General features: G+C 41.2%; 3 protein-coding genes across 3 annotated transcripts; 2 read left to right on the plus strand and 1 right to left on the minus strand.

Moving 5' to 3' along the window:
* Positions 1–749: 749 nt before the first annotated feature.
* Positions 750–63,757, minus strand: CAPN9 (calpain 9). Its single transcript, XM_072141273.1, has 20 exons — positions 63,418–63,757; positions 40,247–40,316; positions 39,127–39,245; positions 37,077–37,210; positions 35,603–35,771; positions 32,855–32,938; positions 32,209–32,294; positions 31,308–31,385; positions 27,802–27,962; positions 27,364–27,521; positions 14,754–14,962; positions 13,099–13,135; positions 12,765–12,845; positions 10,767–10,824; positions 9,457–9,521; positions 9,136–9,204; positions 8,388–8,466; positions 6,641–6,757; positions 3,834–3,892; positions 750–1,137 (listed from the first exon to the last, which is right to left on the minus strand). Exons 1-20 carry the CDS (start codon positions 63,628–63,630, stop codon positions 1,111–1,113), a joined length of 2,073 nt encoding a protein of 690 aa, XP_071997374.1. The 5' UTR covers positions 63,631–63,757; the 3' UTR covers positions 750–1,110.
* Positions 63,758–94,004: 30,247 nt separating this feature from the next.
* Positions 94,005–217,469, plus strand: RPS6KA2 (ribosomal protein S6 kinase A2). The gene is made up of 21 exons (XM_072141275.1): positions 94,005–94,511; positions 124,893–125,009; positions 133,060–133,141; positions 142,178–142,258; positions 145,975–146,054; positions 148,602–148,708; positions 156,051–156,088; positions 156,186–156,328; positions 157,132–157,202; positions 160,143–160,231; positions 169,550–169,614; positions 175,626–175,728; positions 177,570–177,694; positions 179,298–179,423; positions 183,751–183,840; positions 186,258–186,416; positions 208,773–208,934; positions 209,585–209,661; positions 215,106–215,223; positions 216,287–216,424; positions 217,153–217,469. The coding sequence occupies exons 1-21, from the start codon at positions 94,413–94,415 to the stop codon at positions 217,276–217,278; spliced, it is 2,196 nt and encodes a 731-aa protein (XP_071997376.1). The 5' UTR covers positions 94,005–94,412; the 3' UTR covers positions 217,279–217,469.
* Positions 217,470–238,735: 21,266 nt separating this feature from the next.
* Positions 238,736–249,104, plus strand: MPC1 (mitochondrial pyruvate carrier 1). The gene is made up of 4 exons (XM_072141276.1): positions 238,736–239,233; positions 243,068–243,071; positions 244,335–244,431; positions 248,968–249,104. The coding sequence occupies exons 1-4, from the start codon at positions 239,163–239,165 to the stop codon at positions 249,102–249,104; spliced, it is 309 nt and encodes a 102-aa protein (XP_071997377.1). The 5' UTR covers positions 238,736–239,162.
* The last annotated feature ends 6,382 nt before the right edge of the window (positions 249,105–255,486 follow it).

Consider the following 255,486-nt stretch of genomic DNA (forward strand, 5'->3'; position numbering starts at 1 on the left):
TGCCTTGCTACAGTATCTCCTAATATTTATTCATTGGTGATTTGCCTAATTCCATTACTGTTAACATTTGCATTTACAAAACGCATAGTAAACATGATGTTAACATACGTGTAAATGCAAATGTTAACAGTAATGTAATCAGGGCAAACCACCTCTGCTCCGCTGTTGTAATGTATTTCAAACGTGACATGTGACCTCACCCTTAGAAGTAACCAATACATTAAAAAAAAATGTAAATACATAAATTTATGAATTTTCAATAAACAGGTTACTGTGCAAAATTTTAAACATTTAAAGCATGTCAAATAATTCCAATTTACATGTTAAAACAGGGCCCATGAAAAAAATCCTTCCTTTGCACATGCCCTGGACCAGGTGCAGATTTGGCCTAAAAAGTCTCAAAAATAAGCAAAAAAAGTGATACATAAGTGAAAAGTCACACAGAACATCTGGAAAATAAAGATATATAAGGTGCACTGCACAAGGTGCAGACCAAGGCGCAGTGAAAAGTCGCAAAAATGACAAAAGTCGCAAAAATTAGACAATTTAACTAGCAGAAATAAAGATATATGTGTATAAAGCAATAGCAAATTTTGACAGATACCAACTGTAAAAAAACCTTCTTTTTCATCAACTTAAATACCTCCTAAATGAATTACTTATATTGTAGAATGGAAAATTGATATATTCCTATTAAACACAGCACACACAGTTACTGTGTAGGTAAAAGTCTTTAGAAATTAATACTAGTAGTTTACCTTTTATTGTTGTATTAAGTGATAGTCACCCAAAAATCCTGTATACCTAATACATTTCAAGAGAAATACCAAAATGTCATTACAAACCAAAATTACAAAAATTGTAAACCTTTACCATATGTAGGATCACATATTAATAATGTCACTTTGATATGCTAATAGTAGGAGACCCTCAAAGCGACTATATAAATCCTAAAAATAATAACACTACATAACACAACATTGTAATGAAAATGAAGAATTAGCAAATCACAATTCCCATATTTTATGGGTTATGTAGTGGTAGAATTTTTAGAATTTAGAACATTACATAGACATTTATTTCATAAAGCTGCTGGTCCTGAATTCCCCTTTAGATGTTCATTGCAAGAGTGATGAACTAGAATATAAAAAAGAAAGAAAAAGCAATGTTAGGACTTTTGAACTTCATTTATGGGAAATTCTCAACATACAATACATGATACAGAAAACTGTTTCAATTGCATTTTATAATAAAATACTGTTAAAACAGATTTTTGAGTAACAAATTATGAATAACCTTGAATGCATTGGAGAAGATTTATGATGAAAAATTCAGCACAATATTGGCCCGATGTGAACATTCATTGCCTGAAATTATTTCTGCTGCGGGTTTAAATTTAGGTTAGTTCCCCAATAAAATCTCCAACCAGATCTGTCAAATCCACATTAATGCAGGTTTTATGAAATATTGAGATTAATAATTATTATACTTAGTTGTATCAAAACATAGTTACAAAATACCAAGTAACAAAAAACAAGCAGAAAAGGCAATCCCTGTTTGCCTGTTTTGAACGTGTAATTATTTCAATTAGGCCCAAGGGGCAGGGTGGGTGACGGCCATGGCACCACCCAGTGGAGGAAAATGGGGATGCAGTGTCCTGGCTACCTATATAGTGGATTGGTGCAGTGTGGTGGCTACCTATATACTGGTGGGAGAAGTTGCCCTGGAGACCTATATACTGGTGGGAGCAGTGTACTGGCTACCTATATACTGAGGGCTGTAGTGTGCTGGCTACCAATATACTGGGGGCTGCAGTGTGTTAGCTACCTATATACTGGGCAGACGAGCAGTGTTCTGACTATCTATATACTGGGTGGGGAGTCAGTGTGCTGGCTACCTATATACAGTATGCAGTATATGCAGTGTATGCAGTATGCAGTATGCAGTATATGCAGTGTGCAGTCTAACTATTTACTGGGTGGGGGAGTAGTGTGCTTGCTTCCTATATACTGGGTAGGAGAGCAGTGTGTGCTGGCTACCAATATACTGAGTGGGGGAGAAGTATGCTGGCTACCTGTATACTGGGGGGAGTGCACTGGATACATATATATTGGGGTGAAGTACGCTGCATACATACACTGGGGTGAAGTGTAATATATACATATATACTGGGAAGCAGTGTGCTGGATACATATATACTGGGGGGAAGTGCACTGGATAAATATATACTGGGGCAGTGCACTAGATAAATATATACTGGGGGCAGTGCACTGGATAAATATATACTGGGGGCAGTGTGCTGGATGCACATATACTGGGGAAGGCTGCTGTTCATTTAATAAGTAAGGGGAGGCTGTGACCAATTCATTTCCCAGCATGCCACGGCTTTTATTCAGTTGGCCTATACAGTACTCAAATATATTCAGTGATTTTATTATTTTGTAAGGGGTAACAGTATCTATTAGAGGGGGCACAGGAAATATCTAATAAAGGGAGCATAGTATATAGCTAATATAGATGGGCACAGTATATATATATATATATATATATATATATATATATATATATATATATGCTCCTCTTTATTTTTCTATATATGATGATGCATCTGTATACATATTAATGACTGACCCCTTTGATCACACCAATAAGACATCACCCTGGTAGGACGGAAGCTCTGCGGTGGTAACCACAGGGGGAAAACTGAAGAATCCAAACAATGAATATTCAGAACGACAGTTTAAAAGCATTATAAAGATTCTCTCATTTTGGTTTATACTGTAGATAGTATGAAACATAACTACATAATATTTAAATACTATTTTGTGTCACTAAAAGAAGTAAAAATGTGTCCCCTCTGTTGGCTATATACTATGCTCGCTCTATTAGATATATACTGTGCTCGCTCATTTAGATATATATACTGCACCACCTCTATTAGATATGGGTACGGTAAATTAGAGGGCTCTGTACATATGTAAAATCAATTGAGATACTGTAATGTATATAGGGACCAGGAATTGTTCCTTGTGCTGTGTTTCTGTACGAAGCTCGGTTCTAGTACTGTACTTATGTACTGAACTCCATAGTGGTTCTATGTTTATGTACAAAGCTTTGTTCTGGTGAATATAAGTAAATTGCTATTCTAATAATTCATAACAGAAACAATATTATATGTTAGATGTTAGAACATGTAAGATAACTTAGTGGGAGTGTGCTGCATACAGTATAATCCATATATAAATGCATGTCTCTAATATTTTTAATTTGTTGGGCGACCGTTTATGCTAAAATCACGGCACATGGTATATATGTTAATGAGTACAACAAATTACCTAGACACTGCCCTGATTTTAATTATAGATAGTTGGGTTGGTGCCTATAGGTTTGATTCACACTTATTAGCACTGCAGATACATGTCTCAGTTGAGATCCAGTTCAACCGTTTAATAAAAAGACCACACACAGTGAACATGTTGATGAATTTTCTGCAGGGTGTACCTCAACAACCTACTGTGGCTTAGCCCCTCCACAATAGCCAGGTTTTCCCTATGGTTTCCTGCAGGCATAAATGAAAGTTTGCTGCATCTTTTGAACTGCAATGGGCATGTCTGTGACCTGTAGCAATAGTGGACAGGCGGTGGATGTATAACTTGTAGAGCTGGTCTCTTTGTGCCAATTTTCCAGCATGTGAATTTGTTGAAATCAACTGTTCTGCTTCTGGGTATCATAGTGGGTTAACCTCCAGCAAGTTTACTGCAGCTAACCCACTGCCTGTGTTGCTCAATGGGGGCATGTAATTGTGTGAATGTTTTTTTTACTTTTGTCATTACCTCAATCTGGTTTACGTTCACTGTGTCTGTTTTGCCTTTATCCAATGCTTTAAATACTTCTGCATACAGAAAATATAAAAAATAAATTAATTGAAGCAAATAAATTAATTACACATATAATTTTTTTAGAATAGAAGAAACAATAAGCAATAAATTGTGTAAAATTAGTTTTTAAAAAATAATTCTTCCCTATTCTTATTTGTACTGCCATACAGCTATAAACGTCCTATATGCACATGTCCTGTACAGAAAGGACGTTTATAAATGTCATGACATTGACATGAAACTGACAAACGACTATATCTCTGGAACTCTGGCATCTAGAAACACATTTCTGGTATCACATTAAAGAGGAGAATCTCCCCTTTAATTGGTTGTATGCCTTAAAGTTGTAGTAAACAAATGATTTCCGAGATGTCCAATTGTTACTAAAGGAGTGGATGGGGCACATTTACTAAGGGTTTTGTGCTGCACTTTAGTTGGACCACGCATGTTCTTCACGGTTAAAAGGGCTTGCACAGGTATTAAAGAAGTGTCTGCACTGAGATTGTGCCCCTCTGGTGGTGCAGCTGTGCTGCCTTCCATGGGACACAAATTAGGGGGCTTGCCGTCGGACGGTCCGACTGATTTGGACCGAGCGCAGTATTAAATTTTTTAAATTGTGTTGCACGCCCTATGTTAACCCCTTAAGGACGCAGGGTTTTTCGGCTGATTTCTTGCTCTCCAACTTCAAAAATCCATAACTTTTTCATTTTTACGTGTACAGACCTGTGTGAGGGCTTATTTTGTGTGTAACAAATTTTACTTTCCCATAATGTTATTTATTTTAACATGTCGTGTACTGCGAAGCTGAAAAAAAATTCCAAATGTGGAAAAATTGAAAAAAAAACGCACGTTCTTGTGGGCTCAGTTTTTACGACTTTCACTCTTCGCTCCAAATAACACGCCTACTTTATTCTCTGGTTCGGTGCGATCGCGGTGATACCAAATTTATATAGGTTTTATTGTGTTTTAATACATTTTCAAAAATTAAACGAATGTGTACAAAAAAGAAAAAAAATTTTTTGCCATCTTCTGACGCTAATAACTTTTTCATACTTTGGCGCACGGAGATGTGTGAGGGGTCATTTTTTGCGAAATGAGGCAACGTTTTCATTGCTACCATTTTGAGGTCTGTGCGACATTTTGATCATTTTTTATTTAATTTTTTATGTTATGTAAAAAGGTGTAAAAGTCGCATTTCGGACATTTGGGCGCCATTTCCCGCCACGGAGGTCACCGCCGGCCGTAACCGTTTTTATATTTTGATAGATCGGGCATTTTGGGACGCGGCGATACCTAATATATCTGTGATTTTTACTGTTTGTTATGTTTTATATCCGTTCTAGGGAAAGGGGGGTGATTTGAACTTTTAATATTTTATTAATTTTTTTTATTTTTTAAACTTTTTTTTTTATTTTTTTTTTCACTATTTTTTAGACCATCTAGGGTACATTAACCCTAGATGGTCAGATCGCTCCTACCATATACTGCAATACTACAGTATTGCAATATATGGCATTTTTGCAGGTCATACATTACAATGAGACACTGGCTCATTGTAACGAACCTGCATAAACCATGTAGCCTCGTGTCAAAAGAAGACCCGAGGCTACCATGGTAATCGATCGCCGCCCCCCGATGACGTTCGGGGGCGTGGTGATCGAAAAAAAGATGGCGGCGCCCGCGCGCCGCCGTCTTTTAAACGCCGCCGGCGACTCTGCCGGCGGCGTTTAGAGGGTTAATAGCCGCGATCGGTGCAAGCACCGACCGCGGTTATTAGCGGTGGGGGTTTTGTGCAAAATGCAAAAACCCCCACCTCTGTATGAAGAGGACTCAGCCCGTGAGCCCTCTTCATACATCCCTTATACCTCTGCGCCGTAGAGCTACGGCGCAGAGCGTTAAGGGGTTAAAGGTGCACCACAAAAAAAGATGGTGAACTCTGTTGGACCATTGCAGAGAAGCACCAGATTAATGATTTCTTGCGCATGATCGTAGTGAATTGCCGCACGCACCATTATAGACGGACAACGCACTTTTAGTGAACTGTCCCAATTTGTAAATAAATGTGCCCCGATCTCTCCAGTTCTGCGGAGCATCTATACACAATCCGTACATCGTATTAAAAGGGAGAATATGACACCAGAATTGTGTTTCTAGGTGCCAGGGTTCAGGGCATATAGGCATTTGAAGTGTGCTCCCCCTCCAGCCTGCCTGGCAGGATATAGAAGAAGCTGCAGAAAAGAGTTACAGTTTGCAGTATTACAAATGTAGCTGAACTTGGGGAAAGGGTGAAGGCATGATGCTGTACATATTTATAACATATTTTGAATACAATTTATTCAGTTTTACTATTTAAATAATTTTGATCAGATAAATGAGAAAAATATGTGAGTTAAAGTCTCACATGTCATGAAACAAACAAAATAATTTTTTTTGATATGTAAAGATATCATCATTTAAAGAACCAAATAACAGAACTCCAAAAATTGAACTAGACATTCAGGCATCAATGACCATTGGTCACGAAGGGGTTAATAAAGTATTTTACAAAGTTTTCTATTATGACCTGCACTATTCTATTCAGTTCAGAAATGAAGAAAAAATTGTTTCAAAGATTTAGCTAAGCTTTAAGACTAACTAGCATTACAATCACTATCAACTCTATTGGCTATGCTTTGTAGTAACAATCACAGTATTGCATAGAAAATAAACCAACTTCAAGAATCAAGTTATAAGGAGAATATTGTATGACTTCATGTACTTACTGCAAGCATTTTCCAGGCGGATTAAACAATTCAAGAAATCATCAAACTCTATTTGAAATTGATCATCAGCATATCTCAAGACAATCAATTGCAGAATGATGTTATTGAGTTGGAATCCTAAGAGATAATAGGAATTATCAAAATGACAATGTATTTTTCAAGAAACTGTTATAATAACTATTGATGGCAAGTGGAGCAAGTACCCGAGAGAATGTGTGAGTACTGATCTAGCAGCTAAAACCTTCAAAATAATGCACAATAACACAATGCATCAGGACTAAACTATTTTTTAGCGGTATTCATACACTTGTTTGTTGTAACCATATGGCGTATAAACAAGGTTTTCTGGACAAAAAGTATTCACGCACAGGTCATTAATAAACCACACAGAGTACATTCTAGATGTCTTTATAACATGTTCCACTGTTGCCTCTATCCATGTGATTATACTCACTATTCAACTAAAAAAGACATTTTTACGTCCTCTGTTCCAATCATGAAAGTGGGAAGCTGCAGTATAAAGCCAAGCTCACCGCCATTTATCACTGCTAACCCAGCCCCTTTCATGAATGAGAGAGACATCCCACTGAGGAGAATTCCTGTGGGAAGGGTGAGGTTCTCTTCTTATAGCCCGGTTTCTTTCAGCACCCACCATCCTGAGGGAGTGGTTAATGATATAGCAGAGCTTGGTCACACACATCCACTGGACCGGTGCGATCATGCGGGATACCAAATTTGTATAGGTTTAATAATGTTTTACATTTAAAATAGTTTAAACCTCCTGCACAAAAAAAAAACCTTCAAGTTGCCATCTTCTGGCGCTAATAACCTTTTCATCCTTCTGTGTACAGAGCTGTTGGTGGTATCATTTTTTGTGACTTTTGATGTGCCATTTTCGACTTTGGGCAATATTTTCTGTTACGGGGTTAAACGCCGTGAAAAAAGGTTATTATATTTTGATAGATCGGGTATTTTGGGACATGGTGATACCTAATGTGTTTAGGATTTTTACTGTTTATTTATATTTATATGACTTCTAAAGAAAGGGGAGTGATTTGATTTTATATATGTTTTTATATTTTTATTTTTTACTATATTTCAGACCCCCCCCCCAGGGTACTTTAACCCTAGGTTGTCTGATTCATCCTTCCATAAACTGCCTACATTCATTTTGTTAAACAATATATATACAAGTTTAAAATTTACATCAGAACACTTTGTGTTACAAACATTCAATAGTAAATTACATTTCTTCTGTGGAAGAAAATATAGATCAGTGGATAACCTACTTAACTAACCATAAACTATGAAGGGATTGCTTAGGTTGCTCGTAAGAAGCAATAGTATAAAAAAAATATGAAAAAGGTTTCTCTTGCATGAGGTCTGTAAAGATGGAGTAAAATACTTTAGTAACTGCAATTAAATTATATTTAAAACATTACTCCTCTAAATGTCTTTATAAAAAAAACAAAAAACAAACAAACACAAATTAGATATATTTATAATGGTTTTGCAAGTGTAAACCACATGAATCACCTGAGCAGCATACCGAGAGATCAGGAGCCTTTCCTTCTGAAAACAATTGAGCTGTATAACAAGGAACTGCACCTTAAATATGTGTTATCAGATAGAAAATAATCCCTTGCCCCTTGTGTTATTTGTCTGTAAATGCCATGGCTGTAATGTACAAATCAATTTCCTACCGGAATAAAGTTGCCTCATATCGTATTGTAAAGAATGTTGTTACCTGCAGATTTCAAAGCCAGACGAAGTTCATATGAAGACATAGTTCCTGATTTATCAAGATCGTACTGCATAAATATGCCCTAAAATATCAAACAACAGGCAATTTAAGAAAATTACATTTTCACACTTCCAACTATCATTCAATTTACAATTTATAGTGTAAGCTAACATGTACTCGAATGTGGTTTTTGGATGAGTGTTAACCATTGTTTCAACAACTAGCACACATCCCCATACCTTTCTTAGTTTGTATGGCCCCGTGTGTGAACTGACTGCCCGCTCTTATGTAACAATGCAAGTAGACAAAGACTGTTCGAGCTGTAAACACCAGTGGGAATAGCACCTGCTTCATATAGGGCAGTTTTTTTCTTGTCGCTTGAGCGGATAAAAGCTGCTGATGACACACAGGTTGCATACAAAGGACCATGGGATCGTTTTCTTTGGCCCAGTGGTTTGTGTGCAGGTAGGCTAAGGCTGCTAGTCACGGGCAGGCATGTTGGTAAATCTCCATTGAGAAATTTAGCAGCATGTTTTTCTAAGAGATGGCAAGTAAGCCAATTTCAAAACCACAAGATTGAGTGATTTTATTGTTGCGCCTGTTATCTTTCTCATATTTGAACTACCCATTATTGTTGCTGGAAGGAGTGTTCCCCCTTTTTTGCCCATCAAGTTAGTTATAATATTGCTTATATATAATTTAATCCTATCTGAGTGAGTCTTAATCATTAAATGCAATTTCTTTTACTTACAATCCAGCTTTTCAGTTTGTCCCAGAAAATTTTGAACTCATCAAATCCAAGTGTTCCATTACCACTTCCCTAGTGTATTTCTAGTTAAGGTTCAATGTGAAATTAGAAATGCAGCTGTGTATACAGTGGGGAATATTGATAAAATATTGGTCCAAAGGAATATTTGAAAACTCACCTAAAGCAACCAATATTTGCATACAAGATACTGATTAATATCAGTTTGTTTCTTATTTCAAATTTTAGAAGAACTTAATCTTTAAAAAGAATAATTGGAAATACAAAGAAAATAAACATATGTATGAAAAATATTCTAAAGGATACATCCATAAGGGAAATTATGTTATTGCATGACAGAAGACTCAGCTCTTTAAATTTAATATTCTTTGCTGGAAAAAAAAGGCACAAAGAAAAATTAGGATATACATTTCATATATCTTAAAGTATATACTCTACATAACACAAAAAGAGAAATTGCAAAGACAAATATAGTAGTTTTTAATATTTTTTGCAATACGGATTAGTGGCAGAATCTAATATTCCACAATTTTTTGTAAAAAATTCCAGATTTTATAATCAACATTTACCATCCCATTTATCATCATAGAAAAAAATAAATAACCATAACAAATAACCATTACAACTACTACCGTCAGAAATTCCTATAGGCTTTATTTTCATATTGTTAAAATTCTATATACCGTATATACTCGAGTATAAGCCGACCCGAGTATAAGCCGAGGCCCCTAATTTTACCACAAAAAACTGGGAAAACCTGACTTTGACTCGAGTATAAGCCGAGGGTGGGAAATGCATTGGTCACAGCCTCTCCAGTATGTAGCCAGCCAGCCCCTGCCCCAGTGTATATAGCCATCCAGCCCCTGCCCCAGTGTATATAGCCTGCCAGCCCCTGCCCCAGTGTATATAGCCTGCCAGCCCCTGCCCCAGTGTATATAGCCTGCCAGTCCCTGCCCCAGTGTATATAGCCTGCCAGCCCCTGCCCCAGTGTATATAGCCTGCCAGCCCCTGCCCCAGTGTATATAGCTCCCCCCCTTCCCCGTCGTGCAGCACAACAATACCGGATGGATCGCACAGAAGATCTACGGGTGCCGCCAGAAAGGCAAGTTTTGATTTATTTATTTTTTTGACTCGAGTATAAGCCGAGTTTGGGTTTTTTCAGCACATTTTTTGTGCTGAAAAACTAGGCTTATACTCGAGTATATAAGGTATATCTATTTGTTTTTATCATTTAGCAATTTATAATTTGGTAGATTTAATAAATAATCTGGACATAAATGTATACTACTTGCATACAAGATAGGGTCCATAGGTTTGTTCTTAAGTTGAATTTGTATGTAAGTCGAAACTGTATATTTTATCATTGTAGACCCAGACAAAAAAAGCTTTATTGCAGGCACCTAACAAATGATTATTGCAGTCTGGGGCTACAGTAAAGCATCCAGAGAGCTTCACCAGAAGTCACAGTGGGAAGAGGGGTCCGTCTTTAATTAGGGGTCATCCGTAAGACGGGCGTCCTAAAGTAGGGGCCCGCCTGTATAATGCAATACATAATTGGCTGGAATACATTGAAGATCAATTGAAGGTTTAATGAATAACTGAAATGTTTAACTTACTCCTACTTAGAACTGAATTCAATACAAACTGCAGTTCCTGGGGACTGACTTCCATGTCCTGTGAAAAAGGGAAATTATTATATAATTATCATATGATGTGCAAAATTGTTATTCAAGTTATTAGAATTCAGATATATATGAAAATACCAAGCACCTGTCTATGCTTAAGGCTAGCTTCACATGGCAATATTTCACTACAGTATTTGTAAAGCACAGCCATAAAAGATACAAAAAAATTAGATATAATTTGATTTATATCTTTAATTTGTGTGGACCTTTTGTTGGTTGTGTTTCCTGGATGAAACACTGTGAAGTCTCCTGTCCTGAAAGTCTGAATATAGTACAAGACAGTAGCTTGCAAGGTGGGAGTCTGGATTTCCACATACTTTAAGTATAATTAGTATCACTTTCTGTTGCAATATGAGATGCAGTGGATTCACTGGGCGAATAAACTGTTTGGATATTTCCCTTAAGAGGTCCCCTATATTTTATTGGGGTTTGCTGCATGCTACAAAACAATACAGATGCTGTTTCGCTTCTGTAGTGCTTCTTCAAGCCTGTGACTGTCCACCCAGATGCATGTTTTAATGCACAGATCTTTTAAAAGGGTCGAGGCTTTTAATGATTGAAAAAGATCTTTTCTTTGTAACGTGCACCTGGCTGGACACCAGACAGGGTGACTCATTATTGTGTAAGTAACCCTTTAACTTTTACCTTTGTATGTTATTGTTTGTGAGCTAGTCTCATGGATTGGGGCTACTACACATGTAGGGGTTCTCTTCTTGCATTAATTCAACATTTGTTACTAATTAAGACTTGCATTACAGTGTGATTTTTGGCACTCTGGCTGGTAAGTCTTATTTTCCTTTCTGGGACTCAACACTGGGACTGCTTTTATTTATTTGTATCCTTGTAACTTGTCTTTAAAGGACACCACATCTGCCATGGATGACCTTGCTTTTGTTATCCCCTGCAATATCTGCATTCGTTTAAAAAACACTTTATAAAACTATTCAAATGTGTTGGAGGCACTCCGGGCTACTTCACCTGAGCGCCTCACCGCGCCTCTCATACATTTACTAAAACTCTGCAAGCTGCACTATGTGCAGTTTGCCTGTGTATAGTGCATTGTTAACCAGATTCAGGATTTCTGGCGCAAAATCTGCATAAATCTGCATGCGCAGCTCTGATAGAGAACACCACTTTTTTGGTGCACCTTTAATATATGGCGTACAGCACATTCTTTCTGACTTTGCCCGTTAAATCTGGAGCATGGTCCGAATGAGCACCGGAATAGCTCCCCTTAGTGCAGAAATTTTTGAAGCATGAAGCATAGTGCAGCTGTGTCACAAAACGGTCGTGTGCAACACAAATGTGGTGCAGGCACTTCTTAAGTACCCGTGCAAGAAGTTGGCATCTAAAAGAATGTGCAAAGTCCGACAGAAAACTGGTGCACAGCTCTTAGTAAATGTGCCCTATTAGGTCACAAACTGAGCACTATCATTTATGTTTGGTTCTGAACTTTACCAAGCTACAATTTATAGGTTGCTTTTCTTCTTTAGGAAATACTAAGTGGTAGCTGACCCAGGCAGGTCAAGGTGCAGGCCAAGCAGAGATGTGGTCAGTAGACATGTCAGGCTCAGGGCAGGCAAAGTTCTTTTACAATGCTGCAGCTGGCAGAGGTTAGAGCAGGCAGTCTGGGAACAATAATGAAGCTGAAGTTATGAAATAGGCTAACAGCAAAACCTAAAAAATAGAAACTCAATAGATATGTGACTCTACTCACTGCAGAAATATTAACGTTAGAATTTTTTTTTCAGCTGATTTCTGCCAGTATAGTACATCTTTAGCACCAAAACCAGACAATTATGTCTAACTAGAGTGACATGAACTAAGTCGCCTGATAAGTTGTGAAGGTGATTGTCTACACATATCAGGTGTTTTCTATAATCCAGGTTTTCAAGTCACCTCTAAAACTTAAAGGCATGTTATACATACATCTCCAGAAATTTGCTTAAACAAGCTGCGGAACTGTTTTTCTTCTTCTGTCTCTTGATGTGGTGGATTTGGTTGTGGAGGCTGAAAATATTAACAAAGAATGTATCAAATTCATTCAATCATGAATATTTGTTAATATGCATGGTACAGATCTGTAATACTGTGCCCATAAAATTTTAAATGTTGTCCAACTAAAATGGCTGTCGCCACCAAATTTGCTGTGTAGCCCAGGGACATGAATGAGCTAATGGCTTAATGGTTGCATTGTGAGGACCCTTTTACTATACAACAAATACACTGCCCATATGTAATATAATAATATTAATTTACTTACATCTGGAATATCCACATTTATGTCTCCATCAATCTCTCTGCAAAAGATAACAGAATTTTATTTTCACAGTGAAAAAAATCAGGGCAGAAACACATTTCTTGCTTATGAACGAACATTAGAGATTTTGTTGACTGCTTTAGTGTAGCATTCAGCAGGGGGGTAACAGAGCCCCATAGCAGTCTTCTGAATGGGGCCCCCCGTCCTGCTTTTAAGTATACACGTTACACTCATATATGCACACATACATTTATATACCTATATACATAAACATACAGTCATTCCCACATATTTATACACTCTTACACACACACACACACACACACACAGAGCATATATACACACACACAATATATACACTTTAAACACCTTAGACACATACAGTATATATAGCATATATACATCACATATGTTATGATATATACATATCATACTGTACTAAGAGCAGCATAATATGTATATAATGGTGAACATCCCCCATTTTTTTGTGTCAGGTAAAATGATGCCACCCCCTCCCCACCCGACACTGCCTCCAAGGCTGCTATGACTGCTACTGCTGTAGTTATGCCCCTGGCATTCAGTATTAGTTAGGTTACGGCTCACAGCTGACATGGACTTTCATTACGTGCGGTCATGGTGCTCACTGTGTCTCCCTGCACCATGACCATGCCAGACAGCCACATTGCAAACAACCTCTAAATGGAGGGGGGAGGTGAGGAGCGCTCACCACTCCCATTTCTTTTTTTTTTTTCATATTTCAATTTATTAAGATTTTTATAACAGTAAAAGAATCAGAAGGGAAGGGAAGGCCACTCCCATTTCAAATGGGCTGAAAACTTTCCCCTGTTGGAGGCCTGGTTTAGGCACAAGGTCGTGTACACTACCTTATAGTTTAAAATATGGAAGAAAATAGTGCAGCAGAGTGCAGATTTAGACCTGGTTAAACAACTAGTTTCCACTTTTTTACCAATTTTCATTCTGTATAAATTGTTTTCTATGCAAAATAACTTCATATAGCCTTACCCAGTCACATAGGGGCTTATTTACTAAGGGTCCGCGTGCACACTTTCATTGGACTTTCTGAAGTTTTCGGGGACTGCACGGTTTTAACAGGTATTTAACAGATGTCTGCACTGGCATTGTGTCCCACGTGATTGGATTTTGGCGCAGCTGTGCTGGCTTTCATGCGACAGAAATTTGGGGGGGTGCCGGCAGACGATCCAACTGATTCGAACTGAGCGCGGGATTTAACTTTCAAATTGTGTTGCAAGACAATGCACTTACATGCACCAGGAAGAAGAAGGTGAACTCCATCGGACCTGAGCGGGAAAGCGAGACATGCACGATATCGGGCGCACTCTCTTAGTAAAGTGGCACAGTGCATTCTCGACGGACAATGGACTTTTGTGGGAACTTCTTTGGACACGTAAGTAAATGTGCCCTATAGAGTTCCCATCTAAGCCAGACGCTTTGTTAGATTAAAAATTCATAAATTAAAATATGAAATATGAACACAGACATAAACCCAACGGGATTTTGTGGACTCAACAGGTGTCTCTCATTTTAAGCACTTGGGGTTAAAGTTATTTTTGTTGCTCTGCTCCTAGAGATGTACAAGAAGCTTCAGCACTGAAGAAAAGTAAAGCCTGCATTCTTACTTGATGTCAGCTTTCTTTTCTGAGAATACCCTTAAACAAAAGTCAGCTTCTTGGTGAGGCTCAAACGTGGTAGGTACTATCATATAATCCCCAGGGGGGAGCTTGAATCTCTGTGATACTTCTCTCAAATTGATGTAAGTTTTGCTTCTGGCTTTTGATGGATTGAATTTGAAAAAATCTTTTGTTAGTTGAGACTCAGTTCCAGGACACTAGAAGTCAAAATAAGAAATACTATTATTATTACAAATGAATAGTAATATTTAAAATTCATGGCCAATACTTCTCTTCTCAGGGAAAAAAGAAGCACAATTAATGCCCCTGTGTGTGATTCTGGAATTTATTCAAGTAGTCATACAGGTAGACAAAAAGGGTCTAATGTTTCACCAGATAAAAGCTACTTTTGTATAACATGATGGGTATGGTGGTCAATACCTGTGTACATTGCTTGTATAGGTGCTGCACAATATATCTGAGCAAATAGTATGGAAGTCACTAATAGGCTGTATAATAACTGTCGGAATGCTGATCAATAGAGCAGCTACCTCCTGCAGTTCCTTAGAAGCAAATGGATAGCTGGTCAGCATTTGTTCTACACTAATTGACACTGGCACACTCAGAGGCACTTGTTGACCTGGTCTTATGATTGCTGGGGTCATAATGGATGGTCTGTTAAGAAAGATCTGATCACTGTAAACAAATATACAAATTAATACATTTTAATATAAATTTTAACCTATTTATGTTAAAAAACAAAATTGTACTTAAGAGAAGACATTCCATTTATACAAGTCTGTGTATTCTGTTTAAATTATAGGTATATATCCTTACCATAGATCCATTTATATATTTATGTGTAACAATTGGAAAATGACAAATTAAGACTTTATACTATTTATAGTACAAACACAGTCTACTACACAAATATAAATTCTAACATCCCAAAAGCACAGAAAAGAGGTAAAGGCTACAATGTAAAAAAATATAAGTACATACTTGCTTTTTTCTCTTTGTGAATAGATGAACTATGTTTTTTCATTGATGTTATAATAAAATCTCATTCATAATCTCTACATTGTTGCAGGGCCAGGATGATGGGTAGGCATTTTTACTGTGATTTGCGTAAAAACGCAATGAACCTGACATGCATTTCATTAGCACAGGTTCCTTAACCCAGGTATAAAATTAGCATCTACTTGTGGATGAAATCTATTATTTGGTGCCATGGTCATGTGATCGACATCATTGCTGGTCCTGTAGGCACACCAGTAAACTACATCTACATGCAGTTGCAGAATTAAAATGAGTAATAACAAAGTAGTGTGACATAGAAAGACATGGTGCATACTAGAAAACGAGGGGGGCATTGAGGCCCGGGCTGAAGAAAGAGGAAACATGTGGGTTAAGATAGTTAAAGAAGGGAAGATGGAACAATAGGTTTAAAGAAGGGGACGTAGAGGTCCAGACTGGTTAAAGAAGGAGGACATTGAGTTACAGGCTGGTTAATAAGAGGGCATGAGGAAGAGGTTGGTTAACAAGAGAAACATATGGATTCAGACTTGATATAAAGAGGTGGTCATAGGATACAGGCTGGTTTAAAAAGGGGAGGTGGAGATACAGGCTGAAGAAAAGGGAATACATGGGGTGTGGCTGGATGGGGAGGGGAATTTGAGGGTGTAGTCTTTGAGAAACAGGGGTTCATGGAGTGGAGTCTGTGAAAAAGAGGGACTCATGGGCTGCAGGCTGTGTAAATTAAGGAGACATGATGTACATGCTGTGAAAAAGAGGTTGTCATTAGGTAAGAACATAGACATGAAGTTGCGCATTGTATCACAAGGAAGCAAGGGGACACAGGCCCTCATCAGATATCCTAAGTATAGAGGATAACAAATTGTTATACATCTATGTACAACTCTGTGACATTTTAGAGTTAAACAAATATAATAAGGAGATTATCTTTATTTAATCTTGATTGTGGTAAGAAAGCCATGAATCTGCTGCTAGGTTCCATTAAATTGCTTCTTTGCCTGTGATGTTATTATAGGAACTGATTTTATGGCTTGTGAGTGGAAGGAAGTGCAGAATTTTTCTTGTCTACCTAGTGCAACAAAATGCCTTGTCTGAACCCTGCTTTGTGGTCTATATATGTCTTTTATTTAAGTGTTATGTTAGTGAAAGGTTGTGTTTTTGTGTAACCGGTTCACGACCGCCTGCTGTGTATTCACAGAAGGCGGCGGGTCCCGGTGCATGGAGACCTCTCCATTGCCGGTAAGTCTTTGCTGCACACTGCAGCAAAGACTTACCGGTAACCCCCGCGATCGGTGCTAGCACCAATCGTGAGTGTTATCCCAGCGATCGCTGCCAGAAAAGATGCAAAGGATCCTCGCTCCCTGTGACGTCATCGGGGAGCGGTGATCTGTCTTCCAAAGACCAGAGGCTGTCTTGTTTTAGCCCCTTCATTACAATGTGCTATCAGCAGATTGTAATGAATGAGGAGAAAAATCCCCATATACTGCCATACTGTAGTTTATTATAGGATCAGACAACCTGATGTTAAAGTAAAAAAAAAAAATTATAATAAAAACTAAAAATTCAAATCCCCCCTTTCCCTAGAACTGATATAAATATAAATAAACAGTAAAAATCATAAACACATTAGGTATTGACGCATCCAAAAATGTCCGATCTATCAAAATATAATAACGTTTTTTTACTGCGTTTAACCCTGTTACAGAAAATAGCGCCCAAAGTAAAAAATGGCACTATTTTGCCATTTTGAAAAATATAAAAAAAAAATCTATGAAAAGTGATCAAAAGGTCATACAGTCCTAAAAATGATATCATTGAAAATATTATCAAATGTCGCAAAAAATTACACCACCCACAGCTCCGTACACCAAAGTATAAAAAAGTTATTAGCTGCAGAAGATAAATAAAAAAAAAATTGTACAGGAGGTTTTAATTTTTTTAAATGTATGAAAACATTATAAATAGAGATGAGCGAGCACTAAAATGCTCGGGTACTCGTTATTCGAGACGAACTTTTCCCGATGCTCGAGTGCTCGTTTCGAGTAACGAGCCCCATTGAAGTCAATGGGAGACTCAAGCATTTTTCAAGGGGACCAAGGCTCTGCACAGGGAAGCTTGGCCAAACTCCTGGGAACCTCAGAAAAGGATGGAAACACCACGGAAATGGACAGGAAACAGCAGGGGCAGCATGCATGGATGCCTCTGAGGCTGCTTAATCGCACCATTATGCCAAAATTATGGGCAACAGCATGGCCATGACAGAGTGACCGAATGAGGCTAGATAGCATCTAAAACATCCAATAATTGACCCTGACACTATAGGGGATGGCATGCAGAGGCAGCGGCAGCGGCAGCAGCGGCAGGCTAGAGAGTGTCATGGCAACATACCCTAAATGGACTCAGGCTTCAAACCAATGGGAACCAAAGGAACCAAAGGAGGTGAGCAAGAAGCGCTCAAATAATATCGGTACATGATAAAAGTTTGCCAGTATATTTTGTGGATTACACAGCAGGGTGGCGACAAAGTTAACATGGAAGCCATGAAAACAATCCAAAATTCTGCCTGACACAGCTCGTTTGATAAGGGGACCATGTATGGAGGCAGTGAACTAGTAGTAGATTAAAGGTGCTGCAGTTAAAACTATGTTAGTTGGACCTTGGCATGGAGCTGGCGCTCCACTGCCAGGCAAGCTTTCGCCAATCCAAGCCCCTGTCTCTAGGCTACTCCCCAAACAGCACTTCTAAGAACCTTTTGTATAAGATCAAGTGTAGTAGCGTTCTTATAAGTTTGGGATATGGCGGGTGAGGGGAATGTAAACAGATGCGCAAGAAGCGCTGAAATAATATCCGTAAATGATAAAAGTTTGCCAGTATATTTTGTGGATTACACAGCAGGGTGGCGACAAAGTTAACAAGTTTGATGTGGAATGCCCTGTAATAGCTCTTGGGCGGTGTGCCTTTTATCGCCTAGGCTCAGCAGTTTGAGCACCGCCTACTGTCGCTTAGCGACGGCACTGCTGCTGTGCCTAGAGCTACCGACTGATGGCGCCATGCCCACGGATGGTAATTCGGAGGAGGAGGTGGAGGAGGGGTGGGAGGAGGAAGAGGTATAGTAGGCCTTTTTTAGACCTGGACCGAGGTAGGCCCCGCAATCCTCTGCGTCGGCAGTATATGACCAGCCCCAGGGTCAGACTCGGTCCCAGCCTGCACCAAGTTAAGTGTAGTAGCGTTCTTATAAGTTTGGGATATGGCGGGTGAAGGGAATGTAAACAGATGCGCAAGAAGCGCATGATGCGCATGGAGCTGGCGCTCCGCTGCCAGGCGAGCTTTCGCCAATCCAAGCCCCTGTCTCTAGGCTACTCCCCAAACAGCACTTCTAAGAACCTTTTGTATAAGATCAAGTGTAGTAGCGTTCTTATAAGTTTGGGATATGGCGGTGAGGGGAATGTAAACAGATGCGCAAGAAGCGCATGATGCGCATGGAGCTGGCGCTCCGCTGCCAGGCGAGCTTTCGCCAATCCAAGCCCCTGTCTCTAGGCTACTCCCCAAACAGCACTCCTAAGAACCTTTTGTATAAGATCAAGTGTAGTAGCGTTCTTATAAGTTTGGGATATGGCGGGTGAGGGGAATGTAAACAGATGCGCAAGAAGCGCATGATGCGCATGGAGCTGGCGCTCCGCTGCCAGGCGAGCTTTCGCCAATCCAAGCCCCTGTCTCTAGGCCACTCCCCAAACAGCACTTCTAAGAACCTTTTGTATAAGATCAAGTGTAGTAGCGTTCTTATAAGTTTGGGATATGGCGGGTGAGGGGAATGTAAACAGATGCGCAAGAAGCGCATGATGCGCATGGAGCTGGCGCTCCGCTGCCAGGCGAGCTTTCGCCAATCCAAGCCCCTGTCTCTAGGCTACTCCCCAAACAGCACTTCTAAGAACCTTTTGTATAAGATCAAGTGTAGTAGCGTTCTTATAAGTTTAGGATATGGCGGGTGAGGGGAATGTAAACAGATGCGCAAGAAGCGCTGAAATAATATCCGTAAATGGTAAAAGTTTGCCAGTGTATTTTGTGGATAACACAGCAGGGTGGCGACAAGGTTAACAACTTTGATGTGGAATCCATGAAAACAACCCAAATTTCGGCCTGACACACCTCGTTTGATAAAGGGACGATGTATGGAGGCAGCTATATAAACGACTTTTGGAGGTAGCAATGGAGACAACGTGTGGAGGCTGCTATGGAGACAATTCAATTTGGATAGTGCCTGTATGTGGCAGTCCAAAAAAGTTTTCAAACCAGAGGAGCAGGTAGGTGGCCCTCCAGAAAAATGGAATAGATTGAGTGCCTGTATGTGGCAGTCCAAAAAAGTTTTCAAACCAGAGGAGCAGGTAGGTGGCCCTCCAGAAAAATGGAATAGATTGAGTGCCTGTATGTGGCAGTCCAAAAAAGTTTTCAAACCAGAGGAGCAGGTAGGTGGCCCTCCAGAAAAATGGAATAGATTGAGTGCCTGTATGTGGCAGTCCAAAAAAGTTTTCAAACCAGAGGAGCAGGTAGGTGGTCCTCCAGAAAAATTGAATAGATTGAGTGCCTGTATGTGGCACTCCCAAAAATTGTTGAAAACAGAGGACCGGGTCGGTGGCCCTCCAGAAAAATTACATGCATAAAGTACTATAGCTAGAGCCAGTGGGCCCTGTCAAAAAATAGCCAGTTTCCTCTGCTTTACTGTACAAAGAGGAGGAGAAGGAGGAAAATGAGGAGGAGGAGGAGTGGATAAATTATTCAGGTTGAGCTTCCTTCACCTGGTGGAGATTGGAAATTATGAGAAATCCAGGCTTTATTCATTTTGATAAGCGTCAGCCTGTCAGCGCTGTCAGTCGACAGGCGTGTACGCTTATCGGTGATGATGCCACCAGCTGCACTGAAAACCCGCTCGGACAAGACGCTAGCGGCAGGGCAGGCAAGAACCTCCAAGGCGTACAGCGCCAGTTCGTGCCACATGTCCAGCTTTGAAACCCAGTAGTTGTAGGGAGCTGTGTGATCATTTAGGACGATGGTATGGTCAGCTACGTACTCCCTCACCATCTTTCTGTAAAGATCAGCCCTACTCTGCCGAGACTGGGGACAGGTGACAGTGTCTTGCTGGGGTGACATAAAGCTGGCAAAAGCCTTGTAAAGCGTACCCTTGCCAGTGCTGGACAAGCTGCCTGCTCGCCTACTCTCCCTCGCTACTTGTCCCGCAGAACTACGCACTCTGCCGCTAGCGCTGTCAGAAGGGAAATACTGTTTCAGCTTGTGCACCAGGGCCTGCTGGTATTCATGCATTCTCACACTCCTTTCCTCTCCAGGGATGAGAGTGGAAAGATTTTGCTTGTACCGTGGGTCCAGGAGAGTGAACACCCAGTAATCGGTGCTGGAATAAATTCTTTGAACGCGAGGGTCACGGGATAGGCAGCCTAGCATGAAATCTGCCATATGCGCCAGAGTCCCAACTCTCAAGAATTCACTCCCCTCACTGGCCTGACTGTCCATCTCCTCCTCCTCCAACTCCTCCAACTCCTCTTCTTCTGCCCATACACGCTGAACAGTGAAGGTCTGAGCAATGGTCCCCTCTTGTGTCTCGCCAACATTCTCCTCCTCTTCCTCCTCATCCTCCTCCACCTCCTCCGATATGCGCTGAGAAACAGACCTAAGGGTGCTTTGGCTATCAACAAGGGAATCTTCTTCCCCCGTCTCTTGTGAGGAGCGCAAAGCTTCCGACTTCATGCTGACCAGAGAGTTTTTCAACAGGCCAAGCAGCGGGATGGTGAGGCTGATGATGGCGGCATCGCCACTGACCATCTGTGTTGACTCCTCAAAGTTACTCAGCACCTGACAGATATCAGACATCCACGTCCACTCCTCATTGTAGACTTGAGGAAGCTGACTGACCTGACTACCAGTTCTGGTGGAAGTTGACATCTGGCAGTCTACAATCGCTCGGCGCTGCTGGTAAACTCTGGATAACATGGTCAGTGTTGAATTCCACCTCGTGGGCACGTCGCACAACAGTCGGTGAGCGGGCAGTTGGAGGCGGCGCTGCGCTGCCCTGAGAGTGGCAGCATCTGTGCTGGACTTCCTGAAATGCGCACAGATGCGGCGCACCTTCGTGAGCAAATCAGACAGATTGGGGTATGTCTTGAGGAAACGCTGAACTATCAGATTTAACACATGGGCCAGGCATGGCACATGTGTCAGTCTGCCGAGTTGCAGAGCCGCCACCAGGTTACGGCCGTTGTCACACACAACCATGCCTGGCTTCAGGTTCAGCGGTGCCAGCCACAGATCAGTCTGCGCCGTGATGCCCTGTAATAGTTCTTGGGCGGTGTGCCTTTTATCGCCTAGGCTCAGCAGTTTCAGCACCGCCTGCTGTCGCTTAGCGACGGCACTGCTGCTGTGCCTAGAGCTAGCGACTGATGCCCACGGATGGTCGTTCGGAGGAGGAGGTGGAGGAGGGGTGGGAGGAGGAGGAGGCATAGTAGGCCTGAAACACCTGGACCGAGGTAGGCCCCGCAATCCTCGGCGTCGGCAGTATATGACCAGCCGCAGGGTCAGACTCGGTCCCAGCCTCCACCAAGTTAACCCAATGTGCCGTCAGCGATATATAGTGGCCCTGCCCGGCAGCACTCGTCCACGTGTCCGTGGTCAGGTGGACCTTGTCAGAAACGGCGTTGGTCAGGGCACGGATTATGTTGTCTGACACGTGCTGGTGCAGGGCTGGGACGGCACATCGGGAAAAGTAGTGGCGGCTGGGGACCGAATACCGAGGGGCGGCCACCGCCATGAGGCTGCGAAAGGCCTCGGTCTCTACTAGCCTATAGGGCAGCATCTCCAGGCTTAGCAATCTTGAGATGTGCACATTAAGGGCTTGGGCGTGCGGGTGGGTTGCACTATATTTGCGTTTCCGCTCCAGCGTCTGGGGTATGGAGAGCTGAACGCTGGTGGATGCTGTGGAGGATCGTGGAGGCGACGATGGGGTTTTTGTGGCAGGGTCCTGGGCAGGGGGCTGACTATCAGCTGACACAGGGGAAGGAGCAGTGGTGTGCACGGCCGGAGGTGAACGCGCTTGTTGCCACTGAGTGGGGTGTTTAGCATTCATATGCCTGCGCATACTGGTGGTAGTTAAGCTATTAGTGGTGGAACCCCTGCTGATCCTGGTTTGGCAAATTTGGCACACCACAGTCCGTCGGTCATCCGGTGTTTCCTTAAAGAACCTCCAGACTTCTGAAAATCTAGCCCTCGCCGCAGGAGCCCTCGCCACGGGAGCTTCACTAGTTGACACATTTGGCGCTGATGCACCAGCTCTGGCCCTGCCTCTCCGTCTGGCCCCACCACTGCCTCTTCCAACCTGTTCTGGTCGAGGACTCTCCTCCGTCTCAGAAGCACTGTGTTCACCCGGCCTCTCAACCCAGCTTGGGTCTGTCACCTCATCATCCTCCGATCCCTCAGTCTGCTCCCCCCTCGGACTTCCTGCCCTGACAACAACTTCCCCACTGTCTGACAACCGTGTCTCATCATCGTCGGACACCTCTTTACACACTTCTTCCACTACGTCAAGAAGGTCATCATCACCCACAGACTGCGACTGGTGGAAAACCTGGGCATCGGAAAATTGCTCAGCAGCAGCAGGACAAGTGGTTTGTGACTGTGGGAAGGGTCCAGAAAACAGTTCCTCAGAGTATGCCGGTTCAAATGGCAAATTTTGCTGGGAGGGAGCAGACTGGGGGGGAGGAGGCTGAGGTGCAGGAGCTGGAGGAGTGCCGATTTCGGTGACATGGGTGGACTGCGTGGAAGACTGACTGGTGGACAAATTGCTCGAAGCATTGTCGGCAATCCACGACATCACCTGTTCGCACTGTTCTGGCCTCAACAGTGCTCTACCACGAGTCCCAGTAACTTCAGACATGAACCTAGGGAGTGTAGCTCTGCGGCGTTCCCCTGCTCCTTCATCATCAGCAGGTGGTGTCTCACCCCGCCCAGGACCACGGCCTCTGACCCCTGCAGTAGTTGGACGCCCACGTCCCCGCCCTCGTCCTCTACCCCTAGCCCTCGGGTTAAACATTTTGAAAATGAGAGTTATAACTTTAATTTTTTTTTTAACGTTTTTTTGTTTTTGTTTTTTTTTATTTGTGTGTTTTTTAGTTTTTAAAACCAAACGATGCTATCCTATTGCTATGGCTATTTTCTAGCCAAGTATAAAAGCACACTGCTATGCCAGATGAGATGACGCTGAGTTATGAAAAAAATAAACGTAAAATAAAAAAGGAAATGGCAGACTGTGCCTAATTGAAATCCAACCCCGGGCCCTAATAAATTTTCCCACTTCGGTCTTTGCGATGGATATGTGCGTCACTAAGCGCAAAACACAGTGGTCGCAAGTCTCACTCCAAATTGCTCACAATTTGCTAGTAGATGCACTGCAACAACTACAGCCACCAGCAGATCAACCAGAAATCAAATATATGTAACGCTATTGTAGACGTAAGTAAGCCTTTTGGATTCTCCTATGGCTATTTTCTAGCCAAGTATGAAAGCACACTACTATGCCAGATGAGATGACGCTGAGTTATGAAAAAAATAAACGTAAAATAAAAAAGGAAATGGCAGACTGTGCCTAATTGAAATCCAACCCCGGGCCCTAATAAATTTTCCCACTTCGGTCTTTGCGATGGATATGTGCGTCACTAAGCGCAAAACACAGTGGTCGCAAGTCTCACTCCAAATTGCTCACAATTTGCTAGTAGATGCACTGCAACAACTACAGCCACCAGCAGATCAACCAGAAATCAAATATATGTAACGCTATTGTAGACGTAAGTAAGCCTTTTGGATTCTCCTATGGCTATTTTCTAGCCAAGTATGAAAGCACACTACTATGCCAGATGAGATGACGCTGAGTTATGAAAAAAATAAACGTAAAATAAAAAAGGAAATGGCAGACTGTGCCTAATTGAAATACAACCCCGGGCCCTAATAAATTTTCCCACTTCGGTCTTTGCGATGGATATGTGCGTCACTAAGCGCAAAACACAGTGGTCGCAAGTCTCACTCCAAATTGCTCACAATTTGCTAGTAGATGCACTGCAACAACTACAGCCACCAGCAGATCAACCAGAAATCAAATATATGTAACGCTATTGTAGACGTAAGTAAGCCTTTTGGATTCTCCTATGGCTATTTTCTAGCCAAGTATGAAAGCACACTACTATGCCAGATGAGATGACGCTGAGTTATGAAAAAAATAAACGTAAAATAAAAAAGGAAATGGCAGACTGTGCCTAATTGAAATACAACCCCGGGCCCTAATAAATTTTCCCACTTCGGTCTTTGCGATGGATATGTGCGTCACTAAGCGCAAAACACAGTGGTCGCAAGTCTCACTCCAAATTGCTCACAATTTGCTAGTAGATGCACTGCAACAACTACAGCCACCAGCAGATCAACCAGAAATCAAATATATGTAACGCTATTGTAGACGTAAGTAAGCCTTTTGGATTCTCCTATGGCTATTTTCTAGCCAAGTATGAAAGCACACTACTATGCCAGATGAGATGACGCTGAGTTATGAAAAAAATAAACGTAAAATAAAAAAGGAAATGGCAGACTGTGCCTAATTGAAATACAACCCCGGGCCCTAATAAATTTTCCCACTTCGGTCTTTGCGATGGATATGTGCGTCACTAAGCGCAAAACATAGTGGTCGCAAGTCTCACTCCAAATTGCTCACAATTTGCTAGTAGATGCACTGCAACAACTACAGCCACCAGCAGATCAACCAGAAATCAAATATATGTAACGCTATTGTAGACGTAAGTAAGCCTTTTGGATTCTCCTATGGCTATTTTCTAGCCAAGTATGAAAGCACACTACTATGCCAGATGAGATGACGCTGAGTTATGAAAAAAATAAACGTAAAATAAAAAAGGAAATGGCAGACTGTGCCTAATTGAAATACAACCCCGGGCCCTAATAAATTTTCCCACTTCGGTCTTTGCGATGGATATGTGCGTCACTAAGCGCAAAACACAGTGGCGCAAGTCTCACTCCAAATTGCTCACAATTTGCTAGTAGATGCACTGCAACAACTACAGCCACCAGCAGATCAACCAGAAATCAAATATATGTAACGCTATTGTAGACGTAAGTAAGCCTTTTGGATTCTCCTATGGCTATTTTCTAGCCAAGTATGAAAGCACACTACTATGCCAGATGAGATGACGCTGAGTTATGAAAAAAATAAACGTAAAATAAAAAAGGAAATGGCAGACTGTGCCTAATTGAAATACAACCCCGGGCCCTAATAAATTTTCCCACTTCGGTCTTTGCGATGGATATGTGCGTCACTAAGCGCAAAACACAGTGGTCGCAAGTCTCACTCCAAATTGCTCACAATTTGCTAGTAGATGCACTGCAACAACTACAGCCACCAGCAGATCAACCAGAAATCAAATATAAATAACGCTATTGTAGACGTAAGTAAGCCTTTTGGATTCTCCTATGGCTATTTTCTAGCCAAGTATGAAAGCACACTACTATGCCAGATGAGATGACGCTGAGTTATGAAAAAATAAATGTAAAATAAAAAGAAACTGCCAGACTGTGCCTAATTGAAATCAAACCCCTAATAAATTTTCCCACTTTGGTGTTTGAGGTGGATATGTGTGTCACTAAGAGCTAAACACAACGGTAGCAAGTCCCCCTGCTAATTCCTCACAATATGGTACTAGCTGCACTACTAGTGCCAGCAAGCCCAGCCACAAGCAAATAAAAAAAAAAGGATAACGTTATTGTAGCCCTAAGAAGGGCTGTTGGGTTGTTGTAGAATCACTCCTGCCTAACAGTAAGCTAATAGAACACCCTAACGCTTTCCCTGACCAGCAGCAGCTCTCTCCCTAGCGGCATCCAGACAGAGAATGATCCGAGCAGCGCGGGCAGCGGCTAGTCTATCCCAGGGTCACCTGATCTGGCCAGCCAACCACTGCTATCGACGTGTGAGGGTACCAGGTCATGCTGGGTGGAGTGCAGAGTCTCCTGGCTTGTGATTGGCTCTGTTTCTGGCCGCCAAAAAGCAAAACGGCGGGAGCTGCCATTTTCTCGAGCAGGCGAAATACTCGTCCGAGCAACGAGCAGTTTCGAGTACGCTAATGCTCGAACGAGCATCAAGCTCGGACGAGTATGTTCGCTCATCTCTAATTATAAAACCTATAAAAATTTGGTATCCCCGTGATCGTACCGACCCAAAGAATAAAGTAGACATGTCACTTGGGGCGCACAGTGAAAGCCATAAAATCCAAGCCCACAAGAAAAAGGAGCAAATGCGTTTTTTCACCATTTTCACTGCATTTGGAATTTTTTTCCTGCTTCCCAGTACATGGCATGGAATATTCAATACCATCACTATGAAGTGCAATTTGTTATGCAGAAAACAAGCTGTCACAAAGCTCTTTACATATAAAATTAAAAAAGTTATAGATTTTTGAAGGTGGGGAGTGAAAATGGAAATGAAAAAACAGGAAAGGGCCCGGTTCTTAACCGGTTAAACATGAATTCTAACCTGGTAAATTGCATATCCTATTGTTAAGAGATCAGCTCCAATTTTTTTCAACTTGCGTCTATTTTTTTGCAGCAAGGCAGCAATAAATGTGCAGTCATTTTGGCCATCATCCTTCTCTTTAAGGCTTAGCTTGATCTGTGGATTTGTCCAGAAAGTGTCTTGTTGAGGGGGAAAAATATATACACATATATTAATATATTTTATATAAAAAGAAAGTACATATTAATAGGATTTATAAAGATAACTTAGACAAATGATAGCTTATTATGGGTCCGTGCTTAGGGGTGCTTAGATGCATTGCATATAATATATTTTGGTATATATATGTATTTAGCTAGTTATGTTATTACATTATAATATCCAGTGTTAATAATAAAATAATAATAATAAATCCATAATCAAGAAATGACAGATATGCATTTTATATCTAATGAGTACCTAGAAAATTTCGGCATCCACCAGCAGTAGAGCCCCTGACCCAGCTTCCTTGATGAACCGTCACTTCCCACTTGTGTTCTGTGTCATCATCTAGTGCATCAGGTGTAAGGTTACATATTTCAACTTTATCAAAGTATCTCTTGAAGTCCTCAAAGTTCATCCTGGGTACAAAGGAAATTGTTAGTAGGTGAGTAAACTTAAAATATAAAACATCTATATATAAAATAAACCAACAACGATGTAACAATGACAATGTTTTCAGACAATGAAGACATCCCAAAGTTTTTGACAATTCAACAATTATAAATGAAGTTTAACAATGCTACAGTAACATAAATTCTTCAAAATCTATAGATTTTATTTGTGTTTTTAGGGTTATTAACTTTTCTTTTAAAAAGTTAGAATGCTCCATGTATGGCATTTATTTCTGTACTTCATCCATAAACTTATTCATAGATCTTGTTCAAAACATAATTAAAAACTTCTTCTTCTCCTCCTGCTTTCCTAAAACTTAACATAAACAAATGAGAGATGGCAATCTTTCCTCCATCTACCATATCTCTCCCAGCAGATCTATCACAACTGATGGCTCCAGACTCTCCCTAATTGATAAAGTATACTGCCTTGGAGTCTGTTCCAATCCTAATCCTTAAAGTCCCACCCCAAGCCCTCACTACAACCTTCTGCCTCCCGTTTAAGAACATCTCTCGGATCTGATCCTTACTTAACTGGGAATCTACAAAATGACTTTAGCTTATATTATACAACATTTTTTCTCTGTGGTCTCCCAGCTCACTCTCCCACTACAACCTGCTGCCTCCACTTTAAGAACATCTTTCACATTCAATCTTTTTACAACCCCAGTACACAAAATTGCAATTCCACATAGTTCAGCAACAAAAAACAATCAAGCACCTTATCGCATAGTGTGTACACCAGTCAAGTTTGCAGGCTCTCCACACCGCGATATAGCAATCAGTACAAAAAATACTTTATATAAATCTTTGGATGACAAATTTAGACATAAGGCATATATATACTTCACCAGTTTATGGCTCAATATGCTGAAGTCCACATTTAAAAGTCCACGCTATGCAAACCTGGCTCCACTGAGACCCCGAACGCCCGGTGTTTCCTATGACGTTTCGGAGGTAACCCCTCCTTCTTCAGATATGCGCAGTGCCGGTCAGGTAAGGGTTTAAATACATACGGAGCAGTATCATAATGCTACATTTACAAAACCCTACAACAACAATAATACAGCAATTACATATATTAACCAATACAATAGACCATAGGAAAACATGAAAAACATGAAAAATGCACGAAGATCCTTCTACAAAAATGTGCTGAAGCAGCATTGTTCATTCAACCCACGGGGTTGTAATGTATCTAATTTGGTGATCCAAAATACCTCTCGTTGTAGGAGTTTTTTGCCTTTGGTGGGGTCAGATGGTAATCGTAGGTACACTGCCGGATCTGACAGTTGGTGCCTCGCTTCTGTACAGTAATCTTCTTTATTCATAATTACAGTGGCCCCCCCTTTGTCCGCCTTTTTCACTATAATAGTGGCATCTTTTTTCAGGAACTGTAAAGCATTTCTTTCATCCTTAGATAAATTATTGGGCATAGGGTTCTTGCATAAAGAAAGAGTTGGACGGGAGGTGTCAGAACTACCTAGAGAGGGGGTTAGAGCAGCCAAACCTAAAAAGGTGGGCGACCAAATCACCTATCTCTCCCAATATGATAGACATGCTAATTTAATTAAAAAAACTATTCTAAAAAATTGGAATATCCTCTCCCACGATCCTAAATATGGGTCATTGTTCAAAGATCGCCCCAAATTTATTTATAAAAAAGGACGGTCAGTTGCTAATGAACTAGTGAGATCTGACATTTCTGTTAAGAAAAAGCCATGCCAAACGTTTCTTGCAGCTAAGAAGAATGGCACATTCCCGTGCCTTGCTTGCGTAAATTGTTCTAATATTATTAAAGGGGATTTTGTAAATCACCCTATGAAAGGACATAAAATTCAAGTAAAAGGGTTCTTCACATGTAATACGAAAGCGGTTGTGTACATGTTAAAATGCCCATGTGGGCTCGCTTATGTGGGTCAAACTAGCAGAGCCATTCGTGTAAGACTTAATGAACATAGGTCTCTTATTAGACAGTATCTTAGTAAAACAGATGAAGAATTAATGAAAGGGTGAAACAGGAAACGGGTGTTGCTAGGCACTTCCGAGAAAATAAACATCAAGTGAGTGATTTGCGGTGGTTAATATTAGAAGAGGTCATACTAGATAATGATTGGGGTTTAGGCAAAAAACTCCTACAACGAGAGGTATTTTGGATCACCAAATTAGAAACATTACAACCCCGTGGGTTGAATGAACAATGCTGCTTCAGCGCATTATTGTAGAAGGATCTTCGTGCATTTTTCATGTTTTTCATGTTTTTCTATGGTCTATTGTATTGGTTAATATATGTAATTGCTGTATTATTGTTGTTGTAGGGATTTGTAAATGTAGCATTATGATACTGCTCCGTATGTATTTAAACCCTTACCTGACCGGCACTGCGCATGTCTGAAGAAGGAGGGGTTACCTCCGAAACGTCATAGGACACACCGGGCGTTCGGCGTCTCAGTGGAGCCAGGTTTGCATAGCGTGGACTTTTAAATGTGGACTTGAGCATATTGAGCCATAAACTGGTGAAGTATATATATGCCTTATGTTTAAATTTGTCATCCAAAGATTTATATAAAGTATTTGATTGGCTTAGACGGATGGTTCAAGTATTTTTTGTACTAATTCCACATAGTTATCATCTCCTGCTTAGACGACTGTGACATTTGTCTCTATGGTCTCCAAGCTAACTCTGCTCACCCACAAATTAAAGCCATCCATATTTTGTTCCCTACATCTCTTGCCTTATCAGACACTGTACCACACATCATCCCAGATCCTCAGAAGACTGCTCGCTTTACTCTCCTACTATCTACTCTTCTCATAACCATCTCCAATATTTCTTTAATGCATTCTTCAACACAAATCATGAAAGGTTGTCCTCCGCAATTGTATCAAAATTATCCTGAAAACCTATCTTTTTAGAATTGTCCGCAATAAAAATAATCGCACTGCTATTTCTCTCTCATCTAGTGTTACTACATATTCTTCCACACAGATTGTCAGCCCTCATGGCAGATTCCTCTTAAGCCATTTCAGTCTAGTTTTGTACTTATTTGTTCTCTTTTTTATGGAATGTACGGTATGTGAACACCTTTTCTACAGCACTATAGAATTGCTGATGCTCGAAATAATAATGATACATTTTTCACAGACAACATTCAAAAAGATGAAAGAGATCTATAGCACTTCAATGCTAACACTGTCTAAAGCTTTATATGGGCCTAGCTGTTAATACCTTCTAAGGAAACAATATTACATATAAAATGTATAAAAAAGGAACAAGCAGAAATGTGGTTAGTGAACATAAAATTACGGTACCAGAATTCACCATCATCCAGAGATGTTTGACAAAGGCGTTTTCTTTCTGCTTGGTCAATAGAGTTCCATTCAGAAGAACTGCAAAAAAGTAAAATTTCCAATATATTTATGTAATGAAAAATGTTGAAGATGTCTAGGTTTAGAAAAACATGGCTGCTTCTTATCCATGAACGGTCCTTGCTGACAGTTCTGCTGATTATTTTAAGTGAAATGAGTGGGATTGAACTGTAATACTAAATAAAACCTATCAACCTATGCCATGTTAGACTGGGGCAGAGTTAAAAATTATTCTATGCACATTCCCTCTATTAGCCCCTAGGAAATAGACCATAGTAGCCTTCAAAGTGTGTTGTCTTCTGTTGTACCTATGAGGTTCAATATTGGTTTAGAGCCTGGGGCCGCTGTAGGATCCTCTGGTGATATGGTGGGTCAGTCTGGCACTGCATCTGTGGACATGTGCTATGCTGTTTGTAGAATACAGCAGCCACATGTTTCTACTGCTAGGCAAACACTTCAAGAAAAATCAATTATATGTCAGAAGAACACTAATGAAGGTAAAAGATTATTCTTCCTTTCTTCCTGCATGAGCCCATCAATTTTGAGTTAGACAAGAAGTGAAATGCTTCCTATAAAAATACAGTACACTTATAACTATGAGTTCGCTTTTTTACTTTCTTCACTTAGATTTGGCATAACAATTACATTAAATTAACACAATCCCATTACAAGTTCAGTAGGAAGTTATTTGGTGTAGTGTGCAGCTTATATATAATATCACAAGGGTAGAATGAATATAAAGTACAAGCTACTCAAACAGAGGCCAAGAAGTTTTTAGGGAACTAACACACATATACGCAGCCAAATAAGTATTCAGCAGACCTCCATCATGTATCATACTTACTCGTCACTCCATGGTCCATTCCATTCAACTTGTCCCCAAGGGTTCCTCACTCTGATAAGTTGTACAGTTTGTCCTCTATATTTCACCTATATGGGTCAAACAATGTAATATGCATGCATCATATGTTATAATGCTTTATCATCTACATTTTATATAGATGACATGTTGCTTGATGGGCTGCAGAGCAGCCAATCAGGAAGCTTTACGCCGCTAGCAACTAAGCATGGCTGTCATTGGCCAGGTGGACACCTGGTGGACAGCAGCAGCTCATCAAGCAACATGTCTAGGTTAGACGGAGCTGCTAAATGGAGGACGCTGAACATAAAGTTCGGGTCCACTCATCTATATCAATTACATAACAGAAATCAGTATTTATAATAAGAAAAATGGGATATGAAGATAAACTGCAAGTAGATCCATGTATTATTCACATAATTTGTCAACATTAAGACAACTCCACAGTTTGTGCATATGGCAATATTTCCTCCCAGTTCAACCTACCACATAGGGTATGTGCTGATTTATCACTCTGCCTGACAAATATTGTCATGGCATGTGCTTACAATTATAATAATACAATATTTGAGTAATAATGTAAGCTATGTTATTGCAAAAAATATGTGAATAGGAAACACTGCACACATACCGTATCCAAACCAGTTATGGAGTATGCATGACCTTTTACAAGTCCTTGGGGGGTTTTAGCTTCGGTTTCAGCAGAACTTGTAATCTGGAATAAAAATAAATGTCGCACATTATTAAACAAAAATATGTGCCAGTAAACATTTTAGCTGTTTTAGGACAGGTACATGTATGCCATAGCCGAATACACTTATGGCAGGAGAGGAATTGGTGCAGGCAAGCCACCAGCGATTTAAAGTGACAACATATATCAATGAGATCACATCCTGAATATAGACCATATTAACTAAGAGCTTGTGACACTATTGTAACAATAATGTGGCACAACTTCATATATCTAAACCATTCTGTTGTGTTTCCAGCAACTGACACCTTTGTTGCTTTTGCTGATGTATAGTTTTGATTTTCTACTACAAATTAACATTTTCCATGTGAATTATATGAATTTACATCCAAGTAAAATCAGAGAATATAACAATTTTGTCCCCAATAAGGTCCCCAGATTTACTATTTATACCCGCTCATAACATCTGCGTTGTACTTTGGGTTTTTGGATGCAGGACTTTTTTGCAGCATTGAGTGTGTTCACATGTTAGGCTTAGGTAGCGCTTACATTAGATTAGATTACATAGATTTGCCTAATTAAATTGATGTTAATAAGGCGCATTGTTAACATATAATTGTGTTTTGTTAACGCAAATGTTAACATCAATTTAATTAGGCAAATCTCTCTTGAGCTGTTGCCATAAATTTTGAAATGGATGCAACAGGTGACTACACTGTCAAGGTATAGTCATACGTGGCACCAGCATTGGATCAGGTGGTTTTGTTTTTTTACATTGAGGGAAAATAATAAACTGAACATTGATGGCAAACAGTTATGTTTAAACACCAATTCAATAACTAATATAACACATTCATCTTCTGTTTGTTTCAGGGCACTTTCAAAAGACCAATTTTTGTATTATAGCACTGTCAGTAATAAAAATAATTAAAATTACGATGATAGACAGAGAAGTAACAGAGAGGGGGACTTTATAAACCCCTTAACGACTTGGTCTTTTTTAGTTTTTTCACTTCCATTTTTCACTCCCCACCTTCAAAAATCTATAACTTTTTTATTTTTCCACATAAAGAGCTCTGTTATGGCTTATTTTCTGCGTAACAAATTTCACTTCGTAGTGACAGTATTTAATATTCCATGGCACGTACTGGGAAGCGGGAAAAAAATTCCAAATGCAGTGAAAAGGATGAAAAAACACATTTGTAATGTTTTCTTGTGGGCTTGGATTTTACAGCTTTCACTGTGTGCCACAAATGACAGGTCTACTTTATTCTTGGGGTTGCTACGATTACGTGGATACCAAATTTGTATAGGTTTTATAATGTTTTCATACATTTAAAAAAATTAAAACCTCCTGTACAAAATTTTTTTTTTTTGATTTTGCCATCTTCTGGCGGCAATAACTTTTTCATACTTTGGTGTACGGATCTGTGGGTGGTGTCATTTTTTGCGACTTTTGATGGCGTTTTCATTGCTATAATTTTTAGGACGATGCGACCTTTTGATCACTTTTATTAATTTTTTTATATTTTCCAAAATGGCAAAAAAAATGTCATTTTTGACTTTGGCCGCTATTTTCCGTTACGGGGTTAAACGCAGTGAAAAACCGTTATTATATTCTGATAGATCGGACATTTTCGGACACGGCGATACCTAAAGTGTTTATGATTTTTACTGTTTATTAATATTAATATCAGTTCTAGGGAAAGGGGGGTGATTTGAATTTTTAGGTTTTTTTATTATAATTTTTTAAAAAAAACTTTTTTTAACTTTTACTTTTACTATTTTTCAGACTCCCTAGGGTACTTTAACCCTTGGTTGTCTGATCGATCCTACCATATATTGCCATACTGCAATATGGCAGTATATGGGGATTTTACTCCTCATTCATTACAATGTGCTGATGGCAAAGCTGTCATGGCAACGGATCACCGCTCCCCGTGACATCATCGGGGAGCGAAGATCCGCAGCAAGATGGAGGCGCCCATGCGGCGCCATCTTTTTGAAGCCTCCGGCAGCAATATGCAGCAAAGACTTACCGTCTATGGAGAGGGCTCGGCCCGTGAGCCCTCTCCATGCACCGGGACCCGGCGCTCCACAATTCTGGCGGCAAAAAATGCCTTGTGCCACTTTTATCAAGGCTTTTAGATCGTTTTTGGCACTTTTTCAACTTGTTCGATTAAGGTGGGGTGGCCTTGAGAAAGCGGGCATAGCATCGTGAGAAAGGGAAAAGCTGAAAGCACATGGTAGATATAAGATTTTTAGCCTACCTATTTTCTGAAAGCACCATCCCATTCCTGTTATGCCACATCCCCAACAGGACCACTTGCTGTAAGTGTGGTGCACATTTAAACCATATTGTGCAAATTAATTTAGCAGAATTCAGCCATACATAATCTGCCTCAATGCATTGACAAGGTCTAATACTGGATGCAGGGCTAGGCGCAGCAAAAACATGTTTCTAGAAATAAGGACCTGCCATTTGAGTAAATGTTGAGCTATCATTTTATTTGTATGTTTGTATGCTCCAATCTTTTCCTGCTTTTGAAAAGTACATATATGACAGACATGGCAGGAGACCTAACATGTTCTTCTTCACTGGCACAGTGTACCTAAATGCTGATTATCTATTAATCATATTTATACTTTATTATTTAAAAATGAATGTAGCAAATAGAATCTACTTACATCAATAGAGCAACCTAACATTGATCCTCTTTTTAGGGCTTTATCCATAATTTCAAAATAGTTTTTTGGGGCACTTTTGTTTTCATAAGCTTCAGACACTCCTCCAGTGAAATCTTCCATGGCTTCTATGGTACTGCCACCCTTTAATGCTTCATAACTGCCATTAATCCTAAAACATTATACATGTGATATGATTGATGACACTTTTTGTCAGTGGTTAGTTGTATTTTTAATTTTTTAGACACTGTAATTAGAAGTAGACGGTTTGTACTAGACAGGAGGCTGGTGAGAATAATTAAAATTTACACTTTAATGGAAAGGGATGCAATAAAAGTTAGAACATTAGGTAAGCACTATGTACTACTTACACCCAATATTTACAATTGTCATCATCACTCACTGCTCCTAGTGTGGCTTACAATCTCCAGTGCTGCAAGGCAGGCCCGGCGTTAGGAAGCGGCAAACTGAGAATTTTGTGGGGCCCCCTGCATATGGACTTTTGTGGGCAGAGGATCTATTGCTCGTTTAATACCCCTTGGTTGAATGCCCGGGTTAGGCTGCTTATCATCGATCTGTCTAGTTATGTATCTTCTATAATTTGTCTATTTCCTATCTATACTCCAGTAGTGTACTAATAAAATTAACTGTTATTGTTATTAAAATGTAGCTTAACGGTTTTGGGGGGGCTTCCCTGAAGCAATTGTATTTGCCCTTTTGCTCCCCTCTCCTGCTAGTTAGTTTTTGAGATCTCATACCTATACTGGGATCTTGACTTTAAAATGACAGGAACACCATAAAGCTACTGCTTGGAGTAGTCAATGCATAGTTGGCAACTGACCTGTGTGGGTCAAGAGACAAAGGTGCAAAGCACCAGCAATCAGGCAAAGAAAAATCAGGAACAAACCAAGGTCAGAGCTAAACAAGCTAAACTTTGTGGTGGTCAGCAAAGGCCAAGGTAATCACAGTAACAGCAGATCTGGAAAATTAGACAGTCATAGCAAAGAACTAAGTCAGTGGTAAAAAAGGGGTCAGTTATCAGTAAACAGGTCAGTCAGTAACTAGCAATCAGGATAACTTTGCAAGACAACATTCACTTTAACATACTGTCTGCAGATTAGTTCCTTTAAATAAGAGATTAAAGGTGTTACCATTGGCTTTAAAAAATGCATGCTTTCCTCCAAAAACAGCCTACACCTGACCATTGCAGATGGTATTGGTATAAGCAGCAATAGCAGCAAAGACCATGGTCAGGTATGGAACTTTGGAAGAAAGCAACCATTTTTCTCAAGCCCTGTGACCATTCAAATTATCATTCTCTCATTTGGAGAATCCCTCAACATTGCAATCAAATTATCCTAATTTTCTATCACATAAGACAAAAGCCTTATCAGTAATAATGGTTTTTAAGTTATAGAAATGATTACCATAATTTCCTTTGAAAAGTTATAGGATTTTCAAAATTGTGAAAACTCACTTAGCGTAAGCTTTTTCCAATAGCGCACTCCAAAACTCATTAAGGTCGGCTGAGTGAAGAAATACCAGGCGATTTTTGAAGGTAGGAAGTCTATCATCGATCACAACATCAATCCACTCATTATGTTGCCAAAACTATAAGAAAATATTGTTAGAGTTTATTTCATTATAATAGGAAGCACTGGCAAGGAAAGGATCTGGAATACAATCCTAAGCAAGCAAAAAGAAATTTGTTTAAAGTTATCCTAAAACAAATATGTACATACATGGCGTTTGTCTGCCAATGTATTACGATGCGGTTAATAAACACAACACATGTAAGGGTGGATGACCTTTTTGTGTCATGGCTGCACTAATCTTCACACAACACAAATTTTGTCATTGAAATTGGCGTTCCAGTGCACAGTTGGACTGTGCGCTACATTTAACATGCAAATGTATTGCACGGCACATGTTAAAGGTGCACCAGAAAAAGGAGCGCCAGATTCATGCAGAATGGGTGCCACAATTTATGAATTTGGTGCACCCTGCACACTACACAGGCAAACTGCACATAGTGCAGACTGCACTGTTCTTAGTAAATGTGTCCTTATAGGTTTTCAATCCTATTCCTTTGATGCAGTGTTAAATATGGCAATGCTCCTTACCTAGTGTTTTTCCACTTTTCCTAGTACATTTTTTCCCATGCATAGGGTAAATTTTCCCTTAAAGGACATCTACCACCAGGATTAACGATTGTAAACCAAGCACACTGATATACTGGTGTGTGCCCCCTATGGCATGATCTGCTCTTCTTGTAGCTTTTTATGCCATTGTTTTTGAGAAATAAAAATGTAAACAATTATGCGCCTGAGGGGCTCTAGATTCTATTAACATCTATGGAGCCGGAACCCCCCCAGGTTTATTTGCAAAATTTTTAAAACTTTATTTTCATAAAAACAAGGTCCTAAGAAACTAAAAAGAAGATGAGATCCTGCCAGACAGGGCACACACCAGTATGTCAGTGTGCTTGGTTTACTATCCTTCATTCTGCTGGTAGATGTCCTTTAAAGTGAAGGTTTCATCTTTTGACATATTGGAAGAGGTATGACTTTTGTAGCCACCAAATGTCAGAATTTTCCATTCATTCCATCATACATTATGTTACATTTGAAGTCTCCTATATGCCAATCTTTTGGGAAAATGCTAGATAAAATTTCTGACATGGTGCATGTTGTGTTAAAGGAAATCTATAATCTAATTATATCTCTATTAGCCATTACTGCTGCTTGGTACATCTCACCACTGAGATTGTAGCACTATGTTCATATAAATGTTTGCTCCACTCCTTTCCTTATAAATTTTGTATTTGTGTAAATGAGTCACAAGTGTATAGGGGGCATTAACTAAGCTAATCCGGGCTACAGCTTTACTGACTAATTCATGCCCTCTGCGTCACTTCTACCAGGATTAGTTGCTCCTTTGGCGCTTCCCCCTCCTGTTGATGTCACCGCTCTCTGCAGAGTTTAGTGCAGCAGCACAGAGCTGATACCAGGGAGCCAGCATGCGGGAGGGGGGATTTCAGAAGTAGCCAGTGAGTATGGTAGAAGTGCTGTGTGGATGTTAATTAGCCAGTGAAGCTGGAGCGTGGAGGGGTTCTGGGTACACACCGAAATTTCCTCATTTACATTGATATTTTATAAGGAAAGGACCACTGCAAACATCCATATGTACATATGGCTACAATATCAGCAGTGAGATCTACGGTATACAATAGTAGCAATGGTTAACAGATGTAAAATTAGATGATATATATACTTTAAGAAAAAATTACATTGATTCAAAAAGCTGTTTTTTCTTGTCCAAGTCAATCAATCAAAATAGCTTTGAGATTTCTGATTAATTCTTTTAAGCAGATGAGAGATATACAATAAGAATGCATATGCTTCAACAATACGCAAATGAAATTGTACTAAAATTTCTATTAATTGAAAACTTTTTTATTAACATCATAATAGTATAAATAAGATATTTTCCAATGCAGAGAATAATTATATTGCATGCAATGTTACCTGAAAATGAAAAATGCCTGAATATCCAACCCCAAAAGACTGATCAGGTGGAACCACCCTATGCAGTATCTTCTCACTGAGAGTAAGAGAGGCAATGGCAGCCAAAAGCCAGCAGTCACCTATAAAAATAAACTCGGTGTGAATATTTTTGTAGATTAAAAAGTAAAAGTTATTATGCAAGTCACTAAGAAAATTATTAAGGCACATCGATATACAGCAAGGACAATAGTCTAAAAATATACAAAGATGTAAACAGGACCTAAGAGAAACACATTAGAAAAAAAACTCTTAGACCACTCTCACACATGGACTTCTAGGGGGGAAAACTGGTCTGCTGCCATGTGCACTTCTAGTGGCTGGCACAATACACACTGAAAAACCAGGATGGTTATCTATCCAAAATGTTGCAATAAAATGAGTTATAACAATTCTGCTGAGTTTGATATATTTTATTAACCATTATTATTTTTTATTAATGCATCATATAATATGTACTGTGCCCAGAGACATTATGTTAAGCTACTGTACCACATGTAACAGGGCCCCTAATCTACCAAGTATCTCTATAATAGGTTCTGTAGCAAATGTGCCTTTGGGTTCCATCAGGCACCAGGGTCAGTAGGTAAATGCTATTTATGCACCTTATAAGTGTACCTTGATAAACCAAGAGGGAAATACAAATGTCACAACTGTGCCCACAAGCATATTATTGTTCAGTTTATATAGAATTATTATTCAGTTAGTATAGAATTGTTTCCCCTAAATCCCTTCCCATCCTTGGTTGAACTTGATACGTGTCTTTAACAACCATATAAACTATGTAACTATTGGTCATTCTACAAGAGTCTGGCTTTGTCTTGTACATATAGTCACTACTAAAGGTTTGCGATTTGCATATTAAAAATAAATTTTAGACATTTAACACATCTAATAATTCAGTTTTGCATTAACATACTTGAGAACCTTTTTAGGAATATGCTGCAACACTACATTAGAGCATGTCTTAATAAATTGCATTCATTTGTTGTGTTAAGGTGCCACCTAATGACCAAATTGATCATCACAACACTTCATCTATATCTTGCCAGTCCTATTTCTAGTAATGCTGCCGACAGCTTACCAAGATCCCCTTGACAGACATCTGTTCTTGTTGCTCCACCTGAAATAAATTCTGGGTCTTTTACAATTTCCTGTAAAAAAAAAATAATTGTTAACAAATATGGAGAGTAGTTGGGATTCTACTTAAAGGAAACCTACCATTTGATTTGATTCTCCATGAACCAAACATACCTTGAGAATGCTGTAGCTACACTTATGCAGAAACATATCTTGTTTAATTCCTGTGCTTTTTTTGCTGAAAAAACAATTATAAAATTCTGATATTAAAGCTCTGTCACTTCTGTGCCTGGCTCCAGTGGTTCTCCTCTTACATTAGTTATGCGCTGCTCCAGAAAAAGATGTAATCACTGCACCATCACCCAGCTGCTGTGTATGAGTGATCCAGCTCAGGTTGATTACATGCAGGGTGAAGGAAATCCAGCTTTCCCAAGATCCTGAATGTTATAATTATTTTTTCAGCAAAACCACTCAGCTCAGGGATTAAACAAGATGTGTTTCTACATCAGTGCAGCTACAGTATTCTCAAGGTATGTTTGGTTCACAATGTATAAAAACAAATGGTAGATTTCCATTAAAGTGTAGAATTATGCTATGGGGCTAAAGAAATGGTAGATTTTACTTTTTGTACCATTAACATAATTCCCATTCTTCTCTGTGAGTATTACAAAAACAAATTTGCTGACATTTATGCTGTTTATATAAAATTGTGACAACCTCTGGTACCTGTAACCATCTCTTATATGAAGCCAGTTCAAACTTTAGATGTGAATAATGAACAGTATGCTGATATTATAAACACAACTTCAAATAGAAACTCTCCTCACACCTACAATAAAAGTTAGATGAGCACAACAGGAATTTTCAGTTATATGAAACCTTAGTCTCCAGAGGAAGGATAGACCTGCCTGCATATTAGAGAAGATATGGCACAAAATAATCTTGGATATCTCCCTGAAAATTGATCAATTTGGAATGTGAAAATAATTATTTTATATACTGATATTCTGCTTGGTTGCAGTTGCTACTTAGGAATGGGGATGTAACAATTTTTAATTTGCCAGTGGACATCCAAGCAATCAGATACTTTAAATCTTGATTCCTAATGTTATTGGGGCACATATATTATAGGCTGGAGCTAAGTGCTAGCACAGGATAGATGTTCCCCTTGTCCCTGATACATCTGGCTGTGCTGCACTGGTGGGACAGTTCTATATAGGTAGTGCACATAACAGGGATGCCACATGCCATCCCACTCCACTGCCACCCTTTGGTGTGGAGGAGGGATACAGGGTGAAATAGGTGAAAATCCTGGCTGTGTGCCAGAAATTGTGCCTATTACAGGGTACAAACCCTGATAAATCTGGCCCAATGACTATATATATATATATATATATATATATATATATATATATATATATGTGTGTACACCCTAGTATATTGATGTGTGCTTTAGATTTATTGTGTTAGGGCTTGGGTGTGTAGGATTTTACACTCTCATGTGCCTTAATAAAATGCTTTGGGTGGAGACTTGCCTGAGAGGTAAATATCTAGACAATCTCATGCATCTCAAACATTTTGAAAAGTAATGTTAAGCATTTTATTGATAGCTTCTACATTTAAGGAGCTGTCCCCCTACAATATAATTGACTTTTCATAAGGAAGATATAAAAAATTACAATTGAAGAAGCCTGTAAACATTTTTATTTAGTTTACACTTTTAGTTCAGCCAAAGACTAGATAAATCCTCTATAAAACCTCTATAGCACAGTAGTGTCATAAACTCCAGCATAAAAGTGAAGCTGGAAAGTCAAAGGAGTGTCATATTTCCCTCTGAACACTCAGCATAATTTGTAAAATGCTTACATGCTGGTTGGGAAACTTTGTAGGCTTTGTTTTGGCACAGTGCAACAGCCTATAAAGCCTGATCACAGAGGGGCTAGGGTAGCATCATTTGAAAGTTTATTTTAGAAAAAAGGAGGCCATGGACAACAAATATACGAAGATTAGCACAGTCATGGTGACTGGATCTATGAGTAAGTGTCCCTGGTTTGAGTGGCTGTGCTGCTTGATTTTTTTATATATTATTTCTTTTAACCCCTTGCCCCAGCAGGATGCACATGAACGTAATAGTGCCACAAGAAGTGTTTGAAGAGGGCTCCTGGACTGCAATATGCAGCACCCCCCCGCCCCCCCCGCTAACACCCGGAATCGGTACGGGCACCCATCAGCCGGCGAAGCTGTGATCATCACTCTCTGTGTCATCAGGGAGCAACAATTAGTTGTCATGACAGTCTTAAGACCCCAGGATTTGTCATTTCTAAAGATCTGTTACAATGTGCCAGTGACACATTATAACACATCTTGCGCAAAAATGCTATATACTGCTATACTGTAGCATATCAGTATATGGTAGAATCAGGCAACCTAGGGTTAAACTACCCTAGTTGGTCTAAAAAATAGTAAAAAAAAAGTAAAAATAAATAATTTAAAAAAACTTAAAGTTAAAATAACCCCTATGTCCCTTGAACTGATATAAAAATAAACCGTAAAAAATAGTGCCCAAATGTTTGAAAGGCCACCTTTTTGCCATTTTGCGACACATAAAAAATTTTATTAATGTGATCAAAAGGTCATACAGTCCCCAAAATGGTATAATTGTAAACATAATCATGTCCTGCAAAAAAGACACATTACACACCACCATACACTAATGTTTGAAAACATTATTGGCCTCAGAATATGGCAAAACAATTTTTAATCTAAATCAAAAACCAAAAAGAGGGGGTAGAATAATATAAAAATAATTCACATCCAAAATTTAACCCCTGAAATATGACGAACAACAAACACCAATAAGAATCTACAAAAGTGATTGGTCTTACAAAATAACATTTTCTACCTTCTAAATTGGGAGCATATACAATTTCAACAAATGTCTTCATATACAGTACACCTCTAATAAAGAGAAGGTATAGCATTTTGCGTTCCAACCTGTTTAAAACCTTAATGATGTCACACCTAAATACCTCTCAATATCCTATCCAATAAATATTTCTTGTGTTAATAAATATTTATAACCAAATGAAATATATAAACATATACCGGTACTATGAATTTTAAGACCAACAAAACAATCAATAAATTAATATACTGTGCCAACAATAATTGACCACCCGTGCACATAAAAATGCTATCTAAAAAAAAAATCATACTGCTAAGAAATATATATAAAATGTAATATTATCCACGTGTATGGAATAAATCATTCATGCAATTGTTTATGCACAGAGTCTAAGAAGCCTTTTACCAATAACAATAATAATATACAAGTATCAACCATGTAAATAATGCCTATTTCCTAAGTAAATATATCACATATCACACTTTTATTCTTTGAATTGAATTTAAGAGAATGCGACCATTAACCTTCTATAGTGGCCCAAACATATAAAAAAATAATACATATACCAAGTGTAAACATAAATTTGGGTGTGATCATAATGTCAAAATTCCAATTATATAGTGTGAAAACATAATACAACAAATCAAAACAAAATGTGATATCCCTTGTGGGCAAAGGTGTTGTCACTTCTAAAAACTTAAAGAGGACCTGTCACCCCAAATTAGTACCCCCATCCAAACATACCTACTGAATCTACTCCCCGGCCCCTTTCTAATGCTGCCCATTTCAAAGTCCTGGCATTAATCAAACTTCAGTAATTGGCGCTATAGCATATGGGGGGGCCACTCCCCCAGGCACCAGTTCTTTTCATATGCACTAGATGCCGACGATCGTAGCATCCAATGCGTAAGCGCTGCTGGCGTCATGCTCCCGGCAACCACTACGCGTGCGCAGCGGGACAATTGGAGCCCGGGGGAGTGGCGGCTTGTGGAGAAGAGGAGTGCCTGGATGGCCCCCTAATGAATAAGCTGGACTGCTTGTCCATCGATCGGACATCAAGTATGTTAGGCGTCATATGCTATAGCACCAATTACTGAAGTTTGATTAATGCCAGGACTTTGAAATGGTCAGCATTAGAAAGGGGCCGGGGAGTAGATTCAGTAGGTATGTTTGGATGGGGGTACTAATTTGGGGTGACAGGTCCTCTTTAACGAAATACCCAGTAAGATGTACAGCATAGTTTCCACCAAGGCAGACTTATATACACATAAAAACAATAAATGATAATATGCCAATTATAAAATACAGTATATAATACAAGTATAATGAATATGATTTTAATGAGGTCACTACCTAATATCTTGAACAAGAAAAAAATCCATAAATGTGTGTGTATAGGAAACCATAAAAAATACTGCAATAATATTTAAAGTCATATATCCAGTTGATGATTCAAACATTCCAAGGACTGTCCTGTGAGGAGATTATTACTTTCCAGAAAATAATACATTTTCAATTTTTTTAAAATCTACTAAAACCCAGGAAAACCTATATAAATTTGGTATCTCCGTGACCATACTGACCCAAAGAATAAGGGAGAGGTGTTGTAGAGATTGCTTAAATGGAAACTGTCTTCAGAATTTGCATAGTAAACCACTAGCAGTATGTTGTTAAGCAGCTGAGCAGCTTCTAGATGATATTTCTTTCATGACCCAGTGTGGTGGCAACATCCAGAAAATCAACTTTGAAATGAAATGTAAATTAGTCTCATGAAGTTAAGGAGGTGGAGAGTTTAATACTTAAGTGAAGCCTTAGAATGCTTCCTTCAATGTGACTGATGGTCCTGCGTCCAGGGACATCATTGATCAGATTTTCTGAAGTCAGTCAATCACATGGAAGGAGGTGTTCAGAGGAAGGGAGAGTTTAACTTCACTGATAAACCCTCTGCCTCCCTGACTTTATACATCTAAATTAAATCTCACTTCAAAGTTGATTTTCTGGATGATGAAACCAAGCTGGGCCATGAAAGATACATGATATAGAACCTGCCCAACTTCTTGACAACATACTGGTAGTGGTTTATTAGGCCAATTTCTGATGACAGAAATGGCTCCCTTTAATGAAAGGGATGATGACATAAAGGCTCCCTTTAATGAAAGCCATAATGACAGGTCTCAAAAGAAAATTGCACAAATGTGTTTTTTTTCCATCACTTTCGCCACTTTTTCCACCTTCCCAGTACATGGCTTGGAATATTAAATACCATCACTCAGAAGTACAATTTGTTATGCAGAAAACAAGCCCACACACAGAAAAATAAAGAAACTTATGGATTTTTGAATACGGGGAGTGAAAAATGGAAACGTAAAAATGAAAAAGGGCTTAAGGGGTTAAAGTGAAGGTGTATAAAAGCCACAAAGCAGTGGATCAAGCAAACGTACATAGTGAAACCACTAGAAAAGTATGAGCAAATTGTGTTGTTCTCACTCTTGTTGCCAAAATTCAGTTGACAGAAAGAAAGGTAAACATGTCGAACACGCTCTGCAAAATGTACAAAATGCATCAGTGATGGCTTTTACAGTATGTGCTGTATCTTTTGCCTGCTACAGTTAATAATTAATCCAAAGTAATAAATCTCAGGCAGCATTTCTTTTTGTTGTTTTGGGATGTTTCCTGAGTACGAGTGAAGAATCAGATCTTTAAACATATATTAATCTAAAGTAATCTCCACACGGCAGTCTTTTGGATATTATGTTGCATATGTATTTTCTAAGCCAAAACATCAAAACTTGGAGGAATTCCAAACCATGGACATACAAATTTTCTCTTAACGCTCTAAGGCTATATTCACACGACCATATGGGGGACGTACAAACGGCCAACCTATGGCGTATATACATCCCCCATACACGGCAATGGGCGCACCTTACCGTTCCATAGCTGGGAGAAAGCTAGGACATGTCCTAGCTTTCTTCGGAATACGGTGCTGTGCGCAATGTTTCTCTATGGAGAGGGGCAGGGGTGAGCAGCGCTCACCCTCTCTCCGGCGCCGACATGTGAATGTAGCCTTACACTGTAGGTTCTAATCCTGGTTTAGGCCTACAAATACTGACCTTATGAAAGTGACCTAAGACGAATACATTTTGAGTTAAAGAAAATCTACCATCAAAATCCATTATGATAAACCAAGGGCACTTATTGATCCAGGCACCGCGACTGTGGTAATAATCTTGTTTATCCTATCAATGGCCTCCTTCCTTCTAAAATAAAATTTTAAAATGAGGCTAATGAGCGCCTCCTGAGGCCCTCAGTTCTGCAGTGTCACAGGCTGTTAGAATGAGCAGAGCATGTCTCTCCCTGCATGTCTGACCTGCTCTGCTCATTGTAACAACCAGTGAAAAGACAGCATTGAGGGGCTCTGAGAAACACCCACCAGAGCCCCTAGCATAATTTTATTTTAGAAGGAAGGATGCCATGGATAACAAATATAAGAAGATTATCACAGTGCCTAGATCTATAATTAAGTGTCTGTGGTTTATCATGCTTGAGTTTGACAGTAGATTTCACTAAGGCCATTATCACCATTTGGAAGCAAAATTAAGAAATGCATCTTAAGCAAACGCAATGGCCCACATTTACCAAGGGCCGTGCACCAGTTTTCAGTCCGACTTTGGACTTTCTTTTCAGTGCAAACTGCTTGCACAGGTATATAAAAAGTGTCCGAGACACATTTCTGGTGCATGCGACACAATGGTGGTCCACGCAACACTTGGTGGTACAGCTGCACTGAAGGGGGCATTCCAATGCTCAGTTGGACCCTACACCAAATTTGTATGAATTGAAGGAAGTTTTCCATCACCTCGGTTATGTGTGAATGAGTGGTTGGGTTCTCTGGTAATCATAGTTTGTTTGGCTGTGTAACATGATGGTTTAGGGGAGGGTAGTCTTCAATTCACAGGCCAAATTCATGAACTACAATCTGACAACTTCATGACAAATTGATTCTGTAATTCAATGTATTTCTTTTTTGTATTATCTCTGTGGTTTCTACTACAAAACTATAATTTAAATAGAATGTGAGAAAAGGTGGAGATGAGAAGACTGATATATAGTTTTATTGGAAAACATTCAGAATTACTTTTCATTTATTAATCTCAGTATTTAGTCTTTCTATGCTGAAAAGAAGTAATGTAGTAATTAGGCGGTGTTTCAGTATTTTATAGCTATGACTATACACAATCTGACTATATGGCGCTGTTTAACTATATAACTGCTTCTAAGCACAAAATAAACTAAACCAGGGATAAAAAGTAATTGAATGATTTCTAACAAAAAAAATATATTCCAAACCGATCAGCTCTCACTGCTCTATAACATGCTACTTGGGGACTGGACTGCAATTGCGATAGGTTTACTCAATTTAAAGAAAATCTACCATCAGAATCAACCATGGATAAACCAGGGAGACTTACTCACAGGTCCAAACACTGTGACTGTGGTAATCTTATCATTGCTATCCATGGCATCCTTCCTCCTAAGATAAACTTTAAAACATATGCTAATGAGTCTGAGGGGCTCTGGTGGGTGTTTCCAGATGCCCCTAGTGCTGCGGATTCTCAGTAAGTGTCCCTGGTTTATCATGATGGTAGATTTTCTACAATAACTCAAATTGATAATTCCTCTGAAATAATTTCATCTTTTTACCCTATGTACATATGAGTCATACCAAAGTGATAAAGCTGGTCAAACAGGACTTGGTGACAGCTTCACCACCTGCTAAGCAAATATGCTTTGTCATCTGATAGCAGTAAAGCTTGTTGCAAATCTTCCCAGTCTGGTTTCTAAAATAGTCAGTACTAGCCACAGGGTATACTTTAGTAATACACTTGTAGTATAGCTCGTCATTCAAGAATTGGTGGCTAATGTTCTCTAACAAGTTGCTGAATAGTTATGGTTTTATAAAAAAAAACATAACAACTACAATGGAACTAAATACAACATTTTCAGAATTAAGTGCTTAACACTGTAAAATAACACTGTGAAATAACTTACAACCGACTGACATATTGAAAAGCAAGGAGTGCTGATGTTAAATGGGTGCTACAAAAATGTAAATGTATTGCCAACAAGAACTAGCAGTGTAATGAACAGGTGTAAAATAGACAAAAATATATATATATGGTATGAGTATGAATGTATAGTAAATGTTTTCAGGAAGTGGTGAAAGAAGATCTACCAAAATGTACTAGTATCATGTATGTACTATTATTTTGATTATTTTGATTTTGGTACAAATTTGAACACTTTCCAAATCTATAAATAAGTGGATGGGGTCCCCTGGTTCCTGACACAGTTCAACGGGCAAACTGTCAGAGAGTCTCTTAGGGAAGAGTCTGTGGGCACTTTGGACCACCGAGGGAGATGATAGTACTAGCCGACACCCGGACCGGAGGCTAAGTGGCACCTGGTCTTCACCAGAGCCAGCCGCAAAGCACGATTGTCTTGCTGCGGCGGGTCGTTCCACGGGTGCGACTAGGCCCACAGTGGCAGCCAAGGTAGTACAGCAGGAAATGCAGGAAACAGACCAAGCCTGAGATGACAGCAGGAACACGGAGGAACACTGGACTGAAGGCACCACTGGACAGGAACCCAGGAAGGCACAGCAGGACACAGGAACTGGCAAACGGTACAGGAACGGAGGAACAGGACCACGGGAATACAGCAGACACAGGAAACACAGGAGCAGGAATACTGGAATCACAGGAACACTGAAGGGCTTTCACTAAGTAGGAAATGATGCTGAAGATCCGGCGAGGCAGGAAGGGGAGTGCTGGATTATAAGGGCGAGCCGGAATAGCCAGCGCCAATCAGGATGACGCTGGCCCTTTAAGGCTAGGAGAGCCAGCATGTGCGCCGAAGGAGAAGGGAGATGCGCAGCCTAGTCGGACGAGAAGGAGGCTCGTGGAGAGGTGAGTTCGGGCCGGGGGGCGTCGTGACAGTTCTCTTGTGTCAGTTGAGTAATACATGCCAAGACCCACCACCACTGCATTTATTTCTCTGGAATTGCCAAAGATGAGAGAATACAGCATTCCACTTTCTTTGGCATACCCATTCATGGCTGCAAGCAACCCCTGGTCTCGTGATAAAAATATACAAAGTGCCTGAAAAACATTAAGCTAGCTCTGAAAAGTTTCTCTGAATACTGTTCTGGAAACAGATTGCCAGTGTCTATTCTCAGATAACATTCTGACCTATAGCCTGCCTAAGAGAACATTCACACATTGGAAAAGTGTACGGTCCGATTAGTTATTAAATTTAATTAATTTTGTATATAAATCATCACAACAAAGGTGTGAAAATAAATTAATATATATCTACATGATCACATACAGTACAAGGTGTGTGATATATACAAAAACCACACCTATGTAAAAAGCCCTCATAGCATATTGACATGTTATCACATATGTAATGCTTAACAACTTTGGCAAATACTGTGAAATTAATCCAATCTTGCATCCTTATCATACAGTCAGCTTAGAGAGATCAGAATGTACTTTGAGACTTACTGTACTATAGCACATACGGTACAGACTAAAAGTTTGGCACACCTTCTCATTCAAAGAGTTTTCTGTATTTTCATGACTATAAAAATTGTAGATTCACACTGAAGGCATCAAAACTTTGAATGAACACATGTGGAATTATATACAAGTGTGAAACAACGGAAAATATATCTTATATTCTAGGTTCTTCAAAATATCAACCTTTTGTTTGACTACTGCTTTGCACACTCTTGGCATTCTCTTGATGAGCTTCAAGAGGTAGTCACCAGAAAAGGTTTTCACATCACAGGTGTGCCCTGTCCGGTTTATCCCCATAGCGCAATAAGACGTACCCTTCGTTATGTTTTTAAACTGTTTTAAAGCATTTAATCACTTTATTAATGTTTGTATCGGAAGTAGCTTCCCCGCACCGAGGTCCGCGCACCATGCACGCGACCGTGTGTGCGCCTGAATAGGAAGTGGTAGCGCGCATGGTGTGGGGAAGCTACTTCGGATATAAACATTAATAAAGTGATTAAATGCTTTAAAACAGTTTAAAAACATAACGAAGATAAGCGCCTGCACCGGCTCACCCTGAGCTGGTGCACCGGCTCACCCTGAGCTGCTGCTTATAAGCCCTATCCGAAGTGGTAGGTTTCCTTTAAGGCTCAGCCCCATTTTTTGGATTCTGACTTGCGTCGCTTTATATGGTTACAACTTTTGAACACTGTAACTTATCAAAGCGATTCTGAGATTGTTTTTTCCCCACATGTTGAACTTCATTGTAGTGGTAAATTTTGGCTGATAAGTTTTTCGTTTATTTACAAAAAAAAGAAAAATTTTTGAATTTTTTTGAAAAATTTGCCATTTTCGAAATCATCACGTTTTCAGGCAGATAGATTTATCACCTAAATAAGTTGCTGAATAACATTTCCCATGTGTTTTCCGTATTTTCAGAATTGACCATTTTTGTGATAAATACAGTTTTGAATGAAATTTTACATATTTAACATCAATAACCCCATATATAATCAACCCATTTTCAAATCTGCACCCCCTCAACCTAACAGAAACAGCTTTTAGGAGGATTGTTAACTCCTTGAGACCTTCATCTAATTGAATCAAAATGGAGGTGAACAGCACAGGGGGGGTGGGCGTTGTTGGGCGATTGTGGGGGAAAGACCCACGGAAGGCATGGGATGTGCACCCCGTGTATCCCAATGGCAGTTCGGCTCTGATCCAGAGCTGAGCCGGCATCAGCACCACGACGGATATATCCGCCACTGAGCGATAAATCACTGTGGTCAGCCACGGATATATCCACCGCAGAGTGGGAAGGGGTAAAGAGATGAAGGTCAGTCACTTCGAAAAATTGGTAAAACTTTGAAAGTGTTCCCAATTGCAGTTACAAAAACTATCAAGCTCAACAAAGAAACTGGCTCACATGAGAACCGCCACAGGAAAGGAAGACCAAGAGTCACCTCTGCTGTGGAGGAAAAGTTCATCGGAGTCACCAGCCCCAGAAATCACAGGCTAACAGAAGATCAGATTACAGACTAGGTCAATGCCACACAGAGTTCTAGCAACAGACACATCTCTACAATAACTGGTAAGAGGAAACTGTGTGCAGCAGCCTTCATGGTAAAATAGCTGCTAGGAAACCACTGCTAAGGGCAGGCAACAAGCAGAAGAGACTTATTTGGGCTAATGAACACAAGGGATGGACATTAGACCAGGCTCTGATGAGCCCAAATTTGAGATCTTTGGTTCCAACCACCGTGTCTTTGGTGAACAAATGGACTCTCCATGCCTGGTTCCCACCATGATGCATGGAGGAGAAGGTGTGGGGGTGCTTTGCTGGTGTCACTGTTGGGGATTTATTGAAAATTGAAGGTATACTGAACCATCATTGTTACCACAGCAGCGGCATGCTATTCCATACAGTTGAATTTCTTTTTCAACAGGACAATGACCCCAAATACACCTCCAGGCTGTGTAAGGGCTATTTGGCCAAGAAGGAGAAAGATGGGGTGCTACGCCAGATGACCTAGCCTCTACAGTCAACAGATCTGAACCCAATCGAGATGGATTGGGGTCAGCTGGACCGCAGAATGAAGGCAAAAGGTCCAACAAACTTTTGGTGTGTACTGTATTTTTACTTTTTATTCATAATTTGCATCAGGTATCATACTATGGCTATCTCTTTTTCCATATATGTGCCCGGGGTTAGTAATAATATATTGCTATTATAGATTTACCATAGACTGCAATATTGTATGATTCTGGTTTATTGTATTAAAAAAAATCTAAAGTTTGTTTTTCAAAATAGTAGCAATTTATGAAAAAACTTTTTGATGCTTCCACTACATTTATCATCATGCATGTCAGCTTTCTGGTGTAAATTGCAATTGAAATGCATGTATTAGCATAGATTTAAAGGAAACCTACCATCAAAATCAAGCATGATAATCCAGGGACACTTACACATGTCCCTGTGACTGTGGTAAGATTCTTATCTTTGTTATCTATGAGTCAGACAGGCTGTTACGCTGTACAAAGATAAATTTCCCCTCCCACTGTGTGCTGAAACTTCATCTGCCATTGTGAAATTATATCAGACAGAGGGAGGGGTGAAGTGCTGAGAGAACAGAGGGGGAGGGAGATATAGTCTAACAGCCTGTGTAGCTGCAGCATGGAAAGACTCTCGTAACAACCCCAGAAACCTTGTTGCTAATTAACACAATTTTAAAACTTGATTTTAGAAGAAGGCCATGGATATCATATTCTGGATTCTGTATTTTTATCTTCATTTTATTTAACCCACTGACAATCTGTGACAGAATAGTATGCTACATGGCCACAATTGGTTCACAAATTGTGTTAACCCTTTAAATGCTGCCATTTTAGCTGGGATCATTGCTCCCAGTGACATTATCGAGAAGCAACAATCAATTCCCATGACAGGCTGGAGTCTTTATAAAAAACTCCAGGTCCTGTCATTCAGATTAATCTGAGATCTGTAACAATGTACCAGTGGCACACTGTTACAGATCTGTTACACATTCATGGTATTCTGTAGTAAAAATAAAAATCACCCATCTTACCTAGAACTATTATAAAAGAATCAAATAAAATACCAAAAGTTTTTCCCGGGGGTGAGCACCTTAATGGAAAATTGCGCCTAAATGTACAAAACGCTACTTTGTCATTTTGAACACATAAAAAATTTAATACAAAGTGATCAAAACTGTGGCAATGAAAATGTAAGCTAGTTCGGCTCTTTACATAGCACAGTAGTATGAAAAAGTTATTGGTGTCAGAATATGGCAACATAAAGAATTTTTTGTGTATAAAAGGTTTAACTATTTTAAAATCTATTAAAACATAGCAAAACCTATGTAACTTTTATACTTGAGTATAGACTGACCCGAGTATAAGCCGAGGCCCCCTAATTTTACCACCAAAAACTGGGAAAACCTATTGACTCGAGTATAACCCAAGGGTGGGAAATGCATTGGTCACAGTCTCCCAGTAAATAGCCAGCCAGCCCCCAGTAGTAAAAAGCCAGCCAGCCCCAGTAGGATATAGCCAGTCCCCAGTAGTAAATAGCCAGCCAGCCCCAGTAGGATATAGCCAGCCCCCAGTAGCCAGCCTGCCCCCAGTAGTATGTATCCAGCCCCCAGTAGTATATAGCCAGCCATCCCCCAGTAGTATACAGTCATCCATCATCCAGTAGTATACAGCCAGCCAGCCCCCATGTAGTATACAGCCTGCCAGCCCCCATGTAGTATACAGCCTGCCAGCCCCCAGTAGTAAACAGTCTGCCAGCCCCCAGTAGTATACAGCCAGCACCTGTGTTATATAGCCTGCTAGCCCCCAGTTTGCCAAGCACATAAAAAAATAAACTTACATACTCACCCTCCGGTGCCCAGATACTCATGCGGCTCCTTCGGTCTTCTCTCTGCTGTATTAGCTGTCAAAGACACGTCCAAGCGATCTGCCGGCCGGCCAGCAGATCGCAGAGAAGCGTCTCTGCCGGCTAATACAGCAGAGAGAAGACCGTAGAAAAGCCACCAGGAGCCGTGGTGAGGATCGGGAGCCGGACAGGCATCTGGGCACCGGAGGGTGAGTATGTTTAATTTTTTTATTGACTTGCATATGAGCCGAGGTGAGGTTTTTCAGCACATTTTTTGTGCTCAAAAACTTGACTTATGCACAAGTATATATGGTAATTAGTCTCCTGTGATCATACTGACCCAAAGAATAAAGTAGAGTTGACATATGGAGCACACTGAAAACTGTCAAAACAGAGCCCACAAGAAAATGGGGCAAATGTTTTTTTTGTAATAAGAATTTTTTCTTGTCCGCTTCCCAGGAGACAGCATGACATATTGTATACCATTACTAGGGAGTACAATTTGTTAAGCAGAAAATAAGCCCTTAAAGAGCTCTGTACAGAAAAATAAAAGCTACAGATTTTTGAAGGTGATGGTTGATAGAGCAAAAAAAAAAAAAGGAAGCACAAAACCAAAAAAACAACAATGTCATTTAGGGGTTAATGAATAATATTTTCTATTATTTACCAAAACAATATCTACTGATTATTCTGTTTTTCTCCACTTCTGAGAAAATTCATTTTTGAAAGTTGTCTAGTGAGGAGCAAAAAGTCAGAAAACAAGTTTAGTTAGAATCTATTTTTTGATGGAACTTTTACATATATTCTTGAACAACTAATTTCGATGTTTGTTTATTTTCACCTTGACTTGGCTGAACTCAGAAGATCACATCATAATGATTCATAGCTAGCAAGTCCTCTACTCATAGAAGTATTGGAGGACAGGACAGTATGGTTCAGGGTGGCATCAGGGCCGCATCTGCCATGAGGCGAGATGAGAATTTTCGCCTCAGGCGGCAGATGCTAGAGCCTTGTGAGGAGCGGCATTGTGACATGCAAAACATGGAGCCTACAACTCCCCGAATAGCCCATCAAAAAAATTAATTGCATCTGTGCCTTTAAGACAGATGCAATTAATGGACAGAGCAATGCAACTTGTCTCTGTTTCTCTGCATGCAGTGGAGGACACAGCCGGTTCCTGATGATGTCACGCCGCCTGCGTCGAAGACGCTGATGAATTGTGGCCTAGCATCACTGCAGGTATGTATTATTTTTTTTTTTCATTTTAAAACTGCCCATATGTTTTATGCATGTTGGGGGGATACTGAACGAAGGGTACTTTTTAATAATTTTTGCTGGATTGCATCTGCTTATGGTGATGTGCTTACTTTTATAATGGAGTAGCTGTATATATCTGGGGACTGTGTATGATGTTCTTGGAGAGGGTATCTATATGTGGGGGCTTCTTTTTAATATGAGAGAGAACGGTATATAATATTACTGGGGGCATCTGTATATGGGGGCTGGATTGTAATACGAGAGGGGACTATACATACTATACCTGGGGTGGATACTAATATGGAGGAATGGAATGGGCTATATGTAACATAACTGGGGCTGAATCTGTACAAGGGAGATTGAGACTAATATAAGGGTCTGTATATAATATAATTGGGGAGAATATATATTTATGTATATAATGTAATTTACGGGCTTAAATTAAACTAGGGGTGTCTAGGTATGGTACTATATAGGTATATAGGGTGTCTAGGTATGGTACTATGGTACTTTATAAATAAACTTGTGGGTGGTGTATATAGGGACCGGATTTTAATGAAACTCTGGGTGCTGTATATAATTTATTTCGGGGGTTGTATATGGAGAGATGTATACTGAGGCCTGTAAATAAATAAATTAGAGGAATATATTCATTGGCCGGGAGAAATCTTAATAAAATTGTCTTCCTGATGGAGCAGATCATCACCTGTAAGGTACTAGATGCCACTATTGTCTGTGTCACTGACTGATACTAGTGTGAGACCTCTATTCGAATGTGTAGTGTCGTTGCCTTCTAATTGTAAGCCTATGCCACTTATGCCACTTTTTGAGGATGTTGTAGTTTTGACAGAATTCTTAGATCAGGTTGTAGACATTTTGAAAAAACTTCTCTATAAATTCAGTGAAGCAATGTAGCGGAGGTTTTTGTAGGCTTGAGAAAGCGCCACACAGGAGCGAAACGGCCCGTCGCTTGCCGCGGTCTGCATCCTGTCTATGTCACCACTCTGTCGGCTTCAATAAAACTTCTGCACGAATCTGGTGAGTGCCGCTTCATATTTTCTCTGCAATAGTGCCACTTTCCTCATGATATATCTGTAAGCTGAGCACCACCTTAGTGCAGCCCATGCTCCACACTGGAGAAACACGCATGAAGGAAAGATCCTCAAGGTGTAGTGCAGGACGCTTATTCTACATACCGTCAATGTAGCAGAGGATAATTCGTAAGCTGGGGAGGGGTGGGTGTTGAAGGGCATCATTTAATTTTTTGCCTCAGGCAGCAAAAAGGCTAGAATACGCCCTGGGTAGCATCATATTTAAAGCCTCATACATTACTGTGATGCATTTAGTTTGTTTCAGTTTGGCCGTGTTTGGTTCAATGAAATGCACCATTAGATATTTTCTGGGTCAAACATTGCAGTCAAAATTGCGTTCTTCATAGTCGGTAAGTCTTTGCTGCATATTTCTAGCACCGATCATGGGTGTTATCCCATTGATTACTGCCAGCAAAGCTGCCGGCATCTTCAAAAGGATGGCCATGCATGGGCGCCGCCATCATGGTGACGATCGTTGCTCCCGTGACGTCATTGGGGAGCTGCGATCGGACACCATGACAGCTTCCGAAGCACTGTAATATGTCAGTATATGGCAGGATCAATAAGACAACCTAGGGTTAAAGTACCCTAGGGGGGTCTGAAAAATAGTGAAAGTAAAAATAAAAAAAGTTAAAAAAATATTGTAATAAAACCCTAAAAATTCAAATCACCCCCTTTCACTAGAACTGATATAAATATAAATAAAACAGTAGAAATCATAAACACCTTAAGTAATCGCTGCGTCAGAAAATACCCGATCTATCAAAATATAATAACATTTTTTCACTGTGTCTAACCCCGCAACGGAAAATGCCACTTTTTTGCCATTTAGAAAAATATTTAAAAAATTCAATAAAAAGTTATCAAAAGGTCGTACAGTCCTAAAAATGGTAGCATTAAAAACGTCATTAAAAGTCGTACAAAATAACACCACCTATAGCTCCATACATCAAAGTATGAAAAAGTTATTAGCATCAGAAGATAGCAAAATCCCCCCAAAATTTTTGTAAAGGAGGTTTTAATGATTGTAAATGTATGAAAACGTTATAAAACCTATGCAAATGTGGTATCCCCCGTGATCGTACCGACCCAAAGAATAAAGTAGACATGTCATTTGGGGTGCACAGTGAACGCCATAGAATCCAAGCCCACAAGAAAACGGCACAAATGCGTTTTTTCACCATTTTCTCTGCATTTGGAATTTTTTTTACCACTTCCCAGTACACGCCATGGAATATTTAATACCATCACTATGAAGTGCAATTTGTTACGCTGAAAACAAGCCATTACATAGATCATAGTTATAGATTTTTGAAGGTGGGGAGTGAAAAATGAAAATGAAAAAAACAAAAAAGGACCAGGTCGTTAAGGGGTTAAAAAGAATTTTATGGTAGAATAAAATATATATATATATACACTCACCGGCCACTTTATTAGGTACACCTGTCCAACTGCTCGTTAACACTTAATTTCTAATCAGCCAATCACATGGCGGCAACTCAGTGCATTTAGGCATGTAGACATGGTCAAGACAATCTCCTGCAGTTCAAACCGGGCATCAGTATGGGGAAGAAAGGTGATTTGAGTGCCTTTGAACGTGGCATGGTTGTTGGTGCCAGAAGGGCTGGTCTGAGTATTTCAGAAACTGCTGTTCTACTGGGATTTTAACGCACAACCATCTCTAGGGTTTACAGAGAATGGTCCGAAAAAGAAAAAACATCCAGTGAGTGGCAGTTCTATGGGCGGAAATGCCTTGTTGATGCCAGAGGCCAGAGGAGAATGGGCAGACTGGTTCAAGCTGATAGAACGGCAACAGTGACTCAAATCGCCACCCATTACAACCAAGGTAGGCAGAAGAGCATCTCTGAACGCACAGTACATCGAACGTTGAGGCAGATGGGCTACAGCAGCAGAAGACCACACCGGGTGCCACTCCTTTCAGCTAAGAACAGGAAACTGAGGCTACAATTTGCAAAAGCTCATCGAAATTGGACAGTAGAAGATTGGAAAAATGTCGCCTGGTCTGATTATTTCTGCTGCGACATTCGGATGGTAGGGTCAGAATTTGGCGTCAACAACATGAAAGCATGGATCCATCCTGCCTTGTATAAACGGTTCAGGCTGGTGGTGGTGGTGTCATGGTGTGGGGAATATTTTCTTGGCACTCTTTGGGCCCCTTGGTACCAATTGAGCATCTTTGCAACGCCACAGCCTACCTGAGTATTGTTGCTGACCATGTCCATCCCTTTATGACCACAATGTACCCAACATCTGATGGCTACTTTCAGCAGGATAATGCGCCATGTCATAAAGCTGGAATCATTTCAGACTGGTTTCTTGAACATGACAATGAGTTCACTGTACTCAAATGGCCTCCACAGTCACCAGATCTCAATCCAATAGAGCATCTTTGGGATGTGGTGGAACGGGAGATTCGCATCATGGATGTGCAGCCGACAAATCTGCGGCAACTGTGTGATGCCATCATGTCAATATGGACCAAAATCTCTAAATCTCTGAGGAATGCTTCCAGCACCTTGTTGAATTTATGCCACGAAGAATTGAGGCAGTTCAGAAGGCAAAAGGGGGTCCAACCTGTTACTAGCATGGTGTACCTAATAAATTGGCCGGTGAGTGTATGAAGAAACAATTATAAAAGTCACAAATAACATATGCAAAGTTCAAATGACATGGCAGAACACGTATCACATAAGATTACATGACATATCCACATATCTACGTTTGTACACAAGTAATTACATAACTTGCCTCCCCTCCCTCCCACCCCCTCCCCTCCTAGATCCGCTGGAGAAAAAAAAAAAAAGGGGGAAGGAAAGGGGGGAAAGGGATAAAGAATCACTCCCATTTAACCCATATCTTTTCCCAGAGCTCCATTTTTCCTAGCTATATTCTTCTCAAAATTTTTGATGCGAAGGGTATAACTCTGCCAGGCTTCAACTGAGGGAGGGTTTTCGGAACCCCATTTTTGTGCAATACAGACACAAGCTAGGTTCATTAGTTTTAGAATCAGTCTGCCATATTTCCTTTCTACGTCTAAATTCTCAATTAATCCAAATATATCACTTTGAACAGACCTAGTTAAATTAATTTCCAGCTTGCAAGAAATGTACCCAAAAATACCTTCCCAAAACACCCCTATTATTTGACATCCCCAAACCAAGTGAAAAAAATCAGCGTTCAACATCTTGCACTTCCAACAACTAGAATTTGCTTTTACCCCCATTTTAGATAAACTTAGTGGCGTATAATAAATCTGATGCACAATTTTAAAGTGAATAATCCTATGGTTAGCATTAATTGACCCTTTTTTTGTATTTTTGTGAATTTTTCCCGAGTCTGCCACTTCAATATTACCTATCAATCTTTCCCATTTATTTTTTGCTTTACATTTTTCCCTCTGTGCTACCCCTACTACTACGTGTCTATATATTTTCGATATCAGTTTCCTATTAATCCCTCCCTTCATAATCAGCTCCAACCCTGCGTGTGTTTCGAATCTTACCGCGAACCTGCGTGCATCCTCCTTAAGAGCGTGTGAGAGTTGCAAATAACGGATCCAGTCTGTGTTTTTAAGACCATGTATCTCCTGCAATCTACTAAAAGATTTTACTCTATCATCCTCCCAAATTTGTGCTACCTGTCTAATCCCCAGGTTTCCCCAGAATGTTCTATCCGGAATTTTATCTGCTTCTATTAGTTTCCTATTGAACCAAATAGGGGTCTCTTCCATAAAACCAGTGATGTTTAAAAGTTCTTTATAAGTCTTCCAGGATTTTGTTATTGCTCCACAGAGTGCCCATTTCTTAAAGGGGTCTTCCGACCCTAGATAACTTTCCAGAAACTCAAAGATGGATTTGACCTTACCCTGAGATCTTAATACCATCATGTTTAGCCAGTGTATCTCTTTCCATTTTGCCAAGCGAGCAATCTGTGAGGCGATAAAGTAGCCTTTGAAGAAGGGGATCCCCAGCCCTCCTTCTCCCACTGGGCTATACAAATATTTCATTTTCATTCTCACCTTCTTTCTGCCCCATATTAGTTCATTCAAAATGGATTCCATTAACTTAAAATAAGATTCCTCAATCCAAATGGGGGATGAGGACAATACATACAAAACTTGTGGCAGCACTATCATCTTTATTATCCCTATTCTGTCCGCTTGCGAAAATGGTAGCTTACTCCAACATTTGATTTTGGCCCTCACGGACCCAATCAGAGGCTGCAGGTTCAACTTATGAAATTCAGATAAAACTCCAGATATTTCAACCCCAAGATAACGAAATTTTTCCCTGCATTGTATTTCACAACCCCCTTTCGCCCATTCTTTAGTCTCTAAGTCCAGGGGCATAATCACAGATTTGTTCCAGTTTATCTCCAGTCCCGATAGACCCCCATATTCTTCTACCACCTGAATGGCTTTGGGAACCGAAGTAGGGGAATTGCTCAAGTACAAGACTAGATCGTCCGCGTATAAACATATTTTGTCTTGTAGGTCCCCACATCCCCCCGCCTGCACGCCCTCCTCTCTCCTGATTTTAATAGCCAGAGGTTCTATATAGATGGCGAACAGAAGGGAGGATAAGGGGAATCCCTTCTTAGTTACCAGAAATCCTCAGCTCTGTATCACTGGGCTTATAGCTCAGTTAGTTAAGGCTCCTGTCTGCAGTGCAGAGGGTCCCAGGTTTGAACCTCAGCCTGGGCAAAACTTTAATTAATTTAATTAAATAAAGAGCTTGTGTCTGGGGAAGCCCTGGAGACCATATATGGACAGATGCTGATCTGAGCCTGATGACGTGGTCCCTGCTCTCTCCGCTAACCCGACACTTCTCTGAAAAGGATTCCCTGCCCGATGTCTGCTCCGGGGAACCCTAGGAGATGCAGTGACCATATATGGACAGATGCTGATCTGAACCTGATGACGTGGTCCCTGCTCTCCGCTAAGCCGACACTTCTCTGAAAAGGATTCCCTGCCCGATGTCTGTAGAAGCCATTCTGTACTATCAGTTCAGGCTTTCGAAGTATTTACTATGCGGACACAGCGCCGGGACACAGCGGGACCTGGGGAGAAAATCTGTGACAATCTCATAGCTGCCCGTGACGCGGGGCAGAGGTAAGAAAAACGGGACTTTCCCGGCAAAATCGGGACAGTTGGAGCTATGATTTAACTATGGGGGGACTGTATAATAAAAAAAACATGGTGACTAAAGTACGGGAGGCTACAGTAGATCTTCTTAAACTATGGGAGTGCAGTATATAATAAAACTATGGAAGGATACTTAAAGTGGTTGTTCACTTTAAGTAACTTATACAATTTTCCAATATACTTTCTGTATCATTTCCTCACTGTTATCTAGACCTCTGCTTGCTGTCATTCAAGAGGAAACTTCATTGTTTACTTCCTGCAGATGAACACAGGTTCATGTTCATGTTTTGTCACACATGTTCACAGCTTGATGAATAACAGCAAACTATGGGGGCTGTATATAATAAAACTATGGGATGCTATATCTACTTAACCCCTTAATGACACATGATGTATAGTTACTTCACGCGTAGGATGCGGATGTTTGGACAGGGCTCGCGGGCTAAACCGTCTCTATAGCCGGTGAGAGTTTGCTGCATTTTTTTTTTGTGTGCACTTTGTAAGGCTGCAGAATTGTGGCACAAAAATGTGCCGCACGTCTGTCATAAATGCGGTGCACTCTCCGACTGAGCACTAACATGCACATTGTGCAGTCGCGACACAAAACTGGAATGAGCAAGCAGTGCAAAGTCAGACGAAAAAACTGGCACACTTTAACCACTTAACGATCTGCATCATAAAAGTATGGCGGGGAGCTGTTTACGATGTATGAAAAGGGCTCACTCATCGCTTAAACCCACAATTGGTGGGTGTCAACCCTTTCATTGCTGCCGACTGCATTTAAAAGACGGAGGAGTGTGGGCGCTGTCATCATTGTTTTGATCATCGCTCCCCATAATATACTTCCTGTCAGCCTTAAATGTTTTCTTAAAAGTATTGCTGATTTATACTAGAGATTGAGCCCCCCCTTTGTGGCACAACTACAATAGCTCTTGGGAGGTAGAACAACTTTTGCCTATTATCTTGAATACCTATAATATTCAGCAGTTTTTTTGCTATCCTCCTCAGTTTATCCTAGCTCTGGTCAGTGCTCTCTGTGTAGCTGAGTGTGTTCATTGCTGTGGCTGCAGAAGTTTCCAATACAAAAAATTAAGTAAAATATCTCTTTTCTTCAGTCACTATATAGGCACCCAAGCACCTCTCGGCTTCCCCGGACTTTATTTATGGACGTCCCCCCTGTAAGCCTCCTCCTGCCACCGGCTGGGAAACTAGGGGAGAGCACAGCCACGCCAGCCGGTGGCAGGAGGAGGCATGCAGCAGAGGGTATGCATAAATTAAAGCCCGGGCAAGCCGAGAGGTGCTTTGACGCCGTCATCCTGATCACCTCTGGCACTATGACAAAGTTATTATTTTGCCAATAAAAATGCTGAAATACATGTAAAATATCCCATCCCCTAAATATAACGAGCAGCATATTTAGGACAGTAATCTGGTGGTAGATGCCCTTTACGGCTTAGAAAACGATGAAGTTACTTAAAAAAAAAGGTCATAAGTTTGACACATCATAAACTGTCTTTTTCCAGAAAAAGTAATAAATAAAATACAGTAAAACTACATATTTGGTATTTGTACTTTTGCAAAATACAAAAGACACGCCCCATGTTAAAGGTGCACCCAAAAAAAAAGTGGTGCACTCTGTCGGAGTAATTAACTAAACCAAACAAATAGATTTTTGCTATTGATGCTACAATCAAAAAAAGATGTATTTGAGATATGTGGAATGTGCATAGAGCAATTAAACCAAAAAGATGAATTCCACCACACAGTAATCATATGGAATAAAAGGATCAATCTTTGTTGAAAACAATCTTAAAAATACAGTATTTTGTTTTATTAGATACCAATGCATAGGAGAAGAATGACCTGGCACTAGGCAGTGTGGGCTAATAATATACAAATAAGTTATACAATGATAACATTTTCACACGTGGAAGATAATAATATAGTATCATGTAACCATGGGCAGCAAAAAGGATGAAAACCCTTCAAAGATTGTAAGAAAATACAAGTGAAGGAAGTGAAAAAGGGTATGTTGTACAGGCGCAGTGACTAAATCACATAATACTACGACTATCAAAATATCCTAGAAGCACACATGTCCTTACCCATGGAAAAAGAGCCACACATCGCCCCCTGTCTCTGTTGGAGTAGTGCAGAGGGTGTCAAATTAATGAAGAACGGGCGCCAAAATGCCAGAATCTGGTGCCCCCTGCACACTACACAGACAAACTGCATAGAGTACAGACTGCACTGTTCTTAGTAAATATCCCCCTTAGTGTTTTATTTCAGTTCCTTACCTTAGGCCTTTTCCATACAAAGGGGATGTTCGGTTTCTGACTGAAGAACAGTGAAGAATCGTTTGCTGGAAAATCTTCATCTTCGAACAGAACTCCTTTCCTGATACACTCCTGTCTGAGCTCCTCATAGGTTTTTCCAGATGAGTGAATACTTTTGGCAGTATTGGGGAAACTTGGCTCTTTATGTCTTGGGTCTTCATAGATGTATGGCATTGTTTATGCAGTAGTAGGTTTCAACTTGTGCAAAGAGGTGAGCAGTGATGGGACACAGCCTCACACATGCAGGTATTGCACGCTGACAGATGAAGGCAACAAAGTGGACAACCTATAACTAGCATTCAAGAAATGTTTGCTCCTCCTTTCTTTCCACCTGTTGGACAAGGAGAAAAGCAACTTCTGCCAGAGATAAATCACACAGGGAAACACCCTGTGAACTAACAGTGCAGCGGATAAACTTTCACTTTTTACAGGCTCAGGGTGGAAGTTGAATGAAAGAAAAAACTAGTTTTCTTCAACAGGCTGAAGGCAACTTGCAGCATATGACTGGAGGCACATTGGCAGATTTATCATTAGGTAGTTGCTCCAGGGAAGAGATTTATCATTCCTCCCACCCCTTTGATATACTGTACCAAGTTGCATCTTGGCCCAATGCCAGCCTACCTCTTGGCAAGAGGGGATAATCATTCCTGGCTGAAGCCGGTGACACAGGTGGCGTTTTTGTTGCATTTTTTTAATTGCGTTTTTACATTCTTGAAAAAGGTATCATATTTGCATATTGGCTTTTTCAATGGCCTTTAGGTTAAATTGTTTTAACTCTGCATTTTATTTCCTGCATTTTTTTGCAGTGCGTTTTCATTACGTTTTTCAAAGTTGTTGCATTTTTACAAACTCATCTGTTTGTGGCCTGCATTTTGAAAAGAATGTGATTACATGAACAAATGACAGGGAGAAGATGACTGCGTTTTTTACAAATTCCAAGAGACACAGCTGCCTGCAATTACCGCACATCAAGCTTTGCGTTTTTAAAAAATGCGAACGCAAGCAAACATTAGAAAAATGCGTGCGTTCTAAATCACAGCAGAAACACGACGAAAATGTCACATGTGTCACTGGCCTAAGCACCAAGAATTGTTACTTAATGAAGGCTTGTATGCCAGTAAAAATCACCCCCCACTACGCAAGTTTTTATAGTTTCTTATGAGCTCTTCTGCACTTCAGATTTATTGAAGTGGCTTAGAAAGCCTGATAAAAGTTGCACAACAAGTGTTAAAGGAAACCTACCATTTGATTTGATGCATTATGAAGCAAACATACTTTGAGAATGCTGTAGCTACACTGATGCAGGATTATATCTTGGTTAATCCCTGAGCTGAGTGGTTTTGCTGAAAAAATAATTATAACATTCAGGACCTTGTGAAAGCTGGGTCAGCATGGCAGCCAAGATAAACACATTAGACGGAGCTTGTAATTACAAATGGAGGTTAGTCAAAACATGACTAATTAACCTGAGCATTACATTATCCTCTCCTGCAGATAATAACTCGGTGCTAGGAGAAGCACTGAACCAAGCTCTGAAGGAGGTATAGAAGCGACAGAGCTTCATTATCATAATGTTATTTCTGTTTTGTCAGCAAAAGACTCAGTACAGGGATTAACCAAGATATGATCCTGCATCAGTATAGTTACAGCATTCTCATGGTATGTTTGCTTCATAATGCCTCAAATCAAATGGTAGATTTCCTTTAATTTCTGCTAATTTATGTTAATATAGTACAAATTTGGCAAATTCTTTCATATCTGGATTAACAAGGTGAATTTGGGGGGAGCTGTATGAAGTGAAAAGTGGAATGGGTTGGCAAAAAAACTGTAAATATGGTGCATATGACCAGTTGCTGCAATTATGAGACATTTTATGCCCATTTATGTAGCCATCCTATAGAAACCTATGGGGCATATTTCTTATGGCTTGTACGCTTGAAAACTGGAATGTAAGGCCTGAAATAAGGGCAATTGATCCACCGCCAAGAATTGCACCTGTTTCCAAAATCTCATGGCATATGGGTGTGGAGGGGAGTGAAGGTCGGCATGGCTGGCGGTTGAGTCGTGGGGCTATGTAAATCATAGGATGTGGCACAATTCTACTTCAGGTTGGACTATTGCCCCGCCATTGAAGCACAACAGAGCAGACTTCCAAAGGTCAGAGCTTCCATATAAATCCTTCAGGTGCCAGGGGAGGGGGGATAAATGTGCCCTTATGAGTGCTTTATGTATTTGCAGATCAATTACTATTTAGCAAAATCATGACAACTTAGTGAATGCAAATGAAATATATGCTGTACCGGTAAATTAAATATATTGGGGTAGATTTACTTACCCGGCCCATTCACGATTCAGCGGCGCGTTCTCTGTGGTGGATTCCGGTCCGGCCGGGATTCACTAAGGTAGTTCTGCTGCGCTGAAGTTCCCCGAGGCGCGCTGAAATGCACTCAAGTACACCGGCCTATTCCTAGTGAAGGTAAGTGCAAGCTCCCGGACACTTTTTGATTTTTAAATGCGGCGGTTTTTCCGAATCCGTCGGGTTTTCGTTCGGACACGCGTGCGCCAAAATACCGGGGCAAAACAGGGAAAATCGGCGCAAATCGGAAATATTCGGGTAACACGTGGGGAAAACGCGAATCGGGCCCTTAGTAAATGACCCCCATTGTATGCCACGTCTCCAATTGATACACAGGCTGCGGTTCCAAATGACATACCTCCATTGTATCCTATTATGAATGCAGTGCCTCCACATTATATATATGCACTACCCCATGCATAAAAAACACTTTCCTGCACTCCCATGCTCAATTCAGCGTCTTCTTACAGACAGCTGGTGAAAAGTATAAATTAAATGCACCAAATGATCTTTGTTTTGCTTTAAACTTTGTGTTTTATTTAATCATGTGTAACAGTTGAGATAATATGACAAAGCAGCACATAGGTTGAGTGCTGCATGTCATTTATTCTGTTACTTACCTACTGTGCAATCAACACCACATCATTCGGTCCTGACTATTCAACTGATGAATTATACAGATTATGTGATGCCTGCAGGTATGGTGAGGGCCCCTCAGAAAAAAAAACTGGTGGGGGCCCCCAATGAATTTCTTTTTTAAAAATAAACTAGAAATAATAGTTCTGCAAAATAGTAATACTTTCAGAGAAGAAGACTACCACAGAACCTCTACATACAGACCTCCGCTGCCACAGAAAATCTACATACACACCTCAGCTGCTGCAGAATTTCTACATACACAACTCAGCTGCCACTGAAAATCTACATAAGCACCTCAGCTGCCACTGAAAATCTACATACCTCAGCTGGTATAGAACCTCCACATACACACCACAGCTGCCACAAAACCTCCACATACACACCTCAGCTGCCACAGTGCCTTTACATACACACCTCAGCTGCCACAGAACCTCTACATATACATCTGAGCTGCCACAGAACCTCTACGTACACACCTAGCTGCCGCAGATCTTCTACATATGCACCTCAGCTACAACAAAACCGCCACATACACACTTCAGCAGCCAGAGAACCTCTACATACACCCCTCAGCTGCCACAGAACCTCTACATATACATACCTCACCTGCCACAGAACCTCCACATACATACTTCAGCAGCCAGAGAACCTCTACATACACACTTCAGCTGCCACAGAACCTCTACGTACACACCTCAGCTGCTGCAGAATTTTTAAATACACACCTCAGCTGCCACTGAAAATCTACATACACACCTCAGCTGCTACAGAACTTCTACATACACACCTCTACTGGTATAGAACCTCCACATACACACCACAGCTGCCACAAAACCTCCACATACACACCTCAGCTGCCACAGAGCCTCTACGTACAAGCCTCAGCTGCAACAGAACCTCCACATACACATCACAGCTACAACAAAACCTCCACATACACATCTCAGCTGCCACAGAACCTCTACATGCAGACCTCTGCTGTCACTGAACCTCTACATACACACCTCGGCTGGTGTAGAACATCTACATACACACCTCATCTGCAACAAGACCTCTACATACACACCTCAGCTGCCACAGAAGCTCTACAAACACACTTCAGCTGCTGAAGAACCTCTAGATACACACCTCAGCTGCCACATAACCTCTAGGTACACACCTCAGCTGCAACAGAACCTCTACATACACACCTCAGCTCCCACCGAACCTCTACATACACGCCTCATCTGCCACATAAAATATACATACACACCTTAGCTGCCGCAGAACTTCTGCATACCCACCTCATCTGCAACAGGACCTCTAAATACACACCTAAGTTGAAATAGAATCTCTATATACACACCTCAACTGCCACAGAACCCCCACATACAAGCTTCAGCAACTGCAGAACCTCTCAATACACGCTTCAGCTGCCACAGAACCTCTATATGCACACCTCAGTTGCCACAGAACCTCATAATACACACCTCAGCGGCTACGTAACCTCATAATACACATTTAAGGTGTCACAGCACCTCTACATACACACTTCAGCTGCCTTAGAACCTCTTCATACACACATCAGCTGCCTTAGAACCTCTTCATACACACCTCAGCTGCTACAGAACCTCTGCATACACACCTCAGCTGCCTTAGAACCTCTACATACACACCTCTGCTGTCACGCAACCTCAAAATACACTCCTCAAGTCCTGTGCAACCTCATAATACACACCTCAGTGGCTATGTAACCTCATAATACAACTCTCTGGTTTTGCAGCACCTCATAATACACACCTCAGCTGATGCAGAACCTCTTAAATAACCCCTTTCTTTAACACCCACAAAAACGTATTTCTGTGCCTTACATAGCACACATGTAGCTCTCACCTGAGGGCATTGACTGCTCCTCTTTTCACGGTTATGTCCAGGCCTTGGAATGGGATGCAGGAACCAGACTTGACCTATGAGGCTCCTCCAACTCACCCACAAAGTTCTTCCCCTTTTACATGTGTGACTGAGACCAGGAGTAACGATTGTACAGGGAGTATTTAGCTCCATATACTTCATAGCATTAAGCAGTATCAGAGTTGAATATATCCAGAAGTGTAGACAGGCATTTTTAGTGGGGGCCCCCTCTTCCTGTTCCATGAACCCTGAGTCTCTTTCCTACAATCAGGCCCCACCTGCGCAATACAGAGGGTGTCATACAGATGTCTAGAGCAAGAACTCTGCATCAGAGCTTTTTGCATTAATTTCATTAGTGTCTTATAGATATGGAAATGCTATTGATTTTGGCAGGGATGCCTAATGGGCCCGGGCCGCATAGCAGCTGCCATGGCTTCTACACTGATAGTTCCACCACTGGTTGGCAACTATAGGCCCGAAGCTTCTGGAGACCAAAATGGACCATGAACTTTGATGTCTTTGAAGCACAAGGACCTTAGCAGTGAGGGCACATGGTCTCTGCAAGACAATAAGGAATTTAAACAAATGTCAATTCCGTGAAGGTTTGAATACAACATTGAATTTGTTTGTTTTTACCTTTTTTATTATGTACCTCAAGGCATTTAAAACAAGATAAACAGGTAAAAACACATATTCTTCATAAAACCCAGCCCTTCCGCATGCACATACTCCACCACTGGAATGCAAGTAAGCCAGTTTTGAACCAGCTTTAATCATCTAAAAGCCAGCTTTAAATGACATGTTCCATTGTTGTAGAAACAAACTACTCATCTTACATAGAAACATACGGTAATATCCGATCTATTATCCATATCTTATAATATTCATAAACCCCCTTCCAAACTTTTGCCTACACCTTTGGGACTGGAGTTTATTTTCACTAAAATTGTGCCTTTTTAACCACAATTTGTACTAAAATTATGTTATTATGCCCACATCTGTATTTCAATGATATTAGGCGAGTAGTACAAAGTAGTAGTAAGAAAGCTTTGCGCAAAAATGCAAAGGCGCCACAAAAGTCACTCATATAAGAGATAAAAAAAGATAAATGACCCCCAATCAAACATATTTATCTACCTGCACATAACAAAAAATGTCTTGTACTTTGCCTAAGTAATCTAAATCATCTCACTGCACAAATTATAAAGGGTTTTAGGTAAATATCCATCTATCTATCACCGCCTAATGTGATAACTTTGCCCCTATCTAATAGTATTGCTCCAGAGCTTTAATCCCTGACCCTGCTGACAAAATGTTAAACTTGTTGTGTATAAAGCAAGCTCAGCAATCTATGTGACTTCATTCTGGCCACCAGTAGCGTAACAAGACCCCAGTGGTCCCCCATAAAATTTTTACATCGGGACCCCATATACATAAACTTTCGCTGACACTCCCCATCCTAAAGATTGCACTTGATAATTCACATATATGCTACACAGACATACACACAAAATACTATACTAAAATACCATATGTTTTGCAAGAAGAGTGAGTGGCCATTGCAAAAATTTGGCACTGCATTCACAAACGGTGGCTAAACTGCCATGACTGTCACTTTCGCTTGTTGTACCCACTGGAAAATATGGGAGTGGAAATTGACAGCTATTAAGTGTCCGGCAACAGCAGCCTCCCCTAATTAATAGGGGCAGCCTCCAGCAGCAGCCTCCATTCATTAATAATATGTCTAGCAAAAGCCTTCCATCATTAATAAAGTGTCCGGCAGCAGCATCCCCTTCCAGTGGCAGCCTTCCCTCATTAATAATGTATTCAGCTGCAGCCTCCCCCATTAATAATGTGTCCAGCAGCAGCCTCCCCTCAATAATAAAGTCTTCAGCAGCAGCCTCCCATCAGTAATAAAATGTCCATCTGCAGCCTCCCCTCATTAATAAAGTGCCAAACAGCAGCTTCCCCTAATTAAAAGTGTCCATAAGTAGCCTCCCCTCATTAATAATGTGACCAGCAGCAGCCTCCTATCATTAATAAGGTTTCCTAGTTTTTTTTCTTTTTATCCCCGGTGGAGGGACTATGTAAACTGTTTCCTTTAGGCATTTTGCGTATTGTAGGAGGGGGGTGGTGTTTACCTCCCTCTGTAGGCCTAAAAAAGATACTGAATCATTGAAGGAAGGTGCTTCGTGTATCTGGATTTGGTCAATTGGAACTAACTTTGTATTCTAGGAGTATTGAACAAGAAAGAGCACTAGTATTTGCAGATTGAAGGGCCGGCTACCGCCATTTTTTATTATCTTCCCAAAGTACATTAGAGCACTACCATTATTATTTCAGGGATTAATTCCCTTACTACTAATCTTTCCCACTTCTGTATGTGGACCTCTTTTTACAACAGTTTGTTAGAAAACTACCTTCATTCATTTTGGGCACATCCGACCTGATAAGGACAATACTACAAGTTTCATGGTTAGAACACTACCTATTCATTACCCTGGACATTACAAATCCAGTATCCTCCTTTCTAGAAGGAGATGTCAATACGTCACCTTTACAAAAGAAGTTCTTCCTTAGTTCCATTCAGTTCATACTGGAACATAATTACTTTTCCTTTCTTGACCATATCTACCTTCAACGTAGGGGTACGGCGAAGGTGAGCAAATTCACCCCAAGTTTCGCGAATCTGAACATAAGATTGTTTGAGGAACATTGCACTTATAAACTTCAATTATTTAAAACAATATTTTTATTATTTGAGATGGTAGTATTGAGGAAGCCACTAGATTCATTGAATACCAATACATGGGACCTAGGTTTTACTACCAATATTACCACCAATGATATGGAATTATTGCATGTTCTGGTATTCCATACCAAAGAAGGAGTTATTAAAACTAAAACTCACTTCAAAAAGGTGGACAGTAACAGTTATCTTGACTTTACTAGTAGCCATTTCACAAAATGGTTACTAAATATAACGTATGGACAATACAAATGAGTGAGACATAACTGCACCGATGTCTCAGATTATATGGAACAGAGAAATAGGTTTCAGGTGAAAGGATATCTGAAACCGCTTGTTAATAATGCCTACATTAGAGCAGGTCAATTCGATCAGGCTACCTGCCTAGAACCCTCAAGAAAACCCAATGATACACATAAAGTGAATTAAGTGAGTTCAGAGCAGAATATCAATTTTATCACCACTTTCTCTAGGGATAGTTCTGATATAAAAAAAAATTATTCAAAAGCATTGGGGTATTCTCCACAGCAGTGATTTTCAACCTTTTTTGAGCCGCGGCACACTTTTTATACTTAGAAAATCCTGGGGCACACCAACAACCAAAATAGCACAAAATGACACTAAAACAGTCATAAAAGGCCTCCTTTTACTAATAAAAAACCCCTAGCGGCCTCCCTTTACTAATAAAAAACCCCTAGCAGCCTCCCTTTACTAATAAAAACCTCTAGCGGCCTCCCTTTACTAATTAAGGGCCCCTAGTGGCCTCCCTTTACTAATTAAAAGACCCTAGCGGCCTCCCTTTACTAATTAAAAGACCCTAGCGGCCTCCCTTTACTAATAACTAAACTATATAAATGAGGTATCACTGTAATCGTAGTGACCTATAGAATAAAGATAATATAGTATTTTTAGTGTACGACCCCCAAAATTTACGAAAAGAAAGGAAACCAAAATTGACAGTTTTCTTTTCACCCATACATTCAAGAGTTAATAAAATCTCATCAATAAGATAATGACCCACTAAAATGAAATATTTGTAAAGTGCATCTCATGTCGCAAAAAATAAGCCCTTATATGTCCAAATTGCCAAAAAAATAAAGATTGTATAGCCATTATAAAGTGACAATGCATAATCTTCTCTGAACGGCGCAGCTCCCCCCTCAATGCCCTGGCGTGTGCCCATACAGCAGGTTACCACCACATATGGGGTGTTGTTATACACGGGAGGGATTGGGTATCAAATTTTGGGCGTTTTGGTATTTTATCCACTGAAAATTTGTACAATTTTTGAACAAGTGGCGCATGCGCTGGATGTTCTGTGCTGGCACGCATCTTCCGCCGACCCTCCTCACACTGTGTGTGCGCCACAATCAGACTTCTGAGTCCAATCGCTGGTACGCGCCAATTCCTAGCATATATATATCTCCCCTCTACCAGCAACCAGTAATGTTATTAAGCCTTCTCCACTTGAGACTACCAATGTAAGTAACCTTCTGGTTTTTTTATATCTCTAGTTATATGCCTATGAATGACACTAGTATGGACCTACTGTAAGCTACATGACTTGGTATATGTTTACACATTGCATAGTTAAATATGTACATATTTGCTCTTTGACACATTTTTTAACCAATCAATTTTTTGTATACATAATTTAAACAATTAATTTTAATTTGTTTTAATAGTTATTGTTATTAATTTGTTTTATAGTTAATAGGCACCACTAGTGTCTATTTTATATATATTTCTTTGTCATTTTTATGCATGTACCCAAACATTATTTTGCCTTATATTGTATATCTCCAATGATTCACTTTCCTGCTAATTAATGAACATACTATGCTATATTCTAATATCATATTCATCTGAATTTTATATATATATATATATATATATACCGTATATTCCGGCGTATAAGACTACCTGGTGTATAAGACGACCCCCCTACTTTCCTGTTTAAAATATAGAGTTTAAGATATATTCGCCGTATAAGACTACCCCTTTTCCAATGCATACAAAACACCGGTAAAAATATTAAAAAAAACAGATTTGAATTCAACATGGTCCTTTTTTAAATGTAAATTCTTATGACATGCAGGTATATAGCAGGAAAACTGTCGCTCATAAACATAAGGCATACAACAACAACATTACCATTACAGCACAGCCCCCAGTAGTATACAGCACAGCCCCCAGTAGTATACAGCACAACCCCCAGTAGTATACAGCACTGCCCCCAGTAGTATACAGCACTGCCCCCAGTAGTATACAGCACTGCCCCCAGTAGTATACAGCACTGCCCCCAGTAGTATACAGCACTGCCCCCAGTAGTATACAACACTGCCCCCAGTAGTATACAGCACTGCCCCCATTAGTATACAGCACAGCCCCCAGTAGTATACAGCACAGACCCCAGTAGTATACAGCACAGCCCCCAGTAGTATACAGCACAGCCCCCAGTAGTATACAGCACAGCCCCCAGTAGTATACAGCCCAGCATTAAAAAAATAAATAAACATATACTCACCCCGATGCTCCCCCAATGTCCGCGCCGTCTTCTTTCTTCTGCCGGGCGCCACCATTGATCTTCCCCGGCAGGCGCCTAGTATGACGCGCCGCTGCTGACGTCATACTAGGCGCCGACCCGGGGAAAGACATGGCGGCGCCCAGCAGAAGAAAGAAGACGGCGCGGAAGACTGAAGACATCGGGGCCAACGGAGGGTGAGTATTTTCCCCCCGATGTCTTTTTGAGGCTGCCGGCAGCTTTGTGAGGCTGCCGGCAGCCATCGCTGTGCAAACGCCCGCGATCGGTGCTAGCACCGATCGCGGGTGTTACCGGTAAGCCTTTGCTGCAATATGCAGCAAAGACTTACCGGCTATGGAGAGGGCTCAGCCCGTGAGCCCTCTCCATGCCGCCGTATAAGACGATTACCAGCGTATAAGACGACCCCAGAGAAGACAGAAGATTTTTCTGTCTTCAAAAGTAGTCTTATACGCCGGTATATACGGTATATATTCTGTGTTTTCTTTTAGGGTATTGATTTCTGATTTTATGTCCATTATTTGAAAAAGGGTCCCGCGTGACCAGAAACGCGTTATAGGACACTCTTATTTACCCAGAAGCATATTATTTCATACTCCATCCCCATACTGATTCGGTATAGAGCCCCAACTCTTTTTCTCATCCTTTAAGTTACTTACTAGTCCTTATATAGGTAACTGGTCCCTGGAGCCTGGGAGCCGCGCAATACCGATTGTGTTGCCATTGTTGCTAAACCATAGGATTTTCCCGGACTACCCCATATAGAAGGTTACATGCAATTGATTATTGCAAAGTAGGTGAGCACCCTACTCACTACATTTCTCTTCCTATTACTCAACATTATTACCCGGGGCACAGTCCTCTGTTTTGGTTTTTTCTTGCTATTTCTTTAATCTTATTAATAATGTGTCTTGAAGAAGACTCCCCTCATTAATAGTCTCCAGCAGATGCCTCTCCCATTAATAAAATCACCAGCAGCAGCCTCCCCTCATTAATAAAGTATCCAGCAGCACTTCCCTCATGAATAGTGTCCAGCAACCTCCTATCATTGATAAAGTGTCCAGTAGCAGTTTCCCCTCATTAATAAAATGTCCAGCAACAGCCTCCCCTCATTAATAAAATGTCCAGCAGCAGCCTCCCCTCATTAATAGTGTCCTGAAGAAGCCTTTTCTTATTAATGTGTCCAGAAGAAGCCTCCCTTCATTAATAAAATGGTCAGTAGCAGTCTCCACTCATTAATGTGTCCAGTAGCAGCCTCCCCTCAGTAATAATGTGTCCAGCAGCAGCCTCCGCTGGCAGGGAATGATGGGAACAGCCAGCCTTTATGGAAAACCTGAAGTGCCATCGCCAAGCAGAAGCGCGCTAGCCATTTAAATCTTTCATGAGCCGGAGCAAGTGCCCTAGGGAACAGGAACGCGCGTGGCCTAGCAGGGACCGATGAAATGGATCACGGGGACACCCGTGACACTATGCCAGCTACCGTGATATTTATCATCATGCTTATATCTTATTATCACTTCTTTATACATGCAATTCTTCATGGAATTCAAAGCAGCATACAGCCAAATCCATAGCTTATGTACAGAAAATGTTAATATATTGTAAATAAGTCATTAACATGTATTTTAAAAGAAATAATTATTCACATTTATTATATTCTAATTTTTTTTTTAGTTTACTTTTAAACCCTTTGTTTCATGCTAATTAAACGTTGCTTGGTTACTATTTGTTTCCATGGTTTTAATGCAAAAAATATAACAGTATAAGGTTAATAATAGACACCAGGTAAATGTATTACACCAAAAATCTAAAAATACAGCATTACACATGCATGCTTCTTATGGAAATAAATCAGATAGCTAATGTGTGACTGTGTATTCAGTGCCATTTGGAGACACTGAACTAAACCACTTTTACTTTACATTATTTACTACAGGCAACTCAGTTTAGCTTAAGTCACTCATAATAAAGAAAAAATACCCCTCGGTTATTTTGATTTTATATGGTTGCCATTGAGGGATTTTCTGCCACCTCTGCATGTAGCCATCCACATTTCTCTGTGGATGACTGTTATCATGGGGTATGCCTATCTCAGACAATCATAGCATATATACAAGCAATAATGATGTATTCTTACCCATCTGCATTTATCCTTTTTGACAATATAGGTCACATATAGGTCCTGTTTTTGTCAACTTTTTGTTATTAATAGCTTGACTACACTGTTTGTATTTGGCCTTTTGTGTGGGTGGGAGAATGAATGGTCTTTGACCTACAGGATGGTCCAGATGTTCTTTATCAATGATTTTAATTATTTTTATATTCCCAATGTCCCCCTTTGTTTTTTTCTGCATATTGTTTCTGTATAAATAAAGCATTTTTATTCATATTATCCTATAATTCTCTTGATTTATATATTACTTTGCCCTTTTTCTGATTCTGCATAAATCTTCACACCTACTGAGTTTGGTCTTGCTTCATGGATGGGACTTTTAGTATCATATGATACAGAGTTCCTGCTTCCACATTATGCAGTAGACCTGACATTCTGAGTAATAATTACAAAGTCAGCTCTTCTTATTAATGGGATACATGAACTCCTTGTGTAATATCCCGATGGACGGTTAATCAATAAGTTAACTCCAGATAGTATTCTTGTTGGCTAGAGAGGGTTTGGACAGTTCTCCCATGTCAGCTTTAGGCATCCTTTCTCTTTCCCTTTAGGATTGGAGTTCCCCTGATTTTGCATCTTTCAGTCTGCATCTCTGTGTGCTAATACCATCAAGACTGCTACCTTGCTGCCCAAGTATCAGAGCCAATCCGGCTCCTACTAGCCAGCCCTCCAGCTTCTGGGCTAGGGCTGAGGTACTTTCCCGGTCCCATATCCACAGACAATCAATCTGAAGCCTTGTGTGTGCTTGCAGGAAGGACCATTTTACAACCTGTTACCTGCTGCTGTCTTGGACTGTTTGCCATTAAAGAGACTGTGAGTTACTTTTCAAGATTTCTGTCTCCAAGTGTGATTCCACCAACAGGGGATTCATTACCACAGACACACCAGGAGTGCCCCGGGGGCATTCCTTCTCTATATTGTGGCCTCTCCCACTTCTTGCATTTCTCTGCTGACTGTGATAGGTGTGGACGAGGAATGTTCTCATGGACCAAACCACTGTGACACTACAGCCAGCCACTCTAGACCCACACTGTGGTCAGGCCAGGGTGGACGAATGTTGTACTCTGCATAATATGTCAATATGGTGCTCACAGTCCTGAAGCAGGACCCTGCATTATCTCTGGTTCACAAACCATAGTCTGAAAGTGTGAAGCCACACAGCTGTAGCGAACCATACTATGTAGAGTTCCACTTCTGTCACTAAATAGTTAAATTTAATTGCACCACAGAAAGTCTCTAAAGGGACATTTATCATCACTTGCTTTTTTGTCTTAGTTGAGACAGATGAGCCTCAAAACATAGAAAAAGAAACAAGACAATTTGAAGATAATTCAACCAGGCGTTACCATTGTTCACATTAATAAGATGTGTCCCATTATTAAGAGAAATCTAGCTCTAAAGCAGTCTGGAGTTTGGGGGACGCAATGTCCAGCGCTCTGGGTTGCTAATTATTGACGCCTACCGCCACCTCCCTCTCCCATGCTGGAGAAAGAGGTGACGTCATGTGGGAAGTGTGAATAATTACCGGATTTTGAGCAGTTGTCTATGTGTTAGACTGGCAGGTTACCACCAGACGGATTTATAGTCCAGTGTATGTGCAGTGTTAAATGCCTTCTGATGTGACTATCAGCTATGTGTGCTCTATGCGAATAGACTGCACCAGTTAACATCTGCTCAATTTCTGCCTTTTCACAATGTTTTTGCACAGGAAATTCTCAGATAACTCAAACATAAAATTGAGCAAAAACTTCCCCCTGTAGTAACAATGGACCAACACACACAACCTCCTATGTGTTCCAGTTTTGCGATAAAATTTGCGTTCTTTTGAAAATTCACAATTGATAAATGTGGTGGTTCAGTGTAGCACACTCTGTGATTTATTTTTTCCGCCATTGCGTGACTTTAGAGTTGCTTTTTTTCTTGCTAAAAAAACCCGCAAAAATTATGTTTGCACAAAAAAATTGCGGCAATTATAAGCCAAGGAGCTACATAGGACTAATGATAAATCTCCCCCTTTGTGTCTTTTTTCAGGCAATGCTGTTGTGACAAGATTAAAGAAGACCATCACCAGGATTGAGATGAAGAGGACAATAGGTGAATATGTTTAGCTTAATTTTTACTGTACGTTAGTGGAAGATTTCCTTTAAGAAAGTTGTATTCTTGTACATAGGAGGTAGAATTACAGAAGTTAGGATGAGGATGACAAACAAAAGACTGACAAATTAAAATCTGGCAAAGTCAAAAATTAGTACAGCAGTTACATGTTACAGAGTGTAGTCCATTGGCCCCCCAGGGTCGCCCACTGACAAGTCATCATGCTTTTGGGTGAGTGGTAACATTTATGTGCAATTGTTGAAGCCGGAAGGTACCTCCGGTCTCTACTCCAATGTCTTTTCACACCCGTCAGCACTACTTAAGTAATACTGACTAGAATTGGTGATCTTATAATACTTGTCTGCTTGTTGGGTTCCCCTGAGGGTGGCTTATGTACTCCTTAGTTGCCCTATTTTTCCATCTGGGGCCACTTGTTTTCCCCTCGTTTTTCTTCCAGTATATGGCATGTACTATTTATATGTGTATATTAACATTATAATAAAGTATGTTATGAAATTTTATTGATGACTTTGTAGCTCTCTTTCTCTTTTGTTGTTTATTCAACATTTACATGTCCAGGAAATACCAAAAAAAATCTAAGGTTGCACTGACTTCCAAGATGTTTTGCTATGGTGGTGCTATCTAAGTAGGCTGACTAGTTTCGGACAAAAATTTGGATAAAGAGAATGACTAAATTCTTGAAAACCACTCTGGGCCTTGACTCTTGCACCTCTCTTTGACTGCAGAAATAAAGAATCCAAGGTTAAAGAAGCCATCTATTTTGTCACATCTAAAAATTTTAGAATAAATTCATAAACTTTTTTCAGCCCCAATCCTTGTGGATATGAATAATAGATGTCAAGCAAAATTGCCTGATGTGTCCATCTTTGAAAGTTTCCGTGTTACTTCTGCAGTCTCAAGGTCAAGCACAAATTGCAGCTACCTCATGTTCCCAATGCCTTCTATTGGGCATGTTCACAGTGTGGCATGGGCAATGTCACATCGGCCAATGTCACATTGGCTGCAAACAACCGCACAGGGCCATGTTCTGTTGTTTGGGGACTGTAATGTACACATCGCTGGGGACATAAGGCCTAAACCTAAGGCACCTAGGTACATCAAGAACTGGAGACCAATTGCCCTCTCGAATGAAAATTTTCTAGATTAGTCTGCTTGTTCCCGCCACTGTTGATAGCTGTCAGTTTGACACCGTAAAAAGGAAAAGGTATTTTCCAGACAAAAACAAATTATGGCATTCCAGGATAATAGGATTGTCTGAAAAACAATGTATATAGAGAAAAGATCATTGGTTGGCAAGGTGACACTTTTGAGGTGTAGCCCCTAGTCCAATGCTGTATGTATTTTCCTTAGACTTGTTTCTGCAGTCACTACAGGAATGTTCACAGCACCGTGCATGAGAAATTAAAGTTGGAAATAAATGGGAAGAAGAAAGCAGTACAATTCTTGTAAAAAAATAGTGGAGTGATCATGCTGGAGAGCTTACCCAGTTCTCCCAGGTGAAAACTGGTCACTAGTGAGGGCATAAGGATGACAGAGTGGTCCTGCAGGCAGTGTTGGTCTGGAGCAGGCTGTGTCTGCTGGCAGCGCAGGACCAGTGCAAAATGTTGCTACAGACATAGCAGTACAAGTGTGAGGGAGATGAGTGCTGCAGGTTTATGTCTACTAATATGTCTGCTCCACTACATGCTGCCACCAAGTGACCAGATGCTTTTTAAGGTAACTGTCTACACATCGCTCCTACACCTTGTCTAATAAGGTGTCCCAAACATTGTTGCCTAATACAGTGTCACCACACATTATCCCCTTATAGTGTCCCACTCACTAAAAAAAATGTGTTATTTCTTCCTCTAAAACCTAGTTGCCTCTTGTGGTCTTACATACCTCCCAACATTTGGGAAGAGAAAGAGGGACAAAATAGTGGCACGTGTAGCATACCTCGACGATGCCCACCTAAGCCACACCCCTAACCACGCCCGGGCCTTGCCCCAAATTTTTATTACTAATAATCATCTCAATAATAATCATCTCCATTTATTATTATTACAATGGAGATGATTATTATCATTATTATTAATAAGAAATACATTTTTGCCCAGCCCAGGATTTGAACCCACAACCTCCACATGCAATAGAGATAAAGCCTCTATGCACTAGGCCAGTGGTGGCGAACCTATGGCACAGGTGCCAGAGGGGGCACTCAGAACCCTTTCTGTTGGCACTCAGGCCATTTTCCCAATTTCACCAAACAGGACCAAATGCACCAAATCTTCCTGCAGTCGCAAGCAACTTAAAAGATACTGCTCTCAGTGCTATTTTAAAGCAACACTTCATTTGCTGTTTGGAACTGCGGGAAAAGTGAGAAGGTGTGAACAGAACTGCATTGTCTTTGAAGGTCCTCCTGCTGGACCCACTATTCTTCCTGGAGAGAAACTACAATGATGGTCTGAATTTTCCCACCTTCTTTCAACTCTATTGGTGGCCTTAGGAGAGCCAATATAATTGAATGATGTTGAAGAACAGATAGCAATAAGATGCTGCTTGAAATGCCATGTTGGCACTTCATGGTAAATAAGTGGATTTTGGTTGTAGTTTGGGCACTCGGTCTCTAAAAGGTTTGCCATCACTGCACTAGGCTATAGCCTTAGTGCTTATCTTTGGGTGAATTTTATGTAACTAAGAGTTTTACTGTTAAACTCCATGTTAGGCTTCATGCACTGGAATACAGAGAGGGATCTTCTCAGAGATTATTATTGTAATTATTGAGACTATTATTATGGAGACGTTATTATTATTATTATTTTTATAATAATAATAACCGTCTCCATAATAATAGTAATAAAATTAATAATCATTACAATACAATTACAAAATAATTACAATAATAATCTCTATATACCAGTGCATGGAGCCTGTGTCAGTGTACAGTAAAACTCTAAGTTACATTAAATTCTTCTTTTGACAAGCCCATAACCAAGTCCCATGCTGGGCAAAAATGTATTTAATTCATTTAAATAGAGACCTTGGGGTAAATTTACTTACCCGGTCCCGTTGCGATCCCGCGGTGCGTTGTCCGACGTGGATTCGGGTCCGGCGCGATTCACTAATATCGTGCATCCGAAATCCTTCCTGTGTCGCTGCTGCGCCGAGGTTCGCCGGAGTTCACCTGCTTCTTTCTGGTGCATGTGAGTGCTTGATCTTGTGACACAAATCCTTTTTTAAATTCCGCAGTTTGTCCGAATCCGTCCGATGGCCACACCCCCATTTCTGTCGCTTGCAAGCCAGTGCCGAAGTGCCAAAATCCGATCACATCCGCCAAAATCCCGGGGCAATTCGGCGCAAAACGGAAATATTCGGGAAACCCGATAAAAGTATCTCTCAAAAGGATTCCCTGCCCTATGTCTGCTCTGGGGAAGCCCTAGGGCAGGGGTCAGGAACCTTTTTGGCTGAGAGAGCCATGAACACGTCATATTTTAAAATGTAATTCTGTGAGAGCCATACAGTATGCACATTCCTACCAGTAGATAGGTAGCCATGGCACATGTCCCCCAGTAGATAGGTAGCCCTAGTACATGTCCCCCAATAAATAGGTAGCCACCGCACATGCCCCCCAATAGATAGTTAGCCCCAGTACATATCCCCCAGTAAATGGGTAGCCACAGCACATGCCGCCAGTAGATAGGTACCCCCAGTAGATAGGTAGCCCCAGTACATGCCCCCCCAGTACTTATGTAGCCACAGCACATGCACCCAAATAGACATCTAGCCCCAGCACATGCCCCCAAGTAGATAGGTACCCACAGAACATGTCCCCTAGTATACTGGTAATCACGGCACATGCCCCCCTAGTAGATAGGTAGCACCATCACATGCCTGCTAGTAAATAGGTAGCCACAGCACATGCCCCCCAGTAGATAGGTAGCCCCAGTGCATGCCCCCCAGTAAATAGGTAGCCACAGAACATGGGTAGCCCCAGTAGGTAGCCCCAGTAGGTACCCCCAGTAAATAGGTAGCCACAGAACATGGCCCCCAGTAACTAGGTAGCCACTGCACATACCGCCCCAATAGATAGTTAGCCCCAGCACATGCCCCCAGTAGATAGGTAGCCGCAGCACATGCACACAGGCCCCAGTAGATAGGTAGTCACAGCACATGCCTCTCAGTAGACAGGTAGTGCAAGCACATACTTGCACCCAGTAGATAGGTAGCTCCAGCACATACCCCCAGTAGATAGGTAGTCACAGAAAAAAAGGGAATACTACCTGCTCTCCCTTCAGCAGCTTCTTATCACTCCCTCACTCTTCTCTATGACCCAGGCACCGCTGCCATCGTTGCTTAGGCAATGGATGAGTGGAGAGGAGTGGATGCTGCTCTACTCTGTGACACAGGTGCTGTCACCTAAGCAACGGTGTGGTGATGGCGCCTGGGTCACACAAAGTGATCATCGCTGTGTGTGTCTTAGATGTACACACTGCCGATCCCTATTAATCAATGATTTATCAGAGAGCCAGATGCTGCCATTAAAAGAGCCACATATGGCTCCCGAGCCATAGGTTCCCTACCCCTGCCCTAGGGGATGTAGACACCATATATCGACAGATGGTGATATCTCCTGTGGTCCCTGCTCTGCGCTAACCCGACATATCTCTCAAAAGGATTCGCTGCCCTATGTCTGAAGAAGTCATTCAATACCACATGTTCTGGCTTTGAAACTATACTGGGCGGGACACAGAGCCGGGACAACCCTAGCCAGTGTGGGACCTGGAGGGAATATCCAGGACAGAGTTGAAAAACTGGGACTATCCCGCCAAATCTGGGATGGTTGGGAGCTATGGTCTTATAGTCTGAAAAATATGGTAACTACTGTGATATCATATTGCTTGCCAGAAAGGCATCCAGGCCTCTCTTGAACATGTACATAGAGTCCACCATAACAACCTCTGCATTTCTGGCATAAATTAATGTATTTTCAAAAAAAAATTTTGTTTCTAAATCTCACTTCCATTTTGTTTTAACCTCTGTAAAATGCTTAAAGGGTTAACTGACATCATAAAAAGGGGGTTTGCAATTATTTGGGCCTCTCAAAGTCACTTGAAAGCCTAGCTGTCCCTCAAAATGAGTCTTGGCAATTTTCATAAAAATCTGAAAAAACACACCTAAAGTTTTGAGCTTCCATACATCCTAGAAAAATAAGAGGACACATAAAAAACTCATGCCAACACAATGCAAACATTCAGAAAATGTTAGTTATCAAGCTAGTTGATTGATCTGACTGATCTTTCTAGAAAGCAGAACATTTCAAACTTTGAATATCGAGAATTTTTAAGAATTTCTGACAAATTTTTTCAGAATGAAAAGAAAACTTATTACTAAGATTTTTCAACTAACATGAAGTACAATGTGTCACGAGAAAACACACTCAAAATCACTGGGATATGTTCCAAAGCGTTTTAAAGTTATAACCAATTATCTTGACACATTAGATTCTATAAATAGGGCCTGGTCAAGAAGGTGAAAACTGGCATTGACAGCATGGGGTTAATAGCGTTTGCATAATATTGTCTTACAGTGCTAATGCAAAGCATCACTTCATGTAACCATGACAACAAGTTTATAAATAACTATTATGTAATGAAAACTCTGGGGCAGTCTAATATATTCAGATATACTCTGTTACTTGCTAAATAATAATATTTTTCAGTATTTTTTTTTCAACTTTACGTATATAGAAATTTTCTTGAAGCAAAACATAAAGCGTACACAGGGAAATGCATCATAAACATGACGGATTTACATAGCGTATTTTATATCCCCCCACCAAAAACAGTTCTTCCCCGTGTCTTCACATAAAGTAAACTTTGTCCTCTCATAACAAACACCTTATTTTTGCCCATTGCATGTGAATACACCCAGAGTTTATAGGTGTTAACCCCTTATCGACCAGGCCCTTTTTTGTTTTTGCATTTCCATTTTTTACTCCCCACCTTCAAAAACAAATTGCACTTCATGGTGACGGTATTTAAAGGGGTATTCCAGGAATCAGCATAATTCATATAAAAATGGGTCAGTAAAGTATAAGCAAATATGTAATTAGTTGTTATTTAAAATTTTGCTCCCCTTAACAGAAAATGCTGATGACATAGACTGTAATGAAGAATTAAAATGCTTCTGGCCCTTTAATCAGTCCGTTAATTTCCACCGTTGCAGAGCAGACACAGGACAGAAGATGGCCGCTGGTCACATGTCCACATCACATGTCCTGCACCTGCCTGGGCAGGTCATCTGATCACCACTAGGTTTGGCTGTAGGGCATACAGTATGGCTGGTGTTTTGGTGATGGCAGTTACACATCATTACTATGGTATAAGAACAAGAAAGCCTGTTAGATCATCACTGGGAGCAGAGCATAAGAGGGAGGAGGAGTTACTTGGAACAAAAGGATCTTGGGACTTGTAGTTTCCAGTGGTAGCCATTTTGGTGATAACTTTAGAGAGGACATAACATTTTATGAGTCCTAAAATCAAACTATTTAAGCTCCATTTTGTGACTAATGACATTAAGTTTTGTTGCATTCATTTATTTATAGCATTATGGTTTTTTGTATCAGACATTCATATTCCCGGAATACTCCTTTAATATTCGATGCCCTGTACTAAGTGGGAAAAAAATTCCAAATGCAGTGAAATTAGTGGCTTAGAACATAAGAAGTACTAATATGTCACACGTGGGTAAGGAGTTAAAAGAAATACTTCCAAAAGCAATATCAGTATGCTGCAGGAGCCATTAATCGGATCATAAGTTACTTGTGATGCATCAGTGAAGACGAAAGATGTTTTTACTTATGACCTTATAAGCCAGAAAGTGTAATGAAATGCGCACAAAGGCCCCCTATCAGTATTATTAAAAAAGGCCATTCAAACTCTATTTTGATAAAAATAATCATTTGTAATTGAATATTTACGATGCAATTGGTAGGGAGAGTGGTCCTAGAGGGCATCTTTTACGTCTGATGCACCCACTCCCCGATGCAGATGACAGGATGATGTCCTCAAAATACCTTCAGTGGTCTTCAGGGGCCACAATATATATTTAAATGATTTTTCTGATGCAGTGTTTGATTAATATACCCTATACTCTATGTAGCATGGTTTTGTTATCGCTGTGAAGGTAGAGCCCTGAGGTACTGCCTGATTTGAATATTTGTAAAGTTTTGCCATATAAGGAGCAGCTGGAAAAAAAACAAAGGCATGGGTGGCATGTGTTGGAATAGCCATATATAAACTTTTAATGCTGCAGCCCTCTTACATATTTTCCGTTTTTTACACTCCCTTTTTAAAAGTTATATCATTACATTTTTTAGCCATGTCCTTAAAGGCACTTATTTCTTGCTGGCAACCAAAATCAAACATCTTTACCACAGCATTACGTGGCTGGGCTCTCACTGGGACGTACTTGCATGTCCAAATGAGGAAACCATACTCTGATATGGACATACAGGTGTGTACTTTTGCAGCAGGGGATTCATTTTTCAGGGGAAACCAGACCATGATAAGTTACGTTAAAGAGGTTTTCCCATGAAAGAAAATTCTCAAATTTCAATGCCCTAGTGATGTAAACAGAATAAAGATCATTTTTAACCCCTTATTTCACAGTTTTACTCGGTTTTATTGCTGTTTTAGCTCCTATCACTCAGTGATCGTCAGTGTAAAATTTCAGGGAGTGGGCGGGGACTCTCTAAGCAGACACATTCGGGCACATTTACTTGCCCGGTCCGGAGGAGTTCCCGAAAGTGCATTGTTCGACGACAATGCCATGTGCCGCTATTCAATAAGATCGTGCGCCCGATATCCTGCATGTGTCGCTTCCCTGTTCAGGTCCGCCGGAGTTCACCATCTTCTTCCCGATGCATGTAAATGCTTGACTTGCGACACAATTTGTAAATTAAATCCCACGGTTTGTCCGAATCTGTCGGATTGTCCAATTATTGTCCCATTATGATGTGCTGACAATGTGGTTAGATTATCAGGGTATAGGTACACTTTCATTTACCTTCTGAACATTCACTAGTAAAGAAAGAGAAAGAGAGAAATGAGACTGATCAGAGATGAGATGATGAGATCCATTAGATGCCTACGAGGGCAGTTCAATAAGTATCCGTGTTAGAAATGACACCATTTTTTCAATTTTTTATTTTTTTTATTTTTCAACATAGCCCCTATTTAGAAAGATACACTTCTCCCAATGTTCCTGCCATTTTTTAAACCCCTCCAAAAAATAGGATTTGTCGAATTCTCCAAAATACGCCTTGATCTCGGCGATGACTTCCTTGTTTGAGCTAAATTTTTTTCCTGCTGGCCATTTCTTCATGTCAGGGAACAAGAAAAAGTCGCAGGGAGCCAGATCAGGTGAATACAGGTTGTGCAGCAGCAATTCATAATTCGAATCATGCAGTTTGGCTGTGACAACTCTGGATAAATGTGCTGGTGCGTTATCGTGTTGAATCACCACCTTCTTTTTCGCCAAATGCGCCTGCGTCTCCTTAAATTTTTTGTCAAAGCGGACCAATAACTCACTGTAGTATTGTCCAGTGTCCTTTCTGGCCAATGGGACCATCTTCAAATTGATCCAAACAGTGCTTTGAAGTTAACAGCTGCATCCACTTGTTTCCACAGTGAGCAATCGTGGCACCCATTGGGCCAACAATATTTTTATTGGCAACTTATCATGTACAATATTAATTGCCATTCTGGTTGACACACCTACGACCTCTGCTACTTTGTGCACTTTCGATTGGCAAGTGTCATATCTTGGACTTTTTGAATGATTTTCTCGGTAACCACGTCTGCCTTTTCGCTCCTCATCCAAAACTGATATTTGCCCACTTTTAAATTCGTTTAACCAATATCTAATATCATAGATGGCGAAGTGTCCCCATAAACAGCATCCAACTTTGCTTGTATCTCCTCGCATTTTTCCCATCCAAAAACCAAAAGCGAATTACCGAACGATACTTCTCTTTTTCTTAGTGAAAATCACGAAACACGTACTGAAATGGCTGCTAAATCCAAACTAACTTATCAATCAGTCTGCAATTTGTTTTGCCGTTGTTTGATAAATGGCAGCACACTATGATAACACCAACTTCCCTCAGGAACGCCCTCTGTTGTCAAACACAGGTACTTATTGAACCACCCTCGTATTGCACACAATGACACATTCAGCACTGCTATATCTGCTGTGCCTTCCTGCTGTGCCTCCCCAGATAAAAAACTTACCGTATTTTCCGGACTATAAGGCGCACATAAAAGCCTTGGATTTCCTTGGAAATTCAAAGTGCGCCTTATAGTCCGGTGCGCCCTATAGGAGGGCAGCGGACCCTACTTACATAGGTCCCCGCTACCGGAGACAGCAGATCTCCAGCGGGAACTGCAGACCACGCGGCACGAACAACTTCTGCCGCGTCGGTCTGCAGTTCCCGCTGGAGATCTGCTGTCTCTGGTAGCGGGGACCTATGTAAGTATGCCATTCTCCACCTCCCCCTCACTTTCCCCGCGTTCCGTGTCTCATCTCGGCGTCGCGTCTCGTCCCGTCGGGTCTCCGCTCTGCCCCTGGACCTCCACCACGCCCCCGGACCCTGCGCCTTATAGTCCGATTCGCCTTATATATGGAATTATTACATATATAAGGTGCATCGGACTGATGCGCCTTATATTCCGGTGCGCCTAATGGCCCAGAAAATACGGTATCTGTCTGTAGCTAATAGTTCTCCTCACGCTGCTGGCGGCAGGAACTCAGCATCTGTGTATCAGTGTGTGAACTCTGTCCTGGACTGCAGGGGGCGGGGCTAGAGTGCAGGAAGCAGAGAGAGCCAAGCTCTGTGAAGCTTCCGGCAAGAAGGCTGCCGACCCCAAAGTCAAAAGTTACAGGGCCGTGTCTAGGGGCAACTGAAATTGTGTCCTGGTGTGTCCTGATAGAGACAGGTTGGAATTATATCTGTGAAATGCTGCATTTTTGTTAATAACTGTGAATTAGAGAATGTGTTATTTTGTTATCCTGAGTACATTTAAATAACTTGCCTTTACCCCTTTAAGGAAGTTATTCCACCCACAGCAACTACAATCAAAGCTAGAGTTGATAACAATCCCACACAGTCCTATTTTTAGTCACCAAATACAATTGAGCAAATATTGCTGTATGTAAATGTATTTTGTTATTATTTATTCCTAAATATGTAGGACATTGGGGGATATTTATCATTTGTTTTCTGGCAGATTTTTTGCATTAAAAAGTTGTGGAAAAGTTGCATCACAGTTTTTGTGAATTTTCCCTGTCTCATGTTTCAACATCCCCCACCAGGGCCTCACCTTTTTGGTCTTGGGGGCAGCTGAATTCCCTTTTGTACCTGAGTGTCTGGATGAGGGTAAGAGAGGAACATGATTGCTCGGTAAGAGAGGAACAGCCGTCATCAACACCAAGCAGGTATCTGGCAGGTAGATTGCAAGGAAAGAAAGTGAGATGCTGCAAATGAATGATGGTCCTCCCTGGGGCACTCCTGATGAGGTGTAAGGATGCCTGGGTGGATGGTAAATGGGGTGCCCTTTATGTTAGCAGCTTGCGGCAGGGATCACACAAAGACAAGGGATGTCAACCATAAACTTACAATTCCTTTATTCTAGAACACAACAACAGCAGAAGCCAAAGGTTTCTTTGGTATAGGTAGCATCAGGCTGGAGATGAGTGGCTGCTTCAGCAGCAGGGTCTTAAGCAGGTTCTGGTAGGTAGCTCAGAGCCCTGCAGAGGCCTGATAGCTACAGGCCATGTGGTAAGGCGTGCTGGACTCTCTCTGGAAAGACCTCAGGAGAAACACCGGCCTAGAACTTTCCACCCCAAGGTTTTATATAAACTTTTTATATAAACTTCCCTTGAGAGTGGTCAGTTCAGGGGGTTATCCAACTAGGACCATTGTAAAAGAGGTATTTAACAAGGGATAAACATTACATTTGATTGGCGAACATAAAAAACATTCCTTGCCATGCAGATATGATACAGCTACAATTACCACCAATAGACAGCAGATGGCACACAGAGGTAATCAGGCTCTATGGGACAAATGACATCTAGCGAGAGTCCTATTTTGTAATGGCTAGGCCAGTGATGGCGAACCTATGGCACGGGTGCCAGTGGTGGCACTCAGAGCCCTTTCTGTGGGCACTCAGGCCATCGCCCCAGGACAGAGTTCACCAAACAGGACCAAATCCACCGAATCTTCCTGCAGTGCCAGGCAATTGCTATCAGCTCTATTTTAAAACGACACTTCATTGACTGTTTGGAACTGCAGGAAAAATTAAAAGGTTTTGACAGAAGATCTTCGGAGGTCATCCTGTTGGATCCACCATTCTTCCTGTACAGAGAGACCCTGGAGGGAAGCTACAATGATGGTCTGAATTTGCCCTCCTCCTTCAACTGTATTGGTGGCCTCAGTCGGCTGATACAATTAAAAGATGTGGAAGAACAGGTAACAATGAGTTATTGCTTAAAATGCTATGTTGGCACTTCACGGTAAAGAAGTGGATTTTGGTTGTTGTTTGGGCACTCGGTCTCTAAAAGGTTCGCCATCACAGGGCTAGGCCATTACAATCATCATAGAAAAAAATTTACAGTGTATTATCCAAAGTCACAATTGCACTCCAGTCTCCCCCTCGAATCTGTTGGCAGAGTTCTAAAGACAATTTAAAGAGAACCCGTCATGCAAAATAACCCCCCTAAACTAGATATATTTTCATAAACTGCCATTAGAGAGCATTGCCTGTATCCCTTCATTGTCCCTCTACATGCCTGTAAACCTAAGCAATGAGGTCCTAAAGCTGTATGCAAATAACCTGTGAAATGTCCAATGAAGCATTAGCATATTCAAGCTGTCCACTCTATTCATGAGTGGGAGGCACAGCCGCACCCCCAGTGCATGACTGACAGCCTGTATAATGATGTGAGGCTGTATAATGATGTGCTTCCTGGTGCTGTTGGCCACGCCCCCTGCAGCCTGTGTGTGCATGTGTGTGTGTATAGGAGAGATACAGCAGCTCCAGGCAGCCATGTTACAGCAGAACATGTCAGATTCATGTGTAGCTGATGTCTGTGTCTCTCACCTGTATATTAGGAGGATGCAGCATGTCAGCAGATGCAGCACACACACTAGCCATGCTTTACTATACTTTACACACAGAGAAGGGGGAGGAGAGGGGAGGGGTAACAGGGGTGACATCACTGCCTCTGACCATGTGACCAGCCTCATTTACATGATAAAAAATAGATGATTTTACAATGAATAATGTATGAAATAACTAGATAAAGGCTGGGATGGATCCTTGTGAGCTGCTCCAACAGGTAGAGGTGACAGGACTAGTGGCAGAGACCTGATGACAGGTGTCCTTTAAGAAAGGGGCGCACAACCTTTATCATGGGCCGCATTGTCATACTGCTCACATCAGGGGGCCCCACTATCAACTAGAACACTAGATGCACCAAAAAACACAGTAGAGCACACAAGCCAACCCAGAGACCAAACACTGCATTTGTACAATAACTAATAAAGATCCCAGTACGTACAGCCAGCATTAGAAGACAGAGCAGAGCAGTAGATTGTACTCGTCAGACGTACTCATTACTACCTGGCCTCCTGCTCCAATAAGGGCTCCCATTATTGATGGCAGTGCTTAATGGTCTCTGTGAGCAACAGTGTGCGGGCCACAACCCAAGGATCTAGGATTCCTACACACAGGAAGTGTACGGGGTGCAAATGGTGCTGTACACCTTTGTTGTGTGTCACTGGTGGATGAGCTCTGCCCAGTCAAAGTAGTAAAACAAAAATAGTAAAAGACTGCCCAGGACGGACACACAAGCAGGAATATGGCTTGCTCTATCTTATGTGTCTCGGCCAGTTGGCTCATGCACAGGGTCCATATGGTATGGTCCCTATACAAGTAAATGGGGATGTGTGCTATCTATAGTTAAAATGGCTACCACACATCTACAATCCTACTCCTAAGCATAAGCTCCTACAACTATCGCAAGGAGCCTGACTAATGATAAATTCATCACATTAACTTTTCATAATGTGATCTCATAGGAAGTGTAATTGCAACACCCCTGACAATATATTGTCAGAGGGGTAGTTGCGAACAGTGCCCTGTACAGCCTAGGAGCTGACAGAGGGAGTTAACTATACTAATGTTATTATTCAATTGTATTCCTTTATGTGAACTGGAGTGTGATTGGAGAACACCACCTGACCAGGGAATAACAAACCCCCTAGACAGTAAGTTGCAACTCTTGGAATCCAGCTCCCCTACCAGAGAGACCTTAGAGCCATGTTCTTAGGCCTCAGCACTGAATATAGAGTTCACAGACTGTCAGTGACCAGAGAGATAGTGTGACACACCTCTAGTACTGCACACAGAACACCCAGGACAAAGCTGCAGCTTCCATACCTGGACACAGCTACCTCCCAGCCTGCACCTACTACCAGGCTCGTGAATCTACTCCTGAGGATCACTCTCCATGACCACTCCAGTAATCCGGAATCTCCAACAATCCGGCATCTGTAACCAGATTGTTTGGCTTGTTGCCTGCAGTTGTTCGAATAAAGAACCGTGAGTTATTTTTGCACAACGTTGCCTCCCTTTGTTCCCTGAATACGGCTGTAACACCAAGAGCGCCCCATCCGTTACCCAGGGACTCATACTACGGACATTAAAGGGGTTGCCCAAGGGAGATTCAGTACATCTCCCTCTACATTTTCTTGCACACACCACCTGCTGGAGACCTCCCAGGATGTAGGACAGCCCTCTGGTCCCCATACCAAGCACCTTGACATCAGCGCGCCTAGACCGCAACCGCCAGCCACTCTGGTATTCTGGGCCCTGGCTGCTGGTGGATGTTGCATAATTATATCAATGCAAGGCATCTAGCAGAAGCATCTTTGGGTTCACCATTAAGTCAGTTGGGCATTTGATAAACACTCTGCCAGGTTTGCTTGTCAAATAGGGATGTTTCAAAAAGGGTGGGTACAGGTGGTTGTGTTGACCTGCTACATATTTTTCAGCTCCCGAGCCGGCTCGGTGCAGCGGGGGTAAGCAGGTAATGGTTATTGTAACATTGCGAATCAGCCCTCTTAGGCCTTGTCAATTCGGTTTAATGCACTTTATTTGTGAACGTTAAGATAATAAGTTAATATGCACTGTTTATATGTTTTACACGTTTGTTAATAAAATAGGCTGCTGAGGCCTAATTTATACAACGTCACGCAGTTGTCCGTGTCCATTTATTAAAAAGGATGGTACATTAAGTTAGGAGGCATGTGTTTTATCCAATAGGTCAGTGTGGGATTTGGTGCACCCACTGCTGGACCAGGGCTGCCACCTCCACCAGGACAATTACTACACCAGCACTACCCTGTTCAAATGCCTTGCTTCGAGAAATACTGCGGCATATGGCACTGTACGCAGAAATCAGAGAGGTCTCCCTAAGTCACTGCTTGGGCAAAAAATGAGAAGGCATTAGAGCAGGGCAGTATGCAGCAACTCTGTATTGTGTGTTAAGAGAGAGGTCCTTGTATCGACAGCAATACATTGGCACACCAGCACCCCTGCCCCAGTATGAGGACCAGTACAGAAACCCCCAAGCCTGACTGCACACAGGATTATAACAAGTACATGGGAGGGGTTGACTTTTTGAAAAGGTGCTTCAGCCATAAAACGTCATGAAGAATCAAGGATAGCACTATATAATTCTTACATGTTATATATGTGCAGGCCAGAGGGGAACTTTCCTGGAATTTTAAGAGGTGGTTATTAAGTATTTTCTTTTTGGAGACCAGGAAGGGGGAGTGCCGGCACTTCTGGAAACAAGGTCACATCACGTATTGTACCAGGGCAGCACTTTCCAGGAGAAGCTCCCCTAACTGTCAAGAAAGGAAGGACACAAAAAAGGTGCAGGGTGTGCTCCTAAAAAGGCATTTGGAAGGACACCATTTACCATTGTGAAACATGCCCAGAAAAACCAGGACCATTTATGAAAGATTGCTTCCGTATTTATCATACATCCCTGGACATTTAGATGTAGATTTTACCCTGATGTACTATGCACAGCTTATACATAATGCCGCATGCCGCACCCTCCCTTCTAAGCACAGCCTATAGATTATTGGCCCATGTGGGGTATTGCCATACACACAAGAACATGCTTGTGGCAGGAGCATGTTCTCTAATTGGGGTCCACCTGTGGGGTTAAAAACTAACTGTACCCCTGGATTAAATCATGGAGGGGTGTAGTTTCCAAAATAGGGTTAGTTCTTAGGGGTTTCTTCTCTATAAAGAAGATGAATGGCATCGCGTTCATAACCCGACGCTAGCGCACAGGGGGCGGGGCTCGGGCCGATTGTATTTGCATTTCCAGAGAAACACATGCGATCGGGTTATCAATCACATGCGTTTAATAGACCGCACCCGGAGGGGTCTATTTAGGGGAGGTTTCCTCCTTTCTCCACCTATCAAATTCTCTTTGCAGATTTTTCCTGTCCTTTGGTGATGTCAGAGACAAGTGGTTATAAATCCCCAAGCAATCAACCCTTGGTACTATTTAGCCTTTGTAACCTGATGAAGCCAGGTTGCAGAATATTTCAGGGAAGCTTTTTAAATCAGCACAGCTCCAATAACCTGGGTGTACTGCATAAAGAGGGCACTTTTCTTTGGGATAAGTTGTTGGAGTCCTTACAAAATTAACTTTTCCCTTCTACAGCTATGATGGATGGGTCACAGGTTGTAGAATGTGCATTACAGGTAACAGTAAAGCATTAATATGTGTGCCTGCTCAATAAGATAGAAAGAAATCCTCAAAAAATAAATGAGCAAAATCTGGCTTATGATCTGCAATGTTGTGCTGTATCCAGATTTACATGTGGATTTACTTGTTAACTCATCTGAGATAACCCCTTAGGGCACAGGAGGGTTAGTACCCACATTTGTTATCTCATAATCACTGATGGCTGAGATTACAAAATAATTAATTTGGATGCAGGAATATTTTCGGAACCTCCAATTATAACCTACTGAGTTATGCTAATCTTGGATAAGCAAGTGTCAAATCCTCACCGACTCTACCAAAGGTCTATTTCTCCAAGCAACTAAGGTTTATTTGCAACCTGCTGTGTGAGTGGCTTGTCATCTGTGCTTTTTCTACATGTGAATAGAGCCAAGCCTGATTGGATCCACAGCTCGCAGCTAGCGAGGGAGCAGAAATAGAGTTCAGCTTGTAATAATCATATAAACAGAAGGATAAAACCATACCATGTGAGACTAAATACAGCAAGGAAACCTCTAAAACTGGATATTTATATTCATTGTGAGAAAGGTCTAGAAAAATGGCTACCTGGGGCTTCACCTGCTAAACAACTGTCTAAATATATACAATTCATCCGGCTGTCACATCATACCCGAGAATGGAGCAGAATGTAAGGAAGTTCACAGTTAGAAGGTTTTTCTCTGTATATTTGCATAAGAAACCCAGAACAAAGACCTCCAGCTTTAGTAGATATGAGGTAAGTGCATATTGTGATGCGGGGCTAGCAGTAATAAGAATATATACTTGCTTCTAAACTTGCTTTTCAACATTGCAACCCAGATTTGTCTCACAAACAGATTTGGCGAACAAAGTAATAGTCAAATAAAGTGGATCTTTAGTTCAGTATATTTACTATGCAGTATCAATGATCATTCATGCTTTCTGTAGTGATTTACATTATCTACAAAAATATAAATTCATATGAAATATTTAAGCAGATTTTGAATATGGTAAATGACATAAATGAAAAACATGTATAATTTACTACATTGCATGAATTCAGTGGATAGAGGCAAGGAAGACAGCAGGAGTCCAACACTATAATCACTTATTTATAAGGATGCACTTCCAGTCTCAATTTAAGATCTCTGGAAAATGGAGGGTCAAATGTACAGGCGGTCCCCTACTTAAGGACACCCGACTTACAGACAACCCATAGTTACAGACAGACCACTCTGACCTCTTGTGAAGCTTTCTGAATGCTTTACTATAGTCTTAGATTGCAATGAACAGCTGTAAGGGGTCTGTAGTGAAGCTTTATTGATAATCCTTGGTGCCATTACAGCAAAAAATGTTTAAACTCCAATTGTCACTGGGGCCAAAATTTTTTTTGTCTGGAACTACAATTATAAAATATACAGTTTCGACTTACATACAAATTCAACTTAAGAACAAACCTCCAGACCCTATCTTGTACGTAACCTGGGGACTGCCTGTACTATCTATCTATCTATTCAATAAACTTGTCACTATTTTGGACTGGACTGGTATGTGCTGCCTCATTTTCTCCATGTGTAATTAAAGCTCTATTGTCTGAAGTTTAGAGGCGCTGCACCCCCCTATTTATAGGGGTTCTTGAACATTGTGCTGCTGTAGATTTTCTTTTATCTTCTTTGTTTAAAAACGATATTTGAAATTTTTGTTGATTTTTGATCATGTCTAATGACAAGTAACTACACAGGGATATGTATGCTATGTTATCAACATCATATAAAAATAATATGGTTTTAAATTGCCTGACAAGATGAGCAATACATGAGCTGCACTAAGAACTTAACATTTGTACAGTACCTGTTATATAACACTTGCATATTGTACTATTAATATGCAAACACATTGTAACCAACACTGTATTGCTGAGAACATGATTCACCACAAGCACAGAATCACAAGATTTCTACTGTGTGTGATCACGGATGTGAAAAGTGCCGTGCCATGGATTGATAACTTTGCTGGGGACTGATTGATATATGATAAACAGAGCTCTTGCTTCACATTTTTGGACCCTTTTAACGCATGCATTTTTAAACGGACTGAAACCGCATGCTTTAAAATGGTCCAAAACATGATGTGCAGCATCCCCCTCAGGGTGCTGCCACACTTTGCATTCTTGAACCGGTTTAGGACCGTTTTTAAATGGACTGAAAACACATGCTTTTTTAACCCCTTAAGGACACAGCCAGCTTATAGCTTAAGGCTCAGTCTCATTTTTTGTATTCTGATATGCGTCGCTTTATATGGTTATAACTTTTGAACACTGTTACTTATCTAAAAGATTCTTAGATTGTTTTTTTCCCCACATGTTGTACTTCATTTTAGAGGTAAATTGTGGCTGATAAGTTTTGCGTTTATTTACAAAAAAAAGAAAAAAATTATGAATCTTTCAATTCCATTTTCGAAATTCGGAATCATTGCGTTTTCAGGTAGATAGATTTAACACCTAAATAGGTTGCTGAATGCGCATACATTTCCCATATGTCTACTTTACATTTTCATAATTTTTGAAATGTCTGGATAATTTATTTTGATGTCACGCGGCTTACAAATCGAATATTGGTTTTCCGTATTTTCAGCATTGACTATTATGGGGATAAATTTTACTTCAAAAACCCTGTATAACCACCCCATTTTCAAATCTGCACCACTCAAACTATCAGAATCAGCTTTTAAGAAGATTGTTAACCACTTGAGATCTGCATAGTAATTGAATCAAAATGGAGGTGAAATTTAGAATGCTCAAATTTTGACAGTTATACCTTCATTTAGTCCTAAAATTTACACATTTCCGAAAGATAAAAAGCAAAAAAAATTATTGGGGTTGTTGTGATGGCATTATTTTTGCGGGATGAGATTTTTTTCCAGTGTTACTATTTTGGGGTTGGTATCCCCTATTGTTGAAAATGTAGGAACTTTTTTTGAGGGCAGGAGTTTTTTTTTTTGTGTTCACCTTATAGCCTAATAATCATGTTATCTTTATTCTATGGGTCGATTCGATTACCGGGATACCAGACATGAATATAGTTTCTTACGTTTTACTAAATATGCCAAATAAAACCCCAATGTGGGGTAAAATCAATAATTTTTGCATTGCTGTCATCCAAGTGGCATAACATTGTTACGTTTATAGCTAAGGAGCTGGTGGATGGCTTGTTTTTTGTGGGGCATCTTGTACTTTGCATCGGTATCATTCTGCAATGACTTGATGATTATGATTTTTATTGCATTTTTTGTGGGATTCAATAGGTAAAAATCATAATTTTTGGCAGTTTTTTTTTTAGTTTTTTTTACGGCATTCATCGTGCAGGTTCAATAATGATTTACTTTTATTCTATGGGTTGTCACTAGAGATGAGCGAGCACTAAAATGCTCGGGTACTCGTTATTCGAGACGAACTTTTCCCGATGCTCGAGTGCTCGTTTCGAGTAACGAGCCCCATTGAAGTCAATGGAAGACTCGAGCATTTTTCAAGGGGACCAAGGCTCTGCACAGGGAAGCTTGGCCAAACACCTGGGAACCTCAGAAAAGGATGGAAACACCACGGAAATGGACAGGAAACAGCAGGGGCAGCATGCATGGATGCCTCTGAGGCTGCTTAAATGCACCATTATGCCAAAATTATGGGCAACAGCATGGCCATGACAGAGTGACAGAATGAAGCTAGATAGCATCTAAAACATCCAATAATTGACCCTGACACTATAGGGGACGGCATGCAGAGGCAGCGGCAGCAGCGGAAGGCTAGAGAGTGGCATGGCGACATACCCTAAATGGACTCAGGCTTCAAACCAATGGGTAGCAGAGAGGAACCAAAGGAGGTGAGCAAGAAGCGCTCAAATAATATTGGTACATGATAAAAGTTTGCCAGTATATTTTGTGGATTACACAGCAGGGTGGCGACAAAGTTAACATGGAAGCCATGAAAACAATCCAAAATTCTGCCTGACACAGCTCGTTTGATAAGGGGACGATGTATGGAGGCAGTGAACTAGTAGTAGATTAAAGGTGCTGCAGTTAAAACTATGTTAGTTGGTTCTTGGCATGGAGCTGGCGCTCCGCTGCCAGGCGAGCTTTCGCCAATCCAAGCCCCTGTCTCTAGGCTACTCCCCAAACAGCACTTCTAAGAACCTTTCGGATAAGATCAAGTGTAGTAGCGTTCTTATAAGTTTGGGATATGGCGGGTGAGGGGAATGTAAACATCTGCGCAAGAAGCGCTGAAATAATATCCGTAAATGAAAAAAGTTTTCCAGTATATTTTGTGGCTTACACAGCAGGGTGGCGACAAAGTTAACAAGTTTGATGTGGAATGCCCTGCAATAGCTCTTGGGCGGTGTGCCTTTTATCACCTAGGCTCAGCAGTTTGAGCACCGCCTGCTGTCGCTTAGCAACGGCACTGCTGCTGTGCCTAGAGCTACCGACTGATGGCGCCATGCCCACGGATGGTAATTCGGAGGAGGAGGAGGTGGAGGAGGGGTGGAAGGATTTGGAGGTATAGTAGGCCTTTGAGACCTGGACCGAGGTAGGCCCCGCAATCCTCTGCGTCGGCAGTATATGACCAGCCCCAGGGTCAGACTCGGTCCCAGCCTGCACCAAGTTAAGTGTAGTAGCGTTCTTATAAGTTTGGGATATGGCGGGTGAGGGGAATGTAAACAGATGCGCAAGAAGCGCATGATGCGCATGGAGCTGGCGCTCCGCTGCTAGGCGAGCTTTCGCCAATCCAAGCCCCTGTCTCTAGGCTACTCCCCAAACAGCACTTCTAAGAACCTTTTGTATAAGATCAAGTGTAGTAGCGTTCTTATAAGTTTAGGATATGGCGGGTGAGGGGAATGTAAACAGATGCGCAAGAAGCGCTGAAATAATATCCGTAAATGGTAAAAGTTTGCCAGTGTATTTTGTGGATAACACAGCAGGGTGGCGACAAAGTTAACAACTTTGATGTGGAATCCATGAAAACAACCCAAATTTCGGCCTGACAAACCTCGTTTGATTTTTCAAACCAGAGGAGCAGGTAGGTGGCCCTCCAGAAAAATGGAATAGATTGAGTGCCTGTATGTGGCAGTCCCAAAAAATTGTTTAAAACAGAGGACCGGAAAGGTGGCCCTCCAGAAAAATTAAATGCATAAAGTACTATACCTAGAGCCAGTGGGCCCTGTCAAAAAACAGCCAGTTTCCTCTGCTTTACTGTAGAAAGAGGAGGAGAAGGAGGAAAATGAGGAGGAGGAGGAGTGGATAAATTATTCAGGTTGAGCTTCCTTCACCTGCTGGAGATTTGAAATTAGGAGAAATCCATGCTTTATTCATCTTGATAAGCGCCAGCCTGTCAGCGCTGTCAGTCGACAGGCGTGTACGCTTATCGGTGATGATGCCACCAGCTGCACTGAAAACCCGCTCTGACAAGACGCTAGCGGCAGGGCAGGCAAGAACCTCCAAGGCATAGAGCGCCAGTTCGTGCCACATGTCCAGCTTTGAAACCCAGTAGTTGTAGGGAGCTGTGTGATCATTTAGGACGATGGTATGGTCAGCTACGTACTCCCTCACCATCTTTCTGTAAAGATCAGCCCTACTCTGCCGAGACTGGGGACAGGTGACAGTGTCTTGCTGGGGTGACATAAAGCTGGCAAAAGCCTTGTAAAGCGTACCCTTGCCAGTGCTGGACAAGCTGCCTGCTCGCCTACTCTCCCTCGCTACTTGTCCCGCAGAACTACGCACTCTGCCGCTAGCGCTGTCAGAAGGGAAATACTGTTTCAGCTTGTGCACCAGGGCCTGCTGGTATTCATGCATTCTCACACTCCTTTCCTCTCCAGGGATGAGAGTGGAAAGATTTTGCTTGTACCGTGGGTCCAGGAGAGTGAACACCCAGTAATCGGTGCTGGAATAAATTCTTTGAACGCGAGGGTCACGGGATAGGCAGCCTAGCATGAAATCTGCCATATGCGCCAGAGTACCAACGCGTAAGAATTCACTCCCCTCACTGGCCTGACTGTCCATTTCCTCCTCCTCCAACTCCTCCAACTCCTCTCCTTCTGCCCATACACGCTCAACAGTGTAGGACTCAACAATGGTCCCCTCTTGTGTCTCGCCAACATTCTCCTCCTCTTCCTCCTCATCCTCCTCCACCTCCTCCGATATGCGCTGAGAAACAGACCTAAGGGTGCTTTGGCTATCAACAAGGGAATCTTCTTCCCCTGTCTCTTGTGAGGAGCGCAAAGCTTCCGACTTCATGCTGACCAGAGAGTTTTTCAACAGGCCAAGCAGCGGGATGGTGAGGCTGATGATGGCGGCATCGCCACTGACCATCTGTGTTGACTCCTCAAAGTTACTCTGACAGATATCAGACATCCACGTCCACTCCTCATTGTAGACTTGAGGAAGCTGACTGACCTGACTACCAGTTCTGGTGGAAGTTGACATCTGGCAGTCTACAATCGCTCGGCGCTGCTGGTAAACTCTGGATAACATGGTCAGTGTTGAATTCCACCTCGTGGGCACGTCGCACAACAGTCGGTGAGCGGGCAGTTGGAGGCGGCGCTGCGCTGCCCTGAGAGTGGCAGCATCTGTGCTGGACTTCCTGAAATGCGCACAGATGCGGCGCACCTTCGTGAGCAAATCAGACAGATTGGGGTATGTCTTGAGGAAACGCTGAACTATCAGATTTAACACATGGGCCAGGCATGGCACATGTGTCAGTCTGCCGAGTTGCAGAGCCGCCACCAGGTTACGGCCGTTGTCACACACAACCATGCCTGGCTTCAGGTTCAGCGGTGCCAGCCACAGATCAGTCTGCGCCGTGATGCCCTGTAATAGTTCTTGGGCGGTGTGCCTTTTATCGCCTAGGCTCAGCAGTTTGAGCACCACCTGCTGTCGCTTAGCGACGGCACTGCTGCTGTGCCTAGAGCTACCGACTGATGGCGCCATGCCCACGGATGGTCGTTCAGAGGAGGAGGTGGAGGAGGGGTGGGAGGAGGAGGAGGCATAGTAGGCCTCAAACACCTGGACCGAGGTAGGCCCCGCAATCCTCGGCGTCGGCAGTATATGACCAGCCGCAGGGTCACACTCGGTCCCAGCCTCCACCAAGTTAACCCAATGTGCCGTCAGAGATATATAGTGGCCCTGCCCGGCAGCACTCGTCCACGTGTCCGTGGTCAGGTGGACCTTGTCAGAAACGGCGTTGGTCAGGGCACGGATTATGTTGTCTGACACGTGCTGGTGCAGGGCTGGGACGGCACATCGGGAAAAGTAGTGGCGGCTGGGGACCGAATACCGAAGGGCGGCCGCCGCCATGAGGCTGCGAAAGGCCTCGGTCTCTACTAGCCTATAGGGCAGCATCTCCAGGCTTAGCAATCTGGAGATGTGCACATTAAGGGCTTGGGCGTGCGGGTGGGTTGCACTATATTTGCGTTTCCGCTCCAGCGTCTGGGGTATGGAGAGCTGAACGCTGGTGGATGCTGTGGAGGATCGTGGAGGTGACGATGGGGTTTTTGTGGCAGGGTCCTGGGCAGGGGGCTGACTATCAGCTGACACAGGGGAAGGAGCAGTGGTGTGCACGGCCGGAGGTGAACGCGCTTGTTGCCACTGAGTGGGGTGTTTAGCATTCATATGCCTGCGCATACTGGTGGTAGTTAAGCTAGTAGTGGTGGAACCCCTGCTGATCCTGGTTTGGCAAATGTGGCACACCACAGTCCGTCGGTCATCCGGTGTTTCCTTAAAGAACCTCCAGACTTCTGAAAATCTAGCCCTCGCCACAGGAGCCCTCGCCACGGGAGCTTCACTAGTTGACACATTTGGCGCTGATGCACCAGCTCTGGCCCTGCCTCTCCGTCTGGCCCCACCACTGCCTCTTCCAACCTGTTCTGGTCGAGGACTCTCCTCCGTCTCAGAAGCACTGTGTTCACCCGGCCTCTCAACCCAGCTTGGGTCTGTCACCTCATCATCCTCCGATCCCTCAGTCTGCTCCCCCCTCGGACTTCCTGCCCTGACAACAACTTCCCCACTGTCTGACAACCGTGTCTCCTCATCGTCGGACACCTCTTTACACACTTCTTCCACTACGTCAACAAGGTCATCATCACCCACAGACTGCGACTGGTGGAAAACCTGGGCATCGGAAAATTGCTCATCAGCAACCGGACAAGTGGTTTGTGACTGTGGGAAGGGTCCAGAAAACAGTTCCTCAGAGTATGCCGGTTCAAATGGCAAATTTTGCTGGGAGGGGGAAGACTGGGGGGGAGGAGGCTGAGGTGCAGGAGCTGGAGGAGTGCCGATTTCGGTGACATGGGTGGACTGCGTGGAAGACTGACTGGTGGACAAATTGCTCGAAGCATTGTCGGCAATCCACGACATCACCTGTTCGCACTGTTCTGGCCTCAACAGTGCTCTACCACGATTCCCAGTAACTTCAGACATGAACCTAGGGAGTGTAGCTCTGCGGCGTTCCCCTGCTCCCTCATAAGCAGGTGGTGTCTCACCCCGCCCAGGACCACGGCCTCTGACCCCTGCAGTAGTTGGACGCCCACGTCCCCGCCCTCGTCCTCTACCCCTAGCCCTCGGGTTAAACATTTTGAAAATGAGAGTTATAACTTGTATTTTTTTTTTAACTTTTTTTTTTGTTTTTGTTTTTTTTTTGTGTTTTTTAGTTTTTAACCCCTTAAGGACGCAGCCATTTTACAGCTTAAGGCTCAGCCCGATTTTTTGGATTCTGACTTGCTTCGCTTTATATGGTTATAACTTTTGAACACTGTTACTTATCAAAACGATTCTGAGATTGTTTTTTCCCCACATGTTGTACTTCATTTTAGTGGTAAATTTTGGCAGATAAGTTTTGCGTTTATTTACAAAAAAAAGAAAATGTGATGAATTTTTTGAAAAATTTGCCATTTTCGAAATTCTAAATCATCACGTTTTCAGGCAGATAGATTTACCAGCTAAATAAGTTGCTGAATAACATTTCCCATTTGTCTACTTTACATTTTCATAATTTCTGAAATATCTGGATAATTTATTTTGACGTCACGCGGCTTGCAAATAGAATATCGCTTTTCCGGATTTTCAGAATTGACTATTTTGGGGATAAATACAGTTTTGAATGAAATTTTACATATTTAGCATCAAAACCCCCTATATAACCAACCCATTTTCAAATCTGCACCCCTCAAGCTATCAGAAACAGCTTTTACGAAGATTGTTAACCCCTTGAGATCTTCATAGTAATTGAATCAAAATGGAGGTGAAATTTAGAATGGTCATATTGTTCCCTTATACGTTCATTTAGCACCAAAATTTACACATTTCCAAAATATAAAAAGAGAAAACCCACCATACAATTTGTTCTGCAATTTCTCCTGAGTACAAAGACCCCCCACATGTGGCCGTTACTTGTTTTATGGGGGCACAGCGAGGCGCAGAAGGGAAGGAGGGCGCTGCAGCTGCCAGGAATTTAGTTTCCTCATTGGCCCCTTTTGAAGGCTATAAAATTTTCGCTTTTTCGTTATTGGGGCCATGTGACGGCATTTTTTTTGCGGGATGAGATGCTTTTTCCATTGTTACCATTTTGGGGTTGGTATCACCTATTGTTGAAAATTTAGGAACTTTTTTTGAGGGCAGGAGTAGAAAAGCATCAATTCTGTACTGGATTTTTGACTTTTTTTTTTTTGGTGTTCACCGTATAGACTAATAGTCATGTTATCTTTATTCTATGGGTTGATACGATTACGGGGATACCAGACATGAATATATTTTCTTACGTTTTACTAAATTTGTCAAACAAAACCCTAATGTGGGGAAAAATCTATAATTTTTGTATTGCCATCTTCCAAGTGGCATAACTTTGTTACGTTTTTGGCTACGGAGCTGGTTGATGGCTTGTTTTTTGCGGGACATGTTGTACTTTGCACCAGTATCATGTCTGAGTACATATGGTTTTTTGGTCGCATTTTATATCATTTTTTGTGGGATTGAAAAGGTAAAAATCATAATTTTTGGAGGGTTTATAACAGTTTTTTTTTACGGCGTTTATCGTGGGGGTTCAATAATGATTTACTTTTATGCTACGGGTTGTTACGGACGCGGTGATACTATATATGTGGGGTTTGTGTTATGATTTAGACTTTTTTTTTGAGTTATATGTCTCTTTATATGTTTTGGGGGTTTGGGGCATTTTTAGTGATTTATGACTTTATTTTTTTATTGAATAACTTTTTTTTTTTACTTTTTCACTTTTATACCATGGGACATGAAGAAGCAATCTTCTGATTGCTTCTTCATGATAATATTCTGCAATACTCATGTATTGCAGAGTATTATCAGTGTCAGCCTATGCACTTGCATAGGCTGGCACTTTGCCAGTAAGATGACGTCACAGACGCCATCTTACTGGCAATTCTTGCTAGTAACTCTGGGGTCCAGATCGGACCCCAGAGTTACTATAGCAACGATCGGCGCCCCCCGAAAACGGTTCGGGGGGGCCGATCGTGGGGGAAAGACCCCCCAGATACTTGTTAGATGCCGCGGTCGCGCTGACCGCGGCATCTAACGGGTTAAGCACCCGCGATCGGAGACAACTCCGATCGCGGGTGTTACACTCGGGTGCCGGCTATTAGTTACAGCCGGCACCCCGTGTTTTCCGATGCCGGTTCGGCTCTGATCCAGAGCCGAGCCGGCATAGGAGCCGTGGCGGATATATCCGCCACTGAGCGCTAAGTCACTGCGCTCCGTGGCGGATATATCCGCCGCGGAGCGCGAAGGGGTTAAAACCAAACGATGCTATCCTATTGCTATGGCTATTTTCTAGCCAAGTATTACAGCACACTACTATGCCAGATGAGATGACGCTGAGTTATGAAAAAAATAAACGTAAAATAAAAAAGGAAATGGCAGACTGTGCCTAGTTGAAATACAACCCCGGGCCCTAATAAATTTTCCCACTTCGGTCTTTGCGATGGATATGTGCGTCACTAAAACACAGTGGTCGCAAGTCTGACTCCAAATTGCTCCCAATTTGATAGTAGATGCACTGCAGCAAGTACAGCCACCAGCAGATCAACCAGAAATCAAATATATATAACGCTACTGTAGGCGTAATTAAGCCGTTTGTATTCTCCTATGGCTATTTTCTAGCCAAGTATTACAGCACACTACTATGCCAGATGAGATGACGCTGAGTTATGAAAAAAATAAACATAAAATAAAAAGAAACTGGCAGACTGTGCCTAATTGAAATACAACCCCGGGCCCTAATAAATTTTCCCACTTCGGTCTTTGCGATGGATATGTGCGTCACTAAAACACAGTGGTCGCAAGTCTGACTCCAAATTGCTCCCAATTTGATAGTAGATGCACTGCAGCAAGTACAGCCACCAGCAGATCAACCAGAAATCAAATATATATAACGCTACTGTAGGCGTAATTAAGCCGTTTGTATTCTCCTATGGCTATTTTCTAGCCAAGTATTACAGCACACTACTATGCCAGATGAGATGACGCTGAGTTATGAAAAAAATAAACGTAAAATAAAAAGAAACTGGCAGACTGTGCCTAATTGAAATACAACCCCGGGCCCTAATAAATTTTCCCACTTCGGTCTTTGCGATGGATATGTGCGTCACTAAAACACAGTGGTCGCAAGTCTGACTCCAAATTGCTCCCAACTTGATAGTAGATGCACTGCAGCAAGTACAGCCACCAGCAGATCAACCAGAAATCAAATATATGTAACGCTACTGTAGGCGTAATTAAGACGTTTGTATTCTCCTATGGCTATTTTCTAGCCAAGTATTACAGCACACTACTATGCCAGATGAGATGACGCTGAGTTATGAAAAAAATAAACGTAAAATAAAAAGAAACTGGCAGACTGTGCCTAATTGAAATACAACCCCGGGCCCTAATAAATTTTCCCACTTCGGTCTTTGCGATGGATATGTGCGTCACTAAAACACAGTGGTCGCAAGTCTGACTCCAAATTGCTCCCAATTTGATAGTAGATGCACTGCAGCAAGTACAGCCACCAGCAGATCAACCAGGAATCAAATATATATAACGCTACTGTAGGCGTAATTAAGACGTTTGTATTCTCCTATGGCTATTTTCTAGCCAAGTATTACAGCACACTACTATGCCAGATGAGATGACGCTGAGTTATGAAAAAAATAAACGTAAAATAAAAAGAAACTGGCAGACTGTGCCTAATTCTACTCAAACCCCTAATAAATTTTCCCACTTTGGTGTTTGAGGTGGATATGTGTGTCACTAAGAGCTAAACACAACGGTAGCAAGTCCCTCTGCTAATTCCTCACAATATGGTACTAGCTGCAAATAAAAAAAAAAAAATTATAACGTTATTGTAGCCCTAAGAAGGGCTGTTGGGTTCTTTTAGAATCACTCCTGCCTAACAGTAAGCTAATAGAACACCCTAACGCTTTCCCTGAGCAGCAGCAGCTCTCTCCCTAGCGGCATCCAGACAGAGAATGATCCGAGCAGCGCGGGCAGCGGCTAGTCTATCCCAGGGTCACCTGATCTGGCCAGCCAACCACTGCTATCTACGTGTAAGGGTACCACGTCATGCTGGGTGGAGTGCAGAGTCTCCTGGCTTGTGATTGGCTCTGTTTCTGGCCGCCAAAAAGCAAAACGGCGGGAGCTGCCATTTTCTCGAGCGGGCGAAATACTCGTCCGAGCAACGAGCAGTTACGAGTACGCTAATGCTCGATCGAGCATCAAGCTCGGACGAGTATGTTCGCTCATCTCTAGTTGTCACGGATGTGGTGATACTGTATATGTGTGTTATGTGTGTTTTTAGTGTTATATGTCTCTTTATATGTTATGGGGCTTACTGGCTGCAATAGCAACAATCGGCTCCCCCCGAAAATGGCACGGGCGGGGGGGGGGGGGCGCGGGTGTTACACTGGGGTGTCGGCTGTTAGTTACAGCCGGCACCCTGTGTATCCCGACGCCTGTTCGGTTCCGAACCAGAGCTGAGCGGCGGATATATCTGCCGCTGAGCGCTAAGTCACTGCACTCAGCAGCGAATATATACGCCGCATTGCGGGAAGGGGTTAAACTGTTGCGTTTTGTAAGCTTGCCATGTGTTTGGCTGTTTTTTTTATCTGTTTTACAGCTGCCTACACTTCTAGAAATGAAGATAAACAGGTTCAAAGCAGCCAAACGCATGGTAAACATAAATGACCCCCATAGGGTTTTACATTATACCTTTCCACCTCTGTTTTTGGCTTCAAACACTGATTCAAAATACTGATGAAATACTGACTGTGTGAAAGTGGCCTAGTACAATAGCAGTGTAGTGTTTGGAATTAAAAAATTTAAAATCCCATACATACTCTGTGGAAAAATTGCAAGTAAGTTTTTGCTGCAGATTCTGAATTCTACATGGACGACGTAGCAGTGTAGACTATAGGATTTATGTAATGTTTAGAGAATCGCCCAGCTTTATGCTAGTGGTTGTGTATGAAAAGGGCATCATGTTATCCTTTTGGTTTAGTGTAATTTTTTGACTTGACTGTGTTTGATCTGGATGTAAGATACAGGGCGGATTTATTGTCCCATTGGTTTCTTTTACTATTTTTTGGGACCTTTTCTTCTCAATTGAGACATATATGTTCCAGGTGAGACTTACAGTGAATACTCGAGTATGGACTTTCTTTCATGTTATTTTGCTCCATTTACAATTGCTTTGTTTACTATTCTCAGATTGCCATAGCAACAGGTTGGTGCCTTTGTCTGTTTCTACAGTGTTCCCATAAGAAATGTGAGCTGCACAACTCTTATCTGCCCATATTATAAGTACTCAAAATATACTCAATATATGGTAGGAGCAGAAGATAAACTTATTGAAAAGCATTCTCCATCCACATTCAGCCAGTCCAAGCACACACGAGTACTTCCTAATAGACAGAATTGTATAATGTGCACGTTTTCACAAATAGGTGTCTGACCTCAGTAATATCCTGTTAAGCTGTAAGCAAGAATTCTCTATGATTAACTTTATAGCTTAAAGGACGTCTACCATCAGGTTTACTGATGGTAGATGTCCAAACATACCTGCTTGTCCATTAGGAGATGGCAACGTCTTTAGTATCTTCAGGGACGTGGGAATAATTGGAGAAAAAGATGTCTTTATAAAAATATGAAGATGAGCCATGTGCTCATTTAGGCACACCACACCCCCCACTATGCACAAATAATCTGTTTTCGCAGAGCTGGAAGGTGCTCCAGTGACGTAGCTGGAGCACCTGCGGCTCATCTTAATATTGTTATAAAGGCGTTTTCTCCACTTATCCTGGACGTCTCTGAAGATACTAATGATTTTTCCATCCCCTAGATTAAAGGCTGAGCAGGTAAGTTTGGACATCCATCATCAGGTTTACTGTCCTATAAAGGACATCTACCACCTGGATGAAAGATTGTATGCAAATAAGTCTGAGAGGCACCAGGCTCTATTAAAACCTATCTATCCGTTAAGCTATAAAGTTAATCATAAAGAATTCTATGATCTAGTGGGTCACGGGTTGGCCAGCTAGGGGATGCAAGAAGAAGGGAGGCCACAATAAGATGGAGCACTCCTGGTACACATGTTGTTAAGTGATCACTGGGGAGATTGTAAAGAGAAGGACAGGGAGAGAGGGGTTATGAATAACAAACTCAAAGGGGCATATTTATCAGGACCTCTGCGCCACGCCAGGCCCTGAAATAATCGTAAATGCTAGCTTATTGCAGAGGGCGCCACCAGCCGGAAGAGGGCCGGCATGGGGGGTTACTGTCCCCGCGCATGCGCACTCGCTGCTGCCGGCGACTTTTCATATGCTGGCGTAGGATAAACGCTGCGCAGCCGGCTGCCCCAATACATCAAGAGGCAGAAGCCCCATAGTCTCTTTATTCCAAGACTCCAAATACAGTAATGGTTACAGGCTGAGGTCCGAGGTATCTGATGGTTGGATGTAGTCTGGTAGTAGCACACAGGCCATATCCAGTACCTTGAGGCTTGGAGAAGTAGTAAGCTGCAGAGGAGCAACTTTAGGTAGACTCGGTAAGGGAGAGGCAGAGCTGAAGGCCTCATAGAGGGTAAGCAATCTGTGGGGAGAGAACTCTCTATGATTTTTATGTAACTTCGGCCAGAGGGAGTATTAATAAACTTCCACTCAATGCATCCCCTGTGTAAGTCCCCTAGTGGCACAGTAAAAAAAAAAGTTTAAAAGAATAAATAAAAATTAAAAACCCCACAAAAATAACCAATTTCCTCACATATAATTATGTTTTATGCTATATAAACAAATAAAATAACCTCCCAACAAAATTGATATGATTGTGTCCGTAGTGATCTTGGCCAATTACATTATTAGTGGATGGTGAGACGATTATTTGAACATTTCCATTACTACATTCGATGCTGGTGGATTGGATCTCTTTGCATCTTACTAAAAGAACAGGGCTGGATTTGCTGAGTCGTCTACCCAGGTGTGTGAGCAACTACCCATTCACGACCTTTACATTATTATACACGTAATGTGAAGGGTATAGAAAATAAAGAAAACAATTAAAAATTGCAGATTTAATGCTTCCTACCGCCCAAAAATATGTAATAGAAAGCGATCAAAAAGTCAGATGTACCCAATAATAGTACCAATCTAACCAAAAAATAAAAACATAGCTCTCAGAATATGGTGACACATAGGCAAATACAGTTTTCTTAAAGGGAACCTGTCACCATGGACCTCAGTTTTACTAAAGACAGGTTACAGAAGCCCATCACACCTGTATTGCAAATATGCCTTTGTTTTCTCTAAGCATTTGCATTACAATATAATTGTGTGTTATAATTTACCTGGCTTCCTGACAAAATCTTCTATTTAGTCTTAGGGTTTAGCTTTGGTTTGGTTGCATTTCAAAAAACAACATGTGACTTGTCTGTGCTGCAGACTGCTCAACTCTCAGCCCCTACCTTTGTGCTCCTGTACAGCTCCCTCACTGATGTCAGCTCAAAAGCTGTGAGCTCTGTTCCTGTGAAGGAGCACAAAGGGCTGAGAGCAGAGGAGTGAGCAGCACAGACAAGTCATATGTTGTTTTTTTGAAATGGATCCAAACCAAAGCCCAACCCCTGGGACTAAACAGAGGAATTTGCATAACAAATTTTACTTCTTAGTGGCGTTATTTATTATTCCATGCTGTGTACTCATGCTGTTTTCAATCACTGTGTGATCCAAATGATATCTCTACTTTTTTATGGTTCAGTAAGATCATGGTGACATTTCATTATAGTTTCAAAAATTAAAACGTATAAGAAAAAAAAAAGTTTCACCATCTTCGTACCCTAATAACCTTTTCATACTTAATTTTGAATGAGATGATCTGACATTTTCATTGCTACCATTTTGAGGACTGTGCGACTTTGTGATGACAATCAAGCAGAATTGATAAAGTAGACAAAGGGACAAACTATACAGACACCTTTGAAACTTTGTTGTTGCCAATGAAAAGGTGTTTTAACCCCTTATTACCGACACTAGTTTTCAGCTCAATGACCAGACTCGATTTTTCAAATCTGACATGTCTCACTATAATTGGTTATAACTTCAGAACGCTTTAACATATTCTGGTAATTTTGAGAATGTTTTCTCGTGATACATTGTACTTCATGTTAGTTATAAAATTTAAGTGATAAGTTTTGCAATTCGTTCTGAAAAAAAGTGAAAATTTGGCAAAAGTTTGTAAAAATTCTTCATTTTCCAAGTTTTAAATGTTCAGCTTTCCAGACAGGAAGTAAAACTACCCAAAAAGCTTGATAATTAACATTTACGGAATGTCTGCTTTATGTTGGGATGATATTTTATGCGTCCTCTCATTTTTCTAGGATGTTATGAGGTGCAGAACTTTAGGTGCGATTTTTCTCATTTTCATGAAAATTGCCAAAACTCACATTTTGAGGGACAACTCAGTTTTCAAATTACCCCACTATAGAAACTTCACCCCTCAACGTATGTAAAACAACATCTATTAAGTCAATTAACCCTTTAAGTGTTACACATGGGTTAAAACAATATGGACCTGCGATTTAGAAACTATGGAATTTTTTTGGAAAATACATTCATTTAGGCCAAACTGACAGTTTCAGAATAAATTAAATGATGAAACGCACTGCAACGTTTTATGCCCAATTCCTCCCGAGTGTACTGATACCCCATATGTGGTGGTAAATTCTGTATGGGCGCTCGGGCGAGAATAGAATGAATGGAGGCGCCATTCACATCCGATTTGTATTGTCACATTGTACTACCTATACATTTTTATTTTTTTCGGTAATGCAAACATATGAGGGCTTATTTTTTGCCGGATGAGATACAATGTATTGATAATTCATTTTGGGGGTCTATAGCTTATTCATGAGATTTTATTAACTATTTCAAGGGGGACACAAACAAAATCATGAATTTTTATTTTGGATTTTTAGCATTTTTTTCCCCCGCTCGCCATAACATAAAAATAATATTTTAACTTTATTCTCTGGTTCACTACGATTGCGGTGATACCTCATTTATATAGTTTTTTTTATCTTTGCTCAATTTTCCTGAGCAAAACCAATATTGGAGAATATCGCATTGTTTTTACTATTGACAAACTTTTAGGGCCATAACTTCTGTATTTTTCTGTTGTCAGACCCCGTTGAGAGCTTATTTTTCAGTCGTATCATATTAGGGAACATAACTTTTTTTGATCACTTTTTAAAACATTTTTTGTGATGGTGCTTGATGAAAAATTGTATATTACGGGAAGTTTTTCGAGTTTGTTTTTTACTTCGTTCACCGAGCGGGTTCAATATTGATTTAGATTTATTGTACAGATTGATACCGACGCGGTGATACCAAATATGTACGTGTTTTTGTGTTTTATATACTTTATTTGCATTTCATGTGTAACTGGGGAGATTATGGGACTTTTATTTTATTTATTTTTTCAATAATATAATAAAATGATTTCATCTTTATTTTTTTTACTTTTTTACATTTTCTACTTCTTGGCTTGAACAAGCGATCGTCCGATCCCGGAAACACCCGGTATAGGAGTTTTTCCGATCCTGGGTGTTAGTGCCGGGTCTGGGCTGTAAGATCACAGCCCGACACCGGCGAGACCCGGTGTCCCGAAATCTTCTTCTGACGCGCCGCCGTAGAAAGGCGTCTCGTCAGAAGAAGTACCCTTAATGACCGCCGTAAAAAGCCGATAAGGCGGTCATTAAGGGGTTAAATAACACTGGAGCCTGTAAGATTGGCTGCTTGGATTGTAGGTTATGCATTGGGCCTTTTAAAAATCAGTTGTGGAATATACCATACAAACATAACCATTGTATAACCCAGGTGTCAGACAGTGAGCCAGTAAATTTTATTGACAGCATTATGATTGTTATAATAAGAACCCACAACAACAAACTTTTTTGGGGTACCATATTTATAGGCCCTGAAAAGTAGAAGTATTGTGTCCCGGATCTACATAAAATAAATTACAGGCCAGTATAAGAATATGGTAGTCACAATAATGAAAGAAAATAACCTTCAAGGGCCCGTTTGGAAACATTTGTACATGTATAACCCCTCCAAAACATTAATGCTATGAAAAATAAAATCTACATTGAATTATTCCCTGGTAAGTCTATACCACAGATGCAATGTGTAGTTTATTAACCCCTTCACACTCCAGGACATACTATTACGTCCTGATGCTGTGGGGAGCTCAGAGATGACAATCGCCTGTTACTGCCGCGGTTAGTGCTGGCACCGATCAGGGCAGTTAACCTGTTAAGTTCCATGGTCGAACCCAACCGCGGCACCACCATCTTGTAGCATTTCAGTATTTAGTATGACCCTGTAGAGTTAAAAGTACCCTAGAGGGTTTGAAATAATAGTTAAACAAATATTTAAAACATTTTTAAAATATTTAAAAAATGTAAAAGTTTAAATCACCCCCCTTTCCCTAGATCACATATAAAAATAAACAGTAAGTGAGTGTTTCTGAGCTCCGCGCAGGGGCGTAGCTACAGGCACACAGCAGAGACAGACAGAAACTCAGCTCCATGATCTCACATAGAAATCCAATATGCATAGCTCCCAACCGTCCCGATTTTGCCGGGAAAGTCCCGTTTTTCTTACCTCTGCCCCGCGTCACGGGCAGCTATGAGATTGTCACGGATTTTGCCCCCAGGTCCCGCTGTGTCCCGGCGCTGTGTCCGCATAGTAAATACTTTGAAAGCCTGAACTCACAGTACAGAATGGCTTCTACACACATCGGGAGGGAATCCTTTTCAGAGAAGTGTCGGACTTAGCGGAGAGAGCAGGGACCACATGCTTCAGATCAGCATCTGTCCATATATGGTCACTGCATCTCCTAGGGTTCCCCAGAGCAGACATCGGGCAGGGAATCCTTTTCAGAGAAGTGTCGGCTTAGCGGAGAGAGCAGGGACCACGTCATCAGGTCAGATCACCATCTGTCCATATATGGTCTCCAGGGCTTCCCCAGACACAAGCTCTTTATTTAATCAAATGAAATAAAGTTTTGCCCAGGCAGAGATTCGAACCTGGGACCCTCTGCACTGCAGGCAGGAGCCTTAACTAACTGAGCTATAAGCCCAGTGATACAGAGCTAAGGAATTCTGGTAACTAAGAAGTATTATCTGCCACTGTTACACTGTGACACAGACTTACTGCTGATATATAGAGCGGGATCTTCTCAGAGATTATTTATGTTAATTATTGAAACTATTATTATTATTATAAATTTTATTATGTTTTATTATTATGGAGACGATTATTAATAATAGTAAAAGTAATAATAATCATCTCAATAATAATAATAATAATCTCCATAATAATAATAATAGTCTCAATAATTACAATAATTTCTGAGAAGATCCCTCCCTATATACCAAAGCAGTAAATCTGTGTCAGAAGGGGGGAGCACACCAGAAGGGGGGGCACGGCCGGCCGAGCGGAGCGCGCGGCTGGCCAGGAGTGGACCGGCGCGGGGCGTTATTGTCCTCGCGCCTGCGCTGTCGCTGCTGCCGGCGACTTTTCATATGTGAAAAGTCGCCGGCTGAGTTTTTTTCTACGCCAGGCCCCCCAGGGACTCTATCCTCAGGGCAGTCCGTACCAAGGGAGAAATTCGGTACACTAACAGCAGAGTGTCCTTTTACCCTCATTTCTCAGCATCAGTCAGGAAACAGCGCGCACAGTTCACCAAAGTTCGTGCTCGCCTCCGTGACAAGGGGTAAAAATACTCCATGATGCACCCTTTCAAGCTCCAAATTGTGGATGCCAGAAGACTCGTTTTTTCACCTGCCCAACTGAAGCCCTACATTGGGCGGATGCAGCTCCTCGGGCACCTGCTGGAAGGCCAGCACCTCCAGTCTTATCCCCGGATGCAGAATTACTCAGCTTTAATGAGATAAGGGAGAGACATACTGTTCCCGATATGGCTAGCTTCCACTACACGCAACTGCGACACACATTCAAAGCCCGATTCGGCTCCTTTAGCCTGACAGTGAAATTCTCCAAACAAGAGACTCTGATGAGTACCCCGGACCTCCTAAAGCCTTTAACTCAGTGCTATGCTCTTCTACAAGAACAAAAATCCAGACCATTTGATAGAGCCCATGAATGTTGGAGACAGGATATCCCTGACCTGTCGGATGATGACTGGATGGAGGTCGAACTGTCCTACTTCACATATGTAGTGAGTGCGAGGGACTTCCTGATCCAGTCTAAATTCCTACATCGAGTATATTTCACCCCTGCTAGACTGTTCCGCATGGGAGTAATGCCCAATGATCTTTGCTTTCGCTGTCAGGCTGAAGCCGGATCCTTCCTGCATTGTGTCTGGTCCTGCCCTAGGGTTCATGTCTTCTGGTCTGAAGTGCTGGAGTTCCTAAATCTACACTTTGATTTCCCATGCTTCATGTCTCCCTCTGTTTGTCTCCTTGGCATCATAAATGAAGTTGTGAATGGCCACTATGACAAAATTTTCTTTAGGTTTGTCTTATATTATGCCCGAAAAGTGGTGATAATGACATGGAAGGACCAGAATCCCCCCCACCCCCCCATTAAAAAGATGGATACTACTTATTAACAGCGTCATTCCACACTACCGGTCCCTGTCTGCCAACAGGAAGTGTCCCCAGAAGTTTGATCGCATCTGCTCCAGATGGTGTGTGAATCCCCATACAGCCTAATAACCTCATGTGGTAGTTATTTCTCTCCATAATGAAGGAGACTGAGTGTGCTGGTATGTGTGTGTGTGTGTGTGTGTGTGTGTATGACTGATCGTCTATGTGTCAATAGTTATTTTTGTCTTAAAAAGACGTCTGGCTACATTATCCTGCTACCATTTACTGTGTGTAATTTTGGGTTGTTGTAAGACCTTGATTGTAACCACTGGATGTTATTTAATAATCCTGCATTGTGGGGAAAAAGTATGTAACAGACAATCTTGTTCTTTGGTTCTGTTTATTGTAATTGTGTGAAATTTAAAAAAATTGCAAAAATAAATACTTAAAAAAAAAAAATAACACTGGTCAGATTTTTAAAAAACGACTGAGCTTTAATGTGCAAACTGGCTGTGTCCTTAAAAGCAAAACATTTAACCCCTTATGATTCATATGGGCTTTCTAAAGTAGGCAGAGTTATCTCCAAGATAACTCCAACTACAATCCCCATGGTCCATTAGTTTTCAGTAACAGCTCCACCCTCTTATGCTCTGCTCCCAGTGATGATCTAACAAACTGGGCCAGTAGCATTTAATATTTTTTTATATAATGCTTATATTTCACTGACCTATTTGAATATGAATTATACCTCTTTAAAGAATACCATCAAAAACAGAACAAATGACTATGGCGCCCCAAATAAGGGCATTGCAGAGCTGTTACCAATGTTTGATAATAATAATCTAAAAAATACTAACCAAAACAGCAACAGTTAGGCAAGTTATGTCATACTATGCAAAGCTTTCATTTAGCCCTCTTTAGCTGTTGCTATTCAAACCAAAAGCCCAATGTTCCTCTTTCAGCAGATGATTGTTATGGTTTCCATGGTCCAAGTTTTAATTGGCACATGTCCCAGAACATCAAAGCGTACGCATTGCCCTTATGTGCAAATCCAATATGCCTAGCCAATAAAGCATCAGTTTGCATGTTAATGGTGCTGACTTGTTTCGAGATATGTCTTCTGAGCTGTTGCGTGGTTTTTGAACATACATATTGGGGTAAGTACACCGAGCTACATAAATGGTTTCAAATTATGATTGACAATTTTCTTTAAACTATGGACTTAGTAGAACAAAATAAGCACCTTCCACATGGATGAAGTGCACTGATGGATAAGTATGGTAATGGGATGTTGTAACTGGTTCCGAAACGCTGTATTACCCACTTCTGTCTTTTGGTTTTCTCAATACAAAGCTGGGCAGAGAATAAAGGCAGTGGCAGATGAAACAAATGATCGCCAGAATACCAGTGCTAAGAGGCTGCTGCTGCTATATGGTGAATAGCATGCCCCCCCTGTATCTGAGGCTGCACTGCCACACCAGTTGTAGTAGAAAAATAAAGTGCATAAATTATCCCTATACAACACCCACTTACCCTAAAACAGACATGTGAAATATTACAATTTGCAGAGTCATCTAATTACACTGATAGAAGAACTAAATGTATACACTAGAGATGTTGACTGTGTATGCTTGTTTACCAACAATTATTACCAACAAAATTACCAAAAAATTTACCAACATTTTGATTTGAATCAGATTGAGACAAAATTTGATTCTATGTTCGCTTTATTAGAGTCGGGACATCTGAGGTCACAGGAAATTAAAAACATCCCTTTGGTCAGTCTTTTGTCAAATACTTGGAGAGAAGTGAAGAAGTTATTAAAGATCGAAGGTGGATTTATATTTACACCCCTGTGGGATAACTGTAACTTGCCAGAATTTCTTAAAATGGAGGACGTCGAATTTTGGAAAAAAAGTGGAATTATTTCACTAGAGCAATTGGGGGTAAATGGGGAATTTCAACACTGGGTTAATACGGGTTTTCTTAAAAATGTGGACTTATTCAGGTATAGGCAATTATCACATGCTTATAGACACGAAAAAAATAAGGTTGGTTTTAAGACTGAAAGGAGTGGGGAATTCACAAAATTATTAGAAGCAGGAGTGACCTTTATTAAATTATCTAAGTTGTATCGGTTTTTGCGTAAAGACTTAGACCAGGATCTGAGTCACTTCAGTCAAGCTAAGTGGACCAATCAAGTTGGGGTGATCACTGAAGCACAATGGGGGGAGATATATAAAAACGTGGTTAGAAGCTCAATAAATTTAAATCACAGATGTACACAATTAAATATATTGTATAGGATTTATTTTTCTCCACAGCTACTGTACAGGGTTGGTTTAAAGGATAACTCTAATTGCACGAGGTGTAATAGACCTAATGCTGACATCCTCCATATTCTATGGGATTGTCCCACGATCGAGAAGTATTGGTTGGAGATATTTAAGACCATTGAAGGATGGGTAGGTTGCTCCCTGGCGCGAACAGCTACCCTTGGCCTCTTAGGCTTAATTCCTCCTACCATAGTCTCAACATCCAAGTGTGATCTGATCTTGAAGGTTCTGTGTTTAGCAAGATGGGTGTTGATTAAACACTGGAAAGACAGTATCGCTCCAGGGATGGGAGAATGGCAAAGTATAGTGGAGCGTACGAAGTCATATGAATGCGCATATGAAAAAAGATATAGAGGCAGTAGAAAACTTAAGCAGTTGTGGGATCAATGGGAGTTTGACAAAAGCCAATAGAATTTTCTAAAGGTTTTAAATTTTTTTTTATTTTTTTTTCCTCTTTTTTTTTTTCTCTTCTTTCAGCTCCAGCAGGGTCTTAGGGGGAGGGTGTTGCGATTCACTATAAATAATAATATATAAATGTATTATGGGGGGGGGCTTTGGGATGAAAATGGTATGATAATTTGATTTAATGTGGTGTGATGAAAAATATAATGTAACACTATCAAGTTTGTTTTTTGTACATTTTGTAAAATGCAATTAAAAAAAAAAAAAAAGATTGAGACAAAATTTATTTAAGTTTAATAAATTACATTTTAGTACTTTAGTACTTGATTTTTGTGGGAACATCTAATAATTAACATTATGACTTAAGAGTTCAAAAAAAGGCTTTACATTAATTTACTGCGGCAGTAACAGCTTTTCACGAGTCTGTTAATGAGTTTCCTTCTGTTGTTTTTGGGTGATAGTATTGCGTGTAACATGTGACATTTTGTTTGTTACACCATTAAAAATGTTTGGCATTTTATCATTATTATAGGCTTTGGATGATATTTCAACCCAATGAAAACATGTGATGATTTTGATGCAATGACTTTGACAAGAATATGATTTAGCATAAGCATATATTACTATCTCAACAGAATATGTTTAACCAATTAAATACTTGTGTTTGAAGTAGTTTGCAAAGGCATAATATTGTTTTGATTAACACAATATACTGCATGTTGATGTGTATACTTAATTTTTACATTTATTGATTATAAGTATTAAAAGTAATGTTAATGTATAACTCTAAATTCATCCTAGCTATAACATTAAAGTGATTTTGCCACTTATAAGATGCTGTCCTTGTATGTATAGCATGCTGCAGACAAAAGGGATGAGTTACTATTCTTATTCTGCTGTAATTTGCTCCAAAGAACAGTTGTATATGCTGTGTACCATGTTCATTTATGGTTTTAAACGCTATGTATGACAAGGGTTCAAGTAACAAAGGGTGTGGATTCGCTGAAAAGAGACTTAAGATACGGCAATGTGCACCAAAAATACATCAAAGCTGGTCACAGTTATATATTTTCACAGATAATCTTTAACTGTACCCGATAAATCACAGAGGCTGTTATTGGATGGTAAATCTAGCAGATGACAGGTTACACGCCTTGACCTGCCCCCCGCAGCAAGGTTACTTACAGCTGTCTTGCTTGGTGATATCCCTGCAAGCCTTTACCCCATACACACTTCTTTGTCTGAAATCAGACTCTCAGACTCCTCCTCTAGCCCATGGGGTGTTGGTGATGACTCTCTCAGCCCTGTTACAGGGCCAGTGTGTGTGTTCCCAGTCTATATAGTCTAGCCATAGTATCCCCCAGCAACTGAGAAAAGTTTCCTAGGTCTACTAGTTTCTGCTAATTACCCTTGTCTTTATAGTGGACTTGTTACATGAACTAAAACTGTTGATGTGTTTAACCTCTTGGCACTCTGCGCCCGATATATATCGGATGCTGAGTGCAGTGACTTAGCGATCAGCGGCCGATACATCAGCCGCAGAACTGATACTGGTTCAGCTCAAGATCTGAGCCGAACAGGCATCAGGATAAACTGAGTGCCAGCTGTAACTAACTCCCACTGCGATCGCAGGTGTTTAACCCGTTAAATGCCATGGTCAGTGCGACCGCCACATTTAACCCCCCTCGTGACATCTTCAGGGGGCGCCGATTGTCGCTATGGCAGCCCGGCAGTGCCTGAAAGATGGTGTCTATGACATAATCTTAAAGGCACAGTGTCAGCCTATGCATGCGCATAGGCTTACACTGCTAATACTTTGCATCATTATTGCAGAATATTGGCATGAACAAGCAATCAGATGATTGCTTGTCCATGTCCCGTGGTGGAAATAGTAAAAAATCCTGTACAGAATTTATGCTTTTCTACTCCTGTCCTTAAAAAAAGTTCCTAAATTTGGTAACCAACCCCAAAATGGTAACACTGGAAAAAACATCTCATCTCGCCAAAAAAATGCCATCACCTGGCCCCAATTACGAAAAATCAAAAATTTTATAGCCTACAAAATGGGCTAATGAGGAAACTAAAATCCAGGCAGCTGCAGGGCTCTCCTTTCCTCCTGCGCCTCGCTGTGTGCCCATAAAACAAGTAATGGCCACATGTGAGGGTCTCTGTATTGTTAATTAAGAATAATCAAGTTTTTTTCAACAAATTTCTCAAAGATTTTTGTCTCGGAAGGTAACATTCAACTTTTTATTAAAGTGATTTTTTTAAAAATAAAATGACTTTCCATTTTTCATTTATATAATCAATAACAGATGAAACATTATTAATTAGTACACAAATTATGGTGATTTTTAATACTTGTGTTTTCCATCTGCCTTTGCAATCTCCCTCCACACAATTGATTGGCTGCACAATTACATGGCAGCAAGGGGTTTGACATATGTCACATACATAAGTCCATTTTCTCTTTCTAGAAAAGTTTGCACCATGTAACGTTGCATATTCAATTAAATATGCTAAGCCACTCCCCATTACTATGATCGTTAATGGTTTTGCAAATGACTCATTACCATTAATCATACTAACCATCTGTTGCTCTGTAGAATAAGTATATATATTGTCATTTTATTTTTAGATATGGTAGGATGAGTAAAGTATGTTCAAATACGATCTGTCACCAAGTACAAAATGCTAAATCACATACTAACCTAACTGTTCCTGTTTGCAGCATCCTCCTATTGGGGCCTGGCCTTTTGGTGTGGGGGCAGCTGGATTCCCCTGGTATGTGAGTGTAGAGCGCTTGTCGTGTCACTGTTAGCTTGGACCAGGTGAACAGATCTTTTCCATGCAAGGGAGGGCCAGCAAAGGGATGCAAGAAGTGGGGAGGCCACAATAAGAAGGAAGGTTCCATGATGGTAGTGGAAGATGATGGGGAGGTCTGTGATGGTAGCGGCCGCCAGGGATCACATGTGGAGACAGCGTCATGAACATCAAATTCAGTCTATTTATTCCAAGACTTGAACACCGTAACAGGTAGAAGGTCCTTTCTGTAAGGTCCGAGGTAGCTGGTGGTTGGATGCAGTCTGTTTGTAGCTGACACCACAGGTTTAATGGCTTGTGACTGGAAAAGAATGTTGGCTGCTTGGGTGGCAGTTGAGGCAAACTCTGTGTATAGGCAGAGCTGCAGGTCTAACAGAGGGTCAGGCCTCTGAGGAGATATAGCAGCAGCAGACTGTTAGTCTATTGCAGGCCTTTTGATCAGGTTCATAGAACCTAGATTAAGGTGGAATAAGGGCTAGTCATGGGTTGTTCATGGATGACTTGGCACTAAGGGCCAGCTCATTAAGGTGAATGACATGAGTTGGCTCTGCCAAGAGAGCCGTTGGCTCATTTAGACCCACCCTTATTTAGATTATCCTGCTTCTATTACTTAACCACACCCTTTTTAACAATCAAATTTTCAGTTGAAAGGAGGATGGGCTGCTGGCTGCCTAAAAACTATTTCCTATAGTGAGTGGAGCCTAATGATCCAGCTCACTACATAGAGCCACACTTACCATCAATACTTCAAACTGTTCTTGAAAATTGAGGGAGTATTTATAACCTCCCACTCTGGGAAGAATTCCAGACTTCCAACCAATAGTGGAGCTCAATGCAGATCAGGATTAACATTGTATAACATTATAATGTCAACATTGACAGCTTTAACCCTTTCTTTTAGGCAGATGGATGATACAGCTCCAATACCAAAAGTGATGACGGCAAATACAAGGAAAAAATAGAGCAGGACAGAAAACTTCACATAAACGACCTAGATTGTACGATACAATAGGCCAAACTCTATTCTACCAAAAGAAGAAGCAAAAGAGGAAAAGAAACACAATGCTACAAAATGAGTAATGGAAAAGTGATAATCTTTATTACATATCAAAAGACATAAAAACTATATATATAAATAAAAGATAAATGCATCGCGGGACGAGATACATAATGCACGCCAGGTAATAGGTCCTGATAAAGTAAAGTATCAAAAGGATAGTACAGATAATAAGTAATATAAAGTCACAAAAGCACATATAATATAGCAAAAGGTAATAGACCATAGACACTAGTATACATATACATGCTTACAAAAAGCAATAAGGTGAGGAGTGTACCATAGCTACCAACAGATGTAAGTCCAACATGACAAGAGACATAACATGATTAGTGATAGATAAGTCAAGGGCCCTTGACAAAGACCTGCTGCGGTTGAAATGCACGCCAGGTAATAGTCTGTCCTGTTATTGTCTCTCCAACGTTATTTTCGCCACTTTTTTTTACTTATCTATCACTGATCATGTTATGTCTCTTGTCACGTTGGACATACATCTGTTGGTAGCTATGGTACACTCCTCACCCTATTGCTTTTTGTAAGCATGTATACGTATACTAGTGTCTATGATCTATTACCTTTTGCTATATTCAGGGGCGTAACTACAGCCGTAGCAGACGCTATGGGGCCCGGCAGGGTCATGGTCCCGTACTCGGCCGTGTCCATGGCTCCTCTTTCCCCCTGGCTGTAGTTACGCCCCTGTAATGGGCAGCGCAGCGGTACCGAGATGCAGGGCTTGATTTAGGGGCGGGCAACATCCTTCTGCTTTGTACACTGAGGAGGAGCCTGCCTGCAGCCAATTCCTGCTCTGCCTGTCAGCAGAGACTGAACTTGAGGGAGATGTCGGCACCTGAAGCAGCAGCAGCAGAACGGGAATCAGCGAGAGATAAGTGCTGCCTCCCCCAAGTGTCTTCTCACACTCTGCCTTAACATCTAGTCAGTAATAAATGTGGTGCGGTCAGTAATAAATGTGGAGCGGTCAGTAATAAATGTGATGCGGTCAGTAATAAATGTGGAGCAGTCAGTAATAAATGTGGTGCAATCAGTGATAAATGTGGAGCGGTCAGTAATAAATGTGATGCGATCAGTAATAAATGTGGAGCAGTCAGTAATAAATGTGATGCAGTCAGTAATAAATGTGATGCGGTCAGTAATAAATGTGACGCGGTCAGTAATAATTGTGGCGCGTGGCGCGTGTTCAGACTAAGCAGTAACAGCCCCTTTAGGTGACATTATTCTGTCTGAGTTGTGTATTATAATGTTCTGCAACAGCTTAAGTGTAAATAGGGAGGTTCTGTGGCAGTTGGCTCATGTATTGGGGGGTTCTGCGGGTGGTGCATGTGTTGGGATGTTCTGCAGCTGGTGGCGCATGTATTAGGGGGTTCTTCAGCGCCAGAACTGATACCGTTATTTATAACAGAATAACATCTGCAGCAACCAGCATTATTATTACAGCTATTAATACAGTAGAAGGGATATAAGGAAACCTTCTGCAGAGCTTCATCTACTGCTGCTCTCTGTTATTCCCCTCCATTATAGAAAAAGATGGTGGAAACCAATTTAACACTGAGGACCTATGGTTGGAGGGGGCCCCAGCCAAAAATTGGCTATGGGGCCCACTCATTCCTAGTTACGCCACTGGCTATATTATATGTGCTTTTGTGACTTTATATTACTTATTATCTGTACTACTCTTTTGATACTTTACTTTATCAGGACCTATTACCTGGCGTGCATTATGTATCTTGTCCTGTGATGCATTTATCTTTTCTTTTTATATAGTTTTATGTCTTTTGATATGTAATAAAGATTATCACTTTTCCATTACTCATTTTGTAGCCTTGTGTTTCTTTTCCTCTTTTGCTTCTTCTTTTGGTATTTTATGTGATTATTCAAAGAGGCTTTTGGCTCTTCTGATACATATTACTGTTAGATGTTCCACAGTATTTATTTATGTATGAAATATTGTTTTTGGTTTAAACAAACTCTATTCCAGTAGCAAAGGGCCCAAATAAAGTGTAAAGATTTGTAATGTCCCCGACCAGTGGGCCATTACATGAGCTCTTTTGTTGTTTTTTTTTAAATGTAATCTAATTTATCTTTTGAACAGGTGGATAGATTTAAAAAAAAATATGTGTGATTTGAAGCCAGAAATTTAATCTTAAAAAAAATAAATGATCATTCACAAAAAAAATAATTTAATGCCAGTAGGACCTCTCCATATTTAGTCTAGAACTGTAAATATTGCCGAATCAAGATTTTTATTCTGCTGGTGACTTCCTTGTCAGCACAAGAAAATGAATTTGCTATAAATTACAGTATACACTGTACATTAATGGTAAATAGCATTGGGAACACATTAAATCTACTGACTTGTAATGGAGGTGCCTGAGTCTGTATTGAAGTTTATAGCTACATTCACAATTCTGCTATTAGCATGCGTTAAGATGAAGTCTGCATGTAATTTTTTTTGTATTTTTCAGACTATAAGACCCATCTTACTATAAGACACACCCCAGATTAGGACATAAAATAAAGGAAAAATATATTTGACAATTCCCTGGTAGTCACACATACATTTTTAATACATCTACACACTCACACAGGTCTACTACATTGGAACACACACCATTAGTTCTCAACCCCCAAAATTAATACACCCTCATCAGCTCCAAAAGCTCAATCACTAGGGCTTACGAAACTTTTTGTCACAGCTTGCAGATATCTTGTCTCAGCTTTAATGTAATAGCTACTTGTTGTAGAATGCAGAACAACACACACACAATCTGTTCCAATTGATAGTAACGGTAATTTTGTAGCATTAGTGTCAGTACTTTGGAATACAAACTAGAAATAATAGGTACTAGAGCCATTTATATGTATTTTCTGTGTATATACAAGGTGCATGTTTCACTTCAGCTAATAGAAGGCAGAAACGGTTGGCAAAAGATGGTTCAGCAAAACAATAAAGAAATTGCAGTCTCACAGATTTTAAGTTAAGCATACCTAGAATTAAAAAGCATCAAAAGAACAGAGCAAAGCATGCTCATCCTGTATTGGAAGGTCACATGACCCTGATGATGTCTTTTAAAAAGTATCGAACAAGTACCAACAAGTAACGAACAATACAATGCGCAACCCTAGTGCAAGACAAGTTATTTGACAAAACAGTAAGTAGTTCTATGTGTGGACTGATGCCCTTTCAAATGTAGTTCTGAGGAGGATGAATTGTTTGGTTGAACTGAGAGGTGGAGACACAACAATATGGTGTGATAACTTTAATTCTAAGTAGTTGATTAACAGGGAATGCTATTGTATATTTATTATGTTATTTTATGTTCTGCTATTAAAATGTACAATTTTTTTCTTGTATAGGAGGAGGGAATAGTGAATGAGATAGATATCAGTCATCATGTAAAGGAAGGATTTGAAAAAGCAGAGCCATCTCAGTTTGAACTTTTAAAAGTTCTTGGACAGGGATCCTATGGCAAGGTAAGCTGCAGCAAAACATATTAAAGACCAATATTTTGTTATATATTAGGGACATAAAATGTTGTATAAGGAGACAGACAACTTTGAGACTTTTACATTTTTTTAGATGAATTGTTGTAGACATTTTTAATAGTTTTTAATATAACAAGTAAATTACTGTATCACTTTTATCTTTTTTTGTACTTTTTTTTATTTCCAAGAAGTTTTCTATGAAGAAAAATTGTTTTAAAAACATCAGAGCTGGTTAACAAAAAGGTAAATGAATAAACACTTACCTCTCTTCGTTGTGTATGCCATGGCATACAAAAGGCAAGCCTGGCAGATAATCAGGGAGCGTTATCTCAGAAAAGAATTTATATAAATAGTTAGCCGATTAAATATAAATTGAATAAATATTGTTAAACATTAAGAAATCAATCACAATTACTTGATTACAAGAATCTACTAGTAACCAAAACAAAAGCTAAATGTATACATGGGAAGGTGTTGAAGAAGCCACACAATTTCATATTTGGTGAGATGCCACTAGTTTATAAAAAATCTTAAATGATACCACATGGTTTAAAAATGTAAAAAGAAAAGGACCACCACATGATATGGGGATACAGTTATGAAACCATGGAATAACAAGTTGTCTGATTGTTCCATACAATTAATGTATCTAATCCTAAAAATTGACAATTACTAAAATCAAAATACAAATAGATGAAAGTAAAAACAACATTTCTTCTTCTCAATCCCCATTTTTTTTTAGCCCGTTAGTAAAAAATGCAACTAAATCTAAAAGAACTATAAATACAGGTTATGGAAACCGAACAAAGCTAATTTATAAGAGACACCAAAAGTTATACCAAAAATACTATCAGTATGGCAACAGAATCAAAGACCTATACCAAAAATAAAGCAAGAGTCACAATATCTTTGGAATTTGAGATTCGAGATATAAAGTCTGTTTGTCAGACATAGAGGTCATCAAAAGTTTAAAAAAAGGCACAGGAAAACAAGGAAATATGTAACCAGGAACAACAAAATGTAGAAATGTGAACAAAACTTTCTATACAATCTCATTTTAACCCTCTAGGGCAGCCTTGTTTTTGTACTGGAGAATAGCTTCTTGGATGAAATCATCTGATGAAAACACCTATCACACTGTCAAAACCCCCCCCACAAATCTCTGTTTTTTCTCAATACAGTCCTGTACTACGTAGTGGATGCTTCCCAAGCCACAGTTATACCAAACCAACTAACCACTAATAGCAGCAGTAACTAATTTAAAACACACAATTTGACCAGAAAATAAAACTGCAACAATTCCGGATAATCCCAATTTATTACTTAGAACCACTGTCAAAGACGGTTATATTGTGATCCTTGACAATCCATTTTACGCCAATATACAGAAAATTTGCAAGAAAAACCTGTCAACAGCATTAAAACATCTATTTCTTATATAGTCGAAGAAAGTATACCATTTGGTTTTTTCATGGATTGTGATGAGGAACATCTCATAACTGATTATGTGTTGCCATCAGAACTGTACGTATTGCAAAAAAACACAGAAAGATATCTTCCCACCTCCAATGCGATCCATAATATCTGAAGTAGGGTTTCTTACAGCAAACGCCTTCAGCCCCTGGTAGATTGTATCCTGGGATATGTTAGATGGTAAGTGACTATTCAAATCTTTTCACCATAAGGCTAATGACATTCGGGTCCTAGTGGACAACCCCTTCTCTGTACACCTCCTTCCTACATAACTTGACAAGATCTAGTTCTTGTGGGATGAGGTTTTTTATGTTTGTTTACATCAGTTCTAGGAAAAGGTGGGTGATAGGAATTTTTAGGCTTTTTTATTTATTATTTTTACCATTTTTATTTACTGTATTTGGCGACTCCCTAGGTTACTTTAACCATAGGGGGCTGACTGTTTACACCATATCCTGTAATAAACTGTATTGCAGTATATGAGGATGTTGCAGAAATGACAAGCCTTGGAGTCTTACATAGACTTCAGGCTATCATGCAATATGCAGCAAACACTCGCCTTAACAGACAAGTGACGTACTAGTACAGTGGTGACGAACCTAGGGCACGGGTGCTAAGACTCAAGGCTTTTTTCTGTGATCCAATACAGCCCAGGACGTGCCATGCTCAGCGCTATTTTAAAGCAACATCCTTGGCTGCCAGGACTACAGGAGGAGCGAGAAGTTGTGGATAGAGATGGATTGTCATTGGAGCTCCTGCTCTGGTTCCCCTGATCCTTCCTCTTCAGGGGACACTGGAGGGAAGCTACATCCAAATTTCTCCATCTTTCTATTGTATTGTTGAACTCAGGATGCCAATACGATTAAAACCTGTGATACAGCATGGATTAATTAGTTACTGCTTAAATTGTCATGTTGGCACTTAGTGACATATAAGTGGGTTTTGGTTGTAGCTTGGGCACTCTGTCTCCAAAAGGTTCGCCATCACTGTACTAGTATGTCACATCTCATTAATGAATGATTGTACAGTAGATCTGCAGTTTACCTACAATCATGATGGTGTTAAGCTTCCATTTTTATATATCCTGCTAAAGGGTAACATGCATACTCACAAAATAGAAACTTCTTTGTATCAAAAATCCTCACCTGGCAACACCACATTGTCACAACAAAATTTGTCTAAAGGTGAATATATATGAGCCAAAAAATCTTGCAGTTTAATAAGGAAACGCAACACATTAATCATAGACTATCCCAAGGAGGATACTCGTAGAACAAATTTTAAACTAAGCCAGAAACATTAACCCAGACATGACTACCTATACAAATATAATCTGAGTAAAAAAATTCTAACAAGAAATCTTTTAGCACCAACTATAGTATTGATTTTCAATGTGGTTGTGGTTTTCAATGTGGTTTCCATTATTAAATCTCCCTTACACAAGATTATACTACACAAAATATTGGCCAATGTGTTCTCCACCACATTTAATACCAATGAAACATGCTTACACCACAATTTTCAATGTGGGCACAATAGATTTGGATTGTGCAAATACATTAAAAAATTATCCTCTTGTTCCACCAACATGCAATTGCTGCAATCTTCATTATGTTGGCAATACAACATGAAATTTAAAACACAAGAATGATGTAACATGTGAATGGTGTGATGTATATGCTTCTTATTTTTCCTTACTGTCAGTGTAAGGAATCTAAAGCGTTAACACACCAAGGAACTGGAGGAAACTCCTTGAATGTGAGGGGTATTCAATTTTAACTCTGAATATGAGTCATCCTAATGGATTCCATTTAAAAACATTTATTATTATTATTTTTAGTATTTTATTAGTAATTATAGCAACATATACTATTTATCATATCTTTAACCACTTAACAAGTATCATAGTTTATAGAGCTAAAAAAGACACATGTCCATCAAGTTCAACCAAGGAAGGGAAGGGATTGGATGAGGAAGGGATTTAGGGGAAACAATTCTATATAACATAACTGTTTATGTTATTTAGGTGTAAAAGGGCATCTAGAAACTTCTTGAAACTCTCTGCTGTCCGTACTGTGACCAGCGCCTGAGGCAGGCTATTCCACAGATTGACAGTTCTCATAATAAAAAAGCCCTGTTGCCTCTGGTGATCAAACCTTGTTTTTTTTATTTGATTTAACCTCGTCTTTTGATTAGACCTGGAACAACTTTCCACCATACTTTTTGAATGGAGCATTCATATATTTATATAAGTGAATCATGTCCTCTTAGTCGTCTCTTTTCCAGACTAAATAAATCTAGTTGTTTTAATCTTTCCTCATAACTGAGACCCTCCATAGACCTTATCATTTTTGTGGCTCCTTTTTATGGACCAGTGCCCAGAACTGGACGGCATCTTCCAGGTGATGCCAAACCAATGCCTTGTATACATGGTAATATTACATCCCTATCTCGAGAGTCCATACCACTTTTGCCAAACACTCAGTTTGTCCAAGTCACCCTGTAGCCTATGAACATCCTCCATAGACTGTATTACACTACACAGCTTTGTGTCATCTGAAAAAATAGACACAGTGCTATTAATGTCTACCTCTATATCATTAATAAATAAATTAAATAGTAGTGGACCAAGCACAGAACCCTGGGGTACACCACTTATAACTGGTGACCATTCTGAGTAGGAATCATTGACCACAACTCGAGATACAATCAATCCTTCAGCTAGTTTTCAAACTAATTGCAAATGATTTCTTCCAAACCAAATAGACCTTATTTTATCCATCAGGCATCTATGAGGGACAGTATCAAATGCCTTTGCAAAATCCAAGAACACAATATCCACAGCCGCTCCCCCATCCAGGCATCTGCTCAACTCTTCATAAAAGCAGATCACGTTAGTCTTGCAACTTCTATCCATAGTAAAACTCATGCTGGCTGTCACTTATTATATTATTTGATGTCACATTATCCTGTATGTAGTCTTTTAGCAACCCTTACAATATTTTCCCCACAATTGCAGTTAAACTTACAGGCCTGTGATTGCCTGGCGAGGTTCTAGAGCCTTTTTTAAATATTAACAAAAGTGCCATCAGGAAAATTTACCTTATTAAGCAAGTTAAATATAAATTTTATTTAGAAAATAAAAATTGTAAAGAAGCAACACTGTATACAAATACAGATTTTAAAATTTTCAGGGTGAGGGAGAGAGGAGAAGTATATTTTTAGTGTACTTTGAGGATTGCTCTTTTTATTTTTTATCAAGGAAGAGATGTACGTCTCATATCCCAATATTGTTTCACCCAAATTAGGCTATAGGCTTTTTTTAGCCACTAGCTAAATTTCCCCTCATTATCTCATATAGCCAAAACCCATTCACATTCAGCAATTCGCTATCTAGCTCAGTCCTATAATAAACAGCTCTCCCTTACTGCCTGTGTTAAACCTAACATCGCCCATGTTTATGCATACCCTTCCACCCGAAAGATTAATATGTACATAGGTGTTTCTACAAACCAGGGGGCACTCTAGAAATTCTGATCCCTTCAATTGAGAAGGTTGGTCAAAGGAGGGATGAGACATACATCTCTCCCTTGATTAAAAAAAAGAGCAATCCTCAAGGTACGCTAAAAATATACTTCTCCTCTCTCCCTCACCCTGAAAATTTCTCACTGAGTTAGTATTTGTATACATTTTTCTTTCTTTACCATTTAAATTTTCCAAATAAAAGTCATATTTTAGTGGCATAAAAGGGTTAATTTTGCCTGATGGCACTTTAAATATTATTCACTGGAACTAACCCAGCTCCCTACATCCAAATATTTTGTGAAAATTTTTTTAAATATTGGCACCACATTCACCTTGCGCCAGTCACTTGCAATAACAGAACTGAGTTCCTTAAAGGCGTGTTCCCATTTCAGCAAATTAATGTTATTGTTTGTATCAAAAAAAGGTATACAACTTTCCAATATACTTTCTGTATCAATTTCTTACGGTTTTCTAGATCTCTGTTTGCTGTTACTCTGTTGAAAGCTTCTATGTTTACTTCCAGTGAACAGAAATATGATCATGGTCACACAGGTGTACGGTCCATTGGTATCACAGAGAGTAATCAGAACTGTGTGTCATAACGAGCCGCGCACCTGTGTGACCATGGACACATCTGTCCACTGGAAGTAAACATAGAAGCTTTCTATAGAATAGCAGCAAGCAGAGATCTAGAAAACCATACTTATTATGGTAAAAACATTAACATTAATTTGCTAAAATAAGAATACCCCTTTAAGAACTCTGGGGTGTACCCCATCTGGTCCAGGAGCCTTGTACATTGATTTTATTGAGCCTAGATTGGATCATGTCTTCATTCAGACAGTCTAGTATATTACAGGATGCATCACCTGCACTGGAAGCCACCCACATCAAAAGTCCTTTCTTCTATCATATAAACGGAGCTAAAAAAAACCCATTAAGTATCTCCGCCTTCTCTTGGGCTCCAATCACCAATGCCCCATTTTTAGAATTCAGGGGTACAACCTGCTCTGACTCATTTTTTGTTTACATTGATGTGCTTAAAAAATTTCTTGGGATTTGTTTTTCTATCTTTGGCCACCTGTCTTTCATTTTGTATTTTGGCTTATTTTATTTCCTTCTTACAGATTTTGGTGAGTGTTTTGTAATTATTGAATATTTCAGGTGACCCATCAGATTTATATTTTTGGATGCCCTCTTTTTATCATTAATTGCCCTTTTAACTGTAGCTGTCAGCCAAGCGGGGTGTAATCTAGCCCGGCTATGCTTGTTACCTATAGGAATAAATTTAGAAGTATAATGACTCAGTATAGATTTTAATGTCTCCCATTTAACATTAGTATCATCACATGACAGTATTTGATACCAGTCTATATCCTGTAGTGCAGCCCTGAATTTCTGGAAATTTAGCCCTCTTAAAATTCCAAGTTTTCCATTTTACGCACATGTTTTAGGTTTTTACTGTTTAGACAGGAAAATAATTATGTTATGATCACTGTTCCCAAGGGTTTCCCCGACATTTTGGACAGACTCCGCATTGTTAGAAATCACAAGGTCCAACAATGCATCACCTCTTGTGGGATCTTCTACAAGCTGTACCATAAAGTTATCCTGCAGAAAGTTGATAAAATGTCTCCCCTTCACAGATTCCCCAATTTATTTTTGGAAAGTTAATCTCCCAGGGTCACTATTGTCCCCTCCTGTACAGCCCGCTCCATCTGTTCATATAGGTGACCCTCTATTTCCTCAGAGATATTTTAGGGGAAGGGAGGGGGTCTATAAATTGCACCAAAAATAATTTTCTCAAAGCTCTTCTGGCTTTGAATTTCAAACCACAAAGTTTCAGCCTCCTCACACTCTTCTGAGACCACTGACTCATTCACAATCGCCTTTAAGTCTCTTCTGACATACAGACATACACCACCTCCCCTCCTATTTGCCTTGTCTTTCCGAAACAGTGTAATCCCTTGAATATTAACACCCAATCATGTGCTGCATCAAGCCATGTCTCTGCTACACCAACAACATCTAAGGCCCCTTTCACACTTGCGTTTTTCACGCGCATTTTCTGCGCGTGCTTTTGACGCGCAGAACTTGCATTGCACTCTGACCCATTTAAATCAATGGGCTTTTTCCGACTTGCATTTTTTTTCACGCACACACGCGCATGTTTTTTAATGTGCGTTTAAATCTCAGCATGCTCTACTTTTGCAAGTCACGCGCGTGAAAAACGCACCATACAAGTCTATGGAGATGCATCAAAAACGCATTGCACTCTGAGACACATGCAAGTCTAATAAGTGCAATGCGTTTTTCACGAATCAATTGCCATAGAAAAGATAGAGCTCAGTCCCGAGTCCTTTCACGTGGATTATCTGCGCATTAAAATGCATTAAAATGCGCATGAAAAACAGAGACACTGAACAAACTCTGACTGAAAACTGATTGCACTCCGATGCAAAATGTCAGTTTTTCACTGACCAAACACTGATCGAACTCTGACGTGATCTGCAACGCAAGTGTGGAAGGGGCCTTACTGTTCCTCTAATACCAGAGCCTCAAGCTCACCCAATTTTCTTGTGATACTTCTGGCATTTGTGTACATACCGTTTAATTTTCCACATTTATCTGCTTTAAAGTAATTTTACTGGCACATATATCCGCACTATTGTTTTGTAACTTGTGGATCTCCCTTACTCCCCATTCAACATAGGCTGCCCCCCTCTGACCTGATCAGCTATGACCTCGGGTGTTCGCTGCAATATGCATATTGCAGGTATATTTTTCTGATAGTTGGACCATTTTAACCAGACACATGTAATGATGTCCACTCTATCTGATTGTAGGTAGTATAAAGTTTTTTTACCAATCTTTTTCCCAGCCATGTTTGTGTTACCTAATATATTTTATAGATGTAGTTGAATTGTCATTTATTGGTGGTTTACTAATTTATATGCTTTCTTGTTTTTGTTTGGTTTATATTTAAACTTCTTTAATCCCACACATTGTATAATGTACATAAAAATACACTTTCCTCTAGGTATTTCTTGTTCGCAAAATCAAAGGCTCTGACTCAGGAATGCTTTATGCTATGAAGGTTTTGAAAAAAGCTACTCTCAAAGGTAAATGGAACAATTATATTCTTCACATAATGATTTCACGCTTTTATTTTTGAAGGATCACTTTAGCTCCTTATGGCATTTTGTTTCCCAATTCCCTTGCGGCAAGCTTAATATAAAAACCTTGTCACTTACAAACATAGTTTCTTTTTCACATGTTAATACTTTCTTCATATAATAGATTTCATACGCCCACCTGTTCTGACTTCTTTATGCAACCGTTTGAGAGTCTTGAATGTCAATGTTCAGTGGTTGATGGCAACTTGATTTTTAAAACGTGCAGTCATCTATAAAAATTCTTCAGCTGAAATCTTCATATTAATGTATTACAAGTCTAGACATTGCTGAAAAGACTGGGGCACATTTAGTTACCCGGTCCTGCGCGTTCCCCGATCTGGAGTGTCAGACGAGAATGCACTTACATCGTGCACCCGATATCCTGCATGTGTCGCTCCCCGCTCAGGTCCGCCGGAGTTTACCATCTTCTTTCCGGTGCATGTAAGTGCTTGGGCTTGCGACACAATTTTAAAGTTAAATCCCGCACTCTGTCCGAATCAGTCAGATCGTCCGCCAGCCTGCCCCCCAATTTCTGTTGCATGAAAGTCGACGCCGATGCGCCAAAATCCGATCACGTGCGACACAATCCCCTTCTAAATACCTGTCCCAGCGGCGCGATCCCCGAAAACAGAAAAGTGGCCTCGGGACCCTAAATAAGTAAATAAGTAATAAGTAAATAAGCCCCACTGTGTGTATGTAGCTAAGGGCAAATATATTGTATTGAAGATTGCAAATTGTTACCTGAAAGCTGGTATCTTAAAAACCTTAAGTTCCCTTACAGCTGGTGCAGAAGGGAGCACTCCTAACCCTTCCCCTCCCTATTGAAGGCTGAGCGGCCCACACCATAATATGGCAAAATGAAGGCCAATTCCTACACTTTGCACGGCGGCTGCCTGGCTCGGTCACGGATGGGACAGCTCAATGTATTGTGACCAAGTGCCATGGACGTGTATAGGGGCCATTATGCAACTGTAAACTGTGCAGCTGTATCAACGGCCCCCATACTTTGTGTGCTTGGGGCCTTATTTCTTACATATGGAATAGCAAGTCTGTTTTCCCCCTGAAATCTATCTAGGGGTCTAGGCATCCATTAGTGGATAAGCCTTTGGTGTATGTTTTGTCCTTCCCATAATTATTTTTTTAATAAATGAATTGTTCTTTCATGTACATTCATTACCTATGTCCAGCATTTCATTTGCTATCCTCCTCAGTGTAGCCATGAGAACAGTGGTCTATTATTTTCTCACTCTGTGCTGATTATGAGCTCTTTCAGATGACCACTGTACCACTCACCTGCAGTGGCTGCTTTTCAAAGACTGACCATGGTGATATCTGATGCAGACGGCCCTTGTTTCCTGGCTAAACAGTAGCACTGAACTGTAATTCTGATTACAGTTTAGGTCTTTCTATTCCTTGGGAAGCAGGGGCAAGGACTAGATGGCAACCACACATGGAAGTGACTGGTTTTCCCTGCTTAAGGTGCATTCAGACAGCTCGTGGTGACAGTGTGGTAAGCACACGTTGTGTCACCACACCCCCACCAAGCCGGCAGCTCATATGCCTATGGAAGGAGGAGGGGTGAAGAGCGCTCACCCCTTCCACCTCCTCCCTTCCACACAATTTGGTGGTTGTTTTATGTTTTCAAAGGGGGAATTGGATGTAACAATTTGTTTAAAACTTTTCTTATTTAGTACAATATTGAAAATAGAGTTAAAAAAGTATTCAGTCTTTCTGTAGATTTTTGAACATAGCTGAGAGAATTCTTGTAGCCCTATAAACAAGTTTTGTGCTGAAAAGAAAGCCCCATTTGGCTTATACTCAAGTATCACACCAAAAAACTTGGAAAAAATGCTAATTGAATATACTAATAAAATGAAACACTTTATTGAAACAAAATATGATTACACAAAGAAATTACAAAAATGATGGACCACAATGGACTTTAAAAAGCGTGTATACAGAGTGACAGCCTCGAAGTAGGAGGTAGGTGAACAGTCAATTAAAGAGTGAAATCACTTTGGAATAATAAATAAATACATAGCAGCAATGAATCAATGAGGGGGACACAGCACCACATCAGAGCCTGGAGATACCATACCAGTAAATAGGACTACACGCAATGAACCCCGACACGTGTTTCGCTATCGCTTCATCAAGGGGAGTGTCTAGAATGAGAAGCAGCCGCTTCTTAAACTACTGCGGACCAATAGAAAATGACTTACCATATTTGTCAGCTGGTGCCCTGAACGTTAGGGTGAGCGTCAACATGATGTGCGCCCGGAACCGGCGTCTGAGAAAAACCCTGGCAGCAGGTCCGGGGATGGAGGTCCACTGTGCATGCGCTGGAAGGAGACAACCTCGCGAGACTATCAGCTGCCGGGAACGCGACCCAGCCCAAGCAGTGCAGATCTAACACCGGACAACAACTGCGCATGCGTGTACAACGCAGAGATAAATCCAGTAGCGGCAGGCAAATAGATACTTATATATACAGGTGAGAAGAAGTATTGCACAATCCCGGAACATGAAAGTAGGCTTTACATGCTAAAAAATAATTCATACCACATCAGCCCAGCTACTGTAAAATAGAATAATATAAATCTGTATCATAACAGTACAGGTGTATAAAGTGACCTAGTGTAATTATGTAATTAGTGTAATAATAAGCATTGCATACAAATATATGAAAGTAAAATACATCAATAAAAATATAAAGATAGTACATAATGCCAGTAAAATCTGGCAAAAGTGCAGATCAAAAAGAAAACAGGTACCAGGTATAATATAGGGTAAAATGTAAATGTGATGCAAATGCGATAACACATTAAAATACATTGGATAACACTATGGAAATAAAAAGTGAAACAAACCTGACTAAAAGTGCAACCCAGTGCAAGGTGACCACACGGACAATCAAGTCAGGGATCTCGACAAAGAACAATATAAACAATAAGAGCAGATAAAAAAATGGGTAGAAACTAAACACATCAAAAACTAGGTTAAAAGTCTTAAAAAGACCCAAAACATAAAAAGAAAGATAAAAGGAACTACGGGCTATGGCCCGGGAGGGGAAGGGGAAAGACCAGAGAACAAAGAGAAGGGATGGTGGAGAGGGGAAAAACAGTTTACAGGAAGGATACAAAAGTAAGATTCTCTTTAAGCACTCGTGGCGCGACCGTATCTAGGAGATTTTTCGAGGGATAGTCTTCAAAGTGCTTACCGGTAATTCCTTTTCGTCTTTGGCTGCATTAATGCCCAAAACGTGTTCACGGACTCTCCATCTCTAGCTGTAAGTCCCACGTATATAAGATCACACGGGCAGGTGGCGAAATAGATGACTCCCTTGGTGGTACAAGTAATGGCATGGGTGATTTCGTACTGGCGTCGTCTACTGGAATCGAAAAAAGATGTTGTGGTTTCGATATTGGCACAAGCCACACATTCCCCACACGGACGACAACCCCATCTTGTTCCCCTTGACCCAAACACATTGCTGGGAATCTGGCCCGTATAGGTACTGCGGACTAAATGACCTTTTCAAATTTTTAGATCGACGGTAAGTTATCGATGAACTACTCTGTATAAAATCTTGCAGAGTATGGTCATTCTTGAGTAATGGCCAATATTTGGATAGAACCTCTTTAACCCGAGCCGAGCCCTCTCCATAGCCGTTAAGTCTTTGCTGGATTTTGCAGCAAAGGCTTACCGGTAACACCCGGGTTCTTTCAATGCATGGGCGCCGCCATCTTGCCGCGGATCGTTGCTCCCCGATGACATCACAGGGAACGGCAATCCGTTGCCATGACAGCTTTGGGTCTCACGAAGGCCCGAAGCTGTCTCGTTTTAACCCCTTCATTACAATGTGCTATTAGCACATTGTAATGAATAAAGAGTAAAATCCCCATATACTGCCATACTGCAGTATGGCAGTATATGGTAGGATTGATCAGACAACCTAGGGTTAAAGTACCCTACAGATCTGAAAAATAATAAAAGTAAAAAAAATAAAAGTAAAAAAACCTAAAAATTCAAATCACCCCCCTTTCCCTAGAACTGATACAAATATTAATAAACAGTAAAAATCATAAACACATTAGGTATCGCCGCATCCGAAAATGCCTGATCTATCAAAATATAATAACGGTTTTTCACTGTGTTTAATCCTGTAACGGAAAATAGCGTCCAAAGTCGAAAATGGCATTTTTTTTCCATTTTGAAAAATATAAAAACATTTATAAAAAGTGATCAAAAGGTCACACAGTCCTAAAAATTATAGCAATGAAAACGTAATCAAAATTCGCAAAAAACGACACCACCCACAGCTCCGTACACCAAAGTATGAAAAAGTTATTGGTGCCAGAAGATGGCAAAATCCCCCCCCCCCCAAAAAAAATTTTGTACAGGAGCTTTTAATTTTTTTAAATGTATGAAACCATTATAAAACCTATACAATTTTGTTATCACCTTAATCGTAGCGGCCCAAAGAATAAAGTAGACGTGTCATTTGGTGCGCACAGTGAAAACTGTAAAATCCAAGCCCACAAGAAAACGTTGCAAATGTGTTTTTTCACCATTTTCGCTGCATTTTGGAATTTTTTTCCCGCTTCCCAGTGCAAATTTGTTACGCAGAAAATAAGCCATCACAGAGCCCCTTATGTGGAAAAATAAAGTGTAAGAGGTCTTCCCTTTTGGTACGCCTCGATCTATTGTAGCCCTTCATGATAGCCCGCTCTGAGTATCTGCGCTCGCAGAACCTCTGCTGTAAGTCCAGAGATTGTTTATCAAAATCCACGTCATTCAAGCACAGTCTCCGTATTCGTAGAAATTGCCCCACTGGGATGCTTTCTATCAATTTCTGAGGGTGGGAGGAACTTGCATGTAATAAGCTGTTGGTAGACGTCTCCTTCCTAAAAACAGTAAAAGAGACATTACCATCATCGTCAACATCAAACAAAATGTCCAAAAACTCCATCTTGTGTCTTCCAGCTCTGTATATTAATTTATTATTCTTCTCATTTTGATTTAGGCCCTGAATAAACTCACACGCCAAATCATAATGATATCGTCTATGTATCTTGCGTACAAATAGACATTATCAACCAAGGTGGAAGGATTGGTAATGAAGACCTCTCCTTCCCACAGCCCAAGGAACAGGTTGGTGTATGAGGGGGCACATGCTGCCTCCATCGCTGTTCCTTGGAGCTGAAGGTAGAGCAGGTCTTTGAACATAAAAAAATTATGCAGGAGAGCGGATTCCAGTAGTCGCAACAGTAAGATGGCAAAATTCCGATCAATATTGGATGAGTCCAGAAAGAATTTAGTCGCTTGTATACCATCAATATGACGGATCGAGGTGTATAGCGACTCTACATCGCATGTTACATATCGGGGTCAAGGTGAAGTCCTTCAAATTTCTTCAAGGCATCAGTAGTGTCTTGAGATATGATGGTAATGTCTCTACCAATGGACGTAAGTAAAATTCCACCAGTTTACATATTGCTCCGCAGAGACTGCCCATTCCTGTCACAATTGGGCGTCATGGTGGATTATTCAGGCGTTTATGCACCTTAAGAAGCAAGTAGAAAGACGATACTTTAGGGAATTTAGGCACCAACATATCAACTTGTTTCTCACTTATACAATTGATAATCGAACGGTAGTGTGGCATCAGAGCGGGTATTCAGTGCGGCGGCGGCCATCGTTACCCCAAGGAGAACCCGCTTGTCCACCAGTAATGTGGAGAGACTTACCTTTGTCAGGATGAATCAGGATTTCAACACACCAATGCCTAATGCATCAGATTAGATCAGCCATAACGCCTCCCCCAAACATTGAGAAATGAGTCAGGATTCTAACTACCAGCCCCAGAAACTATTCTGATGCTGCCACCCACCTGATGCCACACATCTGCTACCAGTTGCTTAATCTGCCTCCCACCATCTTTACCAGGGACTGCAATTGTCACACACCTCCACACTCTGTCATTGTGCCACTCTGTGGCCTACCATGTTGATGCCAGCTAAATAATTTGTCATTGTGCCACACCTCCTACTGCTGCTGCTGCCACCAGCTCCATACTGTCATTGTGCCCCTCTCTGACCTCTTGCTGCTGCTGCTGCACCCACCTCCACACTCATTGTGCCACTCTGTGGCTTACCATGCTGCTGCCACCTCCACACTCTGGCACAATGACAAATTCTGGAGCTGGCAGCAACATGGGAGGCCAGATTGTGTTACAATGACACTCTCTGACCTCATTGTGCCACAATGGGTCCTTCCCTGCTGTGGGCTCCTGCTGCTGCCGCCACCTCCACACCTCTGACCTCATGCTGCTGCTGGTGCCACCTTTGCAGTTCTTTTTTGGCAAAGACACGATATTTTCAGGAAAACTGTAATGAAGGATGCATGTGGCTTCTCTAATCTTCGAATTTAAATGGAAAATTTCAACTTCAAATTCATTTCAAACTTTGTCATTGTGCCACAATGCTGCTACCTCCACACTCATCATTGTGCCACCCTGTGGCTTTCCATGTTGCTGCCACCGGTGGGCTCCTGCTGCTGCTTCTGCTGACGACACCTCCACACTTTATCATTGTGCCACTCTGTGGCCTACCATGTTGCTGCCACCTCCACACTGTCATTGTGCCACTCTGTGGCTTAACAGGTTGCTGCCACCTCCACACTGTCATTGTGCCACTCTGTGGCCTCCTGCTGCTGCCGCCACTTCCACGCTCTGTCATTGTGCCACTCTGTAGCCTATCATGTTTCTGCCACCTCCATAATTTGTCATTGTGCCACTCTGCGGCCTACTCATGCTGCTGCCAACTGACCGTTGTCTCCCTGGAACACCCTGTGATTTCCATAATGCTGTTTTCACCCTCCATAGCTCTATGATGTTGCCACTATGTTTGGTTTTCCCCTTTATTATCTGTCAGAAGGAATGAAAAGCCTCAGGATTGATAGCCAAAAGCAGGAGTGGATACAGAACACAGAGGACATGCAAATATCCCATTTACTGGTCATCTCTATTTTTGGATCCACTCCTGTTTGTTTTTGGCTTTAGCAATACTGATGATGGATTATTGACCGATTGAAAGCGGACACTGATGGATGAAATGAAGGGCAACATGATCAGTGATGTCAATGCAAAATTACTGCTGACAGCCTCTGCACTCTTTTGGGGGGTTTCTACATGTATCCGCGTTTAACAGAACAGGTTCTGTCATAATCTATAAAAATCTGATGTCAGTGTAAAAGGAGGGCACCCTTTGATGTTATAGTGGGATCTTGGCCCTCAGCTCAGTCCTTTCGACCAGGCACAGACATTACCTTGTCAGGCTGCGTTCCAGCTTCACTTATTTGGTGAAGTTGGCCTCTGTAAGTGCCCATGAAATCGAAAAGTGAAGCGATTGTTTGAAGGCCAAAGCATGCTCCCTATGCATATTTAAGCATGGCACAACATTCTTCAACACCCTACATGCTCTCTGCAGCCAACAAATACCTGTTTTTAACATGATTCGTCATGATTCCATTTTTGGTCAAATCAAATTTTTTTCAAAAAAAATCAGTGAATCGGGTCGAACTGAATTTCAACAAATTTGCCCATATCTAATTATGCGCAAGTAAAGCATAGAGCTGAACTTCATTTATGTGGAAACACAACTACCAATTCCTGCTCCTCCAACTGTATAGCACTCTACACTTAATTTATATATACTCCAAGATTTCATATTAATATCCCTTTCCTTTTATCTCTGGTATATAATCAATCCATTGATGCTTTGCTACAGCATCACATGACAAGCCATGACATAGATCGAAGTACACTGTGATTATCTTTCCCATTTATAGTCTCTACAATAATCTGTGTGACGGGAACCTGTCTAATTATGATACAATAGCAATTTTGTCATAAAGAAAACTGAAATGCGAATAACAATACAAATGTATGGGTCTTGCAGGACCAAAAACAAACATGAGAAATACAAGTTATAGAAGCATAAATGAAAAATTACAAAAAGAACTACAGTATAGCAAATAGGCTGCATCAAATGATAACCTTTCAAATTATTATTAGTTACTATAAAACAGTGGTTCTCAACCTGTGGGTCGCGACCCCGGCGGGGGTCGAACGATCAAAACACAGGGGTCCCCTAAAGCCATCGGAGCCACGATTTTATTGCATTTTTTGGCACAAATACAATATTCTTGTACATGGTTAGGGGTCACCGCAACATGATGAACTGTGTTGCGGGGTCACAGCATTAGAAAGGTTGAGAACCACTGCTATAAAAGGATTTTTCTTGGAAAAACGGGTGATAATATACTGTACAGTCAATGCTGAAGCCTGATGAGTGACCAATCTGAAAAATGTTTACTCAAAGCAGTGTAAAAAATAGGGAAATAGCAAAGAAAAGAACAGGAGAGAGACTGGCACATGGAATATAATGAATGCAGTATATCAGTGATTTTTGTTTTTTGGTTTAAAAAAAAGAAACAAGAAACATTTAGATTTTTGCAAATTTTTGCATCTAGATTTTTACGACTTTTTGACGTCATTTTTCGCCACCGCAACACAGCAGCACTAACAAAATTATTTATCATGTCAGCTATTGCAAGACCATATTTATAAACTGTAACTGTTTAAAAGTTGCATAAACAGTTACCAAATCACTCCAGTCCCCCCTGGTGTATGTGAGGCACAAGGAGCTATTTACAGGGCTTGTTGTATAACTATTTATTATTGGTGCTTTTTAGATTTGTGTAAGTATTTGGAATAAACCTGAAGTCTATTTTAAGCATAGTGACAGTGCCTGAATATTTTTCTTTTAGAATATTTATTAAAAGTCCAAAACCCCTTCAATAAATATGGAGCAGCAAAGACTGTCTAGTAGTGGGGCCAAACTATCATTATACATTTGAAAAAAAAGTGGTGGTTGTTATTTATTTTTTAACAAATTGATATTTCTTTCAATACTATAGTACGTGATCGTGTCAGATCAAAGATGGAAAGAGACATTTTGGCAGAAGTTAACCATCCCTTCATAGTCAAACTTCATTATGGTAAGTGTGTAAAAAAACAAAAACAATTCCACATAAGCAAGTGTTTCCACAAAAGTAATGAAATCATATCTTTGTCCTCTGATGCCCTCCTAGGATAAGAAGAGTATATACATAGGTGTATCAATATTAAAATGTATGTATATGTTATATGGGTTTATAGTGTGTGTATATGCCAAGTGTACAGGGTATGTATATGTTTTATGTTTGTATATCCTGTAAACATGTGTATGGTGTATATACTATATGGATATGTATGTATATGTTGTATTTATACTGTATTTGTATATATACTGTGTATATACTATATGTGTGTATATTTTATGTGTATGTACTGTACTGTGTGTATGTGATTTGTATATACTGTATGAGTGTGTATATTACATTTATATGCGGTAGGTATTTGAGTGCATAAATATGTGTGTATGACTGTATACATGTACGTATATGTGTACAAGTGAATAAATGTGTGTTTGTGTAAAAGTGGAACTTAAACGTGTGTTTACAAATATTTTTTTAAGAGGAAGTGGGGCCCCATTCAGAAGTCTGCTATGTGCCCAGCCTTTCCTATTTATGACTCTGGCACTACCGAAGCTCCAAGATAGGTGGTGGAAGCCATGACTGACCTTCTAGATACGTTTCTAACATGGCCTGGCACTTTTTTGTAGACTGGAAGTCTCTCAAAAAGTAGCAACCCTCCTGGAGCCCTGACTTGTACTATGGGGGGGGGGGGGGGGTAGGTCCTCCCTAGTCAAGAATCATACCATGTAGAAAACGGCTCCAGAAGATTGGCTTCTACGATTAGGCAAATCTTATTTTTGAGCAATTCACTCATCTCTAGTTGTAATAAATACTTTCAGGAATAGGCAGCACCCCAAAATAGTGGAAAAATCATGGTGTCTTTATTCCTTACAGCAACATTTTGGTGGTGCAGCACCTTTTCCAAGCATGGTGTAAATAACCAGCAATCCAACATATAAAAAAACAATCCCTTATCCTATTGGTCAGGGACTGGATAGTGTAGTTGAAGAGAATTTATAACAATTCATATAATATTGTAACAACTCAATATGTGATAAATATGTCAAGTGGAAAAAATACTAGTACAGTTCATATATATTACAATTGGTTCATGTGTTAGGCAGAACCACAATCTTGTCTCAGCAAGTCATTAAAAAAAATCATATCTTCAGCCAGCCATATGTGACAGGACTCCGAGTTTACATAACGCAGTCAGAAGATGCACTGTGTGCTGCTCATAGCGCTCTGTGAGACCAGAATTGCTGTGTGTACCCAGGAATGCCGGTCAGTATCCCGTGGGGGCATGCGTATTTCGGACTCAGGTCTCGGCGGCCATTATTAATGAGGGCACAGTTTGTCCAGGATCTGTCTAGGGACCCACAATGTAATTTATCAATCACAAATCTGCATCATACAGTGTGCCAATCCCCTAAGGTTACTAGTTGCATCTGCATGGAATCCAGCAGTTAATTCACCGCTGGTTCCACCAAGCTAGGATGTGTCATGGAGTCATCATGTATGATAAGTACCATATTTTATCCTTGCGTCCTCATGTTCCTTTTCGTAGTGGGGTTAGAAGGCAGGAGTGATAACCCCTAAGGGTGGGATTTTACTCATTGATCCCCTTATGTGATCCTATATAGAAAATATATAAATCAATAAAAATTTCAAGCTTTTTAAGGAGGTTCTGGTCCAACCAATGGGGGTTTATAAATCCAAAGAGTATCTAAAAAAGAGAGAAAATAATATGTATAAATATATGCAATAATCAATTCTCATTCTGGGAATTAGATGTTATTAAAAATTTTTTACCCGTGTGAAGTTAATTTCTCATAAATGTAGTGATATGGTCCCTTAGAAACAAGACTGACTCCTTGGATATGACCACCTCTGCTGGAGGAATTGCACAAAGAAACAAAAAGTTTTTGTATATTAAATGTTCGAGGAGTTACTGTAAGCCCCACAGCCGTCCTGTGGTAATGATTGCTGAATCCAGGTGGTCAGGCAGGGCTCAATAGCACAAGTCTGGCCACCGCTGCTTAAATGTGAGGTGGTCGTTTCCAAGGAAGCTAAATCGTTTCTAAGGGACAACATGACTACAATTATGAGAAATTATCTTCACACAGGAACATTTTTTTTAATAACATCCAATTGAAGAATTTATTACATTTGGCAAATGAATTAAATTAAATGTAAATGCCCAGATGGGAATACCCCTTTAAGTACCTAATGGATAAGTATTGGATGGCTATACAGGTATGCCAGAATGATGTACTTCCTTCTACCGCTCTATTTGAATTCATTAGTCTTTTACTTTTTTTATACTCCCCAGATTATATTCAATATTCAAACATTTGGTTTGTAATGTCCTTAACGTATTAATCCACCTTAATTCAAGTTTTCTCAGGTTAGCTTCCTCATTCCCACCCATACGGAGTTGGGGGATATGAACAATAATCCTAAATTTGAGCTTACTCTCCTTGTGTTCTTTTTCTGTGAGGTGTCTACTTACATGTACATCTTTCTTTCGTATGGTGTATCTATATTGCATGAATCTTGTTTTGAAGTCATATTCACTGTTACAGTCCAAGTAAAATTGTATTTTGTAAGTATTGTCACTATGCATAAATGTGAGAACAGTTTATGCCTAATCGGCATGGAAAGCACCCCTTACATGCTGGTCCACTGGCCCCTCTCTGGATAAATGTTTTTTATTGGTCTTACATCAGATTTGACCAATTGATCTCTAATGTTTCTAGCCCGTCTATATGATCATATCAGGGCATTACAGAATTTGGGGACCCCTGATGGATCACTTGTCAAGATTTTCCAGTGTTTTTGACTATTAACACCAACTTTTTGCTAGTGTTGCAATAGGTGGAGATAAACGGGATTCTGGATGTTGGTTCATGGCTGGCCTTTTGAACCAGTAGTTCATCTCTATTTTTGGCTTCCATTAGTTCCCTGTTGCTCATAAGGACTCTATTGGGATAGCCCCTTTGTCTGAACTTGGACATTATTTGTGTAATATTATTTTGTAATTTAAGCTCATCACTTTTTACCCCGTAAAGCTGGCTTAATGGCATGGATTTAACCATTGTTCAAGGGTGGTTGATGTCAAAACGTAAAATGGTGTTTTTCTCAGTAGGCTTGACAAACACATATGGTTAGCCTATGTGTTGTACAATTTCTGTGAAATTGTACATGTTCCTTAGATTGAGCCATAGTAAATTTAACATCAGTATCAATTTTATTCAGAAATGCATAAAAATCCAACAGGTGTTCTGGACTACAGGTCCACAGGAGGAAGACATCATCTATGTACCTCTACCACCTCGTTACACTGTGGAAGTGGTGAGATACATAGGTAAGGTCCTCCTCGAGTGTCGTCATTACAATGTAGGAGCCATGTTGGCCTCCATGGCTGCGCCGTTTTGTTGGATATAAAAATCGTTCCCAAACAAAATAATTATTGTATAGTACTAGTTGTAACATGTCCAGTATAAATGTTGTAATAAATGTCATTGTCTATTATTCTTCCTGCAATTGGTGGCTTTCTGTATCTTTAATAACAAATATAGTACCTAAACATGAATTACAATTACATCAAATATGTTCATAGCATCTTAACCCTCTCCAAAAAGTTCTTTACAAATTTAAAGCATTGTAAAGCTTTATGTCTTCTGTTTCAATCACAGCATTTCAAACTGAAGGTAAATTGTATCTGATACTAGACTTTCTACGAGGTGGTGATCTCTTCACTCGATTGTCAAAAGAGGTAAGTAAAGATTTGGGGGTTCTTAAAGTAACATTTAGGTAGTGATAACTTCGAGCAGACAGTCTAAAATGCACCAACTTAGTACATTATGAATAAAGGGGGCATTTATAAGGGTTTCTACACCAGAAACCTGTGTGGAAGCACTGAAATAATCACAATTACTTGTGAAAAGCCAGTAATTTCGATAAATTTACACCTCACACCATCTCAGCGCAAAGTGGGCATGGCAGGGACAATGCTGGTGGCATTCCTGCCCCGTGCCTGTGCATTATCTAGATCATGTGAACACTCACCTTAAACGCTTGCATGGTTTTTGTGCAAAACTACAACAGCTGATAGCTGGCATAGTTTTACCCACTGGTACAGCCAGCCACTGGATCCTTCAGAAGGATACATCAGGAGGCCCATGATGGAAGAAGGGGTTCCATTTTATGTCACTTGCCGGTGTATGATAAGTGCCGGCATATGATAAATCTCCCCCAAAGTGTACATGTTAATAATTATTCCTGACTTTACACCACCTATTGGTTGACTTATTTTGACCCAAATATTTTGTATAGGTTTGGAGAGGGTCAAGCTTGAGACGTAATGCAAGCCATATGTTCCTTGAGGCACGAGTCAGAATTCTGTCGCAATTATACTTGCTTAGAACATTTTTTTTCCCATAAGTTATGTATTGCAGTTTGTATTTGTACAAAAGATGATTTTTTATAAATTAACAATTCCGTTTACACATTCAATACTGTACAATCAGTTTGTATTCTCAAGAATTTTTCATATTCTATTAAAGGACATCTACCCCCCAAGATGAAGGAATGTAAACCAAGCACACAAACATATCTCTGGCAGGATCAACTTTTCCATTAACTTCTTTTATCCTTGTTTTTAAGAATTAAACCCATTGAAATCTATGGGGCACGAAGGCCCTCAGGCTCATTTGCATGATTTTAAATTTATTTTTTTTCGTACAAACCAGGGAATGAAAAGCTAAATAATAGCAGATCCTGCCAGAGATCCTGCAGACCCTGCCAGTATGTCAGTGTGCATGGTTTACAATTCTTGTGGTAGATGGCCTTTAAGTTCTCAAAATTTTGAAAAAGTAGTTTTATTTCTTGGTTTACAAAAAAACCCTCTTTTTTAATGCAAAAGTTTACAACACCACTAGTGGTTTTTATTGCTCTTTTCCATTAGGCAAGAGAGTAGCGGACAATTATACAAATGGTAAACAGAAGTTCTTTCTTTAACCCTTTAATGACGCATGACGTAGTAATACATCATGCGATGGCTGCGGGTGTTTGGAGAGGCCTCACGGGCTGAGCCCTTTCCATACCCGGTGAACGTTAGCAGTATATAGCGGTGTGGGCTCCACCACGTTGGATTAGATTGTCCCTCCCCGTGATGCCATCGATTGGTTACTATGACAGCCTCGGGTCATACAAAGACCCGAGGCTGTCTCGTTTTAACACATTTATTAAATACCCATAAACTGCTGTAGTGTAATATGGCAGGATCAATCAGACAACCTAGGGTTAATGTACAGTAGGGGGTCTGAAAAAATGGTAAAATTAATAAATAAAAAAAAATTAAATTGAAATCACCCCCCTTTCCCTATAACTGATATAAATAAACTCTAAAATTCATCAACATGGTAGGTATTGCTGCATCCCAAAATGTCAGATCTATCAAAATATAATAACTGTTATTTCCAGGGTTTAACCCTGTAACGGAAAATGACACTATTGCAAAATATAAAAAATTCAATAAATAGTGATCAGAATGGTAGCATTGAAAATGTAATAAAAAGCCGCCATAATTTACACCACACACAGCTCCATACACTGAATTATGAAAAATGTATTAGTGCCAGAAGAGGCAAAGTGAAGAATTTAATTTTTGTATGAAAACGTTATAAAACGTATATAAATTTGGTATCCGAAAAATAATGGAGACATAATTTGGGGCACACAGTGAAAGCCGTAAAGAGTATGGAGCAAATGCATTTTTTCACCAATTTCACTGCATTTGGAATTTTTCCCGCTTCCCAGTAGATGGCATGGAATATTAAATACTGTCACTATGTAGTGCAATTTGTTACACAGAAAACAAGCACTCACACAGCTCTTTACAAGGAAAAATAAAAAATAATTTTAAGGTGGGGAGTAAAAAAAATAAATTGCAAAAACGAACCGCATCTAAATAATTAAAAAATAGTGAAATCAAGAATCTATTTGTCTTATCCCCCCCCCCCTTTATGCAGTGTGTATAAATTAGCCTCTCCATCTATACTCACTCAAAGGCCATTTTTCACATGTCATTTGCATCTGTTTAAAATAAAACTAATGTGTGCATTGATCATTTGAAATGTTTGTATTTTATTCAAATATCGAACTGCACACAGCTGTTTTTAGTAACCTCTAGGACTAATTGTCAATAATAAATAAAAAGGAAAATTGTAACACAAAATACAATTTCACTTTTTACTAATAACTAATTTAATTATTAGTATTGTTTTTTTTGCATAACAACTGTCAATTATTATTTTAATAGGTCATGTTTACAGAAGAGGATGTAAAATTCTACTTGGCAGAATTGGCATTGGCACTAGACCACATGCATAGCCTTGGAATAATTTACAGAGATCTAAAACCAGAAAAGTAAGATTTTCCCTTATTTAATATAAAAGATTCTCCTAACTGATCAGTACCCCTGGTGACATAGGGTGAGGGACATGTGCAGCATTGTGCCATTTATGTCCCGCTGTTGCTTAGCAAGGGTGTCTGCTTTTTTAATTTTGAACAGGATCTTTCTCATGTTTGGTTGCAGTTTGTAAGCAAGAAAAGGTAAATCTTGGAATATTTCCATTAGTCAAATGTCTTTATAAAGCGTGGCTTGTAGATCAGCAGCACTTTTTTTAAGATTTTCATTTGGGGGCTTCACATGACCACTAGGGGTACCCAGCACATCTTGTCTATTTGGAATCCAGAAGGTTGCTCTTTGAAATACCTGTGGCTCTGTAGATTTGTCCAGTGGGCTATACCCCTGTTGAAGAAATGTACTTAGTGATCAAAGGTGTCATTTCTATCCCCATTCAGTTTTACTTTTATTGCTCTGGTTAGCCTTAATGAAGCATCACAGCAAGTACTAATGTACCACATATAGGTTATTGTATTTGGCCTCCAGTACAGGATTGGACTAATGTTGAATATAATTACAAAAAATATTGTTTTCAATATTTTCCTACTCCAAGGTTAGCCTTTAAGGCATCTTTCTTTAAACCCACTGCCTGACTTTCTTTGTACCATCCTTGAGTCATGAATTAGTTTATTCTAGATATTCCCACTATGAATACAGTTTCAAAAACACACATTTTAATAGCATCAATACAGCATGAATAGCATCAAACACAATGTACACACAAATTAAACATGGTAATAAAGGGCCCAGGTTTTGTGGAACTTGACACGTGTGCCATGGATCGACAAGGTAAGGTAAGGTTCTCCATATGCATGATATTGTTTACCTTAGCACAGTGGTGGCGAACCTATGGCACGGGTGCCAGAAGTGGCACTCAGAGCCCTTTCTGTGGGCACCCAGACCTTCACCCCCGCAAAAAAATTACAAGATCTGATTCATGGCTTCCTCCTGTGGTCCAAGACAGCCATGGACATGCCATGCTCAGTGCTATTTTAAAGCGACACCTCCTTGGCTGTCAGGGCTACACGAGAAGCGATAAGGTGTTGACAGAGATGGATTATTGTTGGAGCTCCTGCTCTGGGTCCCCTGATTCTTCCTCTTCAGGAAACCCTGGAAGGAAGCTATAATCCAAATTTCACCTTCTTCTCTCTATTGTATTGGTGTCCTCAGGAAGCCACTACAATTGAAACTTGTGATACAGCAAGGATCAATAAGTTACTGCTTAAATTGTCATGTTGGCACTTTGGTTGTAGGTTGGGCACTCAGCTGCGAAAAGGTTCACCATCACTGCCTTAGCAGTCCACATGGCTATTGTCATAGAGCTGGTCTGCTTCCACAAAATTGGAATACAAGATTGAGCAGCAATAATTAAGAAGCACAAGAGAGAGCGCTTGTAAGTCTGTTGAGATATCACAGTGGTGAAGAAGGAAGAGGGGAGGGTCCAACCTAATAGAGTCAGCACAGATCAAAGGAGATAAAATGTTGCCAAAACACATGAAGGAAGGGTCCCTCTCCTCCACATCTCCAGCAAGTGTCAGGAATATGTGGGAAAATAGTATGTAGTCTGGTCGGGACTCTCTTCCACCTGGCCAGGAGTTTACATCCCACTTCCTGATATCTAGAGCTAAGTGAAGTACTGTGACATAGCTCAAATAGCCTCATCTTTTGTTCAGGTACATGTTTAGGTCCAGCTTCCATTGTGCTTAATACTGTGGGCCAGGATCTTGAAGACTAGAGGAGTATGTTAAAGAGAGGGTATGACGTAAGGTCCCCGTGTTGGAACAAAGACTTACAAAGGCCGTTTATTTCCCTAGAAAAATGAGAGCAAGGAGAACAAATAATGTCATAGCTCTTGGGCATTCCACTCACCCAAGGGGACAGGTTCCCTGAGTTCCATGAACAATTTAGTATTTCTCGTAAAGTGCTCTGCTCTGAATTTATTGTCTCCTCTCCTCTGTTTTTTTAGTGAGGTCCTTGCACCCCTGAGAAAAATTTGGGTGACCCGGGATTGGAATTAGTGGGGATTGCCTTGGTATAATGCACTCCCTCGATATCTCACTATCCCTCACAGTTGTGAACAGTCTGGAAAAGTGTCTTACTGGGATCTAGCCAAGTTGCTAGCTGCCTGCAGGGGAAGTTGGGTGAAAGACCTGCTCCAGACACATTCAAGACATCAGGCTAAAGTTACAGCACCAATCTCCAATCTAAGACTCTGGCCCTGCGGGCAGCCAAATAATTTCTGAAATCTGGGAGGTTTTAATTGTATATAGTGTAGTGCATTGAATTCTGGCAGGTTTGCCAGCCCATACACATTTGTGTTGAATGGCATTCAATTATTCAAAGTAAGCTTTCGGAATAAAAAGCTGCAAAATATTCATTTCAAGTATGGCACAGTCCTCCTGAACTCTTTTAACTCCTTATTGATGCGGCTTGAAAAGGCTCTAGTGATTAGGTATTTTTAGCGAATATTCGTAAGTGCCACTTTAAGGGCCATACCTTTTTTTTGCATGCTACCTTTAACATTTTTACCTTTAACATAGAGCTAGTTAAAACATAATAAAAGTTTTAAAAAGTTCAAAATGGGGAAATGTCTTTGTCATTTTTAGTGCATATAAATTATGTTTAGGCATCACAGGGTATCGGCAGCTCATAGAAATACAGTGCACAAGGCCAGTCGAATAGAATGTGAATACCCCCACCCATGCCTCCCCTCCTCCCCGGGCATTACCTGTGGCGGAGAGGCCACTACAGAGCAACAGCCAGCCATGCAAACTGCCTCACAAGCAATTAGTGTTATATAGTAAAATTCATACCCTGGGGCAACATGGAGGCAGTCTGATCGGACCTAGGATTTGACACATAGACATCATAGATGGCAACCATCACTGTAACTTTTAGAGGAACATGCAAACAGTAGAGAAAAAATTAGGCAAAATGACATTAGGGTACCTGCAGGACATGAGTATGAGATACGGAGAGACTGCCAAGCTCACATAGGCTGCCCTTTGACATGTCTGGCCCAACGGGGCACCCTCCAAGGACTGTGTCGGGATAGAAGGCGCTAAGGCTTCTTCTGTCATGGATTGGCTTCCGGAGGTTGAAATCCTGCGATGTACAAGCTGTGGAGTTCCCCTGGGTAGTTCCCCGGCAAGCCGGTTAGAAACGTTGACTGAAGGTCAAGTCTAAACGTTTTTAATCACTTCATGGTAATTGTGTTCCAGACCTGTATGGCTTGATTGAACAGAGCACACTGTCTACTGTCTCATCTCTGATAAGCTGGGTGGAATGGAAGAACAGGGCAAAATACAATAAAGTTCTTAACAATATGACATACATTATAGTGATTGCTGTGATGGGTTAACATAGCGATGACCTAAGACATTGGTCTTAGATTGGAACGCCATGGTCTCCACTGTATACTGATCATACACCAGGTCAAAGGTCACGATTCCCTTTGAAGTGCTAAATGAAAGAAAATGAATAATTTTTACAGTTTACTTTTAAGAAGTTGTCTCAAAAATTAAACCCCGGCATCACAAGAACTGAGATCCTAGAGCATCTTTGACCATTTATTTGAAGCAGTGGTCCAAAGGCGTGAATAATTGTCCATTCACTTCTATGTGATTGATGGATTTTAGTAGCCCTGCAAAATTCCAAGGAGTGGTAGATAACAAGTGTTTCTGGTACAATCCCTTGGTTTGGCCTTTTTTTACCTGCCACTGGTCCTCCAGGTACTAATATCTCAGCCATCAGGTAACTTCTGACATCATTTAAAGTATTTAAACCAATTAGTAAATTTTAAAGCCACAAAAGAATAACTGCTAGGGATGCACAGACATTGAAACTTTATGGTTAAAAAAATACAATTATGGAACTTGAACCCCCTCAAGATGCATATATATATAAAAAATTTTAAAAAACAATTAATTTAACTACAATATAAAAATTAACATAGAGCTTTAAAGCACAACTAACTTTTTAAACAAATCAATAGCTCTTGGGATGCATAACAACTTTGCCTATTATATTTGTTAGCTATATCCAGTAGTTTCTTTGCTATTCTCCTCAGTTTAGCCCAGTTCTGAAGTAGCTGCTCCCCCTGCCTGTGCAGACAAACCTTGTGAAACTGTTCTGTAAACAAATGGACTTTCAGGTGCGGATGGGCTGCTGCTCCCTGCTCACAGAGGAGAAAGGAGGTCATGTGTCAGTGCTCTATGTGTGTTTTTAAATCAGTGATGAGTGTGTTCAGTACTGTGATTACAGATGTCTCTTACACAAAATAGATCTCCCCTGTCTCCCTCAATTCCTTCATCCCAGTCTGCGATTCATCAGAACTTTCTCTATTTCTTCACCTCATGGTGCATCCCCCTCCCACACATTGTACTCAGCACTTTCTGCACCATGCAAAGAAGCTATTAACTCTTTTACTTCTTTTTTCTACTACATATTACATGTTCGATGCTCCTCCATGAGATGAACGCTGCCACAATCCTAACTTCAGAGTTCCGCTTTAAGTAAAGAGAGATATGAAACATGAAGACGTAGTAATATAAAGATGTAGTAATATGTATTTACCAGGATATAATTCCTTTACTTTTTCAAGAGAATTTCTCCTTCTGTGCTCTAAATGTGGTTTGTTAAGTAGAGTGGTGCTGGATAAGTGATTTGCTACCCTTTACAATAGATTGCATTGATTTTTCTAAAGGCTGAACTACTTTGTGTGCACAGATTTTCTTGTATGTCTAGCACTATGTGATGTCTATTGATGTACAGAGGATGTGAACAAGAACGTATGCTTCAGAATAGATGGTAAAAAATCAGTAGTTACTGCTCCTGTACATATTTCAAAGGTTAAAAAGGAATATGCAACTTTCCAATTGACACCGCTATATGAAGGTTATTTATGCAGGGCACCCTACCAAAGGTGAGCACTTTTATTTTCACAATCCGTTCCCAACCTTTTCTGAGGTAGTGGATTCCTGTAATAAACACACAACAGGGATTCCCTTTATACTCCAAAACATGTGAAACATGTTCAATTTAGTGAACATCTATTCGCTGTCTATCGTTATTTGGTCACAATATATGGCGTTTCTCATAGGCACTGAACCACACTGAAAAGTAATGACGACTTTCAGACAATGTTAACCCTTAAAGGACACAGGTTTTTTTCACTCATTTCTCGCTCTCCACCTTCAAAAATACAAAAATCCTTCAATTTTTTAAATTTTTCTATGTATAGAGCTGTGTGAAGGCTTATTTTCTGTGTAACAAATTTTACTTCTCAATGACGTTATTTAGTATTCCATGGGATGTACTGGGAAGTTGGAAAAAAATTCCAAATGTGGTGAGATGTCTGCGAAATGAGCTGACGTTTTCATTGCTACCATTTTGAAGACTTTGCAACATTTTGATCACTTTTTGTAAAATTAGCGACATTTAGGCGCTATTTTCCGTTTTGAGGAAAGTTTATATATTTTGATCGGACATTTTGAGATGCGGCAAAAACTAACATGTTTGTGATTTTTACTGTTTATCACGTTTTTAAATCAGTTCTAGGGAAAAGGGGTGAGTTGAATTTTTTGGATTTTTACATTTTTTTGGTCATTTTCTAAACTTTTTTATTTTTACTATTTTTAACATTAACCCTAGATAGTCTGATTGTTCCTACGATCAGCATTTTTACACAGTATTCATTACAATGAGCCACTGGCTCATAGTAACGAATCTGCAAATCCCATGCAGCCAAACAAAGGTCTGACAAAGATGGCAACCGATCGCCGCCCCCCAATGACATCAGGGGGAGCAATGATCGGAATAAAGATAGCAGCGCCCACGCTGTGGTGATGTGTGTGGAAAGGCAGGGGGGTTGGAACTCTACTTATCACATTGCAGACAATTCACATGCATCAGAAACCAGACTAAATGGACCCATGTATTTTTATGCAGCGACTTTGCTTTCCAAATGTTGAATTCTGCAACAGGATCTGCATCAGTAAAATGCTGCAGAACATAAGTGAAGCAGAAAGCAGTTAAAAATATCAGTTTTTCATAGCTGAGAATTAGCTTGATTGTGTGAATATAGCCTAGTATTTGGCTTTCTTTCTAGGAAAAAATTGCAGCAGGATAAGAAAAATATTGTTAATAGTTTGTAACAATAGTGTTGTGGCTACATCAAACGACTTTACATAAGTCCACATTGTAGTTTTACACATACATCAAATATTTAATTTTAAAATAGTTGCACATTGTTAAAGAGTAACTGTAAAGGTTTTTTTCCACAAATCAATAGCCCTTGGGATGTAAAATAACTTTGCCTATGATCTTTGTTATCTATATCCAGCAGTTTATTTGCTATACCCCTCAAATTATCTCAGAGCTGCAAGAGCTGCTTCCTCTGTCTGTGCTGACAAGCCCCGGAGTCCATACTTTGTTTGTACTTTGTTTCTCAGTAGGTTTCATGGAAGGGGAGGAGCTGCTGCCCCGCGCTCATGTGACAATGTATGTAACAGAGCTGGAAGTTCTCCTCTGTTCCCTATCAGTCCCTCCATCCTAGTCTACAGAACTTTCTCTCTCTGCACCTCATGCTGCTCTCCTCCCCCACCTTGCCATCGGCAAGATCAGCACTGTGCAGATAAACTATTAACCTTTAGTGTTCAGACAGCACAGGCTATAGACTTCATGTACTTATGATTTATTTCACTTATTACATGTTCCCTGCTCCTGAATGTGATGAGAGCTGCCAGGCTGGCACCATATACATCCTGTATGTGCACCGGGCACTGGATTTACTTGTGATAAACTAAATGGATTTGATGCTAAATTACTTTGAGAGAGAACTCAAGGCATCATGGGATCTGTGGGCAAGCTAACTGGCCTCAACTTGACGGCATAGACTGACAGATCTTAGTCTCCGCCCACTTCACATCTGGTGAGAAAGATTTTTGTCAAACACTTTCAGAACAGAAAATGCCATAACTTTGGGAAAAAAAAGGACGAGCAGCACAAAGTAGGCATCATTCTGTTTGCTTTCAAAGACGGAATCACATATAATCATTTGGTAAAATTATAACTTTATAGTTACACTTTAAGTGTGCACAGTTAGGGAATAATTGAATACAGTAAGAAACCAGAGAAGTTTGAATATTAATAACTATTTAATGACCACTTTGGAAGAATGGAAAATTGTATAGAAATGTGACATAACTTTTTTCAGTCATGGGTAACTCCTAGACAAACTGCTACTGCAAAGGTACATAAAGTTTCCGTAGCAACTTTCTTAATATTTGTTTTCCATTTCAGCATTCTTCTAGATGAAGAAGGTCATATCAAAGTCACAGGTAGGAAGACATTGTAAACATAGATCAAGTTCAAGACAAAGTAAAAATATCATCACAATATTTCAAAATCTCTTATGGTTTTATATTTTTAAATAAGATTTTGGGTTAAGCAAAGAAGCTATTGAACATGAAAATAGAGCCTATTCATTTTGTGGAACAATAGAATATATGGCCCCGGAAGTTGTCAATCGGAAAGGACATACACAAAGCGCTGACTGGTGGTCATTTGGTGTTCTCATGGTAAGTTTTATTATTTATATGCCTACTATTATAAGTATAACCAAATTGTATGCGGTGGGATTGGTTGTATTTCCATATTCAGAGATACTATAAAAGGAAAATTTAAAAAAATAACTACAGTAAATATTTTAAAATATTTTATTAGAAAACAATGGTTCTATAGAAAATAGAGACATGGGAGTTATGAAAGTGTTAAAAGACAGAAGGGAAATGGGGGTGAGGAGAAAAGGGACATAGGGTGCTGGTTGTGTGAAAAGGAGGAACAGAGGAGGAGGAGAAAGAGAGAGACATGGAGTTGGTGCCTGGTTAATGAAGAAAAGAGTATGGGGGTGTTGGCTGTGTGTGGAGAGGAACATAGGGTTGCTGGCTGAGTGAGAAGTAGAAAACTTGGCACTTCAGAGTTGATTCACACGACCATGGTCATGCCAAGGACGGGACTCAAAGCATCATGGTGATATATGATGCAAAGAGTCACTTTTTCCACCTTTGATTCTCTGAGTCCTAGGCAATGTGTTTGGTCTGTGAAACAGGACAATGCACAGTCCATGATTCATGGGTAAATCCGGCTTCCGGCTGTGTGATAAAGAAGCCCTTCTATTTAGTATTAGTGTCCACTGATTTACATTGATAGAAAACCCCTTTTGTTATTTATAATGGAAAAATTGTGAAGGCTTCTGCAACAGGCTTTAGAATTCAGTAAGAGAGCCTTAATGTGTGGCTTATACAGTATCTATTATAGGAAGAGGTTTTAAAGAATGTAATTGTTATTCGCTAATTATCTTACAATAATATTTGTTTCCTAGTTTGAAATGCTAACTGGAACCTTACCATTTCAAGGAAAAGACAGAAAGGAGACGATGGCACTCATTTTAAAGTAAGCCACTGAATTAACATATATTTATATGTTACAAAATATTGGTTCATTCTACTGAAATGTTTGTGTACATCCCTTAACAAAATATCTCTAACCTGTGTAGGCATTGTGATATCTGCAGCAAATTCTTAACATGGCAGCCCTTATGTTAAATGGTGCCACTGGGAAGCACAATTTGTTCTGGAAAAAGAATGACAAATGCGGCATAGCTAACAAAAAAAATGTTAAACTTAATTTAATAGTACTGGTCTTTAGTTAATTATACATACGGTGTTTACCATATGGAATCACTATTTTTTCCTAAATTTTTAGATACATTTAATTATTTTTTTGTTCCTTGCTGTGTTTGAGCCTGGGTTCGATCAGTCATGAAATATTAAGGCTGTTGGGCATACAAACCACCAGGAGCACCAACCAGGTAACATCGGGAGCAGCGCAGGACAGAGGTGGAAGACACATAAACACTAATGGAGCTGTGCCTCTCCCTCTCTCCTGCAGGTGTTGATCAGTGAGGAAAGGTCAGAGTAAAAGATCATGTAATGGTACCATTATTTTATACCGGACAACAGACTCTGACTGCATTTACACAATCACAATAATTTATACACTCTTTACACACATACACGTGTCTACACATTCATATATTTATACACACATCATATGCATCCAGTATACACAGCATACACACACACACATATACAGCATATGTAAACGCACATAAATTCGCATATGTATTAACCAAATTCCAAATGCAATGAAATTGGTGAAAAAGTGCATTTGCTTTATTTTCTTGTGGGCTTGGATTTTACGGCTTTCACTTTGTGTCCCTAATGACATCCTTAATGCTTTGGGTCGGTACGATCACAGGGATACCAAATTTATATAGGTTTTATAATGTTTTCATACATTTGCAAATATTAAAACCTCCTGTACAAAAAAAAAAATCTTCATTTTGCCTTCTTCTGGTGCTAATAACTTTTTCATACTTCAGTGTACGGAGCTGTTTGTGGTGTAATTTTTTGCGTTTTCAATGCTTCCATTTTGAACTCTTTCTGTTACGGGGTTAAAAGCTGGGAATAACTGTTTTGATAAATTGGAGATTTTGGGACGCAGCTATACCTAACATGTTTATGATATCAGTTCTAGGGAAAGGCGGGGGGATTGAATCTTTATGCTTTTTTATTTAATTTCTTTTTCTAACTTTTTAACATTTATTTACCCCCTAGGGTACTTTAACCATATTAACCATAGGTTGTCTGACTGATCCTACCATATACTGCCATATGGGAATTTTCCACATTATCTATTCTAAGGTGCAAATCGCACATTGTAAGAAATGATGACGTCACGGGGAGGGACGATCTAAGCCAATATGGTAGGACCGCTGGCTTTTTAATGCCAGCAATCACTGGTGTTACCAGTGGGTATATGCAGCAAAAGCTCACTGGCTATGGAGAGGGCTCAGCCCGTGTGTCGTTGCCTGTAATGTGGGGTCGGGATGTGGTGGTGGCGTCACCAGTAAGAAGAAAGTATGTGAGGCGGTTGTACCATGCCAGTGTGGTCAGCTGCTGTCTGGAAAAGTAGTGGGATGGGAGGGACAGCCGAATTATAATTTCTTAATGATATGCCACCGGGCCCGTCCCACTACCTCTCCTAACTGCTAGGTAGTTTACAGGCTATGGCAGCAAATGAGAAAGAGAGCAAAGGGAGGAAAAAGTATCAAACATCCAGTGTATTATTTGCTACACTTACATAAACTGTCTTCTAGAGTCTTCTTTGCTAAAAGCAGGTAATTTATACCAGTAATATTATACCTATGTAAAGTGGAATTTTTGTGTGTGCAAATCTATGTACCTATATAGTGATCAATTTAGACACAGAGCTCTTTTCTTAAAAGTATGTCATATTGAGCTGTACTGTAGAACTCTGTAGTGTGTTTCATACAAAATCATGCAACTCGATCATGCAATGTATGAACATGTTTATTTTTTTATGCCTTTTTTATTAGAAATGATTGCCTGGAAATGGTGATAACTAGACAAAACATTGGCCCCTTTTAAAAGATGCAACAATTAAGGCACCTAAATTTGCTTGAAAAACTGCAGTATAAATATGGTATTTAAATTAAAAAAAGGTTTGAAAATAAGGAAAGATTTTTCACAGAACTGGCATCAAGAGAGGAAGGATCAATATGAGTTGTAAAGAACTACAAATTATGATGGCGCTATATAAAGATTATTATTATTATTATGAACAATACAGCCACTATGCATGAATAATTTTTTTCTGTATTTCTGCATACATTTGACCAAATAAAAGATCAGATTTTTTTAAAAAAAGATAAAATTGAACAAAGAATATGAGTCACTTCCAGTATTTATTGAGGAAACTAATTACTTTCCGCATTTATGTGATTTGTTAAATTCTGCAAACCTTTCGGATTCCAAGACAATTTGAAGGTGGAGTCTTCTCAAACAATGGGTGGACATTCATCTGTAAGTGGGTGACACAGTGTAATCAAAACACTTTTGGACCTGTTTACCCTTACTTTAATATTTTGTAGCAATGGTAAGTAATGTTTAGAAAAGTTATTGTTCATTTCTTAAATGTTCTTAAAGTTCTTCAATTTGTTCACAGACTTTAACATACTGGTTTATATCACCTGCTTTGGAGAGAGAAGGTGTATTCACACATTACGCTTAGTGTTAATTGGTTATTGCAAATAGAAACTGTGATGGCTTCTACAGAAACCTGAATCTGTTTTAACATTTTACAACTTTCTTTTTGATACATTTTCTATAACATAACACTTTATTGTGATCCCCTTTCTATGTTTTTTTCTTTTAACTTGGAAAATAGAAAACTGATGTTATGTTATATTTTGTCAAGCTTGTATGGAATTTCAAATTATTAATGTTATTGCAACTGTTTTTTTTTCAGAGCCAAACTAGGAATGCCTCAGTTTTTAAGTTGTGATGCCCAATGCCTTCTTCGAGCTCTATTTAAAAGAAATCCGATTAACAGGTTGGGTATGTATGATAAACAAACTATGGATATGTTATTAAATGTTTTATTCACTTTTCTGTTTTATGCAGTGCAAAAGGTATTTAACCCCTTGCCGCTGAAGCCACTTTTCACCTTCCTGACACCTTCCATTTTTCAAATCTCCTCTGTTTCACTATAAGTGGTTATAACTTTGGAACACCTTAACATATAAGTGATTTTGACATTGTTTTCTCTAGACACATTTTACTTCATGTTTTGGTGGTTTGTTTTGCGTTTATGAAAAAAAAACCGTGATATTTGGTGAAAATTTGGAAAAATTCTTGTTTTTTAAAATTCAAAATGTTCAACTTTTTTCACATAACAGCAAAATAACTTAATAACTAACATTTATTGAATGTTTGCTTTATGTTGACATGGTTTTTATGCATTCTCTCATTTTTGTAGGATGTAATGAAGCTTAGAACTTTAGGTGCAAATTTTCACTTTTTCATAAAAAACACAAAATCATGACTTCCGACTTCTTGCAGTTGACTTTTCCCCCAAAGTTTATCACAACTGCTTGCAGATCTGAGCGAGCACCATCACTGAATGCTTTTCAGCATAGAAGACGGTCATGTCGTCCATGTAGAGTGAGTACTTGACCTTGGCTTGTCATGGTCCTGGTGCGGTGATCCCTCTCATCCTGATAGATTCTGCAAAGAGCTCTATAACACAAACAAAGAGAAGAGGTGAAAGAGCCTTGTCTAACTCGAGAGGATAGGAAAGGGGTTAGTTTTCCAGCCGTTCACAACGCCGTGCTGCAAATGTCAGAATACATCAGGTTGACAGAACTTTTTCCCCAGACCAAGCTTGTGCAGTACTTTACCCATAAATTCACGCAAGACTCATTGAAGGCCTTCTTTTGATCAAAGCTGACCAGGGCTGCATGGACGTGGTGTGTTCTGATGTAGTGTACCGCATCTCTCATGAGGGCTAAACTGTCTGCAATCCTGTGGCCTCGGATGCTGCAGGTCTGATCCGAGTGGATGATTTTCCCCATGATGACCTTCAATCTGTTTGCTTGGACCTTGGCCAGGATCTGTAGTTCACGTTGAGGAGCGAGATGGGACGTCAATTCTTGCGGTCACACCTCTCTCCCTTCTGTTTGTACAGGATCGTGATCATTTGCCTTAACGACGGTGACATTCTGCCCTCCACCACCATCTCCCCAAAGAGATACATAAGGAACAGATTCCAAACTGTAGACAGCACAGTTTAGACCTGGTTGGGTCTCCTCAGTACAGCATAGGGAACTGATTTGGCTTTGTGAGAGGCTATTGACTAGGGTCAGAAAATTATCCTCATTGGGACTTGAACCCAGAACCTGCAGTGTCCATGTACAATAATGTCACAGCACCTCAACCAACTGAGCTATAACCTCTGTGATTATCTAGGTACAGAATTTTGGTAACTAAGAACTATGACTACTGTTACACTGTGACACAGATTTAATGCCTTGGTATATAGGGAGGGATCTTCTCAGAAATTATTGTAATTATTGAGACTATTATGGAGATTATTATTATTATTTTTACTATTATTAATAATCATCTCCATAATAATAAAAATAATAAAATTTATAATAATAATAATAGTCTCAATAATTACAATAATAACCCCTGAGAAGATCCCTCTCTATATTTCAGGGCAGTAAGTCTGTGTCACAGTGTAACACTGGCAGATAACACTTCTTAGTTACCAGAAATCCTCAGCTCTGTATCACTGGGCTTATAGCTCAGTTAGTTAAGGCTCCTATCTACAGTGCAGAGGGTCCCAGGTTCGAATCTCAGCCTGGGCAAAACTTTATTTAATTTAATTAAATAAAGAGCTTGTGTCTGGGGAAGCCCTGGAGACCATATATGGACAGATACTGATCTGACCTGATGAAGTGGTCCCTGCTCTCTCCGCTAACCCGACACTTCTCTGAAAAGGATTCCCTGCCCGATGTCTGTAGAAGCCATTCTGTACTGTGAGTTCTGGCTTTCAAAGTATTTACTATGCGGACACAGCGCCGGGACACAGCGGGACCTGGGGGGAAAATCTGTGACAATCTCATAGCTGCCTGTGACGCGGGGCAGAGGTAAGAAAAACGGGACTTTCCCGGCAAAATCGGGACGGTTGGGAGCTATGCAAAATGGCCCAGTGATAAAACAAAGCCTAAATGTGCTGATTCTGATGATTTTGAAGAGAAGGAAAAGGAAATCACACTTCCATCAGACCAGGTTGCACGACAACAGTGTCAAACCGACACTAAAAGTCATTGAAAGCTATAACACTACAAAAGATGAGCTTTGAGATAACCTGGAAGAGTGATGGGAATTAGTTACCTCCTTCATGTCAGACTTTCAATCCTTCAAAGTTAATGCTGAGAGTCTACAAGACACTGTTGCACGGCTGAATGCAGCACACCAAAGAAATAAGTGACTGTTGGCAAGGTACATTACCTTCTTAAAAGACTCTAATATTGATAAAGCCTTAGCGGAGCTGATCAAAGCAGAATCAGTAGACAGAGAAAGGGCTAAAACAAGTTGACACGGCAACAAGCAGTGAGAAAGCTGATATATCGGAATTCACTAGGTACATGGTTATCAGGGAGCTGATCAACACCAGTCTCAAAATTCGACGACTGTGCAGAGCGCTGCAGACACATGGGGGCTCATTTACTAAGGGCACTTTCGTAGGATATCACGACAATTTCCGATTTGCACCGCTGGGACAGATATTTAAAAGCATATTTTGGCGCACGCGATCGGATTTTGGTACAATTGTGCGGCACAAATTGGGGGGGGGGGCCGTCGTACGATCCGATGGATTGTGTCACAAGCCAAGCACTTACATGCACTGGGAAGAAGATGGTGAACTCCGGCGGACCTCAGCGAGGAAGCGTCAGATGCAGGAAATCTGGTGCACAATCTAAGTGAATCGCGGCAGAGTGCATTCCGGGCGGACTATGTACTTCCAGGAACTCCGAGGAACCGGGTAAGTAAATGTGCCCCATGATGTCAGCTTCCCCCCATTTCATTTCAGGTTATTTGATGAACTGGCCCAGATGAGGATTGACCCCTGTATCGATTTTGTGGAGATCAAAACTACATCTACGTCAGCATCAAGGTGTGAAGGCATCACACAAAAACAGAGACTTTAAGAACAGTAAAAGTGACTAACCTGCCACCACCTGCAATACCCACAGGTAAACGCCATACTAACTCAGGAGATAAGTCCTTCAATTGTGAATGTCCCATTTTAAAAAACACACTCACTAAACAAATGCAGAAGATTTAGATACAAACCCATACATGGCATGACTGTATTGTGCCATTGAGTGTGAGGAGTGTCACAATGAGAGACATGCCACAGCTATGCACCTAACCCCACTCGCCAGTGATTCACCAGCCCCCCGCTCCAAGCCATGGCGGGGGGCCCCAGGGACCCGCTAACTCTACCACAGATGTTTCCTGCTCATGCTTTGAGGTATACAGGGGGAATCAAACAGACAAATATTCTGCCAGAATATGTCTAATCAAGGTTTTCCCAAATCAACAACCCAAAAAGGCTGTAAAAATGTATGCAATAATTGATGACCAAAGGAAGTGGTCCCTAGCTGGATCTAAGCTCTTTGAAGCCTTTTGGTTTAAAGGACCTACTAAACCCTGTATCTTAAATACCTGCTCAGGCAACATAGAGACTTGCAGCAGAAGAGCACAGAGATTCATCGCTGCTCCTACCAACAGGGATAAAGAAATACCCCTACCTACACTGATCGAATGTGACCTAATGCCTTATCACAGGGATGAGATTTCTACCCTGGAATTCACCAACCACACCTAAGGCACCTGGCCAGTGTTATACCGAGTAGATGCCGAAATTGTATTTCTGAGTAGTCATAAGAAATGTATGCTTGGATCAATATTACATATACCGGAATATTGCCCTCTTCACTATAAGGTGAAAGAGAAACATCAAGGTGTATCTCTTAATAATGTCCTTTTCACAGGTTAAAATCTGACAAATTACACAGTTAGAGTCTTGATGAGGTTCAGGAAAGAGCCTGTTGCCATCACTGCAGATGTTTCACTGTTTCATAGAGAGGACACAGGAATTTCCTCGAGTTCCTGTGGTAGAAGGACAATGACACCAGTAAGGAGATGGTGAAGTATCGCATGCAGGAGCATGTATTTAAGAACAGCCTTTCACCGGCTGTAGCGACCTACGGCCTCCGCAGAACTGCTGGAGAAGGAGACTCCAAGTATGGAACACATGCCAGAGACTTTGTAGACAGGAACTTCTATGTAGACTATGGACTCAAATCATTACCTACTGCAATTGATTGACTCAAAACATGTTGAACGAAGCTAAACTCTGACTACACAAAATTGTCTTGCTGTCTTGAGAGCCTTGATCATGCACCTGGATTTAAGGGCATAAACTTCCTTGTGCTAGCAGCAAGTGAGGTATTTGCATAGCACCTCTTGGGATGCAGATTTGATAAAAAGCATGCAGAAATTGCTTCCAAACTTCCCATTTTTGCTCTTTATCAAAAGAAAGTGGAGCATTCCAATCCTTGATGGTTTCAGAAAGTCTCAATCCGGATTTCCCTTGCATGGTAATGGGCACTACAAATCCAAGTGGATCGTTTAGCTTGTTCATCACTGACAGGACTCTACATTTTGTAAATGGTTTGTCTGCACAACTTACTTGAAAGCCGAAGGAGTCGGATGCCAAATCCCACCTCAGGCCTAAATTTCTTTGCACAGGTGGACTGTCCAGGAAATCTGTGTTCTCGGATGCTTCCACAGAGGCCATAGCAGCTGTTGCCTACCTGAAGGTGGCAGCACACAACAGTCAAGTTTATTTTGGGTTTGTTTTCAGCAGAGCTACACTAGCTCCCAAGCCGGGCCACACTACTCCCAAACTTGAACTGTGTGGGTCCGTGTTAGAGAGACTGCAGACTTCATACAGCAAGAATCAGGTGCTGACATAGACTAGGTCCAATACTACACTAACAGAAAGGTCATTTTAGGTTGCATCTTCAATCAGACCTAACGATTTTATGTGTACGTCAGTAACCGCATATAGAGAATCAGGTACTTTAACCTGGACAATGGCACTATGTAACATCTGAGCTTAATCCAGCAGATCATGCCACTAGGCCTAGGAGGTCTTCAGGATCCAGGATCTGGATAATGATCCAGAAATCTGCACTGAAGTTGGTGCATTAGTCAATGGGACAAAGCTAACCTTCAGCCTCGGTTTCCAGCGCTTTTTCATCCGGTTTGTTGTGACTCGTCAGAACTATCGCAAGGTTAGTGCATATTGCAAGATACTATGCAGGATATATGCCTGGAGATAAGAATTGTCATGGTTGGCATGTCTGCCAATGCAGAAGGATAAGTTTGCATAACAAACAGCATGTTCCAGCGAAAAGCGCTATTGTCAATTTAAATCCAGTTATGGACAGTTTTGGTTTGCTAAAGGTTGGTGGTCAATTGGAATCAAGCTGGCCTGGGAGTTGCAGAGCAAAATCCTCTCATCATTCCCATCAAACATCATGATCAGCCACTATGAAAAGATGGAACACTAAGGCAGGCAGATTACTGAGGGCAAGTTATGGTCTGCAGGCTTTTGGATTTTAGGCATGAAGAAGTCTGTTGAACACTTACTGTATCAATGTGTGCAGGGGAAAACAGTTACACCAAAAGATGGCTTGCATGAGGGTGTGTGCCATTCACATAGAGTTGACAGAAACCTTGATGCATCCAGCCTGATTTTAACTCCAGCTACTCTTCTCACCCAGAAGACTGGAAATCCACACAAAGTAGAGATTATACACATGCGAACATCCACCAAAAATCAGTGGAAACATGTAAAATACTTAGCAGACTTCTGGACAGATGGCAAAAATAGTATCTTGTAATTGTTCAAGGAAGAAGAAAATGGAAACGCTACAAACCAAATCTGAAAGGAGGAGACCTTGTGTTAATGAAGGAACAACAAACTGAAAGGATTGACTGGCCTATGTGACTAGCCACAAAAGTTCTTCCCAGCAAAGATGGCAAGAATCGGAAGGTGGAGTTGAAGATCTCCAGAAAGGTTAAAGGGGTATTCTCGCCTGGGCATTCACATTCAGTTTGATAAATCTGCCATATATAAACATTTCTTCAATTAGATGTTATTAAAAAAAATGTTCCTGTGTGAAGATAATTTCTCATAAATGTAGTCATATGGTCCCTTAGAAACGGGATAGCTTCCTCGGGTACGACCACCTCTGCTGGAGGGATTGCACAAAGAAACAAATAGTTTTTGTATATGAAGTGTCCGGGTGTTACTACATGTCATACTGCCAGAGTGTGGGGTGGCCGTAACCGAGGAAGCCATCTCGTTTCTAAGGGACAACATGACTACATTTATGAGAAATTATCTTCACACAGGAACATTTTTTTTAATAACATCCAATTGAAGAAATGTTTATAAATGGAAGATTAGTGAAACTGAATGTGAATGCCCAGACGAGAATACCCCTTTAAGCCTAAAACATTTGCAAGGCCAATCAACAAGCTCATTCTTATACTGCCCATTGAGAATGTTACTGCAGGACTGAACTTTATTCCATGGATATTGTCCCTGAGTTCAGTAACCGGATTACAAGTGTGTTATATTGCATTCTAACATGTTTTGTTACAGGTTTTAGCCTATATGCTATAGACATTAGTTCCTAGTAAAATCCCCTAAGGCAGTGATGGCTAACCTATGGCACTGGTGCCAGAGGTGGCACTCAGAGCCCTTTCTGTGGGCACTCAGGCCATCACCAGAGATGACTCCAGGTATCTTCCTGCAGTCCCAGACAGCCCAGGACTTGCTGTGCACAGAGATATTTTATAGTGACAGCTCTACCTGGGACTATTTTCTGCTTTATTGGTGTCTGCTTTAAGGGTGCTGGTATCAATGAAAACTGTGACAGAGAAGGGAGTATAAATCATAAATTAAATTCCTGTGTTGGCACTTTACGATAAATAAGTGGGTCTTTGTTGTAGTTTCGGCACTCGGCCTCTAAAAGGTTTGCCATCACTGCCCTAAGGGAATTTCAGACAAGGAATATGCTGTTTTCGCAATCTATATATTGGTATTCAGCAGTGCATATAACTGGACTCTGTTCTGCATTCTTGTTATATATTATATGTGTTGATGCTACGTTGCCATCTGCTGGCCAGGAGTTACATGCACTCCCTCTGCTCGCTCGTGTTCATAAAGTTTTTAAGCGGCCGTTTTTGGAGCCCTGTTCCCTGGTTAAGTTTTGTGGCAGCCATTTTAGGTTAACCGTGACTGGGACACATGTGTTATAAGCTACTGATGCATCAATTTCAGAGCAGCAAATAGATCAGCTGTATCTACAGCATAAACAATTACAGAGCTAACCACAATACTGTATCAGTCCCTATAGTGCAGGGGTAGGGAGCCATATATGGCTCTTTTGTTGGCTGTACCTGGCTCTCAGACAGATTTTTAATAAATAGTAATGGCTCTAGTGTGTCTTAGACTGATCACAGGACACAGGCAGCGATGTTACCGCTGCCTAAGTCTTTTGACCAACCAAGGCACCATTGCCACCATTGTCTAAGCCTCGGTCAAAAAGAAGAGCGTGGGATTGATGAGGAGCTGGCTGCAGGGAGCGCAGGTAGGTGAATATTCTTTTTTTTTTTCTGTGACTACCTATCTTCTGGGAAGAATGTGCTGTGGCTACCTATATACTGGGGGTGCATGTGCTGGGGATACCCATCTACTTGGGGGCATCTGCTGTGGCTACCTATCTACTGGGAGGCATGTTCGGGGGCTACCTATATACTGGGAGGCATGTGCTGGGGCTACTTATCTTCTGGGAAGCATGTGCTGTGGCTACCTATCTACTGGAAGGTATTACTGGGGCTACATATCTACTGGGAGGCATGTGCTGGGGCTACCTATCTACTGGGAGGCATGTGCTGGGGCTACCTATCTACTTGGAGGCATGAGCTGGGGATACCTATTTACTTGGGAGGCGTGTTCTGTGGCTACCTATCTACTGGGGGCGTGTGCTGGGGCTACCTATCTACTGGGAGGCATGTGCTGGGGCTAGCTATCTACTGTAAGTGTGTTCTGGGGCTAACTATCTACTGGGAGGCGTGTGCTAAGGCTACCTATCTACTGGGAGGCATGTGCTGGGGCTACCTATCTACTGGGAGGCAAGTGCATATTGTACGGCTCTTACGGAATAACATTTCAAAATATGTGGCTCTCTCAGCCAAAAAGGTTCCTGACCCCTGCTATAGTGCCATCCAAGTCTCAATTCACATCACTATGTTACTGCATCTAAATCTACTGAAGCTGAGCTTGCTCTGGTCCTGTCTGCTCCACATTCTGGAAACGAAGGTAGGAAAGTCTCCAAGTCACTATTCACCAGCCAGTTACACCTTCATTCACCTTATGTGGGGACAGAACATTTTAGCAGTTAATTTCTGTAACATTACCTTATGTGCTTGGTTTTTCTGACACATTGATCTTGGCACATAATAAAGTAGGTCAAGTGAGTATAATAAAAATTCAGAATTATCATTGACATTCCAAAAACAAAAAAGAGAAAACTATGGATGGGCCATTTGCAATAGCAAACAAGCCTTAGTGATGTCAAAATAAATTGTGTGCTCATATTGTTAACAGTTTTTAGACACTGGAGATTTGAAGAAATCAATGCTGGCAAAAATCAACTACCCTCATTTATTCCCCCAAAAATCACAATAACCAAACACCTTTTGCTTATGTCACCCTAAAAATCAAATGGTTGAATGTTTGACTTGTGACCTGTCATAGCGGTTTCATTGTGTTAGAGTAAGCTAAATATCTTCTCATGTTAAAACAAAAAAAATGTTTTAATTGAAGTGTGTACTGTAAATCCATGTTGTTATTCCCCATAAAATGTTATCACCTTGTGTGGGTATGTAAAAATATATATCTATGTTTGATTTTTAGCATAACAACTAGATAAAATGTAATGAACTGCCTAAACTATTACAAAACTGCCACAAAGCCACAAATTATAGCGCAGGTCCTATTCCTGCTGGTGTTTGCGGGTCGGGCAGTCCAGTTCTTCTGTCATTGGTGGTTGTGCGTGGAACTATGCCAATGACATATGGGAATGTTGTATTGCACAGGAAGCCTTAATAGGATGTAATTGACATGCTTCTTTTAGTCTAACGTCTTTGTAAAACCTTATCAATAATACATTTCTATAGTAATATATCTATATTTCTGTGTAATACACTTCTTTGCAGGTGCCGGAATTGATGGAGTTGAAGAAATAAAACGGCATTCCTTTTTTCTGACAATAGACTGGAATGTAAGTCAATATGGATCACAAAGATTAAACTGTAACTGAAAAGGAAAACAGTCTTTAAGACAATTATGCAGAATCAGAGGACCCATTTTTTTTATGAGTGGGGTCTCATTTATTGTACCCCCTATGTCTCCTGAATAAATAGTTATTGTTGTACAACTCCTTTAATACTTTGAAGTAATATAACTTGTGGTTTATCCTTTTCTTTTATTACTATCAATTTATATTGTTTTGCAGCAATAGTTACATGCAGTGTATATAGCAGCATTGTGTGTACTTTATAGCAGCACAATTTTGTGGATGTTTTGGTTGTATTTTGAGCAGACAAAGTGTATCCGTTTGTACAGGATAGTGACAATGGCACAAAGTAGGGAGAGCATTTTCTTCACTCTTACTTTTATGCATAAAAAATTATTACTGTATACATACCTCCCAACCGTCCCGTTTTGGGCGGGACAGTCCCGTTTTTTAACCCTTGTCCCGCCTGCACGGACCGTTAAGTGAAAGTCCCGGTTTTTTTGCGGTTTCACGGATTTTTCCGTTTTGTCCCGCCCCCGAGTCCCGCCCCCGAGTCCCGCCCCCGTCCTGCTCAGGATACAGAGAAGCCAGGGGGCGGGGTACAGCGTCCTCCTCCTCTCCAGCTCCCGGGCTGTCTGCTGCAGAGCCGGCACCTCCCCCATCCCCTCCCCTGGGAGGCAGAGCCCTCCCTGTCCTCAGGCTGCCACTTGCAGGCACATGGATGGATGGATGGATGGAGCAGTGCAGAGTGTCATGTTCTCTGCACTGCCCCTGCACAGCAGCCCCAGGGGATCATCCTCCGTGCAGGCAGGAACTCTCCAGCACTGCTACATCAATGGTTCCCTGCCCCCACCTCCTCCTGCTCCTCACTGAAGTTCGTCTGATGAAGCAGAGCCGAGTGTGTGCAGCTGCTGCAGTGTGATAACAGGTACTCTACAGTGACTGCAGGCAGCAGCTAAAGGGTTAAACACTTTCCTCCATAGACCCCCTGCCCCCATCCCTAACCCCCCCAGTGCCCTTCTATTCTGCTTTTATTGTACCATATACTTAATCCCTTAACCCCTTAAGGACGCAGGGTTTTTCTCTCATTTCTCGCTCTCCAACTTCAAAAATCCATAACTTTTTCATTTTTCCGTGTACAGAGCTGTGTGAGGGCTTATTTTGTGCGTAACAAATTTTACTTTCCCGTAATGTTATTTATTTTAACATGCCGTGTACTGCGAAGCTGCAAAAAATTCCAAATGTGGAAAAAATTTTTTAAAAAACCGCACATGTCACGTTCTTGTGGGCTCAGTTTTTTCGACTTTGACTGTGCACTCAAAATAACACCTCAGCTTTATTCTTTGGTTTGGTGCGATCGCGGTGATACCGGATTTATAGGTTTTATTGTGTTTTAATACATTTTCAAAAATTAAACGCATGTGTGCAAAAAAAAAAAAAAAAAAATTTTTGCCATCTTCTGACGCTAATAACTTTTTCATATTTCGGTGCACGGAGCTGGGGGTGGGGTCATTTTTGGCGAAATGAGCCGACGTTTTCATTGCTACCATTTTGAGGTCTGTGCGACATTTTGATCATTTTTAATTTCATTTTTTATGTGATGTAAAAAGGTGTAAAAGTCGCATTTCGGACATTTGGGCGCCATTTCCCGCCTCGGAGGTCACCGCCGCCCGTAACCGTTTTTATATTTTGATAGATCGGGCATTTTGGGACGCGGCGATACCTAATATGTCTGTGATCTTTACTGTTTATTATGTTTTATATCCGTTCTAGGGAAAGGGAGGTGATTAGAATTTTTAATATTTTATAAATTTTTTTTATTTTTAAAACCTGTTTTTTCTTTTTTTTCCACTATTTCTTAGACCATCTACGGTACATTAACCCTAGATGGTCAGATCGCTCCTACCATATACTGCAATACTTCTGGCTCATTGTAACGAACCTGCAGAAGCCATGTAGCCTCGTGTCAAAAGAAGACCCGAGGCTACCACGGCAAACGATCGCCGCCCCCGATGACGTTCGGGGGCACAGCGATCGTAAAAAAGACTTTGCCGGCGACAATGACCGACTGCGGTTATTAGCGGTGGGGGTTTTCTGCAACATGCAAAACCCCCCACCTTGTATGAAGAAGACTCAGCCCGTGAGCCCTCTTCATACACTCCTTATACTCTCTGCGTCGTAGAGCTACGGCGCAGAGCGTTAAGGGGTTAAAGGGGTTTTCCCACAAATACAAGTTAGGCCCTATCCATAGGACAGGGCTTAACCTGCTGATGTGTGGGGGTTTCAGTGATGTGACCCCCATAGATCATGAAAACAAGGGGTCTGTTGGGGTCCACATAAGGTCCATGTCATCGCTCTATGACGGTAATGGAGCAGAATGGTCATACACGGCCGCCTGATCCATTACTCTGACGGAACAATTTTTGCGTTTCCATATTTCACTCCCCACTTTCAAAAATCAATAACTTTTTTATTTTTCCACGTACAGAGCTGTGTGCGGCCTGTTTCTGCGTAACAAATTATACTTCCTAGTGACAGTATTAAATATTCCAGGCCCTGTACTGGGAAGCGGGAAGGAAAATATCAAATGTGTTTTTTATGGCTTTCACTGCGCGCTCAATAGGACTCCTCCCCTTTACTGCGCTCCATAGGACCCCTCCCCTTTACTGCGCTCCATAGGACCCCTCCCCTTTACTGCGCTCCATAGGACCCCTCCCCTTTACTGCGCTCCATAGGACCCCTCCCCTTTACTGCGCTCCATAGGACCCCTCCCCTTTACTGCGCTCCATAGGACCCCTCCCCTTTACTGCGCTCCATAGGACCCCTCCCCTTTACTGCGACAACGAGCATGTCCCCCCCCTAGACAACGAGGATTTCCCCCCCTAGACAACGAGCATTTCCCCCTGCTAGACAACGAGCATGTCTCCCCCTGACCCCTAGACAACGAGCATGTCCCCCCCCAAGACAACGAGCATGCCCCCCCCCTAGACAACGAGCATGTCCCCCCCCCCAGACAACGAGCATTCCCCCCCCTAGACAACGAGCATGTCTCCCCCCGACTCCTAGACAACGAGCATGTCCCCCCCCTAGACAACTAGCATTCCCCCCCCCCCTAGACAACGAGCATGTCTACCCCTGACCCCTAGACAACGAGCATGTCCTCCCCTGTGGCTGCGTGCCCTTTTTTGTGTGTTTGTGTTATTTTTGTCTTCCAGGACCGTGCCTGCTGTGGACTGCTTCGGATTCGAAGGATTACGTCTATGACCGACATTTCTAACAAATAAAATGGTCAACGAGGGTGTGTCTGCGTCTTTTGTTCAATAAAATTTTCTGAAAACGGTGTGATTATTTATTTTTTTGCGACACTCTTCATAGTTTGCCGTAGTAGTGGTGCCGGCTAGGTGACGGTGCTCATTACTAAGGGCTGGCCTTAGTGTTTGCCTTAATTTTTTTGGCAAATTTACACTAACGCCCATACCATTACCCCGGTACCCACCGCCACCAGGGGTGCCGGGAAGAGCCGGGTACAAACCAGTACCTGACCGTCTATAGATGGTCAGGTGTTGGGGCGGCTGCAGGCTGTTATTGTTGCGCTGGGATAGCCCCCTAACAGTGGCCTATCCCAGCTCAGTAATGGCAGGCGGCTGCTGCTTTTTTGTATCTGGCTGATTTGAAAAATAGGGGGCACCCCATGCCGTTTTTCCCCCCAATTTTTTTGTAAAAATGGGGGAAACAGCCTGGGAGCCCCCTTTAAAGGGGGGACCCCACGCATATTTTTGTCAAAAATTTGAAGAAAAAACGGCATGGGGTGCCCCTATTTTTCAAATCAGCCTGATACAAAAAAGCAGCAGCAGCCTGCCATTACTGAGCTGGGATAGGTCACTGTTAGGGGGCTATTCCAGCGCAACAATAACAGCCTGCAGCCGCCCCACTACCTGACCATCTATAGACGGTCAGGTACTAGTTTGTACCCGGCTCTTCCCGGCACCCCTGGTGGCGGTGGGTACCGGGGTAATGGTATGGGCGTTAGTGTGAATTTGCCAAAAAAATTAAGGCAAACACTAAGGCCAGCCCTTAGTAATGAGCACCGTCATCTAGCCGGCACCACTACTACGGCAAATTATGAAGAGTGTCGCAAAAAAATAAATAATCACACCGTTTTCAGAAAATTTTATTGAACAAAAAACGCAGACACACCCTCGTTGACCATTTTATTTGTTAGAACTGTCGGTCATCGATGTAATCCTTCGAATCGGAAGCAGTCCACAGCAGGCACGGTCCTGGAAGACAAAAATAACACAAACACACAAAAAAGGGCACGCAGCCACAGGGGGGGACAGGCTCGTTGTCTAGGTGGGGGACATGCTCGTTGTCTAGGGGGGGGGGACATGCTCGTTGTCTAGGGGGGGACATGGTCGTTGTCTAGGTGGGGGTACATTCTCGTTGTCTAGGTGGGGGTACATGCTCGTTGTCTAGGGGGGGGTACATGCTCGTTGTCTAGGGGGGGGCATGCTCGTTGTCTAGGGGACATGCTCGTTGTCTAGGGGGGGCATGCTTGTTGTCTAGGGGGGGCATGCTCGTTGTCTGGGGGGGACATGCTCGTTGTCTAGGGGGGGGCATGCTCGTTGTCTGGGGGCGGACATGCCCGTTGTCTGGGGGGGACATGCTCGTTGTCTGGGGGGGACATGCTCGTTGTCTAGGGGGGGGCATGCTCGTTGTCTGGGGGCGGACATGCCCGTTGTCTGGGGGGGACATGCTCGTTGTCTAGGGGGGGACATGCTCGTTGTCTAGGGGAGGACATGCTCGTTGTCTGGGGGGGGCATGCTCGTTGTCTAGGGGAGGACATGCTCGTTGTCTAGGAGGGCATGCTCGTTGTCTAGGGGGAGTGGAATATGCCCCCCAATTATATACATAAATATACATTGGTGCCAGTGGATGCGTTGAAGGTATGAGCAGTGGCGTGGCCAGGGGGTGTGGTTAGGGGGCGTGGCTAGGGTGTGGCTTCTGTGGGTAAAAAAATCGCCGCGGCGCGCTTCGCGCGCCGCCATTTTGTCCCTCTTTCTCCTCCACAAAAGTTGGGAGGTATGCTGTATATACTCTCCTTATACTCTCAAACTCTCCTTATATTTGAGTCAAGAAAAAAAATAAAGTCAATACTTACCATTCCAGCGCCCCCTGCAGGTCCAATCTTCTTCTTCACTTGCCACTGATCTGAAGCTGGTGTCGGACCCAGCGCTGACCTGGAGCTGAAGCAAGGTTTGGACCTGCCTGGTGCGTCAGTGTCATGTGGGCTCACCCGTGCCCCTCTATGCCTGCCAGCGCGGCGCTCACGCCACTTGCCTATCTTCGTTCCTGTTGCGGCGGCGGTGTGGTGCGTACTCGCTGGCTCACTAAGATTTAAAAGGTCAGTGCACTGCTGATTGGTGCTGGCTCTTCCCAGAATCCTTTATTACCCAGCCTCTCCCTGCTCACCCTGCCGGATCTTCGTGCCTCACAGCCTTAGAAAAAGCTTGTTGGATGCCTCGTGGTATTGTTCAGTATTCCCTTTGTGACCTTGGTTCTGTTATTGACTTTGATCCTGTTATGCCTGCCTTGACCTATTGCTACGTCGCTGACTCTGACCCCGGTCTGCCCGTCCCTACTACAAGGGAACGGCTGGCTATATACTACAGGGGGCTGGCTATATACTACAGGGGGCTTGCTAGCTATATTCTGGGAGGCTGGGAATGCATTTCCCACCCTCAGCGTATGCTTGAGCCAATAGCACCTAAAATTAGGTGCTTTGGCTAATACTCGGGTAGGCTTATGCTTGAATATATACGGTATATAGGCATTAGCTGATTGGTTGGCTTGTCAGGTCTAATCTCAAATTGATCTAAAGATAGGTCATTAAATTCTTAATTATGAAAAAAAATGTTGATGTTTCTGCTGCAGTCAATATCAAAAGTATATGATTTTATAAAACAAAATGGTCATATTTCATAAATATTTTACAGAAACTGTACAGGAAGGAAATCAAACCACCTTTTAAACCAGCTGTTGGGCGGCCTGATGATACTTTCCATTTTGATCCAGAGTACACTTCAAGAACACCAACAGGTTAGTCATTATTAATCTCCTTATTTAAAGCAGTGTTCTCACCTGGATATTCACATTTAATTTAATTTATCCGACATATTCAAACATTTCTTCAATTGCATGTTTTTAAATATAAAAGGTGTACCTGTGGGCAGATAATTTCCTGGAAAAGCCCCTGTTCGTATATTGGGAGTTGGGAATGACTGACTCCATATTTACTGGAGCATTTCAGTGCATTTCAGTGCTTTTATGGATGCAATTTACAAGACTATATAAACTTTATAAAAAGAATTATACTGTTTGTCTAACTATACACTATTTTACTTATAGACAGAATAAGATGTTTAACAATATTTTATAGAGAATTATTCAATGTTGGTACTTAATATTAACCCCTCCCCACCGATGCCCTTTTTTCTTCTTTTTTTTGCGTTTCCATTTTTTGCTTTGTTTCTTTTTTATGTTTCTTTATACAGAGCTTTATAAGTTATTGTTTTCGGTGTAATAAATTGTGCTTCCTATTGGAAGTATTTAATTTTCCATGCCATGTACTGGGAAGCGTGAAAAAACTACAAATGCAGTTAACTTGAAGGAAAAATGCCTTGAGGGTTCTGTTTTGCCAGCTGCCACTGTGTGCTTCAAATGACTTAAGATCTGATAAATGTCCCCCTATGATCAAGAGTGACCATGGTCCTCCATGCAGCAACTGGGGGAGGATCATTTCATACATACATTTTCATTTTAACATAGGTAAATACATAATAATAACAAAATATGACAGGACACATTTGTAATCTTTGTAATGACCCCAAAACTGTGAATACTAGCTAAAGATCAATGTCAGGAATGCTGTATATTTGTCACATAAACATACAGAAAATGGAATAAAAAGTGCTTTAAAAGTAGCTATGAATCTTATCAATACAAATCATTCCCTGTCCTACAAAAACAAGAGCTCTTAACTAGCTTCAATAATGGAAAAATAAAAGATAAATCAGAAAATATCATTTATAATATTAAAAACTGTGTCATGTTTTCCCCTATCTCTCTCTCTCAAAAAGAGTGTCCAGTAGGGTTCATGGCTTTACTTTTTTCATGCTTCGAATGTTTACAGATTTATTGTGTTAAACTGGAATCTAGTGTTTAGAAGGACCTGAAAAGTTTGGATCCATACTGAGCTTTTGAAGTTTGGGTCCCCTGGACCCAACCCCGAACTTCATCGGAAGTTTGGGTTCCACTGAACACACCTGCAACTGGTACTGGCCAATGCCACAATTTTAATTGATGGCATTTACATGCCAATGTCGTCATGGGAAGTGCTGATACTCCCTAAAATTGCAGTGCGCAGCACCATAATAGGAGTTCACAGCTGCATTATTTAAATGTCAGCGGCATTTAAACAGTTAACAACCGCATATTGGCCACCAGTGATTGTGGGTGTGGTTCGGTAACAGATTTAAACAGGTTACCACCACAATCTGTGCCAGCACCGATTGCAGGTGTTCCTGGGGTTTGGGTTCAGCACAGATTTTCAAGTTCAGGTCTGGTCAAACCTGAACTTTTGTGGGTCCACTCATCACTACTGGTTACCACACATTACTTATAGGTCGCTACTATACTTTTAAAGGGAGTAAAACATAGAATATAAGCATTGCCAACATTTTACGATAAAGTAAAATGTAAAGGAAAGAGATGTACTTGGATCTCTTGATGGCCATTGCAAAAGCTAAAAAAATTATTTATGATAGTAGAGATTGTAGGTTCCCAAAGAGACAATTGCCTTGTTGTGTCTGTAGTCTTTGTGCCCTTCACTATAAAATGTCCCAGTATGTTACTAATTTTTCAAAACATTTTTCTTACAGATTCACCTGGTATCCCTCCAAGTGCAAACACACATAATCTTTTTAGGGGATTCAGCTATGTAGCAACCAGTTTGGAATATACTCAACCTGATGATCACAATACTTCAGTCAATCCAATTGTGCAGGTACTGTATACACATACTTTGGGGTAAGGGTTGTTTGACCCTGAGCTAGTGCATTACCACGTTGGGAAAGTGCCAATTGCCTGTGCCGCAAAGATAACACAGGTCTAAATCCCGAAGGAATTTGTGGCACCTGCAGTCATTTCCTATTGACAACGACCGGTTAATTGGCGCCCGCCCACCAATGTCAGATGGGCATCCAGCGGGGGATCATGTTTCATGGAAGCTGAGAAATTATTATTTAGTTGGGAGTAGTGACCAAGTTGGAGGTACTTTCAACATTAGTATCTCAGTAGCCTTTAAGAACTCCACTACAAGTGGAGGGTACATGCAATGTGTTGTGTAAACAATTGCTAAAAACGGTATATGCATAACGTAACCAGAAGACATGTAACAGCTTACTGTTCCATTAAGGCTGCATTCACACGGCCTGGCGGGCCTACGGGTGATGTGCTGGAGACTAGAAGGGGTGAGCACTGCTCGCCCCTCTCCTCTCCATAGAAAATAGAGCCACAAGGCCGTTCAAATGGCTGAAGATAAAGCAAATCTTTTTTGCAGCCATGGCTCAGAACAGTGACACTCATTTTGCTCACTGTACCGAGTCCAGGTGCCATAGCCGACATAGGGGAAGTATAGTGGGCCGATATTTTTTACCCCGATGGTCGTGTGAATGGGGCCTGTTCATTTACTTGTATAAAGTTAAAGTCTATTGACTGAGATTCAAGATAAACAAATCTAGGAAAACCAGGAATAAACAAAAAAAAAGGATCAATAATAATATCAACAATATCCCTTCCCAAAATTCATTACGGTGAGAAAACCCACAGAACTAAAGTAAATACAGGAGGGAAAGTTAAAAAGAATCATTGTTCAACGCGACTGGCACCAACGATGAAAATATGGAACATTTAAACAAAGAGATGAGAGATCAAGCAAAAGAATGATGAATTAAATCCTAGTTGTTAATAATCTGATATGATGGAAGATATATACAAAACTAATTCTACTGTAAGAGACTTAAGAACTAAAAGGACAGAAAGCACCAATAAGGTAATCAAAATAAGCTAGCTCAATGGGAGGAGTTATGGGAAAAGTTTAATACCATGGAGGTTTTTTTTGTTTTTTTTGTTTTTTATCTTTCTCCAGGCAGTTCAGGTCTTGGGGAAAAATAGGAAAAATAGAGTTCTCCTTTATCTTAAACTGTATACTCATGTTAATATGTATATATAATTATGATATTGTGGTAATACAAAGGGAAGAGGTGTTATGTATATGTCCCCTTCAGCACATGTATTTGTGCAATATGTTTTCTTTTTGTTTTGTGGATAAATAAATTTCTAATAAAAGAAAAACTAGAAATGCTACAGTTTTCAGTGATTTACGCATCATGTTTTATATATGTCTTGTAATTACTAAGTACACATTACTTGTAAAATCAAAAAATTAGAATTTTTTTAAATTTGCCAAGTTGTCAATTTATGATCTGCTGATGCAGAAAGTTTGCTTTTGCACCTGGAAATCCCTTTTTTTTTTTACCATACTGTGCTACTTTGAAAAAATTATTTCATTGAATTAAGTCTATCATTTTTTTCTACTATTCTTCTAGCAATTACATGGGAACAATATTCAGATTACCGATGGCTATGTGATCAAGGAAAACATTGGCTTAGGCACCTATTCAGTATGTAAACGGTGTGTACACAAATCCACTAATATGGAGTTTGCAGTCAAGGTATGTATTTCAAATGAAGTCATAGATAACTTACTATAAGCTTTAAAATGGCAGTAGCTGATTTTTATACCTTATCTTTTAATAAATCTGTAAGAAGTATGTTTAATGAGTAACATATCAAGGTCATTATATGACTTTTAGTAGTTGCCTCTAGCTGATGGGAGCCAACCTAGCTTCTGTGACTCAATTCTCAGTCAGCTTCCGTCTCTCTGCATCACAAGTTTTGAGGTCTAACAGGTGAAAGACATGAACGGGTGAGTTTGATTTTGATGGGGAAACCTGTTCCACAAATGCCATTCACCTCTTCAGTTAATGTGGCAGATTTATCAAGCTGTCTGATAGTCAGAATATTCCTAGTTACCCATGGCAACCAATTACAGCTCAGCTTTCATTTTACCAGTGCTCATGAATATTTTAAAGGGGAGCTGTGATTGGTTGCCACGGGCAACTGAGAATATTCTGAGACTTTCAGACAGCTTGATAAATCTGCCCCAATGTCTTTTACCATTCAAATGAACAAAACTACACCTAAAACCACCTCAAAGCTGATTGCGATGCAGTTTTAACTGCAACCTGTGACTGGAAGGAGTATAAAATGAGTGACTTTCTTACATAAACTTGCACTTTAACTTTTTGACTAGATTTGCAAAAATCATGTTACCAGTTGAATCAAAAGTATATACAAAGATGGTAAGCTATAGATTGTATTGAAAAAAAAACCTGGTTAATGTGTCACACGCATGGAAATTCACTTAACCCTTCAATTGGCTAAAGATAACAAATGAAAAGCACCAGGCATTGAAAATTTTGTTACATCGGCAGGATGGTGTACACGCTTCACGAATAGGTTTGCCCTATTCAAAGAACAAAGATTTCAGAGAAGTTGCCACAAGACCTTGATGTAATTCCATGCATTCATCATAAAACAAAGAAGGATCCTTAGCTATGGCCTGGGAGATTTTGGAAATATGGATAAAACACATATGACCTTTGAACATCAAAGCAACAGAATCATCGCAAGTTTGGGAGACAAAACCAATTTACTCAAAACCACAGGAAATGGGAAAAAAATATAATTTACAATTGTTCTGTCATGTTTGGCTAATGGAACTAAGCTTCAGCTTGTTATTCCCACCACTAATTACAGTGCACTAACGAAAATGGAAAGAAAAAATGGCTGAAGAAATTTGGAACAGACTTCCAGGAGCAGCATTAAAAAAAAAATCATTGCTGGTTTGGGATATGTTCAAATCTGATGACATGAAAAAATTGGCAAATTCTTCACAAGTTTCTTTAGCCAATATTCCAGGTGGGCTTACACCTGAATTGCAGTACCCAGATTAGTGTTTAAATAAACCTTTTAAATTCTGTGTGCAAAAAATGTGGCATGAGTGGATGTCATCTGGTCAAGCCCAGCTGACAAAAGTTGGAAATTTGATGAAGCCTGATCTAGAATTGATTGCAAAGTGGGCTTGAAATGCATGGGACATGATTCCAGAGGACATGGTGCAACATACCTTCAAGAAATGTGTCATTAGAAAATTCTATACATGGCAGTAAGAGAGATTTGTATGAGAATGAAGGCAGTGATGGTGATGACTGTTAACTCAGTGATGATAACAATGTCAATGCTGATAACCTGACACAAGCTAGTGCCAAAGCTCTGTTTGGACATACATATGATAAGGAGGAATTCAGTTTTGAAGGATTTTAATATGGTTGCTGATTGAGTTATTGTTGATACCATATTGTTTTTGTTCACTCTCTTTTCCACTTATAGATCTAGTTGAGTGGTTTTCTTTGAAATAGCCTAATTAAAAAAATGTTATTGAAGTAGCTGCATCCTCGCCTCCTTTATACTTTTCAGGGAGTCCCGATAATGCCTCCGTCCTCCTTTTTTAGGTCCATTTGCTCAGCACTCACACGCTTTATCTGGGGCACAGCTAGACCTGGGCTCGGCTGGCGGTTTCTGATAAGGCCAAAATCTGTGGGAGGAGTGGGACTACCTGATATCAAGCTCTACCACCAAGTGTCCATTTTGCTACAGCTACTGGATTGGCAATTTCATCTACCTAACAAACAATGGGTTCGCCTTGAGCAATATAGCTCTACAATGCCGATACATATACTCCCCTGGGTGTCATCCCAACACATAGAAATCGAACCTCAGAAGTTATTCCTTGCCCACACTTTAAAACTATCGAGATCCCTCGTTCACCGCAAAATCCTCTCCAGACCATTCAGTCCACTTAAGTCTTTGTTACACAATCCAGATTTCACACCTGCTTTCACTAGAGCCCTATTTCTAGGCCGCTCAAAACACGAAGACATCCATATGTACAACATGCTTGGAGAAGCAGAGATCCCTCCCATGGATGAGTTACTGGAGGTATCAGCAGCCTCCAACCTCTCATGGTTAGAAGTAGCTGCTGCATTTCCCACCCTAGACTATTCACGTCAATGTGTTTTTTTTGTCGTAAAATTTGGTTTTGAAACATTATATTGATCAGGGGCAGAGAAGCAATCAAATGAGGTCTGTCAATTAGGATTTTATACTTAGTGTCAGGTTCTTTTTACATCAAGTAGAAACAATCAAAATACATTTTGTGCTACTTTTTCATTTTAATTATTTAATTTAATATTTGTGTCACTAAAACTCTCCTGTAATCTTGGAACATCTTCAATTTGATTTATGCAAATTAAAAAAATGAAATTAAGACTTAAGTTTGTACTTGATTTAATTGCTGCATCTTGTGGTATTTTTAATTCAAAATGAAAAATGTAAAATACAGTCATAGTTAATACACCTTGCAGTGCTCTGTGTTCCAAGCATTTAAATAAGTTCCCTCATTTTCCAATTTTCTTTTTCAAAAATACCTGAGGAGGTTTTGGTTTGTATTAGTCACCACCACTGAATGTCTACATTGTTTACAAATTGCTTATGAAAAAAAAAATGCTAAAAAAATGTAAATAGAATCAAGCTGGACGAGATACAGTACTCAAGGAAATCAAACATTCCTTAAATACTTGCACCCACAAAAGAAATCAGACACTCCTAAAAGAAATGCACTCAAATGCCCTTACAACAATAGAACAATAATTGTTGGATAGAGCTGGGCTCTTACACACAGATTTAGTAGTCCTGGTGGCAACACTCCACTTGTGAGAATGAACATTGTGGCTGTTTCCAGTCACCAGGGGCAGCCAAGTGCTACATGTAGCATTGAAATTGTGATCCAGTAAAGTGGCGCACTCGGAGTAGGATTAACGAACAGAATTTAATATAAGTCTAAAAGCACAATGCGTTTCGGGGTTTAGAAAAACCTCTTTATCAAGTGAACAGAGACTATAGCGGAGAGGAGATTCAGATACTCTGATCTCTTGGGGATCACTGTAAAGAGTTAGTGAAAGGTAGTGGAGGAAGTGTCATGGTTTGGAGGATGGACCTCTCATATAGCTTCATGGCAGAGTGAATGCAAGTGTGTATCAGAACCTTCTTTAACATTAACACACGGTTCCTTTCTTGCATTCTTCACATCTTCAATTTTCATGCATGACAATGCCCCCTGTCACACAGCAAAACAGGAAAAGTGTTTCCTTGAAACAGAGTCCTGATCTAAACCCAACAGAAAACTTCTGGAAAGTCTTTGGTGACAAACTTTTGACCAAGAAACCCACAACAGTCATAGAACAGTGGAAGAGAATGGAAGAAGAGTTGACCAAAATCACACAAGAGCAGTGTGAGAGACTAGTGATGTCCTGTGGCCACAGATGTGCTGAAATTATTCAAAGCAAAGGCCTGTGCACTCCCTACTGATTGGTGACTGATATAATCTTCAAAAAATGTAATTATAATCATTCTCTGTGCTACAGTAATTGCTGATGTATCTAATTATGAGCATCACATTTTTTGCTAAATAAAGGTTTTATGTTAATAATTGGTTACAAATTTTGTTGGTGTTTTTGTAGGAATAACCTTATAAAGCATACAAATTTTGTTGGTGTTTTTGTAGGAATAACCTTATAAAGCATATCTACCAGGGCTTCCGACAAACAAGCCTGATGGTCTCTGAGCTCCATAGGTGTTAATGGAGCCTGGAGCCGTCAAGCTCATTTGCATAACTTAAAAAAATTCTTAAAAACAAGGGCAAAAGAAGCTTAAGAGAAGAGCAGATCCAGAGGGGGCACACTCCAGTATGTCCAGTATATCAACTTGGGGGTAGATGTCCTTTCACAGTTATATTTGGAGGTAGCAATATTATTTTATTTTTATATATTTTGTTCTAAAGATTTTGTTAAATTCCTTTTAATTTTTTTTTTTTTACAGATAATTGATAAAAGCAAGAGGGATCCATCAGAGGAAATAGAGATTCTTTTAAGATATGGACAACATCCAAATATCATTACTTTAAAGGACGTGAGAGGGTTTTATATTTACTTATATTTACTCTGTTACCTTAATTTTTTTATTTCAATTAGCTAGCTTTCTAGTTCATAACTGTAATCCATGCTAGCTTCTTACAATTTTAGTTAACTATTTGCTACAACAGAGGGTTAATTTCCAAATGTGAAAGTACGCTACAATTGGCCCCAGTCTCTTAATGGAGTTAACAGTGGTCGAAACCGTCTGGGGACAAAAAGTAAATGGTATAAATGTACGATGGTGGTCTCTTGAGTGAGGAAGTATGGATAAACCTGTGGGAGCTGCATTATGAAATTATCTGCTGAATGAAAAACCATAAAGCATCTATGGTAATTGTAGCCCTGATTTTAATCAAATATCAACGTATGCGTCCTTCCAAAAAATATATTTATTTTCACTGAATGAATAGAAGGCACTAAAATATAAGCTTTATTCTTACAATTTAAAAAAAAAATTATTCTAAAAAAACATCAGAAGGGCAAAACCCTTTAAAAACGAACCATACACTTATTCTATACTGGCCTACCATCAATTGTTGTGTATATGATGCTCATTTCGCCCAATTATGGGCTAGCTATTCTTGATAAAATCGTATTCAGGCCAGTTAATAAAAGAGACTATTCTCGTCTTTGACCCTAATCTTGACCCTACGTGTTTCAGCCAGTGGCACCTCCTCAGTGGTCTCAATTTCACTTACAAATTCTTTATTCTCCGAAAAATTCAGATCAGACCAGACTAAACATTCAGTATATATATAAAAAAAATTATTTATGGTCTCTCACAGATATAGTTGCTTCCAGTGAGTTTCTGTATAATCTTTTCCAAGCTTGCACTATGACCATTAGATCACGGCCTGTTTCGGCTATTGGTTAATTTGCATACATTCTTGTAGAGAGCTCAGTACGTCTGCAAACTTTATTATGCAAGTGTCCATATATAATGGTCCAATGTGTAATAAATTCCCCAGAGGAAGCCCGCTTGGCGGGCGATACGCGTGGGGCATTTGTGATCTCCCGGTTTCCCAGTCCTGACTCCTATTGGTAATGTAGCCATTTATACCATTTTTTTTTTCTGCACTACTGTCTCGATTGTATTTGGGAACTCTTTGATTGTGGTATGTTACTCTGCACTTGAACATTACCTTAGTTGAGTAGCATTTAGCTCTGTTACACTCTATACTGATCTTTATCTTCATTATACTATCTGGGCTCAGGCGGATCATTGTTCTTTCTTTCCCTATATGGGATTTTTAATTGTTTTTATTTTACATATTGGTATTCAATAAAGATTGACAATTTTTTGCATCTGCCTTTCTCTTTCTCTTGGTTTCCAATGCGTAATAAATTAACACCAGCGATTTTTAGGCCATTATCTTATGCGTGTGGACATGTGATCCCAAATTTTTGGCTTCCTAGTCACACATTACTCCTTACAGCCGATCACTGGAGTTTCTATGCATTAAGTCATTATTTATACATTCTAAAATGCTGCAGCTCCACCAGAGCCAGTGATATTATTGACTCAAGGCAATAGATAGCCTATGTCAGCCACTGTCAGACTCTCAGCATATCCAGCTCAACATAAGGACAGTGAGCCACACATTATGATTTCACTGCCCATGATGGATATGCTTCACTTTCACTAATTTGTAGTTTAAGTGGCAAGACATCTGCGTACGGTTTAAGAAAATGCTGAGTGACCAGTTGTCATATTACCCTTCACTATATATGAGGTGTCAGTTGTGTATAGGACAGAAAGCTGATTTAAACAAACTGCTTAAATAAGGAAGAAAGGCAAAGGAAAAAGGATGGCACAGGTACATCTGTTTTATATAGTATATTAGAAAGTTTATAATTAACTTCTGCACTTTCCACTTATGCGATTTTGAGAAAAGATTAGATGAATTTTAATCAATTACAGTACAGGCGGTCCCCTACTTAAGAACACTTACAGGCGACCCGTAGTTAAAGACAGACCCCTCTACCCACTGTGACTTCTGGTGAAGCTCTTTGGAAGCTTTACTTGAGTTCGAGACTGCAGTGATCAGCTGTAAGGTGTCTATAATGAAGCTTTATTGATAATCCTTGGTCCAATTACAGCAAAAAATTTTGAAACTCTTTTTATCACTGAGATAATTTTTTTTTGTCTGTATCTACAATTATAAAATGTACATGTATATGTAATATGTAACCCGGGGACTGCCTGTATATTATAAATGTTTACCTCTTTTCTTTTATTAACACATATAGAAGTCTATTCAGTGCCATAAATATGCAAATAAATGTGCATGGCAATTTATTTTTCACATATAGTTTTTAAGGAAAAAAGTGACAGATTTACTATGATTGTTGTTATTCCATTGAGTTATATTTTCTTTGTTATTTTAAATATGATAATGATTGTGAACACAGGTCTATGATGATGGAAAGTATGTCTACTTGGTCATGGAATTAATGAGAGGAGGAGAACTACTGGACAAAATTCTGCGTGAGAAATATTTTTCAGAGCGAGAAGCTAGCGATGTGCTTTGTGTGATCAGTAAGACTGTGGATTACCTCCATTCACAAGGAGTAAGTTTTTATTTACTGGGTCAATGTCTGTGTAATATGTTATGAACATTTAAATGTTATATAATGATTCAGTCTACATAGTGTGTGCTGAATCCGATTAAATAAACTTCTCTAAGCCGACTCTGCACTGAGATCAGCCAGTCAAACTAGGGTTAAAGTACCCTATGGGTAAAAATAGTAAAAAATAATAATAATCAGAATAATTAAACCTAAAAGTTTAATTCACCCCTTTCCCCAGAACTCATATAAAAATAAAAAGCGAGCCACCAGAACACGGCACAAATGCGTTTTTACATTGATTTCACTGCATTTAAAAATGTTTTTCCTGCTTCCCAGTTCAAGACATGGAATAATAAATACCATCACTAAGAAGTACAATTTGTTAAGCAGAAATAAGCTCTCATACAGCTCTGTACACAGAAAAATTTAAGCTATAGATATATTTGAAGGTGGGAGAAGGCTGCACCCCATTTTTCATATATACAGTACAGCTAGTGGCAGGTTCCTTCAGAGCCCTAGTAACTATCTGACGCCCGTCTTTTAGCTAAAAATTGTTTTCCTCAGATCCCCATAAAATCAGAGTTATAAACTTGCCTGGTATCTATACATCTTTAGAATGAGTAGAGGGGTGTGGCCGAATGTCATGTGACCAGGGTGACATCATCACTGGTCCTTTAGCCTTTTAACATTAGCAAACTGTACACCATGCACATATCTGACCTCATAAAAAATCACAGCATGGACTTTTACTTATCACCATACATGCTGCTGTGATTTCAAATGATATGATTTCATGAGATATATATACTTGGTGTACAGATTTCTAATGTTAGAAGGCTAAATGAGCTGCAATGATGTCACCCTGGTTACATGACATTACTGCTGCATGCAGAGATAGCAACGTGAGGAGCTGCTGGATTTAGGCTGAGAAGGCCACGCCCACCTCGACTCGCCATAGACATACTTAGACACCAGGTAAAATTTTAATGTTGAATATATAGGAATCCGAAAGGAACAATTTATAGCTACAAAAGGGTGCCAGTTAGTTACAAGGGCTCTATGAAAACCTGCCACCACCTAAATTCAGTTTTAACTACTACAGTATGGCTGTGGGACATGCAGTAACTCCTGGCCATTTCATGTGCAAAGACAATTTGTTTCTTTGTGCAATAATCAATCTATGTAAAGAAGAAATGTATGTAAATGTCATGAAACAATTGCATATATGGATATGGAAAGTATTAAAACCCCTTTACATTTTTCACTCTTTTTTTCATTGCAACTAATTGGTAAGGTCAAAAAAGTCCTTGTTTGTGCTCATTTATGTATACTTTGCACCAACAGAAATGTCAATATTTTTGCTAATTTATTAACCCTTACAGATTAGACGAATACGACGAATAGACAAAGCATGCGCTTATATCTGTGTGATTCCTGCCTCAAAGCATAGCAACAAGGCAACCTATCTACCATCCTATCTAGCCAGGAATCCTCACACACACTTATCAGGAGTGCAGCATGGAGAACTACTGTTCATTCGTAGCATCTCCCTGTCGGATACCTTCCCAGCATGGATTAGGCCTGTTCCTTCAGTACACAGCGACCGCGACCCCGTCAAGCACTAGGCCGCGCTCAGCCACTCAGGTACCATAGAGAATCCAGCTCCCTTAAGCCCAAAAAGGTCAGGCCCCGGTGGGGGATGTTGCACATTCATCTTTCCTAAATTGTGACCAGTCTTCCTGTCCCTGCAGCTGACTGTTTCACTGTTGGGAGTGTATTTGCAAGGTGTTGAGCAGTACTTGGTTTTCTCCACATATGCCGCATAGAATTAACACCAAAAAGTCTCATATGAACAGAGAATCTTATTTCACGTAGTCTGGGAATCCTGCATGTGTTTTTTGCAAACTGTATACAGACTTCCATATGTCTTGCACTGAGAAGAAGCTTCCATCTGCACACTCATCCATAAGCACCGACTGTTGGAGGGCTGCAGTGATCGTTGACTTTGGAACTTTCTCTCATCTTCCTACTGCATCTCTGGAGCTCAGTGATCTTGTAGTTCTTCTTTACCTCTCTCACCGAAGTTCTTCTCCTACAATTGCTTAATCTGGATGGACGGCAAGTCAAGGAAAAGTTGTGGTCATCCCCAACTTCTTCTATTTAAGGATTATGGAGTTCACTGTGCTCTTAGGAACCTTGGGTGCTGCAGAAATTCTTTAGTACCATATTTTTCGGACTAAAATGCGCACAAAAAATCCTTTGATTTTTTCAGAAATCAAAGGTACGCCTTATAGTCCGGTGCGCCTTATATATGAACTATACAGGCATCCTGCCCTCCCCTAGCACGAAGAGACCAGAGCTGCCATAGTGCCGACCATGAGGCAATCCTCAGCAGCAGTAAGCAATCCCCCATACCTGCCAGCCCTGTAACAGGGGAAAGAGAAGGAGCCACAGGGAACCCCACAGGAATAACACCCTGCCTGAGGAGGGAAAAAGAGGGAGACAGCTTAACCCTTGCAGAATTAACCCCCAGCAGCCCATACCTCTGAGACCGTTGCTCAGTGACACGCAGGACTCGCAGGCCCGGCGTCAGCACCCGGCTGACCCGGGCAAGTGCCGGGGCCCCGGAGCTCCCCAGGGGCCCACCGGGAAATTATGGGAAATTTTTTTTTTTAAAATGCCATCAGCGGTGCCGCGATGGCATCCTGCGGCGGTGCGGTGAGCTTACTTACTGTGCCGCCGGGCTTGACGGGGGGGCGGCGTCAGACAGACAGTGACAGAGTGATCCGGACAGAACGAGTCAGGAGACTGAAGAGTGGAGCGGACGGATCATCGCTGGAGCCGAGTGGAGACGGAGTACCTGCATCCTGGTGGTAAGTTCCCAGTTTTTTTATTTAATTAAACTGTGGGGGCCCGGGCCAGCTACTTATTAATTAATATAGGCTGCAGCCAGGCCATGATAATTTATAGAGGCTGCAGCCTGGGCACTAGTCTGTGGGCATGGCCGGGGCTGGGCCTAAAAATTAATATAGACTGCACTGCAGCCTGGCCCTGGGCTTAATTATTAATATCTGCTGCAGCCAGGCCATGAGAATGTTTTCATAGAGGCTGCAGTGGGCCCTGGGCACTGTGGGCATGGCTGGGGCTGGGCCTAATAATTAATATAGGCTTCACCGCAGCCTGGGCCTAATAATTAATATAGGCTTCACCGCGGCCTGGGCCTAATAATTAATATAGGCTTCACCGCGGCCTGGGCCTAATAATTAATATAGGCTGCACCGCGGCCTGGGCCTAATAATTAATATAGACTGCACCGCGGCCTGGGCCTAATAATTAATATAGGCTGCACCGTGGCCTGGGCCTAATAATTAATATAGGCTGCAGCCTGGGCCCAATAATTAATTTAGGCTGCAGCCTGGGCCCAATAATTAATATAGGCTGCAGCCTGGGCCCAATAAATAATATAGGCTGCAGCCTGGGCCCAATAAATAATATAGGCTGCAGCCTGGGCCCAATAATTAATATAGGCTGCAGCCTGGGCCCAATAAATAATATAGGCTGCAGCCTGGACCTAATAATTAATATAGGCTGCAGCCTGGGCCCAATAATTAATATAGGCTGCAGCCTGGGCCCAATAAATAATATAGGCTGCAGCCTGGGCCCAATAATTAATATAGGCTGCAGCCTGGGCTCAATAATTAATATAGGCTGCAGCCTGGGCCCAATAATTAATATAGGCTGCAGCCTGGGCCCAATAATTAATATAGGCTGCAGCCTGGGCCCAATAAATAATATAGGCTGCAGCCTGGGCCTAATAATTAATATAGGCTGCAGCCTGGGCCTAATAATTAATATAGGCTGCAGCCTGGGCCCAATAATTAATATAGGCTGCAGCCTGGGCCCAATAATTAATATAGGCTGCAGCCTGGGCCCAATAATTAATATAGGCTGCAGCCTGGGCCCAATAAGTAATATAGGCTGCAGCCTGGGCCCAATAATTAATATAGGCTGCAGCCTGGGCCCAATAATAGATAGAGGCTACAGCATGGGCCTAATTAATCATAGAGGCCTCAGTTCAACATATTAATTAAGGCTAAAATTATGAAGGGCTATATTAGCCAATAAATAATTTATCCATGGGTCCTGTAGTTAATCCCTTGGGGCTGTATATAATTTTTCCTTGTGGGCTGAATGTAAATTTTCCATGGGTGCTGAATGTAATTAATTCATGGGGGATGTATTTAATGACTTAATGGAGCCTGTATGTACCCTAAAACTACAAGGGGGTTGTATATAATTTATTTGTAATCATCCAGGTCCAGAATCAAAAACAGTAAAACAGCTCTGAGAAAACAGAATATCTGGATTCATTGACTTCCGGTAAGTGAACCATAGTTGCTTAAGGAGCCATAATGTATCTTGGCTTGTCCTTTAGTATTATAGTAGTATATAGGCAGATACTGGAAGTGCACATAGCAGGGCAGCTAAGATAGACCTGTGGTCCACCATTTTGTTGATTCCTGGTGGTCTTGCCTGTCTGATACAATCAGACATTTGTCCAATATCAACATTTGCCTAAGTTATCAGAACTCCATTAAGAAGTTCTTTGAAAAATCAAGAAGTCGTGAGCTTTGGAAGAAACCAAGAAAGTAAGTTATTGTGTTGATAAAGAAAAGGGGCCATTTTTATGCTTATTTATAGTCCAGTATGGATAACAGTGATCAGGCACAAGAACCGACAGATCAACATGCACCTCCTTCCAAGAGATACAAGTCTGGAAGCCAGAAAAGAAAAGAGAAGCAGATATTGGAAGAGAAAATCAAGAAACTACCTTCCATTGAGCGCTTCTTCAGGAAGAGCACACAGAAAGAGAATGAAGAGTCTTCAACTTCCACTGTATCTAATACTGAACCAAGTGTCAGTGCATCTCAAGAAGGATGTTCCAGCAGTGAGAATGTTGTTGAACTGGCTGTAGATGCTCCACAACAGCCAGTCTTAGTTTGTCATTCTGGACCACAGCCAGAGCTTAGTGATGATCCAGCAGAATGGCCTGATATAATCACTGATGCACTGAGATGTCCAACCATAAAAAGGGGTCCTAAACAAGTTAAGCTGGAAGATTTTCCTCTTTCAGAATTTCAAGATGGTACAAAGAGACGATTTTCTTCTGCCCATTATTACCGATTGATTGGTACAGGAGAAAAAGTTGCACGGGATTGGCTGATATACTGAGTGCTCGGAGATTCGTTATATTGTTTTTGTTGCAAGCTTTTTGATAATGACTCAAAATTAGAGATGAGCGAACATACTCGTCCGAGCTTGATGCTCGATCGAGCATTAGCGTACTCGTAACTGCTCGTTGCTCGGACGAGTATTTCGCCCGCTCGAGAAAATGGCAGCTCCCGCCGTTTTGCTTTTTGGCGGCCAGAAACAGAGCCAATCACAAGCCAGGAGACTCTGCACTCCACCCAGCATGACGTGGTACCCTTACACGTCGATAGCAGTGGTTGGCTGGCCAGATCAGGTGACCCTGGGATAGACTAGCCGCTGCCCGCGCTGCTCGGATCATTCTCTGTCTGGATGCCGCTAGGGAGAGAGCTGCTGCTGGTCAGGGAAAGCGTTAGGGTGTTCTATTAGCTTACTGTTAGGCAGGAGTGATTCTACAACAACCCAACAGCCCTTCTTAGGGCTACAATAACGTTATATATTTTTTTTTTATTTGCTTGTGGCTGGGCTTGCTGGCACTAGTAGTGCAGCTAGTACCATATTGTGAGGAATTAGCAGGGGGACTTGCTACCGTTGTGTTTAGCTCTTAGTGACACGCATATCCACCTCAAACACCAAAGTGGGAAAATTTATTAGGGGTTTGATTTCAATTAGGCACAGTCTGCCAGTTTCTTTTTATTTTACGTTTATTTTTTTAATAACTCAGTGTCATCTCATCTTGCATAGTAGTGTGCTTTAATACTTGGCTAGAAAATAGCCATAGGAGAATCCAAACGGCTTACTTACGCCTACAGTAGCGTTATATATATTTGATTTCTGGTTGATCTGCTGGTGGCTGTAGTTGCTGCAGTGCATCTACTAGCAAATTGTCAGCAATTTGGAGTGAGACTTGCGACCACTGTGTTTTGCGCTTAGTGACGCACATATCCATCGCAAAGACCGAAGTGGGAAAATTTATTAGGGCCCGGGGTTGGATTTCAATTAGGCACAGTCTGCCATTTCCTTTTTTATTTTACGTTTATTTTTTTCATAACTCAGCATCATCTCATCTGGCATAGTAGTGTGCTTTAATACTTGGCTAGAAAATAGCCATAGGAGAATCCAAACGGCTTACTTACGCCTACAGTAGCGTTATATATATTTGATTTCTGGTTGATCTGCTGGTGGCTGTAGTTGCTGCAGTGCATCTACTAGCAAATTGTCAGCAATTTGGAGTGAGACTTGCGACCACTGTGTTTTGCGCTTAGTGACGCACATATCCATCGCAAAGACCGAAGTGGGAAAATTTATTAGGGCCCGGGGTTGGATTTCAATTAGGCACAGTCTGCCATTTCCTTTTTTATTTTACGTTTATTTTTTTCATAACTCAGCGTCATCTCATCTGGCATAGTAGTGTGCTTTAATACTTGGCTAGAAAATAGCCATAGGAGAATCCAAACGGCTTACTTACGCCTACAGTAGCGTTATATATATTTGATTTCTGGTTGATCTGCTGGTGGCTGTAGTTGCTGCAGTGCATCTACTAGCAAATTGTCAGCAATTTGGAGTGAGACTTGCGACCACTGTGTTTTGCGCTTAGTGACGCACATATCCATCGCAAAGACCGAAGTGGGAAAATTTATTAGGGCCCGGGGTTGGATTTCAATTAGGCACAGTCTGCCATTTCCTTTTTTATTTTACGTTTATTTTTTTCATAACTCAGCGTCATCTCATCTGGCATAGTAGTGTGCTTTAATACTTGGCTAGAAAATAGCCATAGGAGAATCCAAACGGCTTACTTACGCCTACAGTAGCGTTATATATATTTGATTTCTGGTTGATCTGCTGGTGGCTGTAGTTGCTGCAGTGCATCTACTAGCAAATTGTCAGCAATTTGGAGTGAGACTTGCGACCACTGTGTTTTGCGCTTAGTGACGCACATATCCATCGCAAAGACCGAAGTGGGAAAATTTATTAGGGCCCGGGGTTGGATTTCAATTAGGCACAGTCTGCCATTTCCTTTTTTATTTTACGTTTATTTTTTTCATAACTCAGCGTCATCTCATCTGGCATAGTAGTGTGCTTTAATACTTGGCTAGAAAATAGCCATAGCAATAGGATAGCATCGTTTGGTTTTAAAAACTAAAAAACACACAAAAAAAAAAAAACACAAAAAAACGTTAAAAAAAAAATTAAAGTTATAACTCTCATTTTCAAAATGTTTAACCCGAGGGCTAGGGGTAGAGGACGAGGGCGGGGACGTGGGCGTCCAACTACTGCAGGGGTCAGAGGCCGTGGTCCTGGGCGGGGTGAGACACCACCTGCTTATGAGGGAGCAGGGGAACGCCGCAGAGCTACACTCCCTAGGTTCATGTCTGAAGTTACTGGGACTCGTGGTAGAGCACTGTTGAGGCCAGAACAGTGCGAACAGGTGATGTCGTGGATTGCCGACAATGCTTCGAGCAATTTGTCCACCAGTCAGTCTTCCACGCAGTCCACCCATGTCACCGAAATCGGCACTCCTCCAGCTCCTGCACCTCAGCCTCCTCCCCCCCAGTCTGCCCCCTCCCCGCAAAATTTGCCATTTGAACCGGCATACTCTGAGGAACTGTTTTCTGGACCCTTCCCACAGTCACAAACCACTTGTCCGGTTGCTGATGAGCAATTTTCCGATGCCCAGGTTTTCCACCAGTCGCAGTCTGTGGGTGATGATGACCTTGTTGACGTACTGGAAGAAGTGTGTAAAGAGGTGTCCGACGATGAGGAGACACGGTTGTCAGACAGTGGTGAAGTTGTTGTCAGGGCAGGAAGTCCGAGGGGGGAGCAGACTGAGGGATCGGAGGATGATGAGGTGACAGACCCAAGCTGGGTTGAGAGGCCGGGTGAACACAGTGCTTCTGAGACGGAGGAGAGTCCTCGACCAGAACAGGTTGGAAGAGGCAGTGGTGGGGCCAGACGGAGAGGCAGGGCCAGAGCTGGTGCATCAGCGCCAAATGTGTCAACTAGTGAAGCTCCCGTGGCGAGGGCTCCTGCGGCGAGGGATAGATTTTCAGAAGTCTGGAGGTTCTTTAAGGAAACACCGGATGACCGACGGACTGTGGTGTGCCACATTTGCCAAACCAGGATCAGCAGGGGTTCCACCACTAATAGCTTAACTACCACCAGTATGCGCAGGCATATGAATGCTAAACACCCCACTCAGTGGCAACAAGCGCGTTCACCTCCGGCCGTGCACACCACTGCTCCTTCCCCTGTGTCAGCTGATAGTCAGCCCCCTGCCCAGGACCCTGCCACAAAAACCCCATCGTCGCCTCCACGATCCTCCACAGCATCCACCAGCGTTCAGCTCTCCATACCCCAGACGCTGGAGCGGAAACGCAAATATAGTGCAACCCACCCGCACGCCCAAGCCCTTAATGTGCACATCTCCAGATTGCTAAGCCTGGAGATGCTGCCCTATAGGCTAGTAGAGACCGAGGCCTTTCGCAGCCTCATGGCGGCGGCCGCCCCTCGGTATTCGGTCCCCAGCCGCCACTACTTTTCCCGATGTGCCGTCCCAGCCCTGCACCAGCACGTGTCAGACAACATAATCCGTGCCCTGACCAACGACGTTTCTGACAAGGTCCACCTGACCACAGACACGTGGACGAGTGCTGCCGGGCAGGGCCACTATATATCGCTGACGGCACATTGGGTTAACTTGGTGGAGGCTGGGACCGAGTCTGACCCTGCGGCTGGTCATATACTGCCGACGCCGAGGATTGCGGGGCCTACCTCGGTCCAGGTGTTTCAGGCCTACTATGCCTCCTCCTCCTCCCACCCCTCCTCCACCTCCTCCTCCGAACGACCATCCGTGGGCATGGCGCCATCAGTCGGTAGCTCTAGGCACAGCAGCAGTGCCGTCGCTAAGCGACAGCAGGCAGTGCTCAAACTGCTGAGCCTAGGCGATAAAAGGCACACCGCCCAAGAGCTATTACAGGGCATCACGGCGCAGACTGATCTGTGGCTGGCACCGCTGAACCTGAAGCCAGGCATGGTTGTGTGTGACAACGGCCGTAACCTGGTGGCGGCTCTGCAACTCGGCAGACTGACACATGTGCCATGCCTGGCCCATGTGTTAAATCTGATAGTTCAGCGTTTCCTCAAGACATACCCCAATCTGTCTGATTTGCTCACGAAGGTGCGCCGCATCTGTGCGCATTTCAGGAAGTCCAGCACAGATGCTGCCACTCTCAGGGCAGCGCAGCGCCGCCTCCAACTGCCCGCTCACCGACTGTTGTGCGACGTGCCCACGAGGTGGAATTCAACACTGACCATGTTATCCAGAGTTTACCAGCAGCGCCGAGCGATTGTAGACTGCCAGATGTCAACTTCCACCAGAACTGGTAGTCAGGTCAGTCAGCTTCCTCAAGTCTACAATGAGGAGTGGACGTGGATGTCTGATATCTGTCAGGTGCTGAGTAACTTTGAGGAGTCAACACAGATAGTCAGTGGCGATGCCGCCATCATCAGCCTCACCATCCCGCTGCTTGGCCTGTTGAAAAACTCTCTGGTCAGCATGAAGTCGGAAGCTTTGCGCTCCTCACAAGAGACGGGGGAAGAAGATTCCCTTGTTGATAGCCAAAGCACCCTTAGGTCTGTTTCTCAGCGCATATCGGAGGAGGTGGAGGAGGAGGAGAATGTTGGCGAGACACAAGAGGGGACCATTGTTGAGTCCTTCACTGTTGAGCGTGTATGGGCAGAAGAAGAGGAGTTGGAGGAGTTGGAGGAGGAGGAAATGGACAGTCAGGCCAGTGAGGGGAGTGAATTCTTACGCGTTGGTACTCTGGCGCATATGGCAGATTTCATGCTAGGCTGCCTATCCCGTGACCCTCGCGTTCAAAGAATTTATTCCAGCACCGATTACTGGGTGTTCACTCTCCTGGACCCACGGTACAAGCAAAATCTTTCCACTCTCATCCCTGGAGAGGAAAGGAGTGTGAGAATGCATGAATACCAGCAGGCCCTGGTGCACAAGCTGAAACAGTATTTCCCTTCTGACAGCGCTAGCGGCAGAGTGCGTAGTTCTGCGGGACAAGTAGCGAGGGAGAGTAGGCGAGCAGGCAGCTTGTCCAGCACTGGCAAGGGTACGCTTTACAAGGCTTTTGCCAGCTTTATGTCACCCCAGCAAGACACTGTCACCTGTCCCCAGTCTCGGCAGAGTAGGGCTGATCTTTACAGAAAGATGGTGAGGGAGTACGTAGCTGACCATACCATCGTCCTAAATGATCACACAGCTCCCTACAACTACTGGGTTTCAAAGCTGGACATGTGGCACGAACTGGCGCTGTACGCCTTGGAGGTTCTTGCCTGCCCTGCCGCTAGCGTCTTGTCCGAGCTGGTTTTCAGTGCAGCTGGTGGCATCATCACCGATAAGCGTACACGCCTGTCGACTGACAGCGCTGACAGGCTGACGCTTATCAAGATGAATAAAGCCTGGATTTCTCCTAATTTCCAATCTCCACCAGGTGAAGGAAGCTCAACCTGAATAATTTATCCACTCCTCCTCCTCCTCATTTTCCTCCTTCTCCTCCTCTTTGTACAGTAAAGCAGAGGAAACTGGCTATTTTTTGACAGGGCCCACTGGCTCTAGCTATAGTACTTTATGCATTTAATTTTTATGGAGGGCCACCGACCCGGTCCTCTGTTTTAAACAATTTTTGGGAGTGCCACATACAGGCACTCAATCTATTCCATTTTTCTGGAGGGCCACCTACCTGCTCCTCTGGTTTGAAAACTTTTTTGGACTGCCACATACAGGCACTCAATCTATTCCATTTTTCTGGAGGGCCACCTACCTGCTCCTCTGGTTTGAAAACTTTTTTGGACTGCCACATACAGGCACTCAATCTATTCCATTTTTCTGGAGGGCCACCTACCTGCTCCTCTGGTTTGAAAACTTTTTTGGACTGCCACATACAGGCACTCAATCTATTCCATTTTTCTGGAGGGCCACCTACCTGCTCCTCTGGTTTGAAAACTTTTTTGGACTGCCACATACAGGCACTATCCAAATTGAATTGTCTCCATAGCAGCCTCCACACGTTGTCTCCATTGCTACCTCCAAAAGTCGTCCATATAGCTGCCTCCATACATCGTCCCTTTATCAAACGAGGTGTGTCAGGCCGAAATTTGGGTTGTTTTCATGGATTCCACATCAAAGTTGTTAACTTTGTCGCCACCCTGCTGTGTTATCCACAAAATACACTGGCAAACTTTTACCATTTACGGATATTATTTCAGCGCTTCTTGCGCTTCTGTTTACATTCCCCTCACCCGCCATATCCTAAACTTATAAGAACGCTACTACACTTGATCTTATACAAAAGGTTCTTAGAAGTGCTGTTTGGGGAGTAGCCTAGAGACAGGGGCTTGGATTGGCGAAAGCTCGCCTGGCAGCGGAGCGCCAGCTCCATGCCAAGAACCAACTAACATAGTTTTAACTGCAGCACCTTTAATCTACTACTAGTTCACTGCCTCCATACATGGCCGCCTTATCAAACGTGCTGTGTCAGGCAGAATTTTGGGTTGTTTTCATGGCTTCCACAACAAACTTGTTAACTTTGTCGCCACCCTGCTGTATAATCCTCAAAATATACTGGCAAACTTTTACCATTTACGGATATTATTTCAGCGCTTCTTGCGCATCTGTTTACATTCCCCTCACCCGCCATATTCCAAACTTATAAGAACGCTACTACACTTAACTTGGTGCAGGCTGGGACCGAGTCTGACCCTGGGGCTGGTCATATACTGCCGACGCAGAGGATTGCGGGGCCTACCTCGGTCCAGGTGTTTCAGGCCTACTATGCCTCCTCCTCCTCCCACCCCTCCTCCACCTCCTCCTCCTCCGAATTACCATCCGTGGGCATGGCGCCATCAGTCGGTAGCTCTAGGCTCAGCAGCAGTGCCGTCGCTAAGCGACAGCAGGCGGTGCTCAAACTGCTGAGCCTAGGTGATAAAAGGCACACCGCCCAAGAGCTATTACAGGGCATTCCACATCAAACTTGTTAACTTTGTCGCCACCGTGCTGTGTAAGCCACACAGCACAGTTTTGCAGCCAGATCTTGTGCAGTGAGCTCTGCAGATTTTTGTGGCCGATAACTTTAAAAAAAAGCATTAGCAAAGCGAGTGTATGAGCTTGGCAGCGAGTGTGCACTGATCCCAAGTGTGTGCAGTGTCATAAGTGTGACTTAGGTTTAAGGGAAGGAGTACGTTTTGGATCCTGCAACAAATAGATAAGTGCATCTACATTTTTATTTCCTGATATTCATTGTGTGTTTTTTATTGCAACCAAGTAGATCTAAAGGTATTTTACTTGCATAATCTGTATATTGTGTGGGGGGTATAGGGAGGCATTCACCTTGCTTATCTAGACAGTATAGTCACAGGTGCTGCCTAATTAATATTGGGGTGTGGCTATCTAATTAGCAGCCTTTATATACTTCTGTGGTCAGTTTGTTTGGTGGTTTGCAGCCAGATCTTGTGCAGTGAGCTCTGCAGATTTTTGTGGCCGATAACTTTAAAAAAAAGCATTAGCAAAGCGAGTGTATGAGCTTGGCAGCGAGTGTGCACTGATCCCAAGTGTGTGCAGTGTCATAAGTGTGACTTAGGTTTAAGGGACTTAAGTTTGAGGGGCTTTAGCAGGTAACTGCTGTGTTTTGTGTTACTTTGACTGTAAATTCTTTCTGTGCATATTTATATTGTAATCCCCATTAGAATAATGGACTCCATAAGTGGCATTGCTACACGGTGTACATCCTGTGCCATGTATGCTTTCCTTGAACAGCCGTTCGAGGGGGAATACTGCTGTGTGGGGTGTGTGAAAATTGCTCATCTGGAAGCCCAGATTCTGGATCTAAATGAGCAAGTTTCAAGGCTGCGGGCAATTGATAATATGGAACGAAGTTTGCTGCTCCTGGAGCACAAACTCTCTGGGGAAGATGGTTGTGGGGAGGGGAGTATGGAGGTGCAGAATGAGGGGGCAGCTAGTTGGGTAACATGTAGAAGGCGGGGTAGAGGGAAGAGTTGTAGAGAGTCTAGTCCTGATCTGGTGCACCCCAATAAGTTTGCCAGGCTGGCGGATGAGGGGGATATCAGCTCTGGGGTAGCAATGCTGCAGAAAGACATGGCCGCTAGCAACCAGGGGAATGTCTGCTCCAGTAAGAAGGGTAATGGGAGCACAGGCAAGGTCAGACAGGTGCTGGTAGTGGGAGATTCCATTATTAGGGGAACACACAGGGCAATCTGTCACAAAGACCGTGCATACCGAACAGTGTGTTGTTTGCCGGGTGCTCGGGTTCGGCATGTTGCGGATCGGGTTGACGGATTACTGGGAGGGGCTGGTGAGGAACCAGCGGTCATGGTCCACATTGGCACTAATGACAAAGTAACAGGTAGGTGGAAGGTCCTTAAAAATGATTTCAGAGATTTAGGCCATAAGCTCAGGGCAAGGACCTCAAAGGTAATTTTCTCCGAAATACTGCCTGTACCACGTGCCACACCAGAAAGGCAGCGGGAGATCAAGGAGGTAAATAAGTGGCTCAAAAGTTGGTGTAGGAAGGAGGGGTTTGGGTTCATGGAGAACTGGGATGACTTTTCTGTGGGCTACAGGCTCTACAGTAGGGATGGGCTGCACCTCAATGGGGAGGGGGCCGCTGTTTTAGGGGAAAAAATGGCTAGAAGGTTGGAGGAGTGTTTAAACTAGAGACCTGGGGGGAGGGCAATTACACTTGTGCAGGGCAAATAGACGGTGTACATAGAGAGCTGGGAAGGGTCATAGTCCATGGGGGAGGAAGGGGGGCTGGAATGAGATTGGGGAATAAGGACAAAAGGAATACGGACAGGGAAAACCATATAAAGTGTATGTACACAAATGCCAGAAGCCTCACAAACAAAATGGAGGAACTGGAACTCTTGATGTTGGAACGGAAATATGATATAGTGGGTATCAGCGAGACATGGCTGGACAGTAGCTATGACTGGGCTGTTACTATAGATGGTTATAGTCTTTTTAGAAAGGATCGTATAAATAAAAAAGGGGGAGGGGTTTGTTTATATGTGAATTCTTGCCTCAAGCCCGTCCTGCGAGATGACATCAGTAACGCAAATGTGGAGTCCCTATGGGTGGAGATAAGAGGAGGGAAAAATAAAAATAAAATATTACTAGGGGTTTGTTATAAGGCTCCAAATATAATGGAGGCAGCAGAGGAAATGCTGATAAGTGAAATGGATGCGGCTTCAAAGCATGGTGAAGTACTTATCATGGGGGACTTCAATTACCCAGATATTGACTGGGGGGCAGAAACCTGCAGGTCCTTCAAAGGTAGCAGGTTCTTGTCAACAACAAAAGACAATTACCTGTCGCAACTAGTCCTGGAGCCAACAAGAGGGGGGGCACTGCTGGACCTTATCCTTACCAACAGACCTGATAGGATATCAAAACTACAGGTTGGGGGGAACCTGGGGAATAGTGATCATAATATCATTGATTTTGTATTACGCTTTACTAAGAGCGTTAGTGAAGGGGCAACCAACACTCTAAACTTCAGGAGGGCAAATTTTCAGCAACTAAGGGAAGACCTTAAAGGCATAGACTGGGATAATGCTCTCAAGGACAAAAGCCCCCCCCAAAAATGGGACTTTTTCACATATATTCTGAAAAAGTCCTGTGAGAAACACATACCTTATGGGAAAAAGCATAAAAGGAACAAGAAAAACCCTATGTGGCTAACTAGTCTTGTAAGGAAAGCAATAAGCGAGAAAGATAAAGCGTTTAAGGTGCTAAAACGTGAAGGTAGCGATGAGGCATTACAGGATTATAGAGAGAAAAATAAATCCTGTAAAAAGCAGATAAAGGCCGCAAAAATAGAGACTGAGAGAAATATTGCCAGGGAGAGCAAAAATAATCCCAAATTATTTTTCAAGTATATAAATGATAAGAAACTAAAAACAGAGAGTGTGGGTCCCCTTAGAAATAACATGGGGGTCATGGTGGAAGGAGACGAGGAAAGGGCCAATCTACTGAATGTCGCCTTCTCAACTGTCTTTACCCAGGAAAATCCCCTGGTGGAAGACACAATGAGGAATAATGTTAATTCTTTTTATAATGTCAACAGTTTAACCCAGGAAGAGGTACGGCGCCGCCTCGCAACCACTAAGATAGATAAATCACCGGGGCCAGATGGCATACACCCCCGGGTTCTGCATGAATTATGTACGGTGATAGACAGACCGTTATTTTTAATATTTGAAGATTCACTGAGGACTGGTTATGTTCCACAGGAATGGCGCATAGCAAATGTGGTACCAATATACAAAAAAGGATCAAATAGCGATCCTGGAAACTACAGACCTGTAAGTCTAACTGCTGTGGTGGGGAAAATATTTGAGGGGTTTATTAGAGATGCTATCCTGGAGTATCTCACTGTGCACAACCTTATAACCCAGCGTCAGCATGGGTTTATGAGAGATCGGTCCTGTCAGACTAATCTGATTGGTTTCTACGAGGAGGTAAGTTCAAGACTGGATCTGGGGGACGCTGTGGATGTTGTATATCTGGACTTCTCAAAGGCATTTGACACCGTGCCACATAAAAGGTTGGTATATAAAATGAGACTGCTGGGAATAGGAGAAAATCTGTGTATCTGGGTAAGTAATTGGCTTAGTGATAGAAAACAGAGGGTGGTCATTAATGGCACATTCTCAGATTGGGTTGATGTTACCAGTGGAGTGCCACAGGGGTCAGTATTGGGGCCACTTCTTTTTAATATTTTTATTAATGACCTTGTAGTGGGTTTACACAGTCAAGTTTCAATATTTGCAGATGATACTAAGCTGTGTAAAGTAATAAATACTGAGGTCGATAGTTTAGCATTACAGAGGGATTTGTGGAAACTTGAGGAGTGGGCAGAGAAATGGTTGATGAGGTTTAATGTAGATAAATGTAAAGTTATGCACTTGGGCCATGGAAACAAAAAGTATAATTATGTTCTAAACGGTCAATTACTTAGTAAAACTGAAGCTGAAAAGGACTTGGGCGTATTGGTGGATGGTAAACTTAATTTTAGTGACCAGAGCCAGGCGGCTGCTGCTAAAGCAAATAAAATAATGGGATGTATCAAGAGAGGAATAGATTCTCATGATAAAGACATAGTTCTGCCCTTATACAAATCCCTGGTCAGACCACACATGGAATATTGTGTACAGTTTTGGGCACCAGTGTATAAAAAGGATATAATAGAGCTGGAACGGGTGCAGAGGAGAGCAACCAGGATTATAAGGGGAATGGGGGGATTAGAATACACTGACAGATTACAAAATTTGGGATTATTCAGTTTAGAAAAAAGACGACTGAGGGGAGACCTCATTACAATGTACAAATACCTGAACGGACAGTACAAGGATCTCTCCAAAGATCTTTTTATACCTAGGCCTGTGACCAGGACAAGGGGGCATCCTCTACGCCTAGAGGAGAGGCGATTTTACCATCACCATAGACAAAGGTTCTTTACTGTAAGAGCAGTGAGACTGTGGAACTCTCTGCCGCAGGAGGTTGTTATGGCCGACTCTATGTACATGTTCAAGAGAGGCCTGGATGACTTTCTGGAGAGAAAAAATATCACGGGTTATGGGGATAAAACATTTATTTAATTCTTGAAGGTTGGACTTGATGGACTTGCGTCTCCTTCCAGCCTTATATACTATGATACTATGATACTATGATACTATGATACTGGCAAACTTTTTTCATTTACGGATATTATTTCAGCGCTTCTTGCGCAGATGTTTACATTCCCCTCACCCGCCATATCCCAAACTTATAAGAACGCTACTACACTTGATCTTATACAAAAGGTTCTTAGAAGGGCTGTTTGGGGAGTAGCCTAGAGACAGGGGCTTGGATTGGCGAAAGCTCGCCTGGCAGCGGAGCGCCAGCTCCATGCCAAGATCCAACTAACATAGTTTTAACTGCAGCACCTTTAATCTACTACTAGTTCACTGCCTCCATACATGGTCCCCTTATCAAACGAGCTGTGTCAGGCAGAATTTTGGGTTGTTTTCATGGCTTTCATGTTAACTTTGTCGCCACCCTGCTGTGTAATCCACAAAATATACTGGCAAACTTTTATCATGTACCGATATTATTTGAGCGCTTCTTGCTCACCTCCTTTGGTTCCTCACTGCCACCCATTGGTTTGAAGCCTGAGTCCATTTAGGGTATGTCGCCATGCCACTCTCTAGCCTGCCGCTGCTGCCGCTCCCTCTGCATGCCGTCCCCTATAGTGTCAGGGTCAATTATTGGATGTTTTACATGCTATCTAGCTTCATTCTGTCACTCTGTCATGGCCATGCTGTTGCCCATAATTTTGGCATAATGGTGCGATTAAGCAGCCTCAGAGGCATCCATGCATGCTGCCCCTGCTGTTTCCTGTCCATTTCCGTGGTGTTTCCATCCTTTTCTGAGGTTCCCAGGTGTTTGGCCAAGCTTCCCTGTGCAGAGCCTTGGTCCCCTTGAAAAATGCTCGAGTCTCCCATTGACTTCAATGGGGCTCGTTACTCGAAACGAGCACTCGAGCATCGGGAAAAGTTCGTCTCGAATAACGAGTACCCGAGCATTTTAGTGCTCGCTCATCTCTACTCAAAATCCATTTTCTCAAGCCCAGGTGGATTTAGAGATTGGAAGCATGTCTGTGGTAAGGGATCCTTGTATTTCCATGAAACTTCCTGCAGCCACATGTTAAATTATGCCAAATGGAAGGAATTGGAGGAAAACATATGTTCTGGAAGAACTATTGACAGAGATTTGCGCCAACAACTCCATTTGGAAGAGCAACGGTGGCGTGAGGTGTTGCTGCGGTTACTGAAGGTTATTAGATGGATGGCAAAAAATAATCTACCATTCAGAGGATCATCAGATACAGTATTTACTGATCATAATGGGATTTTTTTGCAATTATTGGAGCTGATCTCTGAATTTGATTTGGTTTTGAAGGAGCACATGCAGCGTGCTAAAGAGAAAACCAACGTGCATTATCTTAGTAAAGATATGCAAAATTATTTTCTTCGTTTGATTGCAGATGAGGTCATTGAAATTATAGTTAAAAAAATTAAGCAAGCTAAATTTTTTAGCATAATAGTGGACTGCACACCAGACATCTCCAAACAAGAGCAGTTATCACTTGTGCTGAGATATGTGGACATTGACAATGTTGCCAAAACAGTGGAGGTTAAGGAAAGCTTTTTGGAATTTCTACACGTCACAGAAACAACTGGTATAAATCTTGCTAGTGTTGTCTTGGAAAGACTGACCAAACTTGGCCTATGCGTTTCAGACATAAGAGGTCAGTGCTACGACAATGGTGCTAATATGAGGGGACAATACAAGGGAGTGCAGGCCATTATTTTAGAAAAAAATCCCTATGCTTTCTTTGTGCCATGTTCTCCACATAATTGGAACCTTGTTATAGTTCATGCTGCAGAGAGCTCCAGCCAAGCCAAGCACTTTTATGACGTTCTCAATCGGATTTATACATTTTTCTCAGGAGCAACCAAAAGGTGGGAAGTGGCCTCTGAACATTTGTCCCATTTAACACTCAAGGCTTTGTCTCAGACACGTTGGTGTGCTCGTCTTGAAGCTGTGAAAGCCATTTTATTACAGTTTCCCCAACTAGTTGAAGCCTTGGAGACTTTACAGTATATAGTATCTCACTCACTCGTTCCAGCATTTCCAAATCTTGTTTTAGCATTGCGACTGTTGTTAACAATACCAGTTTCAGTCGCATCAGCTGAAAGGAGCTTTAGCAAACTAAAGTTAATTAAAAACTACCTAAGGTCCCAGATGTCGCAAGACAGGTTAAATGCCTTCGCAATACTTTCAATTGAGTCGAAAGAAGCGCAATGTGTAGATTTTAATCAGGTAATACACCGTTTTGCAGCTGAAAAAACAAGAAGAATAACTTTTTAAAAGGCCTATTCAATTGGATACATTGCACTTTTACAAATGTTTTGCACTAATGTTCTTTTAAAGTTTACCTGTTTACAATGCATGGAAGTCCTTGGGTACATTGCACTTTTACAAATGTTTTGCACTAATGTTCTTTTTTCTAAGTTTACCTCTTTACAATGCATATAAATAAAATGTTTCATATTTGGTGTTTTAAGTTTATCTGTTTTTAATGCCGTCACATGAGTTCACTGTTAAGGGGCCCACTGAGGCTGTTTCGCCCAGGGGCCCACTGAAACCTGGAGCCGGCCCTGCGCAGGAGACAAGTTTCCAGGGAACTGCAACTGCCTTGAACTGTGCACAGGTCTGCCACCTGCTGGTCATTGTTAGTTGCTGCATTTCAAAGGAAAGCCAAGTGTGAGTGCATTTAATAATTGCAGAATTTAAGCTTAAAGCTATACACCATGCAGTAGAGCATGGAAATAGGGCAGCTGCAAGAGAATTCAACATTAATGAATCTATGGTGCGTAAGTGGCGTAAGACCAAACTGAATTTCCGAGGAAACAAAGCAAGATGGCCACATTTGGAGGACAAAATAGAACAGTGGGTTATCGAACAGAGAACCGCAGGTAGAAGCGTCTCCACTGTTTCTATTTGATTCAAAGCCACAGCGTTAGCATGTGACATGGATTTTTGAGGAAGGCCTTCATGGTGCTTTCATTTTATGAAAAGGAGTAATCTCTCCATCCACACCAGAACTACTGTCTGCCAGCAACTGCCAAAGGATTATGAAGAGAAGCTGGCCATTTTCCGCACCTACTGCATAACCAAAATAAATGAAAAGAATATCCAACCAGAACACATCACTAACATGGATGAGGTCCCCCTTACTTTTGACATCCCTGTAACACATACTGTTGAGAAAACAGTGTCCAGTACGGTATCTATACGTACCACAGGAAAGGAGAAATCATCTTTCACTGTAGTTCTCGCCTGTCAGGCTAATGGACAGAAATTACCACCCATGGTCATTTTCAAGAGATAGACTTTGCCAAAAGAAAAGTTTCCTGCTGATGTCATCATCAAGGCTAACCTAAAGGGCTGGATGGGCGAGGAGAAAATTATTGAGTGGCTAAGGGAGGTCTACGTCAAGACATCGGATGGCTTTTTTCACAGACCTTTGATTCTATGCCCGCCCATGTGACCGATACTGTCATAGCCCAAGTGAAAAAAACTAATTCAGAGCTTGCTGTCATTCCGGGTGGATTAACCAAAAAACTCCAGCCTCTGGATATCGGTGTCAGCAGGTCATTTAAAGTGAAATTACGATCTGCATGGGAGCAATGGATGACAGAAGGTGACCACACATTTACCACCAACGGGAGGCAACCCCGGGCTAGTTATGCCACTATGTGCAAGTGGATCGTGGATGCCTGGGAGAAGATATCAGTCTCCAGTATCATCCGAGCTTTCAGGAAGGCTGGAATTGTCACTGGATAGCTAATCATCAGCAACGAGACCGACTCAGATGATGATGAAGAGGGGGACCCAAGCATGTTTGATGCAGAAATTGCCCAACTGTTAAACTCCGATACTGAAGATGAAGACTTTGATGGATCTGTGGTAGAGGAGTGAACTGAAAAAGTAAATGTGTTGCTTTGCAGTTACAACTGAACATGTTGAAAGTTAGTGGGAAAGAGTTAAATAAAGTTTGACTTATTTGGCCAAATTTACTGACCTGGTCCTGTCGCGATCTCCTATTCGGACGGTCTGACGAAGATGAAATCTGGCGCGATTCACTAAGCTCGTGCGCCCGAGTTCCTGCATCCGTCGCTTCCCTGTCGAGGTTTGCTGGAGTTCACCTTCTTCTTCCCGGTGCTTGTAAGTGCATGTCTTGCGACACAATTCAAAATGTTAAATTCCATGTGTAGTCCGAATTCGTTGGGTAGTCCGATGGCCCGCCCCCCAATTTGTGACGTGTGCAAGCCGGCGCCGATGCACCAAAATCCGACCGCGTGTGCCACAATCCCCTGTTACATGTGGCGCAAAATGGAAATCGTCGGGAAACCCGACGTAAATGCGCTCTGCGGACCCTTAGTAAATGAGCCCCATTGTCTGAGTTTTGTTTAATTTATTGCGCTGTGCCTTATAATCCGATGTGCCTTATAATCCGGTGCGCCTTATATATGAACCTAGATGTCTTAGCAGGTATTTATTGGAGGTGCGCCTTATAGTCCAATGCGCCTTATAGTCCGAAAAATATGGTAACCTTGGCCAGATCTGTGCCTTGCCACAATTCTGTCTCTGAGCTCCTAGGGCAGTTCCTTAGACCTCATGAATGATTCACATGTGCTCTGACATGCACTGTGAGCTCTTATATAGACAGGTGTGTGCCTTTTCTAATCAAATCCAATCAGTTTAATTAAACACAGCTGGACTCCAACAATGGAGTATAACCATCTCAGGGAGGATCAGAAGGAAATGGACGGCATGTGAGTTTAATATGAGTGTCATAGCAAAAGGTCTGAATACTTATGCAATATTTTAGTTTTTCGTGTTTAATAAATGAGCAAAAATATCTACATTTCAGGGTTTTTTTGTCAAGATGGAGTGCAGAGTGTACATTAATGAGCAGAAAAAAATAACTTTTTCAGTCTTACCAAATGGCTGCAATGAAACAAAGATTGAAAAATTGAAAGGGGGGTACTTTCCATACCCACTATATCTTAAAAATCACCAATTTTGAAGTAATATAATCTCTGTTGTGTAAAAAAAAAAGCCCTGCATAACTTGTGAAATAAATATGATCCCCATTTTTTCCAGAATACAACAACAGTAATTTACAATACTTCAGGAATATTATAATTATTCCATATTGAGAATTCAATATTTTTTAAAAGCTACCCAAAACCTCCATAGTGCCCATTCCCTAAATATTTTCCATCAAAATATCACTATCCAACAATGCAATTACCCTCAATAAGTGTCACCAATTAAACAAATGCTGGGTTATGTTTCCATATTTAATTTTGTATCTGTTGCAAAATGGTGAAAAAGTGTCGATTTGGACATTTTGAGTGCTATTTTCCATTATGGGTTCAAAGCCAAGAATAATCTGTTTATATTTTTATAGATCAGACATTTTGTGACATTTTATTTAACTTTAGGTTGTCCATCGAGATTTAAAGCCCAGTAATATTCTATATATGGATGAATCTGGGGATCCAGCATCTATCCGAATTTGTGATTTTGGTTTTGCAAAACAATTAAGAGCTGAAAATGGACTGCTAATGACTCCTTGTTATACAGCCAATTTTGTGGCACCTGAGGTGGGTGTCTCTATATTTAATTATTTGTTAATACAAATTAAGTAAACTGAATTTTAAGGAGATACTCTAGATCAGTGATGGCGAACCTTTTAGCAACCAAGTGCCCAAACTGCCAACCCAAATCCCCTTCATTTATCGTGAGGTGCAAACCAAAAATTAAAGCAGTAACTTATTGCTCCCTGTTCTTCAACAATGTTCATACTGGCCTCCTGAGGACACCAACACACTAGAAAGAAGGAGGGAAAATTAGCATAATTGTAGCTTCTTTCCAGTGTCCCTCTGTACACAGAGAATCATGGGACCAGCAGGAGGTCCTCCAAAGATAATTAGGCCCTGTCTATTCATTCTCCCTTTTCCTACTGTCCCAAGTAGCCAAGTAAGTCACTTAAAAATATCACTGAAAGCAGCATCTTTTAAGTTGCCTGGAACTACAGGAAAATTCTTTGAGTCCTGTCTGGTGTGCTGGGGTGATGGCCCAGGTGCCCACAGAAAGGGCTCTGAGTGCCGCCTCTGGCACCCGTGCCATAGGTTCGCCACCACTGCTCTAGATCATTCACATCCTACTTTACATGTATGCTTTACTAAATACTATAATGATTATATACGAAACATTTTTTGAACAAAACATTAATACTTTTCTTCCCTGACAGGTTTTGAAACGTCAAGGCTATGATGCAGCTTGTGACATCTGGAGCTTAGGCATCCTACTTTATACTATGATAGCAGGGTAAGGTTACAAAATAATCTACTACCATTGTTAACTGAAATGCATAAGGCTGGTTTAAGATGATCTTACATGGACAGTAACATCTCTGGGGACCTCCGTCAGGTATGCAATATTTTGCATTAATCCCCCATTGCCTCCAATTTCTAATGAACAACTTTTTAAATTAGCTGTTTACAGAGCCGTACGAGGGCTTGTTTTTTGCAGAACAAATTGTACCTTCCATGTCAGTTTTTAATATTTAATGCAATGTACCAAAAAGATGTGGTGAAAATGTGGTGAAATTGACCCACAAAAATGCACGTATGCCATTTTCTTATGGCTGTCACTATGTGGTCTACATGACACATCCCTTTTATTACTTGGTTCATTATGATCAAGGAGATAAAAAAGATGTCTCAATATTGCCATTATGACATCCTTGACTTGGGGGTTTTAGTGGACATTAAACTTATCTTTAGTGACTTTTACCAGGTTGCTGCTCCCTAGGCAAATAAAATTATCTAAAAAAAGCTCTATCGATGAAATGCTAAATATAAGGGGAGAGTTATCATTGCCTATGGCAACCAATCAAAGCTCAGCTTCCATTTCCCACAGCAGCTTAAAAAATTTAAATCTAGCTCTTGTTGGTTGTCAAGAGTTTTGACAACTTGGTCACATCACACATGGAATATTGTGAACAATTTTGGGCACTGGTTTTAAATTGATATACATGAACTAGAGCAAGTGGAGAACAGGGTGATCTAAGTAATTTAGGAAATCAGATTAGAATACAAAAATAAATAAGAGAAAAAAAGCTAAATAGACATTTACAAGGTGATCAAATTACAATACAAATACATGAGTGGACAGTACAGAGATCTTTCCAACGACCTTCTTACACCTAGGTTTTTAGGGAATAACCTCTTTGATTTGAAGAAAGACCATATATCATATATAATAGATAAGGATTAAGGGTTTCTGAAAGTAGTGAGACTATGAAACTCTCTGCCAAAACATTTTGAGAAGCTCATACACTGTACAAGTTTAACAGAAACCTGTCAGTAGAAATTGACCTAATAAAGCACTACCAGTATGTTGCCAAGTAGCTGAACATCTTACAGATCATGTTTCTTTCATTACCTAGTGTGGTGGCATCATCCAGAAAATCAACTTTGAAGTGAGATGTAAATTGATCATATAAAGTCAAGGAGGTGGAGATTTAAACACGGAAGTCAAGCTCTCTCTTCCTCAGAAAGCCACCTTTGCTGTAATTGATGGTCCTACATCTAGAGACATCACTAATCAGATTTTCTGATGTACGATGATCAATATCACTCACAGAGGAAGAGGCGTTCAGTGCTCCTTCCTCTGAATGGTTCTTCTTTAAGATTTATCCCCCTGTTCACATAATTCTACAGTTGTAAAACAAACACATTTTGTAGATTCTTCTTTCTGTGCATTTTTCTATTGTAATCCCCATTAGAATAATGGACTCCATAAGTGGCATTGCTACACGGTGTACATCCTGTGCCATGTATGCTTTCCTTGAACAGCCGTTCGAGGGGGAATACTGCTGTGTGGGGTGTGTGAAAATTGCTCATCTGGAAGGCCAGATTCTGGATCTAAATGAGCAAGTTTCAAGGCTGCGGGCAATTGATAATATGGAACGAAGTTTGCTGCTCCTGGAGCACAAACTCTCTGGGGAAGATGGGTGTGGGGAGGGAAGTATGGAGGTGCAGAGTGAGGGGGATGCTAGTTGGGTAACATATAGAAGGCGGGGTAGAGGGAAGAGTTGTAGAGAATCTAGTCCTGATCTGGTACACCCCAATAAGTTTGCCAAGCTGGCGGATGAGGGGGATATCAGCTCTGGGGTAGCAATGCTGCAGAAAGACGTGGCCGCAAGCAACCAGGGGAATGTCTGCTCCAGTAAGAAGGGTAATGGGAGCACAGGCAAGGTCAGACAGGTGCTGGTAGTGGGAGATTCGATTATTAGGGGAACACACAGGGCAATCTGTCACAAAGACCGTGCATACCGAACAGTGTGTTGTTTGCCGGGTGCTCGGGTTCGGCATGTTGCGGATCGGGTTGACGGATTACTGGGAGGGGCTGGTGAGGAACCAGCGGTCATGGTCCACATTGGCACTAATGACAAAGTAACAGGTAGGTGGAAGGTCCTTAAAAATGATTTCAGAGATTTAGGCCATAAGCTTAGGGCAAGGACCTCAAAGGTAATTTTCTCCGAAATACTGCCCGTACCATGTGCCACACCAGAAAGGCAGCGGGAGATCAAGGAGGTAAATAAGTGGCTCAAAAGTTGGTGTAGGAAGGAGGGTTTTGGGTTCATGGAGAACTGGACTGACTTTTCTGTCAGCTACAGGCTCTACAGTAGGGATGGGCTGCACCTAAATGGGGAGGGGGACGCTGTTTTAGGGGAAAAAATGGCTAGAAGGTTGGAGGAGTGTTTAAACTAGAGACCTGGGGGGAGGGCAACTACACTTGTGCAGGGCAAATAGACAGTGTACATAGAGAGCTGGGAAGAGTCATAGTCCATGGGGGAGGAAGGGGGGCTGAAATAAGATTGGGGAATAAGGACAAAAGGAATACGGACAGGGAAAACCATATAAAGTGTATGTACACAAATGCCAGAAGCCTCACAAACAAAATAGAGGAACTGGAACTCTTGATGTTGGAGCGGAAATATGATATAGTGGGTATCAGCGAGACATGGCTGGACAGTAGCTATGACTGGGCTGTTACTATAGATGGTTATAGTCTTTTTAGAAAGGATCGTATAAATAAAAAAGGGGGAGGGGTTTGTTTATATGTGAATTCTTGCCTCAAGCCCGTCCTGCGAGATGACATCAGTAACGCAAATGTGGAGTCCCTATGGGTTGAGATAAGAGGAGGGAAAAAGAATAATAAAATATTACTAGGGGTTTGCTATAAGGCTCCAAATATTATGGAGACAGCAGAGGAAATGCTGATAAGTGAAATGGATGCGGCTTCAAAGCAAGGTGAAGTACTTATCATGGGGGACTTCAATTACCCAGATATTGACTGGGGGGCAGAAACCTGCAGGTCCTTCAAAGGCAGCAGGTTCTTGTCAACAACAAAAGACAATTACCTGTCGCAACTAGTCCTGGAGCCAACAAGAAGGGGCAACCAACACTCTAAACTTCAGGAGGGCAAATTTTCAGCAACTAAGGGAAGACCTTAAAGGCATAGACTGGGATAATGTTCTCAAAGACAAAAGCCCCCCCCAAAAATGGGACTTTTTCTCATATATTATGAAAAAGTCCTGTGAGAAACACATACCTTATGGGAAAAAGCATAAAAGGAACAAGAAAAACCCTATGTGGCTAACTAGTCTTGTAAGGAAAGCAATAAGCGAGAAAGATAAAGCGTTTAAGGTGCTAAAACGTGAAGGTAGCGATGAGGCATTAGAGGATTATAGAGAGAAAAATAAATCCTGTAAAAAGCAGATAAAGGCCGCAAAAATAGAGACTGAGAGAAATATTGCCAGGGAGAGCAAAAATAATTCCAAATTATTTTTCAAGTATATAAATGATAAGAAACTAAAAACAGAGAGTGTGGGTCCCCTTAGAAATAACATGGGGGTCACGGTGGAAGGAGATGAGGAAAGGGCCAATCTACTGAATGTCGCCTTCTCAACTGTCTTTACCCAGGAAAATCCCCTGGTGGAAGACATAATGAGGAATAATGTAAATTCTTTTTATAATGTCAACAGTTTAACCCAGGAAGAGGTACGGCGCCGCCTCTCAACCACTAAGATAGATAAATCACCTGGGCCAGATGGCATACACCCCCAGGTTCTGCATGAATTATGTACGGTGATAGACAAACCGTTATTTTTAATATTTGAAGATTCACTGAGGACTGGTTATGTTCCACAGGAATGGCGCATAGCAAATGTGGTACCAATATACAAAAAAGGATCAAATAGTGATCCTGGAAACTACAGACCCGTGAGTCTAACTGCTGTGGTGGGGAAAATATTTGAGGGGTTTATTAGAGATGCTATCCTGGAGTATCTCACTGTGCACAACCTTATAACCCAGCGTCAGCATGGGTTTATGAGAGATCGGTCCTGTCAGACTAATCTGATTGGTTTCTACGAGGAGGTAAGTTCAAGACTGGATCTGGGGGACGCTCTAGATGTTGTATATTTGGACTTTTCAAAGGCATTTGACACCGTGCCACATAAAAGGTTGGTATATAAAATGAGACTGCTGGGAATAGGAGAAAATCTGTGTATTTGGGTAAGTAATTGGCTTAGTGATAGAAAACAGAGGGTGGTCATTAATGGCACATTCTCAGATTGGGTTGATGTTACCAGTGGAGTGCCACAGGGGTCAGTATTGGGGCCACTTCTTTTTAATATTTTTATTAATGACCTTGTAGTGGGTTTACACAGTCAAGTTTCAATATTTGCAGATGATACTAAGCTGTGTAAAGTAATAAATACTGAGGTCGATAGTTTAGCATTACAGAGGGATTTGTAGAAGCTTGAGGGATGGGCAGAGAAATGGTTGATGAGGTTTAATGTAGATAAATGTAAAGTTATGCACTTGGGCCATGGAAACAAAAAGTATAATTATGTTCTAAACGGTCAATTACTTAGTAAAACTGAAGCTGAAAAGGACTTGGGGGTATTGGTGGATGGTAAACTTAATTTTAGTGACCAGAGCTAGGCGGCTGCTGCTAAAGCAGATAAAATAATGGGATGTATCAAGAGAGGAATAGATTCTCATGATAAAGACATAGTTTTGCCCTTATACAAATCCCTGGTCAGACCACACATGGAATATTGTGTACAGTTTTGGGCACCAGTGTATAAAAAGGATATAGTAGAGCTGGAACGGGTGCAGAGGAGAGCAACCAGGATTATTAGGGGAATGGGGGAACTAGAATACACTGACAGATTAAAAAATTGGGGATTATTCAGTTTAGAAAAAAGACGGCTGAGGGGAGACCTCATTACAATGTACAAATACCTGAACGGACAGTACAAGGATCTCTCCAAAGATCTTTTTATACCTCGGCCTGTGACGAGGACAAGGGGGCATCCTCTACGCCTAGAGGAGAGGCGATTCTACCATCAACATAGACAAAGGTTCTTTACTGTAAGAGCAGTGAGACTATGGAACTCTCTGCCGCAGGAGGTTGTTATGGCAGACTCTATGTACATGTTCAAGAGAAGCCTGGATGACTTTCTGGAGAGAAAAAATATCACGGGTTATGGGGATAAAACATTTATTTAATTCTTAAAGGTTGGACTTGATGGACTTGCGTCTCCTTCCAGCCTTATATACTATGATACTATGATACTATGATGATACATTTATTTATGAAAAGCCACTGAAATGGAAATAGATGGAAAAGTAGTAGATAAACCTGCTTGATTTTTTACATTATTTTTGTTTCTAATGCCTTGCCCTCTGTAGTTTTACTCCATTTGCTAATGGATCGGAAGACTCACCAGAAGAAATATTAGGAAAAATAGGCAATGGGAAGTATGCTCTTTCAGGAGGAAACTGGGATTCTGTATCAGATGCAGCAAAGGTAATGCATGAAAGTCAAGAGCTTGTTGCTGGTGGAAACTGAGCTTAACTGAGCAACCTATTCAAGATTAGCAGCAGATTTGCAGACCAGATTTTCTGCGTGAAAAATCCTGTGTGGATTACTGCATCTTTGAAATTCATAGTATTTTAACCCCTTTACGAGCTGGCCCTTTTTATTTTTTTTCACTTCCATTTTTTACTCTCCACCTTCAATGGTGAAAAAAACGAATTTGCAACTTTTTCTTGTGGGCTTGGATTTTACAGCTTTTACTCTGCGCCACAAATGACATGTCTACTTTATTCTTTGGGTCGGTGAGATCACGGAGATATCAAATTTATATAGGTTTTATAATGTTTTCATACATTTACAAAGATTAAAACCTCCTGTAAAAAAATTTTTTTTCAAATTTTGCCATCTTCTGGCGCCAATAATTTTTTCATACTTGGTGTACGGAGCTGTGGGTGGTATCATTTATTGCGACTTTTGATGGTGGTCATTGCTATAATTTTTAGGACTGTGCGACCTATTGATAACTTTTTATTGATTTTTTAAAACTTTTTTTTATTTTTATTTTTACTATTTTTCATACTCCCTAGGGTACTTTAACCCTAGGTTGTCTGATCGATCCTATCATATACTGCCATACTACAGTATGGCAGTATATGGGAATTTTCCTCCTCATTCAGTACAATGTGCTGAAAAAAGTAAAAACATTATAGCAGAAACTGATGAAAAGCAAGGCAGAGCAGACTCTTACTCCAGTCCTCTCCAGCCTATCTCCTGGTGGTAGCCATGAGATAGAGTGCAAGGAGGGGCTGATGATTCCTCTGCTCCTCTATATTACTTGGGATGGGCCTGTTCATTTAGAGACAGGACTCTGGTTATGGACATGAAATCTTGGCAAGTACCAGGAGATGTCACATGAACAGCTAGTCAAGCAGAATTAAGCGTCTTTCATGTTATCCGTCCCCCCCCCCCCCCCGTAATGCCCAGAAATCCCCTATATTTAGTCATCATCTTTAACTAGTTAAATGTTTAAATGTTTTTTTTTTCTTTTCTGAAGGACCTAGTATCTAAAATGCTTCACCTAGATCCTCACCAACGTCTCACAGCAAGTCAGGTTTTGCAGCACCCATGGATTGTCAACAGAGAATACTTGTCACAAGACCAATTAAGCCGCCATGATTTCCACGCTGCAAAGGTTTGTTTGTTATATTTTCAGATAGTATTTTATACTGCCCAAATCTAACTTACATTAAACACTTATTAATTTAAATGTGGCAAAACAACTGCATGTGGGTTATCTGGAGCAGATTTACAGGGATTTGTGAGAATATACTAACCTTACCATGGCAAGCTCTCACCAGGATTTCAAGTACAGGTTTAAGGGACTATTGTCATGTTTATTTCACAAGTAATAAGTAAATGGTCTTAGTGGTCATGTCCAGTTTATTCAGATATGAAAGCTAAGGCCGTCACATGTAGAATAGTAGTGACGTCAACACTTCTGTTGGTTGGCCTGGAAGCCTTGAGATTTCAGAGCCACCACTGGAACCAGACGGCCATCTTCAGAGGTGAAAGAGTTTTTATTTTCTATTTTCTTTAAACTATCTAATGCCTTAAGTGTTCATCCATATTAAGAGAAACCCCTTTAACATACCTAAAAAAAATGTTTGTGTGCAAGAGGCATTACACTTAAAAATATTCCTGTTACAAACTCATATTCAGTTTAACAACAAATCTACAGAACCTATCCTCTAGGCAACCCGGCCGCTACCTCTATATTCTTTTTTATACAAAATAAAACAGGATAAATGGCTGAATGCCTGTCTCTAGACAGTTACTTAACCATATTACAGTCTTATGTATTCATTCACAAAATACTAACATGATTAAAATTTTAATTCAGCTTTTTTTCTGTACTTTTAGGCAGCAATGAAAGCTACATATTCGGCATTAAACCACAGACCTCAAGCGCCAAAACTAGAACCAGTTAATTCTTCCAGCCTTGCTAAAAGAAGAGGATTGAGTAGAGTTATGTCTACAAGACTGTAGTGGTGCTGTCACTGTAGTCGTGTCTGTAAATGTTACTTCCCAGTAGATACAGAGAAAACTGAATTGTTGTGATTCAAGAGACTACAAATTGGATACCCTGCTCCATCGTTTCTTAAATTATTTTATTATATCTATTCAAATTCTAATTTATGTAATGAGCTCAAGATTAAAACCATAATAATAATTTTGAATGCTGACTACCTAAACACTGTTTATATAATTCCTTTTGTCATTTAAGGGGTTGTTTTCTTATAAGTATGTGAACATATTGGAAGCATTCATTGTCAGCATTTGGCCATGTCATCAATTATGTAAAACTAGTGACAGACAGTTCAAATGGGTTGTTCAGGGGTTGAAAAACTTGGCTGATTTATCCCAAAAATAATGTCACCAGAGGCTATGGTTTGTGCTAATATTGCAGCTCAGAGAAATGAATGGAACTTAATTGTAATACAATGGACAACCCATGGTCATGTGTGGAGCTGTTTTTGACTATTCCATAAATTTCGATTTGGTGCACAATGCTCCACAATGTGTAGAATTCTTAAATTATAGCATGCTAACATATTTCCCATTCTTAGGTCTAAACAAATTCAATACAAAATTTTGCCGTTCAAAGAGCAACTGTAAAGTATAAAAACCTAGCTCTGCACTAAGCTAAGCTAGACAATTCTCTAATCTACACTCATTTACACCCACCAGAACTAATTTACACCCATCAGTTCAAATGACTGGCATCAGATCGTTCACACAAAGCACTGTGTATATACAGGGAAACCTCTTTGAGCGGATCTCTTTGCACAGGAAAGGGGTTGTCTGCAGATAGAGGGCAGCTTATATGTATTTTATAGTGTAGGTAGACATATTTTAGGGTACGTTCACACTTGGCAGTAACACATGCGTTTTCAAACACATCAGAACAGCTGAGGAGATTTAACAAACACATGCGCTAACGCAATATTAACACGTGTTAAAATGTTAACAGCTATGTAATCAGGCAAATCTCCTCTTCTCACCTGTTCTACTGTGTTTAAAAACGAATGTGTTAATGCCACTGGTGAATACATCCTTATTATATCTTTTTCTTTGATGTAGTAGATAACTGTGTGATCCAGTGCTCTGTGTCCCCTGCCTTGCTCTTGCACTAGATCTCTGTAAAAGCAGTAATATTGATTCTGTGCCTGAGTGGTTTGTGCAAGTTCATGTGAATGCCCTGAGTGCTCCTGGCATCATTGCCCATAGGTGATGTCACAACCAGGAAGTCCCGCCCACTTCTGGAAAAGCTGAGAGGATATAACAGAGAAGTTTACAGTTACGCTTCAATTTTGGACCAGTTAACATTTTAGTTATTGCATTAGCCAAAGCCACAATAACCGATTCAATTAATCCTCATCTCTGTGTAGCCTCAACACATGCTACTCGCTCAAAATTACGGATACAAAAAAACTGATGAAGTAACAGTGCTGTGAACTGGTCTTTACAACCTGTCAGACACATCATTTCAATCCATTGGGTTGTTGAACATATGTAAGGTATTAGATGTAATGAAAATATTCAAACAATCCTGTTCATACAGTACCTTTTTTATAGTATAGTTTTTATCTTCTGTATGTAAATGTCAGTTAATTATTTTTTTTTTTACAGATTATGATAAAATTTGATAAAAAGTTGCACTAAAAAATTCATGAGAAGGTTTTTTTGTCAGTCTATAGAAATAAGGAACATTAATTCATCAACATCAATAAGGGAGAGATTTTTCAATCTGGCTACGCCATAATACTGGAGTACTTTGCATATGAAATGCTCTGCGGCCTATTTATGTTGGGCTTTAGACCATTTTTAGGCAGTTTTCTGAAAAAGAAGTGTGAGCTTGACAAGATAGCTCTTCGGCTGACCTTCTCCTTTCTTTACTCCATAGAAGAGAACAAACTTTGTTATGCTGCTAGCTGCTGGACACCAATTATCTCTATTCCAAACAGAGGAGAGGTAATTATGGCAGTTTCTCTCCACTTCTCTGCTGCAGAACAAGCGGTTGACAGGGGAACCCACCGCTCTGCTTAGTTGATATTTAGTTTCCAATGCCTTGCTTCAGCGTTTTAAAGGCACCTGTACCTCTTGTAGTGATAAAGGCCCTGGTCCTTAAGCTGAAGCAGTGAGGGAATACTTATTCAAACCTCCCAACCATCCTGGATCCAACAAGACAGTCCTGGATTTTGACCTCTGTCCTGCTGTCCCTCCTGGATAGGTCCCAGGACATAAACTCTTTTGGCCTCCTCTGGAAGCCAACAGAGTTGAATACATAGACAATGCAGAGAGCCATCAGCTCTCTACACTAAAGGAAACCTACCATCATGGATCTACCTATTAAGGTAGATCTGGTGGTAGTTGCCTCTAATGTTTGCAAGGATATCCCTTTTTAGGCTAATCCTTTAGTCCCCTTAATCTTTTTTAATCTTTAATTGTGATAATATGCTAATTTATCAAAGAGGCTACTGAGACATGGAGTAGGCGGAGCAGAGGCTATACGACGCGGCTACTCCACACCCCAGTGGCCTCCTTGATCCTCCTACTAGATATCTTCGGACCCCAGATCACGCAGCCGGTGGCCTGCGTTCTGCACATGCGCAGAGCGCATGCTTCGCAGAGGAGGGCTGAAGATATCTGGGTAGGAGGATCAAAGAGGCTACTGGGGCATGGAGTAGCCGCGCTGTGTAGCCTCAGCTCCGCCTACTCCACTCCCCAGTAGCCTCTTTGGTAAATTAGCATATTATCACAATTAAAGATTAAAAAAGATAAAGGGGACTAAAGGATTAGACCTAAAAGGGCTATCCTTACATACATTAGAGGCACCTACCACTGGATCTACCTTAATAGGTAGATCTGTGGTGGTAGGTTTCCTTTAACTATGTGCCTCTGTTAATCCTGTGTGTATCAGAGCCAGCATGTGCCATTTGATGATGTCATTTGCCTGCAGGCTTTAGTACTAAAAACAGCAGGAGAGGAAAGCTGCTGCAGGGGAATGGGGATGTACCTGTGTTTACTGCTTAATGTAAAAAATCATAATAAGGAGACTGGTGGACACAATAACAAGGAGAGCAGCAGGGGGATATAAGATTAGTGGATGCTCCTGGTGTAGGGGGGTGTCACAATAAGAGGGAGCTTTAATAAAAGGGGGAAGAGCTGGGTACATATAATATGAGGGAGCTTTAATATGAGAGTGAGCTGGGTGACACAATACCAAGATAATCTCACAATAGATGGCCCTATTCATTCTTTCATGTGCACAGATCAGTTATCCGGGTCCCCTTGCAGTGAAACCGCCCCTCGTCATGATGTTGCCACCCCAAAGCTTCACAGTAGGTATGTTGTTCTTTGGATGCAACTCAGCATTCGCTCTCCTCCAAACACAATGAGTTGTTTCTACCAAACAGTTCTACTTTGGTTTCTTTGACCATATGACATTCATCTATTCATCAACATTCATCTATTACTCTTCTGGAACATCCAAATGCTCTCTAGTATATGTCATACAGGCCCGCATATGTACAGGCTTAAGGAGGGGGAAACGTCTGGCACTACTTCCCTAGTGGCTTAGTGTGTTACTAACGGTAGCCTTTGTCAGTTGGACCCAACGTTCCACAGGTCATTGACTAGGTCCCCCCGTGTGTGTCTGGGATTTTTGCTCACCATCCTTGTGATCATTTTGACCCCATGGGGTGAGATCTTGCGTGGAGCCCCTAATGGAGGGAGATTATCAGTGGTCTACTATTTCTTCACCTTTTTTATTAATGCTCCCACCGTAGATTTCTTCACATCAAGCTGCTTGCCTATTGCAGATTCAGTCTTTCCAGCCTAGTGCTGGTCAATAATTTTGTTTCTGGTGTCATTCAACACCTTTTTGGTCTTCACCATAATGTAGTATGACTGTTTAAGGTTGCGGACAGGTGTCTTTTATACTGATAAGTTCAAACAGGAGCCATTACTACAGGTAATGAGTAGAGGACAAAGGAGCCTCTTATAGAAGAAGTTACAGGTCTGTGAGAGCGAGAAATCTTGCTTGTTTGTAGGTGACCAAATACTTATTTTCAACCATAATTTGCAAATAAATTCTTTAGAAATCATACAATGTGATTTACTGGATTTGTTTTCTCATTTCGTCTCTCATAGTTGATGTCTACCTACAATGTAAAGTACAGGCCTACGCAGCACTACAGAAATAGCTTGATATTCATCCTGGGTGCAAGCCAGATTCACACTGAAGGCATTAAAACTATGAATTAACACATGTGGAACTATATACTTAACAAGAAAGTGTGAAACAACTGAAAATGTGTCTTATATTCTAGGTTCCTGAAAATAGCCACCTTTTGCTTTGACTGCTGCTTTGCACACTCTTGGTATTCACTGGCATTAACCCTCTCGCTACCTAACACCATTCTTTTATATATTTCTATCTGGGCAGAAGGGGGGCACTGGGATACCATGTGTCCCCTAGTTTATATTTGGGGGCTCCTTTTCATGGTATCATCAAGCATCCACTCGTAACCAAGTTCCCCACCCCTCAACCCCCATAAAATAACATACACAGACAACCTTTTTGTGGAATAATATAGGCCTTGGCATTTATTATGGGTTTGAATAAACAATTAAATATATAATAAAATTAAAATACATGTATAAACAACATTTTCCAAATCAAATAAACCAGTCAAACCAGTAATGACTGGGTGACCAAATACCACAAGCCTTACCTTGAAAAGGGGAGACCCCCCTTTCTACATCACAGCCGTGACTCAATCAAATTCTACAAACCTGTGTTATAAATGTCAATCCCAATATCGAAAAAATGTACCCAGTTTCCCCCATAAAACCCCAAAATGTTTCCTTCCAAATCTTCATAAATAAAAAACTCAAAAAATTCAAATTGCCTCTTTCCCTAGATCTAATAGAAATAGACAGTAAAAATCATAAACATGTTTGCTGCATCCCAAAATGTCCGATCTATCAAAATATGACAGATATAATAAAGATATTTGCAGAGATTGTCGCTCCCCGTTCTTATGACAACTGGTGGTCTTGGATACTGTGTATTCATAATATACTGCAATACAGTTGTTTTTGTGCTGCATACTAATTAAGTAGTTTTCAAAATCTATGAAATATCAAAGTTACATTGTACAAACTTTATTTTTAGCCAGAAATGTGGATTTTCTAATACACTGCATGTAGATTTTTGCTGCAGATCCACAGTGGATTTCCCTTCTCTCAATGAAAGGAAAGATATTTACTGCTAGGGGTTTTCTTGGATATATTATAAAGACTGAAGACAAGCCCTTTTACCTCCATTTACCCCTTCTTCCTCATAGACAGTAAGCTCGTATGAGTAAGGACCTCATTCTTTTTTTTTTAACATGATTTATTAAAAAGAGAAATGACAATAAAATATACAAGATTTGGATTGAAAAATAAAATATAAACATAGACAATGTATCCAGGGTCACATAAGCAATGGCTAATAAATCATCAGCAATCATGATAGGGAGAATCGAGAGTATTATGAAAGTCGCAGATAAATAGTCATATACACACATATAGTGGTTACATAGGATTGGTGCATATTACAGGATAACTCAAGAGAGAAAGCGACTTCACCGGCCCCTTAAAATAACATACACAGACAACTTTTTTTGTGGAATAATATAAGGTGCTGCATTTATTATGGGTTACACAAAAATTCATTTTAATAAATAATTAAATCAATAAATAATTAAACATGTAATAAAATTCAAATACATTGTAGGGGTTCAGCTCAAACATGGGGGTCGGCAATGACAAAGCTCGCTTGGACAGCAGGATTAAAGTTGAAACTGTGCATTTATTCCAGCAAAAACAGCAGTAACAAACAAAACATCAAATAAATATCCTTGCCTGTCCGGCTCTAACTAAACACTTGGCGGCCCTCACTAGCCACTGGAGGGCTTCTCCCTGCCAGCATCAAACATACATTCAGTAACCCAGTGTCACTCACGTGTGGCTCTCACACAGTCCAGCCTCTGTGTCTCCAGGTAGAGAGCTACTTCTGACAGCTCCACACCCTTCTTTAAGGGATTGCACACCTGGTGCATTGTTAGACCCATTGCAGTGTGGAAGCTTTGGTCTGGAGCAGTGATCACACTTGTCTCCACTCCAGCAATTAGGGTCCTGTACCAGGTCTTCCCAGAGACCAACACATGGAGAACAGCTTCCAGTTTGACCCAATTCACACTGTGGTCGCTGTAATACACAAACCTTCATTTTCTTGCCAATTCAATAGTGACTTTGTCACATATCCCCCCCCTTTGATAACAACCGTAGGTGGGATCACCTGACTACAACCTCCAGGGTCAAATTTTCCAAATTTTAAATGGACATCTTTCTTTTGTAACATGCTCACCCCCTTGTAATAAGGTTTCCTGCGTGGGATGTCGTCCATGTATAATGATGCCTGGACAAAGCAGGTCTCAGGCTCCACATCCTGCACACATATAGATTTTATGGGCAAACAGCTTTTAGAATCAGTCACACCACACTTCAAGCTTTCAAAAGCAACTTTGGACATATCTACTGGCAATATGGACTGTGTAGTTGGTATCACATTAAACGCACAGGACACATGCACACACTCCATAGGTTCCTCATGTGTCTTATAACCATGGTCTGAAGACAATACAATCAGCCCAACATCTTCTGAAGTATTTGTTTCAAACCGCAAGCTAGTGTTCTGATCACCACAGACACTCATCAGTTGTGTATGAGAACAGCCAGTGTCCATGAGCGACATACATGCATCACTACTATCCTCTGTATTGTTATCCTTACCATTCCCAGCATTTATAGCCATTTGAAAATCAAGAGAAGTCATTGTAGTAGACACCACTACATCTGTTACACTTCCCTCCACATTGGAAACCAAGGAATCTGCCTCTGTTTTATCACCTGAATGTTCCATCGGGTCAGCAAAGATCACTTCCCCATTACACTTCTCAGGCACACTCAGTTTGTGTATCTCACTCAAGGTAGAGGTCCTTTCTACAAAGCTGTCAGGACCCTCATCCTGCTCTGCAGCATAACTCACAGAACCAGGGCTGAAATCCATATCCATGGCTCCCTTCATCCCTTTGACATGATCAAGCGCTACACAGCAGTCACTATCTCTTTCATTATAACTGCCTGCAGGGGGCACAATTTCTAGGGGTGAAATCTTGTCCTCACTATTTTTATTTTCATCACAATTGTGCCAGTCTGTGTCATACTCCATAACATCAGTAACACTGGTGACTCCTAGGGAAGTTGTCCCATATTTATCTGGTTCAGTACTGGGCGTTTCAGCACTGACTGGTGCCATATCCACCACAAGTGCACCCACCTCACTGATAGGTGCCATATCCACCACAAGTGCACCCACCTCACTGACAGGTGCCATATCCACTACAAGTGCACCCACCTCACTGTCTCTTCCAGCTGGAAACGCACCTGCATCACTTATGGCTTCATTCACACCAGGGCACTTCTCTGAACGCAATGACACAGCACAATCAGTCATCTCCACACAGCACTCAGCGTCACTTCCATCACCTGCATATGTGTTATGTGAGTGGAAGGTTACATGGTCAGTACAAATCTCCCCACCATTATGTACCTCCCTGTCTTGTGTGGTCACATTAGAAAATACATTTACCACTACATTTGCTTCCCCCACAGAAATGTCCATCTTCTCATTGTTCCCTGTCAGTGTAGGAGATAATTGGTCTATATTAGCAAATACATTATTATTGCTTAACACTGGCATAGACATTACATTTTCTGTGTTACCATTGGCAACCACATTGACCTCATGTGATTGCACATTTTTCTCACACAGTGAATTTTCCCCATCACCAGCCTCAACCTCTGGGTGCGCCCTCGAGCACTTAGAATTGTTAAGCACAGATCTGTCCATGTCATTTTCCGTTTCCACAAGCTCTAGAGCACCTACCGCCAAGTCTATAGACTCTGCACTGTGAGGCTGCAGGTGTACACCAGAGGAATACTGGGTGACAGTGTTATCACATATCATGTCATTACACACATTATTATCATCAGATAAAGGCGCTATGGATGCGGGTTCTTTCTGAGAGATCTCAGCACTTTTTGGGGAATTTGTCTCCTGTGGATAAACATCAGGGTTAGCAAGAACATATTTTTTCCCCAGAATTTCCCCACAGAACTTGAAATCTCGGCCTAGCACAATCTCCACATCAATATCATCAGATTTAACAAGTTCATGTTCCACTGTTCCAAACTCAGTCTCAAAGTTTAAAGTCACAGTCTTGTGGGTCTCATGAACAACCTTCAGAAACATTATTAGTTCTGGCATGATTTTGGAAATCTTTTGGTCTGGAACCAAACAAACCCCTAATGGGATTCCACCCACCGTACATTCAAATGTCTTCCTTGGAAGTTGCACCTGTTGTGTAATCACAGGTATTGGAGTTTGGTTCCCTCTGACCACATCATACATCTGATCAGAACCAGCAGATGGTTTAACCATTAATGGACAGTCAATGGAAACGTGCCCAAGCCTCTGGTAACACGCACACTTCACCAGCCCTTTGGTTAGTCCATAATTATGCACCTCTGGCTTTCCCAAGCCCACTGTAACATTATTTTTCACAGTGTTTACAGTCCTCCCAGCTCCCTTAAAGCCCCAAACACTCTTACCAGGAACTCCTGGATATTTCACTTTATCAGGGGTTTGGTATCGGTGCTGGGTTGTATGGTGCAATTCTTCTGTTGTAGAAAATCGATCCCATATGTCCAGGCGTTTTTGAGGTTGTTTGCTTGTAGCAACAGTATTACTCCTCCTAGATGGCACCTCCAACAAAACACTGGGCCTCTTAGCAACAGGACATCCTTTCATGCAGTGATCCACCTGCAGACATCCCCAACATGGCTCCTGTTGGTTGTCCATAGCAACAGTACTCTTACTCCGTGTATTTGGACCTTTAGACATTGCAGCCAGGTTAGAGGCCAGCATACTATTCTCTGCTCTCAGACGTGCATTCAGGCTTTCCATGCTTTGCTGCCGCACAGTGGTCTGGCGTCGTACTTCTTGTTGCGCTTGTCGCACATCAGCCATAACTTGCGCATGTCTCAGGTTAGACTGTCTCAACTGCTCCAACAGCTCCTCCATTGTCTTGTCTGGACCTTGCAGCACCACAGCTGCTTTCACCCAGGAATTAGACTTCTGGCCCTTTAAATTTCCACAAAGTTTAAGTTCATCCGCAGCTTTTGTCATGCAGTTGCCTCTAGCAACCTGCCCATTGCATCCTCCAATTGTAGGGGTTCAGCTCAAACGTGGGGGTCGGCAATGACAAAGCTCGCTTGGACAGCAGGATTAAAGTTGAAACTGTGCATTTATTCCAGCAAAAACAGCAGTAACAAACAAAACATCAAATAAATATCCTTACCTGTCCGGCTCTAACTAAACACTTGGCGGCCCTCACTAGCCACTGGAGGGCTTCTCCCTGCCAGCATCAAACATACATTCAGTAACCCAGTGTCATTAACGTGTGGCTCTCACACAGTCCAGCCTCTGTGTCTCCAGGTAGAGAGCTACTTCTGACTGCTCCACACCCTTCTTTAAGGGATTGCACACCTGGTGCATTGTTAGACCCATTGCAGTGTGGAAGCTTTGGTCTGGAGCAGTGATCACACTTGTCTCCACTCCAGCAATTAGGGTCCTGTACCAGGTCTTCCCAGAGACCAACACATGGAGAACAGCTTCCAGTTTGACCCAATTCACACTGTGGTCGCTGTAATACACAAACCTTCATTTTCTTGCCAATTCAATAGTGACTTTGTCACAACATGTAAGAACGACAATGTTCAAATTAAATAAACCAATCCACCCAGCAATGACTGGCTGACCAAATCCCACTAATAAAAGCCAGCAACAAAATACAACAATATATATAAACATATACTTGGGCGGGTGGGACACCAAACATTTCTACTTTGGTGCCTGACCATGCTGGAGCTCTTATTTATTCTCTTCCTATCTTCCGCTTCTTCTCAAGAAGTCTGCCTGGATACTAGAAGTTTCTGGAAACCAACTAGACCAACTAACCTCTCAAGGCAGGCAAGTTTAATGTCGGAACATACCATTTTATACAATATCAATAAAAGTGGCAAATCCGTTGCTATTAACCCTCTCACTACCTAACACCGTTCTTATACATATTTATACCATGTGTCCCCCTTGGCATTTATTATGGGTCACACAAAAATTCATTTAAATAAATAATTAAATATATAATAAAATTCAAATACATGTAAGAACGACGAGTTCAAATGAAACCAGTCCACCCAGCAATGACTGGGTGACCAAATCCCACAAGCTTTACCTTGAAAAGGGGAGACCCGCCCACACACACAGCGCAGCCATGATTCAAATCAAATTCTGCATACCTGCGTTAAAAATGTCAATCCCAATACCGGACAAAAGTACCCAGTCTCCCCGATAAAACACCAAAATGTTACCTTCCAAATCTTGATGCCTGTATGTTAGGCCATCAAGAATATGGAGATACTTAGAAGTAGAAAAATGTATTTGCTTATGAATTTTATCCATGTGAGTCAAATCCAAATGTCCAAATCAGCCTGGGTACAACCTAATTGAAAGCAATAGTACAATAAGGAAACTTACATTTTATTAATGCTTAAAGAGGACCTGTCACCCAGAAATTTGGCACTACTTTACTAAAGTAAAGCAGCTCCTAGTGCTAAAACAAATGCAGCAGTGTTACAATGTACAACGCCGGAACACTCTCAAAGCTGTCTGGTTTATTCATGAGGGGGTGGGGCTTTCATCTTAATGATCTTTTCTTCATGCAAAGAAAACTCCATTTTACTACTGTCTGTCTTAGCCCCTTCCTGTCGAGGCCCTTTTTCATTTTTGTGTTTTTATTTTTCTCTCTCTACCTTCAAAAATCCATAACTTTTTTTTATTTTTACATGGAAAGAGCTGTGTGGAGGCTTGTTTTCTGCGAAACAAATTGCCTTTCATAGTGACAGTATTTTATATTCCACTGAGAAGCAGTAAAAAAATTCCAAATGCAATAAAAATTGTGAAAAAAACGCTTTTGTGCTACATTCTTGTGGGCTTAGATTTTGCAGCTTTCACTGTGCGGCCCAAATGACGTGTCTAGTTCATTCTTTGGGTATGTGCGATCGCGGGGATAGGTTTTACAATGTTTTCATACATTTACAAAAATTAAAACCTCATGTACAAAAAAATTCTTGCCACCTTCTGGCGCTAACTTTTTCATATTTCAGTGTACGGAGCTATGTTTGGTCTAATTTTTTGCGACTTTTGATGACGGTCTGCCGAAGGCCAAGGATGTCATGGCAACTGATTTGGCAAACGCCCACCTTGTATTGAGAGAGCTCAGCCTGTAAGCCCTCTCCATACCCCTGCAGTGGACATGTGACATAATACTACGTCACATGTTGGAAAGGGGTTAATTCCTAAGAACTCCAGTTCACAGCATGGATAAACTTTTTTTTCCAATGCTAGCAGAATACAGAAAGATTTTGCAATCTGAACAAACCTATCTAAAGCAACATACCACAAATCAAAAGAAATATCACCTATGAATAAAAAAATTGCCTAAATAATGTAAAATTCCCGCTTCAGGCACCAACTGCTTCATAACTCAATTTAAAAATTTTGTTCACTTTTGTTCCATACGAATGTTTGTGCTCTGTCATGTTTTATTATATTTGTCCCCTATGATTTGTAAAGCGCTACGGAATATGATGGCGCTATATAAATAAAGACTATTATAAGTGGCAGAGCGTCTCAGGCTCATTTGCATAGTTAATAAAGCTATTTTTCTAGGAAACCTGTTCATTCTAAAACATGAAAATATAAGGATATAAGGATCCCCATAAGGATGGGGAGGTGAGTATTTGACATCTACTATCAGGTTATCTGAGAGGAGAAGTCTATTAACCTCTTATCGACGTGTGACGTATAGTTCTTCATGCATTGGCTCCCACTGTATGGAGAAGGCTCACGGGCAGAGCCGTATCAAAAGGCTGTATGTCCTTAACCTCTTAACTAAGTAAAGAGCCGACCCGTGAAGTGCTATTACTGCGGGTGCATGGAGGGGGCTCACAGGCTGAGACCTCTCCATAGCCGGTAAGGCCGCGGTCACACGTTCCGCTAGGCCAGTGATTTTCAACCTTTTTTGAGCCGCGGCACACTTTTTATACTTAGAAAATCCTGGGGCACACCACCAACCAAAATAGCACAAAATGACACTAAAACAGTCATAAAAGGCCTCCCTTTACTAATAAAAAAACCCTAGCGGCCTCCCTTTACTAATAAAAACCTCTAGCGGCCTCCCTTTACTAATAAAAACCTCTAGAGGCCTCCCTTTACTAATTAAGAGCCCCTAGCGGCCTCCCTTTACTAATTAAGAGCCCCTAGCGGCCTCCCTTTACTAATTAAGAGCCCCTAGCGGCCTCCCTTTACTAATTAAGAGCCCCTAGCGGCCTCCCTTTACTAATTAAGAGCCCCTAGCGGCCTCCCTTTACTAATTAAGAGCCCCTAGCGGCCTCCCTTTACTAATTAAGAGCCCCTAGTGGCCTCCCTTTACTATTTAAGAGCCCCTAGCGGCCTCCCTTTACTAATTAAGAGCCCCTAGCGGCCTCCCTTTACTAATTAAGAGCCCCTAGCGACCTCCCTTTACTAATTAAGAGCCCCTAGCGACCTCCCTTTACTAATTAAGAGCCCCTAGCGGCCTCCCTTTACTAATTAAGAGCCCCTAGCGGCCTCCCTTTACTAATTAAGAGCCCCTAGCGACCTCCCTTTACTAATTAAAAGGCCCTAGCGGCCTCCCTTTACTAATTAAAAGACCCTAGCGGCCCTCCTTTACTAATTAAAAGGCCCTAGAGGCCCCCTTTACTAATTAAGAGCCCCTAGAGGCCTCCCTTTACTAATTAAAAGACCCTAGCGGCCTCCCTTTACTAATTAAAAGGCCCTAGAGGCCTCCCTTTACTAATTAAAAGGCCCTAGATGCCCCCCTTTACTAATAAAAAGCCCCAGCCTCCCTTTACTAATAAAAAAAAAGACCCTAGCTGCCTTCCCTATACAAATAATAACCTTATATACTTACCCTTGATGTCTTCTTCCGCGTACCTTCACTCCTAATGGCGATCCGCCCACCCCGGCTTGTAGGTGAGTATGGGGCAGAAACACGGGGGCGCGGCGGCAGCATTACACAGGGGCACCATAGTTTGGGGAATTTTCCCCGCGGCACACTCAACCATGTGTCACGGCACACTAGTGCGGCGCTAGCGCACAGGGGGCGGTTCTCGGCCCAAACGCACATGCGTTTCCAGGGAAACGTATGCGATCAGCTTATCAATCACATGTGTTTCCCTGGAAACGCATGTGCACTCAGCCCGAGGACCGCCCCCTGTGCGCTAGCGTCGCATTATGAAAGAGTTACTGGTAACACCCGCAATCGGTGATCGCATGGGTGCCGCCTTCCTGTTGGAGGTCGTCATCGGGGAGCGGCGATCGGTTGGCATGGCTCGTTTTAACCCATAGATTACAATGGCCGTATATGGTAGGATCCATCAGACAACCTAGCGTTAAAGTACACTAGAGGGTCTGAGAAATAGTAAAAATCAAAAAAGTTAAAAAAAAAATTATAATAAAAAAACCCCTAAAAATTCAAATCACCCCCCTTTCCCTAGAACTGATATAAATATAAATAAACAGTAAAAATCACAAAGACATTAGGTATTGCCACATCCAAAAATGCCCAATCTATCAAAATATAATACAGGCGGTCCCCTACTTAAGGACACCTGACTTACAGACAACCCATAGTTACAGACAGACCCCTCTGACCTCTGGTGAAGCTCTCTGGATGCTTTACTATAGTCCCAGATTGCAATAATCATCTGTAATATGTCTGTAATGAAGCTTTATTGATAATCCCTGGTCCCATTACATCAAAAAATGTTTAAACTCCAATTGCCACTGGGGCCCAAATTTTTTTTATCTGGATCTACAATTATAAAAATACAGTTTCGACTTACATACAAATTCAACTTAAGAACAAACCTCCGGACCCTATCTTGTACGTAACCCGGGGACTGCCTGTAATAGATTTTCACTGTGTTTAACCCTGTAACGGAAAATTGTGCCTGAATTTGAAAATTGTTCTTTTGAAAAATATAAAAAATTCAATAAAAAGTTATCAGAAGAGACTTCCGGTCTGGTGCTGCATGGAGGAAGCCGCGTGAGCCGAAGCTCCTGATCCCGGTCGCCACTAATCTGCACCATCAGCTTTACAAACCTGGCAGGCAACCCAAGAAAGGGTCCCAGGAAGGAACTGAACCCCCTAAGCCAACCCCCGACGCAGCAACATGTGAGGGAGCAGGCGCCGGCAATGACCAGGGTAGGAAGCACCTCTCCCGTCCCCCGGGCCTCAGACCGCATGGCGGGCAGTGAGGCGCCATTTTGGGCAGAGATAACTACCGAGCCTCCAGTCTCCCCCCTCACTGTAGCCCAGGCTAATACAGCCCAGACCTCAGATAATGAGGCTATAGTGGCTGGGGAATTATCAACTACCCCCTCCCAGGATGAACCACCGCAGGAGGCTGCCATGATACCCAAGGCAACCTCCCCCTTATGCATACACCAGGAGGGTGGAGGTTTGCCGGAGGGGTCACAAAGAAAAGTTTGCAAGCCCACAGAACTGAGTCCTGGGCTCCTATCAGATGAGGGTTCTTCCCTTCCCCGGGCTGTAGCCCTCATGCCACTCCACTCTCCCAATTACAGGGCAGCCCAAACAGCTTAGCATGCCTCTCCAGAAGACGATCTGGGGGCCACACCATCACTGCCAGGCATGCAGGAAGATAGCTACCCTTGGGGGTCCCCTAGCAAATCAGCCTCTCTGGGCGGATCTCCCGCAAAGTTCTCCCCCACAGTGTCCTCAGAAATACAACTGCTGCTGCAAAATTTACCTACTAAAGAGGACTTTAGGGGCCTCATAGACACATTGTCTCCCCTCCTCTTGTTTCTCCCCAGGTACCACGCACACAATTCTAGCTGAAATCTGGTGGATCTCTCCGAAATGCGGGGTAGGCTTAATTATATGCTCTCTGACTACTCATTTGTTATGCAATGGTTACCTTTTTGACCCTTAAAGTTAAAGGATTGAACTCTAACGCCAAGCGCCAAATGACCCTGAGAGAAATACGCTCTCAAAAGGCAGATGTGGTCTTCCTACAGGAAACCCACTTTGACGCCTCAGGCTTGTGTGCATTCGCAAAGAACTCCTATCCAACCTCGTTCCTGGCCAATAGTGATGGACATCGAGGGGGAGTAGCCATCCTTATAGCTACCTCTTGCCCCATCCAGGTCACAAACACTATTATTGACCCCGAGGGCAGATTTATTATTCTCCAGGGCTCCTTACGCAGCATTCCCCTCACCCTGTGTAATGTTTACGCCCCTACTATGGGTCAGATTAAGTTTTACAAAAAAGTCTTTCGATAGCTATCTAACCTTCCCCCAGCGGCCCTAATCATGGGAGGGGACTTTAATTTACCATTCTCTGCATTTGCGGATCGACTGGCGATAAATCCCTCCCCCCCCCAGTCTCCTCAGAGCTACCCAGGAATTTAGAAAACTCATTCGAAAGTATATATGTGTGCACTGTATCTGTCTGTGTTATGCATACTGTATATATGTGTGCACTGTATATGTCTGTGTTATGCATCCTGTATATATGTGTGCACTGTATATGTCTGTGTTATGCATACTGTATATATGTGTGCACTGTATATGTCTGTGTTATGCATACTGTATATATGTGTGCACTGTATATGTCTGTTATGCATACTGTATATACACTCACCGGCCACTTTATTAGGTACACCTGTCCAACTGCTCGTTAATACTTAATTTCTAATCAGCCAATCACATGGCGGCAACTCAGTGCATTTAGGCATGTAGACATGGTCAAGACAATCTCCTGCAGCTCAAACCGAGCATCAGTATGGGGAAGAAAGGGGATTTGAGGCCTTTGAACGTGGCATGGTTGTTGGTGCCAGAAGGGCTGGTCTGAGTATTTCAGAAACTGCTGATCTACTGGGATTTTCACGCACAACCATCTCTAGGGTTTACAGAGAATGGTCCAAAAAAGAAAAAACATCCAGTGAGCGGCAGTTCTGTGGGCGGAAATGCCTTGTTGATGCCAGAGGAGAATGGGCAGACTGGTTCGAGCTGATAGAAAGGCAACAATGACTCAAATCGCCACCCGTTACAACCAAGGTAGGCAGAAGAGCATCTCTGAACGCACAGTACGTCGAACTTTGAGGCAGATGGGCTACAGCAGCAGAAGACCACACCGGGTGCCACTCCTTTCAGCTAAGAACAGGAAACTGAGGCTACAATTTGCACAAGCTCATCGAAATTGGACAGTAGAAGATTGGAAAAACGTTGCCTGGACTGATGAGTCTCGATTTCTGCTGCAACATTCGGATGGTAGGGTCAGAATTTGGCGTCAACAACATGAAAGCATGGATCCATCCTGCCTTCTATCAACGGTTCAGGCTGGTGGTGGTGGTGTCATGGTGTGGGGAATATTTTCTTGGCACTCTTTGGGCCCCTTGGTACAACGCCACAGCCTACCTGAGTATTGTTGCTGACCATGTCCATCCCTTTATGAGCACAATGTACCCTGTAACATCTGATGGCTACTTTCAGCAGGATAATGCGCCATGTCATAAAGCTGGAATAATCTCAGACTGGTTTCTTGAACATGACAATGAGTTCACTGTACTCAAATGGCCTCCACAGTCACCAGATCTCAATCCAATAGAGCATCTTTGGGATGTGCTGGAACGGGAGATTCACATCATGGATGTGCAGCCGACAAATCTGCGGCAACTGTGTGATGCCATCATGTCAATATGGACCAAAATCTCTGAGGAATGCTTCCAGCACCTTGTTGTATCTATGCCACGAAGAATTGAGGCAGTTCTGAAGGCAAAAGGGGGTCCAACCCGTTACTAGCATGGTGTATCTAATAAAGTGGCCGGTGAGTGTATATGTCTGTGTTATGCATACTAATAATGGTGGTAAACATGTGGCAGTATTATTTGGTCCTTATGTAGGTAATATTGCTCTAAATTACCATGTTGGCACTTTGCGGTAGATAAGTGGGTTTTGGCTTGCAGTTTGGGCACTTGATCGCTAAAAGGTTCGCCATCACTGCTATAGAATGTTGTACTCTCACAATTCCCCCCCCCCCCCCTATTTGACTCTATCAGAAGGCTGTTAGATGCATGGGATAAAAAAACGATCTCCTTCTTTGGGAGAATATCGGCCGTGAAAATGACAATTTTACCAAAATTATTACATCACTTTGAAACCCTTCCAGTCCCGATCCCTCTTAGGGTTCTCAGAGCACTCCAGGCCTCTCTTCTTCAGTTTATTTGGGCGCGTTATTGACATAGACATAGGGTACACTAATAATGCAGCCTAAAGATTTGGGGGGTTTGGCAGTCCCAGACATAGTTAAATATTATTGGGCGACCCACCTACGATGGATACCGGCGTGGTCATCCCTGCCGGCCTACTCCAAGTGGATGGAGATAGAGAAGCTTTGGAGTGCCCCCGTCCATCCTAACACCTTCCTGTGGGCCACGGCCATAACTGCCCATGATTCTCCATTGTTGGGGCCTATGTCGCATACAAGATCAATTTGGATCCAATGTAAAAAACTTTTTCCCCTAGAGTCCCAACATTCTCCTATCACATCCTTTCTTTTCAATTCCCGCCTGCCCTCCAGTCTAACAGGACAGATGTCGAGACCCTGGTTCCTCAAGAACCTTTGTCTCTTTGCGGACATAGTGGATTTTAGCACTAAAGCCATTCTCGACTTCCCAGACCTACAATCCAGATTTGACCTACCATCATCCTCTCTCTTTAGCTATTTGCAAATCAAATCATATCTCACCTCATTGTATGGTTCCACTAAAGTCTCTACACCCACAGAATTTGAGAGGATATGCAAAATGGAACAATCCACGGCAGGTCTCATCTCGGCTATATATAAAATCCTGACCTACCCACGCGACCCCCCAAAACATGAATACATGCGAAAATATGAAGCGTATCTGGGCAGGGAGCTGTCTCAGGAGTCCTGGAGAATTGTTTGGGATAGAATGGGTGGCAAAATCATCCCAATGTGTACAGATTGAAGAAAATCTGTACAAATAGTTGATGTTCTGGTATCATACCCCAGCCTTATTACACCGCATTTATCCTGATACCCCGGATGTGTGCTGGAGGTGTGGAGGAGGGAAAGCGAATGTACCAAATATCTTTTGGCACTGTCCCCTAATTAGTGAATACTGGAGAATTGTGGTCAATGTGGCGTCCTCAGTCCTTAACCTTCTGGACGGGAAGAAATTAATGCTGACGAGGGAGCCCATCATCGGGCTGGCCCTTAACAATATGGGTGCGGATACCCCCCCCCCCTCTCCCTAATTTTGCTCTTGTGTCTTCCCTTTAGTGCTCCCCATCTCTGTCTATGTCCTTGTTTACTAGAAGTTAAGTATTTGTTGGCTTGTATGAGCCCTGATGTCTATTAAGATCCTGTTGACTTACTTTATAACAAGCTCATGTTTAAAAAAAAAGTTATAGATTTTTGATAGTGGGGAGTGAAAAATGGATATGAATAACCAAAAAAGGGCCAGGTCTTTAAAGGGTTAAAATGACAGCATTGCAAAAAGTCATCAAAAGTCGCAAAAAATTACACCAGCCACAGCTCCGTACACTGAAGTATGAAAAAATTATTAGTGCCAGAAAATGGCAAAATTAAGATTTTTCTTTTTTGTACCGGAGGTTTTAATTTGTGTAAATGTATGAAAACATTATAAAACCTATACAAATTTGGTATCCGTGTGTTCGTACTGACCCAAAGAATAAAGTAGACATATCAATTGGGGTGACAGTGAAAGATGTAAAATCCAAGCCCACAAGAAAATGAACTGGTGCAAATGTATTTTTTTTGACCATTTTCACTGGGTTTCGAATTTTTTCCCGCTTCCCAGTACACGGCATGGAATATTAAATACTGTCACTATAAAGTGCAATTTGTTACACAGGAAAAAGCCCTCACACAGCTCTGTAAATGGAAAAATAAAAAAGTTATAGATTTTTGAAGTTGGGGAATAAAATATGGAAATGCAAAACCGAAAAAGGGCCTGGGCGTTAAATATGTCCTACAATTTATAACGTATTGTGTAACATATTTTTAAGTTTAAAAAAAACATTTCCAAAAAAATCAGAGAGCAGGATCAGGTTTTACAGTCATTAAGTCATCAGTTTCTGAGTTGTATGTCTGCAAAAAAACAGCCTATGTGTTATCCCTGTGTCACACGTTTTGCAGATTTGTAAAAAAAAAAAATACAGGCCGACAGATAATGTGAACGGTCACGATTGTGTTAAATAGCAACTGTTACGCAAATTCAGATGGCATGTGGGTGACAATGGTGTATCATTCCTATTTTTCACATTCCACAAGACTTCTTTGAGTAGGCTCAAGCCAAAAACACAGCCAATAATGGGATATGTTGTATTTTCTAGAACTTTCACACAGCTCAGTGAAAAAAGCTCATGTGCATGGGTCCATTGAAATGTATGTATCAGCATGCCATCTGAAGAAAATAAGATAGCAAGTGGATGAAAATAACACGTGTGTGCATGTGGTCTTAGGGCGCGTTCACATGATGCGTGTTTGATGCATTCCAAAAGCTTCTGCCTGGATCACTATGGGGCACATTTACTAAGGGTCCGCAGAAAACCTTGCCTTCGGGTTTCCCAAATGTTTCCGTGTTGCGCTGCATTTAACTGGGGTTTTTGGTGCACGCGATCGGATTTTGCCGCATCGGCGCCGGCTTTCACGCGACAAAAATTGGGGAGGGGGTTGGACGATCTGACAATGCGCAGGATTTAACATCTCAAATTGTGTCGCTAGCCATGCACTATCATACACAAGGAAGAAGATCAACCCCGGCTGACCTCAGCGGGAAAGCGACACATGCAGGATCTCAGGCGCGTGATTTTGGTGAATCATGCTGTACTTCATCTTCGTCGGACCGTCGGGATCGAGGATCGCGACAGGACCGGGTAAGTAAATGTGTCCCATTGAGTTTCTACTACATTTGCTAAAACACAATGGGGGACATTTACATAAAGTGTCGGTGTCTGCATTGGCTTTCTTACCGACCTGCTCTCGGAAAGAAGATACACATTTAATATTGTGGAGCTGTGTAGATACATTTCTGGCGCCAAGACCATTTTCTGTCCCAGGGACCAAAATCTGTCCCGAGCACCAGAAATGTGTCCAACAGTCAGAGAACAGGCAACAGTGCAATATAGCACTGTTTTGTGTCCCTGCTACACCAAGCTTCTTTTAGTCTACTTTCAGCCAGTTTACAGCGGACAAAAATGGCTCCGACACATATTAATTGTGTCTAAGTTTCCACTCCGCCAAAGCCACACCCCTTTTCATAGAAGAGTCAGAGCCGGCGGAAAAAGTAATTTTTTTCTGGCGCTGCCAGCTAATAAATAGGTCGGCAAGCAGAACATGCAGTGAGAGCACCACAAAACTGGCTGAAACGCCATAGTAAATGTCCCTGAATGTAACCTCAGCATGTGATCAGGGCTCAAGCCTTTGCAAAGCGTCAAAATTGCATCGCATGAACACGCCCTCTGAGGGCGCCTTCCCACGTGGTGTTTTTAAACACATCCAAAACACAAGTGGGAGGGGGGTTTGCATGAAACGCATGCATTTTGGTCAAAACACCTCCCACTTTCGTTTTGGATGCGTTTAAAATAGTGAGAAAATTGGCACATGGGAAGGCGCCCTGAGTCAACTGTTCACTCATTGCTTGTTTTCAGCACTGAAGTCAATTTAAAAAAAGAATGGGTTATTTTGGTCCGTTTGTGCTCACAAAGCAGGCTTATCTCTAATAGGGAAAACTAATCTTCTGATTTGTTTGCAGCTCTTATTATCCAGAATGCACAATGTGAATGGGGTCTGAAAACTGTATGGACATTACATGCGCCATTAGCGTGCAGCGCGGTTCTCGCTCCCTAGCTTGCACGGATCAGGCGCTAAACTGGACGCCACGTGCTCCTTATTATCATTCGGTACACACGACAACCGCTGGCAACCAGTCACAGGACACAAGACTCAAGATTGCCGCCCGTGTGAGAGCAGAACACAAGGTGACACTCACTCGAAACGTCAGCTTGTGAAGAAACACATTGACCAATCACAGCTTGTCTTATACGTCTCGTGCTCCAGGAAGGGCGGAGCCTTAGTCAGACGAAGGAAATCGCCAATGCAACCAATCAGAAAAGCAGCTGAAGACAAGCCCCTATAACCGACTGTCCTCTAGAGAAAATGCGCGTGCACGCATCAGGCCAAGTGCGGTCACCTTGCCGCCATGTCTTTAGCTTCTGGTAGTAGCGCGGCATAGCTCAAACAATAACGTACTGTAGATGCCGTGAAATTACGTTTGTATAGTCTGGAACATAATTTAAAAACACAGTAAAAATGAAAATAAACCTTCTGTTTTTGGGAACATTTGCCAGAACCCAAAATGGCCGCGGCAGCCATAAAACCCTCTTTCTAACGCCCTAAGTTTCCAGGTGACGTCACGAGCTTGTAAGGCGCGCTCCCGTGAGGTTAACCGGTTTGTTGTCAGGACGGGAGTGCGCGCAGCTGCAAGGCAGGTTCAGTGTCTGGCTGGCGGTCATCATGGCAGGAGTACTGGCCCGCAAAGCTGTGGACTATGTCAAGAGCAAAGAGTTCCGCGAGTATCTCATGAGGTGACTATCATGGAGGGGTCCTGGGGGCAGAGCTGACATCACTGCTGGGCACAGCACTGGTAATGGTGCAGACGGGCACACCATGGAGGTAATGTCAGGGAAGCGGCGTCATCCATAGGACAGTAGGCACTGGTATAAATGTGTGGGAATCATTCCACACGCTATGCCCTTCCTTAAAGGTAATCTACCATCAAAATCCATCATGATAAACCAAGGGTACTTGCTTATAGATCCAGGAACTGTAGTAATTTTATATTTGTTATCAATGGTATCCTTCCTTTTAAAATTATTCTAATGAGCCTGAGGGGCTGTTACAATGAGCAAAGGCAGATGAGTGAGAAATGTTCTGCTCCTTGTGGCAGCCTGTAAATCTGGAACACTGAGGGGCTCTGACCACGCCCCCAGAGCCTTTTCAGGCTCATTTGCATAATTTTAAACGTTGATTTTAGACTGAAGGAGGCGGTGAAGAACAAATATAAGATTACCTCAGTCACAGTGCCTGGATTTATAAGTAAGTGCCCCTGGATCATCCATGCTTGATTTTGATGGTAGATTTTGTTTAAAGGAGATGCTGAGTCTAAAGAGTTTGTCTTCTCTCTGGAGTGCTAACTAGTAGAGAACAGGACCCCCAAATCCCTTCTGCCCTAGTGCAACATTTATAACCTTTATTTTTGTAATACCATAGTTGGTTAATTATTATTGGTGCCCTTGGATCTAGTTCAATATGACTTGGTGGAGCCAGAGCAATCCCAGCCCCTGGGGGGCCAGTACATCGGATAATGGACTGACTTTTTTCTGGAAAATTCGGCAAATTCCATTTGGCTTATACTGGCGCAAAAGCAGTTTTGCAGTGGAGCTGGGCCGGTACATCTCCGCTTCCGTGTTCATGCTCCAGGCACTTGCAGTTTTTTTTTGTTTGGAAACAGTTAGCAGTTAAGGGTAGATGTCGCTGTGTGTAGGGAGGTTTACGCTCATTGGTTGTTTCTGTGCCCGGCTCATGTGCTGTGACCTGTCAAGGAAAAGTCATTGAATAAAACTTCTGAAAATGGGGCAAGGGGCCATGCTGGAGTACACAGTTTTGGGGCTCTGCACCCCATGCCGTCAGTTTAGGTGCTCTTTAAACCACAAATGCGTGCAATTGCAAAACTTTTTCTTTTATAAAGTTTTAACCTCTATATGCACCTGGGATTTTGCCCATTGGACGACACAGCTGGGTGACCACAGAAGCTGTGTTATCACGAGTACTGCAGGACCTGGCATCCTGCTGTAATGGCAGTGGCCATTCAACTCTTAGATTTTGATGTCAATAGTGACATCAGCACCTACATAGTTAGTAGAGGAGCCTTCTCCTTCACCATCTGCATTCTTTTTAATGAGAAGACATGTTTTGTCAATTTAGGCTACATACTAAATGTGAGACAACAGGGCATTTGTCATGCCATGCAAAATGTTGCACTTTCTATTTTTGTTTTTAGAAGGCATTTATCCTCTATTCACAGGATAGGGGGACATCTTGATGTTTGGGCACTGGGACACACCTCCTTTCTTCCCGCAATTGGGTATAATGGATGACTGCAATCCACTATTCCATGATCCTTGCTCCCTTGACTTCCTGTGCTCTCTTGACTTCAATGAGACATCTGGTACAGCTAACAAGATGTGCCAGTACCCAGGAGAGAGCATCACGGGGCAGCTAAGAGGGGCTTGTTGATCCTTATTCTGCTGACATTCATCCCATAACTTGTGGATGGAGCCTAATTGTCTTTTATTGAGAGAAGAAAAAATCTTTCAAGAACCTGTCAGCAGAAATTTACCCATTAAACTACCTGTATGTTGCCAAGAAACTGAACACTTTCCAGTTTGTTTCATTCATGCCCAAGTTTGGTGGCTTATCCAGAAATTAGTTGTATAAAGTAAAGGAGGAGGAGATTTTAACACTGAAGTTAAGCTGACTGCCTCAGAAAGCCCCCTTCACTGTAAATGATAGTCGTGCATCACTAATCAGATTTCCTGAAGTCCGCTGTATGATGTCAATCACATACCATAGGCATTCAGAGCTCCCAACCTTGACCTCAGTGTTAAACTCTCCACCTCTTTGACTTCATACAACCAATTTACATCTCGCTTTAAAGTTTATTTTCTGGATATCACACTGCACCACGAAAGAAACAAAAACTAGAAGGTGTTATGATGTTTGACAATATACCGATGACAGGTTCCCTATAAGGCACTAAAACTCTTAATAATTCTCAATTTAACCCTTTAACCTATAGATGCAAGTTAAATTCTCTGTTTAGTGTATAGTTTTTGGACAGGGCAGAGAAAGGCTTATCACTCAACCCATTGGCAAAACTTGAGTTTTATTTTGTACGTGTGGCATCACCCTAAAGGACTGTAACTGAAATGACAGACAGAATTCAATTCTGGTCTCTAAATGATCGGGCCGGACATTTGGGCAAGGTTATGATGTGAGTAAATCTCATCACAGTAGCTTGTGGGCAATAGGCCTAAGCTTCCCTTTTCCCCAAAAAGGGTTAAGGTGGATATATTTTGGCCTTGAATGACTTTGTTACAGTATTTCTTTCCATGTATGTTTTCCTTGTTGCCCTTAGGACATGGACTTAATTATAGTGTTTTGTTCTTGTGTGTCCAGTGCTACTTTCTTGTTGTACCAGTTGTGGCTTGAGACTTTTATCACCATAAACTAGAAGGACTTGTTCTTGTCTTTGTATATCTTTTCAGTTATATGGAATTTTAATTGCACTCTGGATAAAAGTGGGAGCCCTGCATGGATCAGCTGATTACAGCCCAGTTGGTTCTGCACTACAATACTAGTTTCGTGGGCTGGACACTTAACAATGAAGGGAATCCCTCCGTTTTGCTCCGTGTTGATTTTGAGACCAAGGCAGTCAGAATGAGCTAATGGATGGGGGCACCACAAACAATTAGAGTCTTCAATGTGTGTAATAGTCTCACTGTATTAAATTAAAAGCGACTGAATATTTTCTGCGATTAGCGCAGTAACACTTCCATCAAACACAGGCCATTTCTGGTGGTTTCTGCATTCGTCAAGTTTTCATGATAGAAGTTAGACTGGGATGTTGTCTTGTGTGGATGCAGGTAGTGTGTCATTTAAATCTGTTTCTGAAGTGTAGGCAGATGTATACAAGACCCAAACATGTAAACGGCAAAGTCGAAACCATCTAGGGTTGGTGCTTATTTACTTGAGTTTTCCTTCCGTGGAATAAACTGGTTTGTTCGTGGTTGACTTATTACATCAGTGAAAAACAGGTCATTCTATGTTGTGGGTGTTTTTTTTTTTTTTTTTTTTTTTTTTTTCTTGTTAGAAAAAATTTGAAAATATATGCATGTAAATAGTCTTCTGGCTCTTATCTATCCCTCTCTATTGCCTTGTGTTATAGAGTTCCTAGCCGGTTGTTGTGCACATGATGGAATGTGTCACATGATCGAAATACAGTAACTATTATTGTAGTAATAACGCTGTTCAAGGATATCGGGGTTACACGCTCTGCTGGTAGAAATGAATTCTATATAGTATAAGGATCTAATGACCTTCAGTCTAAAGTCAAATATCTCTTCATTTCATCTCCCATTCACTTTGTCACTAACTTTTATTCTAAAACTAATTTTGGTGGTAATTCAGATTCTTAAATCTGTACCTAGAATTCCCTTGACTTTAGTTGTAACTTTTATTTTTCTCTGATTCTTATGTTTTGGAGCTAATCTTTTTTGTGTTTTTTTTTTTTTTTTTTTTTTCCCGCTGCCTTTCTTCCTGTGTCTCATGGATTTCTGACATGGCTTCTAACTCCACAGTACGGTAAGAAAATTTAGTAGCAAAGAAAAATCCTTAGTAGCAAAGCAGAGCTAATTGCTGCGTGAAGTGGTTAAAGTCTTCTTCAAGGGTATATTTGCTATAGATTGGTGGACATAAATGGACATGATTTGGATTGAACATCCGTTCTGTGGGTTATTATTCGCTGCTATTGAAACCTGTATCCATGGTGGAAAATATGAGTGTACATATGAGGTCTATTCAACATCCTTAGAGCTTTTATTTGCACTGCTAAAGAGAGCCTTTGACAACCATTTCAACAATATCTTTAGCATACAGTTGCTTATTCCTATCCTGAGATCCAGCCTGATATATCTATCAGCACTACTTCTAAAAATCCTCTCCAGCTTCTTTTGAACTGGGAGCGCCCTTCCCAGCCTGCTTAATGCAAATGTCAGGTAGTGGGGAGGGGCAGAGGGTGCTGTATGAGTGTGGAGTAGAGGAGACTGCTCTGGCAAGACGCTCCCCCACCCCTTTTCACCTGGGTATCCATAGTCTATTGGAAGCTGTCACCAGGTATGCTTTAAATAAATAAGGGAGAAAGGACAGATGAATATTCTTCTTAATAAACTTTAACAATTGATAGCCTTTATTACAGTTGCATTACTGATTTATACAATTTTCTTAAAGGGAACCGGTCACCATTTCAAATATCCCTTTCTGCTTTCTCTAAGCATTTGCATTAAATATAATTGTGTGTTATAACTTGCCTTGCCTGACAGATTCCTCTGTGTAGTCCTAGGTGTTGGGCTTTGGTTTGGTTTCAGAAAACAACATGTGACTTTTTTTTTTTGCCGTAGACTGCTCAGCTTTCAGCCCCCATCTTTGTGCTCCTGTATAGCTCCTCCCTCCTGCTCCTTCAGAGGTCACAGCTTGGTAAGCTGACATAAGTAGGAGCACAAAAGTGGGGACCGAGAGCTGAGCAGTCTTCAGCACAGACATGTTACATGTTGTTTTTTGAAATGCATCCAAACCAAAGCCCAACCCCTGGGACTACACAGAGGATTCTTTCAGGGTGCAAGGTAAGTTATAACACACAATTGTATTGTGTATGCTTAGAAAAAGCAGAAAGGCATATGTGCAATGCATCTTTATAATGGGCTTCTGTGACCGTTTCCTTTTAAGTTAAGTTAACCTTTCCAAGAGTCATTAAAAACAATATTTGTAAATTGAAAAATAGTTTTTTTCATTCTGCTTGTATATACACGTGTGCTTGTTGTGGATTATCAATATGATCATTCCTTCCAGCACTTCTGGGGACCAGTTGCTAACTGGGGTCTCCCAATCGCTGCTCTCAATGACATGAAGAAATCACCAGAGATCATTAGTGGCCGTATGACATTTGGTAAGTTGTTTATTTGAGGTAACCTTTGTCCTAGTACTATTATCAGGTGACACCTGTCTGGGGAGTAGAAGTGTAAATACCTTTAAAACTGATATTTATGTTACAGAATATTGTTGCTGAAAATGTAGTGTCAAAGGTACAACCTCTTAAAATTCACATATGTAGGCTGAAAAGCATAAAGCCATTATGCCTTTATAAAGATGTTTTGTAAGTTTGTTATCAGGTTCACTTATTACTTACATGTTGAAAGTAAAAAAAAAAACAAACATTGCAAAGGTGTTCTGTAAAGTGAGACATCTCCTTTTTGTCTGTCTGATTTGGTAAGTGCCAGGAGAACATTGTCTGTTGGCCTGCATTGTGCCAGCTGTATCATTCACAGGAAGGGTAAGGCTAAAGTATTATTTTAACATTCTTTCAGGGAAGTTTTAAAGTGTAACCGTCATTCTGAGAAAAAAAAACTAAAAAGCATAATTCTGCTGCAGGTGTCCCTGGGAATCATTCCACTACAAGCAGCAGGATGGAGACGCAGGACCTCCCTCCTGTCACCTCATCACAAGCACACGCTGCTGACCAATGAGACCAGAGCTATCTATCCATCTATCTCCTATATATGTATCCATCCATCCTTCTATCTATCCCTTCAGCACAGCACATGAGGGGACCGCTTAAAGACTTGGAGAGTCTCTCCTCTCCTGCCATTTCCTGGTGTGCAGTGTGAGGTGATGGGGGGGGGGGGATTGTGATCACTCTTCAACTGTGTGGATTATTTGTTTATATACAAGTGTAGGGAATCTGAGGGAGAATTAAGTGTAGTTGTGTGGTTACTACATTAGTAAGGGCTCCTGGCAGCACATGACCCTGATGTACACCAGTTCCTCCAGAATTGGGTAGGCTCCATCAACTGGCTCTTCACTCGCAGAGTAAATGGATGTTGATGCAACCAGATGGTACTTTATTGAAAGTATTAGTGCATTACAATGTCCTCTACAGGTGGAGGACAGTAGAAGATAGTTGAGATAAAGAAACAGTATTTATTATTATTTTTAGCAGTAGTAGTTCCTAAAACTTTGACCCGCCAGTGCCTATAGAATCCCCCAGAGTCACGGATTGCTCTGTGCAGCGCTGCGGAATATGTTGGCGCTATATAAAGGAATTATTATGATCACTATGCTGCACTTCTCGTGTGCAGAGGGGTCCGTGCTGGTGTAGTGCCTCTTACCCTCTAGAGCAGCGGCGTGGGGGGCACTCCGAGTTTAGCCTATGGTTGACTGGATCACTGTTTGGGCCTCCTGCGGTTATGATGGTATGATGCTAATGGTAGCATCGGCAAGATGAAAACGCCGAACAGCTTGCATCCCGGAAGTGGTCCTCACGGCCGGCCAGCAGAGCACAGAACGCTTGATTTGTTTAATTCTATATAACTAGGAAAGCGAATTCAGGGAGTCTGGGAATCTAGTCCTCCCCCTGAGTTTAGTCTGTATAATATACATTATAATATATTCTTATTAGTATGCCGCTTCCTGCTGAGATGAGGCCACGACCCCTTTTTTGTCAGGCAATTTAAAATCCCTCAGCACTATGGAAGGATGCTGTTGTTGTCTCAAGCTACTACACTCTTTCTTCTCAGCATGGCTTAAGAGAAACTGGATGACACAGATGCCGAGAACCCCGGCCCTAGTAACTATACTGCTGGGCAGTGAGTCACTTGTCCTTTTTAAATAAAGGAAGGCTAATTGGCTGTTGTCTTACAATTTTTAGGGGGAAGAGTTGCCTAAAAAGGCTACCCGAAAAACCCATCACTGGAAATGTGTGCTACTTGTATTACAAGAACAGTTACAGAAGAGTCATCTGTGTGGCTTGAGAATCTACGTAAGGTGGTTAGGGAGGAAGTTCAGAAATCGGGAGATACTTCAACCCCTAGACCTTTTCAAAAATTATGACAATGACTTGGCACCTCATCGGCTGTTACGACAGGGGAAAGGTCAGGTTTGGAACAATAGGGGGCTGTGAGCATCATCGGCATCAGACACAGAATGTGCAGGACAGCCTTTATTTGGTGTTGATGATACAGATCACCTCCTAAAAATAGTAACCATGGAATTGGAGGATAAAAAAGAAACTAAAACTATTCAGGATGCCATGTTTGAAGGCCTAACAGAAAAAAGAAAGGGACACAGTACTACTGCCACTCTCATTGATAGTGAATGGAAGAACCCTGGTAAGGCTTCAGCTACTTCCATCGCTAGATGGATAAGAATTACAATCCGAATGGCGTACAACCTTGCAGGAGAATCTGCCCCTGTTAAGATTAATGCCCATTCTATGAGATCATAGGCATCTCTAACTTCTGCCCAGGAGGTGGCCATTCTGTAACAGATTTGCCCCACCCCTTTCCTAAAGCACTATCTGGTGGATGTGTTGGGGTCATCTGATATGTCCTTTGGGAGGAAGGTTTAATCTGCTGTTGTCCCTCCCTAGATTTTTTTTTTTTTTTTCTGAAATTTTATCTCGTTGGTGCTGGGGGAAACAATAAATTTAGCATGGCCTTATTGCAGCAGCCAGGCTCTGGGAAATGAATGATATAATATTTTGATAATATTTCTGATGTTCAGCCTCCTCTTCCCCTAGTAGGTTTCAAGTTGTATACCAAAAATGTCCAAATCAAACTTCAGACCCTCAGAAGATCCCTAGAGACTAACTAAATTGCCTACATATTTATAGGATTAAGGGGCCCAGAACGTCATCTGGTGTTTAACAATTAAGACAATTTAAGCATTTAATTGCCTTAAAGGCACACTAGACAAAACAATACACACAAGGGAATATATGCACAAATTGGAGTGGGGGCTGATGTGCTTTTATGGATGGTGTAGATACACCCCTCCTGCCCCAAGGTGGGTTCTAGAACACCACCTACCTGGACTATATCCAGGACCTTGGATGATTTCTAACTTCTCAAAGCGAGGTCATAGGACTGTGGTTCTGGTGCCATTCGACCCATCTTTATCTAGAGTGTAATTTGAGACTGAACATGACCAACTTACTATGCTCCCATTGAGAGTTCTGTATATCTTCTCATCCAAAGCCTCCAGAATAAATTGTCACCCAGGTGCATATTTTGAAATTCTGGGGATGCGTTTTTGAGGGCGCGTTCACACGTTCCGCTAGCGCCGCATTCATAACGCGACGCTAGCGCACAGGGGGCGGAGTTTGGGGCGTTCGCATATGCGTTTCCAGAGAAACGCATGCGATCAGGTTATTAATCGTATGCGTTTCCCGGGAAACGCATATGTGATCGGCCCGAGCCCCGTCCACTGTGTGCTAGCGTCACGTTATGAACGCGACAATAGCGGAACGTGTGAACGCGCCCTAAATGTTACTGTATGTGCGTGTTTTGAAAGGTTTTTTTATTATTGGTAGAAGTGTAATCTGTTGTGTCCCAAAGTTTCAGCTGTGTTAACATTGGGACATAGTTGTTTTTTTTTACACTTCAAGAAAAACTTTCAAATCCGCCAAATGCATGGTAACATGTAAAGAGGCTTCTGTTTCTGGGATGCATATTTAAAAAAAAAAAAAAAGAAAGCATCCAAAAATTGCTACATGTGACTGCACCCTCAAAGTGTGAGATGGCTTGTACCCTCCATGGGGTTAATTACCCTATCCAGCTTGTCATAGTTCTGTCCCATGTAATGCACTGGTGTATTAAAAGGGCCCTTGCTATATACTTCTATTTATTCATCAGACCAAAGATGCAATACATTGAACCTTAAAAATAAAGGACATTACAAACAATTCAGAGTGACATGGCAAATGAATGTACAAAGGGGGGGGGGGGGTTTACAGTTACAGGCAGTCCCCTACTTATGGACACCCGACTAACAAACAACCCATAGTTACAGACGGACCCCTCTGCCCACTGTGACCTCTGGTGAAGCTCTCTGGATGCCTTATTATAGTTTCAAACTGCAATGATCAGCTGTAAGATGTCTGTAATGAATCTTCATTGATAATCCTTGGTCCAATTATAGCAAAAATTTTGAAACTCCAATTGTCACTGGGACAAAAGAAAAAAAATTGTCTAGAACTTCAATTATAAAATATACAGTTTCGACTTACATACAAATTCAACTTAAGAACAAACCTCCAGACCCTATCTTGTATGTAACCCGGGGACTGACTGTATATGTACTGTCAGTCTGGACTGGGTCACTTTGAAAGTTTTTGTCCAATTGGTTGATGCTTCCCTATGTGGCCTGTCTCAAACTGACTCAAAAGCCATCTCGCCTACAGAATTGGTGTGTGTCTCCCACATGTTTCGTCAGTCTTCAGGAGGCGAGTCTAAACTGAGAGGACTCATAAAAATAACAGTAAATTTATAATAATATATTGATATTTGAGAATGACTGGCTCTTTAGACAGAGGGTGTTCATAGGTGTAGCAGCTTAGTGGCATACATCATGGAACGGCGGCATGTTATATAATTGTTTAAAAGATGTTCTCAATAACTTTACCCTTTTTTCTTTTTCCTCCTTTTAGCCCTCACTTGCTATTCCTTATTGTTCATGCGTTTTGCTTACAAAGTGCAGCCCAGAAACTGGCTATTGTTTGCGTGTCATCTTACCAACGAATGTGCACAACTTGTTCAAGGAACTCGACTGATAAAGTACAAGTAAGTTCAGCTTTCAACAGACAGTTGGTTTTTTATGTGCTCTACACTTTTAACCTAGTTGGCACTATGTTGTGTTGGTAAAAGAAAACTGAAATGTAACATGAACTGCTCTCTCTTATTAGAAGTGTCCTTGATGCAACATATGCTACAGTTGAGGAGTTTAAACACTCCAAAGCAACCAGCAACAGCAAACTAGTTTGAGAGGGAGGGTTGTTTGTTTTTTTTTTGTTTCCTGTTGCAACTTAAAGCGTAACTGTAAAGTTATAATCATTTTACCAAATTATGCTTACTCTGTGCCGTTTTCCCTTGTCTTTCCAAAGTTATGGCATTTTCTGTTCTGAAAGTGTTTGACAAAAATGTGAAGTGGGCGGAGACTAAGATCTGTCAGTCTATGCCCTTAGGCTGAGGCCAGTTAGCTTGCCCACAGATTACATCATGCCTTGTGTTCTCTCCTAAAATAATTTAGCATGAAATCCATTTAGTTTCCGACAAGTAAATCCACTGACCGCTGCACAGTGCACGTACAGGTTGTACTGTATATGGTGACAGCCTGGCAGCTTCCATCACATTTACATGAAGTGTATAGCCCCTGCTGTATGAACACTAAGGGTTAATAGCTTATCTGCACAGTGCTGATGGTGATGAGGTGGGGGGAAGGGAAGCAGCATGAGGCGCAGAGAGAGACTGAGAAATTTCTGTAGAATCAGACTAGCATGGAGGGACTGATAGGGAACACAGAGATTTTGTACCTCACTATTTTGTTCAGGAGACATCTGTATCCACTGTTCTGAACACAGCTCTGCTACATACACAGAGAGCTGTCACATGACCTCGTCCAGTGTTAAAAATAGCAGTAGCCCTTCCCATGAAAATGATAGATAAAAACCTCACATAAACTACGGACTGAAAGGGCTTATAAGTACAGGGAGAGGAAGCAGCCACTGCAGCAATGCGGTAATTTGAGGGATATAGCAAAGAAACTGCTGCATATATGTAACAAAGATAATAAGAAAAGTTGTTTTACAGCCCAAGAGCTTTTGGGGGGAAAAAACCTTTACAGTTACTTTTTAATTATGAATTCCATTTAAAAGTAGACACCTTTTTTTTTTTTTTTTTTAGATCTGCTACCACATATACAGGGGCCTTGACCAACCCGTTTCAAGTCCTGTTATGCAGCTAGTAACAATATTTGGATGCTATATCCTTTTGTACATTCATTATTAGTCAGGCATTGTAAAGCTAGATCCTGACTACAATTTGTGAAGCACTATGGTATATGATGGTGCTATATAAATAAATATTATTATTAAGGACTCCATATTCAATTTTAAATGTCATCTCTGTGCTCCTTCTTTATTGAATTTGCCTATTACTTTGTGACCCCCTACTTCTGTAGCTTTTATTTTTCTATCTATATAATGCACTGAATCCTTGCCCTGCACGTGCATACCTACACATGTCTCTATGCCCCCTTTATGCCTGCAGAGAACAGGAACATCAGCTCCTTGCATATTTAAAGGACACCTGTCATCAGGTCTCTGCCACTAGTCCTGTCACCTCTACCTGTTGGAGCAGCTCACATGGATCTATCACAGCCTTTATCTAGTTATTTCATACATTTATTCATTGTAAAATCATCTATTCTTTATCATGTAAATGAGGCTGGTCACATGGTCAGAGGCAGTGATGTCACCCCTGCCGCAAACACACCAGATCATTTAGCCAATACACCTTTTTTCATAGAGAACAAATTGAATCAAACCTTTTTAACCGTGTGTGTGAAAACCAATGCAAACAAAGTTGGAAGATGTTGTGGCTTCCAATATCCAATTAAATTCTAAAGGTCTTGAGATGCTTATTGAAATGGTTTGAGAAAATAACAACCTTTGTATCCCTTTCTTCTAGAATGTCAAAAAAAGAAGAAAGTGAACAGAAATGAACAGCCTGTCTCCATCCTTGAATACCTGCCTCCAACTGAACCATAGGATCTTGCCAATAGATTATTTGCACTGTGCATTTTCTTTTTTTTAATTACCGGACTCTACAGCAACCACTACATGTTTAACATATTAGGTTCTATTTATGCATCCTTAGGTTTTAGGTACCATCATGCCCTACATACTCTTTGTTTCTCAAGCCTGGCTCTGGAACAGACGAGCCTACTGATCAAAATCTAGGCTACATTGGGAAACTAAAGATTGGTGCTTGAGTTTTAATTCATGAATATATAGAAAATTAAAATAATATTACTAATGAAGTTGCAGCCCTTATAAATGTTCAGGGTATTCATATATCTTATGAATTTTTAAGTGAAAATTAATAAACAAGGATAAACATTTCCATTGGCGTGTTTTTGTTATTATACCCTCTTTTCCCTTCACTTTTTTTTTTTTTAAACTGTACACAGAACTTTTATTACTACTTAACTCTTCTTGACCAAGATGTAAGTCAAGGAGCTGTTAAGAATGTATGAAGATGACTCATGGGCTGAGCCCTCTGCATACATTCCGGGTGTTTGCTGCATTATGCAGCCAACGCCCACCAGAAACACTGCATTGCTGTGTTAACCTCTTAAATGCAGTTGGCAAAGCGTGATAACCGCCATCTGGATTCATTATCGTGTCCTGTGACTTTATTGAAGAGCAACAATCTGTTTCTATGACAGCTGGTGTCTCCAGGACCTGTCATTAGGAGAGATCTGTCACTTCACAGGCAGTAAGAGTTCTCCTTACGGCAATATTGCCAATTAGGGCCGCCAGAACATGTGTGTAGATTTGTAGACATTGATGTTCCACTAGCGGATTCTGGGAAATATGCAAATATGTTTGCAAATTAAAAACAGTGCCACATTGCTACCTTGAAAGGCTTCCCCTTTTAACACCAAGCATGGCTTACAAGAAGCTTAATAACATGATGAGGGATTAAACCAAACCAGTCTATTCCAGAAGGAACAGGCTTACAACTGTACACAGCACTGTTTTTGGCGTGGTTGCTTCTCTTCAGTATAGCATAGGGAAATGGAGTAAGAGGCTATTGACTAAGGTCAGAGGGCTCTCCTTATGGAGAGTTTGTCAATTAAGGCCACCTTACAGGCATGTGGAGACTTGTAGCAATTGATGGTTGCCTTTCAAGGTACAAAATGAGGGATTGTTTTCGGTTTGCCAACCTGAGAAAAGTATTTGCATGTTTCCCAGAATCCCCTAGTGGAGCATCAATGTCGAAGTCTCCACACGCCTATAAGGCTGTCTTAATGGGTAAACTCTCCTTAAGGAGCACTCTTGCCTTCTGACCCTAGTCAATAGTCTCTCACACAGCCTACCAGTTCCCTACACTGTACTGAAAAGATGCAACTGCGGCGAAAAAGGGCTGTCTACAGTTGGGAATCTGAACTTTCTGGAATAGATATACTGGTTTTGTTAAATTTCACTTCATGTCATTAGGTTTCTTGTAAGCCATGCTTGGTATTAAAATGTCTGCCTTTTTAAGATGGCTAAATTAGGCATTTGTTTCTGTTTGAAAACATATTTGCATGTTTTACAGGTTGTCACAGATCACCTCCAATACTGCCATCTACTGCAATACAGTGGTATTGAGGTAGATGCAGGAACGAGCAGACTTCATAGGGTCTATAAATATGGTAAAAGAAGTTTCCAAATAAAAAGTTATAACACTAAATGTTCAAACCTCCCCATTCCCTAGAACTGCTATAAATAAAACCAAAAACATCTCAAAATGTCAGGTACAGATGGTTCCCTACTTAAGAACACCTGACTTACAGATGACCCCTAATTACAAACGGACCCCTTGATGTTGGCTGTACTTTAGCCCCAGGCTACAATAAACAGTTAACAGTTATCTTCAATTTAATCTTTATTTTTAATCCTGGTTCTGATGAAAATCCAACATTTTTAAAATCTGAGAGCAAAAATAAATTTGGCAGGGTTACAATTATTAAATATACAGTTCCGACTTGCATATGAATTCAACTTGAGAACGAACCTACAGAATCTTGTACATAACCCGGGGACTGTCTTTATTCCCTGAAGTTAGGGTTGTACTCAAAGATGGTAGCAGTGGAAAAACTTCACATCCTGCAAAGAATGACAACTTACATAAGTCCAGACACCCACATATAAATAAGTTATTTGCATCAAAATATGCTGAAACAAAGAGGGTTTTTTTTGTATAAAAAGTTTTAATAGATTTCTATGCTCCATCCCCAACAAATAAACAGAAAACTAATAATAAAACTTCCAGGATTCTGGAATATTGGCATGAGTGGACTAAGATGATTGGACAAGACTCCCTGTTAGATCAATGTTCTCCTAGCGGTATGGAGGTCTGATAGTACAGTTTAAGGTCAGGGAGGCAGCTCCAGCACAAGATTTTGGCTCATTTAAACCTTCCAACCTATTCTCGGATGTTTGGGGCCCAAATAATGCGTAGCATTGCAGAACACAATGTACAAAAAAAAAGCTTGAAGGCTGCAGAATTGGTACACATTGAAAGATATACATGAACTGGTGGAAGAATGTCCATTTTTAATCCTGCTGAACCAAGATAACAGCTTCCTATAATGAAATCTTTCAAGGTGCGCTCCAAAAGTGGTGTGTAATTAAGGGCATAGAGTTTGGATAAATCAGTTTCAATCAAGACTCCCAAGTATCACATACGGGAAACTGTCTTTTACATGTTGCACCTCAGACTAGGGTCAAGTTTGGACAAGACATATATCAGTTTTCACCAATACAGACCAAGTAGTTCATCAAAAGTTTGTAACTCCCCTAGTGGAAGTTTTAATCGTTATCACTTTTCTTTTTGTTAAAACCTCTTATTTATTTATGCAGAATGGATATACCACAACTTTCCTGTTCAGCAGGAGCCTTTTCAATGATTCTGTGCCGACGTACTGTGATTTGTTCCAAAGTACAACATGCCTTAGCCAGAACCATTTTTCACTGGCCATTGAAAATGGGCACCTGGCTCTTTCACACTGGTGTTGTTTTTCTCATCTGTAATTTTCCCTGATGGCCTACTGAACCATTGTTGTCTATTGTCTGTGAAAACATTCACAGAGTCATATTTTGCAGCTGGTGTGTCGCTTCATAAAAATGCCATTATTCATTATATATAATGATGTGTAGGACAATTATTTCATTTATATTCCCACATCTGTAACAACAATCTAATAAATAATTTAGTTTGAATAGTAAATGTTTCTGAAAAGATAAAATAGCTTTTTGTTCATCCTACCACCTTAAAATCAAATGTATCCCAAACTGGTACCAATAACATCAACTCATTGGACAGGAAGGGGTCAATTTAGGGTATGGACAATGTTAATTATGTGGAAAGCCCAATGCAAAGTGTTGATATAATTAAATAAATATGCAAATTATTCAATATGTAGACCCTGAAGAGAATGTGTTTCCTAAACACTGTAACAGCACCTGTACAATGTATTGATAGGTACCAAGAGATTTCAGGTATAAAAAAACACATCTTGAAAACTTTAACACAGTGTTACAAATTGTTCATTTATCATGTGAGATCATTGTGAATACAGTAAACTCCATGTTAATGAAATAGATTTTCATTGTCATATTACTCTTCTACAAACGAGTTTTGAATGGAGACCCCTCTTATCACTTCATCCAGACTATAAGTAGTATCCTGTAAAGGAAACATATGATTGTTTTTAAATGTTTCATTACATCATCTAATGTATTTCCACTACATTTACACTAATATTTTTATAACATTAATTTCTCATTATACAATTCAAGATATTACAATGAAAAGAAACCCTTGACCACCAGCAACACACATTCCAAGCATTGGATACAGAAAATGTAGCATGCACATCATCCAATATTTCAGTCCATCGCTCATCTCAGGATACTGCATGTTCAGCCAAGAGAAATGGAATTATTACATGTGTACCAATCACAGTTTATTGAGTGTTCCACTACATACAAATGCAACCCTCACAATAATGTTAAAGGTGTCTAATGGTAAAGATCTATCTGGTTAGAGAATATTATACAATTTTTTTAATATACATGTAAAATTTTGCTCACATGCCTTTCTCATTGTGCCACTAAATAACTAAGGAAGATTTAATATGTGCCCCTTGTTGCTCAGTTAAAGGAAATCTACCATTAGGGATTGTAATCCAAGCACACTTACATGCAGGTGTGTGCCTTCTCTGACAGAATCCACTCTCTTGGCTTCTCTTTTTTTTTTAAAGTAGCGGTAAAAATATGCAAATGAGCCTTTGGGGACCATAGTTGTTGATTTAGCCCTAAGCTCCTCATTAGCATATTTTAAATCCTTTTTTCATAGAAACCAGGGCATAAGAAGCTAAAAGAAGAGCAGATCCTGCC

This window comes from Engystomops pustulosus, chromosome 3, assembly GCF_040894005.1.
Source record: "Engystomops pustulosus chromosome 3, aEngPut4.maternal, whole genome shotgun sequence".
NCBI classification, from domain to species: domain Eukaryota; kingdom Metazoa; phylum Chordata; class Amphibia; order Anura; family Leptodactylidae; genus Engystomops; species Engystomops pustulosus.

Excerpts from the sequence above, each read along its gene's own strand:
- CAPN9 (XM_072141273.1), bottom strand. The coding sequence starts at position 63,630 with ATGCCATACATCTATGAAGACCCAAGACATAAAGAGCCAAGTTTCCCC. Across the intron at positions 14,963-27,363 it reads TAGGATATGCAATTTACCAG|TGTCCTGGAACTGAGTCTCA; the intron begins GTTAGAATTCAT and ends TTTGACTTCTAG. Across the intron at positions 8,467-9,135 it reads ACAAACTGAAAAGCTGGATT|GGCATATTTATGCAGTACGA; the intron begins GTAAGTAAAAGA and ends TTGATATTTTAG.
- RPS6KA2 (XM_072141275.1), top strand. The coding sequence starts at position 94,413 with ATGGAGCAGAATGTAAGGAAGTTCACAGTTAGAAGGTTTTTCTCTGTA. Across the intron at positions 156,329-157,131 it reads GGTCATTTGGTGTTCTCATG|TTTGAAATGCTAACTGGAAC; the intron begins GTAAGTTTTATT and ends TTTGTTTCCTAG. Across the intron at positions 175,729-177,569 it reads CACTTCAAGAACACCAACAG|ATTCACCTGGTATCCCTCCA; the intron begins GTTAGTCATTAT and ends TTTTTCTTACAG.
- MPC1 (XM_072141276.1), top strand. The coding sequence starts at position 239,163 with ATGGCAGGAGTACTGGCCCGCAAAGCTGTGGACTATGTCAAGAGCAAA. Across the intron at positions 244,432-248,967 it reads TAGTGGCCGTATGACATTTG|CCCTCACTTGCTATTCCTTA; the intron begins GTAAGTTGTTTA and ends TCCTCCTTTTAG.